This window comes from Pseudopodoces humilis, chromosome 4 (genome assembly GCF_049639895.1).
Source record: "Pseudopodoces humilis isolate 2021_Gansu_Grassland_sample_001 chromosome 4, ASM4963989v1, whole genome shotgun sequence".
NCBI classification, from domain to species: domain Eukaryota; kingdom Metazoa; phylum Chordata; class Aves; order Passeriformes; family Paridae; genus Pseudopodoces; species Pseudopodoces humilis.
Window position 1 is genome coordinate 76,579,139 of NC_142203.1, and position 285,877 is coordinate 76,865,015.

Sequence of the window (285,877 nt, forward strand, 5' to 3'; positions counted from 1 at the left end):
TGATTTAATTTATTAAGAGAGAGAGAGCCAAGGCTAAAGCTGGCACACAATTGAAATGCCTCTAAAAGACGGAGGTGAGGAGGGATCACTCCAGGTGGCACTTTCAATTCTGGAACTGGGTCCTGGCTGACCTCAAGACCTCTAAGGACTACTACAATGAATTGCCTTCTCCACAGCTCCTGTAGTCCTCATTCTACTGCATTTTTTCGAAAATATAATCACAGAAAAGCAGAAGAAACTACAGGGAATGAACATTTTCAGTTTCTTTTGAACTCTATCATGCAGCAGTTACTTTCTTGGAAAACAACAGGCTGACAAATCAAAATCAAAATAACTTTTTTCCAGGGTTTGTTTTTTTTTTTTAAAAGACTAAATTCTCCTAACTACATAAAATCTGAGAATAATACCACCAGCACCCAAAAAATGGTTCTGCATCTTCAAAGTATAAAAATTAATCAATTTTCTGACTTTTGGGGTGGCAAAAAGAATTGCAAAATGTCTATTTCAACAAAAGTATTGACAATGACAATGTCATTGTCAAAAAAAAATGTCTCCTGGTGCCACGTTAATTGAAGATTGGACCACAGTTCCTAATCTGACAATGGAATGATTTTAAGGTAGACCATTAGAATGGATAATTTTGTACTGTCAGGCCATGAATATCAGCTACAGCTGAAAAACAAAAAGCTTCTACCCAGAAACATGGTCCATCTACAGAAACTCATGTAGAGAGGGGGAAAAAAAAAGAAAAATTAGGAGAAAATCAGGCTGTAGGATGTGGGTTTCTTCTTAATGGCAAAACTAAAGTTGGGTTTCAATAGGCTTCAATCAGCAAAACTAAATTACATTAATAGGTTTTAAAAAAATGTGTCTGCTGGACACACATGTGTTCAGAAGACTGGTTCTCCTCAGGGCCCACATCCCACACAGCTCACAGCAAAATGTCCAGGCATGGGACTAGGGCCCAGAAGAGATTTTTTTTTTATGTTTTACTGATATGGTATTGTGCTGGGGATTTCCTTTAAAGAGCAGCAGCTGAAGGCAGCAAAGCAAATTCCCCAGCTAACATTTCAAGGAAATGAGAAGAGTCTCGGCTCTTTTTGAAAGCCTCTTCTGTCACTGCATAGCATGACCATATCTGCTGAATTCACTCTGCAAAAATCCCCCTCTCAAATGAGGGCTCTGAAACCTTCTCAGAAGATGAAACCCTGCAAATTTCTCTGTAGTGAGAAATTTCTCTCTGTTAGCAGCATAAATTCACCAGGAAAAGAACATTATGTAGTTTGGCAGAATTTACTTAGGGAAAACTTTCTTAGTGGGGTTTTCTTTTAAATACTTGCTCAGTGATAAAGTCAAAAAGATCTGGAGATAAACACCAGCTGAAGATCTGGAGAGGCAGTGGGGACCTCACCAACCTTTCCCAGCTTGCAGGGCAGGATGCTTTAATGGCACCTGGTACATTCCTGTAACATCCACCTTATGCAAACAGCAACAACCTGTTGGGTAAAACATGTTCTGGCCTGGGACAGGCAGCCTCGTCTCCCAAGGGCACATTTGGCCCGTGGTCTCCCTGGGACTCTCCCATCCTATGGGGCTGGGTGGGGTGCCTTAACAGCCACCCTCCTTTTTATAGCATTGCAGGATGGTTTGGGTTGGAAGGGACCATAAATCCCACCTCATCCCACCCCCTGCCGTGGGCAGGGACACCTTCCACTGTCTCAGGCTGCTCCATGCCCGGTCCAACCTGGACTTGAATGTTCTTCACAGTCTCAAACTGCAGCAGGGGAGGATCAGGTTGAACATTCAGAGGAATTTCTTTATAGAATGGGTGATTTAACACTGGAAGGCGCTGCCCAAGGAGGTGTTGGAGTGCCCATCCCTGGAGGTGTCCGAGGAAGGCCTGGACGTGGCACTCAGGGTTCTGGGGACAAGGTGGGGATTGGGTGACAGGCTGGACTCGGTGATTTGGGACGGCTTTTCCAGCCTCAATGATTCTGTGGTCCTGTTTACAAGGATAGGGCATCCAGCTCTGTGCAATCCTTCTCTTCCCTGGGGCACAGCAGCACAGGCACGTGCTATTTTCAGCCATGGCGAGTGATCTGTCCACAGCCCACAGGACAAGGTGCTCCCCAGTGAGGTCCCGGTGTGCCTGGTGGTCATTCCCAATCCCTGGGGCCCTTCCTGCCAGCCCGACACCCAACAGCCGGGCCCTGCCTCGCGCTTCACTCTCCAGCGTGAAGAGCGATAAATAACAGGGGATTGGCTAAATCTACTGGCTGATCCATGGGTAAGTCCTCCTAGCTGCCCCAGCCACACAGAGAAGCTGTCATGAGCTGACTTGATCCCCCTTTTCCTCTCTCCTCAGCGCACAAGGAGCAGCCCCAGCCGTAGCCATGCCTTCAGAGCAGAGCATGCTCAGCACAAATATTGCTGTTACTGCTCACAAGCAGTAATTAGAGAGGGCTTTCTCCACCCAGGTACTTTGCAGCAGAGTTGGATGCATCATTTTCTTTGATGATGAGCTGCATCAATCCATCTGGCCCCATCCAAGGAGCTCTTTATGCAGGAGACCCGCAGTCCAGGGAGGAGATCACGTACCTTGAAGGATACCAGTGCAGAGCCCCACTTGGATGTGGGATGAGCTGGATTACTCCATTCTTTAGAGCAGAGCCATGAGCAGTCATTGCTACCAGCTCTCCCTCTAAGAAAGATCTGGGAAAACTATTTCTTATCTCCTTTCCATATGGAAAGTCCTAAAAATGTGAAGAAGCCAGCTGGTATGGCTGAGACCAGCCACACTTTGATTCTTCAGCAGGAAGCTAAAGAGCTGAGAAGATCCTTCTCAATTCATAAATGTGATGGAAAATGACTTAGTGTTTGTAAACCTTGGGATAACATCCAGCCTGGCACAGCCGCAGAAGAGAGGTGGACGTGATCCTGAGGAACAGCAAATTTGTTTATTTATTAAGTGTCATGCCAAAAATACTAGAGCAGTATTTGCTTGCAGAAATATTTAGTTCAGTCTGGGACTGCCCTTCCTGAAGCTGGTGTGGGATTATTTATCTAGGTAGAAAATTGTAGGGTGTACTCAGGTAGGAATAATGTGGCCTGAGCTGGGATCTGCTCCCGTCACTGGCAAAACAACTGTCCTGGCAGAACAGCCCATGGGGAGGGTGATAAAAGGGTCCTTTTCCCTCCTGCCCCAGAGGATGGAATGTGAAAGCAAAGTTATTGCATCTCCTTGAGGAGCCCCTGAGCAGCGTGAGCAGCTGACAAGAACACATTTCCCCCACATATGCAAGGACCCAGTGTCCTGTGGCATCCCCCTGAGCTCCTCAGCCTGTGGTGGGATGGGTGGGACTGGGGGAAAAACACTGATTTCAGGCAAAGGCAAGAGCTGTTAGTAGATCAAAGGCTATGGTAGAGAAAGGTTGTCCTACTCAGAGCTCTAACAGGAGTGTGTGAGTGCCACAGACATCTCTGCCTTCTGGAGACCCACCTTAGATAGGGAAGAGCCCACCTGAAAGACCTAAACAGACACTGTTGAGTAAATCTGTTTTACAGCCCCTTAAAAACACACAGGGACAGGACAAACCTTGCTAAAAGTTTTCGCTCCCTGACAAAGTTTTCATCAAATTCTATTGGGAAATTGTTTTGAGCAGTTTTCCCCAAGATGAGGGAGGCAGCTCTCACCCCAGAAGTCCTCTGGTTCAGCCAGACACTGTCTGGGTCTCTCCTTTGCCACAAAGCCACTTCTGGTTGGATGTCTGGAGGTTGTCATTCCATAATTTGTCCCTCTCCCCATCATTAGTCCTGCACTTTCCCTGAACAGCTGCTGCTGCTGTACCAAAGCTGTGTCAGAATCAGACCCATTTTTCTCCTGCCATGGCTGGGCAGGTCAGGAGGGGGGCAGAACACAGACTGCAGGGACAGGCACCCCCAGGCAGCCCCATGCTGGCTGCCCGAGGGGTAAAAAGGTCCAATGACAGACTACACGATTTTGGATGGGGTTGCAGCCCCCTGTACCCAGTAACATCTTGTTCCTACAGATAAAACAAGGATCTCATCATCTTTGGTTCTGGGATGTCTCATGTACACCAGGACAGTAATATAAACCAGAAATATTTCCCAGGCCTGGCAATCTCACAGCTGATAATGAGAAACATTTTCTTTAACAGAAGATTTCCAGGCATAGGAACATTACAAAGAAATCATATCAAAGTTAAAAATGAAGACAAATTATTCCAACCCCAGTACAAGGATTCTATAAATCTGTGAATTGGTCCCAGTGGTGGGAAGAAAGAGCCAACAAGCATCTTGTCAGGAGTCCATGCAGAGGTGGGTACCGCTGCAGGAAAACCCTGGGTAAGCTGTTGGGGTTGAGCTGCCCCTCTGTTTTATCCCAGTGATGAACAGTGATGGGGTCCCAGGGTCACCATCCTGGCCAGGCAGCACTGCTGGGGCAGTGGGTACCAGGGAGCAGGAGGTGGAGACCTGCTTCAAAGCAATCCGGAGTAAACACTGCAACTAAAAATCCCGCGGGCCAATCACTGCAGCTACCAGAGCTTCTGTCGGTGTCCCAGATAAGAATTTTGAGACAAGAGTGTATGCAGAGCCCACGGAGCATTAGGATTGTGTTTTACCCAGCGTGGCAGTGACTCACACTGCCAGCATGGGTAAGTAATTTTCCCCTCCATCCTTCTACTCTTGCTCCATCTGCGCTAAGATTGGTGCAGAACTATAGAAACTGGATTAATAAAGGTCTTTTATGTGGGTTTAATCATCTCCCAGGATCTGCCAGACCACAAACTTGAAACTCTTTATGAATGTGACTCACTCCCAGAGCACACGTTCATTGGTTGACAGACTCTCCTGATTTTGCCCTGTGAAATTCTTTTTCCTATTGGGAGAGAGGGCCTGAGGTGTTACCTATGCTGCAATTGAAGTTCACTGACTCACAGTAACCCCAGATAGTTGTATTACATGATTTGATACTCATTCATTCATCCCAGAGCAGCCTCACAATAAACACTGACCTCCCCCTTCAGCAGAAATTATCATGTGTGCAGATACACTTCCTGCTTTTGCAACATGTTTTACAGGGTAAGACTATCTGCGAGACTGAAAGAAAAAGAAAAAAAAGTTATTTTCCTCCTCAAATATATTAAACATCCAGATTTGCCACGGTGCACTTAAAGAAAAGGATTTGGATGAAAAACCTCAATGTGTTTTGAATCAGTATCAGGTCCCACTTAGGAGCTGGTGTCTGACCTGCAGAGAAATGCAGTACAGCCAGAGATGAATGAATTTTAGTAACATTTTTAGAGTCAAATATGAGCTTGGCAAGTGATTCATAAGGAATAAAGCTGATAAATATGGACGCAGAGTTCAGCACTGTCAATTTTAGCTGAGCTGGGGTTCCTGCAATATTAAAGCCATTGAATGTCTGTATTGTACAAGTTCCTGCTCCCCTGAGCTGCAGATGGATGGGGGATCCCAGGTCAGGCTCTCAGGCTCTGTGCTGCACACATAATCCAGGGAGCCAATTAGAGGCTCATGCACATCATCACATATCTCTGCTAGCGCAGAAAAACGGAAAGGAGAGATTTCCTGCTTACAAAGAGCCAGGAAATGTCCAGCTTGGCAGAGGTGTGAAACTCAAACCCTGGACACAGGTGATGGGCTCAGCTGATAAAGAGGAAACTATTCACGGGGGGGGGCATTGCACAGACCTATAGATTTGATCCCCTTACCAAGCATCTGTTTGTCAAGTTCACCAATTCATGTGAGCCCAGGGGGCACCTCCTTCGTGCCTGTTTATTTGTACATCTGCACTCACAGCACTGGAGAGCATCTCCCACCCAGGGCTGCCCCTCAGCTAACCTCCCAGGCTGCCCTTCCAGTGGAACAAAAATCAGCCCCCAACCTGGACCTGCTCCCTGCCCTTACGCATTTACACCAGTTAAAATTCGCACCAGTTCCTCGTTGGGGAGGTTCAGAGCAAAGCAGGCAAGCAGGAGGTAACTGCATTCTTAAATATCTTCTCCAAGGCGCTGGGTTCTCTGCAGAGCAGGACATAATAAAATGCTAATATCACCACAGCTTGTCCTCCCCAAACTGAGCTCTGGCTCACACACTAAAGAAAATGTCTTGGATGTCTGTCTGGAACACAGCCACTTGCTGACAGCCTACCATAACATTATGTACAGGGCTATCTTACCTTCCAATTACACGTCCCCAGGGTGTTCCCTAAATATGACTACGCTGATTATATTCAGCAACCCTCCTTTTATTGAAAGGCACTTATTTCCCCTCTCCCTCACAATTTATTCCAGACACACTAAAAGGCTGAGTAAAAACCACTGAACTCTGTTGCCTGTTTTATTTTCAAATTCAATTTAAATTTTAAATTTTAATTTTCAAACACGTTTTTTTTTGCTTTATGTGTTTCTCAAATGCCTTCAGTATCCTGGTGATTACTCCCTGGTTACTCCAGTTACCAGTACATTTTTTCCCAGAGCAAACATCTACATGGAGTATTTTCCTGTGTTTGGCACAAGGAAATTGGTACTAGAGGTGAGAGAAGAAAGTCCCAAGGATGGATGAATGGATGGATGGAGGATGTGATAGCATAGAACTCCTATCACACAGGAAAGGTCAGTGATATCACCACTTTTTCTGTATTTGCACAGTACGTTTGGCTTCCCCGAGAGCTGTGACCACGTCAGCATTGGCAAACTCCACTCCAATGTTGACATCTCTTGCAAACACCCACTTCATTCAACAAACAGCACTAAAATGCACATTAAAATACTTGAGGCGTCAGCAGAGCAAAATAATACGCACATGGATATTTTACCAACATACTCATGGACAGGAGAAAATCCTTATTTACCACAGGTTAGCAGACCTCCTCTGCCAAAAGGCTAAAAATGTGCAGCAGCCTGAAATAGAAACAAGCACACAAGTTTGGTCACTAAGGTCAGTGCTTCTCTCTCGTCAGGAGCTTTGTCATGCTCTCAGCAGTGCCCACGGACCGCTGTGACTGCAGCCACCCGTGTGTGGTCAGCACTGGGCCACGCAGGGACACATCTGTCAGCTCACAGAGCCTGGCTCCCCAGCCAGCAGCCCCCATTCTTGCCAGGCAGCCCTGAAACCCCTCTGACTGCCTCTCTGACTGGAGCTGATACAAGAAGCAAAGAGGTAAAAAGCTAACCTGACCCTGGGACCAGGCTCCAGCTGCCAGGAAAGCCTCAAAAATCCCCAGCTGCAGCCAGCGATTGCCAGCGCCAACATCTGGATTGACTGAACCCAAGTCATGGCTTTGATTTCCTGCGATTCACCTGTGAGATAAAAAGTGTTCAATCAGCTGCATCAGATATAGGGTGGAAGAACAGACCACCATACTCTCTCCAGGAAACCTGGTACACACAGATATCTTGACCGAGGTCTGGCTTCCCAGCGCTCGAGGCTGCCTGCCCTCTAAGGCCATGGGGCTCCCCAAGGCACCCTGCACAGCAGGCTTTCCTAGAGGCCTGCTCCAGTAATTTTGCTGTCAGAACACCTCTTTCTAAAGGTGTTTGTAGGAGGCAGCAAGGGATAATCATGGTTGAGCAGGAAAGCACAGGCTGGATGAAATCCAGGGCAAGTGCGCTGAGTTGCGAAGTGGTGCTGTGGCTGCTCGCCTGCTCCCGTGAACTGCAGGGAGATGGTTATGGATGTGCTGCAACACAGCCACTGGGGTTTGCCTTTTTTCTTTTTCTTTCCCTTTTTTTTTTTCTTTTCCATGAAGAGCTAGTATCCTGGGAAGCCTTCCAAGGCAGCTCGAAAGAGAGGCGGACATGCCAAAACATGATGCGCACTGGACACCGCTCCCCGCTGCAAGCTGCCAACCGGCTTCTCCAGCCAGCTGCTTTAGGAGCTGACAAGTTTTTCCATAGTCCAGGATCAAATTTAGAAGCAGTGATCCAGCTAGCAGCAAGCAGCACAGATGGTTTCTTTGTCAGGAGAGCAGCAGGTAGAGATCTTCCAGCACCGAGGACTGATCTGTCTGGCCTCAGGTCTCCCTGTTGACTCAGAGCAGGAAAAACCTTAGCAAGATTTGGGGCTGGAAGACCCAAACCCACCCCAGGCAGGAGATGCCAGATAGGTCCTTTTATCCTCCTTTAACTTCCCCCACCACCTGCACTCTGCCATCCATATATTTATTTGCTCTCCAAGGTGGAGCTGATGCCTGGCCTCTTTGGAAAGCCACCACCTGATCCAAGAGACCGTGGTGACTGCCCTTTTGCAGTCATTATGTTTGCAATAAAATTCAAGCCCATAAAACCAGGGGAAAAATCCAGCTCGAGTGTGGATCCAGCCCCGGAAGAAGCGAGAATTTCACTGGATTGATCTCAGAGGTTCTCAGATCTCAGTCTGGGCTTTCTGCCAGGCACCAAAAGCTCCCTGCAAACCCAGTCTGGAGACAGAGCTTTGCCATGGCAAATGGGTTGGGAATATCTCTGGAGGGGCTCCACAAATCCCTGTGCACTGTAGCGAGGGCCCTGCAAGGAGACAGCACTTGGCAGGTCCAGGAAGAGGGAACTGAAATGTTAAAGTTCAGGTCTGAGCACCAAAATCTCACCTCAAGCACCTGAGCTTTGTGCTGGGTCACACTGCAGAGTGGGACAACTCCTCTGGCTCTCCCAGCACCTGGGCTGCTCTTGAGGGCTGACAAAGGCAGAAAACCTGTCTCCATCTCCAACACTGAGCTGTTTCCTCACCTGCAGCGAGGACCAAACCCGCGTGCCTCAGTTTCCCCACCTGCTACAGGTTACCCAGCAGCGCCTTGAAGTCTCTCATAGTGAAACTCATACCACATGTAAGACCTAAGTACCATTGCAATATAATTGTAATAATTTCCTTTATTAAACGTGGCTTTTTCTTCTCCACTGAGAGCTTTCCCGGCTGGCTTGCAGGAGGTAGAGCAAGAGGAGCCCTGCTCACACCACTGCTGTTCCAGGCCACGTCACTAGACTCACACCACCCTCCTGCACCATATTCCTTTTGGGATTGCAACACAAAGAGCGTGGGAAGCGCGGAGGGACCAGGCCCTTGATGTGCAGCACTCAGACAAATCCTGTCGAGTTCACTCCTTCTCCCTTGCCTCTGCCTCTTTGTAGTCGTGACCTCTCCCTGGCGAGGCCAATCTTCTCGATGGCATTTCGGGGCTGACCAGGGCACTGAATGGGGAATTAGCCAGAACACAGCTTCCTTTGTTGAAATACTTCTTCTAATATATGTAAATGGGGCAGGTAGCTGCTCCAGCCCCGGCGCAGGTACGGACCTTTCCCCAGTGGCAGAAGCCAGAGCGTGGCCAAGCCCACGTTCCTGGGTGAAACACAAGCTGCATTCCTCCTTCCCGGCCTTCCCAGCAGAGAAACATGAACGCCTCAGATAAAACCATCCAACACTCGATATTTCACTGAGCAAGAATGCACTTCATCCTCTCTAGGATAGGGTTTTCATGCCATCTCCTCTTGCTGACAGATTACTGCCACTCAGCTGGCTTGGGGGTCTGGAACAGGACACAACACCCTACAGTGCAAGCTGGCAGCGCCTTCAGACCCTGGCTGATCCTGCTCCTTGTCTGTGCTTTCTTGAGATGCTTTTGTCCTTTGCCTCTAGCGTGGGGTCACCCATTGTCCTGCATGACGATGGGCTGGCAGCCTTCACAGGAAGGTGTCAGATCGTTCTCTCATCACGCTTTGGGGCAATAAACTGGTGTTTGGATACCTCCTGGTGTCTGAGGTGGGAGGTAAAATACTCCTTCCACACACAGACTGCTATTGTCAGGTTCAGGATGGAGCTTCATGGGCCCATGAGCAGGGAATTCAGTCCCAGAACTGTCACTTGAAGCCCAGGACTTGTCCCATGTTTCAGTCCACATAGTCAATAAAGAGAAAAAAATCAAGGTTTGGCTGAGGGAGACACAAATCCTTCAAGCACATAAGAGGGGAGCTCCCCAGACAGACACCAGACCTTCCTGCCACGGTGTTTTAGTGAGTAAGAGTCCATCCTGTGGCAGAGTGCAGCTGAGGCAGCCACCAGAGGAAAGGCAAGGTCAGATTTTGCTCTCCACATTCCCATTTCAATGTAGTTTTGCTTTTGGTGGCAAACACCAGAGCTACCAGGCAACAAAGACAGCAAAGAGAAGAAAAAAGGAAGAGGAGGAGACAGAGGGGGAGTGAGATCAGAGGTTAAAGGACACCCAGAGCCTCATACAAAACATTTTGCTTTTGATCTTGTCCTTGATCATGAAGGTCCATCCCACTTCTGCACAATCACAGCTCATATTATGGCTTGTTTTCTCAACAAAAAGAAATACATTGCCAGAAACCGGCAGATATTGGCTCTCACACACAAACCTGAGCAAAGGTCACATTTTCAAAGAGGTCAGTACCTATTCTGTCTTCAGCCAAGGGCACAAGAGAGCCTATGAAGTCTGGGGTTCATCTGCAGCTCTGCTTTCAGCCTGAATGTAGATGAGCAGTTTAGGACCCAGCTCCTTCCACCATGCCCCAGGCTGGCAAGTTTTTAAGCAAACTGAACAAGGGGAAGGAGAGATCTCAAGGAACCAGTTTTTCTACAAGGCCTCTGAAAGTTTACGTTGGGAAGAACAGAGGAAAAAAAGAGACCCTGTAAGTGTATCCATTCAGAGTAAGAATCAATCTGTGGGTTCACGTCCTGTTAAATATTGGAGAAACGCACACAGCAGAGACCTCTTAAAAGGCACTGGCCACCGGAGAGCTTTTAATCAGAGCTCATATTTTCTTCAACACCAAAGTCAATCAATATCAAGACACAAGCTCATGGTAAATCAGGCATCCTAGCTGCAATGCTCACAGGGTTTTTCCCTTTCCTTTCTTTTGGACAAGGTACAAGAAAGAAACAGCTTGTTTCCAAACTGTACAAATTTGAAGTGAGCAGCTGTTCACCAGGGAAAGACCCAGAGCTAATTACCAAACTCATCCAACAACCTCCTTGTGAGGCTTGTAGGATGATTCAGGTTGGAATGGGCCTCGGGGGAGGTCTGCAGCCTGAACCCCTGCTCCAAGCAAGGTCAGCTATGAATTCACACCAGCTTGCTCAGGGCTTGATCCATCTGAGTCACAGAAGCCTCCAAGGATGGAGACTGTGCAGCCTCTCTGGGCAGAGCTTCTCCTGCAGGTCCCTAAGCTGTGATGTCAGGGGCAAGAAGATTGGCAAGGGAATCACAGAAACATCACAGAGAGCACCAGCTGATCTCCCTCTCAGGGTTCCCCACCTTATCGACTCCTACTAACACCAGGAGGACAACAGTTTTGGCAAAATCCAACCCTAAAACCCACATCTAAAAACACTAAAAACTTAAACTAACTAAAAACACCTCTGCAACACGAAGTTCTCCAGGGAAAGCACAGAGCACAACCTCCTCCCCTGCAGCTGCATTAGGAAAAATCCACCCATCGCCTGCCCACGGTGATCTCAAGCCCTAAATTTAAACTAGGAAATCAGCTGTCATTGGGAAAGTAACCTGGGTATTTTCAGCCACGGAAGAGGAGGATTCCTGGCATAGCCTGGGGCTGCTCCGTGGCAATCACAGCGCTCAGTTACCTTTTGTGGGAATAAACCTCGGGAATGGCCCCGGGGAGGAACGGGCAGGTTCAGCTGGTGTGAGGTGTGATGGGTGCAGGTGCAGCCCACGCCCAGGCCAGCTTCACATCCCCTGACACAGCCAAGCCCTGGAAAGTCTTTGCAAAGCCCAAATGTACCTAAACAGTGGTTATTGGCCCCAGAGTTAGTCCCTAACCACTGCTAGCAAAGAGCTGGCTGAGTCCATAAATGCAGGCAGGTGAGGTTACAGCCCAGCACAGATGGGGGCTGGTCTCAGCCCAGCCCAGGTATTTTTACAAAATATTTCCTACCTTACAGAGAGTTTTACATTCTCATCCCCTACTTTCCTGCAGGACCAGAGCTCATTTCCAGCAACTTGATGCACACCTTATGCCATAGGCCACAGACAGCAGGAACAGAGCAGTTTAGAACCTGATCCAATGTAGAAAAAGGCTGTGACCGCACTGTTATTTTATCCCTGGCTGTCTCAAAGCACTTTCTGAAACTAATGGCGAGGTTCAGCTCTGCCCCAACCTGGGAGCAGGTGCTAAAATTTTGATAGGATCAAAGCAAGAAAGTGGTTTGTTACAAGCAACAACTTTTTCCTGCAAAGATACAAATGCAACACATAGCTGTGCTGGTGGGAAAGAACAGGTGCTAACCCTCACTCCTGTTTTATTCATGGCCTCACTTCCCTCTGCCAGAGGCAGTGAAGAAGACCCAATCCATGGGATTGTTCTTTCAAATGAGTGAACAGAAAAGAGCCCAGAATGACTCTTAGTTTCTAGACCAAGATTCAGGGCTCAGATATACGCTCAAAATACTGACCTAATTTTCTGTGCTCTGTGTCTGTGACAGGTGGGATGTCTTGCTTAGACTAAACTTTTATGTCAGTTCCGGAGCTGCCACTGTCAGGGCACAGGCACATCTTGGTGAGACCAGAGCAGGGTAACAAGGACAACACTGCTGAGTGTCTTTGTATCATCTGTCCCTGGCTGTAACTCTCCACTCCTTCCCTGCAGACAAAAATGTGGCTCTGGTGACAGCTACCTCAGCACGAGGCACCTGAATCAGCTCAGCATTTTGCATTTGCTCTAGGTTGTGTTGCAAGAGCCTTCTTCCTACCAGTGTTAGGGAAGTACCTGTGGTGCAGCTGCTGATTCATTCAGGTGTTTTTCTCATGTACCTCAGCAATAGATAACTGAATGGTTACCAATCCCATCTTTCTGTCCAGCATCTCCCAGTTCCTCTCTCCCTCATTCCCTGGGCTGGTGAAGATTCCCCCTCTGTGGAATAAGAATTGAAATGCCCCAGGGAAGGTTGCTCAATACTGAAATCACAGAATTACAGAATCATAGAAGAATGTGGGTTGGAAGGAACCTTAATGATGATCCAACTTCATGGGCAGGGACAGCTTCCAGTGTCCCAGGCTGCTCCAAGCCCTGTCCAGCCTGGCCTTGGACACTGCAGGGATCCAGGGGCAGCCCCAGCTGCTCTGGGCACCCTGTGCCAGGGCCTGCCCACCCTCCCAGCCAGCAATTCCTTCCCAATATCCCAGCTGGGCCTGCCCTCTGGCACTGGGAAGCCATTGCCTGTGTGCTGTCCCTGCAGGCCTTGTCCCCAGTCCCTGGGCAGCTCTCCTGGAGCCCCTTTAGGCCCTGCCAGGGGCTCTCAGCTCTCCCTGGAGCCTTCTCTTGTGCAGGGGAGCAGCCCCAGCTCTCCCAGGCTTTTAAAACGCAGACTCCACTTTGCCACTTTTCCTCTGTTTGAGGCATTTCCCTTCCCTCCCATTTACCCACCACTGCCTCTGTCACCTCCAAGAGCTCCTGCTCCAGAGTAGGAGCCTGAATGAGCTCAATGCCCGTTTATTTGGCTCCTTGCTTTTAGGTGTAACTCAACCACCTTTGTCTGCTGGTAACCAGAACTCAGTTTTCCCTTAACCTCCCTCCCAGTCTAAAATCTAATTTCTTAGTAATGCCTCAGACTTGATGATGGTGCCCCCAAGCTCCATCCAAAGCCTCCCAAGGTGTCCCCTTCCCCTCAGCCCTACACCCCACAGTTCTGGAGGCAGAGGAAACCAAACTGCACAGACAAGCCCTGGCTTGGCAGCGATGCCCAGAAACTTGGAGATTTCCTGCTGGAGCACCTATGGAAAATGAACAGCTTATTTTTTCCTCCGTGTGTTCCCATTTATTCACACTGAACACTCCCCAGTGTTTCCTGTCTCGGCAGAAGCTATGTTTGCTGTATCCAAAACCCTCTCAAAAAAGCCACTAAACAGTCATGTCCCATCAGGGTGGCTGGCTCTGGATTTTTTATGGGATCATGGCATCAAACAGGTTATATCTGTACTGTTTTCACCAAAAATAATCCTCCCTACCCTACAAAGAGGGCTTTCAAGGACAATATTTTTTTAAAAAATAACTTAAAAAATTGTTCAATCATTGCAGAATTTCTTGAAGACCACTAATGTTGCTCTCAACAGAAACAATCAGATTCCATAAACTATTTAGAAAACCTTGCCTTGAGTAAATGGATCCAGAACACTCAAGAAGTCACATCCACCTGTTATCAGAAGCCACACACCTTTGTAAGCACTTGGGTATATATAATTTGAAAAAAACTCCAAAATCTCCTAGTATTAAATAGCAATTAATAAATAAGCATTAATAGTCATTAGAGCTACTATGTGCTTTCAAAAAGATCTTTTTACTTATTTAAGAACTTAAAGATATTTTTGGGGAAGATGTGATCCCTTTTGGAAAGTTTGCTCCACATTTTTAAACCTGCTGATAAAGTCGTTGCTGTTGTTGCAAAGGATCTGTCACTTCCCAGTGAGATGCAGAAATGTATTTTTGTACTAAAAAAGTTGTGGATCATGTCCATATTTAACACATATGAAATGCCTCATTTTTAAAGATTAGATCTGGATGATTTTTGCAACCTCTTTCTATCACATCTTAATTATTTTTTCTTCCAATAAAACAGAAATATTTTCTCATGATTTCTTGAAACAAGGACAGTTCATGCATCATTTGGCAGCTCTGTGCAAGCAGTTTGTACTTGAATTTCCAGAAACACAATGTGTTATTTACATTGCCAATTGCAACATTTTTTTCTGTGTAAAAGCTCCCTTAGATTTCACCAATCTTTTTTTTTCTTTTTTTTTTCTTTTTTTTTCTTTTTTTTTTTCTTTTTTTTTTTTTTTAATAAACAGACCCTGAAGGCAAGAAGAACACTGCAGGGAAGGAGAATAGCTCTGATACTGTTAGAGCTGGAGGCCAAATACAAATTCCACACTTAGGTTTCCACAGCTTCGGTTGATAAATTTGCTGGGATTTCAAGGCGCAGCCCCAGAATTTTGTGTTCCCTGAGAAAGCGTTGATGCACAAGATGTATCTGTCTCTTAATATGCTATTTTTCCAGGGAAATGGGCTGATTAGCCCTCAGCTGGTCGAAAATGTGCTTCTCATGGCTGTCCTGCTGTGCTGTGGAAGTCCCTCAGGATTCTCCAGGGCTGGGAAGGAGGACTGGTAAGGGTTAAGGAGTAGAAGGGGGGTGAGTAGTAAGTAGTAAGGAGTAGTAAGGAGTAGTAAGGAGTAGTAAGGAGTAGTAAGGAGTAGTAAGGAGCTGCAGCAGTGGAACCACGCCGAGGCTCCAGCACCAAAGCCACAGGTCCCAAGTTGCCACCTGCTCCCACTCACCTGTGACCCCAGCGCCTGTCACCGCTCATCCCAGCAGGCTGCCTCAGCACCCATCCCCTTCCAGCTGTTTTCCAAAGGGAGACACAGTTTTAGGGAGTCCTGAAAACAGCCTGCAAACATCCATGATCAATTCTCTTTAAGCAAGCCAGACATTATTAAATGGGAAACACCACAAGAGCTGATATTCCATGCTTACAAGTTTTTAGAAACAAAACAAGAGCTTGCAATAAATCATTAGATTCCAACCCCATTGGAATAATTTGTAGGAAAAAAAAAAAAGAACAAGAAAAATGAAATCCTGGAGTCTATAGTTGTAGAAACAAGACACAATACCAGAAAAAAAAAACTTCAGAAAGCTCATTTTTAACTCTAGAATTCCACGTTTTCAAAAGGCACTGCTCATCCCACACTCCCACCCCTGCAGAGGAGAGAGGAGAAGCTGAAGGCATTTAGCAGACATTTGCATCTATATTCTGCAAGTAGCAGATGCAAAGGAAGAGATTCATTTCCCCTAACATAAGCCATCTAAAAATTAAATGCTGATAGTCATCTTGGATTCTTTTTAAACCCAGATTAAAATAGCTGCTATGTGCAGGTCTGCCCGGCTCTCTCCCCAGAGATTACAGAAAGCACTCAAGTGCCAAACTTAAATAGGGGGCTGAAATTAAACCAGAGGTATCCCACCCTCAGCACAACTCCTGAATGCATGGCCTTGTATCCAAAGCACACTGGAATCCCTGGAAAAATCACGGCTGTAATCCTGGAAGGGTGCTTCAGTCCTCTGCTGCCGCTGAGGGATTCGGGGAGGTCAGGCTGACCTGAGCTGGTCAGAGTGACCTGCCCTGCTGGCTGCCAGCACCCCAGCATCCAGCACCCTTCAGGACAGCACAGCAATGTCCATTTGCCTGGGCTCAAATGGAGAGGCAGAAGTGGAAGCAAAAAAGGTGCTCGTGCTCCTGATGACTGGGATTGATCCCTGCTGAGATCAGTTGCTTGGGATTTTTTTACTTCAGATATCCTGAGCCCTACCAGAGCAGCATCACTCTGAAAGCATTGGAATGAGCATCTCTGGGGCGCAAAGACAGGAACTACAGTAAAATCCTCAAAAAAGGGTCTAACAGGGTGAAGAAAAAGAAAATAAAAAGAATTTAAATGTGTCTGTGGCCTCTATTTTTCACTGCTCTTCGCCAACCATTGCAAACAAGAGAATGTGTGGGTGCACAGGACCAGAAGGGGACAGGGCAGCAAGAGAAGCCCCCAGCTGCCCAAAAGGCACCACCAGGAGACTCTTGGGCATTCAAGGCAGGGGAGGGAGAACTCCTGGAAAGGAACCCCCATTTTTTTTGCAGGAGTCTTGCACTGCAAACCCAACAGAAAGCTCATGATGGAGGGCTCTGCCCTTTATCGGAGCATTTTGAGCATCCAGCTGTCAGGGAAAGGTGAGTGGGGAACACAGTGGGAGCAGAGAAGGGACCAAGCTCACCTGCTTTTGTTCTTTCTACTTTTTTAATTTTTTATTTTATTTTATTTTATTTTTTTACGTGGCAGATGCTGGTTTTCCACGCACGCTGCCAGCTCCACACAAGCTCCTTTTTTTCTTCTTCTTTTTTTTTTTTTTTTTTTTTAACACGCTCCTTTGAGAAACAAAGGTTCGACGCAAAACGCTGCCCCTGGTGAAATGTGGAAAGCGCCCGGTCTGGCTGCTGGTGAGTGCTGCTATTCATCTGACTAAGCATTTGACATTTGGGCTTGGTGGGTCTCAAGTTTCCCTCTAGTAAGATATGGGCTGACTCCGCCGCAGCCAATCTCGGTCGGAGGCTGCGGATGGTGCCGGAGGGAGGGAGGCATCAGCACATCCCAGGCGGAGCAGCACCCACGGCTGCCTAAGCGAGCCTGACCTCAGCTGCACCAGGGCCGTGGCACCGCTGCCCGGTCCTCCTGGACCTGCTGGGGATGCTGCTCAGCTGCAAATTCATCCCTTTCCTCCTCTTCATCTCTTTCTCCTTTTTTTTTTTAAAAAAAATTAATTTTTTTTAACATTTCTTAATGACTCGCACTTGTTTTTGCCTCTCTTCCCCCAGTTACGAGAGTTTTGCGTTTCCCGTGGTTTATCTTCTGTTGCAATTGGAGGCAAGTGGAAGCTGTTTTACAAGAGCAGTGCCGAGTTTGCCAACCCCAGGTCTGAGCTTGGTGCAATATAACCAGCAGCATAAAGGGAAATCATTTCTGTCAGCCAGTGTTTCAGAATAAATCCAGTCAAATTGAAATCATACCAAAAGTGACAGGCTTGCAGAGCGCTGGCTGCGTGTTGCAAGGAGGCTGTGAGCTGAATCCACAACTCAGACATGTCCTCCCAGATGGAGAGAGTCCAAGCCAGACAACAATACCACAGTCCAGTCTTCTGAGAGGTGTAATCCACAAAGAATCCCACTCTGGGAGGATGTGTCACTGCCCAAGCACAGCGAGCCAGCTGGAAAGAGCTGGCATGTTTGCCTTTGATGAGTAAAGCATTAAGTATGATTTGATAGAGACACTTTGTGGTACTGGGAAGATCTATAATGACTCGATCTTCTCGAGTGTGGCCCGGCTAGCTCAGTGATGAGGTTTCTCTTCACTCGAGTTTCAAGCCAGCATATGTTTGTGGGGTTCACTGATTTTCTTCAAGAATCCAAGTCTATAGAGCGAGTAAAGAAAACAGGGGGGGACTCTCTCTCTGGTTTGCATTCCACAGTTTATTACTGTGAAGGGGAATCCAAAGGATGAGAGACCAAGGATTTTGGGTCTGGGGGGTCTCTTTTAACAGGGTTTCTCGGAGGGAGGGAACATCAGAGAGAGAACCAATTATTTTTCTCAGTTAGTACATCTTGCAAACTTTCTACAAATCAAGGTTACACACGCCAAGATAAAAAATAACAGACACTAACTTCTTCAAATGCCCACAAAGGTGTGGGAGTATTCTCCACAGAGGGGCAGAGGGGGAGAGGGGGGGGGCCTGGTTTCCTGGCAACACAGGGGGGAAAGAATGGGAAGGCAAGGTAAGCATGCCCTCTCAGCTTCCATAGCTCAGAGGCATTCTGGGACAGGAAAAAGTTACAAACTTCCGTGTAGGAAAGAAGAGTTCTCTTCTCCCAACCCCGTGCTTTCCTGGGCTAAAGAAACTTCAAGCAGCTGGAAATGCCAGCGGGGTCCTCTCTTTACTCTATCCGGCCTCTCGCCGTGGGGCTGAGGAGAGAAACTTCAGTAACCATGGTAACTTGACGCCAGGTAAACAGGAGAAAGAGAAGCTGGGGGGGAATCACAACTAAAAGATGGGAAAAGATACATTTCAGGCTATCAACTACAACACTATAACATCCTTTAATCTTTACATTTCTCTTCATCTTTTGTCCTCCTCCTGCCCACCCCAAAATTTTGCTTTAGCCACAAGCAAGGACAAAAAGAGGGGAGCTGCAGCATAAATAACATGAATACTAAAACAAGCATCATGTATCAGTAAGAGTTCTTTAAGTAAGTCTTTAAGTATTACCACTTCCTGATGCAAGTACTAAATTCCTTGTATACAAAATTTAAAACAGGCTTGTTCAACACAGTTTTTCAATGAGTAAAAATCCCTTATCACCTTATTGTGCACCAGACCTCCCAGGACTGTGGCATTGCCACAGAGTCTCCCAGCTCCTAACAGCACCGTCTTTGAAGACCCACTTGTCACCCTCATTTCCACTTGAGACTTTCCATTAGTGGAAATTAAATTTGCAGAATTCACTGCGTAACTTGTTCAAAAGGAGCTGCAAACAAACATAAACACACCTCGTGGATGACAATCAGCCTCTGTGAACCCTGAAGTCCCAACAGGCATCTACTCACACCAAAAACTATCAAAGGACCTCACCCCAGTCTCACTGAGTGCAGAAAAAAAAATAACTCCAGACCACAAGTGCAGCAGAACGCTGTAAAGCCATGGTTTATATACTTTATTTGCCAGGTATCCCCATCCCTTGTCTTCAGGAGATGCATGGCCTCATCCAAGGATGGTTTTCTGCATGGTCCCTGGCTGCCCAAGAACTTGGGCAAAGCCCAGCCTGACCTTGAGCCTTCTCTTTGTTGGAGGAGATGCTGGAGCCCCCCTAAACAGGGTCTCAGGCCATCATGCCAGTGATCAGCCACATGGTGTGACTGCAGGGATGCACAGGCCTCGTGTGTGCTGCATGCTGTTGCAGTCATGCAAGATGTGGCATGTTCCTCAGCTCAAAGTACACCCAAGATACTCATCTGCTCTGTAAATACAGCTGAGTCCTTTCAGAGGCAGCCTGGAGAGTGCTCATGTGGACAAACATGGGTATGAACACATGCCTTGCACACAAAAAAGGGTTTGAACAGCCTGGCCTTGGCTACCCACAAGAACAGCCCTGCCAGAGCAACTACACAGGAAATTCAGGGCACCTTGAGGGGTAAAACTGGGGCGTCACCTCTCCCAGGTCACCCCAGAGAACCTCTGCCAGCTGTGACAACAGTACAGTGTGTTCCTGCTGCCCTGCTTGGGCGAGGGCAGCATCCCCAGGGCACTGAGCCTGGAGGAGGAACACGCTCCACCCCATCCCTCCAGCCTGCAGACCTCGGCTGAGGCAGGGAGAGGAGCTGTGGGAGGAACAGAGCAGGTAGAACCAGTGCTCCCCACCTGCCAGGGAGCTTGCTGCTGAGCAAGACCAGGGGCACAGTCCAAAACAAACAGCAAGAGAAACCACTTCTTCAAGGAACAGCTTGTCCACGCTGTTGAAACTTCGAGGGCATTACAGCAGAGCAGCCCTCCCAGCAGGCACCTCTGGTGTGCACACTCAAGGGCTTGAGGCACACCTGGAAAACAGGATGAAGAGGTCAACCCCAGGAGAAGGGCCTGCCTTATGCCATGGGCTGAGTTCCACTAGTTTGCTCTGGTTGTCTGGTTTGTCTGGTTGTCTGGGGAGGAGGGACTGACACAAATCCAGCTCTGAGCACTGACAGTGATGTAACTCTGTGTCTCACAAGGAAAAGGAATGCAGGTTTTTCTCTCCCTGTTCCTCAGGAAGGGTACAAGCCTCACCACTAATGGCTTCTTGTCTGTGCCACAGGAAGATGAGCAGGCTGAACCCCATCCCATTGGGAAGCAGTTTCTTCCAGAAACTTCCAGAAGGGGTTTCTTCCAGCAGTAAAACCACCATCTCTGACACCTCCATGGAGTGCAGGAAGAACAGGGTGTTCAGTTTAAAATGCCCTTTAAAATCACACCTAACTGTCCTTATTCTAGCACTGAGCTGCACAGCTACCACATAACCCTAGGGCTGAGACTGGAGGAGTCCTCCACACTCAGCAGCTACGTTCACACAGGTGCAGAACTGCGCAAAGGTAGCTGCAAAAAGTTCTCTCATTCAGGCATCAAGACCTGAAACGGGAGGAGAGACCTCTTTTACTTCTTCTCAGCACAAGGTGAGCTTGGAGAACAGCACCAGCCTGCAAAAGCCGGTGATGCCCCAGCTCACACCACATGGCCACCAAGCTGTCAGCACTGCGCACACACCTGCAACACGCGGCTGCCTAAATCACATAAAACACTTTTAGAAATACAGTTGCCATCACTAGAATGTTATATTCCCTGTGAAGAGTCCTTCCTTTGTTTTCCTATCTCAAACTCTCGTGGTTGAAAGGGCATAGGCAGATCCAGTTGCAAGTTTACTAGCAGATTAACAAAAACCTTGATGAACTTCAGCATACTTCTGGTGGTTGATGTCCTAAAGGATTTTATTTATACGAAATCCATACTTTAAACAGCGGATAGTCACTTCAAAACATGTCAAACTGAACCCTGTTCTGGCCTCAAAGGAGCTCGCAAATCATAAATTTACGTAATAAATAAAACTTCCCCTGGGACAAACAACAGACTGTAAAATGCACTTGTTCAGCAACTACTGAGAACATTAATTTCCTAATCGGGCCCTGTGGATGCAGCACACACCAAGTTAACCTTATCTCCCCTCATCTGGGACTCAGACTATGTGCTCACACAGCAGCTGTGCTCCTCCAGAAGCACCGTGGTGCTCAGGTGCCAGGTTTGTCAGCGATGAATCAAACACAGAACAGTGAAGAGCTACAGGAGCTACACACAGCCCTAAACCTGCCTGGCACAGCCCATCCCCATTCCTGGGGGATGAGGAACCTGGGCACTGAACACCCCTTTTGGCAGCCTGGAACTCTCTCAGATGCAGATCAGGAGCTGTTTCAGCTGTGGATGCTGCAGGTGACTGGTTGGAATGTCAGGAGTTGAGTAACACCTGGAGCTCCCCACCTGCAGCCTGGCAGCGGCCAAGGCCAGCAGGAGAGCTCAGCTGCTCGGCAGCACTTTGGGAAAGGGCCATGTAGCCAGGCTGGTGCTGGAATACACTCAGGGGTAGGGGTGGAACATGAGATCAGGGCCATGAACTTGAAAGTCAGGTTTTGGCTCATGACCTACAGTCTACCAGATTCTGACACCCACTGCATGGTGTGCCACAGCTTTGTAGCAGGCGTTTGGTACATCACTGATACCCCATCCCTGGAAACATCCAAGGCCAGGCTGGATGGGGCTCTGACCAACCTGATCTAGTGGAAGGTGTCCCAACTCATTGAGAGGGTTGAACTAGGTGTCCTTCAAAAATCCCTGCCAACCCAAACCATTCTGTGATTCCGTGGTCTATTCCATCACTGTCAGTGCTAAATAATGGCTTGACGAGGTCTCTTACACAGGGGAGGCATCTCAGAATTTTAATGTGCTTCATTACACAGAAAAATCATTTTTTTAACTTCAGATTTTACCCATCCTAATAGATCTGTTCCCAGATTCTACCCAGGGCTTGAGGCAAAAACAACCTACTGACTTGAGCTCAAGCTTTGCACAGGGGAGAGTGTTCAGGAGAGCACGAGGAAGTGGGATAGTGGAGAGGGTGGGAACCCAGCCTTTGGGTGCCTGTGCTGTGCTCAGCAGTCTTGCACCTTAATTCCAAATGTCTCTTGTCCTAGTGCAGTACATCCCTCAGGTCCACAGATGGGAGACAGCAGTGTGGCCTAGTGGAAAGTGTCCCTGCCCATGGCAGAGGCTGGAACAAGGTGGACTTCAGGGTCCCTTCTAACCCCACACATTCCCTGATTCTGTGATGGGACCACCAGATCAATTTGTCAAACCAAATCAAAGAATCTCCCGATACACAAAAATCTGTCTCCTGCTCTCTCTGAGAAGCAGGCTGAGGGATGAGAGCGAGTTCACTGCACCTCCAGCAATCTCATGGAGAGGTCCATTCCAGCAGTGGCACCCCCTGTCACTCTGGCTGCCTCCAAACCTTGTGCCAAATAACTGCACCAATGCCCAAGCCACGCTGAGAACAAGGGAAGAGCAGGGAAGGAAAGGCACAAAGAAAGGAAAAAGAGAACATCTCTGTATGGCAGAGCCCCAAGGTGCTTATCCTGCACCACACATGCAGGGATGGGAGTCACTGACACTCCCCCTCCCTACCCAGGGGAGTCACAGTGAAATCCTCCTCTGAAGCCAGTGATTTAGACCGGAATTACACAGGTGGTAGCAACATGCCGCAAATTCCTTGGTTGGTTCCCAAGTCATTCTCAGGGAATCTATTTTTAGGCCTGCAACTGCATTTTTCCATGGCACTCCATGACCCTTTCCTCCACCCCAGTGCTGGGAAGAGCAGGAAAAGGCTAAAGACAGAGACCAGCCCTCAGATAAACCAGACCTGAGCAAGGGGCACACCTGCTTTGCAGTTCAAGAGTGACGCGTCTCCGCTGTGGTATCTGGAAGCTGTTCTGAGAGAAAACAGCAGCACAGAGCTCTGGAGCACACACTTCTGCCCACAGCACCAGGACTCAGCATTCCAAATCTCCAGGACAAAACGCTACAGGTGGTGGCAGAGGCCGGACAGCCCTGGTGCAGGCACACAGCACTTGAACCTCACCCTTTCTTTAGAAACAGCATTGATGAATAAACACTAGTGTTTGTGTGGCTGCATCCAACACCTGCCACAGCAAGTTTTTGGTTCATATCCATACTTGCCCTTTCCCTCAACTTCAAACTGCTCCATACTCAATATATACTCCATACCCTACTGCATATTCTGCTTCCTTACAATCTCTCTGGGATCTTATCTGCAAGTCTGACGCTTGCCACTGTTAGAGAAGTAGTCATAAATGTTCTAGTTTTCGCTCACCACAACCTCACAATGCTTTTCTCCAAATTAGTAACATTTCAACCGTTCTAGCAATCATAGATTTGTTGAATCTCAAGGTTTTATGATTATTTTTAAGGTGATTTACAAGTTTCTGGAGTCTGACAAATGTAGTTTTATTAAAAAGAGTACATCTCTAGTTTGTACAGGTGATGTGTCAGAAGAGGCTCCTGAAAATGAGTTTTTTCATGCTCAATCCAACAATTAGTGTTCCAGTAAATACAACTTCTTGATGCTTTGCCATCTCTTAAGTTCTCCCTCCTGTGTTAAAATTACCTTGTCTTCTGCTTCACACTCTAGATTTTGCAAATCCCTTTTCAAGACCTGAAAAATCTCTATTTATAAATAACCACAGCAGAGGGGAAAAACATTGTTGTATAAAATACTCCTACAAGAAAAGCAAAAAGCCCAATGATTATATCACGTGTATCTTGTACGAGAGTTAAATGTTTATAAAGAGGGATTAATTTTTATTTTTTTTTCCTCCCTGGAAACAGCTATAATAAATACACTGCTAGAAAAAATATGTGAGGTAGAAGACATGCACTCAACACTGAAGAAACATGTTTGGATATATCACAGTGAGGAGCTCGCAGAAGAATCTAACACCATAAAAATTCTGAGCTTCCAGCTTGCTGTCAGTGCTCAAATCTCTCAAAGTAAAACTTGGGTGAGTTTTCTTTTGAGATGTGGTCAGATGGTGCTTACAAGCTCCTTTAACTGATTAGTCAGTAACAGGAATGAAAAACATTTCATAGGTTAACAGAGGTTATCAGGCAGCAACACAGAAATGAGGGCACAAAGCCTTTCCCCTCCTCCTGCTTCCTGCAGCCCCACAGTTTTGGCTCATAGATGCTTACTCTGTTCTTTGGGGTTTTTTTATTATTCTGAGTCCCCTGCCACTAATGAGGAGGACCTGGTGTGATGTCTGTGTTTGGGACAGCAGGAATTTGGTGTGCCTGGCTCTTGGTGTCCAGGCTGGGCATCACAACCTCTCCAGACCGGCAGGTTCACTCCCAGAGCTTGCTGCCTTCAGTTTCTGTGCAACAGCTCCCTGTCTTGCTGATTTTCACATAGATTAAAGCTCTGCTTTCACAATCACTAATGCCACATTTGGGCAGTTCCTGATCTCACAGAAAACACATCCAACCCAGGTAGGGTGTGAACACACAGCCCTGCTTCTGCTGAATCAGAGCAAGAGCATGACCACCAGAGAGAGAACAATAGCTGCTCTGGTTTAATACCTGCCAGGGGGAGCCTGTCACACTGACAGCTTCAAATGGCTGTGGGTTCAGCAGCCTGAGATTGCACCTGATCTGCACTGCATTTGCTATGGCTCCAGCATTTTGACCAAGCATCACTGACCCTCACAGCTGGACTTCTTCTCAAAGAGCACCCTCAAATAAGTCCAAAAATGTTACCTTTTGATCTTAACTCACTTCCTTGAGAAATATTTATCTAGTATAAAACTAAAGCCAACAACCATACTCGTAACTCAAACTCTAACTCATAAATTCACCTGTTGAATTTACTTTTTCATGCAAATGTATCAAAGTCAGCAAAGCCATGACCAGCACGAGGTTCCTTGTAGCTGTGTCCAGAAGAGGGGAAGTGCATCCTCGTTACTACACCCTTAGCTCTGAGCTCTCAGAAGGATTAATTTCCCTTCTGATCCCCCTCAGCATCCCCCTGCAGTATCCCAGTTGGACAGCACAGACTTTGGCAGGTGGAGAGGCCAGACAGAGCCCTGCCCAGCTTAACAGCATCACACCAGATGGAAAACGTCTGGATTTGCAGATGGAGGAAGAGCTTAATAGAAATACTCTCACGATGAGGTGAGACTTCCCCAAAAATGTGCACTTTAGGAGCTTCAAGATGTAATTTTTTTATACATAGAATGCTACACAAAATCCCACCTTCATTACTGGAGCTCCACTAGCAGCGCAACGGAACTGCTTTTATCTAATCCAGAAAGGAATGAGACAGGTAAGTCTATCTCTGTCAGGCCTCTGTACCTTCTCTTTCTCTCTCACATACAGTTGTTTAGGATTAAGGTTTAATAGCTTTTTTTCTGGACCAAGGAACCACAGAATCTCTTCTCTTCATCTCCTGAGAGACACAGCACTCCAGTCATCATCCCCTCAAGCTGCAGTTGGGACCCACTCTGTAGAACACCAAATGCTTTCCAACACCCTTGCAGTCCAGCAACCCTCTCTGGGGTGCAGAGTTTTACAGCTGCCTGTTTAAAGCCATAAAAGGAGAAATGGGGCCTAAATTTTCAAGTGTTTCAGTTCCAAGGTTTAATCTATCGAGCACTTAGGAGAAAGGCTGTGCTACTGGAAGGAGTGCAGATGCCTTTGCAAGGCTGGGACAGCTGCAGGGTGCCTAAAACGCTCCACCCAGTGGTAGAAAGCTACCCCTGCCTGAAGGATAAAATCCTGCATAGTTCTACACAGGCAGTAAATCCCACACGTGCTTTCTTTCCCCACACGGTTCAAAAAAAGAAAGAAATTAACATTTTTATTATACTGCATAATAGAGACTATTCACGTAAAGAATACTACTGAGCCTAAAAAGGTTAAAAAAAAAAAAAAAAAAAAAGCACTCAGTACACTCAAAGTATGTGATTATCCCTCTAAAATCTAACACATTTCTTATCTCCCACACCAGGACACTTAAATTCCCCTAATCCCAACTGCTCTCAGCAGAGATGCCTTAATTTCCCAAAGGCACAAACACAGTTCTACCATTGTTATATCCAGGAAATCAGAGAACATAGTTGGGAATTAGTACAAGGATCAGGTATTCCTGTTGTTGTTCTGTAATAATTGATAGGGCTACTAGCAAAGACAAGCTCAGAACAATGCCTCAAGGCTCAGCACCCCTAGGTATTGAGGAAGATTGGGCTCAGGAATCAAACATCAATGCTTGTGCTCACCTTTAATGATAACTCAACGACAAAAAGCCAGTATTTTGAATCCCTGCCCATGGCACTGGGGTTGGAAGGAGATGATTTTTAGTGCCCCTCCCAACTCAAACCACTCTGTGATTCTGAAGCACAGCAAACCATGTTTGTGCAGGGCCTAGCACAAGACCTGGATTTGGCCTCCTGGGAATGCCATGCTCTAGGCTTAGAAGTGAAATCAGGAACTGCAGAAGAGGAATGCAGAGGGATTGTCACTGGTCTCAACCATTCAGCAGTTTAATTGGCACAAAGTAGATTTAGATGGGATATTGGGAAGGAATTGCTGGCTGGGAGGGTGGGCAGGCCCTGGCACAGGGTGCCCAGAGCAGCTGGGGCTGCCCCTGGATCCCTGCAGTGTCCAAGGCCAGGCTGGAACCTCATCTGGTGGAGGGTGTCCCTGCCCATGGCAAGGGTTGGAATGGGACAGTCTCCAAGGTCCCTTCCAACCCAAACCACCCCATGATTCCATGAACACATGGCTCTGGATCTGGCTGACCTCAGCTGGGTGTTGTGGAAGAAGCTGCTAGAGCTGCACTACCTGAAGTCCCAGTAAACTTCATGGGAAAGGATTTTTCACCGCTTCACTTCAGCGTGGAAAAGCCCCTCATCAGAGGTTCTTGCAGGAAATGAACAGGATAAAAATGGAATGATATGGGAATAAGCAGTTGGCTCACACTGCAAAGAAAGGTCACTGGCAGGAGGATGTACATCATCTGTGCTGATAAGACATTTGTCAAGGTATCTGAGAGTTGCAGTTTATGCCTAAAAAGTTCTCTGGAAAATAAGGTGGACATCGTGATGCATTGTGCAGAAAATGACATTATTCAGGATGGTCAAATGTAGCTCTCATGGCAAGAATTACACATTAATCCCAAAAATCTGAGTGATAAAAAAGGGAAACGAAACATTGTGTGCTAAATAAAGCACATGAAGGGGATTTACTGCAAACACACAGTGATGAGCTCAGAAAGAACTGTGATTACGTGGGGATGAGATCCTGAAAAAACTTCATCTGGTTCTCTGAAAATGAGAATGCAATGATCATCTACAGTCAAGAACTGCCCATAAAATTCCTTCATGAGGGCAAGAGGAGGCACAGCACCCATCCATGATCTCTGTGACCAGTGACTGGACCTGATGGAATGACATGAAGTTCTGTAAGGGCAGGTTTAGGCTTGTTGTCAGGGAAAGGTTCTTCCCCCAGAGGGTGCTGGCACTGCCCAGGCTCCCCAGGGAATGGTGACATTCCCCAGGCTGCCAGAGCTGCAGGAGCCTTTGGACAGCGCTGCCAGGGGTGCCCAGGCTGGGATTGTTGGGGTGTCTGGGCAGGGCCAGGAGCTGGACTGGAGGATCCTGGTGGCTCCCTCCCAACCCAGATTATTCCATGCTTCTATGATTCTAAGAAGGAAGAGGGAATTAGTTATTGGATATTATAGAAGGCACTATTGGTTATTAGATAAAAATCCTCCTGCAAAGGATGTGGCAAAATCCACATGGCAAATGTATTTTGAGCAATGAAATCCCAGTAACCCAAATTTACTAAAATAAGAGTAGAAAGAGGAAAACAGATACTGTATTAGATAAACATCTGGTTTGCTGCCCTATGGCAGCTGGGTTGGTTGGAGGTTTTTTTTAATCCATATAAACAGTGCTAAATATCTCTGCAGTTGTTAAAAGTCACTGCACCCATGAAAACCCCTAGGAAGGTGATCAGCATACTTCAATTGTTATCCACCAGCTGTAGCAACATTTACCTTGACCTGAATTTCCTGCTAGGCTAGGCAGACAGGTTTGAGTAACTGCCTGGCTTTCACAATCCTCTCATGCCAGCAGAGTGGCAAGAAGCTGTTGTAGACAAGGAATATTTGACAGTGGACAGGGATGAGAGAGAGTGAAGGCTGAAGTCCCTGCTCCTGTTCCAGTGCTATGGAGAGGTGTGTGCTGTCTCTGACAGGGCTCTCTCCAGTGAGTACCTGATGCAGATGTGCACATCAGAGCAAGCTGCCCACAGCAGCATGAAGGACTCCAGTGAGCACAAAGACTTCATTTCACCCCGGTGTCGTGTTGGTTCTGACAAACGGTTCGTAACTCAAACCCCACTGCCTCTGAGAGGCCAGGCAGCTCCTTGGGAACTGCACCTCCCAAACTGGCCAAGAGCAGCCCCACACCAAAAGACCCAAGAAATGCCAAGAACTACAGGTTCTTCTTCCATCAGAGGAAGTTTAAGAATGAGATGCTGAATGCATGCAGTTACCATCTGAGAACAGGCCAGATGCAGCCACACCCCTTCCCGGAGGGCTGGCAGATTTGCTAGAGTTCTCTAGAAACTGCCTAATAAGCACCAGTTATTCCTCAACCAGGGAAAGCACTCTCTCCAAAACCTAACACTGATTTCCCAAAAGTAACAATTCTCACAGTGATTTACTTTTAAAATAGACTAACAAACAGAACACCAAGTCCTTTTACTTTTTGTGTTACATTTATTTTTCTTTTGGGAGGCACAATGAAAATTTCAGCTTCTGCTCTTTTCCCGTGCAGAACAGCAGGGTACAGGTTAATAGCCATCAATCTACAATCAATACATACTTCAGAAAGTCTCTGATTACATTTTCACATTTCCTGATAATAAAAGAGGCACATGTGCTAGACAGTGTCAGTAGCTGAAGTTTAAGCAACAATTGCTTAAAAAGCTGCACTGACTGCTATTTTAAGGCAGGCTGGGTGAAAGTCTGACAGGCAATTTCCTCAGGAAATGAAAATAATTTTGCCTACAGAAATACATTGATTGAAAAGAGGCTTTTAGAAAATACTTCATCAGTGGGCAATTATATTCATGCTCCACTTCCTTCAGTTAGAAAGACATCAATGAATCTTTTTTGTTCTGAATTCTGACTTCTCAGTTGTTCCTTTACCTTGCAGGAAAGGCAGGCAGCGATGCTCTGTTGTCACAGCAGGCAGGTTTCTCAGGGAATCAGCAGTTCAGGCCAGGCTGCAGTGCCCAGGATCCATCAGGCTGTGTTCTCAATGACCACAGCAATGCCTTGCCCACCGCCGATGCACGCCGACCCAACTGCGTACTTCCCACCACGGCGCCTGCTCAGAAACAACAACAGGGAAGATCGGTCACCTCAGGAAACCACAGCAGCTCCTGTCTTGATTTTATAAAAGGAAACTCCAGCTATCAATCAACTGGGTGTTACTGGAGATGACTTTTAGAAAGTGTATCTTGTTATTTTCCTAGTAAGATATCATGAAGTCTCAACCGATGTTGAAATATTTCTGAACAATGATTTTAGACTCCATCTGGTGCCATCCTCTGCCACAGGCAGGAACTTCCTCCACTAGACCCCACATGAACATCTCTAGAGTGGTTTTTAAACTACCTGAACACTGCTGAGGTAGTTTTTAAATTCTAGGTTTCCTGCAGCCAGACTCCAAAAAACAGTTTTCTGCAAGGTGCAAATGATCTGAAGTTTCACAGCTGAGCACTAAGACAGTGCTGCAAGTACAAGCACAGAGACACAGTGACCTCTACCCTGAGGGAGGGAAAAAATGGAAAATTCAAATTAAAATGGTCCTAAGCTTATCAAGGAAGCCGAAAGAGCCTGAATTTCTGAAAACATACTAAAGGAGAGAGAAGGTGACAACAAAGTCTTTTAAAGCATCCCCTTCTAGTAGCTAAAGGGGACTGGAGAGGAATTTTGCACAAGCGGCTGCAGGGACAGCACACAGGCAATGGCTTCCCAGTGCCAGAGGGCAGGCCCAGCTGGGATATTGGGAAGGAATTGCTGGCTGGGAGGGTGGGCAGGCCCTGGCACAGGGTGCCCAGAGCAGCTGGGGCTGCCCCTGGATCCCTGCAGTGTCCAAGGCCAGGCTGGACAGGGCTTGGAGCAGCCTGGGACACTGGAAGGTGTCCCCGTCCATGGCAGGGGATGGAATGAGATCCTATTTAAAGGTCCCTTCCAACCCAAACCATTTTGGACTCTATGATTCTGTGAAATGCACCATGTTAGGAAGGTAACAGACTTTGAGAGAAATGCTCAAAGGCCACTTAAAAAAAGGAAAACCTTCCCACAGACTCCTGTGGGCTCAGATCAGATTTAGGTGGACTAACAAATGCTGTCATGACAACAGCATGTGAGGCGAGGGCAGGACCTGCGCTGCAGCACAGAGGTGGCAAATTCACACAGAAAGCAGCACGTTCCAGCGAGGAGAGTTTTAAGCTGGCTGACTGGAAGAGTTTAGTCAGAGAGTATCTGTGCTCAAAATGTCTGCAGGCATAAATCCACCAGCACTGCACCCACCCTGAGCAGCTCCTGTCTGCGTGCATACCTTAATTCATGCACCAGGTGAGCTGTGATCCGTGACCCCGAGGCCCCCAGGGGGTGGCCGATGGCGATGGCACCTCCGTTGACGTTGGTTTTCTCAGGGTCAAGGCCCAACACTTTTTCCACAGCCAGGTACTGAGGAGCAAATGCCTCATTTACCTAAAGCACCAAAGAAAGGACAGAACTTTCACATCAGCTTTCAGCAGTATGTGTGCAAACAAGATCAAATGAGGTGAACTGGTCCTCCAGGTCCTTTTGAGGAAAACATTAAACGCTGTGTTTGTAACAGCATGCTCAGACAACACACATCTGTCAATCCAACCCAACTAAATTCAAATACTAAGCAAGGACAAAGTGTGTTTTATAAAAAAAAGTTACAATTTGTTCTGAAGGAGTGGGTCCACAAAGAGCCTGCTGCTCTGACAGAAAAAGACCCTGTTCACATGTATGACTAAATAAAACTATGAGCAGTCCAGCCAACGGAGTAAAACATCATGTCACATGGGGATATTTTTGTTCCGTGGAATGCGATCACAGCATTTCCAGTTTCCCACGTGCCTGGGATTTTTGTAGTGACTGTGCAGTAGAAACTGGATGGGCAGAGGTCAGGCAGGCTCCTGACAGGCAAGAACACCTACAGGGCATGAGTGGAATCTTTCTGCTAAAGTGACCAGGGGTAAAATCACTGCTCCTGTAAAAACATCTCACCTCTACCAAATCCATATCCTTCAGGGTCAGTCCTGCCTTCTTCAAAACCTCTGTAATTGCAGGTACAGGGCCTGTTTGGAAATTGTATGCGGTTAGTTAAATATAAAAAAATTATTACATTGAGTATTAGAAACTTGTTTTACATAGGATAAATTCATAAAACCTCATGAGAACACCTCCCATGAGCCTCTGTGCAGCCAATGAATTCTGGATATGTCGCTCACCTACTGTATTAGGTGGCAGGAGAATTCCTAAATCTCAAAACTACCTGGTCTCCTTGTCACATACAGCCAGGGAAAGCTAAGAGCGTCACTACTGCTGCACACAGAGCTCTCAGGTCAAGAGAAGCGACAGTCCCCAGGCAAATAAAACAACTTCACAATGGTTTTGAGGCATTCTCCTTCCCAGTATTCTTGGATCCATTTACTCTTTCCTCACAACTTGCAGCCTTCCAGGTAAACAAAAAATAGAAAATACAGGCTGCTCTAGAGTTTGCTGGTTATGTGCTTAGTTATAGGAATTGTTGTTTTGGTGTTTTTAATATACCTGGAAATCTTCTAGCAAAGAGCCAAGCATTTAATTAGTTTATCCCAAACAATTAAATGCTCCCTCAGACTCAGGTCTTGGCCAGCTGAAGAATGTAAGATTTTGGTTTTCAGACTATTAAGAGTTTGGCAACAATACTGTCCTCTGGAAGAAAGCTGCCTTCTATAACCTAATATAATCTAGTAAAGGAAATTAATCCCAAACACAGCTACCTAAGGAAACACTTACTCAAAAGAGAATTTGGAAGGGTTAAGTAGGCATGTGCTTTTAGGAGAAACATACTGAGATGTTCAGTGGTGGCTGATTGTTCAATTCTAAAACACCAACAACCCTAAACACTATCACACCACCAAAAAATGGTTTTGAAAACACCTAGCCCAAACAACAAAAACACAAAAATAAGTAAATTACAAGAGACAGAAAAATTAGAAGAAGAAAGGGCCCAGTTCAGAGCTCAGTGGAGTATCAGGGAGCTCCAGGCAGCTTTAACACTGGACTCCATGTGCATCTCATTAGGGAAGGATTTTAGTATGCCTGCTACGCATGAGAGTAATGGGAGGGCCTCATGTGGACAATGCAAAGACCCCTAATGACAGCCAAGTAAACTTTTTCCCCTCTCTGTCTTTTTAAAAATAATGAATTCTCTCACTGAACACTGTGAGACAGGACTTGCTATCAGTATGTGAAAGGACAGTGGCTCAGACTGAGCTCCTGTTTGTCAGATCTGCTGCTGCCATGTCAATGAATCTCATCTGGTCTCTTTGAGCTCCTGGGGACAGGCTGTGGTGTGAAGGAGTTGGGATATTAACTGAACCTCCATATGATTTATGAAGTTTTTAAACAAGCTAGAAGAGCTGCCTGGCCTAGAGAGAATGAGCTGATTTAGGAAGCACAATGCCAGCACAAAATCCAGCAGAAAAAGCCTTCCCTCCACATTTGCTTTGGAGGCTGTGTCAGTCAGACAGTCTGACCAGGAAAACAAACCTGACAATGCCTCATTTGCATTTCTACTGACACACAGAACCAGCCAACAACAGCTCCTCTGAACACAACGACAGAGAGGAAAAGAAATGCTGGGATACAATGCTGTCTGCAAACTAAAAAATCCTGTGGTGTCTGGATTGGCTCTGAGGGACTGTTTGCACTAAGAGATACTTGATGAGGAAAAATAAAACATGGGACTAAAGCAACTGAGAAAGGGTTTGGTTTGCCAAGTAATACCTGAACAGATGCACATCCTGGGACCCAAGCAGCTTGAGCCACTGAGTAACTGCTGAAAGGCTTCTTTCATAATAGCCACTACTCCATCAGCAAGAGAAGAGGCAGGCAACTCATAGTTACACATTTTATCATGGGAGTTAGCGCTTACAGGAAACTAAAGTGAATTTTAGGAGAAAATTGTTTTTAAAATGTGTTTGAGTGTTTGTTTTCTTGACTAAAAGAGACAGTAAAAAAGAAGAAGAAAGAAGAGCCTGGGGGACTATGCTTGTGTTACTACTGTGGGTCAGACACTGCACACACCCTCCCAGCCAAACTGAGGAGCAAATCTGTCCCTCTGCACAACAGGGATAGATTGACACAGTGGGATGGACAGCAGGACACACAAACACCTTCAGAGCCACCAGCCTGAGCACAGTGAAGCATCATTTCCTTTCCTTCAGAATGCCCATGACAAGAACATTTTAATGCCGCTTGATGCTCTAAAATGATGAGCTTTATTGTAACTCACCAATGCCCATGATGGAAGGGTCACAGCCAGCTGAGTGATAAGCTACTACTCTTGCCAGAGGAGTGAGACTGTGCTTTTTAAGTGCTGATTCACTGGCAAGGATGACTGCACCAGCTCCATCACACACACCCTTGAAGTAAGAGAGAAGCAATTTTAGTGAGAAAATAGAAACAAAAAAAAAATCCTCACAGTCTTTAAACTAAACCCCCAAAAGGGGCTTAAGTCTAAGGTACTATAATTAACATTCAACAATGTTTATCCAAAACAACAATCTTTCACTATTCTGAGCATGGGGAGAGAAAGTTAAATATAGATAAGTGTTTAATGAATTCCAATGTGTTAGAAAAGAAAAATAAGTCTTCCTTTCACTGGAAATATGATTCTGCTGACTTGAAAGAACACAATTAATAATGGATAATGTATGTGCTATTAATTATAAAAGATACTTTACAGACACCCACACTTACTGTGGCTATGAGCTATTTTAGGCATGAATTCAGAGTGTATGATCACAGCACTCCATCTGGCCCAAGGAACTTCAATCAATTAATTAAAATAATGACTGTGAGAGGAACAGTCCATAACAACCTGCTGCTAAGCACCAAGTATATTCTGGGTAAGAGCAAAATGTGGTTTGGGGGAAGAGAGGACAGTAGCTGTGGTACAAAGATGAGCAGCAGCAGTATGCTCACTAACAAAATGCAGGTTTAAAGCAAACGAGCTCAGTAACCACTGTCCCCAAAAGAAAGCAGAGTGGCTACCACTGCCACTGCAGCCACCAACTGCACAACTCAAGGTTGATGAAGGAATGCCAGTGCCTCACTGCAAGATCAGTGGCAATCCACAGAACCAAATTTTAGGACTTAGGAGCTGACTGAAGGATCCCGTGGCAGCTCAGGGCTGGAAGAGTCAGCCGGGCACTTAGCTGCAGAGTGAGAAGTCGTTCTCGTCAGGAGACACCACTGACAGCCAACTCGGTGAGAGATAAAAACAGTGGAAATAAATTTGGAGAGCCACAGGGGGCACACCTGCCCAACCCAAGGGTCTGATGTACTCACTGAAGCATTCCCAGCCGTGACTGTTCCATCCTTTTTAAAGACACACGGGAGTTTTGTCAGCTGTTCCATAGTGGTCTGGGGCTTGGGGTGCTCATCCTTTTGCATGCTTTCTTTACCCTTTTTGGTCTTCACTTCAATTGGTGCCATCTCAGCCTTAAAGTAGCCAGCATCATTAGCTGCAATTACAAAAAGGAAAATAAAAGGACTTGATAAAAACATCAAGGTGATTTTTTTATGTACTTATTTTCACATGCATGCAGCTTCTGCTCCATTCGAACCGAAAGTTGAGGGACAGAAATACTTATGCTTTATTTTGCTTAAATAAATTGGTTTGTATTTTATTGTTGAGGTGTTTTTGTGGTTTTTGTTATTTTAAGAAACTGGGCAAAAAACTACACAAGTACACTTTCAAACTTCTCCAAATAAAGTCTCAAATATTGAAACTTTTTTTCAGGTTTCAACAGCTGAATTCTTTTTGGTTTGGTTTTTTTGCGTAAACCGATAGGTTTATTTTTAATACATATTCCCCTTTACTGCTGCTTTATTTTACAGCTCTGTCATTTCTCAGACGGCCAAGATGTAAATCTCACTCAGAGAGGAAAGGGCAAAAAAACCTCATGAGCCACATTGTTTCTGTCGATAAAATACTGTATATCAATGAAAATCCCCTTCAAGGTGCACCTCCAAAGGCTCTCACGGCCAAGCCAGGATCTCAGAATGGGATCTGCCCACTTAAACAAGCTAAAACAATTCAAGTCATTGCAGGTATCCAAGATGCCCAAAAAAGCATCTGGCCATATTGCCTAATATAACATGAGACAAAGATTCAAAACTAAGACATCAAAATTGTCAGATCTGATGTTGTTTAGCTACCTCTGGGCTTCTCAATAAATTCCTCAAAATCTTTTTCTTTCCTGATTACACAAAGAGTTCTCTTTTTACTGTGGGATAAGATGATCCAGTTCTACAGGCAGAAATAAAAACAGCAAGGTAAAATCCCAGAAAACAAGAAGCACAGATTCTAGCAAAGGATCCAGGAACTGCAGGAGTTAGGCAACAAGAGGAAAAAGCAGGAAAGGTAATAAACGATGAAGGAAAGTTACAAAAAGCACTTCTACATCCACTGGAAAAAAAATACAAACTTCCTTCAAGAGTGCAGCTGTTAAAATGCATCATCATTACAATCCAAAACCATGCTTAGATCTTTCTTTCGTATGTTCACCTTTGGCCTGCAATGTACGTTAACTCCCAGGAGGCCACTGCACATCCTACTGGTTTTTGGCCTGAACTTCACAGTAACTGAATACCAGAAACCTGGGTTGGTTTGGGTTGGAAGGGACATTACAGTCCATCTTGTTCCAACCTCCTGCCATGGCAGGGACACCTTCCAGTGTGCCAGGCTGCTCCAAGCCCTGTCCAGCCTGGCCTTGGACACTGCAGGGATCCAGGGGCAGCCCCAGCTGCTCTGGGCACCCTGTGCCAGGGCCTGCCCACCCTCCCAGCCAGCAATTCCTTCCCAATATCCCAGCTGGGCCTGCCCTCTGGCACTGGGAAGCCATTGCCTGTGTGCTGTCCCTGCAGGCCTTGTCCCCAGTCCCTGGGCAGCTCTCCTGGAGCCCCTTTAGGCCCTGCCAGGGGCTCTCAGCTCTCCCTGGAGCCTTCTCTTGTGCAGGGGAGCAGCCCCAGCTCTCCCAGGCTGGCTCCAGAGCAGAGGGGCTCCAGCCCTGGCAGCAGCTGCGTGGCCTCCTCTGGGCTGGCTCCAGCAGCTCCACGTCCTTCCTTAGATTGGAAGCCCCAGAGCTAAATGCCTCTGAATTATGGTTTTGGGCATGTAAACCACGCAGAGAAATTTAAAACACAGCTCCTAAACAAGTTTCCCCTCTTCAGATTCCATGTGCTCTGACTGTTCAAGCATTCAAGAACAACATTCACTTTGCAAAAGAAAGCAGAAGGATTTAGATGAATTACAGCACATGCTGGCACACAAGAATGATGTGGAAGATTGTTCTGCCGTGCAGAGGGAAGAAAGGAGTGCAGTCAGCCATGCCTGGGACAATGCTGCATCCCACCAGAGGGGCATCAACAAATGCCATTCACCAACATGAATCCTGCTCAGGCATGAGCTGACCCATGACTGGCCAATGGTGTTTGCTGCCTCAACAGCTATGGAATGTCGATGAGGACATGAGGATGTCCATGAGGAAGGCACAGGAAGTGGAAAGGAGCTCCAACTAAACCTTCTGAGGGGTGCAACACCTGTCTCAGTATACTTTCAGAGTCAACCCCCCTAAGACTGCACTACTGGTTCCACGGGGCCAACAAAATCTCAAATTACAGAAGGTAAACAGAAGGATAAATTACACCAAGAGCCAGAGAAATCCTGAGAACATTTTGAATCAGTGCTAAAAACTGACTAGACTTGAAACTGGTGTCGCATGAACACTTCTTCTCCTTGATTTACTCACCAGCTTTGCACCTCTGCTGTGTTTTGAGCGCGTACCGGTCACAGTCCTCTCGAGAGATGCTGTATTTTGCAGCCAGGTTTTCAGCTGTCACTGCCATAGGTATTTTAACATGTGTATCTGTTAGGGCTTCCCACAGTGTGTCCTCCAGCTGCATGGAACATCAGAAGAAGAAAATTAGAAAGCACAGCAACACTGTACTTATTTACTGACAGCTTCTAACTGCTCAGCAGTTGGAAACTAATGGCTCTTTGTAAAAATTAATTCAGATTGCCTACAGATAATTTATTGATTTATTAGAATGAACACACTGAAAAACCGTGTGCAAGTTCCTCTGTGGTATTCTAGTTAATCTCCATTGCACTCTAGTGCAATTCTTTCCACTCACACGTGACCTCAAGAGGCTTGGGGAAAGCTTTAAAAAAGATTTTTAGTATTTCAGCATATTTCACTTCTGTATGAATTATTTATTTGAGCCCTGTGAGCAAACACACCTGTCTGGTAGCCAAGAAGGAAATGGGAGGCACTGTGTGAAGGCACAGCAGCCTACTGATTCTTTAGCTCCTTCTCTACTGTCAGGTAAAATCCCCTTACTAGAGTCAAAGGTTTCTGTGGGTATAACATCTCAGGGGAGAAAATACGCAAGTCTACCTTCACTCAACCTGATAAAGGCAAGAGTCAGTAATGGCAAAACCAGATGGGTTTTGTTATCTCTGCCAGCAGTAAAGTTCTGTGAGATAAACCATTCATTCACCTGTCACTGTCTAATTCAGTTATCCCTATGATAAGAACCCAGATGCACTAGGTGTATCAGCAACTTTGTGAGGGTGCTGTCTGTAGGACCTGTGCCACACAAGCACAGAACCAAGAACACATCATATTCACCATCTTCACAATGGAAATACAGCGTGGGAGAAAACCCCAAAGGGCTGAAACACTGAAATATCCTAATTTTGCATTTTGATGTCAGCTATGACCCACTGAGTAAGTAGGGGTGTGTCACCAATTTATCCTGCTGCACATTTCCCACAATATTCACTTAGGACTTATCTTCAGAAGAAAATGTAAAGATGACTTACTTGACAATGGATTTAACTTAAGATTTGACTTTGAAATTGAGAGATGCTCTCAGCTTGGAGGTATACATGTTCTTTACCAGCCCATCTACCTACTGTCAGCATTACTAGCATTGCCTAAACTGTGTGTGCCTCTACTTCATAGACATTTTGTACCTAGTACTTACACAGTGAACTAAATTTTGTGCATAAGACTTTATTGGTATGTTTAACATGGAGGAGGAACTCAAAAATGGTTTTGAAAAGTCTGGAAAACTGGCACACTTCACAAAATGGCCCGAACCTACTGTTTTCATACTATTTGAATACTTGCTTTAAAGCTGAAATGCTTTAAACCACAAAGTCTGGATCTAATCTCCAATAATTTCACTTGCAAGGATTTAGTGCCTGCAATCCAGATACTAAATGCTTTGCTCAGAAAACTAAAAAAGTACCTTGAGCTCTGCTCCTAATCTGGTTCCGAACCGAACCTTTCGAACCGCGTAAGGAGCCTGGCTCATGCTTTCAGCTCCCCCACACAGAACTACTTCTGATTCATTCAGGCAAATTTCCTGTTAACACAGTAAAACAAAACAGATCTAGGATTTAGCTTGCTGTTTGAGGAAGAAAATAACAACTGTTTTAAAAGAAGAGGTTGTCGCCTACAAAGCAACAAACTTAGAATTAATTCAAACTTAGTCATGTGTGTATATTCATGAAGGGTTTACCCTTCTGTTAAGGTTGGGGTCTGTCTCCTTCATGGCATGTCCCTTTTTCTTCCTTTCAGCGAAGAAAGATTGTATCCATGAGGGAAGAAGAGAATATGGGTGTGCACACATGACAGAGCAGAGGAACAAAGACATTAGGCATTGGCATGCTTGTGTGGTTCAGTTCACAAATGGTTGCACCGGTGGTTTTGGCCTCCCACTCTTCTCAAAAGGAACACAAATTACACTTCAAAGACTGAAGTAAGACCTTATGATTTGAAAAAAAAATGGAACATAATATTAGAAGACAATAGCAAGGCAGCTGCCAAAATAAGTCCCCAAACCACATTAATTCATCAATGGCAAAGTACACAACACCTAAAAGCCCCAATTCTTAAATGTACCATCAAAGCATTCAAAATAGTGGTTCCTTAAAATGCATCACTGAGTTGGGCTTTGAGGTTATTTATTAACCAGAATGAAAGAAAATTAAATTACCCCAGAGCAGCTGGGGCTGCCCCTGGATCCCTGCAGTGTCCAAGGCCAGGCTGGACAGGGCTTGGAGCAGCCTGGCACACTGGAAGGTGTCCCTGCCATGGCAGGGGGGTGAAACTGTGTGACCTTTGATGTGCCTTCCAACCCAGACAGTTCCATGATTCTGTGATCTTGATACACATTTGAGATTTCTAGCTAATAACCTGAGTGTAGCAATAGGTGCTGAGATGCTTCCTAGAGTTACTAAAAACTTTGTGAGCATCTAAGCAGCGCTGGCTGCATTGATGAAATGCCATCTTTGAAAAGGACCTCACCACCATACTTTCAACAAAAGTGGTCACATTCTGCAGCAGATTTTTTCAATGTGGACAAACATGTGTGTGGCCTTTGGAAAAAGCACTAGGAAAAATAGTAGGATGTGTATTATTGCAAACACGTAACCTTAACTCTACATTTTTCACTTTTTTTTTCTTCTAGAGGATCAGATCTAAAATAATTCTTCAGAAAACAAAAAAAAAATTTTTTTTGTTTTCTACAAAACCAGCAATTTGCTTGTTCAAGTATTCATAAAAGCAATGTATGAGCAAATGAAATAAAAATCCCTGTGCTCTGACTCAAAGAGAAGCTGACTCTCTTCTATTTCAAAAGATATGACACTATAAACTGCTTAACCCATGAGAGGTTTAGGTCTTTGAAAAAAAGCATACTTAAACACAGGTTGATACTTACACAGCTAGCCAGGTGAGATTATAAACAATGATCAAGAGGTGAAAGACTCCTGGAGTCCAGTAATTCCAGTCCATACAAACAGGATTGTGGGATGCAACTATTGCACAGATGAGCTCCATTTCACCAACTAATACTTGTTGCATTCCTCATATTAAACTAAAGATCAACAATATTAGATAAATAAAGATCTACAATACTTGAATTTAAAAACCAACCACACAATCTGGCATTGTGGTAGCTGAACTCCCACAAAAAACTGTGCTGGACAACAGAAATCTCTACCAAAAACGCACATCAATACTCATCCCAAACACAAAGGGCATGTTTACACATGTTAACAGCCTGCCAAAAGTTACAATTGCCACAGAAAGGCAGCTTTGTACCTGGCAGCCATTGGCAATGGACTGGAAGCCAGAGCCACAGAGCCTGTTGACGGTGAGGGCTGGGACGGACATGGGGACTCCCACACGCAAACCAACGTGTCTTGCAATGTAGATCGCATCTGAGGAGCTCTGCAGGCAGAACAGGCAAGAGGTTTTCTCACTGATTTGGAAAGTAAAAAAAGTCTTGATGGGCAGTCAGAATGGTGTAGTTGCATCCCATCCTACAGGATCTGAAAGTGTCACTGTCTTAATACATATTTTAGAGAAAGTGTGATTTACGTCAGCAACTTTACGTTTTCCCTTATCCCTTACTTTCAAAACATCACCCACACAGCAGGCTGACATAAGGGCAGATCCTGCTCAGACATGTCCTAAGCTAAAATGTGTTATAAAGACAAAGTTCTGTCCACAGTGCTACAATACTAATTCAAGTTCAGGAAAAAAAAAAAAAAATTAATCAAGGCACTTCTGCTGAAGAAGGGGAGTTTGAAATAGTCATAGCTAATTCAACTTAATCAAACTTAATTAAACTTAATAAAAAAAATCAATAAACTAGAATTTTTAAAAAATAATCTACTGGGATGGGGAAGTATGATGCAAAGGAAAAGACATGTATTTCCAAAATCAAAAGAAACTTTATCAGGAGATTGCTATTTTTCATGTGAAAGCACTGCAAGAGATTTAAGTACAGTAATTCCTTCCTAGGCCACAAACAGCTCTTACAAAATTGAAAAGCAGAATAAAGGAACCTGAGATGGTAGTTGTAGAAGATAGAATAATTTAAAGCTATTCTTTTGGCTGCAAATCCAAAGAAGGAATATTGCTGTTTCTTTGGTTATTTTCCAAGTTCTCAGTTACTTGCTGCTTCTGCATCCTTGAAACACGCAGTGCAAAACAGAAGTCCCCACCCTTAATAGTAATGGTGAAATCAGAATACAAAGGAAAAAAAAAGAGCTAGAAATGTTCTTTGCTATCTTCCTAAAACAAATATCCTCATTTGTATGTGTGGGTAACTGCAGTTTTGCAATGCTTACAACAGCATCCTCCTCACAAGCTCTTTGGAAAAGACACAACTGTCCAAATGTCTCTGCCATTCAAGGAATGTATCCTTCCAGCTCAAAGGAAACTCACATTCATTCAAAAAAATTCTATAGAAAACACAAGAGAAATGGACTCAAATCAGTTACAGGCCTGACACAGAAGGGGATTTATGCAACTCAGTGAAAAACCACTGATCACTGAGTAACACAACTCAAGCCACTGAAACAGGGGAAATGTAACTGGGATTAGCAACTAACCAGTTAACGGATATATACTTTTAGGAGGGCAGCTCATCCTTGTTTGAATCACCTCTGGCACTAAAAAAAGCAAGCTAACCCTTGTTCCCACCAGTACCACAAATCACATAGGATACATCCCTCAAACACAAGCAGGAAACACTAGACTGCAAACTGCTACTGACCCCTTTCGCTTCCACCCCTGTGGCTGCCAGCCAGAGGCAGCTATCTATAGGGCCACACGGAAGGTGCCCAAAATAGCCCCCAGCAGCAGATTTTCCAGGCTCCCAACCTGCATGACATTGCCCACGACGACGCTGTCGATGATCTCGGGAGGGACCTTGCCCGCGGCCAGCGCGGCGCGAGCGGCATGTTCCGTCAGGTCGGTGGCCGAGAAATCCTTCAGCGATCCCCCGTAAGCCCCAAAGGGAGTGCGCTTGGCAGCAACGATGAACACACCTGCAGCAGGGGCAGAAATCACCCACGGTTAACGCACCCACAGCAGGGGCAGAAATCATCCACAGGCACAGCAACTCGCACACACCAAGCCCAACCTCCAGTGGGTGACACCCCAAATTCACGTCAAAATTTGTAAGTACAGGCAACATGAACGCAGGAAGCTCGGGGCAAACAATGTAAGGGCGCTTTAGACAGAGGGAAGGCATGGAAAATTAACGGTCAGGAAGAAAAGCTGGGAAAATTCTGGAAATACCCCCTTTACACAGTGAGGTTTGACAACAAAGTAAGGTTGGATACAAATGTGGAGTTGGAGTAGGCTGCCACGTATATCAAACATTAGTGCTAGTGCACTAAGAGCATGCCAGTAACATCTAGGACATCCTGTAGCAGACACCTGTGAAAAAAATCAGATGAGGAACAGTGCCTTTAGCAGAGGCCATTCCCTCATCCTAGAAAAATCAGCAGATTTTTGGTTTATATGAGGAAACATTTTCCAAAAAAAAAACCAAACCAAACAATAAAGCACAACCCACCCCACGCCCCTCACTTTTTATATGCATTTCAATTTTGAGTACTTTAGCTTAAGAGGAAAAACATTCCCTAATCAAAAAACTAATTCTCCTACCAAAAATATATATGCCACCTAAACTGCTTTAGCATGAATCTTCTGGTTCCTGAGAAGAAAATCCAGTTTTTACTAGGCAGAAGAACATGTGCAAGTACATGTGCAGAAATGCACAGGCCAGGAGCAGTCGATACAAATTCTTGGGAGAAGCCATCTCTGAACAAAAGCAAACATCTCCTGGCTGCCTGTCACACTGGCTGTCTGCTCCCACGTGCAGAAAAACAAGTAGGAAGCAGGCTGTGAACTTTCCCCCAGTTGAACAATATCACTCACAAGCCCCATTTCCACAGCTCCCATCAAACACCCAGCTATTTTAGGTAACACTGCAGGGACATATACAGATGTAAGAATGCAGACAAATGAAAATATCTGCTCATTAAGCTGCTCACGAGCACTGATCTCAGGTCATCTGATCTGTATTACTTGGCTGTTTTGTCAGACAGAGGGTGCTCATCCATCTCAGAAGTATTTGCACCCCAGGCTGCATGACTGCTAGCCAAACTGGTCAAGGTCAAGGCTCCCCACTGACATGGACTTGAACACAGTGTACAGACAGATATAAAATGTGAAGGGCGGATGCCCAAACTCATACCACAGAATGGTTTGGGTTGGAATGCACTTCAATCCCACCCCCTGCCATGGGCAGGGACATCTTCCACTGTCCCAGGCTGCTTCATGCCCCATCCAGCCTGGCCTGGGACACTTCCAGGGATCCAGGGGCAGCCACAGCTTCTCTGGGAAACCTGTGCCACTGACTCACCTCATGGCAAAGAACTTCTTCCCAATACCCAATCTAAATCTTCCCTCCTCGGCACATCTTTCCTGCAGCAAAACAGGCCTTGATACTCAGATTCTTCACCACTCCTCCTGTCCACTGATTCCCTGCCTCCCCCAAATTGTGCCAACCCTAACTGATTACAAAGCTTTGCTGCAGACCAGCCTGGGGACCTGACCAGGCTAAAAGAACTTCTCCTCCCCTCTGGCCAGCTTGCCAGTTATCTACATTATTTGCTCAGTCACATCCACCGTGGCATTGCCTCATGAGCAGTCCAGGGCCGAGGATGGAACTTTGCCCTTAAACATTCCTTTCACATCAACACCACTTCTCTCTCTTTCACGGAGGCTGCTCACTGCTGCCCACTTCCCGACAGCACCGTGGGGCCAATAAACCCGGGCAGGTCACACAACAGAGGTGGCTGAACACTAACCCAGACTCAGCAGAAAATGAGGGCCTCATTTTCACTTGGATCAGTTCTGTGCCTGAGTTCACCTTCTGGCTGCTCAATAAAACAGTAACTCAAGACTCGGAGGGAAGGCTGGACTGAACCAATAAAAGAAGAAGAAGAAGAAGCATCAGCAATGTCTGTGTTATGCTGAATTAGCCTGAATTAGACACTCCCTTAGGGTACGTAACTCCAGAGCCTGTCAAATTTTGCTTGACTGGAGAGGTACCTACAAATGCTACCCCCTCCACAGAATTTCAGGAGAGGCAACAAGGAGTGGCTGAAGTCCTGAGTGAAAAAAGACTTTCTGTCCTTTGACAACTCTTCCCAAATCTCCATTAATTAGTTCTGCCCTACATTATCACAGAAAGGTTCTAGAGTCTCTGCAATTTCCCAAGGCAATAAACATTGGATGAGAGCAGAATAGTACCAAATGCACAGAGATCTGAAAACAAGAAAGCCAAGATCACTCTGAATCCTTGCCAAACACTATTTGAGGCATCTTTTAAACTGGTTTTGTTAACCACTTGCTGCCAAACAGGGAACTGAAACACTATTTAATCTCCAACATATCTCAAATGCACTTGGGAGGAAAATAATACTTTACCAGATGCTATTTTGAAAGCCTAGAAAACAATCAGTAAGATAAAAAGAAGGAAGTTAAGAAGCAAGAATGGTGTACATGAAAGTGCTGTGGATTGAGATGAGAGAAAATCCTGCAGCAGACACAGAAAATTAAAACCAAACAATTATTGGCAAGGTGCCTTCTGTCCTATCCAGCTCAGCAAAACCATCAGAATTCGTACAGTGTTAACTACACAAGCTTTAGCATTGCAATCTCACACCATGACTGACACGTATGTTATTATTTAGGTACAGTCTGTCAAGTAGCAAAGTGCTGTCAAACAGATAAAAAGCCCTATTGCAATAAATTTCAATTTTGTTTTCATACAAGAGCAGGTCTTAAAAGGTGTATTTACTTCATTTTTAAGAGTCACAGAATTTAAACAATGTAGAGCATAAATTAGTTCTTTGCACCAAACACTCTTAGGAGCTCCAGGACGGAAGGAGTTTATCCCGCACAATCAGTGCTAACACAGGCAGAGCCTGGATGTGACAAACTCCCAGCCACTGACATTTCAGGTGTCACTTACAGTCACTGCATGTAAGCAGACAATCAGACAATTAAAGAATCATGTGGGTTGTAAAAGACTCTGAAGATTATGGAGTCCAACCATTTCCCAGCACTTCCCAGGCCACCACTGACCCGAGTCCCCAAGTGCCACATCCACACAGCTTCTAAATCCCTCCAGGGATGGGGACTCCACCACTGCCCTGGGCAGCTCTGACAGGGCGGGACAGCCCTTTCCAGGGAGGAATTCTCCCTCACAATTCCCAGTTACACGACAGACACACACCCCTTGCTATGTGTTTGTTTGCAGCACAAGTGACTCGAGCACTGCAGGGAGCCAAACACTCAATTACTGCATAAAGCAGAGCTGAGAACAGAGGCTGTGACTGACACTCTCTGACCCCCTCCTCACCTCCTGCACCCCCTCCCCATCCTGTGGTCCCCATTCCCACCCTCTAAACCCCATTTCCACCCCCTGACCACATTCCCACCCTCTAAACCCCATTTCCACCCCCTGACCACATTCCCACCCTCTAAACCCCATTTCCACCCCCTGACCACATTCCCACCCTCTGAACCCCACTCCCATCCTCTCAGCGCCATCCCCACTCTATGACAATCATTCCCACCCTCTGCACCTCATTCCCATCCTCCGACCCTAAGCAGCCCGCGGTTTTTTGGAAGTTCCTAATTACTTCCAGCTGTCTGACCCTGCAGGCAGGGACGGGACAGCGGGGAGGGAAATTCCCGGGAGGCACGGGAACGGCTCTAGGGGGGCTCTACTTTGTAATTCCTGAGCTGCCCCGCGTTAGGGGCCCCTACAGCGTCCAAGCCGTGACCGCCCGCCCTCAGGGTCGCCCCGGAGCCCCTCAGGGAGCCGGGGATCCGCGGCGGGACGGGAGCCTCACCCCTCAGCAGCGCCATGACCACACCGCGCCCCGGCCGAGTGCCGCGCCCCCCCCGCACATTCGCCACGCCGGGGCGGAGGCGGCGGCCGGCAGGCAATTTCCTTAAATTACTTTCTATGCGTAATTTCAGCTTTTTGTTTCATTTATTTTAAATGTATGTGTATGTGTGTGTGTGTCCGTGTGTGTGTGCGTGTGTGTTTATTTGTTTTTAAATTTTGCTTCTGCTTGGTTCTATTTTTTCCCTTGCGGTTTTGGCGAATCGGCGGCAGGGGAAGCGGCGGCGGGCGGTGATGCCTGAGGGCAGAGGCTGCCCCCGCCGCCCGCCTCACAGGTAATTACAGCGTGTTACAGTTAATTGCAGATAATCGTGGAATCGTTTCCACGTTGGAAAGAACCTCCCTGAGGTTCCTGACGACCACGGAGTCCAGTCACCCAGTCCCCACCTTGTCCCCAGCCAGAGCTCTGAGTGGCACGTCCAGGCCTTCCTCGGACACCTCCAGGGATGGACACTCCAACACCTCCCTGGGCAGTTCCAAGGCCTGGCCACCCTTTCCATGGGGAAATTCCTCCTGATGTCCACCTTGACCCTGCCCTGGCGCAGCTGAGATCTATAAACCTCCTCAAGTGGGTTGTGAAGGGTCGCATCCCTGAGTTTAATCACAGTCTGTGGCTGACCCAGTGGTGCCCCTAATGCCAAGTTTTGGGTTCCCTGGACACGGATGGACATGAGCAGGAGCTGCTTGCAGCCCATCAGTTCGACACGAGGAAGTCTTTGGATAGTCTCATTTTCCAGCACAGCAGACACTGAAAAATGGATAAAAGGGCTAAAAAGTCTGCAGTCATATATTTGTTGGTCACTAGAGGGAAGAATTGATCCCTCTGTGGGCTGCATCTCATATCAGTCTCAATGATGCAACACCAAGGATGCTGTGAGAACTGACAGCAGGACAGATCTGTGGTTTACTCTGATAATATGAAATAGTTAAAAATAAACACAAATATCCTAGAATCCCAGGATGATTTGGCTTGGAAGGAACATTAAAGGTCATCCAGTGCCACCCCTGCCATGGGCAGGGACACCTTCCACTGGGATCCAGGGGCAGCCCCAGCTGCTCTGGGCACCCTGTGCCAGGGCCTGCCCACCCTCCCAGTCTGGAATGTGGAACTCCAAGCTACACCACAAAACCCACCCTCCACACTTCTGATGGTTGAAATGTGCCTTGAAGTATGATTTATCTGTATAATTGTGCCAGTGGAACCATCCCAGCTGTCAAGCAGAAGACTGGAAAGCCAGTGAAAATATTTTGTGCACAAATAAAAATTGCCATATGTCTTCAGGGACACATTTAAAGTTCTGTAAATTTTCTAGAAGTAAAAAATGTTATCCTGTGAAGACTCACATTTATCATTTAAAATAATCTCTCAACTACTTTCCCAACATAATTCCAGTGATTCAATAAATCTATAGATCAGAGAACATGCAAGGTTGTCTTTATAAAGAGCTGAGGGTTTTGCTGTATTTTCTCCCTTTGCCATTGACTTCCCTCATCTAGATCTTATTTAAGGCCAAGGGAAGGGATTGTGCCCCTGTGCTCAGGTGAGACCCCACCTGCAGAGCTGCCCCAGCCCTGGGCAACAACAGCACAAGGACGTGGAGCTGCTGGAGCCAGCCCAGAGGAGGCCACGCAGCTGCTGCCAGGGCTGGAGCCCCTCTGCTCTGGAGCCAGCCTGGGAGAGCTGGGGCTGCTCCCCTGCACAAGAGAAGGCTCCAGGGAGAGCTGAGAGCCCCTGGCAGGGCCTAAAGGGGCTCCAGGAGAGCTGCCCAGGGACTGGGGACAAGGCCTGCAGGGACAGCACACAGGCAATGGCTTCCCAGTGCCAGAGGGCAGGCCCAGCTGGGATATTGGGAAGGAATTGCTGGCTGGGAGGGTGGGCAGGCCCTGGCACAGGGTGCCCAGAGCAGCTGGGGCTGCCCCTGGATCCCTGCAGTGTCCAAGGCCAGGCTGGACAGGGCTTGGAGCAGCCTGGGACACTGGAAGCTGTCCCTGCCATGGCAGGGGTGGCACTGGGTGGGCTTTAAGGTCCCTTCCAACCCAAACCATTCTGGGTTTCTGTGATTTATGCACATGCACAAAGGGTGGCATTTCCTCCTTTTCTCTGCTCATTTACAATGGCTCTCAAGCCCATAACATTCCACATGCAATTCCACAGCTGCCAATTTTTCAACATCTCTGTCAGAGATATTAGAGATAGATGTTATAACTTCTAAACCTACCAGTGTTATAAGTAAAAGTGATTCTCCTTATTTCTGTTTATAAACTACTCAGAAATGTTCCTGTTGGATGGAAGTATGTATTGAAAGGGTTTATTTTTTGCATTCCCATTTTTGACCAAGAGCCACAATTTCTTCAAAAGTGTTTATTTCACAAATTTTTTTATCCCCAGCTGAATATTACAGTGACTATTACAAGCATTTTCTTATAAACAAAGGTGTAGTTTACAGATTTGTTCAAAATGGAAAAATATTTTATAAGCAGTAGTATTTCATCTACAGTATTCACTCATGTATATCATTTAACTTTGACAGCAGCTATAACTTCTGCTCATTAAGGTAATGACACTTCACACCACAAAAAAAAATAAAAATATCCCCAAAGATTTCAATATAGTAGCACTTTTTTAGCATTTTTTTTTTCTTCTAATTTCAAATTAATCTGAAAGTCTTTGTCCACTTGCATTCACACCTTGAAATAATTTGGATACTCATCAGGGTTATGTCTTCTGGATTGTTTTACTTAACATCTACCTTGAGAGAATTTCTTTCAGGAAAAAAAAGTATCCATTTATGACTGTAATATATATGTGAATCAATAAAGTTTGAGGAAAAAGCTTCATTGAAGTTCATACAATTCATTTTAATTAGGTTCTCTTTATCTGCAATAATAAAATGCTAATTTTTCAGTTAATGGTCTGAAAGAGTAAGTTTGCACAATTTTATTCATTTACTATTAAAAATGGAGAAAAACAACCATTGTTTTCAAGTGCAGCTTTTTCATTTGTACCTTTTTCAAATCACACAAATGAGGAGACATGTCCTGCAAAGACTTCAGTGTTCAAGTTGCAGGGTGATGAAAAGCAGCCACTATGCTTATAACATGCCCACATTTTGGTACTTTTTCACAAGCACGAAGAAATTCTTGTCAATCCAGTGGAATAAACTGCATGAGCAAAAAAATGTTTGTAATGTAGGATTGCAAAAATTCAGTCTTGAGGTCTAATGTTCTTTATCTACAACTACAGCAGCTTTATCAGATAAGATAAACAACCTCAGCTACAAAATGCCAATCAAAAAAAAAAAAAAAAGGAACTTTCTGGTGAAAATGAAATGTGGACATTGTCCTGGATGCTTCTTGTAGGTCAGCCAGCATATGCCTGAACTCATGTTTGAAGTGTTGGTTCTGTAATGCTGATGATTTGGGCATTTTGATGGTTTAACTTAATTTATTTTATTCCCAATAGTGCTTTTCTGAGATATAAGCCATTGTTATTTCCAGAAATCACCGTGGGTCACTATTGTTTGTTTTTTTCCCCAAGAACTTCAAAGTATTTTTGCAGACCTCCTCAATGTAAGATTTTATAAGTAGGCTTTTATATCCATAGACAACTTTTTCTATGACAGAATAATAAAAATATTTCACTGTTTTAATGCTTATTTCAGAGAAACAGTGGTTGAGCTAAACAGCTAAAGGCACAGAGTGGGAAAATGCTAAACTTAATAATCAATATCTAAAAATAAAGACAGATCTGGAGAAGAACCAGCTTTCTCTAAGCCATGCTTTGTGTTCATTTTGCTTTTTAAATAAAGAAGTGTAAATGTAAGGAAAGAAGGCATGCTTGAGCATAGCAATTTACTAAATAAGCATTTAAATACAAATTTTAAAAATTGCTAACAGAAAAGGTAATATATATTAAAGATATTTCATACAGAGTTCTCTTTCAGATGGATCTCACTGGATGAACTACATGATCACAGATCAAGACATTAAATCCCAGTTCCCATCTACACATACTAAGAGTTTTTAAGAAAGAGCATATAAATTACGATCCTGAAAGTGCCAGTGAAGGACCATTATCCCCTAGAAGACCATTAAGCACATTTTACAATGGTAATCAGTAACAAAGTCACTGCAGAAGAGGATTCTGCAGCAACCTGTCACTTAGTCTGAGTGATAAGCATATGTTTAATCAATGCATTGGGAATTGTACTCCAAATAATTTACATCAGAAAGAGGTAGAGACCTGAACTGCCTGAAACTGCTGACCTAACATGAATCCTGAGCAACAGCTCTCTGTTTAAACCACCTTACAGAAAGGCTGAATCCTGCTTTGAATTATTTATTCTTAAACCATGGCGAGTGTTGGAGGTTGGAGAGAAGGGAGAGACAACAACTAAAAAAAGTCAGAGCACTGCAAAGACATTCATTGTGAAAAGAGGTAGGTGAAAATAAATAAAGATATTGCAGATGAGTGGGTGGCAGGGCTTGCTGGGCACGGACAGCAGACTGGTGGCATTACCCTCATTGTATAGCAAGGGGAGATGAAGGCACTACTGAAGACAAGGCAGAGGTGAGAGCTCAAGGACTGTAGTTTGGAGCTAGTCCTGGCTCTATACAAGCAAAACATCAATCATTAGATGGATGGGTTATGGTTAAGGGGAAAAAAATTAATTTTTAGCCTGAAGTCTCTCCTTCAGTGGTAACAGTTGCTCTAAACTATAGTCTCAGTTTGAAAGAAGGTATTTACCCACTGGCATTAACTGATATAATTCTGCACAGCACTCAACAGTTTCTTTTAAAATGTGCTTTTTCAGATAGTAATATACATATATGGTACATACAGGACTACTGCAGTTAGTATATACAGCAATTATATACATGATGTCTAAATCACAACATGCTCCTTGCCTAGAAAGGAAACTGCAGCACATAGGAATTAGTGTATCTTCAAGAAACTTCACATTCTACTTTCAACCTCTGAGCAGACAGCCTACCTGGTCATAAATCTGCTGTTTGGATTTACACCAGCTAAAAAGAGTCAGATGGAGAGAATGGATTTTCTTTGAAAGCTCTTAGTCATGATGGAGCTGTGGACCACAGAAGGAACCACAAAAGCAGGTGAGTTAAGACTGATTTAAACAAGACTTGTGGAAAGGGCAGAATGCTGGCAGCCACACATCCTGATTGCAGTTTGGCACGTCCTGCTATGGCAGAAGCATCCCCATGCTGAGCAGTCATGGAGCAACACTGACCCTTGGGAGCCCACCTCCTCCCCTGCTCAGCAGTCACCGAGAATGCAGCGTGTGCTGGCAAGGACCAAATTAAAACCAGTGGCTGGTCTCCTTCAACATCTCTGTGGTGAGGTCAGAGGATTGGTTTGGTTTAGTCTGTTAAGCCTGATTAAAAAAAAAAAAAAACAAAACCAAAAAACTAACAGAATCTGAATTGAAAGCAATTATTCATTTAAGTTTGTTGTAGACAAAGAGTTTGGGTTCGCTCTTAAAGAAATGGCTTACATTATTTTGACTTACACTACTAATGGCTTATATCACTAACATACCACCTGACATTTTCTTTTCTTTTTGGTGTTAGAACATTTCATCTCTTTTAGAACTTTTTTAGTTTTTAAAATATTCTTTGTTTATCCAAGCTCTGTATTTGCACGATTCTTAACATTTTGGATGGCTACTGAACTGAATGTAGTTTTTCCATGGACAGCTACAGCTAGGATTAACCCACTGAACATAGGTAGGGCTGGATGATTAAACTTAGCAGGATCCTTAGCAGGACCTATGCATGGGATTCTGAAAATGGCCATTTGAGAGGTCCAAGAACCATGACAGCCACCAGATGAAAGTGTTTGACACTTGAAAGCACAAGGAAAGCCAAGTAGGGATCAGAGTGATGCTATACTAGAAGCAAAAGGCTTAAGGCAGTCCTTTGCATCATGATTATTTCACTAGGACAAAACCTTTGCTAAGGTAAATTTGGTAATGTAAGAAAGTCCAATGGAACAAAGTCCTGCCAATTTAGTTAAATTTCCATGAAGCAGATGCACTGAATGTACTTAGGAGGAGCAACAGCATTTCTCAAACATACAAGTTGTGAGAAATTCCCCACCAGTGGGAACAAGAAGCATCCCAGCCCTGATACATTTATGGTGTGATAAATATATACCTTCTGAAATTTACCTTTCCAATTCACTATTGTGAATGTAGTTACTAACAAGACCTGAAAGCAGAACTGCATGTTCTGTTATCCACACACACAAGACCACTTGCTACTAGACAAATGACACATCCTTCAAGGCAGCACAGGTGTCTCAGATTCTGTTTTTGTCATAGACACCTAAGAAGATTAAAATAAGCTGTCTCCCACTTCCATCCTTTTTGTCAGTGACTTTTGGAGATGATTATGGGCTTTGAACTATGTCAACATAAAATCAAGCAGTAAAAAATAAATCTATTTTCAAGTATCCTTATTTCTGAGCTGCAAATTACCAAAAGAAAATCACATACAGACCAGTGTCTTTTTTAGTGTACACTTTAGCTTCCATTTGTTACTGTGTACTGGTTCTTCCATAAGCCTGTTTGGTCCATATTCAAAGACCTCTTGAATTCTTTTTATTATTTTTTCTTTCATTGCTGGAAGTCTCTGGGTGTGAGAGTTGAGCTTAATTCTACTTTCTTCAGACTTTATTGAGAAAATCCAAGTTGAGGGAAGCAGGGAGATGAATGGAGTCCATGGTGATGGCAGATGGGTTGAATGGGAACAGAACTGGGAACATGTGCTTGAAGTCTAACAGCAGATGTGGAGGGTCATTCCGTTCTTGCAACTGCTTCTGTTGGATGTGGGAGAAGAAAACAAATTTAGCATCAGTTGTTCCCTTTTCTTGTTGTGCTTAACACCATCAAAGGTTTGAGAATGTGCGTCATTTTATAGATACTACAGAAAACAGTGAGAACTATTTTGTTTTCTTCTGCAGCCACTTTCCTTCTGAGCAAGTATTTACAGGAACAGACTGTAGGAAAGACGGCTTCAGGAGACCCTGGTTACATTTTCTAGACGACCACAAAGAAAGATACAGGACCTGGAAACAAGATGACTCCCCTGGCACAGCAAAACCAGGACTACATGATAGCAGCAGACGACCTTTGATTCAGCTGCTCAACCATGGTGATATGTTCTGGGGGTAGCTGAAGACGTGCCCTTCCTTTTCCTCCCTACTCCTTGAGAGCATTAGAACGTTTTTGGTTTTCATCTGTTTATTTTTCCTTTAGCTGCCAATTTCTACCTCCTATCTCAGAAGAAACTCCATTTCACCAACATTTTGTTGACTCCTGCAACCTTAATCCTTTGTCGTGTTGCTACTGAAGAGCTGACTTAGCTGAGCTGGGGATTTGGGTGCTTACTGCCCTCTGTGATTAACAGCCTGGTTATCCCTGCAACTGTGTGTTGTGTGTGCACACACAGAGCACTGAATGCAGGACAACCTGCAGCAGCATGCCTTTTATAAAATGCCTGAGTTAGCAGTGATTTAATACAGATGTCACTAGAATTACAGAGATGTCATTTGTGCCTGCTTCCAATTGACAGCCCTTTAAATTTACCTGTATGTTTCGTATGAATGCTACTGTCACACGTTCTTCAAACTCATTCACAGGAGTGTAGAGATTAAGTATCTTTACAATCTGTTGAAAACAAAACACAGTTGCAGTCATGAGAAGCCAAACTTTTCCAGAACACAAAGCACAACCAGCAGTTTGTCATGATATGGCCACAAGAAGTCTGCCAAAACAAAAATCACTTATGGAGACATTCGTTAGCTGGCAACAGACTTGGACAACAGATTTATACAGGGACTCCACTTGGTTGGCAACATGGTGAGCTGGATGACTTCTGATGTCACCTCTACAATTCTTCTCTTGATGCTCCCTCACTCCTGCTCCTCCCCTCAGCTTTTCTCAAAAACTCATGTTCAGGACAGGGTGATGATGCAGATACATTAGAAAGGGTCTCCGAGAACCTCTGAAAATCAGCTCACACCTCTCACTTCTCCCTTCCTACAATATTATCAAATTAAGGACAGGCAACCCAGCAGTAAAAAACCCAAAGTCCAAGGTCATATCCAGCCAGCCTAGGTTGGCACTTCTCAACCCCCTGCCCCAAATGGGAATCCTAGGTGGGCATCCTGCAGACACAGCCAGTTTAAGACCTGGCGAGAGACAACATGCAAGTCTAAAATGCCAAGAATCTGACTTACACAACAAACTCCTCAGGGCTGGGTTTCATCTTTGCACATTTCTGGGACTCCAGTGCCATCAGTGGCACTGTAAGAGAAGAGACCACCTCTGAGAGGGGCCAAGATGTGACATCAGTCCTGTAAAGCACAAACTCTTCCCACTGAAGAAATTGCACACTGAGGCTGGGCACTGAAGAGCTGGAAGCACGAGACCATCCTTTCCCAGTCCTTAATTACCCTGTGCTGTAACCCCCTGCCCTGCTCCCTACCTGCTGGGTCGTGAGTGACGTGCACAAGGAGCAGATGGCCTCGGCATCCTCTGAGGTTTTCTTTTTCAGCTGCAGGAGCTGTGCTGCCTGAATCAAAGGCTCCAAAGTTTGCGCTGCTCCACTCTGCTGCAGATTCTTCCCACGCAGCCATTCCTCCAGCTGGCTTATGTTAAACCTGGACAAGCAATGGGGAGAGGATGTGAGCTGAGAGATAAGAAGTAGCATCTTCAAAACTTCTCTTTGGGGCTCAAGTTATGTAGCAGTGCTGGTGTATGTGGGTTTTGGTGATGAATATTTGTGATAACACATGGCAAGAGACAATCAGACAAAAGCTTAATACTCAACAACTCAGAGTAAAATTTATACTCTACAAATAGATGAACCATGTAACAGTCAAACAAGACAAGGGAGGTGCTTTTCTACAGCATTCAGACTCCTTCAAATTTAAATAATTAAAATTAAGCTTTTAACCAGCTTTTAAATGCTAACAAGATCCTGCAAGGTACCCAGATACCTTTGAGAACATCCACATAGAAAATGCTTTTGCTGTGCCCACTGTCCAGCTCAAGGGGAACACACAAAGATCCACTGCGGGAAGGGGAGAGGGTAGCAAAAGGAAGTTTTAGCTAATTTGCACTGAGAAGTGCACTTTATTTTCCTATTTTCCACCAACTTAGAACATTAACAAAACTTTCCAAAGCAGGCACATCCCTGCCCCAAGCCCCAGCCCCACCTCAGCTGCATGCCCGTGCTCCATGAGCAGACATCCTTCCTCAGTAGGAGGTTGTTCAGGGCAATGGCGTTGATCATGTAGTAGAGCTGCTTGAACACCTGCTGGATGATCTCTGGGTCCAGGCCTTGTTCACACATGATACTGTGGAATGTGTTCAACTGGCGAATCATTTCATCCAAGCTGTAGGAATTGCCACCTTCTGCCGCATTGGAGGAGTATTTCCTGTAGCCCATCGGCTTGACACTGGAAAGCCCTTGGATACTCTCATTTTCCAACACAGCAGACACTGAAAAGAGGGAAGAAAATGGGATAAACAGCCTGCATCCATCTGTCATTAGAGAATGAAGATCTGATCCCTGCGTGGGCTGCAATGAACATGTGTCAGTCTCGGTGACGCAATGCCATGGATGCTGCAACAACTGAGAGCAGGACAGATCCATGAATGGCTGGTTTACTCTGATGACACAAAATAGTTAAAAAACACACAAATATCCTAGAATTATGCAAGAGTTTGGTTGGGAAGAGACCTTAAAAGCCATTTAGGTCCAACACCCCTGCCATGGCAGGGACACCTTCTACTATCCCAGGTTGCTCCAAGCCCTGTCCAGCCTGGCCTGGGACACTTCCAGGGATGGGGCATTCCTCAGATGAATCCTCAGGGATTTGGCTGAAGAGGTAACTCTTCTCATATCTTCTCTCACCCTTGAAAAACAAGGTCTTTATGAGTCTTCTTCCTCCTTTCAGTGCTCTCCTCCCTTATAATGTACATTTCCATCCATAAAAAGATTAACTACAAACCTGATCTGGAGGGGAAAGCAGACCCACCAGCACAACCTCACCTCTTCCACTGCCTCCCCAACAGAAATGAAAGAGGTATCTTCTGGAGTGGGAGGAAAAACCCACATCCCTATTAGCCTCTATTATGGGGGGAGATAAAAACTCTCTTGGGTCATGCTGACACTGTGCAAAGATCTGAAAAACAGTCAGAGCAGATAATCTGGGCCAAAACCCACCCTACTAAAGGGCAGCTGTGTGCTCACCGATCATGGGCTGCAGGATGCCCTCTGCAATGTTGATGAGCTGCTGGTAGATCTGGATGGAGAGGTGGCCCAGCACCTGGCGGTACTCGGTCAGGTCAAAGTTCTTCAGGCAGTGCTCATTCTGCTTCGCTGTGTTTTGGGTCATGAAACCCTGAACAGGAAATTAAAACACCCAGGCTCATTATACCATCCACTGACCATCAAAATCACTGCATTAAAACCCCCCTGTACCCATACAGTACAATATACCAAAATATGTTACCAAAGTACATTGTAGAAAGGATCAAAACTCATAAATCACCTTTGATTTACCCAGGCATTGAAAATTCATGCCCATTCATAAATTATTACTAGAGGACTACCTTTTGAAGAAAATAATTAAACTACCTGTTTTTCATTTTATCCATAGCAAGGATCTGCATGTTTGTATTAACTGCAACATACAGGATTAGCAAATGACATTTCAGGCCCTCTGAAACAACTCTTTTAGCTATGTGCTTATTCCTTTGAGTTCCAACTGTTTATGGGAAACAAAATATTTTAAAATTAAGATTCTAGAAAATTGGAAAAAAAATACAACTGCATGTTACTTGCTTTGACAACATTTTAAATTGTTCTGAAATTCATAAACCTCCCCAAATAACTGAAATTGTTGCCTGCCTTTTGCTGATACAGCTGATCTCTGATCCTGCTGATTTGGCTGCTGTAAACCCTCAGTTCTGGGCTCAGATATTAATACCAGTTTTAGTGGCAGCATCCAATGAGATGTTCTAATTAAGAGATTAACAGATCCTTTAATTGCCTGTTCATATGATCTTATTTGGTGTGAAAATGAGAACTATGAAACTGTTTTTGTTGGTTGCTGACTAGAAAAATGCAAAAATATAAAATGTACCAATTTGAGTTGATTTCAAAATTTCCCCATTTTCCTAAATAATTGAACAGCACCATGCTTTTCACATGACAGGACTGCATGTGGGTTGGGATTTTCTTTTAAACCTTTTCTTAAAAACAGGCTGGATTTAAAACTAAAGGTAACACTATCTTGCAAACTGCTCAGAAGTATTTCTCCCCTCTATATTTTGCACCAAATTGCCAGTGGAATTTGCAGACAGCTGGTTCATTTAACACAGGAAATCATAGCAAACGACGTAAAATTTAATACTATGTTTTAATCCAGCCGGTTTTCAGGGGAGGATTTGCTATAAATGCAGTATTATTATCCAGACAGTAGAGGGCAAACAAGAGCACAACTGCTAGTAAGTATTCTCTAAAATATTTTTAATTTAACTTTTAATTTTAAATCTTTGAAATCCAGTGCTGAGGTTTTACACACGAATCATTATCTTTTGAGTGACCCGAATAGTTAATTTTATGAATTTCTTTTCCTTACAGTTTGAATGCTCAATATAACTAACAAAAATCAAGACTAAAATAAAAAAAAAAACAAACCAGTATCTGGGTCTGTTGTAAATTTTAATGTGCAGAGTACATAGCTATAAGAATGGCAGTGTGTAATGTTCTAGAACTGTGATAATTCCATTTTTCTAAAAGGAAACAGCTTTAATAAAACTTATTCCAAGCTATGAAATATTGTTTAATGAAAAGCTGTAGGACCAACTAAAACCAGGAGAACAGCCTTCAAAATGTCCCACCAGAAAGAGCATAGAGAGGCTGGGAGAGCTGGGGCTGCTCCCCTGCACAAGAGAAGGCTCCAGGGAGAGCTGAGAGCCCCTGGCAGGGCCTAAAGGGGCTCCAGGAGAGCTGCCCAGGGACTGGGGACAAGGCCTGCAGGGACAGCACACAGGCAATGGCTTCCCAGTGCCAGAGGGCAGGCCCAGCTGGGATATTGGGAAGGAATTTGTGGCTGGGAGGGTGGGCAGGCCCTGGCACAGGGTGCCCAGAGCAGCTGGGGCTGCCCCTGGATCCCTGCAGTGTCCAAGGCCAGGCTGGACAGGGCTTGGAGCAGCCTGGGAAGCTGTCCCTGCCATAGCAAGGGGTTGGAATGAGACATTCTTTAAGCTTCCTTTCTAACCCAAACCTTTCTGTGCTTTTAGGAGCTTTCCCAGGAAAAGCTAGCTGTGCTATATCCAGATTATAGCACAGCTGTGCTATATTCAGGTTAACCAAGGAGGGAAGTCTGAGTGGCACCATCTGACAGTCAGAGGGAAGCCCCTGGTGCCAGGACAATGCAGGACCCTCCCTGCAGGCATGCCACCCCCCCAAGGCTGGGCTCTCACCTCTTCCCCGCTGTACTGCTTCAGGCAGTGCAGGAGGCGGCACGTGTTGGCCAGCCAGAACGACGTCATCTCAAAGTCATCGTGGTGCTTCTGCAGAGACAAAGTGGAAACATGTGAGATCCCCCTCTCCCTTTCACTGGGGGGTGATGGCATCACAAAACAAATTTGTTTTGAGTTTCCCCACCCAGAATCAGGCAGTTTTCCTTCTGCAGCTGGGCAATATTAGCTCTTCTACCCTGCAAACTTTTTCTTTTTTCTTATAAATCTCAACATTCCAACAATTTCATTGCTAGGGACACAATTCTCCTTTTTCTTCTAAAAAGGGAGGCTCTAAGAGTGATTTGGCTTGAAAATCACTGTGAGAGCTGAGTGTCACACACACTTGGACATGGCTATTACCACCTGACAGCCTCTCAACCCCTGAGACAAGAGCAAATGAACACGTACCTTCAGCACTTTCTTAACACCATTGATGGTGGAGGTGAGCAAGGAGTGCACCTTCTGGTCATCATTGATGTAATCTGCATGTCTGATGCACATGTAGAGGATGTAAGCAGGAAGGCAGGGAACAGTAGCAGACACTGCCTGGGGCTTAAGATCTGGAAGATTTGACAATTAAAAAAAAAAAAAAAAATCACAAAGGAAGCAAACTTACATTTCCCTGATTTGACAAGTGAAGCAGAGAACACCAGAGCTGGAGTGTAACCAGGCAAACCTGTCTCCCTTCAGACCTGGGGAAAATGGTTCTGCATTTTTGGCTCTGCAAATTTTGGCTCTGCAATTTGCATCCATCTCTGCAGAGCGGAAACAAAGCCAGATGTTCAGCTGCAGGACAGAGGGAGCTGCCCCAGACCCTCAGCACTAGGGCTTGGGAGGGCAGCCCTGCCTGCACTGAGGTTTGTGACACACACCCCCCCCCCCCACCCCGGCATTTTTCCTTACGGATGCACAGCAGAGCCAGAGCTTCTTTAGCATGTAAAACTCTACCCCAGCAGCACACAAACCACCTTAAAACAGCTCCCTAAACCTTTCAGGAATACTTCCCACTATAAATCCTCTCTGAATTTATGACACATTCAATCGCTCTTTCCCTCAAGATAGGGAATCCTAACAGCAGCTGCAGGCATTTAGAGCCTCTAAAGAACAAGCTTGTCTGATTAGGAGAACTTCACTGCCCACAGCAATGGGCTAGCACTGCTCTATGAACACTTTTTGATTCCTCACAAGGCTCTGATGGGGTTAGAGTTGTAGTAAATACCAACACCTAGCCAGGGAAACCTGACTTCTGAAACAGAAGCAAGTGAGGGAATGTTGCAGCAACTCTGACCAGACTATGCAGTGCAGAAGAGCTCACAAGTTCATTACCTGTTGTCTGCTATTACCTCATAAACTGAACTACTTTGTTCCACTGCTGTGGCAGATCCCAGGGGTCTATCCTTCTGCCACCCCCTCCCCATCTATCACATCGTATGAAGCTCAGCAGGTTACTGTCTGCTCTGAAAACTGTAGCCTTGCTTTGTGTTTCCCATTTTTTGCTATCCCTAAGGGATTGTATCCATACTGGTCTATCTGCTTAGTGCAGCACTACTTTACCTACCCAAACTACCGTCACCACAAACACACAGTCCCAGAAGGGATTAATGGAGAAGATCTATTTGTCTACCTTAATTTTTTAATCTCAAGTTTTTGAACTCCCCCAGGCACGAGAAGGAGCAGCCAGGCAGAGAAGCAGAGCAAGTTCCCCACCTGTAATGAGGTTTCGGATGAGGAGTGGCTCATCTTCTTTGTAATATTCCAGCATGCCCTGAAAATCCTTCTCCTTCCTCTGGACAGCAACCTGCATGTTCCGCTCGTGCGGCCTCCTCTCCACTGGCACCATTGTCTGGGATGCTGTGAAGAGGAAAAGATGATCAACACCTGGCTGGCACCTGGAAATCAACAGCTACTCAGGCCCTCCACTGGCCTTAGTGGAAAAGTCAAAAAGTTAGATATAAAATTCCCAATAATGTCATCAGCTTTGACAGGCTCATAAAAATATAAACATTCAGGTACTGGATCACCAGTCAGCAGAGTTCTGACTCTGAATGAAAGAAGTGCAATACTTGTACTTAAAAGAGGAAAAAATTAATTTTTTATTTTCCAAGAGACCACAGGCCAGAAGGAAGCAACCCTAGTGTATGATTTTCACAGAGCGGGGAAAAAAGCAGGCAGGCAATGCAAAATCCCTAAGCATGGCATTTTCTGTCTGCCTGCAAAGCTGCAAAGTGGAACACTGCTGAAGTGTAATAAAGCAGAAGAGACCAGCATGCAAATACTGCAGCAAGCAGCATGAAAATCACACTGACAGAGAGCAGCTGGGAGAGCCGTGGAAACCCTCCAGTTATTCGGCTTAATTTCACTTAATGCCTGGTTTCCAGAAATTAACTCATGAGAATGGGGCTCTCTGATTAATCACAGCTTCTCTAGAGAACAGGAAGGGCTTTGTATACAACACAGATGTCACATTTAAGGGGCTTTCTCATTAAACAGAGCATATATACACATTTTGATACTAAAGGGTCATAATCCCCCCCCTTCCAAATTGACAGATAAGAGCATTTTCTTGCTGGCCACTGGGCTCCTTTCTGTATCTCTGTCTGGGTCACTGCATTGACTGCAATGACAGCAAAAAAGTTTCCTTAAATATCCTCCAATATTTCCTTAAATATCCCTGTATCCCCTGGTACAGGGTCAGTGTCAGCTCAATGCCTGCTGCTAGTTCAGTGCCAGAACAAGCAAAATCTTACTTTCATAGAAAGAATAAAGAAAAAAGGACAACCTGAAACCAAACCCTGCAGCTCCCCAGGGCTGGCCAAAGGAGTAAAACCCAAGTGCAGTGCCCCCAAACCAGTATCTCCCAACACACAAGTCACCTTCAAAATCTTGGACCTTCTTCATGTAAATCTTCAGCTGCTTCTTCAGTTTCTTTTCATTCTTTTCCAACTTTTCCAGCAATTCTTTAAGATCCTAAAAGACAGAAGATACATTTAGAAGAACTCCCAACATTAAACCCAAGAACAACTTATTTGGGCTGTTAGAGGCTGAAGTCTGGTCTGTGCATCACCAAGGCATGGTGTGAGCATCTCAGTGGAAAAGGAGCACCACCCACAGCATTTAATCCTGGCTGTTAATCACATTTAAACAGTCTTATTTAGATACTGGAGCTGTTGAAAAAAGGCAACAACTCAAGAGGTGCCAACATTCCCTCCAGACCTTGCACACAGATACAGAAGGGGAGAAAGGGAAAATTTATGATCATTCAGGCCAACTTTTTGGAGTGGCAGCTGCCTTTCCACACTTCCAATAAAAGCAAGTGAGATGAAAGGCCTGTGCTGCCTCTGTGCCTAGCAGAGTAGAGGGGTCCCCAGTAATCTTATTTGGAAGGCAGTGCCACAAAGAAGACAGGCTTAAAAAAGCATTTTAAAAAAATTAAAAATAAAGCACCTATGTAGTCACAGAAGTCATACAGCCATGGGTCATCAGCTCAAGGCCAAGTATGAACACTCCTAAATGCACCAGTGGAATATGCTGATGGATTCTGCGGAGCTTAGGAGGGGTTAAACAGATCCCAGTGCCCTTCCCTCCCCGTTATGCTTCCTGTCTCCTTTCTCTCAAACTGTTTTTTGCCCTCTTTCTGTGTTTTCAGCACAGCCTCTTACCAGGTTTTCATTGGTCAGACGTGTAATTTCTTGCTGAAGTCCTAACTCCACCTGGACCTCTGGAGAGAGCTGCAGAGTCTGCAGGAATGCCTGCTGCTGCTTCTCCAGCTCCTCTTGCATTAAATCCACCTGGTTTCTCAGAGCTTCCATCTCCTCCTCATGCTCCCTTCTCTGGTCCTGGAGCTGTGCTTCCAGCAGCCTGAGAACAGGACCACACTGATCAGTCTGTGATGTCAGCATGATGGTGGTAATCACCATCTGAGTTTAGATCCTTCAAAATTGGCCAACTTAGGAGATACTCTTAGCCAGCCTCCCTATAAAACTGACAAACAAGCAGCTGTTATTGCCACATTAGTCTGTAATTTCCTATACTGCAGGTGAAATACTTTTGAAATGAAGAGATATTAAATCAAAAGCTCAGGTTTTTTTAGACAAATCCCAAAGCACCCTTTTTTCTATAACTGCATTGAACATCCAGGTTCCTTTACTTGCAAAAACCAAATACATGGCAAGAAAGCAACACAGATTAACACCTGCAGGCTTTGTTTTCAAGAGTTCAGCTTGAAGGACATTTGTTCCTGTACTCCTTTCCTGTCAAACATAAATTCTCACTCTTGAAAACTACCACAGGCTAAAACAGAATGCCTTTCTTAAATCCAGTGGAAGAATGATTGATCACTGAGATGTTAACTGCAGACACCTGTGCTGATGGTGATAAACCTGGCAGGTGACAGGGTAATTGATTTTTTTAAAGAGTGTTCCCTACTCTCTGCTACATGGAAATCTCCCTACAGCCCACCAGCTCTTGCCAGAAGACTGAAGTGACTCCAGAAGGTATGAGGACTCTGAGACAGGGCCACCAAGCCAGAAACTACAAAGTATAGTCACAGGGTATACAGGACAATGGCAGCCAAGGGAAGGAATGACCCAAGGAGACAACCAAACCCCTGCTGCAGCTCACGGATGGTCAGAGCCAGGGATCACCTCACACCCAGCTCAGAGCCTTCTGACACTGGATGGAAACAGCAGTCCTCAAAGATGAGGAAGATTCTGCTGCTGACAGCTTCACACTGACCCAGGACATGAACAGACACAGAGCTGGGCCAGTGGGGAAAAAGCTGAAACCCTCTCTGGTCCACAGGGAAACTGATTGTGATCCACACCTGTGAACCGTTTCCCTACAGGAACAACTACGCACGGAATTTGTTGTTTTGGCATTTTTCTTTAATAACTTTTATAAAAGATTGCATGCTTTCAGGGAAGATTTCTGGATGAAAAGTACTAATCATTTCCCCAGGTTGTTTTGTGTGGTTGTTGTTTTGTTGCCTTTAGAAAATTTAACAACACAATTTCTACTCCCACCTTCTAGCACAAGACAGAAAAGCATATTTTCCACCTATAGAAACACAGGCAATAATGCAGTCAGCCCCATAATCCTGTCAGGATTTATATTCTTAATAGGCTTGAAAAATACAGAGCCACCATGAAATAAGTATTAAGTACTTAATTTTCATTTTATTTCTTCCTACTAGGATTAGTTTGGATAATCCATGAGATGCCCTCAGAAGAACATGCTCCTTCTATGAACCTGGGTTCCTACTTTCCTTGGAAAAAGACATGAAATAATCTCAGTTATCTCCTCCTGTTACTGCTTGGTTTCACTCTGATACCTCTAGATGTAACCACTTTAGACTACTCTCTACACAATATTTAAATTTTTCATCTCTTTAATGTCCTTAAAGCTTTAATAAAAACCGTATATATTGGAGCCCCATAACCACCAAGCACAAGGGTGATGCAGGACAAGAATCCAGGAGGGTATTTGTATTTGCCCAGCAGAGCAGGACCTGGGGAGAGCTGTGGAATAATGGCACTCTGCATCCACCACATGCTTTTCTCACCCACAGACAACACATGGATGGGAGCACAAAATCCCCAGGATCATGCAAAGGTGACAGCACTGGGATAGAAGGCCCTCCCCTTCCAACAGGTCAAGGACTGGGAGAAAACATTTCTGCGAGGTTCCACATTTTAGTGCAATTTCGGGGGGAAAAAAAAATGGGAGGGTTTTTTTGTCTTCTTGCAGATCCCAGCTTCCCAACGCCTTCATCACCCAATTTCCCATTTATGTCACATAATCCTTACTGGATCACAGCTCAGGCATTAGTAGCAACAGCCACCACCAGCAATGGCCAACTGGAACTGGAACTGAAATGACTCTCTGAAAATTACAGGAGGGTCTCACTTCCTGCAGTTTGGAAACCCTACCTCCAGAGAGGACAGTGGGCCCTGCCCAGGACCACAGGGCAACAGCAGAGCAAGAGAAAGAAACAAGAGGGCAAGGAGAAGGGAGAAGCAGCAGTGGGGAAAAAAAAGAAAGTGTTTGACCTGGCAACTTGCTTTAAACCTTGATAAGCCAAGCCGAGCTCTCCGTCTTCATTGAGATACCCCCAGTCCTCAGTCTTGCTAGAAATAAAGGACAGAAAAAGGAAACAAGAGGATAGAGAAAGACAAAAGGTCAATTGAAAGAGAAGGGGAAAAGGTGCAGAACCCTTATTTACTTCATTCAGTATTATTTTTTAGACCACACTTTCATTGCACTGCATTTCTTTTTCCACCACAGGGAAGGAGAGCCCTGCCTTGGTTGTGCCCTGTATGACATTTTAATTTTTTTTTTTCCTCCGTCTCTTTCCCACTGCAGCAACTCCTGCTGGTCTAAAATAAATTCTACTCCTTCTACTTCAGCCAAGGGTTTCCTCAGCATTTGAGACAAACACATCTTTCCTCAGAGCAACCTTTTGTCCAAATACCACATGTATCCACACAAGATCATCTCCTCTGTATACATCCAGGCAGAATAATGGCCAAAAAAGTCTCATCTCACTTTAATACTTTTAGCAGATTGGGTTTTTTTAGTCCCCTTTTAGCAGATTGTTTTGGAGTTTTTTTCAAGTTATATGAGGTAAGAAGCTGATTTATGTTCTTTAATGAGGTGCTGAACACATTACAAATGAGTGATGTAAGCTGATCAACTTGACCAGAAACACTTGTAACATCAAGATTTTACATGGCTTTGATGTCAGTTAGAAAAGAGTGTTTGTTTTAAGCAATAACAATTTAAAAAGTAAGCAAGGAAAACATCAAACTTAATATATCATTATATTAAAAAAAAAAAAAACACAAACAAACAACCAAAACACAAAAAGCAGAAAGCAAACACACATTTTGAAAAGAGCTGTAGCAGATGCCATTCCCTGGCAAGGGCATCTCTGCATATTTCAGTGGAAAAGCACAACACACAAACATTCATGAGCAAATTTTCACAGGAGGAAAGTAGTGAGAAATGTGGTGTTGCAGCACTGCTTTGAAAGGGCTCTGGAGGTGGCTCACCACCACAGACAGCTCATGCATCCTCCCCATGCCCCTGCTCGAGAGCACTGCACTTCTCAAAACTAGCAAACATTTCAGGCACTGACATTTGCAAAGTTCATCTGTTAGAGCCACATGTATGAATTTAAATTAAAACCTTGCTGCTATCCCATGTGTAGCAGGTTTCTAAAAGGGTCTGCAGGCTGACAGATACAGGGTCTATACAAATACAGATTTATTGGTCTCATTTGCATGGATTTACTAACAAGTCTTTTTTTTTGGTTCATCTAATCTTAGGAGGACATGTCCTCAGGCACTGAAAACCAACAGAAAAAGCAAGGAGGATACCCACTATTTATTGCACATCAGAAACCTGTGAAATCTCACATGATGAGCAGCATTTTTAAGAGATAGCCTCCTTGGAAAAACAGCTTTTCTTCCTTTTTTAATCACAGGCATTGAAGTAAATGAGGAGAGCAGCTCAAGAAAATGTCATTATAAGAATAATACATAAAAATGCTGATTTAATGTAAACCTGCACTAGGAAATAAGCATTCAGTCCATCTCCATCAACACAGCACTGACTCAGAAATCACTGCGCTCCCCCTTCTCCCAGAAGTTCATGCTGATCAAGACATAAAAAGGGGTCCTTTCAATGTAATTAGAGTAACTGGCAGCTGAAACATAATTTCATAAAATGCTGGGTAAATTCTATTCTCAAATAAGGCTGGAGAGAAGTTGAAAGGGCTGGTTCACAAAGCCATGTTTCCCCTTTATCCTGATCTTGGAGGCACATGTCTGGGGAGCAGCTGGGACCTGCAGTCAGCAAACTGTTCTCATCAAAACCAAAAAATTCCTGCCCAAACACCTCCCTGCCCTGTGAAAGTAGCTTAAAGGAGGTGTGGGTACCCCAAACCTGGAGATGCTAATTTCAGCATCTCCAGCAAATTATCCTCCCTTCATAAAGAAGAAGCATTTCACCTTCAGCCACAGATATACCTTTTTTAGTCAAAAGGAAAAAATAATGTGCATTACAGACTAGATCTGTGGCAGAGTGGGAAGATATCCAATGGAGATGGGGAAGCAGAGATATGATATGATCTCCACATCATGGTCTCTCCCAGCTGCAAAAGCATCCTTCATGTGAAGCCAGCATCAGCTCTTCACCTTGCACATCTGCAGTGGCAGGTGGGATGTGCCCCACAGGAAAAAAAAAATACCCATATACACAACAGAAATCACTTGGAAGCTATCAAGGAAGCTTATTTCAAAGACATAGCCTGGTTTACTTTGAACTGCCAGGTTATTATCTCTTAACACCATCACTCGGTCTCAAACTGGCTCTGCATTTCCACCAAGATCAAACAGGCTTGAAAGAATGAGCCAAGAACTGAAACAGGGAACAAAAAGCCTACTTAGTTTTAGATTCATTTATTGAAGCAGAAAAAGAGGTAGGAGCTAACTTGATGATTTTCCCCTTAGCAGCTGAAATCCAGCAGAATTTTTTTTTTTTTTTTAAAAAAAAAAAAGGAAAAAAGAAAGAAAAAAGCTGAGTTTAATGCATTTATAAAGAAAAGGCTGCTTTCAGTTCAGACTTGCCCTTGACCTGGAATCAAAGGGCTTTCCTCTGAAAGCTTTGTGGAGAGAGAATTGTAACATGGGCAGGGTTAGCAGCACCTGGCACAGTTCTTCCTGGTTTCCTCCTGCTGTATATAGAAGTGCTGCATTATATATAGACATGGAGAGAGCAGAAGGTTGATCTCCCACCAAAATAAAGCCATGATGTCCTCAGCCTAAATAGCTAAGACATGATGACTTGAAGCTAGGAGCAACTCCTGGGTGGAGCAAGGTTTTACCACATCTGTCAGCCTGGGCCGGTGAAGAACCTCCACCTGGTCAAAGAGCACCCCAGACTGGGAGGCAAAGAGCAGGTGACACCCCTGAAGGACTGGGCCATCCAGAGGGACCTGGATAAGCCCAAGCAGTGGCCCAAGGCAACCTCATGAGGTTTTAACAAGGCCAAGTGCTGGAGCTGCAGCTGGGTCAGGGCAGCCCCTGGGATCAATCCAGGCTGGGGATGAGCAGAGGGAGCAGCACTGGGAGAAGGACCTGGGGGTGCTGGGGGTGAGAGCTGGACCTGCCCCAGCCCTGAACTCCCTGCCCTGGGCTGATCCCCCAGTGTGGGCAGCAGGGGAGGGGGGATTGTGCCCCTGTGCCCCTGTGCTCAGGTGAGACCCCACCTGCAGAGCTGCCCCAGCCCTGGGCAACAACAGCACAAGGACGTGGAGCTGCTGGAGCCAGCCCAGAGGAGGCCACGCAGCTGCTGCCAGGGCTGGAGCCCCTCTGCTCTGGAGCCAGCCTGGGAGAGCTGGGGCTGCTCCCCTGCACAAGAGAAGGCTCCAGGGAGAGCTGAGAGCCCCTGGCAGGGCCTAAAGGGGCTCCAGGAGAGCTGCCCAGGGACTGGGGACAAGGCCTGCAGGGACAGCACACAGGCAATGGCTTCCCAGTGCCAGAGGGCAGGCCCAGCTGGGATATTGGGAAGGAATTGCTGGCTGGGAGGGTGGGCAGGCCCTGGCACAGGGTGCCCAGAGCAGCTGGGGCTGCCCCTGGATCCCTGCAGTGTCCAAGGCCAGGCTGGACAGGGCTTGGAGCAGCCTGGGACACTGGAAGCTGTCCCTGCCATAGCATGGCAGGGGTGGAACCGGATGATCTTTAAGGTCCCTTCCAACTCAAACCATTCTACGAAAGAGAAATGGGAGTGCTTCTTGCAGAGAAGGTGAGAGAAGAAATGGCTCTTGTTTATATATCCCACTTCAGAACTGCAACCCCACCAGAAAAGCTTCCCATTAAAATATTTATTGATTAAGATTAGAAAGGGAAGGCATTTCTGTTTCTCATGGTGACACCCTTGGGTATAGAGCTGTGCAAATACAAATGCAAATCTGTGCTGGGGGAGGGAATGTTTATTTATGTCTACAAACGCAATAATCCAGGCTCCCCAAGCATTTGTCTTCATCCATTTTATTGCTATCCACACCAGCCTACAGCTTAAAAAACAACCCAATAAACAGACAACTGCACAGGGAACCTTGTAATGGGGAGGTTGGTGGTGCTTAATGAGCCACTGGATAAATCACTGCAGAAAATCAGGGTGAGAGCATATAGAGCTGTATTTCAAGAGCCAAGCTCCAGTCAAGCTTCACATGAGAGGCAGATGAGAGAATAATGAACTAACCCTGGAGACTGCAGATTTCCCCTCCCTAAACTTAAGAGGCCAAAAACTGCCAAGGCCAGATGACATGAACTTCTTAAAATTGCAGCTCATCTGTACAATTGCAAGGAAAGAGATTTGTTCTCCTGAGGAAAATTAGATCCTGGAAACTTATAGGCCCTGGAGGGATTTAAAATCCACGTGGAATGTGGCACATGGTTTAGTGCTGGCCTTGCCAGTGCTGGGGGAAGAGCTGGACCTCAAGATATCTTTTTGAACCTAAATGATTCTACAATTCAATTCTTTCTGCAGAAGTCAATTGTGAAACCAGTGTGTCTGGAGGAGGACTGGAGCCTCCTGGCAGGCTACAGGAGACAATGTGCACCAGTATGGCCAGATACCAATTTATACTGGGGACCAGTGACACCCTTGGGTCAGACACATGTCCTGTGAAAGCAGCAACCCTTATTTTGACTCCTTCACCAACCCCTGAACACAAACTAACTTTCCCTACTCAAGCACACTGGAAAATACAGGGAGAAATTAAAGCTGTGCCCAACAACGGCATTTCACATCTCATTTCACATGGGTATGAGCACCCACAGCTCCAGGAGAATGTTGGAAAGAAGGACAATGAAGGAAAGAAGAGAAAGTTCATGGAATTCACCAAATGACCAAAACTCACTCCTTGCTGCAGGAAGCACACTGAGCTCCACTGATTTACTGACAAGAATGTGATGTGCAAATTAATCTCATCATCTCTACTGCAGGAGGGGCAGAAATTTCATCAGCAAGTTCACTTCAGGAAAGCAAATGTTCAATGGCAAATTGAAAAAAACCAGAAAGACTAGTCGTTATCTAGCCAGACATGATGCTCAGGTGTGAAACCAATGTCACAGGAGTCCTGGACCCCAACAATCCCCACTGCTCCAGGCCTCCCCAGGCCTCCAGACCTGGTGAATGCTGGCAGAACAGCCTGGGAAGAGCCTCAGTTCAGCCATCAGGGTTTTGAGCTCCACTAAATGGGCCTTTCTTCATATTCATACAGGTGTGAATAAAGTCCTCATTAAGTCAGGTCTCAGCATGGAATGTTAGCAACCTTCCACAACCACTTTAAAAAGTAGCAAATCATATTGTGCTATTAAAAGCCATTAATCCACAATGTCTGTGTCTTTTTCCTTGCTGAATGGAAATTATTTAGGGAGAAAAAGCTTCAAACATCTGTATTTGTCAAGAGAAAAAAAAAAAAAAGATAAACATTCAAGTTCCTTGAAGTAAAATAAAAATTTACTTTTCATATTATTGGGCTGTTTTATCCATGTAATTTCTTCTTCTTGAAAGACATTGCTTTATTATTTGATATCCTCCTGGGCAGCTGCAAGGACTGATTTAATGCTTGGCAATATCAGCCCATTGTTACTGTGAGGGCAGACACATGTTCAAAGTATTAATCCTCATTGAGGTAAACCTGCAATAAAAGTTGTTCCTGACACCCAGTTTGGGGGCAAGAAAATCAATAATATGAGTGAGTGCTTTCAGGGAATATATCATGTTTGTTAGCTTAGTTAACCACAACAGACTTCTGCCTCTGGGAAAACCAGAAGGGAACTGTGGCATCCTCCCAACATGGTATGAGATATCTGAAATAAATACAAACACAATCCCAAATCTTAGTCTTGCTGCTTTTTACATACCGGAAGCAGTCAAAACTCAGTTTTGCTCACTTCCATGTCTGCTTTTCCACCTGCTCAGTATCTGACTGGAACTAGGTGATCTTAAAGGTCTCTTTTGACCCAAACCATTCCGGGATTCTACAATTCCACAGGATGTGTGTCTTTGGTTTCACCTTAATGGCCCACCCTTGAGTCCGTAACACAATCCAGAGGCTGGTAGCTCTCTAAAACACATTGATTTTGGGGAGGCTCTGTCTCTCATGCAGAATCCCCCCGGTGTGGAGGGGTCTGTGCCATACTTACCGGTTGGTCTCACACATGCCCTGGTAGGCTTCGATCGCGTCCTCCTGGTCAACGTGCTGGTCACTGTTGGGCCAGCTGGCATTGGGGGAGATGTTCTCCTAAAGTCAACATGCAAAACAGCAACGTGACATCCTGCTTCAAAACTCTGCCTGGCTCTACAAGTTCCTGACACCAAACAACTCTCAACTATTCTATTAAAAGCATCTCTGGAGCATCCACCAGACTCCTGAGTTTCTATGAATCCACACACATGCAGCGGGATAGATAAGAGATGGAAGAAAGATGCAGTGATAAGAGATGGAAGAAGGATGCACTCAACTTGGGAAGAAGATAAGCAGGGTGCTTGGCTTGGTCTGAAATACAAAACACACCAAAACCTTGAGGAATGGTACAACAGCAAATCAGTAAAGATTGAGTTTCTGGAAAATGTGCCCTTCCATTGCAATCTGCTCTAAATACAAATCCCATCACAGCTGTGTGAGAGACAGGCTCCCTTCTTGCCTGCATGTCAGAAGAAACACATTACAGCTGCACCAGCCCAAAGTAAGCAGAATCTGGTCTAGAAATTATTTTCCCTCGCACCATTTCCTTGCAGAAAAGATTATTACTGCAAAACATCACCAGGAATATGCTGAACCACACACATTGGTGCAGGGGTTGTGTAGGCTGGTTTACCCTCGTCAGGTATGGGGGAAAGCACCCCCTGGAAGTACCATGGCACAGATAATCCTGGACTGTCTGAAATGTCGGGGACTGCATCTCATCCCCAGGCAGGACCTCCCGTACCCCTGCACAACCCTGCACGACCCTGTGCCATCCTGCCCGCCACAGCAGAAATGGCATTGCTCAGGCAGCCAGTGAATCTCCAGCAACAGAGGGGAAGAAGGAAAAGAAAATCCATTACCCTCTCCTTTACCATGTTTTTCCCCGTCTCCTTCTGCTGGGCTGCCTTCATGATCTGTGACCTGAGGATCAGCACCTCCTCCTTGCGCACCTCCAGCTCCTCATTGGCCGATTTCAGCTGGTTCAGAAGGAGGTTGTAGCTGTCCTGCATGTCGTTGGAGGAGTTGTTCTGTGTGGCATGGTCTGCTATGGCCTTCCTCAGCTCGTTGAGCTCATTTTTCAGCTTCTTGTTCTCTGACTCCAGCTCTTGCCTCTGGAAAACATCCAGCCATTAAGCAGTTTGGATAAACTGCCCTGTGGTGCCTCTTCCAGTTCTGAGATGTCTCTAGGGTGACTCAATTATCAATGATTACAGATCAATGCAAGCCAGGATCTGGGTTTTGCTGCCAGCCCAGCTATCTGTGGTTCAGCAAAGGTTTTTGCTTTAGTCAGCAGCCTGTTGCTATTTAGTAACAACACTACAGAGTGACCCAGGGTATTTCTTATTCGTTGAAAATATTTCTAAACACAAAAGCAGGTTGTTAAAGAAGCTAAACATGCTCTTTTCTCCTCCACCTCTTTTCCTTCTGAATCAATAAATCACACAACCCCCACAACATTCAGCTCACCTTTCATATTCATTAGATCAGCTGGGAGATGCTGATTTGCACAAACCATCATAGTGGCAGGTATCCCCCCCAGGGTGAACCATGGGTCTGTGAGTTCCCTCTTCTTTTCTCATACACTTTGTAATTCCCCCACCCCAGTGCAGTGTTTATAGCAGGAGGATTTCCTCACCCTGCTGTCTCCTCAGCCACTGGCATTTGACAGGCAGGGCCAACACCATGCTAGTCTGATGCCAACTGATTCTCCTGAGTAACAACATCTTTGCTGAGACAACTGAAGGGCTTATTTGCTTTTGCATGGCAGCAGAAGACAGAAGAACAGAACTCTGGCAGCTCAAACAACTTTCATTTTAGCCTGTCACCACAAAGCTTTGTTTGCAGGTGGCAATGCAACCTTTGGCAGCTCTTTGCCACCACCCAAAACCCACCTGGAGAATCCTTGCTGCATCAAGAGCAGCTTTGCTGCTGCACATGGTACAGTCACAGAACCATGGAATGGTTTGGGTTGGGAGGGACCTTAAAGCTCATCTATTTCCCACCCCCTGCCATGGGCAGGGACACCTTCCACTGTCCCAGGTTGCTCCTAGCCCTGTCAAACCTGACCTGGAACACTCCCAAGGATCCAGGGACAGATTTTCTGGGAAACCTGTGCCAGAGCCTCACTGCCCTCACAGCCAAGACCTTCTTCCCAATATCCCATCTAAATCTACCCACTTCAAGCTTAAAAACCACCAGTCCTTGCTGTGGGTCACAGACTGGGTGGGACTCCTGGTGTCCTGCTCACAGCAACCCACATTTCTTTTGCATGATCCTCCACCTCTGGCTGCTGCATGGTGGCACCCAGGTCTGCTCCCTCCCGTCCCCACGCTCCCAGGCACCCCAACATGGCACAGACCACTAGCCCTGCGTGTGAGCTGACAAAGCCTGCTGTCTGATGTGGGGTCAGCTCTCTCCTGGGGACCAACCCCCATCCATGTGGATTCTCCGGGGTCTACAACAGCACAAGATCATTCCCTACTGTCACCCACGTGCCTCACCTCCCTGCTGTTTACTGTACCTTTCCACAGCTTCCTTTCACAACTGCTCTTATCTCTGGGATATCTGCTTCACTATCAGCTTGGGCTGAGTCAAGCTAATGAATCCAAAAATGGCTGGGGGGGATGGGGGGCAATTTATACAATTTACACAGTGTGTAGCTAGCACAGCTGTGTAAACCCCGTTTCCATAGGAAACGGGTGTTGTAATTATAAATCCTTACAAATTATAAATAGCATGGCTTATCACAGCAGAGGTGTGAACAGAATAGCTGATCTGGCATCTGGGCAGCATGCTCCTAGCTGAACAAACAACATCAGTAATGGGGCATATTCAGGTACTTTATACCATCTGTCATGAAAAAACCAAAAGGATAAGAAACGCCTTAGATCCAACAATTCCTCCACATTATCCACGGCAGAGGGAGTATATGGGACATGGGCTTTTCTGTAACTGGTGTTTAAAGCAGGAGCTGGAAGTGTGTGCATGGTGGAAATTGATATCAAACTGGTTTTAACTCTTCCTGCTCCATGGAGAAGCATCACCCCTCACTGGTCATGAAAGCAGTTACTTGCTTTTCTACTAAAATAACTCTTCTGTGGCTATTTGCTGTGTAAAAGCTCTGCTTTCCTTTTTCTTAACCTTCCTCCTCCTCCACTTTGTATCCGTTTCTCCCTCTCTTTTTTATAATGGGTCAGCCACACTGCTATCTCCAAGGACTAGTCATTCCGAGCTCTGCTCTGGTTAGAAACAAAGCCAGGAAGGCCAGGAAAGAAAGCGATAACCAATATCGGGCTCCAACAGCCCCTTCCATACACTCTTTTCAAAGTTTGCATTTAAATCTATTCCCTGTCACCCTGAGAATCAGGCGTTCCCATATTGTTTACATAATTTCTAGCCACTTTCCCAGGAAAGTAACTATAAACATAGATGTTTATACATTCCATTAAGGATATGCCTTTTGATGGACGTTTTTCACAGCCAGTACAGTCGGGAAAGTAGTGACCTGACTATCCAATCCCTGGTCGCTGTCAAAAATATATAAATACTGAAAAAAACCAGAATAAACTTTCTTCTTCTTTCATCACACATCGAGTTGCGTCTGTGTGAATCATTCTGTGTCTGACAGTGACAATTCCCTACTCCTTTCTTTGTGGATTTCATGGAGCAGTGTTAAAACACCTTCTGTCCTCAGCTCATACATCCTTTTAGCTTCAGCACATGCCACAGATGATCAGAAGCTAAAATAAAATGCTATGGATGTGGTAAGAGATTTCTATTGGCAAAGTGAAAATTATCTTTCTTCAGTGTAGTCCAGTCATGCTGATTTATTTAACAAAATATCTGACAAATAAATTTTACCAAAAAATTTTACAGTCAGAATGCATTTAACTTGAACTCACACTTGTCCCAACATATGCAGTGTTAAAGAGCTCTGGCAGGGGTACTCGAGCACTAATGATGACAAAAATAACTTCACTCTTTAGCAAAGGGCTTACAGAGCACTGCTGGGGGAAGTGTGAGCCTGCCTAAGTCAGAGGTTAGCACTGCCATGCCAGGATTTTGCCCCCTCTCTTCTTTTCTGGCATTCTGCAGGAAAAGAAAACAAAATCCTCCATGCAGCTCATTTTATGATGAGCTGCCAAGTCTAAAGGATGAAACAAACATGCCAGCTATGCAACGAGAGAGAAGCTGACTTATGCATCGTGCTCCTGCTTGAAATCCTAGAATGTGTGAGCTGCAGGCACAGCTTCCACTAGAAGAGGTTGCTCAGAAACATGGAGTCAGAGCAAGGGCTTCTCAGTGTTTTCATTCCCACTGCCACTTTCCCAGCTTGAAAAAACAAGGAAAATGCATTTCTCACTGGCATGCCTAAAGGACATATCTCCCTGTTTTGCATTCCTGGATAATGATTAACCAAACATCTGGCTGGGTGTATTTTGGGACAGCAGCTTCTGAGAAACATATTTACCCATTACGAAGGACAGGTAACTTCTGCTTGTAAATTCATTTAATTTCACACATTTCTTTTCAGCCCTACAAAACTGAAAAAACAGATGAGCCTCTCTAATGGAGCACTGTTCATCTTCCCTCCATCAGAATCTGCATCAACAACAGACTCCCCACCAGATGCTAATTCCAAAGGCAAACCCCTGCCATCATGGGTGTTGTGGCAGTAATAATTACAGTAATAATTACACCAAGACACCAAGCTGGAGGACAGCAGACACCTGTGAATTACCAGACCATGTGCTGGCTGCAGACACCAAACCTGCACAGCCATCCCGTAACGCCCACAACTCGTACTGTTCTTGAGGGGCTGTGAGTGACAAAAATGTCTGAAATGGGACACAAAAGTATGGAATCTTAGAGCAGCAGAAATAGTTTGAGTTGGAAGGGACCTTTAAGCTCATCTTGTCCAAACTGAAATAGATAATGTTTAGATCAGAAAGGAGGAAAAAATTGCTGGCTGTGAGGCTGGGGAGGCCCTGGCACAGGGTGCCCAGAGAAGCTGAGGCTGGATCCCTGGGAGTGGAAGCAGCCTGGTCCGTGTCCTTATCCATGGCTGACTAACTGGTACCTCAACAAGCCACTCAAGAGCATCCACAGAAGGACTGTCCTCTGTGTGAGCTTTTAGGAACCTCAGACTATTTCCCCAAGATAAAGTCTTTTTAAGTTGGTAAAAATGAAAAATAAATATATTCACAAGAAACTCTTAATGGAGCCAGAGGAAGTACAAATATTTGAGATACAAATTAGCAGGAGAAAGAGAAGAGAGGAATAGCTTTGTCATGGCCATGGAAGCAGATGTCAAGGGGAAGGCGGGGAAGAAAAGCCCTCAAAATCAGCAGTAAGTCACTCCTGCATTGCAGACAGAGACTTCAGGCTGTGTCCTATGTTCAGATGTGGGGAGAACAGCAGGGAGCTGTATCTGTCTCTCTCTTTTTCAGTGGTCCTTCTCAGGTAAACACTCCTACAGGGAACGTGAAATCCCTGCAGGTTCATTTTCCACCTGTTTTGGACTAAAGTTTAAAGAACCCTGCATTTTTAGCAACACATGCCACCTATTCTCATGACATTATATTAACATTTAAATTGTATTTTAAAGTTTGTTAGATAGGTAGTACGAATGCTAGCATGTTAGTATGCAGAGTGTAGGAAAATCCAAAATTAGTATTTCCACTCTGAACTTCCAGGGTTAAACCTTGAAGAAAACACAGTTTGTGAACTCACACAGAAGTTAGAACTCCAGAAGACATTTAAGGTGGTGGTGGCTCTCATCTGCTGGGTTTTCCCCTTCTAAACTGCAACTCCACTTTGCTTTACAAGGTCAAGAAACGTAAACCTTTCACAAGGATGTTTAACCAACTGGAAGACACTTGGGCAGTGACCTTGCCATGCTTCTCCAAGGGGCTATGCAGAAGTACTCAGGAAATTCAAGGGGGTTTCCCTCCATCACAATCAGCATATTTAGCCAGAGCTACACCAATACCATGCTAGGAAAATAAAACAGAATTGATCAAGTGTCATAAAAATCTACTGCTAGAGATAAGAGCTTAGTGGGGATTTGACATCCTTTCCATCTCTAATTTCTGCTTTTTTTTTTGCATCTTTCTGAGGAGATGATGCAGAAGCAAAAACTGGTATTACTACTGACAGATGGTTTAGCATCATGTTATTCAGGAAAACATATGTTCCTCTGGACTTCCCAGTTGCACTGCAATATTTGTTAAGGTGATAGGGAGAGAAGGAACAACGGAAAGATAGGTCTGCATTGAAAAAACCAACAGCATAAAAAAAAATGTATTAGTAACTCTATGCTAGGAACTGGTTTTCTGAGGATAAGCAGGACATAAGAATTGGTCTAAAACAGTTAAGGCCAGGAGTGTTTGAATACATTTAGAGCAGGAGGATAGAACCCACAGACACCACAATAGGAGCCCAGGAGGCATCAGTTGCTCTGATTGTCACAGGGAGAAAGTGATGGGGACAGAAACTGCCAGGATTTAGAGCCTGGGGGCAAGATGAATTCTAAGGTAGGGCAACAGCTGAGAAAAAATAGGATGACTGTGGGCAGCCAGCACTTCTGCTGGGAGATGGAGGCTATTATTGCAATTCACACCACAGATTTATCTGGGTTTGACCTGAGTGGTACCTTGGGACCGCACGGAAGGTGGGTAAGAAGCAGAGGTGGAGCCTGGAACAAGAAACACCCGTAAGAATTTACACCTAATGCAAAGCAGACTGCGAAACCTGCAGTGCCCTGTCAAAGGGGGCCCAACAAAGTCCCAGAGGGAATACCTGCCGTGGAAAAAGCCCCCTTCACCATGAGTGGGTTCATTACCTCCACAGATGACTCAGAGACAGGCAGATCAGCAGAGAGCAGATGTTGCCTCAGAGAGAAACATCTGTGAGCCCAACCCTAGCCCAGGAGCTGATGGGGAGCTACAGCTTTCCAACTTCCCTCTCTACCAGATTACAGCAGGTTTTGGATTATTAGCATGTCCACACCATTTGTTTGAGCTTCTGGAGCCACGCAATAGGTTACACTACTAAATAGAAGCCTCTCACTCACCTTCAGGCTGTTGTATGCAAAATCTTCATGTTCTGAAGATACTTCAGTCTTTGTTTCCATTACCTGTGCAGATTAGAGAGGTAAATTTGTACTTAGGAGCAGGCAGAGGAACAGGCATGCACCACAGGGTAGCTGGGCACATCTCCATCAGCATTCAGCCCTGCTGGCCAGTTCAGCCATAATAATGTCACTAACTGCCATCAGACAGCATCCCAGCAACACTAGTGGGGGAGAGGACACTCCACGAGAAACAGGTTTTATCTCTCACTAATATCTTGATAACTGTGCCTCGCTGCAGCTTTCAAACAATGACAGTCATTAAGGGAACAATCCTCAACACAGCAGTTGGAAAACAAATTTTTAATCCTCCTGCAGCAGGAATGAGAGGCTGGGGAAGTCTCCTGTTTCATGTGTTTCCAGCAAATTGCTAGGGGTGATCAATAACAATAGCTAGTGAAGCAAGTAAATAATTACTGTTGATGATTTTTTGAGTCTCCTACTGCATTTCTTCAAAGGTACACTGATATCACACTGGAGAGTAATAATGAAAATAATTCCCAAACAAAGCAACAGAAGCCCCAGAAATTTCAAATATGTAGCCAAGAGGGATGGCATTTGCCCAACAGTTTGTAAAAGAGCATCTTCAGTGGTTCAGGACACGAAGCACACAGCACTGCTGTTTCATAGCAAACTCTGGCCTCTGACAAGCCTTGGCTACAGATGGCAAGGAAAGCAAATACAAGAGACCTGCAATTAAAACCCCTGTCCCAGAAGTCAGTTTTTTCCACAACCTAGAAAGCTGTATTTTCAGACTTAGGGACTCCTGTTCCTAAAGTTACCACTGGGCTGTCAGAAACCTTAATTTTTTTAATATACATGTTTTTAATTTCCTTCCAAGCATGCAACTCAAATTCAGGAAATTTGGTTTTGTTTGTTTTGGGTTTTTTCCAAAAGGAAGGAAGAATGCAGCAGAAGAACATCCCTGCCTTGCAACAGAAATGAAGAACCCATTCTCCTAACAGCTATCCTGGTATTTCTGATTTACTACACTACTTTTAACCTGTATTTCTCTCTATGATCATTACTGAGGAAAAAATCCTGATCAGAATGTGCTAATATAATAAAACCAAACGGAGGGCACCAGCCTTACTGATATCTGTGTGAAGTGCTTTTCAGCTCACTCCACACACTGCTGGATGGGGTGAAGCTAGAACAGCAAAGAAATGCTTGAATAACAGAAATCATCCAAAAGGGAGGGTTGTTGAACATGTAGGGTGCTACATGTAAGACACAGGTGGAATAACATATGCCAGAATTGATTCTACATTTCATTGCTTTCAAGAGGCTTAAGATAATTGCCCTAAATACGTTATAACCAGTGTGTTTAAACAAATAAATAAAGTAGTTCTCCTGTCCAATTGTGCCTAGTTGACAAAAAAAGTTTATCTCCGTTTTCCAGATGGATTTGTAGCCTCATATGTTGAACTTGTCACTCTCAAAGCTAAATTCCTACATCATGTGGCCACGGGCAATCAAGGAAAGCCAGTTATAAATATGAAATTTAGTATCCATGAAAAGATGCCTCTTGCCTGGGATTTCTTGATCTCTTGCTCCTTTTTCTCCAGCTGGGCTTGCAGCTTCCTCCTCTCCAGCTCGAGCTCCCTCACTCGCTTCTGCAGCTTTAGGAAGAGGGTCATGTCCATGGCTGCTTTCTCCATCCCAATCTCCTGGAGAAGTACAGGAAGGAGGAGAAAAAAAGAAAAGACCTCAGTGTCAAGTTTTATCACTCTGCACAGTGCCAGATGCACCCTGACTCTACATCAGCCACAGCCAGGAACAGCAGCATCCTAAGAAATGCATGTACTTCCAAAGAGCAAATCCACATTGTAAACACCTATTTTGAATGTCAGTAAAATACCTGACTTGTTTTAATAAATTACCGAATGCTTAACAGCACAATAGGTGATGGGGGCTCAGAACATCAAAAATGCCCTCCTGCATCCCTTTTAGTCAAGTGTTTATTTGTTGGGGGTTTTTAACTGCCTTTGCCTGGAATATTTTATATCAAAGCACTGTCAGTACTGATTGTATTCAAATCAGAAAATGTTTTCAGAGCAGTTCAGAAATACTAAAACAATGTAACACAGCAAAGGGAATTGAGGGTTTCTGCAGGCATGGTATTGGTACACAAGGTATGGTCTTGCCAAGGGGCGGCAGACCCTAGGAACATTAATCACCAAACAAGTGCTCTCAAGTCAGAAACTGAGTTTAAAAAGCAGCCTATTCTGTCTGATGTAAGTAAAAAACATATTTACCTTTTCCACAGGATTCTTGATAGCCAAGGAATAATTTGTGCTGCTCTTTCCTGCATTAGGAGACTGTTGATTTGATTACAGGGGCTGTGCTGGCCAGCAAAGCATCTGTGAAGATGCATGGGAAAGAAAATGCTCGGGGCAAGACGGCAATGAATTCTGGTGTCCTTGCGGAGAAGGATCACGGTATAGTTGTGATCCATCAGCGCTGGGTGAAACAGCTGTGATGAATTCTCATCAGTCTTTAAACTGGTATGGCCCAAAGACAGCACTGTATTATTTTTAGAGTCCTGATGCTGCAAACAAGTAGAGTTTGCCAGAGCACCACAACACTGCAGTCCCTCTCACACAATTAACGACGCATGGAATCGATTTTATCCCTCACGCCTCACTGCCCAAGCTGCACTGCCCCTCTGTGCTGCAAACCATACATCATCACCCCTAGAGCAGGGCTCCCCTGCCTTCCCTCCTGAGTTACTGTACCTCCACCTGCTGTATCACATCCTCAGTGTCCCCAATCTCAGACGTGCAGATGGATGGGTTATTGGAATCAGACTCCAAGCTGCTCTGGTTGGATGGGTTTCTCCTGTGCCCCGGTGTTTGCTGCCAAGAAATTATGCAGACACTTAAAGCACCCAGTGTTAAAGGGTTCCTCTCAAAGTGTTCCTTCTTTGGAGCAAATATGTGACTATATACTTATTTTATAGAGAATTACATGTTCTAAGTTTTTATGCCCTACCCTTAAAATGCATACTAACACTTCAAAGTGCAAAAGTGATATAGAAGCTCAGTTTAAAAATTCTGCATGAATTAAAGACTCTTTATGACACCAGATGCCTGGTAAGTGTGAACATGCAAATCTGAGCTCAAGGTTGCGGGCCTGACAGCACCCTCCAGAGCTCTACACATTCAGGTTTCCATCAAATCCACTCTGATTTTCAACGTTTTTTCTAACACTTTAGCAATGCTGAACCTAAAGACTTTGGGTTTTGAAATTCTGAAGTCACTATTGCTGGAAGTTATTTTTTGTTTTTTTTAACCCAACACCTACACATGAACATCACTGACACAAAAGCAAAACAAGAACAAGCATGATCCAGCTTTTCTTGAGATTTACAGACATCTCTAAGTATTTGACAGAGAAGCATGGAATACCAAGCTCCTTTTTCAAGGCACACAAACAAGGTTTGGCTCCACTCCCAAGAGGTATTCTTAGAACTATCAAGCACAAACTGCCCACTAATGGCAGTTCTATTAAATGTTTTGGAGGTGAGTGAGCCATGTTATCCAGGCACCAACATCAGGTCCAGGGCACACGGAAACGGGGATAATTCCAGTTTCATTACCTTAATAATAGTCATTTCATCCCTCAAGTTGTCATATCTCTGCTCCAGACTTGCATACTCTTTTACCAGGTTCTGATAACGAGACCTCTCTTCTTCCAGCTCTTTCTTCATCTGGATATTTTCTTCAGCTGTGTTTCGTGCAAATTCATCTTTAAAATAGGAAGGGGGAAAAAAAAATAAATTATGAACTTTAGCTCAGAAACAAGCTTCTTGTAAACATGTGGAACAACAAACACAAAATAATAACAACAACAATAACAAGTAAAGAACAAAATACTCTCTGCCAAAAGCCTTCAAAATACATGTAAGCATTCACTAGTATTTAGAGACTATTATAATCTGTATTTGTTTCCTCAACATTTGAAACAGCTTGAGCTCTTCAGCTTGCAGGGCAGTCTTTGCCTTGAGTTAGAGAAGTCTCCAGCACCTACAAACCATCATTTAACTGTGGCAGCTCCAGCTCCCATATATCCACTTAAGAAAAGGCCAGCACAGTACAGAAATACATTCATGTTGAAAATACATTCGTGCATATAAAAACTTCCCTGCCTGTTTCCCACCAGCAGCTTTATCATAGGAGCAAATCAACTACAGCAGCTCTTCCTCATGTCATCATCAAACATCTACCATGGCAAGACTGTGGGGGTTCAAAGAAGTTTATATCCAAAGAAATTAAGTTGTTTGTTAAAAACTGCCCTCTGGAAGCAAACCCAGTCCCTCCTCTTCCTGAGGAACCAGGCAAATGTAGACTGTGTGTTGTTTTAAATGGGTGAACAACAAACCAACCTCTTCCACTTCCCTTCTCCCATCTTAGATGCTCCAAAAGCATCCTTTAAGGGATAAATAAATATTTGCAGCAGGTTTCCTCTTACTATGTTACCTTCCTTCCTTTATTTTGTGTTAGGCTAGGAGCAAAAGGCACTTCACTAGTACCACAGAGCAGTGATAGTTACATCCACACCATGATGATCTTTGTAAATCCTGCTGCAAAATCAAAGCTGAAAAGGATGACAAAAAATAGAAAAGCTCAATACATGCATGAGAGTCCCTTTTGTGAAATGGGATTTTCCAGGTTGCTCCCCCTATGTATGACTTGTCAGCTAACTCTCTGCTTTTAAAAAACACTCACAGGCTCGTGTCACACTAGAGAAATTCTTTGTCACAGCTCAAAAATGTGAATTGTGCTGCCCCTTGGATCCTTTATTAATCATTCTTGGGACACAGCTATTCCCTGCTCCATCAGCTCCACTGCCTCCCACACCATCTGCATGAAATGCTTTAACATAACTGAACTAAAAAAGCCTTGCTAGGTACTTTATTCCGTACTTCACCAGTTAAACTGGCTTCTGGCTTATCACCCACCAGTAGGACAGCATGAACAGAACAACCTGCACAACAAAATAGAGACAAAAGCCACCAGGAACAGGTCATGGGAAAAGCTGCACTTTTCAAGGCAGGGGAAACAAGCTTTGGGGAAAAGACTGAGCCCTTGTCTAAGGAAGGCATGGTGATGCTACAGGCAGTTTTTCCTACCTTCAGACTGACAGAGAATCCTGCTGTTCAGCTCCTCTTTTTCCTGCTTCAGGAGAGTGTTTTCTTCTTCCAGGTCAGAGATGCGCTACGAAACAAGGCAGAGAGCTACTGCTGGCTGCAGGGCAGAGCTCCTGCAGGGATTAATTTCACCTGGCAGGAGACACGGGGCTTTGTTCAGCCTCTCTTTGCTCTTTAAAAGATCTGTTCCCCTGTGCTTTGCCACTTATCCTCTGTACACCAATAGCAGAAGCACAGGAGAAATGCACTGCTACAAGAGAGAATAGCTTTCCCTTTCCTGAGTGCACTTCTCCCTTAAATCAACCTTTTCAGCAGAATCTTACAAAATACTGAGCAGCTGGACTTGGTGGCCATGATCTGCAGGAGTGAAGCCCTTGCAAGTGATCAGGTCATCAAATCAGAGGTTTATTTTTACATCTCAATGGGCTTCATCATTGTCTTCAAGTCACAGCATCAAGCCACAGCTGCTGGGGAAATAAATCTGTTGATTGTTCCCAGAGACACAGCACTTCAGGAGCTGAAATGGACACAGTGAATGTGAGCTGAGTGAATAGGTCAGGCTTTTTTAACTTTATTGTACCCGATCCGTGCAGCATGGTGAATCACTTCAGTGCTTCCCACAACTACAGAACCTCTGGTACAGTGAGGAATGACATGTACCAGGGCCCTTGGCAATACAACGGCAGCATACTTAGCAATTATTAACAACAACAATCGCCTCATAAAAAATAATGAGAACAGGAACTAGGCCCTGAAAAACGCTGTTTTCACTTGTCACAACTGCAAGGCTGGACTGATGCTGACAGCAACCAATCCTGGAACATTATTCAGCTTCCTGAATTCTGGTGCATTCAACAGCGTTATCTCAAAACACACAACCATCATATTGTCAAGTGAAATGTGCTGCCACAGCTAAGCAGGATGATTCTGCTGCTGTCAGCGGGGAGGACACACATCCTCTCAGCACGTGTCATTCCCTATGCCTGCTCCTTCACTTCCCATAGCCCCTGCTTAGGAAATGGCTACACACAGCAGAAGGATCTCAAGGCATCAACGATAAACAACACTGTAAACACAATAATGAGAGTTTTCAAAGACCAAGAGTAATAATTTTTCTGTCACCACTGGATTAAATTTATAGGCAACCCAGCTGGCATGCATTCCTAACACAGATTTCAGTCTTTCACACAAGCATGTTCAAATTAAGGCATTTTATCCAGCACTGGCTATGCCAGATACATACTAATGGTGAGGACTAAAGCATGGTGAATATTTTCTTGTAAGTCACAACTGAATCAGTCCTGTTCCACGCACAGGCTGAAAAACCTCCCCACTTGTTACTTTCCCTGTTAATTTGCTCCAGCTGTCTGCATCACATCTGTCTGCATCTCTCCTAGAAGGCTGGAGTCTGGATGTACAACCAGAAAGTGAAAAACTCCACAATTTAAGCATACACAGCTACTGGTGTTTTAAATGATGTGAACTGAGCCAAGAATTTAATATTCTGTACCAAAACAAACTGCACTCTTTCACCATAAATCACATCTGCCTACACTAGCATCTTCAAGGCAGGAAGAACTCTTAAAAGAGTGGAAAACAGACACAGGAGTGATGGAATGGACGGAAAACCTGTGCTGCAGTGGGAGAGCAAGGAACTCTACTTGTTTGTCCCATCAGGAAAAGATTGAAGGCAGTAGGATTATTTTACTAATTATTTTTATTGGGTGCCGATAAGGAATTCTCTGCCCAAAGCTATGATGGCTGGAAAACAAAACTGGACAAAAATCTTGAGTATTCTCAACTGTGCTGAGAGGATATTTGGAAGAGCAAGACTTAACAGAATCCACAACAATTATTCCCAGATTTTAAAATTTCTAATCCAGATTGGGTACAGGTATTTTTAAGCTATCCTCTTGAGCCACTGAATTTGTTTTCTGCATTCCTGTTTCTATATGAAATAGGAACAAGCTCAGAGTCCAAAACCTGTGTGTAACCCAGCCCAGTGGGAACGTGAACAGTCCACTACACAAGGGGAGAGGCAAAGGGAGCAGGTCACAAAATGGCCAAGCAGCAACACCTCCATCCCTGATACCTACATGGACAACTTTTGTACCTCCTGCTTACCTTTCCACAGGAAACAGACCTTTGGAGGTGTTTCAAATGCAACAGCACCTGCTTCAAAAGATTACTGTGGAAGATGCTGAGCAGGGAGCACTTGTGATGGCTGCAGCTCTTATCTAAGTGTTACCCTGGAACAACCTGCTCATGAGATCTGCCTCACATCCTCCCCCAGTCTTGGAAGGAGAGGAGGGTGGCATTTGGCACTTTCCTAATGAAATTCCTGGCCAGGCTGTGAATTATCCTGGCTCACCAAGCAAGAAGATTAGGTGCTACCAAAAGCCCTAGAAAGAGCTGTTGGTACTTACCCAGATGTTTCAAACTTTATCACAAAATTAAATAAGAAGACTTACTCTAAAATTAAGGACTTGGAGAGAGCTATGATGAAGAGATTAAATGACTTTTTTTCAGAAACTAAATCATAACTGACATGGATTTGCAGGAGCTGCAGAAAAAATTAAGGCTCATCAGTCTCACTCAGAGATGTCTTTGGGAATCTGTCCCACTACAACCATGCCTATGGTGTCATCTTGATATCGCAGGTGAAAACTGCTTCTCACTTGAATTTAGCTTCATTACACTTCCCAGCTTCTAGCAGATATTAGAACAACTCAAAAAATCTCTTCCCAGAATTTTTCTTGGGAGGTGTTCTGGCTAAATTAATATTTTCAGGAAGGAAATGGGTCCTCTCCGTCTTCCCACTTACAAGGAATTGAAGGGAGCAATGGAAAGGTAATGCCAGAAATGGGAGTCTGCACTGCTCATTAAGTAATGTTTTGTAATTAAACTATTTTCATGGTGAAATGCACAGTATTTGCTCTGCTGCAGGCACTTTTACAACAAGGGAAAGCTTCTGCTTTGTTTTCATGCTTTTCAAAAGCATTTCTTCAGTGATTAAGCCAACCTGCCCTCCAAGCGCTCAAAGGGGATTTGCAATGAAGAACAGACACGTTTTATCCCCAGCTGCATCACCTTTAAAATCAATCATCCTTTTAGGCCTTAAAAGCCTGTGCTGCAACCAGCTAATGAACAGAGCCCTGCTCTGCAATAGAATCTTGTAATTTTAAAAGGAAAACACTGGTTTCACATGCACCTATGTGGGTGCACCACAGGTACAAGGAGTGGAGTAAGTGATCACCTGTCAGCTCTCGGTCCAGCCATGGACAGCGAGTGTACAGACTGTTCACCTCTTTGAGAAGCACACCCAAAAGTACATTTTAGCTGTGCCAGAGGTTCAGGGTAAATCACCCTGACCATAGTCCTTCACCACAGCTTCTCAGCCAAACACAGCACCTGAGGAAAAAGCCTCAAGGGAAGGTTGGCCACAGCAGTGGTGCTGTGTGAAGTGCACTAGAAGAGCCTCAAAAGGACATTCTTCCACTGTAATAATAACACAGCTAATTCTAGGCTCTTTTTTTTTCTTTCTTCTTTTTTTTTAATTTCCAAAAGTGACTCATCTTCAGGTTGTCACACACCAAGTACTGTTAGAATAACAGCTGCAAAACAGCTTTTTCTTTGCAATTTACTGAGTAGAAAAGCCCTAAATTCTTTCCATTAGCACGATCAAAGATTCAATTCAATCCAGTGCAGAAGAGGTATCACGGATTTAACTTGAACAGCCACCAGCATTAACAGAAGGAAACTGAGGTCTCATCTCAGTGCCTCAGGTTAAGAGAACAGGTGTTATTCAGAATTGATCTGATCAGCAAAGAAATGTAGGGCAAAAGGTCCATCTTTGCTATTTGCAAAACAAACTCTACACTCTGAAGTCTCTTTCTCCCACTAGAATGCCTTCTTGTACAATGGTGGCAGTGTTGGACCAGTTCCACCCCAAAAAAAAAGGCACAGGAGCTGCACTTGATTGTCCTTGCGGTTCCCATCCAAACCAGGATATTCCAAGGGTTTGCACGAAGGAGGAAGAAAAAATAAATCTCTTTTGTGTATATCCCAACTCCAAACCCTATAAAAGCCCATAACAGCCAGCAGCTGGTGCTGGAGCAGTGCCTCTCCTCAGGGAGAGAAGTTGGTCCACACACAGGTCTTACTCTGTGAGTACCTACAACACCAGCCACGTCAGAAACTGAGCCTTGTGTCCCATCACAGGCTGAGATGAGAAATATTTACATCTTCCTAATATTTGCAGCATCTGTGACAGCTCTCTCCAGTAATTTGCATTGCACACCATGAGGAACCACTGTATACATATGAAGCTCTGGCATAGATACGAATCTTAGGACAAGAAAAGCAGCTTCAAGTTGTGCCAGGGCAGGTTTAAATTGGATATTAGGGAAAATTTTTTCACTGAAAGACTTGAAAAGCATTGGAACAGACTGCTCAGGGCACTGGAGGAGTCACCAGCCCTGGAAGTGTTCAAAAATCACATGGATGTGGCGCTTGAGGACATGGTTTAATGCTGAATACAGTGGTGCTGGGCTCATGGTTGGACTTGGTGATTTTAAAGGTCTTTTTCAACCTTTACAACTGTTCGATTCCATGATATTCATGGTTATTAGGCATCCTGATTTCCAGATGGGTTTGGGTTTGGGGTGTTTCCTTGTGGTTGGCAACACAAAAGGTATCAGGGTGGGGTGTCCACAAGGCAGCCACTGCTCCAGCAGGGATGTCCACCTGTCCTTGCTGCCCCATGAGCTGGCTAAAGGTAAATCCTAGCGGGATTCAGCAACAGAAATAATAATCAAAGAACAGAGTTGTGAAGTGAGAGCTTTCACCAGTACAGCCACCTGAGGAGACAACCTGAGGCAGACAGACAGACAGACGTACCTTCCTCAGCAGGTCTCTCTCCTTGCCGTGGCTGTCCACCATGACCTCCCTCTCCCCGTGAGCCCTCTCCAGCTCCATCCGCAGCCGCTCCATCTCCTCCTGCAGGCTGAGGAGCTGGTTGCCATCGCCCTGCTGGGTCTGCTGGTACTGCTGCAGCTCCTTCTTCAGCTTCTCCACCTCGGAGGAGTGGGCTGATGTCAGCATGGACAGCTGCTCATTCAGAAGTTTGTTCTCCTTGTTCTGCAGACAGCATCCCAAACAGAAGAAAAAAAGAGCACAGGTGACATCAGTGCATGCAGTCATGCACTACAAGTAACCACTCAAATCCTCAAGCATGGTGGATGACAGATCCCCAGTAACAAACCTTTCCATGCATATGCTCATGACACTCATAAAGCTAAAAGCTACTTCTAAACCATGACAAAAGCTCAATAATATTTTGGCAATGATTACAGAAGCATTTGTCAAATTGGTATTACGTTGATATCACTCAGAACAAAGGCAAACAGCTCTTGGTAGCACTGGCAACCAAACCAAAATACTACACTTCTACTACACCTTCCAAAGAGTATTGCTTAATTGTCATGGTGACACTGGTGACTGGATACTTTTTCCTCAGGACTGAGATCAACGGGAGAGAGGCTGTTTTCTCGTGTTTGGACTCCATTGTTTATTCATCCCTCAAGTACAAGGAGCTACATACACTAAGATAAAGAGGTGCAAAAATGGAGAACGAAGAATCTCTCCAAGGTCTTTTATGTGTCTATTTATCCAATTAACAAATGCCAAGTAAATTATTTTTCTTAGTGACCCAGTGACCTGACACCTGTGTGCTGCACTGCAGACTTCTTTATCTAATCACTAATTATTACCCAAAAACCATTAGAGGAAGAAGACGGAGAAGGAAGAAGAAAGAGAAAATAACAATGGCCTAAATCCTTCATGTTATCTCTTATTCACTAATATATCTTAAGCCCTAAATTCTAACTTTCTCACCCAGGGACTTAAGAAAACTCTATCTAACTTAGACACCAGCACCATTAGTTTCTCTGCTTAACTTTAAAAGCTGTGTCCATGGTGTTATGGGCAAACTTGAGAGCACAAACTCAGTGCTCTCCTGGGCGTCAGAGCCAGGCACCACAGATAAAGGACTATTTTTTGGGCCTCTGACCCCAACACTTAATGTGATTGGTTTGCAATTCTGGAGGGGTTTGCAGTATTCCTTTTGTAGTTTACTCTTCTATTCCTGAATTCCATGCCTGCAGAACCTGGAGTGACAATGCAGAACTGCAGCCTCAAGCACAAGGAGCTCCCAAAACTCATCCTTTCATTTCCTCAGGTTTTCACTTTTTAAAGCACTTAGCAGTGATCTGCTCTCCAGTTTTGAGAACTGAAAATTCAGCAGACTTAGCTGATTTTTGGGCTTCAAATCAAAGTCAATGGACACAATGTTGTGACTAATAAAACATCATCCTTATTAGCTATCCCCAGGCCAAATACCAAAAGCTTCATTAAGAGCCTACTTCATAAGCTGTGCTGACTTTGGGTAGACAATCTTGATACCACAAGAACCATTTTGAAACTCAAAATGCATTCTGGTTTTTAAAGTTTGCTCTGATTATCTTTCTGGCCCCTCTTAAGGTGACCTCCCAAAGCACCCCCTCTCTCATTGCATCTCAGTGTTCTGAAGCAAGACAAAGACACATCTTAAATGGAAAAACAAGTAAATGACACATATTAGCATTTCTTTTCTTTGCTACCTAGTAATGAATTATTAATGAACATCAAAATTCAGCATTTTTATTGTATTAGGAAATTATAATTTCAGCAAGACCAAAGGCATTTCATGGAGTCCTAGAATGATTTGAGCTGGGAGGAACATAATAGCCCATCCCATTCCAACCTACCTGCCATGGCAGGGACACCTTCCAGTGTGCCAGGCTGCTCCAAGCCCTGTCCAGCCTGGCCTTGGACACTGCAGGGATCCAGGGGCAGCCCCAGCTGCTCTGGGCACCCTGTGCCAGGGCCTGCCCACCCTCCCAGCCAGCAATTCCTTCCCAATATCCCAGCTGGGCCTGCCCTCTGGCACTGGGAAGCCATTGCCTGGGTGCTGTCCCTGCAGGCCTTGTCCCCAGTCCCTGGGCAGCTCTCCTGGAGCCCCTTTAGGCCCTGCCAGGGGCTCTCAGCTCTCCCTGGAGCCTTCTCTTGTGCAGGGGAGCAGCCCCAGCTCTCCCAGGCTGGCTCCAGAGTAGGGGCCCTGAAGACATTTCCAAAGAAATGCATTTTCAGAACCTTGTGCACATGGTTTTACACACCGCCCGAGATTTTCATGTAAATACAAGATAAATGCGCAGGAATGTTTTTTTTTTACTAACAACTAGAGATACGCGACAGCGTTTACTGGTTTTGTCCCCACTGCAATCAGAGATTGCTCAACAGACCCTGGTAAACTTGGAACTTGCTTTATTTTCAATCATTATCCAGCCCTGCCGAACTGAGACAGTCCTGGTTTCAACCCAGGCTCTGTGAAAAAAACCTGGTTTATTTTGCTACAAAAGGCAGATGTACCAAATTCATCAGCTTGTTACCCAAACTAGTTTTACTCACAATAAATGCTCACAAAGATAGTACTGCAAGCAGAGACACTGTAGAGAGCTCACAGTGTATCTAAATATTGGCTGCATGAGCATTCAACACTACATCAGGCACATGCAAGTGCCTCAGGCAATTCCAGCAAATGGAATTAAAGAAAATTAATTGAATGAAAAAAAAAGCAGGAAAAAAAAAAGAAGGAATTGGTCCAATGTAAACAGAAAAGAAAGTGCTCCAGTGAGGATGTTTTGCAGCAAAATATATCAAAATCTTTCTTCTGCGTGCAAAAAATCCCTCACCTGATTAAAAAACTTAATTAAATGATTCCAGTTACAGACGCCAGCAGAGGCTGGCATACAATAATAGGTTTTAATGTTTTCAAAGAAAGATCTCTTCCTTAGGGGCACATGGAGAATTGCATCTCTACTCATGCGTGAGCTAAAGTAGTAGCAATAGAAATGTTTTCTTCCACAGCTACTCAAAATAATGATACAACTTCAGCTCTCCAGGTTACCTGCTATATACCTTTCTTTCTTTGAAAGTAAATTGGTATTTTCAAAGGTTGTGTTTATAGATTAGCAAGGACTGAAATCAAGACCCTTCACAGGAACAACGATACAGCAAACACACTGTGCCAGAAAACAGATTCAGTGCACTGAAAAGGAAATCTACTGCAACAGTGCTCATTAGCACTTCCAAAGCATCCAAGGGAAACCTGGCAACCCTGGAAGGATGGTAAAATTCAGCTCACTGGACAGACCACCACGTGTAGTCCACAGCAGGAATTCTTTCCTGCAAAAGCTACACAGAAAGCATCAAAAAAACTCCTACAAAATAGTTTGTGGAGAGACCAAGGGAGTGCAAGATGAGCTCAAGACCATTATTTCTGCCTGGTTAAAAGCTCTCCATGACTCCTTCCCTAAAGCAGATCCTTCTCCTGCTTTCATAACCCATGGCAGGAAAGCCAATGTTCACCAAATATTGGTGTTTTTCTCCTTTACTGTTCCACTGCCACACTTCTCCCAGCAAGGAAATGGGGAAAAATGTAAACTAAAAAATACTGCTCATGTTCCAGTGTCAAGTCCAGCAACTCAGCAGATTCAACATTGACGTTCACACTCATTGCATGAGTTCAGCCGAAAATACCTGGACCTGGAGTGACTCATCCTATTCAATTCCACCAAAATACCTTCTGGATGAAAGGTCAATCAAACCTTAATATCAAATATCAAACCTTTCTCTGAGAGTTTTTCATTCCTGAGCTACTGATAGCAAAATCTAAGCATGGAAACAGGCATTTTAAAATTAAACACCAGGGTCTGAAAGTCATTAACTGTTGCGGTGCAGTTAAAGCACTGCAGCCAATTAACACTGCAATTAACAAGGGTGACCACAGCAGTACAAACCGCTCCTGACTCTGCACCATCTGGGACAACACAGAGCTGCTTATCATCACCTCCAACACAGGTCTGCTCCTGTCATACCAGGGTGGGGAGATTTCAGGTGGCAAGAGAGCCGTGTGGGATGAACAAGGGCCCTTGACAACATCTCAGAATGATAAACTGGAATTACCACAAACTGATTCTACAAATAAGGGGTAATCCCCACTGAAGAGAATGTTCTCCTACCTGTAAAAATTCAGCTTAAGGGTACCGGTGGATATGAATTTCCCTGTTGATATGAGTCAATACAACTAGGTCCCACTCAGCAATTCGTATGATCACCCCTCAATTCCTTGTACATCAACACAGAAGGTATTTAACAGAGTAATTTGCACACATTAGTAGGTTCTGCTACATGTGTAAAATCAAACCATTACTCTGCAGTTTATTAACAGATCAGATGTCTACTGAGGAAAACACCCCTGTGATCAGTCACTGCAGGGTCATCAAGTCATCCCACGCAGGGAATCTGTCACATCACACCATCCCACTGTCTTCCCACTCCCCTTACTCCTGGAGAGTTGCTGTGTCTAGTGACACAAACATGCTCAAAGTACTTACCCAAACTGCTGTTCATCTTCTAGGGAATGTGACTCCCAAGACACATGGTTCACAGAAGTAGTGGTGGTAGACCCTCCACACACTTGGTGCTCACAGAGCAAAAAGCACAGCGAGACAATTCAGCCCCAAGCTGTGACATCCGATCCCACATGAAGCCAGTCTGGGTTTTCAACCAACACCTTCCAAAACTGCTGCTCCATCTTCCCGCTCCGAGCCCTGCTGGGCAGCCCCCACAACAATTCCAGCACAGCTTGAGCAAGCTGTGTCCCACCCTTAAAAACGCTTGGCTGCCACCAACACGACCCTTCCCAGACAACATGGAAAGGCACAAAGCGGCAGCCAGGCCAGGCCTGTCCCAGCACAACTCGGGACATACCTGCTCATCCACCTTCCTCTGCAGCTGCACCACCTTGTTCTCCATGCCGATGTTGAGCTTCTTGAGGTGCTGTGCCGAGCGTGCCTCGATGCGGAGGGCCTGGAGCTGGCGCCGGGCCTTGAGGCGCCGCCAGTGGCACTGCAGCACCACGGCGGCGGCCCGGGCCTGGCGGAATCGCGTGCGGGCCAGCCAGCCCCGGGCGTACTTCTGCAGTATGGTGGCCTTGTGTTCCACCAGCATCTGCAAAACATGGGCACAACAGGGCAATTAACAAGAGACAAGGCACAGAATTGTGGAATCACAGAATGGTTTGGGTTGGAAGGACCCTAAAGTTCATCCACCATCAGTGGACACCTTCCATTAGACCAGGCCACTCCAAGCCCTGTCCAGCCTGGCCTTGGGCATTTCCAGGGATACAGGGGCAGCTACAGCTTCTCTGGAAAACCTGTGTCAGAAAACTTCATCACCCTCACAGCCAGGAATTCCTTCCCAATATCTTCTCTAAATCTACTTTCCTTCAGCTTAAGGCTGTACCTGGAAGGTCACCCGTACAGCAACTCTAGCTTGGCTGAAAAACATTAAACACTTCCCAAACTGCCTTGGAAAGGGCTTCTCCTCCAAGGAATGTCCTGGTAGGTGCAGGGGCTGATGGCTGGAAATGGAGGCTGCTGTTTTGCACCCTCTTTCATGGACAGCACTTCCAACCCTGCTGGTGGAGGCTTCTCAATTACGCAGGCAGGGCACATCCAGACCTCTCCTAGGAGCCTCCTTGGTCTCAAAGTAAAGACCTGCTTGGCCAGCAACATGAGGGGATATGATCCTGGCTGTGAGGACTTTGTGGGAGCAGGTGACACCTGGGCTTAAGTGTGACTTTGTGGACCACTTCAGAACAGATCTCAGAACACCTGAGATCCAGCAGAGCCACACCTCCAGAATAAACAGTCATGAACATACACACCAACACTTAGCAATAAACTTACTATCCCCTCAGCAGCAAACATCACCCATACCAGAACAGATCTGTAGATTTTTTTTTTCTGTGTTCCACCTCTGCATTATGATAATTTTTACTGTGGATAAATGATGCCCTGATGGGATTTCATATCATGTGGATAACCTTCAAATAAAACCATGAGTCCTTTCACTACAGTTTGCAGCCAGTTCTCTAGCATGATTCAATTCCTAGTAATTTTTATCAGTTCTCACAAAATTTCTGGCATGTTTGCATTCAATTTCTTCCCCAAAATTTACAGCTATCTTGTCAGTCAGTGGCAGTTCAATTCTCTAAAACTGAAGGCTGACATTTTAGAGATACAAACAGCATGTTGTTTATAGCTTCCTTATGCTCCAGTCTGCTAAGGAAATAAATAGGAGAATTCAAAGATTACAAGACATTTTCTTGTTATTAGTTTGGGTTAAGTTGTCTCAGAAAAGGTTATCCTATCAGCTTCTCTTACAAATATTTTGTTTCACCCTAAGGCTTTCTTTGCAGTTGCAAATTTTAATTCCAAATAAAGGGATTATATGAATTTAGGATGCAGCAAGAATGACTGTGAAATAAGCTTTGTAGTCATCAGCCTCAGCATTCATAAATGGGGAAAGCTAGGGATGCCCAAAGAGGTAAAAGAAACCCCACTGCATTGCCCTGGGGAGTTATTTCAGCTTTACAGCAAAATTTTGGTGGGCACTGGGCATGCCCTCATCCCACAGATCATCAGCAACAGCCCTGCATCTGTTGCTGAACATGCACTGAAACCAACACCTGTATCTAAAACCTATACCCAGGTGCTCCAGAGATTAAGGATGCTCAGATTAGAGAGGCCAAGCCTTCAGCCAACTTCTACACCTTGTTAAGATTTGGGTGGCCTTGAATCTCAGAGAGTTAACTGCTGAACCAGCTACCTCGCCTGCAGAAGCTTCCAATTTAAAAAACAGATGCTGAAAAAGCAGTGGCAGCACAAACTCCTTATCACCAGCTGCTGTGTCTCAGAGGATAACCCTGGTCTCTCTGGGAGGTCACCAGGGGTCCAGGTGACCTCAGTTATTTCCAGGAACAGGCCTTACCCTCATGATGCTTCTCACTTCTTGGAATAGCCCCACAACCCAGAGTTAGGCACCTGTTTTGGTAACAGTGCTGGGTTTGAGGAGTGGACAGAAGATTTTCTGAAGCTATTCTCAGTTTTCCTGACAGAAAGTAGCTGGAGAAGGACTTTGGACAAGTCCTGGAGGATGGAGGGACAGCACACAGGCAATGGCTTCCCAGTGCCAGAGGGCAGGCCCAGCTGGGATATTGGGAAGGAATTGCTGGCTGGCAGGGTGGGCAGGCCCTGGCACAGGGTGCCCAGAGCAGCTGGGGCTGCCCCTGGATCCCTGCAGTGTCCAAGGCCAGGCTGGACAGGGCTTGGAGCAACCTGGGACAGTGGAAAGTGTCCTTGCTGTGGCAGGGGGGTGGAATGAGGTGATTTTTAAGGTCCCTTACACCCAAACCACCCCAGGATTCAACAATTTCTCACTGTATCACTGCTGGCATGAAACTCTGAATCTTTTGTGTCCTGCTCCTGGTTTAACACAGAAAGCTAAAGGAGGGACCTAATTAAAGAGATATTTCTATCAATTAATGACTTATTGCCTTCCATGACAGACCCTCCTCATCCTCCCATCCCACTGGGAACACCCCAGAGCATGCAGCTCTGACATACATTCAGTGGGATGGGGAGGTTTTAGCAGAGCATAGGTTAGATCAAATGACATTTCCACATCCCCATGATGCCTCCAGGCACCACAGCAACTACCTTCATTTAGCTGCTCTGCTGAGGTGCTGCTGCTGAAGTTTTTTTTTGCTTGCACAGCTTTGAGTAGCAAAGCTCACCATCACTGTCCGTTCTCTGGCAACACTGGGGGCTGTCAGCTTCACAAGCATCAACACAGCCAGAACAAACATACCACAGAAGTGAACATAAAGGTTTGTTCTTCATGCAAAGAGCCTCCTGGAGATGTACCTGGTGGTAAATCCTCCTGACAAACATGCCCCGAGCAAAAGCCTGGATGGTGAGGGTGGCGTTGCGGACCCTCAGAAAAGCCTGGCGCATCCGCAGCATTCGGTACTGCTTCTGCAAGATGATGGCAGCCCTCGTCCTCCTCAGGTGCTCAAAAAGCCTGCAATGCATAGGAGGAGGGTAAGCAGGGAAAACCAGCTCCACTTCTTTCTGATGCAGTAAATTTTAAACCAGGGGGAGAGGAAAACCTTTTGTCCAATGTGGGTTGATGGTATTCTGGAAAGACCAACAGCTGGGCTAAGAAAGCCTTCATGCTATCAGACAGCAGCCATGGAACCCAGGAGCACTGGAACCACAGATCAACACACCTCATAGTTCCCAAACAGCATTTAACCCAAGCACTCCCCAGGTTTTTCCTTGGTTTGAACTCTCTGCCTTGTGTCCTTGCACCAGTCAGTGCCCAGGTTGGCCTCATCACTTCCCTGACTATAAAAAGCACACATCACACAGGGTATCTACTGACTCAGTGAAAACAGCAGCAAATTGATTTGACATTTAAACTGGTGTGCACTGCTTTGGCAACATTCCTGAGCAGAGCCTCAAGCAATTCACAGACAGTAAATAATGAGGGAAATGGTCAACTCTGCACCACGTTGCTCCCATTCTCCAGCTGAACTCATGTTCAATTTGCTGTTACATGGGTTAATAAATGCCCATAAACCCTCTATTTAATTTGATAATTAGTTTGTTTTGCTGGATTTATGATTCATTTATTGCTCTCAGCATGCATCATTATACAGAAATTTGATCCACTTATTTTATTTTGTGAAAAGCGTATCAGAACTAAGAGCCACATCAGATTGGTTTATATATTCCTTTGATTGAGGTGAATGGCTTCCCATTAGGACCCACTGAGCCAGGGCTTCCTGAAGAGGGTAAGGGATGGTCTGGCTCCAAAAAGAGACAGCAGTTACTCTGATGCCATCCAACCCTACAAGCCCTGCACAAAAAGGGGAACTGAAAAATAGAACTAGAAGAAACCCTTAAGCAGCTGGTTTTCTCTGACACCAACCCCTTCCACAACCACAAATAACACCACAAATTCAGCTGCTATCTCTGATGCTCTTCTGCTGATCGTCTGACTTGAAGAAGGGCCACAAGAAGGAAGGTGGCCAGTGTGTTGGGATGTTGTTCCATTACTTCACTGCTCCCACACACCCACCCCACAGCTGCCCACTCTCCGGCAGCGTTACCTACAGAAACCCCAGCAAGCCACTGACATGAGTGGTCTTGAGGTTCCTGCACAGAAAGAGTTAACACTGGGCTCTGTATTTCTCTACTGTACACAGCCCCCCTTGCCAGTGATTTGGAGTGACTTTCCTCATTACAAAGGATACAGACAATCAAGCCTGAGAACTCCCCCTGGGCATCATGGAGACACATTCCTGGTCCCTGCAGGGCAGGAGTGCATACCAACTAGGCAGCTCCTTCCCTGGCTCATCCAAATGCCCTTTACCAAAGGCAGTCCCAGGAAAACATTAGCTCTGTGAAACACCCTTCAGAGTACTATAGTCATCTCGTTATAACCAGACTGTCAATGTTATGACCTTGGCCCTGCACCTAGAAATTAAACTAATGTAAATATGAAACCACTTTGAGGCAGAGAATTTCGATCTCTTGTCCCTCAGTAAAACCAGAGAGAGGGGACAGAAATGAGTCCCACTTTAGCCCAAAAACTCTCACCACAGCATTACCCAGGCACACATTCCACATCTTGCTTTCAAGCAACCAGAGCATCTTCCAAGTTCCTCACGTGAAACCCCCCCAAGTTTAAGTTCCAGAAGATGCAACAGATTGAAAACACAGGTAGCCAGAGGTGTTTTCACACTTGACTTCCCAGCTGGCCCCACTGTGAGGCTCCCCAGGACCCACCTGCGTGCCAGGTGCCTGCGGGCATAGCACTGCAGGGTGAGGGTGGCACGTCTCAGCCGCTGGTACTTGGCCCTCTGCAGCCAGCCCCGCACAGTCTTCTGGATCATGATGGTGGCAGCTCTGAACTTATCTGCCCGCAGTTTCTCCAGATATGCCACCTGGCCTGCACGGAAAAAGATCTTGGTACGGCCAAACTGGAACTTGTCTGGATCCTTTTCAAAAGCATAAAGGAAACTACATTAAATTGAGGCAAACATTACTTTTTTTTTTTTCTTTTTGTTTTCAGTCTAAGTTGATTAGTAGATACAGAGTAAAAACACCACCTTGAATCACATTTATTAACTTACATCTCTTCTTAATTGGGTAACGAAGACATTATTAGACTCCATTATTAGACATATTAGATTATTAGACTTATTAGACATTATCAGATATCTTTAGACTTACTACACTTGAGCATCTAAACACCCATTAATGCAGCACTAGGACTCAGTCTTAAACTCCAAATATTTACACAGATTTTGAAGGGGTTTGGAGTTGGTTTCTTTGTGTTTTGTGGGGTTTTTTGCTTGGTTGGTTTGGGGGTTTGTTTTTGTTGGGTTTTGGTTTTTTTTAGTGCTGGTGTTTATTTGGAGTTTTTTAGGCTTTGGGGTTTTGTTTCTTTGTTTTTTTGGAGGGTTTGGAGTTTAAGTTTGGTTTGGGTTTTGTTTTGTTTTGTTTTTTGAGTTTTTTTGTTAGTTGGTTTTTATGTAAATAAAGAAATCTCAGAATCTCAAAATCGTTTAGGTTGGAAGGGACCTTAAATATCACATACATCCAACCCCCCTGCCTTGGGCAGGGACACCTTCCATTAGACCAAAAATTAGAAATGCAACACCACAGCACTTCAAGGAAAAGACTTCTTTCTCAAAAAGATTAATGTTTAGATCTACAAAGTCATACATGTGCTGCAAAAAACTCTGCAACCAAAGGTAACACAGGGTGCAAAATGCAAAAAGAGGAGCCCAATTGGGTAAATTCCTCAAAATCCCACAGGAAAACAAGAGATCAAACATTAAAACCTGTCTAAGGTGCTGTGCACATTCTGAGCCACTCAACAGCAAAAAACCTTTGCATGCACATTTGCAATTTAAAAATAATGCATAAAAGCAAGCAGTAAAGTTTTGGTAAGGAGAGGTGGCAAAACCTTCTGATTAGTTTATGGTAAAAAAGCCCAGATTTGTGGAATGCTTTTTCCATACAGGGCCATTGAAAGTCTCCCACACATCAAGATAAGGCATTTACTGCACTCTTCCCTTACTCATTTGTAAAAAAAGGCATTTAATGATTGACTAAGGTTCATGATATGGTCCCAGGCTGGACCTCTGAAATGTACTCCAGCTGTGGCTAGACAAAACCAGAAGGAGAGGCAGGGGGGACACATTTTTTAAAAGAGACCAGTCATTCATGTACAGCCAGTGATAGCAAACTCTGGACTTCACCAGCACTGAAATTATTCATTCCTCTTGACCACAGCCAAGAAATCACATGTCCCACTTGTTCCTGCCATCTCCTCACAATACTCCCTCATTTTGGGAAAGCTCCCAGCCTGCCTGGGGTGGAAAAGCACCTGCAGGAGCAGCAGGTGAAGCTGGAGCAATTTCAGACCACATCAAAGTCATGAGGTCTGTGCTTCTAAAATCACTGACAAAGACCTGGTCCCAGCTCACCTTAATGAGGTCTTCCAACAGGGTCTGACAGATCTGCTTCTTGTCATTCTTACAGAGGTCTCTCTTGTTCATAAGCACACGGTACCTATTGAAAAAGTCAGGGTAGGACCACCTGAAAGCAAAGCACACCCTGGGTTAGTCTGCATGCTGGGCACTGCTTCACTGAAATAAAGTGCTTGGAGTTGTAGTGTGAAATATTTCAAGGGATTTCTCACCACTACCTTCATGGACCCAAGCCACCCAAAAGGAGCTACTCACCCTCAGCCTGGCCCCAATCCCAGACACTGAATGACCATATCAGGGCCTTTCTAACCTCCAACAGAAAGGCCACAGATCACCCTGTTTTCACCCCTGATGTGCTTCCCAATCTGCTGTTCTTTAGCACTCAAATGCAATGAGTTGCATTCTCCCCGGCAGAAAGGAGAACCTAACTTTGGAGAAATCATGGATCTCTTGATTGCCCAAAAAAAAAATTAAACAGCAATCTTGATAAAGTTATAGAGAATGAATCAAATAGATATTCTTTGGTTTTTGTATTCCCAAACTCTGCTAAATACTACTTTGAATCAATTGACTCACTAATTGCTCCATCTTGAGGTCTGACACCCTTCAAACAAACACAAAATCTTCTGGCTCTCGGAAGACAAAGCAGCCCCTTGGAAGATGCTTCACTGTCTCCAGCAGCAAAGCTTCCAAATAGGCAACACTTATTGAAGGAATTAGAGCACTGCACCCTACAGCTAGGAAATACCATCTCCTGTGGCTGGTGATAGATGTAGAGCCTGCAGACTGTGATCCTGAAATTGCTTCAGCATCTGCCAAGTTTCAGCTTTCTCTAAATTAACACAGTGAGTTATAAACCCCTCAAAACCTGAGTTTTTAATTAACACCAGCCTTCTCCAGCAATGTCCTGAATGACCATTGATATTTCAACAAAATACGCCTAACAAACATCAAAGGGAGACTGGAGAGAATCACAGAGAATTTGATTTGTGCCCTCACTCAACAAAACCACCTTCCCAATCCTTACCTGCAGGGATGCTCTGGCAACCAGGACGAGAACAAACTGTGAAGAGCCCCCATACAGAAACATCCTCTTCACCCAGAAGCCCCATGCATACCTTAATTTTTGCATTAATGCCCCAAATTCTTCCTAGTTTTACACTTCCGGGGATTAAGAGTGTGGAAGAGAAAATAAACGGCAAAGGGCCAGAGCAATTGTGACAGGTCATGGCCAGTCTGGAGTGGTGAGGCAGAGCGAGACCACCTGAGCACTCACAGCTGCCAGCTCTACAGAACACTTCATGAAACAGAATATTTCAGTTGGAAGGGACCTGCACAATCATCTACTCCAGCTGCTGGTATCTCACATGGAACACCTTGAAGGCTGGAAGCTGTGCTATTTGCTAAGGCAGGCATATTGCTGATTTCAAAACACACAACCAACAGAGCTTTGTGTGTCACTTCAGAAAAGGCAACAGGGGAGGAAAGCCAATACTTTTTCTCATTAAAAGCAATACTCTAATTAAAAGAGTACAGCGGAAGGAAATGCTTGCAAAGGGAATGAAGAGACAAAAAAAGGTGGATTGGTAAGGACTGGGAAGCTGCAGGAAGCCACAAATAACTGCCTCATGGACAAACAGCCCCAAGGACACAACTAGTAAAGAATACGGGACTGGCAGAAACCAGAGTACCCTTAGGATTGCACCAGAAGCCAAAGTAAAACGGGGAGTTCCTGGAGGCAGAAGCATGAGGGAAACTGTGATGAAAGGATTTCCCATGCTCAGAACGCTCAGATTGGCCCTGGAGCAGCCAGATTTAGTGCTGATTTAATCTCTGTCTCCATGGGCTAGTCCTGAGGCCAGGCAGCTAAGGCTACCCACCCTCAAATACCCAAAAGTAGTGGATTACTACTAAAAAAACTAAGCTGTTAGCTATGGGGAGCTCGCTCTGGGGCAAAAACTGAACAAAAAGGTTATGCAAGACTACAAGCTTGTGTCCTGTAAGGTTTAACTTAAACTTGCCTTATCTTTGCTTTTCCAGTGCCTCCGTTTTATAATTACATTTCCCATTCTGCATTCTGCAAGTAAAACCCGTTTTCATTTTAAGCACACCCGGGATTTACACAGCTCCAAATCAAACCTGAGAGGAGAAGCAGAGCATGCAGTGCCCGAGGCACACAGCCAAACACACGAGGCTGGCTCGGGTATTGCTCGAGCCAGGGAGAGCTTGGGAGGGGGGAAGAGAGAAGGAGGCAGTATTCCCATTAACCTGCCAGAGTCAGCTCAGGCACTGACATCATTAACTGCTGGTATCTGGAGGAAAAAAAATCACCCTGCAGGTGCCACCCAGGCTTTTCCAGCAAAGAACAGATGGTGAAAAGGCAGAACTTGAAACTCAGGGCACAGGTCCAAGCTAGGCAGAAAGCAAAATCCATCATCTTCCAGCACCAAGGCAGAGATGGAGATCCCACAGCTGCTCACAAACAAGAGCCAGACACCTGGAAGAATTCCTTAAAAATAGATCACAGGTCACTACGCTGTAGGTCTTCCTCCAGAGCCTGTCATTCTCATTCCCCAAGATGGCAAAAATCGATTTTCCACATCCATCCTTAATAAAAGTGACTCACCTTTCAGGAGTAAGTCTCACATGAAACATTGGAAGAGTCAGGGAATTCACCCCCTGGATTCTGCCGAGGTGTTTATCGGACCTGGTGCCATCCACAGCCCCTATCCACATCTCCCAGAGGTTCACAGCCCCACGCTGCACCCCCAGGGCACAGAACTGCCTCACTCATGCTCTCACCACTCTGATTTAGCAGGGGATGACAGCCCTGACACCACACTGCTCCTGTATTATTGTGCACAGAGCATCAAGACAAAATCTGTGCCACACCAGGGCTCAGCCAGCCCATCAGGAGTTTATCTGGGATATCTGCAATCCCACTTCACCAGAAAAAGAAAGCTGTACGGGTTCATAGGTGCTGCTGTAGAATCCTCCCCACGGAAAGCAACAATTAAAGCACTCAGGTTTAATGTAACATGCCTCATTGAACCACTCAAGGCCCAGAGCTGTATAAAATTTCCTTACAACTATGTGCTCAGAGAGAAACAAACATGATCCCCCCAGCCCTGCAAGGGAGATTTCTCCAGTGCAGAAATAATCTCGGTGCTTTGCTGTACACGCACTTTTAGAATTATTTTTCTGCACACACATCTCATTGTTTTAGTTACTGTATCTTCATTTTCAGAGGGGAAACAAAAAAAACCACAAAAGCAAAGAGAGAAAACTTATTTCATACTTGCCAAACCACACACACTGACTCCCAGCAGGAGACAAAGGATGTGCTATGTTACCCCACAGCTTAGGAGGGCAGGAAAGACAATGGGAAGGGTGCACCTCAGTTCACCTTGCAGACAGGTATCGAACAAAAAACAGATTTCAGGTGCTTGGTATGCTGCCCCTGATTAAGGGGGGCATGCTGCCACACAACACGTAGCGAGCCTCAGTGCAGGGCTGGAAACCGCCAAGGGACACTAAATAAGCACAACTCCATATTATGAGCAAGTTTTAAGATCCAGATTAAGTGGTGCAGACAAAAGAGATGGAAAAGAGACGGGGAGAAACAGGAAGAAGGAGGCACGAAAGACTGGGCAGATGTTACTCAAACTGAGATCAAGCCAACCTCAAACAGCTGAATTTTCCTTTGATGACAGCACAGGCCACTAAGGGGAAAAGGCAATAAAGGAAGGTAAGGATGCAGGAAAATAACTTATGCCTGTGGAAAAAGCCCTCCTTGGGCTCAGGCAGCAAAAGCAGGATGCTTGGCTGGGAGTTGAGACTTGGTCATCCCAGCAAAGTCTTTGTCATCTACAGGAAACAAAGGGAATAAGCTGTAGCACACACCACAGAAGAAGTAATTTTATTTTTTTTTTCTGTAATTTGAGCAGCCAGATTTGGATGTTTCACACAAAAATGCAGCCAGGTGCAAAGCAAAGGGGCTGCTCCTGCCCAAAATCAAGGGGTTATGAACCTAAGCAGAGCCAGCTGGGTTTATCACAACATCAAAATAAAGAGAGAGCATGGGTAGGAAACTGAGGGTGACATTCTAAGGAAGCCTCTGAAAAGCATCTTTCCAAGCAGTCAGCAACTGCCCAAAATATCCACAACCCATTGTTTCAGGGTTATTACAGCAATGTTACACCAGCTGCACTGAGTGAACAGCTGAAAGGAGCATAATAGGTCAAAAAAACTTCAAACTCTTAACCATAATATGGTTTATTTTGTACCCCGAAGTAACTGAACGTGAAATGTCTACACCCAGGGTAAACAAATTCAGTGTCCCCATCACCAAAGACCATCCCAGGCACTGAGAAAACTCAGTTTTGTGTAAGAAATCCTGGCAGCACCACAGGGCACCCTGCCCTGAAGGGGTCAACATATTAAACAGGAAGGAACTGGACAATACTGATCTTTCCAGAGGAGTCAAAACATGTCAGGAGGGATGCAGGTTCAAACTTGGAGCAAAGATTTGAGTGAAATTGTTTTAGAAACTGCAGTTCAGAGAGAAAATTTCTCTTTCCTTGTTTACTGCAGCAGAACAGATTTGCCTTTCAATTAGCTCTAAAACATGCAGGCTGGCCTGGCTTGAAATTAGCTGGGACATATTCAAAGGGAAAAACAAGGGGGGAAAACCCCTCCATTTACATATTATACCTTTGTTGGGAGTGGGCAAACAGAACTGTTGGTAGCCAAAGCAATTTATAAGTCTTGTTATCCTGAAATGACAGCCAGACAGCTAAAGGCACATTCTCTAAAAAAAATTAGATACCAAGGATGTCCATGGCAGTTTTCAATTATAAGTGTTTAATGTTTATAGAGTTTAGCAGCTGGGATTTCACACTGAATTGATACAAAAATGCTGCATGTGACAGTGAGCTCCAGCAACCAGAGGCAGCAGCCAAATGCCAAGGATACTTAAAACTATAAATACATAACTACAGAGAGGGTATTTCAGAGAGAACTGCAGTGATGAGGTTATTCAGAGTGGTGGCATGGTGGGAGACCACTGCTGCTGGACCACTGACTGGAAACCACCATAACCAGCAGGGGGAGAAAAAAAAAAAAATCAGTTTTGATGGAACCAATTTAAAAACTTGTTTTAAAGTGTATTTTGCTATTCACGGAGATCTGCTCCAATTAGTTCTCTATAGACTCATCTCTATGCAGCCAGTTCCTGTAAAGAAGATGAATGGTTTTACAGCACAGAGACATCTTCCACGCTTTACGCAGGGAAGCTGATGATAGATTTACTACCTACACACCTCAGACAGCCCATTCATCACAGTCATTTATGTACATGCTAACAGATACAGATTTCTTAAGTGCTGAGTAACATTTCAAAGCAAATGACACATTTTCAATTCATTTCAGACACAGCCAGAGCGCAGCCTACCATGGAAATGGTAAAATAAACCCAGGCACACCCTCAGTGGGCAGCCCAAGGCTTCAGATTTCGACGACTTACATGGCTTGAACAACTACAACTTGTATCAAAAATTATTTCTTAAGGGTAAAAAAATTATTAAAGACTCAAAACATCTAACTCTTCAGCAGCAGGTGGTTTTACCCAGAGACTCAAAGCCACATCACCCTCAGAAATTACTCTTGTGACAGTGTGCTAGAATATATTCAGAGGTGAGCATAACAGGAGGAAAATAAGAGTTTTTCTATTGTTTCTGGATAAAACTTACCTTGAGATAAACAAATTTGGAAATTCCCTGTTGCTTTACAGGGAAATTGCTTATACCCAAGCGAAGCAAAAGTCAAGAAGATCAAGTTTTCTGTTATTATTTTAAAGTTATTACAAATTTAGAGCCTTCATATGAGGTTTAAATTTAAAGCAATGACTCTCCTTTTTAGTTTTATCCTTAATCAAGCAATACTAACTCAACTTGTCTCAAAATATAAGGAAATACAGAGGAATAATCAATGCTCACTGTGATGAAAACTGAGAGAGATTTCACATAAAACTGCAGAAAGAACTAAAAAGTCTGTTACTTTTCCTACAAAAGAAGATCCTATGGAAGCATCTTTTCCTAAGACAGTCTATAAGGTCAATTTAAATACATAGATTATTCACAAACTTTCAATGACATCATCCAGATCCTGGGTCTGGATTTTCAGGACTAGAATTTTGTAAAGGAGATGAAGAACTACCAGAGCCCAAAGTGAGCATTCTATTTGGTGCAGATCTGCTCCTATATACAACTATATCCCATAAATATTAAAATACACAAAAATCTGTCCTTCAAGCATCACAAACTTTGGAAAAGGTCACTCTGAAAGGCTGAAATAGCTTTTTGCACCCTGTTTTTTTGTCCCTGGAGGAAGAACAAAAGCTGACAAGTTGCTGTGATGGAAGAGCTCTGTATTCTTATTGTCCTGGGAGAAGATCTCATAACCAAAAGCATGCAAGCAGAGCTGAGAGCATCACTTTTTAGTTTGTCATTGTGGAGAGGTCCTTGCACTGGTCAATTCTTTGCTGTCTGGTTTCTCCCCTCTGTTCCCCCTCCCCAGTTACTAATTTTACATTGATTTTAGTGCTGAAGGGTCTAAACTGCAGTTAAGTGAGCAGGAATAGAAAAAACTCCACAAATCTGTAGGTTAATTATGAATGGAGAGGAACAGGGTGTCCATGTAGCCATGGTAAGGCCAGTAACAAACCTCAAACACACAACGCTCAGGTCAGAGCTCCCCAAACTCTCCCAGGGCCCACCAGGGCAGAGCCAGGGCCCAGACTGCACTGGGCAGTGTGAAATCCTGCTTGGAGAGCAAAGAGCTGTGTTCTCTGGCCTCTCCCATGTGAAAAAAACCCAGATTTGTCATTGTCTCAGGGCTATTACTACAGAAGAACTGACGGATTTGGCCTGGCAATCAAGATAAACGACAACCCAAAGGCTGGAATGTTTGATTCCCCACCATGGCTTAGTGATCATGTAATGTAGAAGCAGCTTTTTACTGGCTAATTCCACAGAAGTCCTCAGGACTTCTGAGATGAGAGCCAAAGGTGATGCTGGGTCTTCTAAGAGGGCCAGACTCCCAGCATGAGAGCCCCAATCTCCCACACTGGCAGAGGACAGAGAGAAAATGCTTTCCATGAGACTTTTCTTCTTCTCCTTCTTCTGTTTTCCCTTCTTCCTCCTTAAGCAGCTGGGCTCAGCTGGTCAGGGAGAGCCCCACCACCAGCTGTGGGCTGCCCATGGAGGTCAGTGGCCAAGAGGAAGGGCAACTTCAACATGAGGTCAGTGGCCAAGAGAGGTGAAGGGCAGCAGGGCAACCTCAACATGCAGCTGCTGCCCTCAGCTGCCAGAAACCCTCTGCGGCTTTTCAGGGGCTGAGAGTAGCGCACTCCTCCCCAAAATCCAGGACAGGGGGTTCCTCATGGTGTTCCACATCATGCTTAGCCAAACTCCTCACTGTGCATATTTATAACTTCTTTGTTCCATATAAAAAGGCTGATGGCTTTTCTGACATTAACACAAAGCTGCTTGGCACTAAAATGCAATTGATGCCTTTTTAGAATTATTTGCCCTTGTCATCTTCATGACGTATGTATAGTCTATGTTTTCTGATTTATTAGGCCTTTGAAACCTCTTTTGAATTTTATATCTCAATCAGCAGGAGCCTCACCACCCGTAACCCTCCTTTTTTTACGATGCAAGAGTTTGAAGCCTAGGATTCTCTGGATGTGCAAAGTCTACCACAATAATTTACAACCCTTATTTTCTTTCTCTGCAAGTAGAATCAAAAATTTTTTTTAGGCTGAAATGAGGATTACAGCAGATGTGTGAAGCCAGGATAAAACACAAAGAAAAGCAAATTGAACAGTGGAAGGGGCTTCAGGCAAACAGGGAAGGAGTCCTTTAAGGCAATGCTTGCTTCCAGAGCTGTTGTTTTGTTACTTGATGTCCACCTAGCTATGGGATCAAAGCAGGATTCCTTTTGTCTGCCAGGCACCAGTTTTTTCAGAGGTTTCATGAGAGCAAATTACCTCTCAAGACCAAACTGGAACACTGGACAAAGCACAACACACCCACTGCCACCCCCACTTTGAATCTCTTTGCTTGACAGTGAATCTCTTGGACCTGAGGAAACCAGGACATAACAGGAGTTTTGCAAAACTAAAAAAAAAAAAGGAAAAAAAAAAGGAAAAAAAAATATAAAATCTACCCTGGATATAAACCAAGCTAAATAAACACTGTCCTGAGAACAGAAGTGTTTTCTTCTTCCTCCCTCGCCTCAGATAATCACAGAATGGCTGGAAGGGTCTTTAAAGTCCATCCAGTGCCACCCCTGATATGGCAGGGACACCTTCCACAGCCCCAGGGTGCTCCAAGCCCCAGTGTCCAGCTTGGCCCTTGGGTACAGTGAAATTGCTGAGTGAATCACAGGAGCAGCACAAGCCCAGGGAATTCCCAGCCCAGTACCTGGATGGGAAGCCAGCTGCACTGATCCGGATGGTCTCCAGCACCCCACAGGCTCTCAGCTGCTGCACTGCTCTCTTTGGATCAAACCTGCAAATAGATTTAGGACAGACATTAACACACAGTGAGAGGGAACCCACAGCCATTCCCTCCCAAACCTCAGTGTAGCCCATGCCTGGCTTTGGGGACAGGCTGCACAGATGTCACACGTTTTCTCTGCAGGTCACAGAGGTGTGATTTTCAACCTTGCTTCCACCCCTCTACCAATGCCAGGTGTATTCTTGGGATAGGATGACCTGCTGCAATTAATTCGTGCCTACAGCCAGACCCTACCTGGCTTTGTAAAGCAATAAAGTCACAATAAAGAAGGGAACAGGTTGCCCCACCACAAGCTGCCTGGTTAACCAGGCAGTATTACTCCTGCAGCTATCAGGGCAACATCATAGTCACAGAAATCAAATTCAACAGCAAAGTAAGCCTGATATATTCAGTTCCATTCCAAAACCAGGTAATTAACAGGTGCCGCAAGTTTCTAGACTAAGTTTTCCAAGAACAGTGGTGCTGGTGTTACAGACTAATGACTTTGGTAGGCACCATGTGGAAACTCAAGGTGTTCCTGCCCTCCTCTTTAAAGCTTGCGTCATCCCTTACCACTGGCATCCCACTTCCATCAGGAATTTGTGCCAAAAACACTCATGGCAACTTCCAGCTGAGTACCTGGGCAGTGCCTCCTCTGGTTCCTGGCAAGAACTCATGCCCACATCGGACCATCCTTGCACAGAGCGAGTACAGGTACCAGCACAGCACCTCCCTCCTTCCACCCTGACTCTGAATGCACAAGGAGGTTCAGCTCTTCAGCTCTGGAAAGCACTGGAAAAGGTCCTTGCATCAAGCTTGGACTCACATGAATGCAGATGTCCACAGCTGTGTGAGGTTTCCAGAACAAAGTTTCCCACATAATACCAGCTTTTCCCTTTCTGAAAGCCCAAAATATTTCCACCTGCAAGTCAAGATTGCATGAATCATTCTGCCTGCTCTCTGCTGTACAAAAGCAGCATGAAAAATAGTCCCCTTCTTTTCTCTCTACTCTTTTTAATTCCCTGGACCTGTCAAGTCTACAAGTAAGTTATTCACTGCAACACCACAAACACTGTGCAGGGTGAAAAATCAGTCTGGGCTGTCACTCACTTCAAGGAAGAACCCACAAGGGTGCAATTTCCATAACAATAAATAATAAACAGTACTGTCAGATCAGCAGATAAGCATCAGTCCTGGAAGATCCCAGGGCAATCTCTGCTGTATCCAAGAGAAACTGCAAAGCAGCAAAGCCCTGCTCAGTGGGGGTGAAATGCAGTCACCAGAGAGGCTGCAGTCATTTATCAGCAACAGCTCCAGCTATGGGCTAACACTGAAATTAAGACCTTAAAAGTGGGACAAACTCCTTATTACAAACTCCTTTTCCTTTCCATGGGAGGTAGAAGCACCTGGCAGGTTGCCTTTGGCCTGGAAACCCAAGTCAAAGAACACAAACCCTGCCTGAAACAGACTCTAAAAGGAAAACTGACAGAGGAACAACCTGAAGTCAGGCATTCCCCTTGCACATCTCTCTGTGGAAGTCTCCTCCACCAGGAATTAACCTCAGACACAGCCTGCAGTCAGATGCAGCAAACATTCCTGCTCAGTGCCAAGGTGTCCTCCAGGATGGGAGCCTGAGACCCCTCAGCCCCACCACGGATCTTGAATTTTCAGCAAGTTGTGAAGTAGGAATGCAGGGTGCCAGAAACCTGAGGAAGTCTCCAGTCTGACCTTCTATGTTCAAAAGCTGGGACAGCTGTGAGGGCAGACCCATAGCTCAGGGGTTTACCCACTCAAAACTGATGGAAACCTCCACAGATGGAGGCTGAACAACCTCTCTGGGCAGACCGCTCCACTGACAGACTGTCCTCAGGGAGAAAAAAACATGTTTACTTATCTCCAGTCTGAACCTCCCATGTTGATTTGGGGCCATTGCCTCCTGTCCTCCCACCACACACCACCGTTAAGAGCAAGTATTTTCTTTTTTCCTCTAAGTACTGAAGGGCTGCCATTACATCCTTTCTGCTCTCTGGGGTAAGCATCTCATTTTAGTAAAAATGTAAAGCTCTTCTGAGCTGGAAAATGATATGTTTTAGAAAGAGAAGACTTGTTTTCTCACTGAACAACAAACATAACACCGAGTGTTCTGCATGCTACAGACACCACTTTGGTGCTAACCTGGAGCAATGCTGATGATGTTTCACTTCACAAGTGCTTCCCAGCACTGTGCACTTTCCAGCATGTGTCTCTAGATGCCACTTTTACACATAAGCAAATAGGCTTTAGAGAGCAAGTCCTATGAGGAGCAGCTGAAGGAGCTGGGAAGGGGCTGGAGCCCCAGGAGGGGCTGAGGGAGCTGGGAAAAGGGCCTCAGCCTGGAGCAAAGGAGGCTCAGGGGGCCCTTGTGGCTCTGCACAAGTCCCTGGCAGGAGGGGACAGCCTGGCAGGGGGGGGTCGGGCTGTGCTGCCAGGGAACAGGGACAGGAGGAGAGGGAACGGCCTCAGGCTGGGCCAGGGCAGGGACAGGGGGGACAGCAGCAGGAATTTCCCCATGGCAAGGGTGGCCAGGCCTTGGAACTGCCCAGGGAGGTTTGGATTCCCCATCCCTGGAGGTGTCTGAGGAAATTCTGGACGTGGCACCCAGAGCTCTGGGCTGCTGACAAGGTTGGGGATCGGGCACAGCCTGGACTCAATGATCCTGGAGCTCTTTTCCAACCTCAGTGCTCCTGGGATTCTGTGACTTTATTTGAGCCAGGCTAAGGATACAAATTCCTCAAGCTGATGGCAGCAGCAAGGCCAACCTTGACCAGGATGCCCAGGTCACAGTGCAAATTAAGCAATCCATTAGGGGTGAGGGGGAAGAGTCTCTTGCAGAACCACCTACAGGAGACACCTGAACCCCCTCTGGATGAAGATGCAGCCCCATCACCACAACCTAAAGCAACCTCCTCCAGAACCATCCTTGTGTCTACTTTGGTCTGTCGCTTGTACCCAAAATCCCAAGCTTGGACATTCACCAATAGTAGCATCACAGTGGAATAGGAGCAGGCACTGGCAGAATTATCCTCCTGGTGCTTGCTACCTATAACATTGTAGGGATACAACTGAGTTAATCCAATTACTGCCCCCTGAATACCAAGAGCTTGCACATCCATTGAATTATATTAACTGTATCCTGAGCACCACATGAAAAACTGAATTTGGAAGTTCAAAGGCAGAGAAGCGAAGAGGGATGAGTTGAAAGGAGAGCCAAGTAGGGACACAGAGTCTTGGATACACCCCTTGAAAGATGAAGGCATTTCACCACCCAGAGCATCTATCACACTCTCAGTATAGCAAGTCAGAGATCAATTTTGTGCTTCATCTAAAGAAAACAGTCAATCACAGAGTGTAATCCTGAATTTCATTTAAATGAACACCTCCTGCAAAAGGCAACAGGAGACCAAGGCCCTGAGCAAATCCAGTACCTACAGGATGGTGTGTGAAACAGATCAGCTGAACACAGGAACTGCCATCCCAGCACAGACAGCCTTCTCCAGGGCTGTTAAATCCTCATCTAAGGCATCAGGTAAATATAAAAGTTTCTGAATGTCTTGTAATGATTAAACGCTTAGCTGTTTGCGGGGGGAGAAGAGTCACGCCAGGAGGCTTCCTGGTGGATACATCTCACCCAGCACATCATGACCAAGGGTGAGCCTGCTTAGAGAAGCTTTGCCCAGCTTTCAGGACACTGCTGGAGCTGTCTCTGCACTCCTGAATCGCACTGTGCTCACTGGGAGCACTCGGCCTGCATGGGGTCAGCTGGAGGGAAATGCCTCCCTGCTGCTGGATTACATTTACAGCCTTCTTCCTTAAAGGCCACCACCTGCACCCTATGCCTTTCAAGGACATCACATCTGTAAGGTCCCTGCAGACTAATGGCCCAGCTTTCCTGGAGTTACAGGGAAGAAAACTGGGCACAAACCATGACCAAGAGGTCAAACAGGGCTAACAATTGCTACCTGCTCACAGTTTGCTGCCTGTGATTCGTCTCTGAACTATGGAGCAAGATCAGGAGTAGCCTTTTGCTTCAGCTGTTAACCTGCCTGAAGTTGATACAAGCCACGTCTTTACTTTTTCTACATTTATTTTGGAAGCACCAAGATATTTTTGTTCATTTTACAAACCCACTACTTACCTCTGCTTTTTAATTTCTTTCTCTTTTCACTGTTTGGAACTGTAATTATTTAAATCAAAGCAAGTCTAAAATGAAAATTGCACAAAGACCCTAATACTACAAAGAAAGGGTGCTCAGTACTAGCAGAGTATATCTATGAATTATTAGAACCTGAATTAGTCTTCATTTCAGAGGCATAAACCCCACATGCTGAAACCCAAAAAGGTGACTCCAGCAACACACAGAGACCTTCCAGTTACAGGAACAGCATTAAAAGGAGGGGGCAAGCTCCTCAGCAGGAGGAAGAGCCCAAAGCACGTTCTTCTGCTCTAAAGCTGAACACATTTTTTCATCTGCAGCTCCACTTACTTGAAGGGGAGTTTCTCGTCATTGGGCTTGATGCAGCGCACGTAGTGTGGGGTGGTGGCGTTCAGGGTCTCCATCAGCAGGTGCAGGGAGTTGCGGAACTGAAAGACAAAACCACACATCTGGAGGAGGTGCTGCAACCCTGCAGCCCCAGGCAGCAGCTGCCACGAGCCACCTGCAGGTGTGACACTGTGTGACAATTCAGAGAAGACACTGTAGGGTTGAGGGCTTCCAGCTCAAACAGGTTCATGAGCAACAAAGCTTGGGACTCTGCCCAGTTGGGTCTTTGACACATTCCCAAGGATGGAGACAGCACAACCTCCCTGTGCCCCTGCTGAACTTCTAAAACTGCCCACAGGGGGAAAAATGCTCCTGTTCTGAAGCTGTTTCAATTTATGGGCTCCACAGTACACTGGAACACTGCCCAGTGAATCCCAGAGTGGCCTCCACCCTCCCCAGACCACGTCTCAGCTGCTTTCAGTCAAGACTACTCAAGCCTGCTGCTCCAGAGACAGTGCTAGAAGTCATCCAAAATGCAAGAGCTGAACACAGAGATCACGGGAAAATCTCTTTCCACCCCAACAGCTTTTTATTTACCTCTGCTTCAAACTGAAGAAACAAGATCTTAACTGGATTGCTCTGCTGTTAGTGACTCACCCAAATCTTACATTACCTGGTGTCCCACTGTTTTCCTGTGCTCCTTGTTGGCAGCTTTGAAGGCTGGCCTGGCAGAGCGGACGCTGATCCGGGGTGCTCCCTTCCGCACGGCAGTGGCAGGCACAGCTTCCTTCTCCTCCTGGAATAAGTCTGCTACCATCTGATACTAAAACGAAAGAAAACACCTGAGCACCTCTGGCCCTGCTCACGGGGGAATGAACCCACCCACCAGGTCATCACTCAGGTCATTTATCACCCATCCTAAACCTGGAAGAGGAAAAAGGGCAAGAAATTGGAAGCAAAAAGAGTTGCCTACATAAACTACACCAGCAGGACCATTCTGTGCTGCAGTTCATGAAACCTTGAAATGTACACATTAAATCAAACTAGCCAAACAAACAAAAAAAAAGAGGCTGGATTGCTGAAGCCTTGCCAAGGCACAAAACCTCCTGAACATGACTCTTGCTCCTAAGGCTTTGTTTCAGGGTTTATCCAGCCCTGCCCCAGCAAGGATGCTGCCTGCACAGCTCATACCCCAGGAACAGGATCTCCTGTGAGGACACATGGCAGCCAGGCCCCACCCTGGCCCCAGTGCCACCCTTGCTTTCCAAAAAATTAAGGGACACAAACACTGCCTCCTTAATTACCCACCTTTCAGGGCAGCACTGCCATCCCACAACCTTGCAAGCACCACATCTAACTTGACAGATCCCTACCTCTGGAATGAACATTTCTGCTTCATAAACAACAGCTGAGCTGGAAAATACAGTTAATGCCTTCTTTATTATTATTATTATTTAGGGAGCAGGGTATTCATATTTACATTAGGCTGGGGAACCTGAATATTAAGTAAGCCACCATAAATCTAGCCTGGTTAGCAGGGCTGTTGAATTTTCACATCTTGAATCCACCTATGCACCCACACTGGCCACAGCTGCACCTACATTCAAAGGGGAAATCCTTAAATGCAAAAAACCCTCTCTGTCAGCAGGTGGGATGTCACATATCACCAACTGAGCTGGGCTCCAGCCTGGTGACACTGCCAAAGCACCCACGATGCCTCCCAGCCACACAGATGCTGGAGCACCTGAGGGAGCACATCCCCACATCCATGGCACACCATCCGCAACACATCCACCCCAAAACCACCAGCACAAGCCAGGGGCAACTGCACAGCACTCTTGCCCCCACCTCAGGCTCCTCCCAAAGCCCAACCTGGTTGTATTTCCATTAAGATCCCAGGAAGGGTGCTATGGTTTACCACTTTTTAGACACAAATGGACAGCCCTGTGCCGTGAAGGGCTGCCTGGCTCTCTGCCACATCCCTGGGCTGAGACAGGAACAATTCCACTGTCCTGTGGGCTGTTCTCACAGCCTGCTCCTACAGGAGCCTCAACACCACTGTGGGAAGGAAATTATTTGCATTACATGACCAATTTCTTGCAGGCTCCACGACAGCACCAGCTCAGGATCTGCTTCAGTCTCAGCTTTCACTGCTATCTCTGCAGCTCACTCAACTCCTACCAAAATAAGGGCTCTCTCCCTCTCCACCTGACCTCCTACCCCTAAAAAAGACATCCTGACAGTTGTGGATGACACATCTGGGATGCTCTGACTCCTGCAAACAGGAGTGGAGGGAGGAGGAGAGGAGGGAGGCATGGATGGCACATGTATTGATGAAAATATCCAGCACAGGATACGACCTCACACCTGACAATGTGGTAAAACCTCTGGATGTAATTTTGCATTTCAAAATATCTTCTCAACACTGATCCCTCCATCCACTTGGTATTAGTAACAGCAGTGCTTGTTCCTGAATGAGTGCTGGAGAAGGATCTCAGAGCCGAGCTCTCAGCTTGCAGATGCAAAACCTGGTGGAACTGAGATCATTTCTAGCAGGAACCATTCCAGGGGTTCTGGGGCATGAGCAAGAGGGGCAGACCCCTCCTCCCCAGTTGGCAGAGTCAAAACCATTGCTGCATTACTTGTAATTACAGAGAACTGGAAAATAATACCTTCACAGCATGCCCATACGCCTTCCATCAGCGTTCAAATAATTTCCCTCAATTCAAAGAACATCAGCTCTCAACTGCTTCAGCTGACCAGCGCTTACAGAAGTAATTAAATGCTTCATAAAGTCTCTTTCACCATCTTGCTGATGGCAGTAATTGCATTCTAATTAGCAGAAGGCAGTTCTGTCTTGGTGGGAGTGCTTTGTCAGCCATGGCTTGCTGACAGGGAGGTGCCCAGGTCCTTGCTGTGTTAAATTCAGTGTTCCCTCTTGCCCTCTGTGCTGCTTTAGTGGGAATGCAAAGAGTGCACACTACTGTGTGCCAGCCTGATCCTGAGGACAGGACGAAGTCCTCTGCAGCACAAATCTGAGCTTTAGTTAAATTTACACATTTATGTAGCAGGCTCAGCACTGCCACTGCTGCTTTTTCTGGTTCAGAGACACCAGGTTGCCTTTTACAGCAAAACAAAATTGTTTTTAATTGTTTATAGCCCCAGAGGGCAAATGGCAGGCAAGTGACCAAAGTATCAGGGTAACAACAATCTGTTGGCAAACCCGAGTTAGGGGCAGCAAGAGCAGATCATCAGGTGTTGAAGGATTTGTGAGAGGAACGTGAGAAAGCTCCTGCTGCTCTTCTTCCCTGAGCAGCAGGGGATCAGCATAGGCTGACAAAAGCCACTGCTCCCATGCTGTTAGGGGAATGGCTTAGAGGCAGAAATTCAACAACTATCTCCCAAAGGTTCTCAGACCCAGGTGTATTTCAGAGTGTTCTGGACTGGGTCAGGGCAGCAGGGGCTGCTCCATCCCTGGAAGTATCCAAGGCCACGTTGGATGGGGCTTGGAGCAACCTGGGATAGTGGAAAGGGCAGGGGCAGCACTGGATGGGATTTAAGATCCTCTCCAACCCAGCAATTAAAAGAAGGTCGAGCCTGCTCTGCTGTTATATTGTGGTTCCTATATGTGACAAGAGAGCCTTTATTTTATATCTGGTTTTAGGGAACAGTTTCCAGGGTCTTCACCACTCCACACTACTCCAGTGAGTTACAATCTCTCCTCTACACCAACTGGAAGAAGTCAAACAGAAATCCTTATCAGACACTGCTGGTTCTGCAGCACTGACTCCAACAGCAAGTTCAGCACTGGCTAAATAATTAATCACATAGCACCAATTATCACTGGAGGTTACCTGGCATTTCTAATGAGCTCTAATGACGCCCAGTTTTTCCCTGGGAAGCTTCTTGAACATGCAGAGCCCTTGATTTGGGCATTATTAAAGCCCAGCTTCACAATTATTAATTTCACAACAACTCCCATGGATCAGAAAATTGTTCATCTTGCCATCTTCACATGAATTCCTTGCCATGAAACAGGCCAAGCCACTGACATCACTTAAATAATTTCCCATTCTCATCTCTTCCAACTTTGACAGGAACAAACTACTCCTAAAAATAATGTTTCCTCCATTCCTGCCTTCATCCCACTCCTTATTCGGGGTGGCATTTAGAAGGTCACAGCCAGCAGCAACCCACAGGTGTCACAAAGAGAAGTCTGAATATGAGACATAGCATTTGCAAAATGTAGGGAGTCTTCAAAATCTGTAATGCAAAAATAAAAACAAAAAAAAAATCCCCAAACCAACTTAACATGCTGGCCTATGCTGTGGAAGGCTTTGAAATGGTTTGGAGGAAAGCAGATATACTCCTTCCTTAAACCACACACCAGTTTTGGAGGATCAATGGTGCCCCAGAGTCATTCAGCCTGGATTTTGGCTGCTGGATGGTGAGTTGGATTTTGCAAGGCTGGATTTTCACACTAACTGCTTAATAAAAGCTGCCCTGGGGGCAGATGAGGTTGTTTAAAGTTTCAGCTCATTAGTTGACAATGAAAGACTCAAGGCTGCAGGGAAGAACTTTTGGTCTGGTTTTAAAACAACAAAGGTTTAAAATTCCTAAGCTGTCTGTGCTATTGACACTTTTAACACAGCTGACCCATATGTTCCTAGTGATCAGGAGTATGGTACTGGAAGCCAGTGTAAAATCTGCTCAATTTATACAGAAAACTGTAAAATCTTTGACTTGAAGCCCACTGTCAAATGCTCATTTACTGCAGGCAGGACCCACTCCAAAGCCTTCAGAGCCCCACAGCTCTTCTGCTTCCAACATCCCACCAAATCCACAGCCCACGGGAAATTTTAAACACCAAGAGCCAAAAAACCCTTCACCAGGAGACCTGGCATTCACAGCCAGCCAGTACGTCCCTGCTGGCACTTTGTGCAATGAGATGTTGACAAGTTGTTTGTACAATACTCGGGAGAGGGAAGGTAACAGTAAACCTTGTAAGACACAATTGACATCAAGCGTGATCCTTAGTATCTGTTAATTTGTTAAAGTTACACATTGGCAGCTGTGTAAAACAGCTCCACAGCAGCTGGAGTGTCTCAGAGTTGTGTCACATTCTGCGTTAACTCTCGTTTTTGCACAGTAATTACTGAAGTAATTAGAAGCCACAGGGACAAGTATGATGGATTACAGCTAAGAGGAACAGTGATTTCCACACAGATGTGGGATAGGACCAGCAAGGCTGCCCACAATACACAAATTATGCTGGTAACAGTGGCTTTTCACCCCAGAACCCCGTGCTTTTGGCCAGCCTGGTCTAGTGGAAGGTGTCCCATGGCAGGGAGCTGGAACAAGACGATCCCTAAATTCTCTTCCAACCCAAATCATCCTGTGATTCTGCAGGTGATGGGTGATGGGTAGGGAGCTCCAAGCAAGAGTTTAGTGGGATTTACAGTGCCCAAAAACAACCTTGCTCCTAATTGTGGCCCTTGGTGACCAAAAAAGAAGAGGCTCAAGAGGTTTGGAAACTATTTTTGTGATGCATCTTGACAGGACACCAACAGCAGGGTGAAGGAACGCAGACAACCAGCCACATCCACACATGGGTGTGACTGCAACCCCCAGCACCTTCCTCTCCCCCCCTTTTCCCTGCTGCACACCCCATTGATTTGGCTCTCTGGGTGCTGTCAGTGGCTGGAGCTGCACGCTCACCCCCTCAGCCTGCTTGGAGTGGCACAGGGACAGCTCAGCTCCAGCCTGGACAACTGCCCTCACTCACAGCTTTTACCTTGCTGGCTTTGAGGATGTTGATCTGCTCCTCATACACGGTGTCCCTGTTCTTCTCCAGAAACCCCTCGCTCTGGTACTCCACCTACCAGGACACAAAGGGAAGAAGCTCAGAGGGTCAAGTCCAAACGCACAGGGACAAGGTGCTCCCACCCCTGCCCTGCCGCCAGGAGCTCACCCAAAAAACCTGAGAGGGGAAAGGAACAACTGGAATTCAAAGGTCACTTTTTATCAAAAGAAGTGAATCTGAGTGAAAGCAAAACCCTCACTGCAAACACTGATTGTTTCCTAGTCATTAAATTGCTGTGTATGGAAGCTGGGGGTAAGAAATGCAAGGATCATCAGGAACACTACACGCTCTTTTGTTCACTCCTCAACTCCTTCTAAGTTAATCAATAAACCTCAAAATATGCCCTGCCTAAGTCTCTTCTAGGTCTCTTGGGTTTTGAAATTGCAGACGGTTGGAATGTAAAGGAATTTAAAATCCAATTAAAAAAATAATTTAGAGAGGACAAAAGAAAATTTCTAATTTTTTCGCATTTAAAAAAAAAAGGAAAACGTGCTAAGAAATATTGTTTATGAAGGATCCATATGCAAAACCAGCTGCCTAAAGAAAGGTGAGTACCAACCTTTGCCATGGTGAGTGCCTCTGGCACCCAGGGCAAACCTGCTTAGGAGAAGCACCTGTATGGAACCACAGCACCTGGATGTTGTCCAGCTCCTCAGACATACCCCTGGGTTGACCTTATTGATTTTTTTATAACAAATGTGTGTTTGGGATAACTTCAAGCTTTTGAGATTCCTGTTTGCTGTAACACCTGTCACATCAGGGCTTCAGTGAAGCTGGAGCCCATGGACAACACCCCTGAGCACCAGGCACCAGGATTTGGTTTAGTTTGGTGCCACAGCTGGCGTCTTCTCCCTCAAAAACGTGTGATCTGCCTGGGGTCACCTCTCACCTCCTCCCTGCACTGAGCCTTGCTGACACTCACAGCTCCTGCTCTACAAACACAATTCCCTTCTCCAGCACATTTCCTGCCAAGCTGCCCTTACAGAAATCCATTTCCTCGCAGCTTCGGGAAAGAGGATTCTTCTCTCCTGGAGAAGCCACGATAGCTCACAGCTCAGAGCCACAGCTGGGAGGCAGAAACCCTCGGGGCTGATCCAGATGTGAGCACCCGAGCCACGGTCCCCACCCGCCCGGCACCGCGGTCACCAAGGGCAGCTCACAGGGGCTATCCACGGATCTGTTTTCCTGCAGGAGGCTTTCCTGTCCCTGCTGAGTGCTCCTGGTGTGCTAAACCCACCACAGCCGTGCAGGTACCTTGTCAGCGAAGTGCAGGATGATGAAGGAGGTGTTGGACATGCGAGGTTTCTGGAAGTGCTGGCTGGCGGCGTGGCGGTCGTACAGCTTCTGCGCCCAGTTCTGGTCCGTGCCCTTGGGCACCTGCACGGGGACAGGGACAGTGACAGGGACAGGGACAGGGGGTTCTGTGCTCACGTACTTCCATGACAAACACACCAAAACTGCTTTTCCAGCAGGGCACACCCAAATCCCGGTTCTGTTCCAGCAGCCAGAACGGCTCTTGCGGGAAGAATTTTTTAAAAAAGGCAAAACAAACCAGCAAGACGAACCAAACAAAATAAAAAAAAAAACCCAAACAACCCCCCAAAAACTAAACAAAAAAAACACCCTGAAGCAACACAAAAACAAAGAAAAAACCCCAAAACAAAAGCCAGCAAAGCAAAACAAGAAAATCAAACCAAAGAACCAACAGAAACTCCAAAACTTCCCCACCAAAAAACCAAACAAAAAGCCCCAAGAGAAACAAACCCAGAACCAAACAAAAAGCCCCAAAAGGAAACAAAACCCCAAATACCTACACACACAAAGCCCCCCAAACAACAAAAAAAACATACTTATTAGAACAGAAATATTAAGGAACTATTTTTACACTAGATACATTAACTACTCAGGCACCAACCTTTTTTTTTTAATACTGTTTTAGGTGACAGAACAGTTTCCATAACTGCCACATGAGACAATATGCATGAAGTTCTGGTTTATTTAACAGGGAAATTGTTCCTTTTGGGGTCTGAGAGCCACCACTGATGGGATTCATCCCCACCCCACGGATCACTGCTGAGCACACCAGTGGCTGCACATACACACACACCTATATATATTTTTAACAAAAAAAGTGGATAATTGAATATTTAGGTTAGAAGAAGAGGTGGTTCAATCTCAGTCAGTATTTAAACTTAGATGGGACGAAGCTTAGAACAGAACAACTGTGCAGAAAGAGAGAGAGGTCTTGATGATCCATGTGGACTTTACATAGCCTTTTGTATGAAAAATGACAGAGGAAATAGGGACAGAGAGCAGGAAGATGAAAAACATGAGACAGGTGAGGAATACTTCTTTATGCTGTTCTGAAACAGCCTTTGATTTCATGACAGCAAACCAAAACACACCAGAAGGGTTCTGGGATATGCACCTCCTGCCAATCCTTGTAATGAGGGTGAATTTAATGCAGCAGCCATGCATGTAAGACGTGCTCTCCCACATTTATTTATATTTTATAATTTTTAAGTGTAGCCAATTATGGATACACACATAAATAACACAGACTATATATAAATATTGAAAGGCACTTAGCTATGCAATATAGCTAAATATACATGTTTTATTTATGCAAGGTAAGACTCGGTTATATAAATGTAGATGTGTTTCTTTTCATGGGTTATATTTAATATTTGCATGCAAAAACATAGTTTCTGGAGGTATCACTGGGTGCCTCCTGGGCAGAACTAAGCCACAGGTGCAGAGCAGGAGCACTGCAGCCACCCTGAGCCAGATTTATCCTGCACCAGCTCTCTTCCAGGGCATCCACTTTGCTGAAAAACCTGCTTATCTCGGAGTTAAACTTCAAAGTCATCGCTCCTGCCTCCCAGAAAGAGGGTCTGCCATACCCTGCTCACCATCCTGCAGCCTGGGTATTTTTAGCTGCCTGGGAAGCACCTGATAGGGACCAAGCTCCAAAGATAAAAATTAACAAGGCCATTATCTGTACTATTATAACAGCTTTTGGTATTACCTTGGCAGTTCGAGGCCCTTAGAAAACTGAGGAAGTTATTTAGAGGCTATATCATCATTTTTTTAGGGGATGAGGAAGGGGAAAAGAGACTACCTTGCAAGTTTAGTACGGAATCTTTGAAGAGAATAAAGCCAATACCAGGAATTGCACAAGGTCACTGCCTGTGCTTCTCTGTCCCCACCATGCCTCCGCCTGTCAGAGGCAGGGTCCCCTCCCCTCTGGATTCACTGTCCCTGGTGCTGGCAGGAGCTCCTGCAACCACAATCACACCCACCCTCTGTGGCCAGGGCCAGCCCCACAGGATCCATGCTGCATCCCAGGAGCCAGAACCCCCCAGGATTCCCCAAAGAACCCACCAGCCAGGTGAGGAGGTGCTTGGGACCACCTGGACTGAAGGCTGAGATTCCCTCCACCACCACCTCCTCCAACAGAAGGACAATTAAATGGATAGAAGAAACAATGGTCAATGGCTTAAGGTGAAGGAGGGTAGATCTAGATCAGATATCAGGAAGAAATTTCTCCCTGTGAGACCCTGGCACAGGGTGCCCAGAGCAGCTGGGGCTGCCCCTGGATCCCTGCAGTGTCCAAGGCCAGGCTGGACAGGGCTTGGAGCAGCCTGGCACACTGGAAGGTGTCCTTGCCATGGCAGGGGTGGCACTGGATGAGCTTCAAGGTTCCTTCCAGCCCAAACCATTCAGGGTTTCTGCGATGCAAACCTAATGATCTAAAAGTCAACTCTGAAAACACAGTAGGAACTACTCACATTTTATTTCTTTACTCCTCAACACTCCAATATAAGCTAAAGCCTGAAAAGAGCCAGGGCTGCTCCTGCACTCCAGAAACACGTTCCACTGCAAGTGATGTGCCTGACTTTAAAGTCATCAGAGCTGACAGCGTGACGTAGGGGAGGCTGTCCCGCCTGAGAGGAAAGCCCAGGGGTCCAACCTCTGTGTATCTGCTCGTGGAGCAGAAATCCCCCTGGACAGGAAGGCCATGTGCTAATTTCTGATGTCCAAAAAACTAACGAGTTCAGACAAGGAAAACACATTTGCTCAGATCCCCAAGTTCGCAGTGAAGCATGGAGACAAGAGAGATGGAAGAGCAGTCGGCCAGAAGCGGAGCACAGCGTTCCTGGCACTTGGCAGAAGGACACAGCAAAGGTTAAAGAGCATCTTCTGAGCAGCGTTAGAAAATGCATTTGGCACATTAGCAGCATCACACAGTGGCAACGTGCCATGGAACACAAATGGGGCCACAGAGGAGGTCAAGAGCATGAGGGAGCTCGTGGGTTTGGTGAGACACATCCCCCTTTGGCAGCCTCAGGGTCAGGCTGCTCCACAAGCAGAAAGATCCGTCACAAATCTTGGACAACGATGACAGCATTGACACGTGAACCTTTCCAATCAGCCTGTTCTTGACTGAACCCTTTTGGTTCCACTTAATGGAAATAGACACTTGTTTTTTCATTCATTTTTTCATTCTCACTCCCATGCCAAGGCGAAAGCAAGGAAACAGTGAGGTAGCAAGACACCTTATGGAGAAACCTGGGCACCCATGGTAACCTCTGACTCTGCTCCCAAACAGAATCACAAAATGTCCTGAGCTGGAAGGGACCCACAAGGACCAACAATGTCCAGCTCCTGGTCCTGCAAAGAACAGCCCCAAAAATGCCACTCTGTGCCAAAATGAGCACTGTCCAAGGCACTTGGGAATGCTGGAAGACAGACAGCATGCCCACATGGCATGCAGTTTCAGCCTGAGAAGCAGGACAGCTCATCCAGCTTTGGCAGAGGCTCGACTGCATTTCCCAGTGTTTTCTGTTTCCCTCTTCAGAGAGTTCAAGTCATTCCACATGTTTCCTCAGAATTCAAAGCATTCAAATTCTTCCAAAGCGCGCTGTTCCCCCCGCCAAAGTAACTCCCTCTACAAGTGGAACCACACCCTAAGCCCATTCGAAATATCCAAGCAATCTTCCCACAACTAGATTTAGAGAAGGCAGCCTTCATCTTTCATTTCTTCTGACAGGCTCTAGTCCTTTCCCAGGTTATTTCCCTCTTGGCCCCACACTGACTGCACCCACCCTTCACAGCTCACCAGAGGAGAGGTTCTCCTGGATGCCCTTCTGCCCTTTCCCAACCTCCTTGGGCTCATCAGTTTAGCACATCAGCGTCCCACCATGGTGGTGGCCCTGGCTTCTGGCCAAGGCTTTTCTGAACAGGGGACATGAACTCTCACTGTTCCTCTGGCACCAGAGCAAAACCAAGAGGTCCTAAAAGCTACAGATCCAGGCTGGTGAAGCTCCCGTGCAGAAAACAGGGAAAAGTCTCTCCAAGGACTCCAGGGTCCCTCAGCAGAGGACACAGGTCACAGTCCAGAGAGATTACAAGGGTTCCTGGGCAGACAAAGGACCAAAGGAGCTCCAGAAGCCACCTCCAAACTTCATAATTCTAGAACAGCTTCCAGCTCCTATGATTACAAAGCTGTTTTTAAAAACCCCAACATAAACATCTCCCTCCTGGAGAGGGATTTTTCACAAAGACACGGAGGGACAGCACACAGGCAATGGCTTCCCAGTGCCAGAGGGCAGGCCCAGCTGGGATATTGGGAAGGAATTGCTGGCTGGGAGGGTGGGCAGGCCCTGGCACAGGGTGCCCAGAGCAGCTGGGGCTGCCCCTGGATCCCTGCAGTGTCCAAGGCCAGGCTGGACAGGGCTTGGAGCAACCTGGGATAATGGAAGGGGTGGAGCAGGGGATGGAGCAGGATGATCTTTAAGGTCCAGACCGAACCATTCTGTGATTCTGTGATTCCATGATTCTATATCCTAAAGGCTGTTTTAAGAAGTAGGGTTTTTCTCATTAGCTTTCAGGAGACAGGTTTAGTCCTTAACACCCCAACCCCAGTTCAAGAGCTCTCTCTTTCACCGCCAATTCTTACATCAGGTTTTCCCTAAACAGCAACAAGACTCTCCTAGGACCTACACTGCTTCAGCACGTACCCAGCCGCCTCCTCCCCAGCCACATGTTAGGGATTAAAAAAAGGCCCATACTGTGAAGCAAGAACATTAGTGACAAACCCTCTGCATTTGCACTAATGCTTCATTATTATCATCACAAATATTCCCCTGATGCCGTTTCACATCCCAGAGTGTTTTCATCCACTGCTGTGGGTTCTAATGAGTTGGCATGTAATTACTTTATTGTGGTCCCACCCCAGGAGGTGAAACACTGCCGTGGGGGTGAAGGTTTTCATCCATAAACTGCTGCTTTCAGTTGACAGGTTTTGCTGAAATGTTCATAAATCTGGAGAACACTTGCGGGTTGTAATAAAAGAGACGATTACAGGGCCGGTAATAAGGGCCTGTGACTAATGACAGCATCCCCCATTGACAGGTAAACACCCAGATAATTGTCATTTGATGAGAAGGGAGAGGGAATAGTTCTTGTGGTTTTGGGGGATTTTTGCTGTTGTTGTTTTGCTGGGGTTTTGTTTTGGTTTTGTTTGTTTGGTTTGGTTTTTTGTGGGGATTTTTTAGGGTTTTTTTTTCTTGTTGTTGGGGTTTTTGTTGGTTTTCTTGTGGGTTTTTTGTTGGTTTTTTTTGGTTGGTTGGTTGGTTTGGTTTTGGTTGTTGTTTTGTCAAATAAATAAATATGGAGGGAAAAAGTAGGTAGATGGTACTGGTGGTACATGGGAGCTGCATTGTCACCACCAGCAATGCCACCAGCAGCAACCAGTGCCAGATACTCCAGAGAGGAGCCAAGGGTGTTACTCTCAACACCAGGAAAACTTCCCTTATCGTCCTTACAGCATCCAGGAGACAGTTTGAGCCTTCAAAATTTAACTGGCCCAGCAGCACAGAGACCAGATGAAATGGTGCTGAATATCAGGCAAATAATCCGACCTCCTTGCGAACCTGCACCGGCTGAGATACTGTTTTTAAGGACATCAAAATTAAGTCTGATTTGTTCTCGCTTTTAAGGAGATTTCCTGAGAGCAGACTTGAAAAGGGCAAAGCCCCAACTCCAGCTCAACCCAAAGGTGTAGCCAACACAGGTGCCACGTCCTTTTCCAGGGAAACTTGTCTGAACAATGGATCCCAACCCTTTCCCTCCGATACAATATGACTCTTGTACTCTCAAGACACCAGACCTGTCCTGCACTCATGGATCCGCAAAAAGAATTCCTTGGGTCCTTCATATCACCTTGGCCGGACTGGTGAGGGCCCCTTACCTACTTCAGCTCTCCCAACACTTTGTTTCGCTCTTTCCTGCCTTTGCTCAAGAACACTCAGAGACCTCCCACAGTCAGGTATTTCCTGGCACAGAAAATATCCAAGTCTCAATGGAAACCCTTCCTGAGGACAACATGGGACATCCCACAGCTGAGGAGCATCCCTCAGAGGCTGAGGCTCCTCATGACAGCCACACCCAGCAGGAAGGCACTCCCCATCCCCTTCCAACAGGACATCTCCAGCATCAAAGAGCTTCAAAACAGGCATCCCAACTTCCCAAGGAAACCTGCCCTCTGACATTCCTTGTTCCTATGCATACTTGATTATTCATGACTGAACAATGTGTGAACAAGGAGTCCAACCTATCTTTTGGACTGTCATCAAGGTTTACCACTCTGGTTTTTACTCTCAAATTTCAAACAAGATTTTGGCCAGCGAGAGAGAGAAGGCAAAAGAGAGCAAACTGCTCTCCAGCATCTCCGAGGTCTGCACGTTAAACGCAGTGAGCTTTACCTTGAAGAGCTCTTGCAAGAGGACTCAGGTTTCCCCCGAGACAAAATAAGGCTTGAGAGGAGCTCCAGCTCCTGGCAGTGCCAAAGACATCAGGTCTGAATCAGTGGCTGTTCCTCAGTACAGCCAGGCCAGGCACATTGGCTGCACGTGGTGAGTACAGGTACAGGGTCTGGAGTAAACACCTGCCCAGGAGGTTCTGAAGTGTTCCAAACCAAAGCAAACGCCAACTCAAGCCTGCTCTTGCCATGAGCACAGCAGCAACACATGTGAAACGAGATGTTTACCCACCTGAAAGGCACCACAGATTAAAGCCCGCTCTTGGATCTTTTATAGAAACAGAAACACTAAAAGGTGGGGGGTCCTCGTTACCTTGCACTCTTCATCCAGCAGGTCCAGGATCCCAAGCTTGGCCTCTATCAGATCTATGCAGGGCTGGTTGTCGTAGAAGTCTATGAGAGTCCAAGGGATTCCCTCCTTCATGTACTCTTCTTGTTCCAGTTTAAACACGTGCTGGGAGTGGGAGAAAGCAGGGTCACCAAGTGCCAGCAGAGCACAGCCCCTTGCCCCTGTCCCTGCTGGAGTTCAGCATTCCAGGAGCACATCCCAAAGCCATAGAGGTTCTGGGTGCTCTCACATACAGCCTGCACAGGCTCTGCCATTCACACAGCCCAGCTCCTGGCATGGAAAATAAAACCACTGCACTGGGAAACCACGGCACAGGGAAAAACAAGGCTTGAAATGACTTTCACTGCAGAATGACTGGAGCTGTCACTGCGCCGAGGTGGAAGCCATATCCTGATGTGGCAATGACACATATATCTCTTGGGCTGACAGAAATCCTCCTCTGCTTTATTGCTCTGCTGATTAAAGCAGTGACCTGGAGCAGGTTCACAAGCTGGGAGCCCAGCCAGGGCTGAGAGTCCGTGTTCCCCATCGAGCAGGGCTTCACAAAGAGCGCCCATCATCCCAGAAGGGATATCAGCAGCAGCATCTGACTGACTCAGGGACACTTCTATTGAAAATTCTTACTTGAAAAAAAAACGTGTAATAAAAAAAACCTTCGCGTGGCTTACGTATCTCAGACCTCTGCCCAAGCAGATAAATTGTCTCAGGCTATTTCTGAGATACTCTAAAGCATATTAAAAAATGATTTTTCAAGTGCACTTTTTTTTCCCTTCAAAGACAGCTTTTTAAAATCTCTTCAAACATGTCATCTTGAAGTTTGAATTTATAAGCTTCAGAAGTGATAGTTAAGACATACCAAGTAAGATATGAATAGTGCAAATACAATCCATAATTTACTTTTCATTTTTAGCAGCAGTGATCTATCTGATGCATAAGATAGACTGCAAATGTTCATGTCCACGCGTATGATATGGTTTCAAAGGGCCAAACTAATCTGCAGTACTTAAATGCTCAAATTTAAATAGTTTCCCCTGTATCCTGAAATTAACAGTACTTTCTTCCTTACTTACAACCAAAGCAGAACACAACTCCTTACTGGTTCCATTTCCAGTGAAGGTAAATGATTGTTTCCAATAAAATAGGAAAATTTCTGGGTTTTGTGAGGCACGTCCAAGTGAAAAGTGGGGAGTGTTTCAAATCCTGTTATTTAATACAGACTTTTCATCTCTCAGGTTTTAGCCATGCTTAATGGAAAGGTTTCCATGCCCATAACTTATTTTAATTCACACTGAAAATCAGCATGAGACCATCCAGGTTTTGTTTTAAGATTGAAACAGCACTAGGAAAAAGGCAAATTACATACTTATTCAGAGCAATATGTGAGCCTTCGCACAAACCACATGCAAATCCATTTCCAGGGTCAAGTTTATACACCAAATAAGCAACATTTTCCAGCCTGAAAGGAGTATCTAGATCCACTGCAGTGAAATGTCTGGGAGAGAAGCATCCCAAGGATCTACATGATCTGTCCAGGCTGCAGGTAAATGCTGTTAAGCAGAAGCCAGAAACACAACAACCCTGCCTCGTTACATTTTCTGCTCAGTTTCATGGAACGTTTCCAAGCTGACCTTACCGAGTTGAACTGCTGCTGGAGCTTTTCGTTGGCATAGTTGATACAGAACTGCTCAAAGCTATTCACTTCAAAAGTTTCAAACCTGCAAAGCAATGAATAAATCAGCATTAGGCATTGCTTTGTTTCAAAATCTTCTCTTTTTTTTTTTTTTAATTTTTTTATTTTTTTATTTTTCCTGTAAGAGAGTGATCTGTGTGATGGGGAACACCACTTACTCAGGCATCTCTTCCATTCCTCCCACCCCAGATCTACACTTTTTTTCCTCAAAACATCTATCTTTCCTTGGCACAACTCGAGGGATTCAAGAGGTCCCTCCTGCCACACACAAATGAGACATTTGGCACGACTGCAGCTTCCTGCCCATCAGCTCTGTCTGAGACAAGAAATGTAACTGCCTCTCCTGGGGAAAAATATTATTAAATATTAAGTCCGAATACATTCACCGCAAAGGTGATGAAGAAACAGTAGCTGCTGTCTTAAAAGACCCGGCGTGCTATTTTTAATGGAACTTAATAGAGCAGAAAAAGAAGGTATTAAATTTGTAATTATAGCTTCTGTACTGCATCCCTGTTAGCACAAAAATTAGACACACGTGAGTAAGCAACTTCTGGAAGGGAGAAGGGGAAAAATGGTGATTTCAGCTCCAACTCCACGCTCCTTACAGAAATCTTAGAGGTACCCCAGCGCTGGACTCAGTGCTCCACCTCTTCGTCAGGACTTCCACAGCCCCCCACACCAAAACATTACCCTGCCCTGACACACATCAGCTCCAAAACAGGCCCAAAAATAGCTTCTTAGTCACAATTATAAAGAAAAAAATATGCAGTTTTAGTAACACAAAGTACAGGTAAGGAGCAGGGAGCCAGCAGAGCCCCTGAGGCTGAAGCACACAACATCCAGGGACAGGCACAGGGAGCCAGGCTTGCTCTTAAAACTCAGAGAGGGTATTTTGAGTTACCCCTGGGAATGATGTGTTTTATATTTCTATTTTTAAGGCACAGTTGGAAGGGGGAAGGGGAAAAAAAGTCTTTGACACATGACTGTAAGGATTAAACCACGGGGAGAAGTGGGAAGGCTTCCTGTGTTCAATGAGTAAGATGCTGTAATGATAAATATGTGACTAAATAATTGTCTGGGTAATAGGCACTGTAGGAGCTTGCAGAACAGTCTTTAAACACTGAATAAATGAAGCCCTTTCTTTCCAACCTCTCTTCCTCAAAATAATCAGTACTTCTGCCACTCCCTGAGGTGATGCAGTTGTTCCCCGGGTACTTCCAGGTGACAATGCCATCATTGCACAAAATGCCAGTGTCCCTGGGGAAATGCAATGCCAAACAGCAAAAGAAAAAGGGGAATGGGAGAAATGAGCTGGTTTTGTGCTTTTATCACCCCCACAGTCCTTGAGGAAACCTAGGACTGCTTTACCTCTGCACTGTCCCCGCAGCTGGTGCCACCTGCACCAAGCAAAGGATGCTTAATCCATTCCCTTCCCAGAAACTGGGCTTTACAGTCTTTAATGCAACAGAATCTGGTGCCTGGGACAGCAAATGTTTACATTAAACACATGGCCTGTCCCTCAGTGATAAGTGTGTCCTTGGAGAGCTCCCACTCTGCTCGACCTTGGTTGCGTGGCTGAGCGAATCAGCACCTCCAGCCCTTGCAACTCAAGGAACGTGAAATCCCAGGACTCTTTGGAAACACCAGCTTCCCCACAGCAACAGGGCAGGATTTAGTTAAAACATAGGTGGAGAGGAGGCACAGTGAGCTAGGTGGAAAAAGGCAATGAGGAGTACATGAGGAAAAGAAATCGGAGTAGAAACTTCTCCCCTTCCAAGACACCAGATGTGATTTATGAACCCTCCCAGTGAGGGCCAGGCGGGGGCAGAGCTGCTGTACAACTCCAGCTCCAAGGGAGATCTCACAAAGTTGCTAATTAAGGGACTCCAATAGCACAATTTGCTAATTGACAAAGCAGATTAGTCGCCAGCCCTACATGTGCGCTCACCAGGAGACCCTACCTGCTCAGAGGGACTGCAGCATCCTTGGTGGGGAAAGCAAAACAGTGCCTGTTTGGTCTCTATTCATTTTAGTGCACTGTAATTTGGTGGGAAATTAAGAATATTCATCACTCCATCCCACTGCTGTGTCTCCCTGGAAGGCACATCCAGCTTGGGGACAGCTCCCGTAAGTAGATTTTCAAGGGGAGAATGCTGTGTTTTGGTTTTTCTGCTGCTCCCCATTCTGCTGTGTGGCTGGTCTCTCCTAAGTCCTCTGCAGCACCAAGGTTTGTATTAAAATATTTATAGTTCATGAATAAGTCCAGCACACAGCTGGTCGCCTGGGTGTTCACACTTCACATGGCAAACAAGAGGGGGAACAAGCTGTCCCCAACAAGTCCAGAAGTGCCACATGGATCTACTCTTCTGACTGACTTCAGCATTAGTGCTACAGCAAATAACCCCATTTCAATAAACACAGAAAGAAATATAGAAATAAATAGAGAAATTTGAGTGCTGTACCCTCTCACCTCAGTGCTAACAGAGAATGGAGGATGCAAGGTCGAGCATGAGAAAGTTGGAAGAAAAACCCTACAGCTTCTGCATCCTCTGTTTGGATCCCACCCCTAGAAATCCCATCCCTAGGGACAATCCTCCCCTAGGAGAACCAGGACAGAGAAGCTTTGAGGGTGTCAAGGATGTGCTGTGAAGCTGCCTGTGGGCTCCCTGCCTTTCCAGCTCAATCCCTCTCCCAAAGGAAAGGAAAAAACAACATCCATTTGGGGAAAAAAAAAAATCTCATCGTTAGAAAAATGCATTAAAAACTCAAAAAACACAAGAGTTAGGAGAACCCCTTTTAAAGTTCAGCAGAGTCAGGCTATCATCATCCATATTCCCCGTGTTGTTAATTACTCAGCATTTAGACAGCAATACCCATTTATGAAAGGGATTTACGGTCATTTTAGGACACCTGACTCTCACAAGCACTTCAGCCAAGAGCATGGACACCTTCCCCTGCAAATCTGCCTCTTTAGCAGGACCTGCAGGTCCTTGTGAAAAGCCCTGCTGGTGTCACCAGGCCTGTGAAAGCATCTGCTGGCCCACGCACTGGACGTGACGCACAGACCGCAGGCTGAAGGAGGTTTTTTCTTCCACACTAACAGATTTTCAAGCCCAGCTTAATCTTTCATGAGCCTTATCCTCAAGTCTCCTTTCATTCAGATTTCTGAAAGTCTGATCCTCTAGCTCAGGCATCCGATTTTCTGTATGGACCCACCATCACCCACAGGGCTCCATCTCAAAGCTTTATTAATCATATTCCAGCCAGCAGAAAATTCTGTTTGTAGGGACAGAGACAGAAAACAGCTTCTCTGTCTCATACAGTCTTTGAACAAGACTGTGCCATATTTAAGGTCTTCCCAAGAGAGCCCAGAAACTTGCAAACCAGAGAGAGCAACCTCATCACTTCAAGCTTTCCCAGTGAAATCCCAAACCAAACAGAACTGTACTGTTATCATCCTTGACAGCAGTATTCCTGCAAACCTGGCCACATGACAGCAGTTACTGATGGAGATCAGCAACCTGTGGGGCTGCACTGGTGCTGCAGCACTTTCTGGCATCCTTTCTGCTGCTGTGGCTTTCCAGCAGATGTCAAAACCAACGTCCCAAACACCAGCAGCTGTAGAAACCTCGTGGGAGGGTTTATAAACAAGACACAGTTCCAGCAATTGTGTGGGTGTTATAGCCCTAAAATCAGGCTGCTTTTTTGTTCTGATCCAGAACTGCTTTGGGAGGACTTCATTCTGAACTTGAAGGTTCTGCTAGAGCTGATAGACCTTCAGAGGACACAGGATTTGGGACTGAGCAGCAAAGCAACTGCCCTGGGTTAGGGACTGGTTCCTGGAGCAGCTGCAACTTGTGCATTCCACCTTCCCCTCCTAAACAGGAGCCATTCAGCACCTTAATGTGTCAAGGGAGAACAGGAGACCCCTGCTGTCCCACTGAGAACCACAGAATCCCAGAACAGTTTTGGAGTGCAAAGGACCTTTTAAAGTCATCCAGTCCCCACATGCAGGGACACCTTCCACTGTCCCAGGTTCCTCCAAGTGCCATCCAACCTGGCCTAGCATGGACCACCTGGGACTTCTCTCCTGCCCTTGCTGCCCAGAGACACCAAAAAAAAAAAAAAAAGTGTTGAAAAAATGGAGGGTAAAACCCAAACCCCACAAGACCTCTTTGCTTTTCCACCCCACAACTGAGAGAATCCCTTCCTTCCCCTGAGAGAATCTCTTCCATTCTGTATTCTGCTTCTTTGCAGCACTTCAGCTAAAATAAACTCAGACAACTCTCACATGCCTCTTCTACCACCACCCAAGTGCCAGGAGGACAAACCGGGCAGTAATGGGTACCCAGAACAATTTTAAAGCGGCTCGTTGCCCCTGAGGGTGCAAGCTGCAAGCCTTGCTGGAGCTTTTTGCACCTTACATCCCCACCACAGGTTGCCAAGATCCTCTGAAAGCTCTCACTGCACCAGGGCCCTGCAGCAGCGGCTTCACAGATGAAGCAGTGTCCTGAAACCCCACAGCAAGATGAGGCAGTCTTTGGTCTCCACAGCAGCACCTTCACCCCAGCTCATCCTTTACTTTGTTTTAAACAGCACAGGAGACAGAAACCCCAGATGGGAAGGGCATGGGAGGTAAATCTCAGAACCCAGCGCTCACACAGACCCACGTGCACCATTCTGCGCTGAAGGCTGCACACTCTGAAGGAGGATCAAAACTGCAAACTACACAGCACTTTTTTGTGATCCTTTCTTATCATTCCCACATTTATTGTACTCCTTTCTGATTATTCCCATCACATGCCACCAACCAAAGCAGTGTGAGCTTTGCAAGAAGGGGAAACAAATTATAAAGGACTCATTGAGCAGTGCCTGAGGAGGTGCCTACCCATAGATGTCGAGCACGCCGATGAATGAGTGCTGCTTCACAGTGGTGTGCAGGGCCTTGTTGATGTGCTGCACGATCCAGTTGAAGAGCTGGGCATAGATGTGCTTGGCCAGGGCGTTCCTGGCGTTCACCACCTGGTGCAGGGACATGCTCTTCACGTAGGTCTCGGCCGTGGTGACGAGCTTGCGGTGACAGAGCCAGTGCTGCATCTGGCTGTGCTCCACGCCCAGCAGGCCGCAGAAGTTGCTCAGGTGCTCGTCCTCGCTCTGGGAGGGGGGACCAGAAGCAAAATCAGCAGGCTGGTGACACCCCAAACTGGCATTTTAACACCCAAGCTCACGGATCTGCACAAGGAATGGCAGCTTTTTATCACAACCTGTGGAAAGCTGTGTCTCTGCTGGGGACAGGAGAGCAGGGACACCCGTGCAGCTGTGCTAGTCCTCATGGACAGGGTGGGACAGCTCACAGAGAGCTCTGGATGGTGGGACCGAATCTTGGCCCTGCTCTGGTTATCCTTGAGCTTTCACAAAGAGCAGATTCCCATGGGAAAAAAGAATTCTCCATCTCATTCCTCCTCGAGCTGCAGCTACACTCTCCCCCTGAGCAACCCTGGTTATGCCTCAGACTAAAGCTTAGGCTATGCCGTGACACCCTGCCTTTTACAAAATAACTCCATCCTGAATAACAAAGTTACAAATCGTGCATTACCAGAAGGGCTTCAGCTTTGCACAATTAATGAAATGAAACGTGAACTTCATTTTCTTTAGTGCAATGTATTTCTCCCCCCCCCCCCCCCCCCCCCCGTCTGAAATTAAGACAAAGCAGTTCTGAGTCTCTATTATGGTCAGATAGCAGGCACTGCCTCTTGGAAAATGAGAAAACAATTTTCCCTTCCTCTGTGTAATAATACATATCTATAGAAAGTAAACTGTTTCCAGTTAGGCAAGTGTACTCAGAAACGCTGGATGGGGTTGGGGATGCACAAAAATGTGCATTTTACAAGAATTCTAGGATGTTTTATTGCTTCAATACCTTTTTGACCACAGAGTCAAGGTTGTACCAGAATTTATTTAATACCTTGCAATTACATTTGAAGGTAATTAAAACAACATGAACCTCATTAACAGAACTCAACACTGTTGAAGCAGACGGCTTTCACATATCCATGTTGCCAAATACCAAGTAAATTACCCCCAGCATCTCACTCATTGAAGACCACATTATCTCAAGGGTAACACTAAAGCATGTGCAGAACCCTTTTAATACTTTAATTAGGAACAAACGACCCAGCCTGGGATGCTATGATAACTTACAGGACAGTATTTTCCATATAATTGCTTTACTTTCCCCCACCTCCGAGCAAACACAGAAAGAGAAAAACCACCTCTAAGGCATCTTTAGTGCTATTTATTTTTGCTAATTTACTATGCAGTGCTCCTTTGGCCACGTTACAAGCAGCAGCTCCGTGGCTTTGCCTGGAGGAAAGTGGTTGTAAAGCATCACACCATGTGCTGGTGTCACCATCAGTGTCACAAGTCCCCAAGACCCTGCACTGGGTGCTCCAAGGCAGCAGGAGGAGTTAAAGGTGGGTTGGGATGTAAGGGATGTAAGCAATTTTTGAACAATCTTGCTTGCAGGCTGGCCAGAGAGGAGGAATAATGCATTATTTCCTGGAACAAACAAAGCAACGAGGAGCTTTTGATGGCGAAAAAAAAAGGCTAAGAAAACCAGGAGGAAAAGGGCTTTCTACCAAAGGACACTGCTGTGAAGATCACACATCACACAGCCTGACTCCTGAGCACACCCAGCTCCCCAGGTGCCCCCTCCTGAGGGTGACCTACCGAAACACTGCAGGCTTCCCCATCTCGTTCCCCTTGGATTTCCAAGTTCCCCAGGTGCAGAATGGCAGCAATTATCCTAAAAATGGTCATCTGATGAGACTCCTTCACTCCTGCGGGAACAATTGATAGCTGATTGTCACAACGGAAAACAAAACACGGTTTTGAGTTTATTTGAAGGTGCTAGCAGTGTTTGATTTCCTTCCAAGGCAATTGGTTTTCAGAATCATGAGGCTTCTTCCAAAAAATACACCATAAAATCTCAATTTTAACACAGGTGGGTTTAATACACACAAACCCAAGAGTGTTGCAGTGATCAAACAGGATCAGAGTTACAGGGGCTCTGCAGCTTTCACAGAACAAGGACTTGCTTGTCTTTCATCGCAGCCTGCTGACAACCCAGGCACGGAAATTACAACTTATTGCCAACATCCCACAAAAAGAAAGGAAAATTAAAGCCCTGCACAATGCCTCCACACTGGTGGCACAGCTGGATGCAGCAAGTCACCAGGGAGGTGATGGGGAGCTCTGTGTTACCCTCCCCAGTGTCCCAACAAGAGCTACATGTTGTGGGTCTTTACTGGGGGTGTAAGATATCATTGTTTTACATATTTTATTTATATATATCGCTTTGTCTGTTTTTCTTTACAGGAATTCCCAGGATTTGCAGGCATTCCCAGCAGGAGCTTTGCTCAGCAGAAGCCTGCACATGGCCTGCTTGCAGTATCTTGCATTTTTTTAACGTCCCAGCTGGGTTTCTGTGTCCCTTTTGTGGTCAGGGCTGGTGTCCTAATTATCCACCCAAGGTCTGAGACATCACCTGCTGGTTTCTGAATCATCCAGAGCTTCCCTTTCTCTCTCTCTCGGGACTTTTCTGTTATCAGCACAGTGAGAAATGTTTCAAGGTTACTGAAAGGAGCAATGCTCTGCTCTTACTTGGAACTCTTAGCTGGAGTTAAGCCTGGCTAGGACTGGGGATTTGCAGACAAATTTAACTTCTTGTTACACACAAAAAAGGCAAGACTGGAAACCACAGTAGCAATTTCACCAGGCCCTGAACAGATGCAGAGCTGGGAAACACTGAAGGAAGATGAGGAAGAGCAGAGACAGAGGAACATGTGAAGAACAGAAAATCATCAGACTGGCCCCAGAGGAAGATGCTCTCACAGGGCATCCCAGGGACCAGCAAGGAGACGGGAGCTGCTTGAGGAGCCAGAGAAGGGAACCAAAGAGACACTACACAAGCCAAGGGGATGGGGAGAGAGTTCTCTAGGGATTACAGTCCTGTGGACAAGGCTGGAGCATCCAGGAATCATATTTTTTGAGTAGTTAACAGAGGTCACACACACTGAACAAGACAGGGAGAAGACAGGACCCCAAAGAGGAGATGAGGCCCATCTAAAATACAAAGAGGACAAACTTCGGGGAAACAGCTCGCTGTGAGTCCCCACACTCACTGCAGGCACAGCTGGTCAGGGGATTTCACAGGCATCTCTGAACACCATGAGCTCCTCTCCCAACCCGTGAAATGGAACCAAGAGGCGCCGAGACCGATCAGGATTTATAAACTCGGTTTCAGATAAATACAAATAAATGGGGCAAGTTTTCCCTTCCAGATTGTTTTTCCTTTCAAAGAGCCCTGCTGGCAGCACGGGGGCTGGACACAGCCACAGCCTCTGCAGCTGCCATGTAGATGTGGGCCCTGCACAGCAGGGATGTACTCAGCTCATTACTTCCAGGAATCAGCTACAACACTGTGATCCAAGAAGTGACATCACCCTCAACCACAATACAGACTGAACTGCAGAGTAATAGCTCTTCTCCTGCCTGTAAACAGGGTAAAAAAATAGCAAGTCAATACTGCAGCCCTGCCTTGACTTCAGAATGGTTTAGGCTTCTCTTAAATTCTACATCCTTCTCCACCTCACTGCTGCTTCATGGGCAGCTACAATTCTGTAGCTCCTCCTGAAGAACACAGTAAAGCCAACTAGGTCAACAGAGATGTCATAATTCAGCCAAAACACTGAAAACAATTGTGAGAGACTTCAGCTGGGCAAGCTTTGTGCTGAGCAGCTCCTTACCGAGCAGGGTGAAGGCGTGCCTGGTCTTCTCAAAGTCATCAGCATCATCCACACCATCAATGGATGTGTCACCTCCCTGAGAAGTGTAGAAAAAGTCTTCGGCACATGCTAGGAGACAAGAAAGAAATAACATCAGCAAGAAGTCCTCCCCCCCTGCAGCCACTCCCCAGAAGGTGGACTGGGATGCTCCCTGTCCCCTACCCCTGAAGGGCACCTGTGCCCTTTGAACCAGTTTGCTCAGGAAATTGAGTTTTTGCCACTTGGTGAGTGGCTGTAGCTGCTTCTTGCAGTGAGGAAACCTCTTCTCCATGCACAGCAAGCTCAGTCAGGGCAGCACTGAGATGTATTTGGGATTCTGGCAACAGCTCCATCACATGGGACAAGACCATTTCAAATACTGAGGTGACTACTTTCAGTAATTCCTCATCCTGTTTTACACATCCGTGACTGATTCAGGTATTTTAACACCTTTTCTACACAAAGCCTTAATCCTTGGGAGGAAAGGGAATGGAGAATGGCTCACGGTGCCTGAATTACACCACTTGAACATCTGTGCTTTAGCAAAGTTACTCCAGGATGACACCAACAAATCCTGTGGAGGCTGAGAGGCATTTCCAATGCAAATAAAACATGAAGAGATTGCAGGATTTGTGCCCACTTAAGAAAGCTGCACATGTAATCCCCCTCCTTAAAACAAGGCTCCCCATGAGGCCCAGAGCAGTAAAATGTGTGCACAAGGCTGCTGGCTGAGCCCTGGTAGAGCCAGAGCTCGTCCCCAGAGCAGCCTCTCCTCCCCACCCAGAATCAGTTCTCAGCACCAGCCTCAGCCTCATTTGAACTGAGTAGGAGTCATTTGCCAAAACCCACTCATTAACACACACAAATACATTCCCCAAGCATCATGAATATAGAGAAAAAGCCTACTGTGCTCCATGCCAGCCTAGTGGTAACCTTTAAAATCATTGCAATATGCACTTTTCTTGACTCAAATTGCTACCAGAAGCTCCCCATCCCTTCCCAAGCCTCCCACAGGCTTCTGCATTAGCTGTACTTTCAGGCTCTAAAGAGAAACATTTAATTCTTTTTGGCATACAAAGCCCTGAGACCCAGAGATTTAGGTAATTTCACTGATTGCCAGAGCACCAGGAACAAGGGGCAGAAAATGCTGATTGGGGTCAGGCAGACAAGGTCCCTGCTGGTCCCCCAGCACAACAGGAGCACATCCCACTCACAGCTTGATGCTGCTGCACATCGTCCTGCAAGATGCAGCCAGGGCTGGTGCTGGCCAATGGGACCAGGATATCAGCTCTCGATTTTAAACATTCACACTGGGATCTGTTTCTGCCTCAAGTCATTCCTGGTTTAACTGACTCCAATCCCTGCATTTTGAGATCTCTAATTATTTTAACAAACATGCAAGCCCTTTGATTCATTGCAAACAAATAAAGCACGTTCCTGCCTTGCACCACTGCCCAGGCATCATTAAGCTAGACACCACACTTCAAAAGGCACTTGCATTGCACATCACCATTTAAAGTCAAATATTTACTTTCTAGTTTAAAATTAAGCCTTTAGGATCACTCTGACTGAAGTCAACACTGGTTTGCTCTGCTGTGCTCATGCATGTTTAGAGACTTTTTGTTTTCCAGAATCTTGCAACATAAAAGGAAGTAATAACAATTCTTTGTATGTGCAAGACCCAGAGAAGCAATAGCTCCTGTTTTACAGATGGAAAAATATACATCCTCCTCCATGAGTAATAAAAAGTGTATTTTCACATCAAGACACCTCTTGTTTTGTATAAGCCTTGGGAAGACAAGATTGACAGGTAAGTACAGCTCACACGAGGAAATAAATCTGAGTTCTGACTAGTCACCTTCAAGCAAGCCAGTAAATCCAAGACAAAGCTGGAAATGAAAAACATCACTCAAAAGAAAAAAGAACAAGTGGACTGTACACCTCTGCACTCACCAGCAATCCCAGGGGCCAAGGCTGAGCCGGTGTCACACTGACAGGAGCAGCTCACGGACCCACATCCCTGTCCCCACCCAGCCTGTCAGCAGCCCCACATCTGACAGCCCCCAAAACACTCTGGGGAGGCATTTTTCAGCTACTGCAAGGTGAGAGGGCAGGAGACACCAAGGACACACACCTTCACCTTTGGAAGGAACTGCTTCTTTTCCAATACCCACTGGACATCGGTGCATGCTGTGACACAGAAAATGCAAAGCGCCACAGAGAGCAGCTGGAGACTGACAGGCTCTGACAACAAATTTTGATTAGAAATGACCCAAAGAAGGCTTCCTTGCAGGCTAGTGGCTCTGGCACCCACTCCTCCTGCACTGCCAGCTGTTGCCATTACACATTCATCCCTGAGATGCTGAAGTTGAGAGCCACAGTCACAGCAGCACACACATGTCCTGGGTGATGTGCCAGCACAGCAAAGGCCTCTCAGCCTCCACTTCCACCAGTCACCATAAACACAGATGATGCTTTTAGAGAGCTGTGATGAGTAAGACTGGTATTTCCCCTGATCCACATGTTCCCAAGAAGAGAGCGGTGGTTTCACAGCTGGAGCTCTCACATGTCAACTCATCTCCCAGATGGAGCTGAAATAAGTTGTGTCTGAATTTTAAGATGCCAGCAGACATCATCGTTACCCAGGGTACGTTTTTAAAAATGAAGCACATCAGCATGGCATAAACTCTTGAAAATGGTCCACATGATGTGCTCTGTGTGGGCAGCATGCCTACAGCGACCCAAAAGGTCATTCAGACAAGCTCAGAATTACCCAGAAACCGAAGGCCCCTCTCCTCATCTGCCATCCCATCGCAGTGTGGGTGGCAACCTCTGCAAGACCCTGTGCTGGGATCAGAACCTGCCTTGCTCACTATTCAAAGTAGGTAAAAAGCCTGGTTTAAACCCTGCTTCTCTCTCTAAGCAACAGCAAATATTCAAGATAAAATAACAATTAAAATTCATCCCTGCACCACCTGCTGCAAATGTAAATCCTCTGAATTAGGTGTTCTATAGAGGTTTAGCTGCAAATCCCGGCAGGAAAACCCAACCCATTCCAGGAGCTAGCCATTTAAAAAAAAAATAAAAAAAGCCATTTTAAAAAAAAAGAAGCATAATGAAATCAAAGGACACAACCACTCCTGCCGAAACACTGTCCAGATCAGCCCACACTCACATTCAATTTAAACTACACACCTCATGCAAGGTTGGTACAATATTAACACATGCTCTCCCTGCATCAGCTGGCATATACCACAGCAATGTAGTTTCACTGCAGCCCTGCTGCCAATTTTTTACAAAACCACGGAATCACAAAATGGTTTGGGTTGGAAGGGACCTTAAAGGGACACCTTCCACTAGCCCGGGTTGCTTCAAGCCCCAGGCACTGCAGGGATCCAGGGGCAGCCACAGCTGCTCTGGGTACCTTGTGCCAGGGCCTGCCCACCCTCACCAAGTTGCCACATCCCTGGTGACAGGGTGAGCCAGCCTGTGCTCCACCCAGCAGCAGAAGCCCTCCAACCTCATCTCCCTCCCCTTCTCCCACTGCCCAGGCACACGGGGCCTCACCAGTGACCCACATTTCTGACCCCACCACTTCTCCTGTGCCCCAGGCAGCAGCCAGCAGAGCACAGGGATGTGCCAGCACTTACTGAGTCCAAGGTCTTTGAATTCTGGAAGGCTTGAGGAGGCACAGAGCTGGTAGAAGATGTGGTAGTTGCGCTCGTCCTCTGCCTGTGGGGAAACGCTGAGTTACCAGAGGCACGGAGAGGCCACAGCAGTGCTCCCACCTCACACTGGTGCCCCCTGAGCCCAGGGCCACCCTGCTCCCACCCCTGCTTCCCACCATCGAGACCCCACCAGTGAAACCAGCACAAGGACGCTTTCCTTGCCACCTGGGAGGAAGGAGGTGCCCAGCCTGACCAACACACGTTGCCCATCTGGCAAAGAAAGTAAATAATTCTGTATTACCTTCCACATCTTATCCCCCTCTGCAATAACCAGGCTAAATGAAGCACCAAGCACTGACTTGCAAACACACAGTAATATAAAAGAAGGGGGTTTACTTTCTGTGGCTTCTCGAAGTTGCCCGTTTTTTAGGATTTTTTGTATTTGGGCTACTCTTCTTTTGTGCAAGGACAAAATTTTTGCAGCAGTTTCTGATCTACATCCCAAGCAGAAACGAAGAAAGCCTCTCCTGAGCTTGCTCAAGAAACCCAAGGGATGTGCTGTGGCAGAGACATCAGCCCTCTCAGCCCCTCTCCTGCCCTTTCTTTCTGCTCAAAACTGAACGCTGTTGCCTGCAAGTTGTTCTCCCTGGCTCTTTATCTAACAAGTCTCCCAGGTACACCTTAGCCCAGGACAAGGGTCATCAGGCTGGAATCATAAAGAACTCCAAGACTGAGTCCAAAAGACACATCTGGAAGCTGTGTGCACTGAGACAGCAACAAGACAAGAGGGAACAGCCTCAAGATGTCCCAGGGGACATCTAAACCTTTAGGCTGGATATTAGGAATAATTCCTCCATGGAAAGGGCTGTCCAGCCCTGGCCCAGCTGCCCAGGGCAGTGGTGGGGTCCCCAGCACTGGAGGGGTTTGAAAGCTGTGTGGATGTGGCACTTGGGGACACGATCACAGGGAAGGTGGAGAGGGACTTTGTACAAGGGCATGGAGGGACAGGACAAGGAGCAATGGCTTCCCGTTGACAGAAAGAGTAGATTTAGGTTATATATTGGGAAGGAATTGCTGGCTGGGAGGGTGGGCAGGCCCTGGCACAGGGTGCCCAGAGCAGCTGGGGCTGCCCCTGGATCCCTGCAGTGTCCAAGGCCAGGCTGGACAGGGCTTGGAGCAGCCTGGCACACTGGAAGGTGTCCCTGCCATGGCAGGGAGTGGAATGAGGTGATCTTTAATGTCCTTCCAACCCAAACCGTTCCAAGATGATGATTCTATAATGGGTATGGCAGTGCTGGGGGGACAGTTGGATTTGATGGTCTTAAAGGTCACTTCCAACCTAAACAATTCTGTGGTTCTACTTGTAAACAGATTTTTTTTTTTTTTTTTTTAAAAATCCAAAGATCCAGACCATTGAACTCCTGGAATACAGCACCCAAAAGAAAAAAAGGAAAAAAAGCCCCACAACTCCTCACCTGAAATACAACCCGAGATTTTTCCAGTAGATACGTCCTCATGTTGGCACCAATGATGTGGTACCTTTTATCAAAGCCAATCTGAATGTATTTCCCAAAGCGGCTGCTGTTGTCATTCCTTGTTGTTTTAGCATTTCCAATGGCCTGCATAAAACAAACAAAATTAAACATAAATTTTTAATTGAGTTTCTTAATTTTTTTAAACACTTCGATTTGCAATCAGTGTTACATAAACAGTGGCTGGAAGATTTGAGGAAAACCCCTTCCCAGATGCAGGATGCAGAGGAACATTGTGACTTTGGGGAGGACTCTTCACTGAAAATGCAGTGCCTCCAGGGTTTTTATGGAAGAAAAATGCATACAAACAGCAACGAGTATTTGTACAGGAATTAAATCATCTACATCCACAAAATCCTCAACATTCATGTCCCACCTTACAGGATGCCCCCACCTCTGCTCAGAGTCACCACCAGCAGCTTCCCTGGACAGGCCTGCTTCCTCCACAAGCCCATTTAACTCAGGTTTTTCTGCAAACCAGGCAGTTTTCTTTTATGTTTTTTTCTGCATAGGCAATGTTCTCATCAATTTCCAATAAAGACAGGCAGGTTGCCTGGCCTCAGCACTTAGAAATTACAGCCAGAACTGAACACAGGCAGGGAAATTAGAGCAATAAAATTCTGGGGTCATCTAGAAGAATAGTGTGCACAATCAATTTCTTTTCTTGGATGGTTTTAAGTGCCCCCTGTTATCGCAGCTGCATTTCACAGAGGCAAGGGAGATGGGTGAGGAAAGGAGTAAACTAGCAGGGTTGCCAGGAGCAAACCCCCAGAAAACCAGCCAGTTTTCCCCACACAGCTGCTGGCTTTTCTTACTGCTCCTCACCTGCACCACCACTGGTTTGGACACCGCAGCAGGGTGTCCCACCCTGGACCAGCCACCCCCTCCCTGTCCATCAGACAATTTGGCACGAGGCAGCGTGATGGGAAGCCTCCCTGAAGGCTGAGCCAAGCCTAAGGTTAAGCACAGGACAACACCACTAAAGCAGCACTGCTGGGCTCCCGCCTTGGAAAGAAAGTCAGCTGAGGCTGAAGTGCTCTGTGGACTTTGGAAAAGCCCAGATCAACTGAAGGCACTTCATGACCCCAAAATCTGTTTGGAAAATGGGGTTTAGACATTTATTACACAGAATTTATTATTCAGACATTTATTTTCAGTGTCTGGCTTCAGTAAAAGGAAACAAATCTGCTTTTCCCCTTTCTTTTGTATTTAGAAGAAGAATTATTTTCCTTCAGAGCAAGGATTTCTCTATAGTGAGACTTGTTATTCCCCCATCACTGACAAATCAGGTTGGAAAATCCCTCCCAGCCCATCGAGCTCAACTTGTGCCTGATGCCTTGTCACCCAGCCCAGGGCACTGAGTGCCATGTCCAGGTGGTCCCTGGACACCTCCAGGGATGTCCAAACCTCCCTGGACAGCCCCTTCCATCCTTTCCACGGGGAAATTCCTTCTCATGTCCAGCCTAAACCTCCCCTGGCACAGCTTAAGACTATGTCCTTTTGTCCTGTTGCTGTTGCCTAGGGGAAGAGGCCAATAGGTGATTGATACCCACAGAAAACTAACAACAATAAAAATGAATTTGAGTACCTCAAATAGATTGGTCTCTTCTTTTTTTTTTCTATTCCATCTTTGTACAACAAAAGAAGGAGATTAGGGGGCACCATGCAGTGACAAAGGAGGAAGAAGAGGATAATAAAACACTAACAGTGGTTATTATTTCTGGTTAAAACATCTGCACTGCTTGGGCTCTCCACTCTGGAGCCCTGTCAAAGCCCAGCTCCTGGAGATGTGCTGGGGATACTCAAGCTCAGCTTTAACACCATCAAATGCAGGTCTAAATGGAGGCTGTTGGTGAATTTCTGCATTTCAGTCCAGCTCCAGGGTGCTGCTATGCTGTAAATCAGACCTGTCTCGCAAATCCCCAGGGGTTCTCACTGTACTTGTGACTTATGGAGAGGCAGAGTGATCAGTGCAAGCAGGACAAAGGAAAAGGAGCAGCTTTTACCTCCATGATGGGGCTGGAGGCCAGGACTTTGGCTTCGATGTTGGTCTCGCTGGCGGAGCCCCCGACGGTGGCGAAGAAGCGCATGGCGTATTTGGCGGAGACCGTCTTGCCCGCCCCCGACTCCCCGCTCACGATGATGGACTGGTTCTTCTCATCCCTGGCGAGCCAAAGCAGCAAAGTTAATAAAACCTAAACTTCTCTAAGCTAATCCATTTTCCTGTCAGCTGTTTGCACCCTCTTCCCGTGTCACTGGTCCCCCACCCTGCTGCCAGCCGCGTTACGAACACGGGATTTCTTCTGGACTAGGAAAGTAACCGTGAATAATAACACACAACCATGACACTTCCCAGAGGAGACATGAAGGACACTCAACATCTCCAGAACATCTCCAGAGGACTGCAGAGTGAACTCAGTGAGCTCTGAGCCCTGCATGAAGCCTCGCTGCCTCCTTCATCCTGAGACTCTCGGAAGCCCATTTCTTACCAACAGCAACACCCAACCTCTGCTGCTGGACGTTTGTCTGGACTATTAAAGGCACTGGCTGAGTATCAGCTCCTAATACTGTGTATTTCATTTCCTCCCCCAGCTCCTTCACCCAAGCATTTGATTTTTTGCTCATTAAAACATGGTCGACTCGTGACACTTGCTTTTAAAAGATTCCTCTACACTCAAAACACGTTAAAAACACTGGAATTGCAAAATCAAGCATCCTAAAACTGTGAGACAGAAGAAGCCACTTGGTTCTCTACGCAATTATATGAGTATCAGTATTTTCACACAACTCCCAACATCTGGTTAGAACTTTGACAACAACAACACAAAGCACATCTGACACCAGACTCCTCACACCAGCAACTCATCCCTAAATCCTGTGACTGATCTGAAATGCAGAGGTACTTCACCAGGTGCCTCTGGGGCACAGGACTTTGCATGGAGAAGCTGAGGGAGCACCATCTTATGCAGCTCTTGAGCCTTGCACAGGGCACAAACTCTTCCAAATGCCTTTTTTCACTTGCTAAATTAATCATTCACACAAAACCCGTTGCACAAGTCACCATGAAATAGCCGGTTCTTCCCAGCATGGTACCCACCAGATACATCCCAATAATTAATCTCTTTAGCATGCTTGAGCTGCAAGGCAAAGAAAGGGCCAAGGCAGTAAGAGGAGCTCCAAATTGAACTACATTTTCAATTTAGAACCATCCCAAAGATTTGCTGGCTCCAGGGCCAGGCGCCTCTGCTGCAGAGGGATTCACTCCCTGGGGCATCATCAGCACACAGCAAACCCAGCACCTCTGCAATTTGGCTGCAGACTTTGGGAAGGGCAGAGTTTTCACTTCAGGATTTGCTATAAGCTCCCAATATACCCAAGCTCTTGGGTAAGCTGTAAGGATGTAATTGAGTGTGTTTTTAAGTAAGATCAGCTTAAGCTTCCCAGACTCTGCCCTGGCTTTCATGAATCACAGCTGAAAGCAGGCACAGAAAATCCCATACACAAGAACAACAATAAATTTATACCTTTCAGTTCTCTTGACATCAGGAAACAGCATCAAAACACATTTCAATTTAAGATATTCAGTTCAAGTTTATACCAGATGAGGACAGAGGCTAAATGATTGCCATACACCTCTTTTTCACTTCTGACAGACACACCACACCATTACTTCCCTGCACTGTCAAGCACAGACATCTTAATTCCTTCTAGGCTCAAGGTAATTGGTTTGAGAAAAAAAAACTCAGCCAAGTCACGTGTAACGTTTTGGTGTAAACCATGACTTTGAGATGCTTTCAGCAGCAGCAGACTGACAAGATAATTTCCAGCTCCCTCTATTTTTCAGACACCAGTTCACAAAGTGTATCTTAATCCATCCCCCAGCCAGCTAGTTCTCCTGGGTACCAACCAACAAGAAGGAAAGAGGAGCCTCCAACACCCCAGCAATCCGTCAGCGGTGCAGAAACATGGGCTGTGAGTGGAGCACGCCCTCGGCCAGGCAGCCAGCATCCCAGAGCCCCTGCTCCCAGTGACTCATCCCGGGTGGGGACAGCCTGCTCTTGCTAAGTCACAGCGTGGTGCCCTCAGCAGGCCTTGGCAAAGCCACCCAGGCTCTCCCACAGCCAGCTGGCAGCATCCAGGTACGGGGCTGCCAATGTGCAGTCTCACACCTTCGGACTTCCACAGGTGTGCAACAAACCTCTCCTGGCAGCACGAGCCACCAGGCATGGGCAGCCAGCAGGGGAAAAACAGTGCCAGCTCCACAGAGGGGAAGGGAAACTCAGACCCAGCCCCAGAAGGGAGCTGGATGAACCCACAGCAGCAGTTCCTGGTAGTGGTTTGCTTCTGACTGAACTCTCATTGAAACTCCCCACCATGCTTTGACCATCCTCAGTGAGGTGGGTTGCCAGTCCCTCCTTCCAGGGAAAAAGTGAAAGGAAGAGAGGAAATGGCCTCAAGCTCTGCCAGGGAAGGCTTAGACTGGATATCTGGAAAAATTTCTTCCGGGTGCATGCTGCCGGGTAGCACATGCTGCTGGGAAGTGATGGAGTCCCCATGCCTGGAAGTGTTCAAACAAAGTGTGGATGTGGCACTTGAGGACATGGTGATGGTGAACATGCTGGTGGTGCTGGCTGACATCTGGACTTGGTCTTAGATCCTTAGTGGATCCACGGTTCAGTGACCCGTGCACAACCTCCTGCTCCATCAGTGAAATCCCACACTGGCCATCAGCAGGATCCAACAGACAAAATTCCTGTCAGCTGCCAAGAAAGGGGCAGAGGCTTTGGCATGGGCTGCAAGGGTGGATGAACAGGCTGTCCTTGGTCAGAGATGAGGGAGAAGCAGAAGGGAGAGGTGACCACCAAAATCCCTGCAAAAGGAGTTTACAAATGCAAAGCTGGCATGGCTTAGAGCTACACTTGCCTAAAAGTGTAAAAAACCTAAAACCTCAGAATTACTGTTTTCCATCCTACTCTTCATGACAGGTATGGCCCAAGTGGCACATTTTAGATAACATTTCCCTGATGCTTTTCTCTTAAAGCCATAAAAGCTCCACCAGTCTGGGAGTGAGTCTTCAGCTAAATGATGCCAAAATCTCCAAGATGCATTACTTGGCACCCAGACAACGCTGCTGCAAGGTAGTAGTTGGTAACCCATTATTCATCTATTTAAGATTCACAACTTTGAGTTCTTGTTACCAATTCTGACCTCCTTCATAACTTCTCTATTACCAGCTACTGGGGTGGGCCAGACTGGGGAAGGCAGAGACCAGCCCACCTGAGAGCTCAGCCCTAAGGACCAGCCCAGACCCACAGATCCCCTGGGCTTCAGATCCCATCACCAAAATGCCTTTAAGTGGCGTTCTGAGTGCTTTTTCCCTCCCCTCTGGCTTGTCACTTTTTAAACAGACATTTGCCAAAAGACACTGAGCCTAGTGACAAAACTATGGCCAACACAGTTTACTACTACTGTAGCCACTCTGCCAGGTCCCATTTTTCCAGAGTTCCTCAAGAATTTGCCATAATGGCTGACGTGCTGCAATATGAAATGGGCCAGGTGAGCTCTCTGTGGCACAAAAAAACTTTTGGATTATATCAATAACATGAAATGAAAAGAAAGTTGCTCTTAGCAGGCCACTCAACCTCCTGCAATTGCAGTAATATATCTCTTCTGGGGCTTTTTTTTGGTGGATAATGAATGTTCAGACATTCATTTTCCAACCTCAGGAATAAAAGCCTTCAGGAATAAAGGCTGCAGAGCCTTTCCCTTCATTGTACAAGTTAACCAACTGCTGGTGCCAGCAGGGGAAGATCGATGAGCTTTGTGGAGGAGCTGGCAGCAAACAGGATGCTCAGGCGGCAGAAATGGTTAAAGCCAGGCAGGAGGTGTTTGTGTTCAGTGTGGAACAAAAAACACTGAAATGTTTGGCCACCATGGAGGCACAGTGTGCAACACGGCTGCTTAAAGTACATTCCATTTTGGCAGTGCCAGCACAGGAGAAAACTACTATTGAAAAGAGCCTGGATAAAGTGAAGTGTTTATGGGTGAAACCTGCCTCTACTGCAGTGTGGCAGTGCTGCCCCATCTCCTCCTGGGGCTGGGGGGGCTCCTGTGCACCTCAGGGCTGCCACCACAGCTCCTGTATGCTGCCACAAAGTGCATCAGGGCTCCTCTCTCCCTGTGGCACACAGCTCACACGATGCTCAGGCTGGAAAACCAACACCACCAGCTGGGCTACAGCCACTGCCTATCCGAGAGGCTGAGAGCCATCAAGGAGCAGAAGTCCAACCAGAACAAGATCCAGAACGGTTTCTTCAATGCAAGAGGCAACAGAGGTGCTTTGGAGGGGGTAACATACCTTTCTGCAGGTACTTGCCATGTTAAGAGCAGTGCCCCTCAAGACCACACACAGTGAGAGATGGGTGCTGTCCCCAGCCCAGCAAAACTAAGGGGGAGTCATTGGTGCTTTTACAACACGTGAGAAATGGAATAATTTAATTGCTAGGCTTCAGAAGGACCTTTAAAGGCCATCTAGTAAAGGCCATGAACAAGGACACCTTCCACTATCCCAGTTTGCTCCAAGCCCCGTCCAACTCAGCCTTGGACACTTCCAAGGATGAGGCAGCTGCTCTGGGCAACCTGTAAAAATTCCTTCTTTATGTATACTCTAAAAGTCTAATAGATACCATTTTTTAAAGGCAACATCTAAAGGTGCTGTCCAAGGCAAACAAAGGTCAGTTGGCTGTGAAGAGAAAGGGAACTTCAGATTCCTTTGCTGATTAACACTGGCTGCTAATTACCAGCCTTCACATCAAGGGAATACATTTCCCTGCCTGTTTAAGCAGTCAGCAGTCAGCCCTTCACACTGCTGCCCTCAGAGGAGCCTCCAAACAGCCTGGGAAAGGTGTGGAGAAGCATCCACACCCCAAGCTGCCCAGCTGGACACAGCTCTCCACTGCATCAGAGCAATCAGAGGTGTGGCACTGCTCCGTCTTTCCACGTGCAGCTCCCATCACTTTATCTAAGCCAGGGCAGAACGCCCCTGAAAAACCTTCACTTCAGAAAAAGCCACTGCAATAAAAAAGGGTTTGAATGCAGGGATGGTTCTCATCACCCCTCTGGCTGAGACGGAGGAGACAGGGGACACCTCAGCGCAGATATTTACATCCTCAGCCTTCAGCAACACTGCTTGAAAATAGTATTTGAAGAAATTTATACCCCAAATCTTTGCCAGACATATACCAGTCAGATTTTTTCCAAAGACAGCTTTCTTTAAAGCAGTAATCCAAACCCATGGGGAGGGACCTGGAACATCTAGGATTTGTTTCCATAGTCATCCCTTCAGAAAATCGCCATTGGCACAAGCAGCTTAACTGCACAACTTCATTCTGGCCTCTGCAGCGGGAACAAAACCAGCTGCACTAAAAACACAGCTTCTCCAAGAGGGAAAAGGATCTGGAATAAATGAAGGCAGACCCTGTGAATAATTGTCAGGGGTCACTCACTTTAATCCCAGATCTGACACTAATTCTCTGTGTGGTGGAACAAGTCAGTAAGTCTCTCCACCATGGAAATCATATTTAACCTACTTCTTTAAGGTTGCTTGGAGGATTAGTGTTCATAAAGCAATCTGAAGATTAAAAATCCTTTAAGTACTGCAGTTTGAATTGAGCCTGACCACAGTGAGAACACCCACAAAAGCCCCGATGCATTTTTCGATTGACAGTGCTACAAAGGCTAAGAATGAGCATAGCTACTGCACTGTGTTGTTAGAAATATAGAAAGTGCATTAATTTAATTACCACTGGATTGCATTCTGCAAGTGTTAATGACAGTGATGAAAAACTGAGGCAGTACAAGTCTACTTTCAAATGAACAAACAGAAGTTGCACTCCAGAGGTAAAAATCAGTGTTGTGGCGTTGTAACAAAGAAAAAACATCTCTGGAATGGTGTCTGAAGCCAGGAGTTGTTCCCATTTCTGTGGGATTACTGGAATTTGGAGCAGCATCACTGTTGAGAGTGGCAGCAGCTTCTTTTATTTATTTTATCTATTATTTTGTTTATTTATTTTTATATTTATTTAATTTGGGTTTTTAGAATCCCTGGCATTGTCACTCAAGGCAAACAGAAAGCCACAACTTAGGGGCAGTTACACTTTTCCCTCAGAGAAACCCAAGAAGAGATTTTTCATCCACTTGAACAAGAATGTTTAAGGACTTGTTTTCTGTTTGCATTCTCAAATAATCAGCTGCAAATGCACATTCCATGCTGCAGCTGCAGAAGCCAGCAGCGCTACAAGGACAGATTTTCATAAGCTACATGTTCATTTGGGTCATTATTTACACCGTATCTTTCATAAATTGAATGGATTTTATATATATATGGATTTTATATACATATTTAATATATTTATATTATTTTTACACAACCTATACAACCTTTTTTTGGTCCTTCTGTTTTTTACACAGAAAACTCAATTTAACATGGATAATTTCTTTTTTTATAGGGATAACTCTTGATACAGTGGCACATACCAGTGGGGGAAAATAACAATGTTTTTACCAACAGTCTACATCCACATCAGAGCTTCAAAATACACTCTGATCACAAAGAAAGAGTTGCATTCCGAAGAGGAGGACTTGGCTGTCCTGATGGATCCCTTCCAGCCTGACATATTCCATGACTGAGGAGTCATGGACATATTCCACTCTGAGGAGTACTGGGGCGATGCTTTCCCCAGGATCCACCTTACACAGCCCATTTGCTCTCACACCTCTGGGTTTCAGCAAGGAGCCAGAGAGAAAACATGGTCTTCAATGTCTCAGTTGCTGGAAAAAAAGCCTAGAAGCAGCAGTTTGGCCTGGAATGGGTGAGGATGAGCAGGCAGCACGATGCCTGGAGAGCAGGCAAGGTGCAGCACTAACCTCTCCTGCGCAGCCTCACCGCCAGCTCGGTGGGGCAGGGCTGGTCCCTCTGCCCCACACTGTTTAACACTCATCAACCCAGCCCTCCTAACGCTGAGGCCAGACCCCACGGAGCAGATCACATCATCCCTGCAGAGGTCAGGGCGCTTCCATGAGGCGCTGCCGCGGCAGGAGCCATAGGCCCCAACCCACTGATGCCCCTTCTCCCCAAAACGCTTCATGCTGGAAATGTTCAGGCTGGAAACGCCCCTCCAGCAGCACAGAAAATCCTCAGAGCTCCCAGTCTCTGTGAAATGCTGAGCTGTCCCCAGCCTGGATGACCTTCTCGCAGGACTGACACTTTGCACACCCCGTCGGGGAGGAACACAAGCTCCTCGGCCTCACAGAAACCAGGTCAGCAATTCTTTTGTGTGCTGTTCCCAACAAGAGCAAAACACGCACCCGGCCAGTTTCCTTGGCTCTCTGGCACCCTGATGCTCTTTTCTGTGCTGGGATCTCACCACAGAGCATCCCTGGCTCCAGCCCAGGCCACCAGCAAGCTGCTGGAGCACTGCAGAGGGAGGAGGCTTGGGACTGCGTCCTCCCAAAAAGCACCACACACAGGAAGGAACCGTGGGATGCTGTGCCAGTAGATCACCTTTGGCGCACCAGGACGACAAGCCAGCTGTTCTTCCACCCCAGGCCAGTCCCAGAAAGAAGGTCCTTCTGACTGACCACCACATCCTAAGCTACTGCTGCTTGGAACAGTCCCACACTACCAGCTGACTAACTACAGCTGACGAACATCAGGAAAACCCCAGAAAGGGATTTTCAGAAACCACGCTCTGGGTTCCCCATCCCGAGACCTCCAGAAGTTCACAGAGGATGTGGGGTGGGGCAAGCAGTGACTTGGAGGTGGGCAAGGCCAGTCACGAGTCTTTGGGCTCTGATGAAATTATGGTGCTCATAAATGCTGGTTTGAATGTTTAATGACGCTTGGTGTTACAGCTGTGTCCCCAGCTGTGCTCCCACAGCTCTCCTGCATCACAGCAGTAGTTACATGCTGGATGTAGGCTATAATTCCTCCTTCCTGGTCAGTGATATTTCACACACACACGCTCATTACTCTCAGTAAGGCACTGGCCTTTCTCTACCATAAGCTTTCCCATGACAGTTCTGTCCCATTTATGAGTATTTATGATTTTTCTATAAGGGATGTCTCATTTATTATTAAATCTGCTAGCAAGTATCACAGGCCTTATTCTAAACTGCCAAAAAGAAAAAGAAAAATTACATTTTAAAAAAGTTCATTAGTTGGTCACTTATCCCCCGAGCATGTCTGTCCTCTCCCACAGCAAGCAAGACCAGAGGGTCTCTCCTCCTATTCTTGGGAAACATTTCCTAGAGTGTCTCCCAATTTATTTTTTTCCTATGTATCACCTTGGGAGAAGAAAAGCAATCCCTGAGATCTTACACCAGCACCAGCACATTCATGGGATAGCTCTTGCAATACCTTCTCCCCTCATCCCTATCCCAATTTTAACCCTAAGCAGAAGAGAACCCCCTTAGTTTTGCAAGTTCCTGAATTCAAGGCTCCTGAGTTATTTTTCTTCTGGCTCCCTTTTGGAGCAGAGCTTTATTTTTAGGATGATCCCTGCTGCACAGCCCTGGTGAGCTGCAGCACAGCTCAGCCCCACAGCTCCCTGCAAGCCCCCACCCAGCCTCATTCCCCTGGAGACTAAACCCTTCCCTGCCTTTAATGTAACACAGGATTCAGCCTTATTTACTGTGCCAGTCTGATTCCCCTTGCATCTCTGTCGGGGGTTAATCTCTCTTTTAACTCCTATCTGCTCCTTCTTTGTACAGCTTTAAATCCTCCTGTAAAAGCTTGAAATCTCAAGTGCTATGAAAGGACATCCCCCACCGTGCCCATACCCCACCCTGAGTCCATTTGCTTGTGTGCAGGGTTGTTGCAGCAATTTCTGCTCTTTTCCAGCTCCAGCATTGCCCCCCACAGCAGAGAAGGGAGCAGTGGTCACCTCAGGCAGCCCCAGTGGCACCTGCCTCTCTGCAGGACACAGATATTTCCCCCCCAGGCTGCAGGGAGCAGTGATTTTGACAGTGCAGTGTACTAACTCCCAATAAAAATGGAAAGCCACTGCTAAACAGAGTTACCTGCCTGCACTCCAAGTGTTTGAGCGCTTGGTGACAGAAGCAGCGTGTGGGCAGTGGGGCTGAAGGGAGGAGAAACCCTATTTCTGTACAGTTTACAGTTCAGGAATTACACAACAGATGCTGAGCCCCGTTGGAACTGCAGACACCAGGGGTTACCTGGTACCCACTGAGCTGCAGTTCAGACAAGACATGGAGAAGCTGAACTCATCCATCAAATCACTCCTGCATTTTTTATTTTATTTCTTCTGCAAGAACTATCAACAACACTGTGAGCAGATCCTCATGCTGGGGAGGAGGAAACTGCAGTCTAACCAACAGGTCGCCAGGACAATTGCCTTCCCACTGACATTGCAAGGGGCAGGTAAGGTCTGCAGAGCCCTTCCATCTCCTGGCAGAAAATCACAACGTTCTGCAGTTCAGACTTAGCAGTTTCATGTGAAACAGACCCAAGATGTTTTAGCCTGGCCACATGGAACAGCTTTGAAGGGATGCACCTGTGAAAGCATTAGGCAGGGAATAAAGCCCATGGCACTTGAGCCAGCCCATGCACTTCCCAGGAGGCTTTCACAAGCCCTTTTCCACCCGAGATCTCTGCCAGGGTAAGAGCTGAACTCTGGACTTGCTTTGTGTCCACTGCCTGACTTGTGGGCTGCTGCAGTGTCACCCCAGCTCAGGAGACACCAGGGAGACAACACTCCTACCACAGCCAGACCCAGAGGTCCCACACAGAAAACACACAGAAGGGGCTGGAAATACCTTCAGTATCTGATTTATGCAATGATCACCTCTGCTACCTGCTCCCTGCTTTTGAGACATGTTTGACAGCCTTTGGAGGGCCCGTTCCTCTGCTCCGCTGCCCACAGCACATGCCTCTCTCACCTAGTGCTGTTCAATTCTGTATGTTATTAAGTTCAATGCATGGGTTTTAAATAAACAAATAAATAAAAAAGCAAACACACACCAAAAAAAACAAAACAAAACAAAAAACACCACAAAACAACAGCAGCAAAACCAAAACAAAGCAAAAAACACCAAAGGAAAAATAAAACCTCACCAAACCCAAAAGCATTAGGAAACCTTACTTGGACTAGCAACTCCTGGCTTGTGCCCAGAACGAACCCAGCTGGTACAAAAGGAAGAGACAAGGGTCAAAGACAGAAAAGTCACACAAATATATCCACTGTAGTGATTTTTCTAATAGACTCAGCCCAGCATAATGTGAAAACACGGTGATCCACCAAGTTGAACTGGGAAGAATTAAAATGGACTGCAAACAAGATGGGGGATATCTAACTAAAAATACACCTAAAGCTCCCAAAGGCTGTGAGGGGGAAGCTGGTGCTGCACTGTCACCATCCAAACCTCCTCCATGGAGCTGGCAACAACTAGTGGGTCACATTCATAGGGAGGGACAGGGGTCAGAGCACGAATCTAAGGCTGGAAAAGCTCTCCCAAGACCATGGAGTCCAATCTGTGCCCAATCGCCAACCTTGTCACCAGCCCAGAGCTCTGAGTGCCACATCCAGACCTTCCTCAGACACCTCCAGGGATGGGGATTCAAACACCTCCCTGGGCAGTTCCAAGGCCTGGCCACCCTTTCCATGGGGAAATTCCTGCTGCTGTCCCCCCTGTCCCTGCCCTGACCCAGCCTGAGGCCGTTCCCTCTCCTCCTGTCCCTGTTCCCTGGCAGCACAGCCCGACCCCCCCGGCTGTCCCCTCCTGCCAGGGACTTGTGCAGAGCCACAAGGGCCCCCTGAGCCTCCTTTGCTCCAGGCTGAGCCCCTTTCCCAGCTCCCTCAGCCGCTCCTGGGGCTCCAGCCCCTTCCCCAGCTCCGTTCCCTGCCCTGGACACGCTCCAGCCCCTCCGTGTCTCTCCTGTGGTGAGGGGCCCAGCCAGGGCTGTCCCAGCACAGAGCAGTGTGAAACATGTGCTGCTCAGGTCAGGCTGACTGCAGCAGAAATGCAGGTTTTCAAGAGGGAATCTCTGCCAGACTCCAGGCTCCTGCCCAGAGCGATGACACACAATTAGAAATTAGAGCCAGGATGTGGGCACACAAGGGATCTTTTGTTCCTCTGCGAGAAAAGCAAGAATCAGCCAGGACATCAGTGGCTGTGCTGGCTCTCTGTGTGACCATGGCACAGCTTTCAGGCTGCTCCCAAGAGGGCAAGCACCTTTTGAAGCCTCCTAACCCCACTGCACCTCTCCAGGACAGGACCCTGACCAGAGGAGGTGCCTGCACTGCCCTGCAGGCAACCCATGTCCCAAGGCACTCCTTGCTTCCAACCCACAGCCACTAACAATCACTGAATGATTCCTCCTTCCACCATCCCAACACCTGACTCCACCACAGCAGCACTTGGAGCAAACTAACTCCATGCTGCTCATTTTGTTTGAAACAACGCTGTTTCAGTGAATTGAGTGTGTTTAGTCCCACACTGGGTATCTGGGGAGTTTCTAAAGAGCTGGTCGCTGTAAAAATTAAGAGGATGTCACATATGAATTTTAATCACTTGCCTTTTTTTGTTTTATTTGGGTTTTTTGTTTAAGCTGTTTCACATGCAAGCGCTGCAAAATCATCCTCTTTGTGAAAAGCTCAGACTTAAAGGGGAGTTTTAATACACACTGAATCCATTGTAGGTGCTTTAGGAACAATTCTGACTCAAAAAAGGGATCAGGTGTTGTTATACACCCTTTGCAGCCCCCTTGTATAGCCCATCCACATTTTTTTTTAATTTTTTTTTCCTTTTTTTAATTTTTCTTTTTTCCTTTTAAATTGGCACTGTCTGATGACAGGACAAAAGCAAACAGAGGATGTCACACAGCCACTGTGGAGGTGCCTCCTTCTCCCTCCATCTCTTGGGCACTGAGCTTGAGGCAGTGAGAAAGCACAGGAGCAAGTCACTACCACTTGTACACACCAGCTTGTACACACTCTGCCCTGGAAGCTCAGAGAAATAAAAATTGCCTGCAGTTCTCCTCATTTAACAACAAGTCTCAAGTTTTGTGTCCTTTTCCCTTGCCAGACACTCAATCCCATTCAATCCCCTCCACTGCACTTTCCCTGTGTGCCCTGGGCCACTAATGGAGATAAAATATTCCAAAACCCCCAAGACTGGCCGGACTGTTTTCCTGCTCTCAATCACCTTGCAAGTTTGACTTTTTGAGACGGCAGGCTTGAGTTTTATTCCTGATCTATAAGGATGCACCAGACATAATCCAATTGTTTAAAAGCTGAACTGCAAAACAAGTGATATTTTTGCACCAGTTTAGGTTTAACAAGCCATATCCCACCTCACCCCAAAGGACTGAGCTGCAGACACAAGGCATCCCACACAGCATTTCAGCTGAAAAAAGGGCAAAAAGAAGTCCTTTCCAATGCCCTTTTTCCATCACTTAGGAGCTATGTGATCCACACACCCTGCTCCAACAGCTCCATCTTGGAGCACTGTGGAGGGAAAAGCTCAGATCAAACTGCAGAAAATACAACACTCCCTCCAGGAGCACTCAGACTTAAAACTCAGTGTGCTACATTTTAAGGCACATTTCAAATAGCCAGGTAGATTCCTATAATCCACATCCCAAACTCCTCTCAGCCCTGTCTGAAACCCTCTTTTGAACCCAAGCCTGCAATTACCATAATAACAGCCCAAAACAGAGAGCACCAGAGGAGCACTGAGCAGTGAGCACCTTGCTTAAGAGCTCTGAAGGTGGTTATTTTCCTGTTCCCTTGAAAACAGAGCAGTCTGAACCACCCAGAGACTGCAGTTATCCATTACGAGTTGCTGTCAAAAGTAGCTTTACTCTGATTGGGAGGAAAGCAGAGACCAGCATTGCTGCCTAGAGCTGTTAGCCCACTGCCTGCAAAATTACTCAGGGATGTGGGAGAACAGTGTGTCTTCCCTAGCTCAAACTTCAACAGAAAAGCGAGTTGCTGCCCTGTATTTCAGACACTTGCCTTAGGAAACCCACAGGTCCTGTCCACACTGGTCAGCAAAACCCTGGCCTCTCCTAAAACAAACCACACAGCTTGCTGCTCAGCTTGAAATCACACAAGGACAAAATCCTAATCCTTCCTCTCTCTACAGGCAGCTCCCCAAATTCCTGAGCTCCTCTCAAAGCAGTTTTTCCCAAAGCACAAAGCACTTGCAGGAGCGAACTGCAAGGCTGGACTCAGTTTGGGTACAATCCATCCTCTCCCTGGCCATGGCAGGGCTCCTCCAGATGCATTTCTGGATCAAACTCTTGCTCATTTTTATTAGGAATGCATCCTAACTCGAACCACTAAAACCCAGACCCAGCAGAAAGCAGGTTCCAACCCTTGGAAAATGGTTCAGTGCTTACTCTTGCTGTTAAAAGCCGGGGCTGTACAAAAATCTCAGCTAATCCACAAGCAAACATGAACACACTGTGTGAATCCTGACAACTATAATAAAATGATCCCTGGTACAACAATTTTCAGTTTCCTCTCCAAATTCTCTTTTGGATCATGATTTATTTGTTAAGAACAAAATCCTACATTTGTCCCCAGCAACACAACAAGCACGGAAATAAATAAAGTAAAACTGTCACCATATCCATCTGGTGAAGACACTTTGAGGGATCCATAAATATCTCCAAGTATCTTCCAGTCACCACCCAACTCAAAATCACAATGTGTCCATAAAACAACAACTAACATTAGCTTCTGGATTTAGTTTGATTATCTCACCGAATTATCTGAAATGTGGTTTCCTCTAAGCTATTAAACGTGGTATTTGCAGAGTGGTTTGGATTTCTTCCAGGAAACTCATCCAAGAAGCAACAGGAGAGGGATCCCCGCCGAACCCCTGAGTTCCTGAGGGCCTCAGGGATCCATCAGACCAGCAGTGTGGGTGCAATCACAGGATGAAGTCATTAGGCAGAATTAATTAGAAATGCCTGAGCTCCAGCACACTCTCTTTCACAACTTAGCTTTCATTGAGTATCTGGAATGTTTAATGGCATCTTTACCCACTTTCAACCCAAACCCCCGTGGCTGGGCCACCACTGACCTGGCCATCTGCTTGTAGGCTTCCTCGGCCACGGCGAAGATGTGGGGGTCCATGTCCCCCATGTTCTGGCCGCTGTAGGCGTAGATGACATCCTGCTCGTAGATTGGCAGCTGCTCATAGGGGTTGATGGCCACCAGCACGATACCTGAGGGCAGGCAGACAGGCAGGCAGGTCACCAACCAAGCAGGGAGTTGATATTTCAGGGCTTTCTCGGCTTGTGGGAGTAAGATTTTTGAAATACGGTGATTGAGAGTTAACAAAGAAAGGTGACCAGTGAATGGGGAAGGGCACGTAATTCTTATCTCAGCATCTCCTTCAACAGCAGGGCAGTAAGCCCCTGTACAGCTACAAAGGAGATGCACAAAACCGGTGAGAAGAGCAAAAATATACAATAATCTCCATTGTGTGAAGACAGACTTTGTAGGAGGGGTGAGGAGAGATCAACACAGCCTGAGCCAACGCTACAAAAAAGCAATTCCTGTGCAACCAAAGCTCTGATAGACCCAAACAAACATCCCGGGTTTTTCCCCTGGCATGAGTTGCAAGTAAAAACACCTAACAAAGAATGTACCCAAATCAAACTACAATTCATAAATCACTGGAAAGGAATGCCAGAGCCTGCTCTGAGGCTTTAATGTCTGCCTCCTCTCCAGCTCTGGGCGTGCTGGAGGAGGCGGTGAGCTGGGAGCTAATGAGAGGCCAAACCCCATGGGCTCCAGGGAGCTGCTGTGCACCCAGCTGCTGACAAGGCTCCACCTCTGAGGAGTTTCAGGTCGGGCAGGTCTCAGCTGTCCCTGCCAGGAGCTCCAGGAGCACCTGGCTGTGGGGCCAGTGTTGTGCTCCCAGCCCAGGCAGTTCAGGGCCCGGGCGCACTCCAATTACAGGAGCACAGGAACTCTCATCTTGTACCAAACACCAGGAATGTGAATTAGCCCACCAGGAAAGGGCAAAGTCAGTGACTGTCACATCACCTGCCCCTGCAGGACACTGACCCAGCTGCTTCACCTCCCCGAGCCCTGCTCCTGCCTGTTTGCTTCCCAGTTCTGCTCAGGTCACCCACCAGTTTTCCCTTACTCACCAAAACCACGATGCAAACCAAGCTGAAAGGCTCTCCTCCCCTCAGGCAAGCACCTTCCTGCCCTTCTCAACCACTTTAGAACCAAAGCATGAGCTGTGCTGCAGCCAGGCAGAGCTCTGCAGTTAAACCTACACGGCCCAAGCACCTGCATCTCCATTAATGCTGCACTCAAGATGATCATCAACCTTCATCAGAAGCTGCCCCCATGAAACCTGACTGATTTGGGGTGAGAGCAGGCCTGTGAGTGACTGAGGGCACATGTGTACCTGCAAAAGGCTGCAAGTAATGCCAGTAATCCAGTACTATACATCATTAAATACTGAAAGTTAACGTTACTAAGAGCCACAGAGGCTACGTATTTCCACTGTTCTAAAAAGTCATCTCCTCCTGCCAAGCATTTCCAAACTGCAGCAGCATCACAGCTGTACACACCAGCTTTAACAGCATACAGGGAATAGCTTCCCAGTGCCAGAGGGCAGGCCCAGCTGGGATATTGGGAAGGAATTGCTGGCTGGGAGGGTGGGCAGGCCCTGGCACAGGGTGCCCAGAGCAGCTGGGGCTGCCCCTGGATCCCTGCAGTGTCCAAGGCCAGGCTGGACAGGGCTTGGAGCAGCCTGGGACACTGGAAGGTGTCCCTGCCCATGGCAGAGGGCTGGAACAAGATGATTTGTAAAAACCCCTTCCAACCAAACAAGTCTGGTATTCTATGAGGTGCCTTCCTTCCTTTCTTCCTAATTTTTCAAGTCACAACTTGTTGCTGTCCATCCACAGGTAACTGCTGTCCTGAATAGCTTTGATGAGGCACCCTCCCCAAAAATCACAAACTCAAGTTCACGCCTGCCCTCCTCCTGCTCTGAATTCAGGAGTTAGATGGCTGCCAAAGCCATGAAGAAAAGGAAAGTAATGGCAGCGCTGGAAGGTTTTTTTGCTTTTTTTCTGGAGGAAAACCTATAGGATCCCTCTGTCTGGCATGCTGCTGTTCACTGGGCTTTTAAGTCCTGCATTTTCCCAATGGGGGCTGCCAAGCACATGCAAGGCTGGCCTCAAATTCATCTGACAAGATGTTCCCACCAAGAGCAAGTGGACCATGAGCTCAGCAAATTCATTGCAGCAGCCCTCAAAAAACATCTCTGGTTTTACATCCTGTTGACACACACTCCTGCCTCCCATCCACCCTAAACCCAGCACCTCCAGACTTTCCTCGCACTGCAGCCTCTGGTTTGTGGTCTCAAGGGGTTTCTCTGTGTCCCCAGAACCTCCCAGGAGCTGAAGGTGTGGTCTGGACACTCACCACAGTAGGTGTAGATGTGGTTGGACTCGAGGAACCTGACTTTGAGGTTGTGCAGGACCGCAGGCTCGTGCAGGTAGCTGAGGGCTGTCAGGTCATTCTGCCCCACCAGGATGTCTGGATTGCGCAGGAAGGGCAGCTCATTCCCTTGGAGGTCGATGGGATATTCGTACAGCTGAAGAGACACACGAGGAACACAGCAACACAAAAAACAAAACAACACTCCTTTAATGGCTTGTAACCTTTCCACTCCTGCTAGTGTAAAATACTTACACGCCCTGATCTAAATTAAATTAAAAGTCCCTTGATGACAAATGCTATAGGGACTTGGAGGACAGACTGCCAGGTGATCCCTTGGTGACGGCTTTGAGCTGACCATCACATGGTCCTGGTGGATGCTGATGGTCCACAAGCACCAACCTGGCCACACCTGAGTCCTTTTCAGGCCAGCCTTGGGACAAACAGCCTTTAGTCAGCTCTGAGCAGAGACAGGCACCCTACAGAAAGCCACAGCTTCATCTGATCTAACCTGCCCTTGGAAAAGCACCCTTATTCCAAACTAGACCATGTTCTTACCCTCAGAGCATTTCTCAGCTCATTTTTACTTCCAGTTACTTTTATACCTGAAGCCTGGCACCCTTCAGGCAGGGAGGACATGGAGAAGCACGGAGTCCCTGCTGCTGAAGTGTATGAGGAGCCAGGTTATGCTGCTGAAGTTGGCATATGGGCAGCCTTATGCTATTTTTGACTCATCCCCAAACGAGCAGCAGAGCCATCAGCTAAAGAAAAACTGCATTTTTTTTTCTTTACAGAGGAGGGGGGGAAAATAAAATTGCCAGTGATGCTGCTTCGCACAGGGTGCCTCAGAAAGGAGGCCTGATGCTCAGCTCCCATCAGAAGGCAGGAATCCCAGCTTCCAAGCAAAACCACTGTCACTGGGTCACCGCCCATGCAAACAGCACAAGGAAAGCTGACCCAAGTGCACGAGAACAGGGTCCCTCAGCATGTCTGACAACCTCAGGCTGGTTTTATCCTCCAATTCCACCTTGTCAATGCCAATTTTCAAGAGTCTGCACTCAGTCTCACATCTTAATGGCAAACACACCAGGGATGGCTTGTGATATTTAAAAGTCAGCTCTTCATTCGGAGGGAGTACTGCTGCATACAGAGCAGAGCCAGAAACTACAAAAAATCCATGAAGATTCACTTAAAGCACAGGAACAAAAGGAAGCACTGAACAAGGGGGTAATGCTTGCTGGCTGTCAGGAACAAAAGGCTTTCTACAGCTTTGAATCCCCTGAAGATAAATGTGCTAGGTATCTCCAACCTGATGCACACAACTGCTGTTCCCCTTTGCTAGAGCTTTTCAGTCCAACACGACACGGATGGAGGCATAGAGGATGGACTCATACAGGAAAGCATCCAACAGGGCACTCCCAGAGACCTTGGGTCTCTTGCACAACCCCAAAATGAGATGTTCCATGTTTCACTATGACTGTGACATGCTTATTAAGCTACTACCTACAACACCTGGTAATCCTTTCATCTCCTTGTACTTTAATGTTGCTGACCCTGAACTCAGCTGCACAAAAAGAACAGACCTTGCAGGACTCCTCCCTTTAGTTTCCAGGGAAATATCCAGATTAAAGAGGAAAAAAAATAATTCCTGCCCAAGTACTAAAACCGCAGGAGATCTCAGCCAGGAGGGGAGGATGGGGGTTGTAGCACTCAGCCATAGGAGCAGGTGTACTTTGGCAGCCTGAGCACAAGCGGAAGAAGGGAGCTCCTGTGGATGAGATGGGCACCCAGGCACCCAACAGTGTCCAGCCCTGGGCAACAACAGCACAAGGACGTGGAGCTGCTGGAGCCAGCCCAGAGGAGGCCACGCAGCTGCTGCCAGGGCTGGAGCCCCTCTGCTCTGGAGCCAGCCTGGGAGAGCTGGGGCTGCTCCCCTGCACAAGAGAAGGCTCCAGGGAGAGCTGAGAGCCCCTGGCAGGGCCTAAAGGGGCTCCAGGAGAGCTGCCCAGGGACTGGGGACAAGGCCTGCAGGGACAGCACACAGGCAATGGCTTCCCAGTGCCAGAGGGCAGGCCCAGCTGGGATATTGGGAAGGAATTGCTGGCTGGGAGGGTGGGCAGGCCCTGGCACAGGGTGCCCAGAGCAGCTGGGGCTGCCCCTGGATCCCTGCAGTGTCCAAGGCCAGGCTGGACAGGGCTTGGAGCAGCCTGGGACACTGGAAGCTGTCCCTGCCATGGCAGGGGCTGGGTCTGGATGACCTTTAAGGTCCTTCCAAGCCAAACCATTCCATGATAAAATAACGGCTCTATGTCTGGTGCTTCCAAGGGATTGCAGGGTGGCATCTGTGCATCTCCTCATCCAGATTTATCAGTGTGGAAGGTAAAATGGCATCAAGCACCCTCCATCCTTTATTTGGCCCAGAAAGCTGTCCTATGCTGGAAGAGCAAACTGGGAAGGAAAACAATAGCAGCTGAGGCCAAGCCAGGAAGAAGCACCAGCACCAAGCACCAGGTACAGATCCCAACATCAATAACGTTTTCTGCAAACCTGGCACACTCACACACTGCCAACAGCCCGTGCTTGAGCTGCTCTGAAAGAAAAACTGCTCTGATGAGCTGCCTAATCGATCACAGCTCATTCCTGTTCTCCATCTTCCCATTAGGCAATATGATGAAAATGCTCCCCACAGTGTGGAAATGACTGGCTTGGAGGGGATGGGAATTACTCGCCCTGCTCAGAACATGTGAATTTGTAGTGGGTGGTCTCTACTAACTTTTCTAGGCAACAGAACAGATCACACTCCAGACAGCTCAGGAAACCCCACCTGCCCAGTGAAGAAAGATGGTTTAGGTGAAATTCTTCATGAAAAATGTATTTATTCTCCCTGCTACACCAGGCAGCTCATGGTAGATACACGGCACTTCTGCTTGCTTCCCATAAACTGAATTTGCAGCTGATGCAAATGCCGTGGTTAACTTCATCTGAAATTCCCTGCTGTCACCCAGCATCCCGCTCCACATGGTTTTCGTGTGGAACAGAGAGCAGCTGCTCCTCCCCAGCCTCTGTCCTGCCCTGGGGATGATTAATTGCTGGCTGTACACACGCTACAGCCCAGGCTGTTTGTTCATTTAGAACCAGCGCTTGCTAGAAAACACCTACATTTAAATGAGCTCTGTGCTTTTCTCCTTTAGAAGCTTTTCTTATTTAAAAATAAGGCAGAGAAGAAAAGGGGTTTACATAAGATTATGCTCGGGGAGAAAAACTGAGGCTGTTTTTGTGGGGAAAGCTGTTGCACAGCAGTCACCTCTGAGCCGTGTGTGGGTTTTCCATAAGTACCCGAGGTTGAGTAGCTGCCACCAGCCATGCTCTCCATGATTTGTTCAGCAGCCAAAAGCACAAACTGGCACTTCTGACATACTGCTGCTATTAAAAAAAATACATCTTGATATCACAGACTATTACAAGTTTGCCAGGAGATGAAAAGAGATGATGGAGGTCAAGGGCTTTTCTCGCAACCTACTGTAGCACAAGTGTCTAGGGAGGGAAAGCTGGAAGTGCTAAGGCAATAAAACACATTTTAAACCATTTCACAGAAACTAAGAGATGGCTCAGGCTTCTTCACACATTAATTCGAAGCTTTAAATTACTAAAAAGAATAACGACATTCGAAAGCTTACAGTTTCATCTTCAAGTTTCAGCTGGAGGCTTTTATCTCCCTCTTTGTAATCCTTGATAATTTCTGCTGATCTCCAAACTTCATCAGGGTCAGGAATCCAAACCCTAGTGTACTGGAGAGGTGAAAAAGAAAAGAAAGAAAAAGTTTAAACACGACAAAACCTCAGGAAATTAAATGAGAAATAAATTAATTCTCCATTAATACACTCTCACACTCACTGTAGAGTCAATGCAGCTAAACCATTTATTTTAGTAAAAGAAGAAATAAATCCAGTTTAAGTTCTTGGGGTAAATTACAGACCAGAAGTCTAATTTTTCAGTCTAATTTTCTCCTGGACAAGGAGTACAGTGGCTTGTTACCAATCTAACAAAGCAGGGTGAAGTCTCAAGGTAAACGTGGATTTTCATTTCCTTGAGAAAAAAACACTCTTCCAGAAGGCTTTTATGGAACAACACAATTCACCCCCAGCAGACCCCAGACCAAGGCATGTTTATTTTGCTCAAAATGAGGCAGTTTGGTCCCCACAGAGCAAGCCCTGACCCAAACCCACAGCCACGGACAGAGGCGGGCAAATGCCGACACCAAAGCCAACTCCTTCAGTTGGAGGTCAACACACAAACAGGCCCCAGGAACGCACTTGAATTTAAATTAATTGATGCATTAAGTTAAATTTAACCTTTTTTTTGCATCTACAAAGCTATGGCCAACTAAGGGGGAAGCCCCAAGGCAGGGCTGTGCAGCCCAGCCCGTGCTTTGGCTCATGGAGCCAGGCTGGTGCTGGACTCATCCAGCCTACACAGCCAGCAGGAACCCTCCAACAACCACAACAACCACGGGTTTGCTGGCCTTTTGGGGGCATCCCTTCCCTCTGTTCTTCCTGTTGATTGAAATCAGAGCCATATAATCTTATTCCTACTCAAAACATGAGGAGCGGGGGTAAATCCCAGCAAATCCAAGTGGCAGCAGCACCAGAGCCCCAAAGGTGGTTTTGGCCTTCATTTGAAACCAAACCGCAGCACACAATGTCCAAGTAACATCTTGTAGCAACCAATGAGTTAACACAGCAGCAGCCACCACCTGACAGGCCACTTTGCAGCTGAAAAGCAATAGATTTTTATATGTTATTGCACGTAATTATTTTTAGAGCTGCTCAATAGCTACAGCAGCAGGAACCGTTAGATGTTAATGGAGCCACACAATCATATTCCCAGAACAACAGTTTTACCAGGGAGCGGGGGAAAAGATGTGAAAACTTGAATCTTCTCAGCACACCAGCACTAGCACCTCATGAGCCCTCAGTGCTCTCCCTGCCACAAAGAAGGGAGGCTGCAGTGGGCTGGCTGGGACCCTTACCAGCCCCACCACTGTGGACTCATCCAGGGCCAGCTCTCCGCTGGCAAAATGTGAGATTCAGACACGCTCTAGAAGTGCCCAAAATAGCCAAGGATCAGGATGTACCCGGCTCAGGGCAGCTTCAAACACAAGGTTTTGCTGGTCTTGGCAAACGTTGCAAATTTTCCACCTGCACACAGGGCTGGGCTGAGCCCTGGACCTGCCTGGACAGGCATCTGCAGACAGGGACACACTGACCCCAGAGCAACCCGAAATGGGGCGCCTGTGAACGCTTTGCAGATGAAATCTGGCACAGCTCCAGCAGCAGCAAGAGGTCCCATGGGCCACCCTTGGCAATTCATCATCAGCCACGGCCAGCAGCCACCCAGGTGTGACAGGAGGCTCCGAGGGTGACAGCTCTCAGCACCCACTGCCCACAGCCTGGTGCTGGGAGGCTCCATATCCCACCAGCCACCCCGACCACAGCACTACAGAGTTTTAATAATAATCATAAAACCGATTTTCCCAGACTTTGTGCGCACACACACGTGCAGGGGGCCCCGCAGGACAGAGTGCACCAGGACAGACCGTGTTTGCAAGGCCCCAGGAGCCCTGGGGACACCCCTGGCTGGCAGCTCCCAGATGTGGTCAGGCACTCCCCACACAGCAAGTGCTCCCACCCTGCTGCAGAGCCAGGGGCTGTTAGCACAGGCTGCTGTGAATGCACTTCCCCAAGCATCTCTAATGCTGTCCTCTCGTGTGTGCACACGTCCAGACAGGGGAACACCATTCATTCTCCTGTGCTTCCCCTCCCTGTGCGCCCCTGCAAGCGCTCGGCCCTCCCCGCAGGGCAGGCTGCTGCACAAACCCCATCCAAGCCCCCCCTTTCACCCATAAATCCTAGACACGTCAACCACGCAGCATAAATGCATGGAATAAAAGCACTTTGTCGCTGGCACATCTTCACAAGGCCGGCTTTAATTAGAACCTGACGAGGCCTGGGGGCGGCCCTCGGTGGGGTCAGGCTGGTCTCACCACCCTCACCTCCCCTGCATTCCCTGCCTCCCACCCCTGCTCCCCCAAAGCAGCCTCACACCCCCTCTTTCTGACACGTGAACCCACACAGGGGAGGGTCACCGCATCCCCAAGCCCAGGGCGCTGGCAGGTGCCCCCCAGGCATGGGGAGAGCATCCCTGTGAGCTGCTGCTTCCATAATCACGCTTCCAGCATCATTTTACCACTCCACGAGCCCTGTCTGGGCTCCTGAGAGCTGTCACAGCCTCTCGACCTTTGGAGGAGCTTGTTACAAGGGAGAGGGCACACGGGCCCGTCTCAAAGTGCTGGGAATGAAGGATTAACTTGGCTTTGGGCTCAGGAGACAGAACCCTGGGCAAACCACTCAACCTCCAGACACTCTAGGGTTTCCATGCATTTTCTCTCTTGTTTTTAATTTTTTTTAAGAAAAAGAGTCCTTCAGTCCTCAAGGATGCCTTTATACAACATGCCACAATTATCTAGAAATAGTTCCACATGCTCAGCCTCTAAAATTTTTTTTTTTTTTAAATATGGTTTACTTCGTGATTTTTTTTAACCAGATCCCAAATAAAACTAAAGCCATTCAGTGCTCTCACAGCCTCTTGCATTATTCCACCCAGCTTAAACAGAAGCTTAATAAATTCAATCCCCACCTCCTGATTTGATTTAGATTTTAGCAGGCTGCTGCTGCGGATGTGGATTAAAACCAACATTAAATTAGAAGAGGCAGGTCTTGTTCCACTGTTTCAAAGCCCTCAGTGCTGGCCAAAGGCACTCACAGCAAGCTCTGGGAAATGTGCTCCATCTCAGTGAGAAGAGATGCAGGTCCGCAGGCAAGGAGTCACAACTCCGTGGACAGAGCATCATTCTCATTGCATTAAGAAAATTGTATAATCTTCCATTAAGTATAAAATATTAAAAACTAGCGATCTCAGCTTCGTCTGGGCCGTTTGGCAGTGGCAAGTCTTCATGGCAAGCTGGACATCAGCAAATCCATCTTTCTTATTACTGGGTTTTAATCCCCTGAGTTATTTCAGGAATGCCAATACTCACAGCTGACCCCTGAAGTTTTCATTGCTCCCGGGTCAAGGGCATTTTTCCAGGGGCATCCTTCCAAAAAACTGCAGATAGAGGGAGGGCACAGCAGAAAACCCACAATATTGGCAATAAAATAGCAACAACCACCTCACAATTAGGAATTCAGTAACATTAGTAAAACGTAGTGTGTCATGGCAAAGGTTCTTCCACACAGGTTAAGAAAATCTTATGAAAGGACTTTGGTTGAAAACAGAAACAGTGTTTTTTTTTAAAAAATCAAAGGTGAACACACAAATGTTAACCAGAACAAGGTGTAAATTTGGACAAATCTCTGTATATTTTTTTTCTCTGTAAAGCAAGCACACTTCTGCTTTTCTCCCTTTGCAATGGGCTTATTGCTGACCTCGTTCTATATTGTTCAGTGTCCAGTATTGCTGGATGCTTTTGAAGAGGACAAAAAATACACACGAAAGAAAAACCAGCACAAATGTCAGCCCTGGCTTCCTGAGAATATTTATGTTTATACACATGGCATGTGAATGGTTAAGCAGCTTACACTCAAACAGACCAATAACCCCCTTCCAGCTCTCACTCACAAGCTATCTATTACTAAAACTGAAGTTTTCCCACACCTGCTCCTCTCAAGTAAGAGGCAATCTGTACTTGGAATTAAAAGCAGCCATATCACACACTCTGGGTGTCATTTTTCTGTTCCCTATTTTCCTTGTTTAAACTAGCATCGAAGGTCACTCCACAGAGATAATTTAAAGAGGCTCTTGCAGAAATAATAAAATTAAATAAATACAAAAATATAATAAATATAACAAAGTAAAAATAAAGTAAAAATAAAGTAAAAATAAAGTAAAAATAAAGTAAAAATAAAGTAAAAATAAAACAAAACAAAACAAGAGGATTTTATTTGCAGCTCTTGTCTGGATGTCTACAGCTTCTCCCTCAGCTTCTGTGGTAAATCAAGCAAACCTATCTCCATTAATTTTCATCAATACAGACCTGTTTGGCCCATGCACTGCCCCTGTGCCCAAAGCAGCAGGGTGCCAGGTTTCCCACGAGTTACAGGTGGTCACTGAAGGGGTTACTCTGCTGCAGTAAATGCGTTTGTGAACCCACTGTGCCTCTGGGGGCCAAGAATGGCCCCTGGACGTGGGCTGGCAGGAGGGGAACGCAGAAAGGGACCGGCCCCACGGCTCTCCTGGGAGCCCTGCAGCCTTGAAGTTCCCTTCTGCCCCACTTGGCAGTGACTGAGGAGAAAAATCTGCTTCACCCGTGATGCAGAAAGGCCCCAGCGAGGTGCTCTGGCAGCTGGGCAAAATATCTCCATTAAGGGACTTGTGGATCATTACCTTTTTTATTATTATTTACAATGCTGAGTATCGAGGCAGACGGCAAACCATAATCCTCCCTTTCCCATCCTCTGAATGAGATTTTCGCGCCAGGAGCAGTTTCTCCCCTGCCCGACAGACAAGCAAAGCTCATATTTAGGTCAGGGCTCCCCAAGCTGTGCCGAGACTCCAGGACCTGCTGACCCCTGTGTCTCACCCTGAGCTGGCTTCTCTGCCTGCTGCCCGGTACCAGCAGCTGGAAAACCATCACAGGGGACAGGAGGTGGTGGCAGAGGGTGTCCCTGCTCGGTACAGGGCGGGCAGGGATGTCCCAGAGTTGTGCATCTCTCCCCTGCCCAGTGCCAGTTCCCAATGCCTGGGGGGAAAAACACGAATCCAGCATCTCCAGCACGAGCCCAGAGGGTATATCCTCTCAAAATGGGGACCTCTAGTAGCAAAAGACCAACTTCTTCCTCACCCTAAATCCCCACGAACACCAAAAGGACTGGCAAGTCATCACTTCAACTCTGAGTGGGAAGCACACACTACAACAGCATAGGGATAGGGGAAAAAAGTAATAGTGTTTTACTTCTTAAGAGGCACAGACAGCATCATTTTGAGCTGCAGAATGCAAGTGCTAACCTGCTGAGGGTGTTAAACATAAAGGGAAGGAGAGTGGCGCTCTGCAGGAGCGTCTCTATTTCCTCAACTTGGGAATGGGCAAACTGAGTGTTTCTCAGGGATGATGATGATAAAAATGTACAAAACCAAACAGCAGACCCAAGGAAGATGGGCATTATCTACACCATCCCTTGTTATTCCCTACCATCCTCGTGCTAGTGGAGATGGACCCTGGACAAACACAGAAATGCATACCCAGACAATGCCTCCTTTAAGGCAGGGCTCCTAAATTTTGGGGAGCATCCCTCCATCCCCAAACACTGCAGGGGTCCCTGAATTTGAGCAAAACCATGTGCTTCACTGCTGCCTTCGAGGCACAGGGATATTCTCCTCTCCCCCTGAAGAGCTGTCACGCTGATGGATGGCTCCAAGTCTCCCACCAGCACTAAACCTGCTCTATTTCTCCTTGCGGAATTTTATTCCCCTGCCCAAATTAACTCCGATGATGATTTGCATGAAGTGTCACAGTGGCTGAGTAGTGCTTGGACAAGCAGCATCTGCAGCATTTATCCACTGGCTCATTAGAAGCATTTCTAATGAAGGGGCATTTAAAAGGCTTCAGTTCATCACTGCACCAACCTCACGTCACCAAAGGCAGACAGAAAACTGGCACCGAGCACAGGGGGGCTGCAGGCAGGCCCTGACTCTGGGACAGAAATAATGGGGGTACCCTTGAAGGCTTTACTGTAATTAACTGTGATTTTCAGGACTATTTCCAAGCCTAATCAATAGCCTTACATGTAGCTAACAGCCAGCTCGTGTACTCCCAACATCTCTCCCACCACCTCCTCCGTGGCATCTCGGCGTCGCTCGTTACCGCAGGTTTAATTAAGAGTGACAAGTTCAGCGTCAAGGTCTCGAGTGCACACACAGCCCTGCTCTCACTGCAAAATTCCTCTTCCAGTAAGTCATCAGATGCTGCAAAAGTACGTAAAGCCCCAGGTGCTTTGGGACAGTGCAAATAAACAATCTGGCCTTAATCTGGGGCAAAAAAGGCAGTCTCTCCCAGCGACTGCCTTGTGGGCTGTGACACCATGATTTGCTCTGGGCAGTGCAGCAACTTCTATTTTCTCTACCCTTTAAAAAGCAAAGAAACCAAAATCAGGGTCAGGAAGCCCTCCCTGCACAGGGGATGCACACGGTCACCTGCACCACCCTAACAAACACCTCCAAGCAGCCCAAGATGTTCCAGGGGAGAGCTGGCTGGGTTGTTTGGAGCTGGCAGCACTCGGGGTCTCTCTGCACGCCCTCCCCAGCCCAGGATCAGGCTGAGCACAGGAGCCCTTGGCCCTGGGTGGCTCTGAAGCAACACTGCCAAGGCTGGGAGCTGGGTGCAGCCTGGTGAAACACGGCGTGCAAGGCAGGGCTCTTCCCTCTGCAGGGCTAAGCCTGGAGTTAAAGCATGTGCTCCACGGCAGAGTTAACCAAACCCTGCAAAACTCAGCGCTCACCAGGGTTAGAGCAGCACCAGGAGATGCCAGCATCTGGCAGTGTGCTGCTGCCAGGCCCCTCCCCAGCTCCTGGGGTCCAGAGAGCAGGGGATCACTGCCCCACAGAAAGCACTGAGTTTCCCTTCTGTCAGGCCTGGCTCAGCCCTGCACACGCTCCCCATCTGCTCTGCAGGATGCTCACCATCACTGTCCATCCCCTGCCAGAAAGAGAGACGCTCTGCAAGCCCCCAAAATCTCTGCAGAGACCCTGGGGAGTACAAAAATCTGGTGATAGAACCAACGCAGGTAATTTGGCTTCACTTACAGATCTCACTGGAAGAGCTGTGGGCATCGGCACCTTGGAGCAGGGAGCTCAGCACTCCTCCCCTGGCTCCAGCACCCATGGGTGCTCATGGCCACATCCCAGCAGCACCAGCCAAATCAGCTCCTCCAGGACTGCTCACCTCTCCTCAAGTGAGTGATTAAAAAATTCCCACATTTTCAGGGTCATGAAAACACCCTTGACCCAGGATGAGCCTTTCACACACAGCTCAGCCATGCAGGCTTTTTTTTCTTTTTTTTTTAATTAAAGTAAGGGTTATTGGGGGTTTACAGACTCAGCTTTTGCCTTTTTTCAACTAAAAACTCTAGGCCAAGCATCCCCATAGCATGACTTTCACCAAACAGCTTGTCATACTTCAAGAGTGAAATTCTTCCAGGCTACTTTCTGCAAATCCCTCTTGATTGGCATTAATTACCCTTCTCTCCTGTAACTCCCAACTAATCAAAACCTTTAGCAGTGTTGTGATGTAACCTTGCCTTCATTGTCCCCTTTTCCATCCAAAATCTATGTGAGTTCACCACTCCTTGGTGAACACAAGTAGGATCCAAAACACGCTCAACAGACACCATTTGCAGCTGATTGGTAATGAATAGTTAAAAAACAGCCTTTGGGTTTAATTAAATAGTCAAAAATGGCCCTTCATCCTGGGTGTTCAGCATCCTCTATATATGACACAGCCATGTGATGCTTTCGGGAAATTCATGTTCCCTTCCCAGGGCAGTGACCACCCCATGTTACAAGATTTTAGATAAGAATGGTCCTGGGAGGAGCCTGGCTGCAGGGATGCAGCCAGGGGACAGCAGATCTTTCAACTGGAAATGTTTAAAGCAGTGGTTTTAAAGCCGCTTTTAAGTTAGAGCTCCTTGGCTCTAACACCAGTGACATTCAGGGTGTCACCAGCATCTCCCAAAATCCAGGGTACCACAGCATGTCCCCCACCATTCCAGAGCTCAGCCTTGCTCCCCTCTGGGCACCACCATACCCAAACAGCACCAAAATCCACCTTTAATTGCAGTGCAACCCTTCCACCAGACTGGACTGTTAACCTTATTCGGAAGAAGTAATTGGATTAACCAACCTGCACAGTAACCCCTCATTTCTCCAGAGCTCCACAGGTGCATTAAAACCCCTCTTGGAACATCACTCAGGCATAGTTAATTCAAAGGGGCTTGACTTAAAGTTACAGGACGTTTTTCAGCATCTTCCAGCAAGAGGGTTATGCTGGAAAGACCACTGGTCCCTTCCACTGCCAACCCTCTGAAGGAAAACAAATTGATCACCAGGGATTTAAATGAGCAACGTTCTACCAGAGGTAATTAAAAAATTCCAGCAATATAGTCTGTTAGCAAGGAGATATTAAACACTTGGAGAATAGCACCAGTGATCAGGACACAAAGCTGGAATGAACATGTCCAATTAAAGTAACTGGAGCAGTGAGCACACACACAGACACTCCCAGCTGCAGAGGAATGGCAGGGCAGAGAAAAGGGCTCCTGGAGGGAACCACTGCTCCTGCATTTTCATACCATCTTAGAATGGTTTGGGTGGGAAGGCACCCATGGGCAGGGACAGCTTCCACCGTCCCAGGCTGCCTCAAGCCCCATCCAACCTGGCCTTGGACACTGCAGGGATCCAGGGGCAGCCCCAGCTGCTCTGGGCACCCTGTGCCAGGGCCTGCCCACTCTCTCAGAGAACTTCTTCCTAAATTTCTTTCATCTCCTTGCAGCAATTTCCATGTATTTGGGAATGTGATTTGTGCTGGCTCTGCTGCTCCCAAGATGTCTTTAGACCAGATCTTGGATGAGCACTTGTATCATGAGTTACTCCATGTTATTGTACAGACTCTGCCTCTTCTCTCCAGTGAAATAAATCAGCAAGATTTATTCCAATTTATTGCAATTGCTGAGCTAACTCTGGTTCAAAACCCACATCCAAGAAAACCCAAACAAAAGGAGGTTTTCTTTTTAATACATAAAATGGCCAGACAGTCAGCTTTGTTTTCCTTCTCAATCCCCCACAGTTTTACCTACCCAGCTGAAACACTGAGATTTTGGCTCTCCAGATCTTCCTGCACTAACGCCACACAGCAACTCCATGGAAAAGCATCCTCTAAATCCCATATCCAGTCTCCTCCTACAAAGGTAGGGGAGACAAAGGCTTGAACAAGGAATGGTGCAGGAAAGAATATCTCCATCAACCTCGAATTTTGAATTCTTGGAAGGTGATGTGGGAGGTGGTGCCTTTAGCAAAGCAGCATTTGTGTCCTGCAGGAAGGGCTCAGGGAGGGGGAACAACATGCAGACGACTGCACCCAAGTGGGAAAATTGTTTCAAGAAGGGCATCTGAACCCACTTTAAAAAACCCAAAACAAAACAAGAAAAAAACAACAACCAAAAACAAAAGAAAAAAACCCCAGCCAAACAAAAAACAACAAACAAACAAAATAAAACAAAAATCACCACCACGAAATGCATCTTTTCTAGCCTTCACCTTCTGGCTTGAATTTTGATTTTTTTCCCCCTGGTCTGGCAATGTCCTCAGAAGAGTTAGGCAAATCCCAGTTTATCTCTTCCCTTTGGAAGGGTGGCTGCCCCAGCTGCACACAAACACACACTCCCAGGAAGATCAAAGGCAGCTCTCATGAAATACTGAAGTGTCCACAGAACAAAGCACCCAAAGAGAAAGAGAAAATAAAAATGGATTAAAAAACCAAAAGAATCTATCTCAGCCATGGGGTGCTGCTCCTGCCTTCCCCATTCCCACAGCTAAGCCACTCTTGGGGCGGTACACAGGACATCCCTGTTCCAGCAGGAGATGGATGTACTCACATGAGTATCCCTCCCTGTGCTACAGGAGCATTTCTTTATTATTCTTTATTTCTTTGCTAGGTAGATGAATAAAATGAGAAAGAAAAAACTAAACTGAATAATCATTACATTACTCAAGTTTATTTCATTGCAAAAGCAAATCTTTTGCTAACCATGCTGAGAGTTCCCAGTTCAGAATGTACATGACCAAAGGCTTCTGCTCTTTCTGACAAAATAGTCAGTCCCAATAGCTGAGCTCCTTCAAACTGCAAGGGTCAGTGGCTGGATAGGGACAGTTGATCTCACGTGGCTTCAGCCACTGCCACGGGCCAAGCTGCACTTATGGTAACCCAGAGCATCACCACAGTGCAGCTTGTCCCACAGGATCTCCAAATCACAGAACTCCAGAACCAAAAATCTGGAAAAGCCCTCCAAGGCCATCAAGTCCAACCATTCCCTGGCCCTGCCCAGGTCACCACTGCCCCGTGTCCCCAGGTGCCACATCCACATGGCTTTTAAATCCCTCCAGGGATGAGGACTCCAGCACTGCCCTGGGCAGCTGGGCCAGGGCTGGACAAGCCCTTCCACAAAGGATTTTCCCTTGTATCCAAATGCATCAGAAAAAGCATCAGTGGCCATGCACACTCATGGATACACCAGGGATTTGGGGCCCTGTCCAAAGGGGATGGGACCTACAAAGAGCAGAGATGTGAAGCAACTCATGTCCCCTTGTAGCTGCTCTACCTTCCATCCCACACTGGGGTGAAACTGGAAGCTGCTGCAAACTTTCCAGTGAGTACTCCTAGGTGCTTTAGTTAGAAGAAAAAAAAAAAAAAATAAATCCCAGTTTGGATCATGGCATGGTGCTATCACCATGCAGAGGTGCCACCCAAACTTAACACCACCCTCTGCATCCAAGACACGAAACCAGGCTTTGCCACTGTTTCGCTCCTCCCTGTGGCACCTCTCACCTTGCTGCTCCCTGATAAGGCAGCAAGGCTGGCTTTCCTTCTCCCTGCCAGGGGCATCGAGCCCTTATCAGGCATTATTAAAGGCACTGTCAGAGCACAGCCTCCCAATTCCCAGCTAGAGCGGAGATAAGACCCACTTTGTATAAACAAAAATACTCTATTAAGAGCAGAGACTCGAATGTGCGAGGAGCGGGATCTATCAGAGCATCAGCGAGCTGGATTCAGCTGCAGAAAGGCAAATATTTGCTTTCCCCACCTCTCCCCATCCTCCCTGTGTTGTATTTGCAAATCGGGGTCACTTCCAGCGACAGGATGTCCCCTGCATCAGCCTGGAAAGCCACATGCCAAGTAACCCCAGAGCAGGCCATGCTCGGCCCAGCGCTCACCTCCCGACGGATTTTCCTGGGTGCTCTCAGCCATTGGTTTCAATCACTGCCCAGGGACTGGGGACAAGGCCTGCAGGGACAGCACACAGGCAATGGCTTCCCAGTGCCAGAGGGCAGGCCCAGCTGGGATATTGGGAAGGAATTGCTGGCTGGGAGGGTGGGCAGGCCCTGGCACAGGGTGCCCAGAGCAGCTGGGGCTGCCCCTGGATCCCTGCAGTGTCCAAGGCCAGGCTGGACAGGGCTTGGAGCAGCCTGGCACACTGGAAGGTGTCCCTGCCATGGCAGGGGTGGCACTGGGTGAACTTTAAGGTCCTTCCCACCCAAACCCTTCTGTGATTCTGGGATTTCCCCACAGAGGATGTGCAGAAGCCCTGTATTTCCATGCTCCTTCAGCTGCTGGCATTTCCAGCTGTAGGACTGTGGATCTGAGCTACAAACTGAAGCATTTCAGAGAAGCCAACTCATACAGGATGCAACACATCCCAGGTCTTTGCCAGGTCTGCAAAGACAGCATTGATGGCCACGGCAGGATCTGGGCACAGCACATCCACAAAGCCAGCTCTGATCTCCCAAGGAGGAATCCCAAGGGACTGGTTTGCACAAAAGCCCTTTTCGGGGGAAAGCAGTTCAACCTGCTCAGAAGGCATTCTAGCCAGTTCAGAGAGGAGGTTTCCCCTCTGTCCATCTACCAGCAAAGCATTGGCAAAGGCCTGGGCTTTGCTTCAAAGCAAGCCAAACCTCAGCATCCCCACAGCCTGTTTCCAGCCAGGAGCACAGTCTGGGAAAGCTCATGAGCTGGGATTTCCCCACTCCTCCAACTCTTCTGAACTCCTTTCAGGGTTTGCATGTGCAGGAGAAAGCTCACATCTCATTTGGCACTGATACAGGAAAAATAAGCCACAAATCTCTCTTCATCACAAGATAGAAAAGGATAGAGGCTGCTCCAGTAGTGAGACAGACAGCCACAGTTAATATCATTATCACTCCTAACCCGTGTTTTATTGCTGCAGTAAATTTATCCCCAGTGCCTTACATTCAGTCCGCAGGAATAAAATGCAAGAGACGTCCCCAGAAATCCCCCAAAGTGGGGGGGTTTGTGAGCATGTGGAAGGGAAGTTTAAGACAAGCAGGGAGCTCAGCAGCTGCTAACACCATGCAGGGCAGCTCGGGGGGCTCACAGCATCCTCACAGAGCTGAAGGCCTCAGCGAGGCTCGTGCCTGGCAGGAGGGACAGCAAGGGACACAGCTGCAGGTCATCGCCCCAGCACCAGCAGTGTTTGGCTGTTGAAAGGACACATAACCCCTGAAGAAACCCCTCAAGATCTCAGGTGTCACCCCGGGCCCACAAATGTTCCCGGCTGGCTCAGCAGCCAAAGGCCACTGCTGTATTTTCACACCCACGCTCAGTGCAGCCAGGGTTCGTGGCGTGAAGGACACACCAGCCACCCCCTCACTGCTGGTTTATTGCCAGAGCACAGAACCCACACAGGCTTTGCTGGTGCCTTCAGCTGTCCCTAAGCTCTGCCTGCAAATAAAGGGTGGGAAAAGCCATGTCTCCACTTTTAACTGGCCCGCTTCCATCCAACAACTTGAACATCCTTAATGCATCTCAACCATTGAACACAAGCCCTGTGCATGGGCACTGCAGCTCCCAAGAGACTCCTCCAAGCATCAGTCACGGACAAGTGTGTTAACAGAGCAGCCAACTTTCAAATCAGACATGAATTATGTACAGAGCCTGTGAGAGACAAGGGTCAGTGCTGTTTATGGGGTTAAAGCAGGTAAGGCAGATGCAGCCAGGGCCTGGTACATCTGCTGGGGTGTTTCAAAAGCTCTTCAGCTTTCAAAATATGAGCTCTGGTTCAGACCTGCACCTGTTTGCTCTGCCCTGACATGAAAAATTACATTTGTTTTGTGTGAGCAGGAGGAGTGAAGCCAAGTCCTTCCAAACCGGCCTTTTCCCTTTCCAGACAAATTAACTATATTGAAGTTTAGCCTCACGCCAGGACAGGTTTGCCCAGATCCCAGGTACGTTTTAGCTGTTCCCAGCTTTCCAGCTGCTTCCCAGATGGGTGAGAGTGAGCAGGGAGACACCAGGGAGGCAACCCTCCTGCCCAGCCCGAGCCTGCCCATCGCTCCAGAGCCACACAAACGCCACGCGAGCACCGGGCATCCAGCACCCCCTGCTAATGCTTCACAAATTCCTCCTGAGCCACTCGAAGGACACAGGGGCAACACGGAGTTCAGAGCCCCCAGTGACCAGCTCAGATACCCAGAGGTGTGTGCTAAGGAAATTAATTTATCTAGACAAGCGTCAGGGCTGCGTCTCTTCCAGCGATCTCTGTAACTGCACGTAAAAGCAGCATTTATCAACAGGGATGCATCCAAAAAAACGTCAGTCTACTGGCTCTGAAGCTTGAAGGCAGAAGAAACAAGATTTTAACACAAGGAAGGTGCTAACTTGCTTGGTAAAGACACTTGAAGCCTATTTCTAAGCTTCAGGTTATAATACAATGTGGCTCTTCAAAGAACAGTGTTCGGGGAAGAGTTCAGAAAACAAGAGTGGATTTTATACTGTGGAAGGAGAGCAGTGGAATCCTGGCTGCAGGCAAAAGCAGAGCAATAAAAAACACCTACACCTGAACGATCACACAAAAGCCTGTTTGCAGAAACAGCAAAAAAGGCTGAAGACTTGGACCCCCTTCCAGAAACCAGCAGCAGTTCCAGCACGTTCCTAGGGTGGGATTCCTGCCCCAAAACGCTGCCCGTGCAGCACAGCTCATCCTCCCAGTTTCAGGTGGGCTCTGATGGAGCAGCAGCTCCACCACGCTGGACGTTGACACCAGGACCTTCCAGTATCGCACATCTGCACCTCGCAGACTGCTACAAGAAGAGTTTAGCTGCAATATGAAACTGAGACACAAGTGTTGCTGGCATACTCCAGAAGGATTACAGAACTATTTTTAATAAGGGGTTTAATAAGCTTTAAGCAGAGTAAGTTGCTTTTGTTCGGCTCACATGGCTGCAAAGATAAAGCCTTGCACAAAGCAACAGCCGCAAGCTGCTTGACAGAACTTGCAGCGCTAAAAATTATGGAGTTACCTCTTAAAAGAATATTCTTTTTTGTTGCCTTTAAAGAAAAAGTTTATGTACTACAAACTTAGGTTCGGCTACCTCACAGTTGTACAACATCACAGAGCTGCACCTCTGAAGTTTCTGTTTGGTTTTGCCCAGACACTCCTAGGATCAGGAATGAGCAACACTGAAGGTTTGAAGCATGGAGAAACCACTTAAATATGGTTTTGTGGATTAATATTCTTTATGTACTTAGGATGTACATCATCAGGTGGGCACCCTCCTGAGCTGGCACAGTCGAAATCAATTCCACATCATATTCCACATCCTCAGGCACCCACGGCTGGGCCACAGCTCCCAACACCCTCAGCCACATCCCAGAGTTGACAGGTGTCCACAGCACAGGGGTGGCCATCTCCAGGTAACACCCATCTGTTGAAAACCAGTTAGTAGCAGTATTATCTTTTTCTCAGAAAAAAAAAAAAAAAAGAAATTAAACTGAAAAAGAAAGCAAGCCCATCCTGACCCTAGGAAAGGGTCAGCACCACAAGATTTAAAATTATAAATAACTATTAATTTTTTCTACTCTGTGAGTGTTTCTCCCTCCCCCCACCACTTAGCACAACCTCTATTGTCTGAAAAGCGTTTAACTGGAAGTGGGTCATGTCTCCTGGCATTACTAAATCTTCCCAAATTTCCCCCGATTAGTCAAATGCAATATCCTCTCTGACATCTGAATGATTGAGGTAGTGTGTAATGCCATTTTTCCCCTGAATGAGCCACATCAAAGAGGGTTATAAGCCTGGAGATGGCACGCCAGATAAAAGAGTCGCCAACAGATTGTGCCCAAAAATATTTCCGAGGAAAAATAAATCGTTTTGTTGGAAGGTTTCTCCTTTGGAAATATTCAGCCATTAGTACTGAAAGTGGAGAGACAAGAAACTGCCTTCAGAGCTGCTAGGAGGATGAAACCTCACTAGCTGTGAGCTGAGTGTTCCCACTCAGTGTTTAAAACACTTTGTGAAGGTTTTCTATCAGCCACAACATCCAGTCTGCTCTTCACACAGGGACACCAAAAAACATCCTGCTGGGAGTTAATGACAGCCTAAATTTGGGTAATACCTCTCAAATTACTCAAAATTACAGCAGAATCCTACCAGACCAGGGGGAGGCGAAAAAAGAAAAAAAAAAACAAAACCAGTAAACCTGCTACCCCAGAGAAAGAAAATACTATTTAATAACTGGAATGTAACAGCAAACAATCACTCAGGCATGAGTTACATCCAAAGGGCTCAGAAATAACTTGAAGCAGAAGGATGCCAGGACCCTGGAAGGATCCAGGGACAAAAGCTGTGCCGGTGGCGATCTGGGGCTGAGCTCTCTCCTCACAGGAAAAGAGCTGGAGCTCTTAAATACATGCGAGGTTGGAGATTAGGTGAGATCCGGGCAAAGTTTAGTCAGTAACAGCAGGGCTTGTATTCTGATGATTTACCTCACGTGACCTCCCAGGGCTGAAACTTTGCACCAGAGCAAAGGCTGGCAGGAGACAGCACCTTCTTTCCAGTCAAAAAATAAAGCAATAAATTAAAATAATATTAAAAAAAAAAGAAAAAAGAAAAAAGAAAAAAGAAAAAAAAAAAAAAGAGGAATGAGAGAGAGAGAGAGCCTACAGACCTTTTGGCATTGACAAACAGAATGTTCTGAGAACTGGCTTTTTTATCCAAAGATAAAAAGTGTGTGGTGCAGAAATCTACATTGAAAAAGAAAAAAGAGGGGCCCCAGGGAGGTTCCTCTTGGGTGAGAACACAGTTTCAGACGCCTGGTGGTGGACCTGGGGATGCAAAGCTCTATTTTGGGTAGAGCAGTGCTCAGGGGAGAGAAGCCTGCTTGCAGCTGGTTTTTGGGGACTGCAAGTCGCTCAGCCTGGAGCAGCGTCAGCCTTCCCCACCTTTTCCAGCACAGAGAAAGGGAAATTCGGCAGGTTCTGTTACTAAGGGTGGCTCAGGCCCATCCTGATGGCCAAGCAGACAGGCGGCTCAGGCTGCCCAGAGCTGGTCAGAGCTTCTTGCAGCCACCTGGCACCACAGGGACAGTCCCCAGGCTTGGGAGGGCTCCCCGAAACCCAGGGGTGCAAGCACTGCCATCCCTCGGCGGAACAACAGCGGGGAGGGCAAAGTGCAGAGAGACGAAGATTAGCTCTGACAGCCTCGACTCCGAGTTTATTTTGGCATGGCAAGAGCACACGAGGCTTCAAAGCAGCCCTGACGAGCAGGGGCTGGGCAGCAGCGAGTGCCCCGAGCTGAATTCCACAGCCGCTCCTGCCACCGGTTGCACCCAAAGCATCAGCCCTTCAGCCCTCAGCACCAGGGGTTTAGGGAATTGAGACCTGCAGGCTTAAGACACCTCGATTTTTCTCCTTCCCTCTTGCTTGTTTTTAAAGGGTTTTATTCAACAGTTCTGCCTCCTTCCCCTGTGACAGGTGAGAGAAAGCATCAGCACCTCTCTCACCACTCTGCACAGGGAGGAAAAGCGTGTCTCCTTACTGGGGGCAGGATCCAAACAAAAACAAAGGCTTTGAGAAGGAGATCAAAAGAGAAAACAAACAGAAGGAAGGAGGCACAGCGGATTTCAAACCTGGTACTTCTAGGGTTTACAGGAGCAAGACAGGAGCTGCTTATCTCTGGCCAGGGCCATCAAGTGTGTGCTGCAGGATTGCCAAGGGCAGGTCACCCTGGGACCTCTGCTCTCTGAAGGACATGGGGAGAAAACCCCAGCTCAGACCTGCAGACAGCCCTGAGGGCAGCTCTACACCAGCCCACAGGTGAGATGTTCACACCTCACACAGACCTGCCCTCCCTGAGAGCTTTCTCGTGGTCTTACAGGTCTTGCTTCAGCTAGAACATGCCTTGTTGGTACCATTACAAGATGAAAGTGCAGGTGTTCATAGGCTAACCCAGCAGAGAATTGACTTCTCCCAAGGCCAGGTGAGACAGGAAAGCAAAGGGACAGCACAAGGACAAGAGACACCAACCAAGCTCTGGAGAAGCAGCTCTACATCTTCAATTTCTTTCATTATTTCATTTCTCACCACTGAACACAGCGGTGAAAGAGGCATCAGCTAAGCAACAAACAGCACCCCACAGCTGTGGCTGGGCCGGCAAGAGCCACACCAGCATTCCTACACCCACCTCCCACCCAGGACCGTGTGGCTCTGGAGCAGAACCTTCTCCTCCAACCTGTCACCAAAACAGGACATGTGGTCCTGCCAGGAGATGTGGCACCAGCCCATGATCACAGCAGCCCAGTGCTGCCACATGAAAGCCACCTCCAGCTCTCCATGCCCACCCCACCAGGAGGCTGTGTCCCTGAACGAGCCCCACGCCATGCCCAGGGCACTCTCTGGGCTCTCCCTGCAAAGACCTGCAGTACCCACAGCACCCAGCTTCACAGAGCTCACAGAGTAATTAAGCTGCATAAATCCACAAGGAGTTACTCAGCTTAATTAGATTGAAAATTACAACTTCTGTCATCTCAGCATCTTGGCATCCACTGGCTGCCTTGAGATATGCTTACACCAACCATGCTCGCCTGGGGTGTAGCACCAAGGACCAGCTCCTCTGCAGGCACAGGGATCAGATTTTTTTATTTCTATTATGTTTAAAGCCCTTTTCAATGCTCATTTGCTAATACACACGCCAGCAGCCCCAGGTGCTTGCTCACACCCAACCTGCTTTGGCAGCTGGAGGCTTGCCTGTGCCAGCTGAAACCATCCCTGTGGGGCTTCCAGAGGAAACCGGACATTCCCACGACTTTTAAAAAGCCCATCTTTAAACACAACAAGGGTCTTTTTTCCCTTTGAAGAGCAGCGACTGGCTGGGCCACATCCCTGAGGTGCAAGGTGCTATTGTGATAAGTAGCGGCCGTGATTCACCCAGGAGCCGCTCCCAGCAGCCTCTAAGTGGTGGTTAGCACATCCTGCCAGCACCTGCATGCCGCGACACTTCCAGCAGGGAGGTGGGCAGTGATTCACGGGAAAGGCGAAGGCATGCATGAGCTGGGTGTAAGCGCTCCACCGAGGTGTGGAGACACCAAGGGAAACTCATCCCTTGATGGGCTGCCCGTGGTCCTTCAGGGTGGGAGCTGCTTGTGGTCTGGAAGGGTTGGTCAACCCCAGATGTGGAGAGGACGTTCTCAAGGAACAGCTGAGCTGGAAGCACGTGGAGAACGGAGACTTGTGGATGAGAGCCAAGAGAAACACCCAAAAGTCAGAATGGACATAGGTTTTCCAGAGGTGAAGGGTGTCCAGAGCAGCTGTGGCAGACCCTGGATCCCTGCAGTGTCCAAGGCCAGGCTGGACAGGGCTTGGAGCAGCCTGGGACAGTGGAAGGTGTCCCTGCCATGGCAGGGGTGGGACTGGATGATCCTTGAAGTCCCTTCCAACCCAAACCATTCTGGGATTCCAGAACACAGCACACATCTCCCACTGAGATTGTGCTTCCGTGGAAGCACCAAACACCCGGAGCACCCAGAGAAGGCAAGGCCACCCAGTAGTGCCACCACAGCGCCTACATGGGAGCATGATGAGAGGGAGGTGAGGGCTGTACATCAAGGAGGACACGAACAGGGCATCCTGCAACCTGCCCTGCACTGTGCAGAGCCAGGGAGGGCAGCCAGAGGGGTTACAGAGTGCTGCTGCTGATCTGCTGGAACTGCCAGAGCAAAGCACCGCTGGCTTCCTGGGGACAAACACAGGGGACTGAACCTCAGCGCCAAAGAACAGTGCTTTCTGCTCAGGGAGGAGAAAATTAATAATGGAAACTAAAACAAGAAAAATGGGATGGGGTTTGGTTAAAAATGGCAAAGGGTGGTGGCACGGCAGGTGAGGAGCACACACTGCTGGAGGAGTTCAGTCCCAGGACATCCACAGGATGCTGCAGAGCTCCTGAACTCTGCACCACCACTCCTGGAGCTGCACCACCATGCCACCACCCTGCACCGTGCCACGGGCTGGGAGGCATCACCTGCAACCAAGGGCTTACACTGCTCACAGTGAGAGTTCAGAGACCGCTGCTGCTTACACACACTTGGACATGTTTAACTCATTCCTGCGATTCCCAGGTTTCAGTCAGCCAGAGAAGACTTCAGACATGGACAAAGCAAGGACAAAAGGACAGCACAGCTGGAGAAACAGTCACATTTCCAGGCTGCAGGCTCTTCCCTGTAGGGATGCTCTTCTCCAAACCTTCTGGATACCACAGGAAAGGCAAAGAGCAGAAATACCAAACCCTCAAAAGCTTTATTAGTACAACTAACGAGTTGACCATGACCCATACAACGCATTAAGAGTGTTCATGAGAGAAAAGCTACACGAAGCCCATCACCCACCAAGCCTGGTCCTTCCCAGTCCTGTCACCATCTCTGGACAGGTCCTTGCTCATACTTAAAGGTTCAGTCTAAGCCAAAACCCAACCCAACCCCACACAGCCGTGTCCTAGAGCAGGCCAGAAGCATATGAGGGCAATTGCTTTACAACCAGCTCGAGACACAGAAAACTCACAGGGAACATTTTTCAGTTTTGATAAGTAGCAAATTCTTCCCTAAAGTGCTCTGCAAACATTTCAGGTGTCTGCCACAGCTTGAGGCTTCATGGCAGTAACAGCAGTCATTTTCCTGACCTGGACTGTGGTTCACTCTGATGTTCCTTTAACCACCACCAGTGCAGGAAGGGTCAAAGATCAGGCAACAGCACCAGACAAAAACACCCAACTCAGAGTTTCACCGGCATTACCTGATATTTATTATACTCAGAGCTTACAGGAGGGTCCAAAGTCCACCTTCATGCTCAAGTGGGGCTACTCCTGTGGATTCCCTGAAGGACAGCTACCACAGTAAGGGCACATTACTCCTGTTTTGGACAGGGCTTCAAATTAATTGGTGCATAAAGTCAAAGTGCAACACATCTACAACTTGCACTGCTTTACAGCAAACTGAGAAGTTTAAACATCTATGTATAAAAAGACAAACATATACAGCCTTCTTTCTTGGTCACCAGAAGAGATGCATGAGTTCACGTTCAGGGTCATTATTTTCTATGCCTGATAATTGGCAGCAAGAAAGAAAACAAAGCAAAAATCCTCCCCTGCAAATACATTCCTCAACAGCAGCCAGGCTGCCTGTAACAAATAACCTTGGATAAACTCCCTCCTCAGGGCAGGAAGGACTCATCCCACCCAATCCCGTAAGAACCAGCCCAGCACCGTCTCAGACCCACTGCTGCTCCCATCCTTCACCCTGGAGTTAACCTAGCAAACCACTGCAACTTGGATTTGCAAGCACCGGGATTTCCACAACACAGTTTCACACCCTTGGAGCAGAATCAGGGCAGGAATTCTCAAAAATAGTTTTTTAAAAGAGCAAGCTGATTAATCCCAGCCGGAGAGAGGGCACACAGCTGGGATCTGGCTAATTAACCCTGCTGGAACCAGTCCTGAGGCTGTGCCCCAGCACCTGCACTGAGCCCAGTGCTCCTTGGCTCCATGGCTCTCATCTGACCCAAGCACAGGGGCTATTAAATGCACAACTGAGATGAAAAATTGCACAAACAGAGAAGAAAATGGCATTATTCTTGCAGCACAAAGCCCCTGGAGCAGCGTGCCCTGTGGTGGGATGTGTACCCACACAGTGCCAGGAGAGCACGGGGCGAGCTCTGGCCATGCCCTGCCCATCCAGGCAGGGAAATGCCCCCCACACCACAATCTCTCACCTCCCTTGGACCCACTCAAGGCCCAGACCCAGTGGACTGAAGGATATTTAAGCCCCAGGCTTGGCTCTGCCTTTCTCTCCGCCGTGCCACCGCGGGGAAGCCGAGGGGGCCCCGAGCGGCTGCGGCGCTGGCCGTGCCCTTGGCACCGTCCCCAGCTGCAGAGAGCTGGCTGGAGCAATCAGAGTTTACATTTCAATGATTTTCTCTCTGCCACTGCAGCTCATAATGAGGCAGGATCAGGAGGAGCCCGGGGATGCCGATGGACCCAGCTCCTTCAGCCAGACGGCCGCATCCTTAAATAAAAACCCCAAGCTGTCCCTGCCCTTCATGGCATGACCCAGACATGTTCTCATAATCTAAAATAAAGAAGAAAAGAAGACAAAACCCCTCAGCTATAACCTGCTTTTCCTAACAGGAGCTGTAATGGCAGCATCAGGAGTTCAGGAGCTCTGCAGTATCCTGTGGATGTCCTGGGACTGAACCCCAAACAATCTCAGTCCCCAACACTTATTCCCAGAAATTATTCCCACAAATTCCACAATTCACAGAAAATCTCCTCTCTCCTTCCCAGCTGCTCCTCAGCCCCAAACCAGCACACAGGCATACACTAAAGATGAATCCTCCCCGAGCCTTGCAGGATAAATAATTTTCAGAAGGTTTTATGCCAGAAGGTTTATGCCAATTCATCGACTCAATCAGTGTGTGATCACACTGGCAGCATTTATGCACTTCTGAAAAGTTTCTCCCCAGGGTCAGAAACCACCAATTCATTCCAGCTATTTCATTTAATACAACTTTAAGTGAAAACCGAGAGTTTTCTATACCCAACACTAGCTGTTAGAAGAGGATTTTTTAAATGAATCAGGTTCCACAGTCTGTAAAAAAATACTTGGCAAATAGCAGCCACTCTGCACAATGAGAGGAGGAAAAAAATAATATGAAAAATAAATACCCTGGCTTCTTATTTACCCAGAGCTTGCAAACCTTCTGAAGAGCGTATCTTGAGCTGCACAACAGCCCAGGAGCAGAAACACACAGCTTATTCCCTAGCCTGGCAGTAGCACTATTTTGCATGAGGTTCAGAGGCTATACTTACAAGGACAATTAACATATTTTAAGAAGCACCTTTAAGAGAGCAGAACATCAGAAGCCAAAGCAATTATAGTTGTTTTTTTGTCATACGAAGAGCTTCACCTTACAACACAACAAAGGTCAGCCATAAAAACAACTCTAATTTCTGGTTTAGTGCTGCAAATCACCTGCTGCTGGTGACAGCACCTTCCCTGGGACGTCCTGGTGCATCCCTCCTGCCCAGCGCCCAGCCCAGGGCACGGCGCATCCCGTTATCCCGCAGCAGGGTCACGCTGGCACCTGTGCAGGCCCCTGGGCTCCTGAGCTGCCTCCTGCTGCAGCTGGAGAGGACTTGAGAAACTCCCCTGTCCAGCAGCAGCAGCCAGTTTGTCTGGGCAGTGCTGCAGCTGGGCACATCAGGGCAGGAGCAGGGCCAGCACAAGCAGCCCTAGAAAGATGCTTCTTGGGCAATGCACAAATAAGGCAAAGTTCTACTAGATCTCCATCTGGAACAGGTTTTTGCAGGCTGGAATCCTTGATAGCACTATCCGCCCTATCCCTCTTGCACAGGCTGGTGCCACCAGCTCCAGGACCAGGTCCACATCCTCTACCACAGAACTCCTTTTCTGCTGGGACATACACTAAACTCCTGTTTGACTCCACCACAAAATAAATCCACAGCTAGATAATCCTCCAGGTAAAGCAGTGGGAGTGAGGAGAGAGAATGATCTCTCCATAACTGCTCACCAAAGTGAAGTCCTACATGCTTGAAGGTTGAGGCAGTTTTGGAACTACTCTCATGCTCATAATTAGGCAGACTATTAATTATCCTGCTTGATGGGGGCTATTAAACACCAGACAGCCCTGATCTTTAAGGGGCATGGCGAGGCATCCCACAGAGAAGGCCTCCAGCAGAAGCTCGCAGCTGCTGGTGTTCCCAGGATGGGTTCCTCTCCTGCCTAAGTGCTCCCCAGGCCAATGCAACACATCAAATTCATCAGCATGGTGACGAATTTATACACCAAAAAAACCACTCCATGTCCTCACAAGGTCCCAGAAAACCTTCTGCAAGCACCACGTGGAAGTTAAGGGCCCTCCACACAACACATACCAGCTCCCATTGCAGTTCAGCAGGAAGGAGACCTGAGAATTCCCACCTGGATGCCTGAAAGTGGCTCCTCAGCAGTTTCTCTCATCCTGGTTCCAGCAGGAGGAGGAATGACTCAGAGGAAGGTGCAGTTGTGGCTGTGCCTCACACACATGGGATCAATAGGCTCTCAGCAAGACAGATGTACAGACTCTGGATCCTCAACTCCCCCACCTCTGCTCCCCCAGGCAGCCCCAGCCACCAGCAGAGATCCAGGAGGCCTCACCCCTGCACTGGGGCAGCCAGCTCCTGCACAGAGCTGATGTGCAGGTGAGCACCACCAGGACCTTCCCCAGTGCCAGAGACCAACACATCCCCTTCGCCCTGGGGACCTCCACAGCCACCAGCACCACCAGGCCTCAGCACCTCGAGGCTGTTTGGTTTCTTGTGGGTTTTAAACCTTCTCTGATCTTTTTCTTGTACTCTCAAAGTCACAGGAAACATTTTTCCTGCTGCTTCAAAGGCCAGAGCTGGCACAGAGGCCCCATGCAGCAGACAGCCCAGCAGGACAGTCCTAAATTTCACTGTGACTCAGCTGCACAGACGGCCCATGTGGGTTCCAGCCCATGGCCCCACCACCTGAAAAAACAGCTGCATCCCTAGAATGTTCCTGCAAAACTGACAAGCAACAGCAGAAGAGCCAGTGCTGAAACACCTGCTCTCGCTGAGAAACTTTGTTGTTAATAAAAATAAATCTGAAGTTAACAATGCACACAGGTTGCCACCAAATCCCCACCACCTCCTCATCAGAAAGTCCCTCTACAGCGACAGGATCCAAAGCAACGCCCCAGGAGGCAGCCTGCACCTGTTCAACAGATCAACAGGAACATAAACCAAGGCAGCATAAAAAAGACAACACAGGTTAACTACCTGCTCATCAAGTTAAAAATCAATTAACCAGGTCGGCTAAATCAGCCCATCAGCAGGGGTAACACAGCACTGGGAGCCAGCCGCCCTCCTCCCCAGGGACGCTTGCCATCACACCCATGCACTCATCCTAAGAGATACTGTGGTCGGCACGTCACAGCCGCTTAGCCACAGCTTTACTTCTGCTCCTCTCCGGATTTTCCAAGGGGAAAAAGGTTTTCCAAACTTTGCTTTTAAAGTGAGCCCCGAGAAGGATGGAGGTCATCCCGCCCACAGACAGCCCAGCTCAGTCCAGCGGGGCTTCTGCAATCCCCACAAGTTGCGAGGAGGAGCCGTCAGAGCCACCATTCATCCGGCACTCCTTTGATATTGACAGCCAAAGACAAAGATACGTGGCAACCCCCCACGTTACATAAAAAAAGCTGGTGGCAAAATGAGTTACAGAAGCAGAAATCTGCAGCAAAGTTAAGCCTGGGGGACAGAAAGTGATTCCTGGTGCCAATCTGGCAGCACCTCCACGAGCTGACCACGGTCACAGGAAGAACCTGAACCACCAAAATTCTCAGTATGACAAGAGATGATGCTGACACTCTTACACAGCAAAACCTTTCCTGGAGCCAGGCACTCGTCCCGACGAGCCCCTGCCCAGCGTTACGGATGGCTTTGACAGAGCACATTCCCCGGATCGCGGCTGCCCGCATCACCCCCGCGCAGCCCCGGGAAGATGCAGAGCACATCATCTCCACGTCGGAGAGCGCTCCGAACCGGCGGGATCTCGCACCGCCTGCGAGGAGCTCTTTCATCGGGACAAGTCAATCGGCAAAGATCTCTCTGGACACAAGCCTCTCCCTGGGAAGAGGAGCGGAAAACCCCGAACCGTGCCGGAGGCAGCCACAGCCCGGGCTGGCCGAGGGCCGGGAATACCCAAGTATCCCACAGCCACAAAATAACAACAAAAAAAAAATTAAACCAGAGTGAAAACAGTAATTTTCTAGTCCAGACCCCAGGCTCTGCTTTAAAAAGAGCACCTGAGCCCCCAGTTACTGTCACGATCACTTTTTAAGAGCAAAGCTTCCCTCTGGGAAGCGTGGGGCCCGCCGGGGCGCGGTGCCCAGCCAGGCCACCAGCCATGTCACCTTCCCTGGCTGCCATGAGGAAGCGGGCGCGTCCCATCGCACCCCTGCCAAGGGATCACGTCCAGGAGTTGTGGAACAAGAAGGGCTCTGGAAACCGGACACCTCGGAAGCGTTTCGGTGAGTTACGGCACTTAACCTGCGATTCTGTGACTCCAAGGACCGCATCTTCCTCCCCTCCACCCCCGTGGTTTAGGAACACCAGAGGGAAGAATTATTCCAGAGGGATCTGGGGAGGCTGAGAGTGTTTTGGCCGCGCAGGTGACAGAGCGCACGGAGGGCGAGGCCACCGCCGCCACCACCGCGACCCACGGGCGAAGTTCACCCGCCAGCGCAGAGAACACCGGTGGGCGAAAGGCCGGGGGACCGGGAGGGGACCGGGAGGGGACCGCGACCCGCGGGGGGACGGCGGCGATGCCCCCTCCGCATCCCGCGCACCTGCGGCCGGCGTCCCGGCGGGTGCGGGAAAGTTGCGGGGCCCCTCCAGGGCTGGGACGCAGCCCCCCCAGAGGACAGCTGGAACACGGGGGGGTACCCGCAGAGCCCCCCGCGCCCCCTCCCCGCTCACCTTGGTGTAGAGCTGCGCAGCGGACATGGCCGGGGCGGGCGGCGCTAGGCGCGGGGCATGGGGGCGGCGGGCGGCCGGACCGACTGCCGCACGGACACACGGACACTCCGACACACCGGCACTCCGACCTTTACACCCGCCACGGCCGGCCGGGCGCGGGCACGGGAAGCGCAGGGAGCGGCAGCGGCAAGAGCAGGAGGAGGAGGAGGAGGAGAAGGAGAAGAAGGAGGAGGAGGAGGAGGAGGAGGAGGAGGGGGAGGAGGAGGCAACGCCGCTCCGCCTCCGCCGCGCCCCGCTCAGGTATGGGGAGGCTCGGCTCGGTTCCCTTCGGCTCGTCTTTTTATTATTTTTTTTTTTTTCTTTTCCTAAGAGAGAGAGCTCTTTTTAATATATATTTTTTCTTCCCGTCCGCTTCCCCTGCGGTCCTCAGCATCCCGGCCAGTGCCGGCGCCCCCTGGGAAGGGTCCCCCCCAGGACAGCGTAGGTTGGTGCTGCGTTTGGGAGCTTTTTTGCCTTTTATCCATCTTCCTTTCTCGCAGAAGACGAGTAATTAAGCCCCAAGCAGGTGCCCCTTGGTGGTTTTCAGGTCTTCCATGCCCCACGGGCCTCTGGGGATCACCCACACTTTGGGGAGTGAGGGCCGGCATTCCTGGGGTGTCCTTTGCCAGGACACACTTGTTCCCTGGCACAAGAGCATTGCCCTCGTGAGCCCACTGGGAATCCACTCGAGAAATGTGCCAGGGATAGGTTTTTGTCTGTCTTCTGCCTGCAGGTGGGTTTGGGGTCCCACCAGCGCCGCTGCTCCTGGGCCCTGCTTGTGTGTCACTCCTACACCGATGGCAGGAATCTCAACTTCCACAGCAACAGCCAAAAATTGATCCCAGCCTGTCAGTCTGTGCCCATGCTGCTTCCCTCCATCCCACGGGAGAACCCTGTTCTGCAATTCATGCTTATACAGCACTTTTGGAGCCTGAGAAGGAGCATGAAATGCAAAGAATTCCTAATTAACCACTACTGCTATTCTTTATCATTCAAGGTATTTTGCATATTAACTGAGCAGGCAGAAACCACACTCAGCAGATCCTGCTCTCTGTCACAGTTGTTTACTCCGTCACTGGGATCCCTCCTCCCGTGGTTTCAGGCTGTGCCACTCACAGGGCACCCACAGCCTTTCCTCAAAGTGATCTCTGGTGGCATCTCGCACTCTGCTGCTTGTCCCCTGCGGGATAAAACTCTCCCCATTGTCATGTTTTCCCTCTTCCACCCCCAGAGCCTGGCAGAGAGCAGAGCTGATTTGGTGGAAGGACAGCCAGCGTTGCAGATACCTCTCTTTTCCAGCTCTGATATCCTTGGTGAATCCAAAAAAAATTGCAGGTGGCTCTGGGGGAAGTCTGGGAAGGAGGAAAGAAGGGGAGAAAAAAAAACTCCATCATGTCTAGAAATTACCCTGGGAAAATTTGACAGCATAATCTCTGCAAAGCCTCCAAGAGAGCTTTGTCAGGCAAACAAAACTTGCTCCTCTCATTTCATTAAATCAACTGCAGAAAAAAAAACGTGGAGCACTGGTGCAATTAGAAGCGAAGCTTTCAGTGAAGCTGGGGTAGCAGCGATAGACCAGAGGCAAAGCACAGACATTCCTGTGAAATACCAGCTGTGATTCTCCATTAATCTAAAACTTTAATTAAACTCAGAAGCTAAAAACCTCAAAATACATACAGAATCCCTGAAGTATGTCCTGACTGCTGAGTTGCTGGAAATTTTCTCCTCCAGGAGGTAGAAGCTTCTTTCCATTTGGGAATCAAGACTTCTGTTGATCAAATTTAACAAGCACAGGCTGTTAAATAGCAGTTTATGGTACCCTCTCTTGCATTCACATGGGAGGCGCCTTGAGGTAAAAATTAACTAAATACCACGTTTTTTCCCCATTTATGCACAGCCAGTGGATTCTTTACAAGTGCAGGACGGGTTGGAGTTCATTTTAAGGTCCTGGCCTTGTTCCTGTATTGTAACGACACATGGAGACCCAGGAACAGATGGATGGATGGACAGGTGATGGCACAGGCCAGGGAGGAGCATCGATTCTGACAGCTCTAAATGTCACCAGGACAGAGCTGGCTGTTGCTAAGTACAACCCCAGGTCCTGAATTTTTGCATGCAAAGATGTCCCAAAGACCTCAAATCTGGATTTCACTCCTGCACCACAGAGAAGTCACCACGTGCTACTGGCACAATCCTGGGGTCTGGCAGAGTCACTGTACCCTGGGAGTTGTTGCACTGGCTGTTTCTGCTGCAAGGGTTCCTATGTGAGTTAAACTAATGATAAATTATTCCAGGTGATAAAGCAATGAATAATTAACATTCCTGCAAATAGAACTGATTCTGTCCAAAGCCCTGCAGCACAGGAAGCGGGGACCAAGCCAGCACCTTGCCACAGGGCATGGGGAACCACTCCAGGGATCATCATCTTGTGTGTGGCCAAAAACATCACCATGGAAAGCCCTGGGGTCAGCATAAAAGCCCTTGAATGCAGATGGGTGTTTGTAGAAAAGTCTTAAAGCCTTGGGAGATGCTGAGGATTCAAACCCTGGAGTGAGCCTGGGATGATGTGATCAGGGACTGGCAGTCCCAGCCCTGCCACAGGCAAGTCACCCACACGCTCCACACCTCTGCTTTTCCTCTGTCACCACGACAAATGTAATTGAAAAATAGAGGGAAGATTATTTTTAAAAGCTCTGGTACATGTCTAAGTGAAGAGGCTGCAGCTGCCGGGTTTCTAAATGCCAGTGGTTCTGTTTCTGTGTGGCTCAGAGCCCTGATGCAGGACAAGCTCGAGTCTGGGCCAGGCTGCTTCCCTCACCAGTGGTGTCCCTGCGCTCAGGGTTTAATAGCTGGTTTGCCTGCAGGATTGCTCACTGGGGCAGGAAATGCCACAGGATTTCAGGAGCAGCAGCTAAAACTCCGGAGGTGCCCTGCAAGCCACAATTCCAGATGTGTTTGGCTTGTTACTGCCTGGTGACCTGTAAGTCAGAAGTGTAACGTGAGCGCTGGCCCGAGGCAGGCAAAGGCACGACCATGCTTTGAAGCACGTCCTGCTGGCTGCCCTGTTTGCCCAGCCTACTGCGAGGAGATCCAAGGAGCTGGAAGAAGATGGAAATCAGCAGGATTAAGGAAACACTTCAGTCTTGCCAGAGAAAATCATTCTTACTGCATCGCTCCTCTGTTGGGGGCAGCAAGAAGGTGCCTCGCAAGGAGGCTCTGACCCACCCAACCTCACCAGTTCTTCTGGACCAACCTGAATCCTGCAAAGCACTTGCCAGCAAAGGGTTCAGCCCCAGAAACACATTCATACACCAACAGTTTTCTCTCAGAAGAGTTTAGTTGCCCGTTATCCCATGGGAATTCACTCCTGCTGAAGGCAAACTTCTTCCAGTCTGATCTTTTAATCTTGTGCAGACCTCATGTTCATTGCAGAGGAAATTTGCCTCCAGGAGCAGGAGCTCAGACACTCTATAAATGTTTGATAGCTCTGACCACCTCTTCTGAGTTATTATTTTATTAAAAAAGGAGATTCATTATGGTTCTGGGTGACTTGAATTCACAAAGCTCACCAATATGGTATTTTTTTATCTCTCATATCGGGTGTACCCAACAAATGTCACAGCCTTTAATAACATGCTTTAATTAATCCTGGAATTCTGAATGTGCTATTATCTTCATTTTTCAAAGAGAGGTCACAATAGTAAAGGAAAATCTACATTGCTTGCACGGGCTAGTCCAGGAGTCTGTGGCAGACCAGGAAATTAATCTCTTAATCATTCTGCCAATTTGACTCAGTGGTGAGAGCACAGACCTTTGACTACCTCAGCTCTCTGCACTGATGAAACTATTTCTTTTATCTGGGATGGCTTCCCATCTGCAAAACAGGAGCAGCTCTGATGTCCTCTGTGTATCTTTGGAGATGGCTGCTGAAAAGCACCGTGTACAGGCTCGACATCCTGCTTACCAGCCTACCTGTCCCAGCCTGATGCCTCATCTTCTTGGAAGCTTCCTTCCTCAGTATCTGTAGGACAAAACCTGTTTGGATCCAAGGAATCCAAGGAAGAAGCCATGAGAGGCACTGCTCTGGTCGGTCTGGTTCCCTGTCGGTATGGAAGCAGTTCCAGAGGACTTGTCTCTCTCCCATCTGGTGACTCAGGAAGTTTTCTCTGTCAGCAACAACAAAATCCCACCACATTCCTTTTCCCCTCAGCAGGGACAGGTTCTTCCACCGTTTACACCCAGAATTAGCTGGGCTGCTCAAAGACCACTGATACTGTTTCAGATTAATACATCTCCACCTGGCCTTTTTCTCCACAGGGGGACAAAAAAGTGTTTCTCAGCTTGGTGTCTGCTTTAAACCGAGAGGAAACAACTTTGCAGGGTGTTTGTTCCTGATTTGTTCCAAGATGTCTGGGATCTGGTGCTCCTGAGCTCTGATTCCAGCTAATTATCAGCTCCTCTAAGCATCCAGTCATGTTCTCACAAAACAAAAACACAACCTGGTTTGCTGACAGGGGGCCACAAACTGAAAAGGAGGGTGGGAGGGCAAAAATGGCAGAGCAAGCGGCTAGTAGAAGATGCAAGTTTTGGAAGAAAAGGGTGAAAAAGCAGGAGCTGGAGGAAAGATGGCAGAAGCTGAAAAGCTGAAGGAGAGAGAAACAGCTGCAGATAAGCAGCAGCAAAGACTCATATGGAAAAATGAAAAAAAAGGACATAAAACGTTTCCAAATGCCACAAAGTCTGTGAGCAAGAAAGGATGAGAGGTTTTACATGGATTCTTCACTTCTCTCCTCTGAATGGGACAGAGGAAAAACTAATGAAATAGTTTTGACTATTTTTTATTTCCAGCAAGGAGCTGGTCAAGAGCAGCACCGTGGGGAGCAGCTGGGTCACTCCTACCCGTGCTCCTCATGTCACCCACATGTCCTCCTGCATTAGGGGCAAGCTGGCCACTGGCATGGGGGCAGAGAGGTCAGCGAGATGTCCCTGTTCCCCACTGCCAAAACCCACCAATGCCTTCCTGGGGACAGCCAGCCAGCTTCTGTAGTTGCTGTTTCAAAATGGTGGTGGTGCTCTGGCCCCCCATTCCATGTGCTCAGAGTGTGGTGATCCAAGGAAGCCCAGAGAGGCAGAGGTGCCATGAAAATTTTAGAGAATAAACCTTTTCACAAGACACCTCTAACTTCACCTCTGCATACTTAATTCTGTCTGTGAGAGGAGTCACAGACTTGGGACTCCAGCACTCCACAGATCATTCAACAGCTACCAGAATCTGTGCAAAAGAATATCAGCTTTTTAATGTTCACCCCACAGTAAAATACATTCAGAGTTTTATACTTGGTATCTAAATACAAAGAAAAGAATTTTGCAGACATTTTCAGTTTGAAAGGCATTTAATAAAGGTTTGCTGAAAGTTTTCTACAAATTTGCTTTGTGAGGATTTAAAAGAATGCCTGTGCACTATTCATGTTATAATAATACACTATTATATTGTAGAGGGCAGGCAATATTCTTGAATTAAAATTTCAAGCACTTTGGATTGGATCAGATTTGTCCAAAAAAAAAAAAAATCCATGTGGGGAAAAAAACTTTTAAAATACTATGTTTCTTGTAATTTCCAATTAAATGTTTTGAGTATCACCAGGGAGAGAGTTCTTCCAACTCAAATCAGGTGTAAGCATCCCAAGAAAATGTTTTTGGGGGCAACTGAGTGAGCTAAAATGCCACAGTGAGTGATGCCCTTAAGAGTCAAGCATTAGTGCTTTTTTCGTAGTGGGAGGCTTTAGCACAGACTCGTTGGGCATTGACAGAATTAACTGTACCCTTTCCTGGTACTTTCTCTCTGCTTCCATGTTTGATTCATGCTCTTTCTTCCTCTTCTCTTCCTCAGCTTTCTGGAGACACTGTTGATAGGCAATTTGAGTTGTGAGCTGGTCTCTGTATTCTTTGGCCTTCTGTACTTTTCTGGAAATGCCAAATGAATAGATTATTCAAGCAAAGTGGGTAAAAAGAATAAACTTTATTTTTATTTTTATTATTATTATTATTATGTAATCTGTTAGCATTTGAGCTTAGACTAAAGACCCATTCAAAGCTGCTTTTAACAGTTAAGAATAATTGCCACTATTAACCAAATGCTAACCTTATGTTCTTCAGAGAATTAGCTGCACTCTGTTGTATCCTATAAAGCAGACTGTAAAACTAGGGCTCAACCAGAGAGAGGGAAAGAACAACTCCCTGAAATCAGCGTGCCTTCCCTGCTCCTCACAGCCATGGTGAGAGGAGAGAGGGTGGGGGTACCAGGTCTCAGTCCATCCCTGGCCTGGGCTCAGTGCTGCTGCTGACACCCATCCTCACCCTCCTTCTGAGAAGAACAAGTCCCTGCTGCACTGATATCCCTGGAAGTGGCTGTTGGAAGAAATCAATCTTCCATCCCACTTCAGGACTCATGTAGTGCTTTCACTACCCTCTGGAGAAGCAGAGGAAACCTTACATGTTCAGGCGCTTCTGGAGCAGGAATCACACAGACACTTGGATGCCAACAGAGTAGTCAGGACTTGTGCACTAACTCAAGAGAGCTGAGCCACAAACCCTTCCTGGCACTGCTGAGTGCCATCTCTGCTAGGTGGAGCATATCCCAGCTGCAGCCCAGCGTATCTCCTTCGCAAAGGTGACATTTCTGACACAGACAGGAGATTTTTCCCAAAAAAGCCCGCAGAGAACACAACAGATACCTGCTCGGGAAGGAGCTACTTGTATCCCACGGACAAGAGTTGAGACAGGGCAGGAATACAAAAGGGGAGTGAGTTAAGGCCCTTTGCCCAAGGCTTTGCATGACACCCAGAGGAACATTCTAGCTACTGCGTGTAAGGCTCTGCTCATCCAGAGGTACTGTGAGGCACAGAGAGCTGGGTTATGTGCTGCAGCCTGGTGTTTTGGTGGCTGACATAGGGTTGTTCAAGGGATGTCTGTGGGTGGAGTTTAGCAATAAACCCGGACACACTTGTTCTCCTGGGGCAGGAACAAACAAACCTTTCATTAACCCTCCTCCCCAGACTTCTTCCACTCGTAACAACAGCTCAGAGTATGAGGGGATGTGTTTAGGAAGTGTGACTGACGTAAGTCACACGATGATCCAAAAAGACCAACACAAGGATATCTGCCACTATTTTCTGAGGTCAGAATTAATGACTTGATACCAGCTGCAGTACTACAAGTCTGCTATTGGGCAGTTTGGAAATGAGAAGACGTGTGGTGGGAAAGCCTCTCTAAATAGAAGTCCAGCCAGTGGAAAAAAAAGAAACAGCTTGCTCACGAGTTTAAAAGATTGATCTGCAAAGAAATGAACCAACGAGGTTAGAAGAAAAATACCTTATACGTTTTTCTTCTTCTTCACGTTCAAATTCTCTGATTGCTTCAGCCATTTTCTTCTTCTCTTCAGCAATCTCTATTTTCCTCTGTGCTTTTTTCTGCACTGAAAAACAAAACCAAAAATCTTTTTAGAAGGTAACACTCTGCTGAGCTTGAAGGGACAGTGAAACTGCATTTGGGCTCAGTAGCCTAAATAGTAAGCTTTCAGTTTTGTTGCTTCTGAAGGGCCATACAAACAACAGCAAGTGTATTCTCAGCTTATTTGTTTCTCATCCACTCAGAACAGGAAATTTTTCACATTCAGGACTTCATAACAATATAATTAATAATAATGACCATTTTCCCATGCAATCCTTACTTTCCTAGGCTTTGCTGTGGTGATGGCAATGGAGAATTAGTGTAAGGAATGCCCGTAGGAGTGCATTTGGGAACAGACTCAGGGAGGGTCACATTGCTGTCCCCTCTATCACACAGTGTGTGCTGGGGCAGACGGTGTTCCCAGCAGCAGGGTGTTGTACTGCTTCTGCCCAGTGTTCAACCACTTACACTTCTCCTCCATCTGAGTCTGTCTTGTGTTCATGACATCTCTCAGCAGCTGAAATCGAGCCTCCCTCTCTTCTTTCATTTTCTCAACCCTCTTGGCCCAAGCCTGATCCCTCTCTTCCTTCAAGAGCTTCTCGTCTTCTCTTTCTTGCTCCTTCTCCCTCCTCAGCTGTTCAGCCAGATGATCCAGGTAAGTAAGCTGCTCCTTCAACAGCGCTTGCTGCAAACACACAGACATTTGCAGATCTGAGTCAATTAGTCCAAAAAGGCCTTTCGAAGCCTGAAGAGAAGTGGTGGTTCACAGCCACTGTGGGAGCTGGGACCTGCCATGGGAAAGAACTGCTCAGAATCCTCTACCTGGCAAACAGACAACAGGACAAATACAGAGTGGTCCCTTTCACCACAGCAGCTCAGCTGCCTACAACACACCCATTTTACAGATTTTCCACAGCTGACCAGGCAACTCCAGTATCACCTGCATTAAATATAATCATATCATATCATATATATCACCTCCTGTAATTCTGCAGAAATTTCTAACACTGAGTTGACACAACTTTCCTAACCTACATGAGCTTCTAAACACCTCTCTCCTGTGTCCTAGACCCCCTGAGACTCATTTGCAAGCTGAAGTTCGACAATCTAATTGTTTTAACTTCAGGAAATGACAGACAAATCCACTGATTCATGGCATCCCCAATAAATAAAATATGAGAATTTGCATATATATATATGTTGTTCTGAAATATTTTAAAGTTTTTTAGTAGTCATTAATTACAGTAAGTTAAATATTTCCTTTCTTCTGCAGTTACAAATACTTCATACATCAGGTCCATGAAACAAAAACTAGTTTTCCAGCCTCTATTATGTCCATGCAGTGTAAGGATGATAAAGCTCAATGAAATCAGCATGGAGGGACAAAATTCCAGGATTTCCTGAGAGCCCTCATCTCATTTATCCAGCCTGGTAGCCTTGCTGATTGCAAAGTAGGCTCTAAAGTGCTGTGGTTTTAACAGCTAATGGGTTTCTGCAGAGGTGCAGAGCACTGGCAGGAGGAGAGGCAGCAGGCTGTTCAATAAAAGAACTATCTCATTCAGGAAGAAGGGCTTGTGTCTGTTCCCTATTACCCTGTGCAGTTCACAGGGCCACAGAACTAGTCTAGATGAGGTATTGCCCCACAATTTCACAATGAAACACCTTACTTTTTTCGTTGTTATCTCAGCATATATCCTGTTGGTGTCCTGAAAGTCTTCTTCCAAGATTTTCTTCTCTTGGGCAAGTTGAGTTTGTTTTTCTGCATCAAGATGTTTCTGCTTGTCCTGCACTGCTTTGAGCAATAGCTCCCTGCATTCCTTCTGCTGATGTCGCCTCTTCCTCTCAAGCTCTTCATTTTCCTTCCTAAACTGGTGCAGATCTTGTTCCTACAGGGATAAAAGTAGCCAGCTTGTAAAAATCACTGCCTAACTTCAAACTAAGTGCTGGCTAGTTAGTTTATTGCAACACTGAAGTGCAAAGCCTTGCTCGCAACACAGAATCAGTATCATCCACTAGACGTGGTAACGCTAAACATTGTAGCATGTCATTCGTTAGAATTCAGGATTTTTATCTCTAATTACCAGCTCCACTTCAATACAAAAACTGTATTGTGCCTGGTGTTTCCCAAATGTTTCAGGCAGATAGAGTCACCTCTTTAGGGAAATCAATATTATTGCAGCAGTTTGATCTATATCCAAGTGTTCATAAGCACAGACAAATAACAGGGCCACGTGTTCCTTCTGTTTCTGTAGATATTATCTGTCCTGTGCCTGTGTTGGGTGTTCAGAGCATTGCATCTCTACTGGTCCTAAGGCTGCACTAAGTCAGTGATTGGATCCTCGTATTCTGATGGGCAGTTACTGAATTTTCATGGTTTCAAATCATCCCACTTCATATTGGAAAGAACTTTATATTCCACTTTATATTGGAAAAATGTGCGGTGAAACTGAGCTCTTAAAAAACAATGACAAATCACGAATGGGTGAGATCAAATAGGTATTTGTATATTCAAGATTATTTAGCCCCCAAAAAATTCAAAAGTAGCATCATTAAGTAATTTATAAGCATAATTTCTGGACATCTTGCAATTGAATAAGTGTACAAGCACAACTGCACTGAAACATAACACAGTATGTGACCATCACTAGCATTGTATTATCTCAGAAACCATACTTCAGCTTTGCAGGCACACAGTTTTTTGACAACCTGTTTTTAAATGTCTCTTTTTTAATGTGAATCAGTCTTTTAAAATGCTTCAGCAGGTTTGTCATAAACAGCATGTCTAATCTTCCCCATATGGAAGCAGAAGCTGCTCTCCCTAAAGAACATTCCTTTTTTATGCCGGACATAAAGCACCCATGGGTTCTTGCAGTATTTCAGAGCCAAAGCTGACTTTGCATCTGCCTGAACTGTCAAATTCACTTTCAGAAGCTGGTAAAACAGCTTTGAAACTCAGTATGTATATAATTTGAGGAATAGAATTAGTAATCCAAAAAGCTTTGAACAGCAAAGGTGGAAAGAAAGCAGAAATGGTTTGCAGTCTGCTGTGCAAGTTGGCACGTGTCTTTGGATGAATTCTGACATCAGTGAAGCTGTGTCAGAGCAGCCAAGGATAGGACCCATGAAGGTTTGTTCACTGGGGCAACTCAACGTTACAAATGTACAAAGAAGTGGTTGCCAACCACGCTTCTGCAAGCCAGGACCAAAGTGCTCTGGCAGAAACTCATGAAACAAGTCAGGATATCATGAAGTTAATCACTTTCCAAGAAATCACAATACTTTTAGGGAAAAATAAGACAAAGGAGGAAGGCAACTAATATAGGTAATGCAGCTAAAGCAAAAATTGCTGTCTCTGCTGGAAGGACATCCACTTCTGAGATATCCTGGTGCACACATGTGGTCTACCATGCCAAAGGTGCGAGTTTTCCTTCACTAAATATTCTGTTTTCATTGCAACAACCAGGAGAAACCTTGATGCACACTTAGCTGTCCATTCACCCAGATGAAACTCCTGGTCATTAGGGGCTACCAGTCTGCAATGAAAAACTTGTAATGAGGCCATCTGCTGCATCCCTCTTCTGCTGAGAATGGATTCATATTCCATACAGAAACTCTCCTTCAAATAAAGCTTTTTTTTTTTTTTCCTTTCCAGAGGCTCAACCACTTCATCAGAAATGTATCTCCTTGACAGAGCCGCAGGCTGCTGTCTCCAGGGGAAGATACAGAGTCTCCTATTCTAATAGTGCTTTTCTGAAAAGGCCAGTTAAGGAGCAGCATTCTTTGCCGGGGAGGTTTGGCAGTGCCTTAGAAGTTGTTACAAGAAAATAATTCTGTTCTACATATTTTTAAATAAGCAAAGCATTATTCTAGCTTGGAATAAGGGCACTGTGGTTTCACAGCCAGCATTTTCAGAGCTTTAGATCCATTATTGTCTCCCTTTTACAAAATGTAGTATATATGATGCCAGCAACCAGCTTCCAGTGTCTAACAGAGTATCCTGAGTGATCATTCAGCCTCTACATGTAAATAGCTGCAAAATGAAGACTGAGTCTGAGCTAAATAGCCTCCCATAATTTAAAGTCAACACAGAATACTGAACTAGCAAGCCACACTAAAGCCAGCAAAACCACAGCAAGAGAGATGGAAAAGGATGATGAAAAAAGAGGGTAGTGGCCAAACAGTTGGGCCAAGGTAGCCAAATGCCTCCTGTGATATGTGCTCAACAGCAGCCAGGTCTAACAGGTGAGAGAGCTCAGGTGCTGCTTGCTAATTTGTTTAAAATATATATATAAAATAAATATTTCAGCTGGGAAACAAGACTCTCCTGCTATCCTGCAGGAAACTGGAAGTCAAAAGCTACAAAGACACTTGGCAAAAGCTTTAAAATGTTTCCATTTCCCACAATGGCTCTGACAGACTGAGTGCCAAAACCCTTTAGGGCATCGAGTTTCAAAAGATGCATTTCCCTCTGTAAGCAGGAAAACCTTTGCCACAGTTCTGGAAAAGAGGCTTAGCTTAACAGCACAGGCTCATATACTAATGGAATCACTGAAGATACAAATAAGATATGGATTAGTTTAAATGTCTAGTAAGCCTGTCATTAGAAGGGCCTTCTGCACAAGCCTGAATGCAGAACACTACGGAAATTACCAGCCATTCAGCCTCCTTTTTTATCTCCTGCTTCTTCTCCTCTTGGCGAGCGGTGTGCACGGCCACCTGGGCTTCACGCACATCCAGCATCTCCCGGATCCGCGCTGCCACCTCCTGTGCCTTCAGCTCTGCTTCCTCATCCTTAGCCAACAGTTCCTTCTCACAAATCTCTTCCAACTTCTGCTCCTGCATCTTCTCTTCCTTTTTCAGTATCTCCTTCAGAGTCTGCTGGGCCAGCTGGCAGTCACCCAGCTCCTTCTCACTCTGTTTTTTACAGAGTATGCGATACTCTTCACATCGGTTTCTGAAAGGCAACGTAAAAGGCTTTTTTAAAAAGTCTCAAAACAATAAGCAGGTCTACAGGTGCGTGGTGAATGAAGGCCCCCAGCTCATCACTGCTCAAAACATAGCAACCCAGGACTCCAAGTTATACCCCTGGTCTGACACTGATTCCTTATAGATCCTAAGGAACCAGAGAGCCTGATTTGATGGAGGTTTTGACATTAAAGAGTTATTATTTGAATTTGTAAAAAAAGCCTAAATCAGCTTCCTCAGAAGGGGAAGTGAAGAGGTGGCAGCGATCCCTGCTCCCTGTGACAGGGAGAGCACCCAGGGAGCGGCTGGAGCTGTGCCAGGGAGGTTCAGGTGGGATATCAGGGCAAGGTTCTTCCCCCAGAGGGTGCTGGCACTGCCCAGGCTCCCCAGGGAATGGTGACATTCCCCAGGCTGCCAGAGCAGGGCCAGGAGCTGGACTGGAGGATCCTGGTGTGTCCCTTCCAGCTCAGGATATTCTGTGAGTGTAAATGAACACACAGTACATCCACACATTATATACCCCATGTGTGCCCTACATGTAGCTGGAATGTGATGGGTTGTGTGCAAATATACCTTTTATTACTCACATATAAAACACATGCATGCCACACTTATTCAAACATCTAGGTTGGTCTCTGTTCAAATGAAGACTTACAGTAAGTTTGTAAGTCACCTGGAATCTCATTCATATTCAGAAAGTGCTGCAACGGTGGAAATGTGGGTTACACGGTTGAGCAGGAACCACTAGAAATTTATTAATTTTTTAAGTGAAGTTCTGCAGGATAATTCAGACAAGTTTCAATAAAAGCCTGGAGAAGGTAGAAAGTCAAACAAGTAATGCAGATCTCAATTTTCATTTACTCTCTGCAACTGAATTGCATATAAAAAGGTAATTTATCTTCAGTTGAAGAACACTGAACTAATTGCAGATTCTGCTTTTACTTTTGCAAACAAAGCACTATTGAGATCAACACATGCCATCAAACAATATTTAATTTGAACAATCTGCAAACATTTTAATTGTGTTCTATAAACAGATTTTCATTAAGTCAGAATGTGAAATTGGCAGGCAAAGGTGAAGACCTGCAAATGTGAAGGATCTATAAGCTCTAACAGACACATGTGAATGCTGTGAAGTGAAAAGATATCTCACGATTTCATGCTGAATGAAACCATCTTCTACAGATTATTGAAAAGGTATTTAGGAATTCACAGAAGATATCATAGCCTGAATCCTGAACAACTTCATGGCAGCAGTAGTTACCTGCACAATGTGAAATACTATGACACTACACAAGCTTCAGCTGACTATCTTGTCAAACAAAAATAGTAAATATTTATCAGGCAACTATCTCAATGCTATTACCAATCTCCATATCAGGGCAGCTATTTAATTTTCAGAGCAGAGGTCTCACTACATTTTCTCCCTGCTGGCTTTCAATAGTTGCTGCCTCATATTTCCCTGGTGCAAGGACATCTCTCTGTTCATCCTCTCGGCTAAAGCACCCAGTGCCTGCCTGTGCTGAAAGGTGAAGGGCACCACACACACACAGTGAAAGGGGCAGCACTGCTGTGAAAACATTTCCATTCTGCTTGCTATTTGCTGGACCTGCCCCAGCCCTGAGCCCCCTGCCCTGGGCTGATCCCCCAGTGTGGGCAGCAGGGGAGGGGGGATTGTGCCCCTGTGCTCAGGTGAGACCCCACCTGCAGAGCTGCCCCAGCCCTGGGCAACAACAGCACAAGGACGTGGAGCTGCTGGAGCCAGCCCAGAGGAGGCCACGCAGCTGCTGCCAGGGCTGGAGCCCCTGTGCTCTGGAGCCAGCCTGGGAGAGCTGGGGCTGCTCCCCTGCACAAGAGAAGGCTCCAGGGAGAGCTGAGAGCCCCTGGCAGGGCCTAAAGGGGCTCCAGGAGAGCTGCCCAGGGACTGGGGACAAGGCCTGCAGGGACAGCACACAGGCAATGGCTTCCCAGTGCCAGAGGGCAGGCCCAGCTGGGATATTGGGAAGGAATTGCTGGCTGGGAGGGTGGGCAGGCCCTGGCACAGGGTGCCCAGAGCAGCTGGGGCTGCCCCTGGATCCCTGCAGTGTCCAAGGCCAGGCTGGACAGGGCTTGGAGCAGCCTGGGACACTGGAAGGTGTCCCTGCCCATGGCAGACATGACTTTGAAGGCTCCTTTGAAGGCTCCTTCTAACCCACACCATTCCATGGTAAGACACTGTAGTTCGGTGGCAGTGCAGGCTGGAGAAAAGGGATGGTTGTTTTACCTCTTGGATAAGACAGGAACCTCCTGACCACTGTTTGACCCAGAAATAAAAGCAGAGGTCAGCACAGGGATGTGCATGCCATGAGCTATGGCACATTCCAAGGAGTGCCCCTGCCGCCCAGCAGGTCAACAAATGTACTATGTCATTGATGGTTTTCTTACATTTTACTACTTGAATCTATCTTTCATCTCCTGGGTGGGAGTTAGTGGTGATTAAAGACCACAGCACTAATCAGTATTCATGAAAAACATATCTCTCAAATGTTGTGAGGGAAATATGCCATTATTAAGATTTGAAATCTTACACCATTAGCAATAACTGTATTACCATAACACAATGGGTTCAAAGTTCTCTCAGCATTGAAGTAATAAAGAACTAGTCCTTCTTCTCTGTGATTATAAACTAATCTGATATTTATTGAATTCCCAGGAGGGAGTACAATTATGTTCAGCATTGCTAAAATTTTAATGTAAAATAACCCTGTAATTGCTTGATTTCATCAAAATAATTCCCTCAAAGCAGCTTTTACACCAACCCATAAACATCTGCTCTCCCAGATGGCAGGTTTTCTTCCTCACTTTGCTATCCTAAGCTTCTTAACATTAAAACTGTGCCTGGATGTGGCTACTTCCCAAAGACAGAACCTCCCCAGTTATTTATTCATTTTATGGCTGCAGCATGATGTTGCTGGGATAACAACATTCCCCATATGGATGCTTCTGATGTTACCACAAGAAAGAGGATGTGATACGTGTTTTATGCAAATTTTAAGACGTTGCAGTTTTCTTTAAAGTTACCAATGATGAACATGCCCTCAGGCTAGCACTAGCCGAGTCTCTTCTCAGACAAGAAGTAGCCTTTCCTGAAAATGAATTCCAGCTGGATTCCTGTGGTCCAAGCCTTGTCCCCTCTGTCACCTTGTGACTAAGGACTCCTCCTGGTTAACATCACTACTGAGAAGCTGTTACACCTGTATCCTCAGGCCATGGCAAGCAACCCACAGGGCTGATAAAAATGCTGCCTTTTACTGCTCTGGAATAACATCTGACAGTGTAGGTGCTCCTATACCTCAAGGTTTGAGGTTCCATGCCTGCAAAAGAGTGGAGCACCTTGCTTGGAGTTAAAGTAAGTACAAACAAGTCTGTATCAGGTTTCAGAAAGACATTCAAAAAAGTTGTAAATACACAGCAAAGAAAAACAGATAATCATGTGTGTAATAATCATTCACCTGCTACTGGATTGACTTGCCAGGGCTCCTGAGTGTGCCCTGGAGTAATGATCTCCAAAGCAGGGCTGTGCAGGAAGAGAATATGTTTTGTACCATTGATAAATGGCATTAAAAAGTAAAAATTAGCATTTATTTCATCTTTACCTCACCCTTTTTAATTCTTATTTTTGCATATGTTTCATAATGTATACAACATACCAGCACAGTATATTATTATTTATTTTTATAGTTGATAAATAAAGATATTGGGTGGAGTGTTAAAAGTTTTCACAGCTAGGCAGGTGCAGTCAGAGGATTGGAGACCACTGCCATAGAGGACAGGCTGTGACACCATTACAGACTCCTGCTTGTGGATTTTCAGTATGTGTTGGTCTCCTGAGCAGCAAATCCTGCTCCCAGATCTCTGCCTGGACCAGAACGGTTTAGGAGGAAGAGTAACATCTAACAGCCAGACAAAAACAGACCTGGGGCTACTTAAACAAGACAAATACATGCAGATTGAGATATCAGAAGTTAGTGGTCTAATCAGAATTAATTACCACAGCAGAGACTTCTTTCTTACTGGAAAAGGACAAAGACTAAAATATAACTAAGCACATCCATGTCACAGAACTTTTGTCAGCTGGTGTTTATCATAGTTCTGTTCTTTTACAGGAACCTTAATTTAAAAGCAGAAAGGGACATATCTAGAGGAACTAATCATGGAGTGTATTCCCATTACATCAGGACAGTCAAAGAGAAAAACTCTGCTCTGTAGGATGAAGATTTATTTGCAAAGATACCCCAAGACTGCCACTCACAATAGCAGTGAAGAGAGATGGCTTCTAAATCCTCTGAAAACATGCAGCCAGCAGAATGCCAACAGTAAAGCCTCAACAACACTTTTTAGCAGGAGGCTGTGTGGTGTGAATATTGCTTAGATCCCAGAGCAGAGTGGGAAAGGTAAAAGGATAACAATAGGATGAAATAATCCCATGAGACGGAATGAACCATAGATCAACAGGGCAAAATTGGGAAGTCAAAGGACCTGAGAAATTAAGACAGGCAACTACAGCATGAAAGTTCAAGTATGTGTCACCAGATGATGCAGTTCAGTGGTGTGATTCATTTTGCAATTAAAATGCCTAAAATTAGACATCTAAACAGGAATCTGCATATGTGCTAAATTCCCACTCTGATCAATGAGAACCTAATTAAAGTCAGTAGAGCTGGAGTGCAGTTCAACTGACAGGGCAGGATAAGCCTGTTTGAGACTGACTTTAGGTTCCCGTAACTGTCCTGATTTCAGTGGAGTTTTAAATAGAACAGGAATGCAGATTCCCAGGGAATATGAAGATACCAACACTCAGACACCTGCCTTTAGGTGTCTACGTAACATCTCCTTGGTGTGTAAAACAATCTACAATACAAAATAAAAGACACTCCAGCAGCACCCCCTCCAAACTATTTTAAAAGTGTGCTTTAACCACTTTGTGTGATAGATAGAGAACAAACCAGAAGCTGCAAAAGGCCACATTTTCAAACCACCATGTGAAGTTAGGCAGTATGTACTTCTAACACCTGTCTAAGTCAATAAACCCCACATTTAAACAAACATTTACGTGTGGAATTAGTTAATTAAAGTTTATGCACAAGTGAGAGCGAATGTTGATTTTTATCCCCAGCCTGTGCACAGTGAGAAGCAGGTGTTGTAGATTTCACAGTACTGTGGGAAAGACACTTCAAATTATCACAGTTGAATAACATTATTATTTCTTTCATGCCTCTCTCAGAAAACCAGATTTCCAAGAATGGGACGAGGCAAATTTCATGCCAAGGCCTCAGGTCCTAATAAGTACCTTGCAAGTTACTGCTTTCAATCAGGAAGACTTGGCACAGAACTTCAGGCTGCATAAAACCTTAGCTGCCGCTGCTACTCTTGGGAAGTATGCAAAAAATAAAAACACTGTCTTTTTGGACAATCTTAGCATTTTGGGAATCTTTGACATATTAGCTTAGCTTAGTAAGCTTGATTTAGGCCAAATTAACCTTCCACACACCCTGTTCACTCCAACAGTATAAAGCTGGAACAGGAATTACAAAAAAGGTTGACTTGGCAGGTGGAAATGCAGGGATGCTCATGTGGGACAAGGAGGACACACTACACTTGCAAGAATTAACTACTTTAATTTTTTCTGTCTTACTTTTTCAATCAGTGTCATCTTTCCTTCCTCAGTTTATTATTGCCACCTTCTTTTTAAATTGTCCCTATATATTTATTTTGGGCAAATTCTCTTTTATAAGGTATTTTTATGGCAATACCTGAACTGTTGCTCTCGCTTCTCAGCCACCACTTTTAGTCTATCCTGCTCCCTCTTCTCCCTCAGTAATTTTGCTTGTTCCTTCATCTTTACTTCTCTGTTCTGTGCATTTTCTTCATCAAGTGCTTCCACCTCAGCAAAGTGCCTACTTTCCTCTGCCTCCAGAAAGTCACGCAGCCTGTAAGGAAAACATTTGAATAAAAGCTAAATCAGTTCTTCTTTGATGAAGGACAAAGTTCTAGTTTACTTGTTATTAACACGAAATGGGTACTGGGCTCCTTTCAACACATCTTTCAAATATCAGAGAAGTGAACAAAATTTTAATTTGGGGATCATTCCTGTTGTGTCCATCAAGGGAATCTTTCAGCACAACATGAGTGATTCTGTCCAGGCAGTTTAAACTCCAGATCTTACAAACCTACTTTCAGAGCTGCTTTATGACTTCGATTCCCCATCCATCAAATTCTTCTGATTCTCAGACTACATTTGCCACTAGGTGATAACAATTATATTTGGTACTATTGCTATCCTTTAGCAGAGACACACAGAATATCCCAAGCTGGAGGGACCCACCAAGATCCTCCAGTCCAGCTCCTGGCCCTGCACAGACACCCCAACAATCCCACCCTGGGCACCCCTGGCAGTGCTGTCCAAAGGCTCCTGGCAGTGCTGTACAAAGGCTCCTGGAGCTCTGTCCAAAGGCAGCCTTGGGGACCCTTGGGGGCAGTGCCCCACAACTCTCTGGGGGGGTGAACCTTTTCCTGATACCCTTCCTTCTCTCTGCATCTATAATTGTATCTTCTCTCAAACGACCTCTTGCTATTTTAGCACCACTCCACAGAACACTTTATCCTGAAATATCTTTGATGAGAAAATTATGTCAAATACGCAGTTTTTACACACACCATCATTTACTTCTCTGTTAATCCCAGCAGTGAGAAACCTGAGGCTACCAGGAATCACTGATTTCAGCCCAAATGCCACAGTGTCTCCGCAGAAAGGGACCTGGGGGTCCCGGCAAACAAGCTGAGCACAAGCCAGCGATGCACCCTTGTGGCAAAGGAAGTCAGTGGCACCTTGGGCTGCGGAAGGAGGAGCACTGAGAGCAGGCCCAGGCAGAGCAGCCTTCCTCTCGGCGCTGCTGGGACCCCACCCCGAGTGCTGGCTCCAGCTCTGGGCTCTGCAGCACCAGAGGACACAGCCTCAGCCGAGAGAGCCCAGTGGAGGGACACCAAGGGACATGAGCATCTCTCCCAAAGGGAGAATCTCTCCTGAAGTTCCTTCTCTCCTGAGAAAGCTGGAATTGTCCAGCCTGGAGAAGAGAAGGTGCAGAGGGATCTTACCAATGTACACAGACTCCCGACAGGAGAGAATGCAGAGAAGACAGACACCTCCTCAGCAGTGCCCAGTGACAGGACAAGGGGCCACAGATTAAACCATGTGAAATTCCAAATGAACAGAACAAAACAATTTGTTTTCTTTTTAATGTGAATGTGGCCAGATATTGGACAGGTTGCCCACAGAGGTGATTCAGTCTCCATCTGTGGAGACAAGCAAAACCCAAATGGGCACACAGCCCTGGACACCCTGCCCTAGGTGACTCCAGATCATCTCAGGAGGTTCCTTCTAACCCCAGTGGAACCCATGTACAATTCCCCTGAAGGCACATTACACCAGGACTGACAACCTTCACAACTACAAAGTCACTTGGCATGAAAGAGTAACTGAGAAATTATACACATGATTTTTGTCCCAAGATCCATACACCACAATTCTGTTCTTTACATGGCAGCAATGTGCTTCACCTTTAATATTTTTGAAAGACTTCTGGAAGATTTTGATTTTTTTCAGCTGACTGTGCTGCTAAGTGTTATTTGTAGGACCTAAACATCAGCTTGATGAGTTTGCAACAAAATTCTCAGTGAAACTGAACTGGGAGAATTTCTGACACTTTGCTACCCAGAGAAGCTGTGGGTGCCCACGGCAGGGTGGGTGGAACGAGGTGATTCCATCCAGCACAAACCACTCCAGAATTCTATGATTCTGTGCCCCATATCTGAAAATGTTCCAGGCCAGGTTGGACAAGACTTTGAGTCTGGTCTGGTGGGAAGTGTTCCTGCCAGTGGGCTTGGAACAAGATGAGCTTTAAAGTCCCTTCCAACCCAAACCATTTCATCATTTTATGATTATGTCAAGGTATTTTTCATTCTCTTTAAAAATCAAGCAGTGAAAAAGTGCTGTATTACTATTTCTACCCTTCTCTGCAGACAGGAGGCTCTGTAGCTACAGGCTACAGAGATAAATGTTTGAACACTTATCACTGCCCGGCCCTCTGAGCACACACTGAAAACAGCAGGGGTGTTTTCAACAGCACTGGCTACTTGTTTGCTACCTCTCTCTTCTCACATCGATCTCCTGCAGGTACTGCTGCAGGGTTTCCCGGACCTTCCTCTCGACAGTGCGGTGCAGCCATTTGTCCTCGCCGCCCTTGTGCCAGTCGCAGGCGTTGCGGTAGTGCCAGAACACCCGCAGGTCACGTTCTTGCTCACACTGCTCCTCCTGCCGCACCCTCTCAGCCAAAATCGCCTCCTCCACGATGTTTCTCTTGAAGGGCTTGGCTAGCTGCGAGAGAAAGGGAATAGAGAAAGCGTGGAAATCTCATAGCACCCTCAGAGGATGTGAAGGGGCCTACAGTGAATCCAGAGAGGGACTCTTTATCAGGAGCTGTCATGACAGGACAAGAAGTAATGGGTACGAAGTCAAAGAGGGAAAATTTAGGCAAGATGTAGGAAGAAATTCTTTTTGAGGGTGGTGAGGCACGCACAAGTTTCCCAGAGAAGCTGTGGCTGCCCCATACCTGGAAGTGTCCAAGGCCAGGTTGGACAGGGCTTGCAGCAGCCTGGGCCAGTAGAAGCTGTCCCTGCCATGGCAGGGGGTAGGACTGGATGGACTTTAAGGTCCCTTCCAACCCAAACTATTCATGGGTGAAAACACAAACCGTTAGTCTGTGTGGTTTTCAGTTGAATTTATGACTGTACAAGTACTTAACACTAAATGATGAGTTCATGGTAATTATGGGGTGATCACAGAATCACTGAGGCTGAAAAAGAGCTCTAAGATCATCAAGTCCAAGCTGTGCCCGATCCCCACCTTGTCACCTAGTCCAGAGCACTGAGTGCCACATCCAGTCCTTCCTTGGACACCTCCAAGGATGGGCACTCCAACACCTCCCTGGGCAGCCCCTTCCAAGGCCTGAACATCCTTTCTGTGAAGAAATTCCTCCTAAATTAGGCAAGCCTTGCCTATACCCCCACCCCACTTAGCACCGGGCTCCCCTGGACCCCTCACACAGCACCAAGCTCCCCCGGGACCTTCAAACACAGCACCGGGAGCCCCGGGCCTCCTCCCGGCCCGCTCCGGGGCTCCGGCCCCCACGTCCCCGCAACTCCCCGGAGCGGAGCAGCCCCGGCGTGGCCCCTCACCAGCGCCACCTCGTGCGGCCCGCAGCCGGTGAATTCCCGGCGTCTTTGGGTGTGAGAGCAGTGAGGGGGCTGGGGACGGGGCGGGGGCCGCGCCGCCATGGCGGATGGAGGCACCGCCGTTGCTGAGGGGACGCGCGCGGGACGGAAGTGGCATCATGGCGCGGCGGGAGCGCTGAGGGGCTGTCCTGGCACGGCGGGAGCGCTGAGGGGATGTCCTGGCACGGCGGGAGCGCTGAGGGGATGTCGTGGCACGGCGGGAGCGCTGAGAGGTGTCCCGAGGTCGGGGGACTGTCACGGCGGGAAGAGACCCTCCAGACCACCCATCCTGCCCCTGCACCTAGCGCTGCCACTGTCACTCCGAGCCCACCACACCGCGGCACCTCGAGCCACAGCCCGGCGCCTCCGCAACACCTCCAGGGACTGCAACTCCGCCGCCTCTGGGCACCCCGAGCCAATGCCTGCCCCCCCCCCCCCCCCCCCCCCCCCCCCCCCCCCCCCCCCCCCCCCCCCCCCCCCCCCGTGTGGCAAAATGAGGAATACCTAAATTTTCTGAAGAAGGGGTGTTCTTTAACCATAGAATCATAAAGTATCCTGAGTTGGAAGGGAACCACAAGGGGCCCTCTTCCCACCGCGCACGCTGTCAGGGACCCGCAGAGTGCAGCCCTGGGTGCCACTGCTGGGACGCCAGTGGGGACAGGCTGGCACAGGAATGGAAAGGATTTAGGTTAATGAGTCTTATCCTGGGAGAGCTGGGGCTGCTCCCCTGCACAAGAGAAGGCTCCAGGGAGAGCTGAGAGCCCCTGGCAGGGCCTAAAGGGGCTCCAGGAGAGCTGCCCAGGGACTGGGGACAAGGCCTGCAGGGACAGCACACAGGCAATGGCTTCCCAGTGCCAGAGGGCAGGCCCAGCTGGGATATTGGGAAGGAATTGCTGGCTGGGAGGGTGGGCAGGCCCTGGCACAGGGTGCCCAGAGCAGCTGGGGCTGCCCCTGGATCCCTGCAGTGTCCAAGGCCAGGCTGGACAGGGCTTGGAGCAGCCTGGCACACTGGAAGGTGTGCCTGCCCATGGGAGGAGTGGGACTGGAGGGGCTTTAAGGTCCCTTCCAACCCAAACCCTCCAGTGACAGTGAAATGGAGTTAATGACAAGAATGGGTTCCCTGTGCCTGCAGGTGATGGAACTGACAGCTCCCAGGTCAAGTCTGTCACAGAGACCTCCTGCAGCACACCCTGCTGATGCCAGGCTCTGCACCTGCCTGGGCTGCAGGAGGGCAGAAGGTAAAACATTGTGCTTCAAGCTCATTGCCATCAAAGGAGTCACAGAAAAAAGCTGTGCACTGAAGCTTTGAAGCACACACATGCACTGCCAAGAACTTTGCCTTCTTGCACATAATCACTTTAACTTGGCTGATAACAAGTTGAAAAAAATTAGTCCAGGGAAGAAAGGTCAATGTTTAACCTGGCTGTAAAGCTTGTACTCATCCAATTAAAACCCAGTGCAATTACTTCTGATGTCAACGATGGGATCCTTGCACAGTCAAACACAGCAGTTTGATACACAGGATTTACACACTAGAGTATGTGTTACTCCACCATGGTAGTGCTTGAAATGGAATCTTTTGAGTTTATTTCAGTGGAGACTTAATGCTGTCATACCATTGCAACTTAGTCTTTGAGATGTTTGTGAAAGGGAAACAACTTCACATCACTTTCCCCTGAAAACTCGTATTTGAGTGGTGGGAGGGCTGAATTTCTTGGTATTTTGTAGTTTTGCCTAGTATTTTATGGTGTGTTTAATGGGAAATGTTGCCTCAGTCTTAAGATCTACACAAAGCCAGCAATCAGTTTTATGTGTAAGTGTACACACTTACTGCCATCTGTTTGAAATCCAAAAATAAACAGGGATGTGTGGATTCTCTAAAGCCTCATTCTTCTGTGAAGTCCCTCCACCAGCTCTGAGAACATTTCCTCCTGAAAAAGCTGGATTTATTCCAAAGACATTGCAGATGGCTTGTGACTTTATTTTAGATTATTTTTTGATGACAAACTAGATTCTCCTTAATTTAGATGCCAAAAAGAATCCTGATCATTGGCTTTCCTCACAGGGAATGGCTATATAGGATATGGAATATAGGATATGGTCTGTTCTGGATTGGCTAGATTGAATGCTCTTTCCAGAAATCTCTCTCTAAGGAACAGCCCATAAACTTCATATATTCACAGTACCACAGAATCCCAGGATGGTCTGAGTGGGAAAGGACCTTAAAGCCTGTCCCATTCCGGTCCTGCCATGAACAGGGACACCTTCTACTCTCCCAGGGTGCTCCAAGCCCCATTGACAGAAGGGAAGAGGTGGGAAGGCGTAGAAGAAGGGCAGCATGTGCTGATGGACCGAGCAACTCAGCAAACCAGAGCCCATTTTCAGGAGCAAAATCTGCAGTGGGAAGATCTGTCAAGGACAGTAGGGCCTTTCTGTTCTTCAAGGAAGTATGAGAAAGTGATTAGTATCAACTGATGGACAATTCCCTCTTTGTGCAAAAGAAACTTTGAACTTCTTCCTCTAGAAGGAAAATTAACTCTATTTAAGGGAACCAAAAAATCATCCCTACCCCTCAAAAAAGACGATTTTCCCTACAGTGGCTGCCTATTCTCTTTGACTGGGACTGTGGTATGTACATGAGCCAGTGCTTGGGCACACCAGGCCCCTTCCCTCACCAGGATCAAATGTCCTTCTGTCCTGCAGATGCCCCTGGCTTCCCAGGCTGGGGCTTTCAGAAGTTGCCAGTTCCTCTCTGGCTCTGAATCCCCCTGAGGTTTCCTCACTGGTCACACTCCACACCATCTCAGGTTCCTCCAGCCAGGCTTTCTTGTGATTCTTCCTCCGGGCAGTTTTCAAAGTACTTGCTTAGGGAAACCATGACTCTTGGCTTTTTGTGTCTTTTGGGTACATTTTTTTCTGAGGGCTTTTTGGTCTGGTTTTTTTATGAGGGATTTCCTGTTTGCTCAGATCCACATGACTGGCTGAGTCAGGAACAGGAGAGTCACATAAATGTGCCTACAGTGGCACGATTTGCATCAGGGGCAGAGCTCAGAACTTCTACTGATGTATTTAAAAAATGTAAGTTAAATATAAATCTTCCCCTTACATCACTGTTTCACAGGCAGTTCCTGCCAGCTGGTACCACATGTCATGGTGCAGAGCCACACAGGCCTGATGTGGCAGGAATCACAGAACCCTGGAATGGCTCTGGTTGGAAGGGAACTCAGAGTCCCTCCAGTCTCACCCCTGCCATGGGCATTAAGCACCATTGACTCATCATTCACATAGCTGTGACACAACATGTGCTTCTGCTGGGTCCATGTGTCTCCCTGTGGAACTTAATGGCAGCAAGATGCAAGTTTCTAGCACTGGCACATAAAATTCAGGTAGTCCTTACTATTTATTTGACTGAGCTTCACGGGAGGACAGAAAGTTTTGAGTTGGAGGCTGAAAAGAGCTCAGTGAACTTTTTCAGTGCATGAAGGAGGCAGCTGATGGGATGGGTCTGTGTTTGGCCGTGGCTGGCGGTGCCAGCTGCATGCATGAGTCCTACTTGGTCACTGTGGTCCAGATGTGGAAGTGCAAAGATCAAAGCCCTTCCCCAACCACATCTGAGCCAGGCGCCATCCGACAAATGCTTCTTTTTACCCCAAATCCACATGGTGGAAGGGACTGGGAGGATCAGCTGCTTTCCTCTCTCCACACCAAGGGGCGAGCAGAAAAGATATTTTTCTCCTTCCTTTCTCTCAGCCTTGAAAGAGCAAAAGGTAACCACAAAAAGGGAACATGGTGTGAGGGCAGGGTGAATAATTCCAGCATGATTAGGACAGAGCAAAGCCCACTAGTGGATTTACAGTATTATTTCTATAAAGCTGCCTGTGGTCCTTCCCTACTTCCCTGCCCCAAGAGCTGATCCATCTCAAGAAACATCTCCTTAATCTCTCTGTGAGCTCCAGGTTTCACCAGGAAGACTGTACATCTCCAGGATGCTTTATCCGTGTTTTGTAATTAGAAGAGGATATCACAGAGAATCTCACCAGGCATCATTTGGGGTTTCACCACCCACATCCTGCCTGGCTACTCTCAGTCACCAGTTCAGCAAGTGGGTGAGATCAGCAGCGAGGTCAAAATTCCCCTCCCAGCAAATCAGAGTCCCTGAAGCAGAGCAGGCTCCAGCTCCCTGCAGGCACAGCTTCGGGGTTGGTGCAGTTACCTGTGGTGGAGTGCTGAGGCGTGGCAGAAATCAGAATTCCAAGCTAGTGACATGGATCCTTGCACATGAACACTCCAGGGAAATGCTGCCCTGCTGAGTTCTCTGCCAGCATGGGATGAAGAGCCATGCACAGTCCTTCCCTTCCTAATCCAATTCCAGGCAGCAACAATTTCCCTACTGCAAAAATATGAGTATTTGTGGTGGGAAACACACTGTTTTTCATGCCTGAGAACTGAGTGTGTAGCCCAGTTGGGTTAAAGAGGAACTGAAAGTATTTGAGTTTTTCAAACTTGGCTACCTGCTTATTTTATGACATCAATAAAAAATTATTTATTTTTTTTTAGCTAGAAAGCAAACTCTGCTGACTATAAATTTTCCTTCCTGTTATTTTTACATGAGTCTTTTCAACAGACCCAAATGATTCCAAGAAATAAGGTCATGTACTACAAAGATACTTCTCTGTCATCCTCACATGCCAGTCATGGGAGACTAATTTTCTGTCCCCACTGCAGTGGGGACACCAAAATGTCCAGCACAATCAGCAGCTGGCACAGCAAAACATACGATGGACAGGATGAAGGGCAAAATTCAGTGGGAGAATGAGGAAAGGACAGGTTACACAGAGGGTTTATCAACAGATGGCTCTCAAATGAACTTGGTGTTATGGGTTTTTTTTTCCCAGAAGGCTTAGAAAGTGAGTCCAGCCATCTAAGAGCTGTTTGCTGTGGGGCTTTTGGAAGGGAGTTGAGGTGCTGGCAGACTGATAAAAAAACACCCCAAAAAACTTGGAAATTACAAGCCAGTTAACTTCAGTTCCTGATTAACAACATCAAACAGACCATGGAATAAGTATTTGGGAAATAATTTGCAGGCAAGAAGAAAATACAGACAAATAATAGCCAACATAGATACTGTATAATATAATTGCATTTCCTTCTGTGATGGGTAACAGGCCTTGTGGGGAAAGAAGCAGTATGTTTAATACCATAAGGCTTCTAACATCTCCATGTGCCCCACAGCACCTTCATCCCCATGGTCTGTCAGGAATGACCTCTAGATCCCCCACCCATGGCTTGATGTCACCTGGGTCACTGTCCCATTTCTTGTTTAAATTTCAGAAATAACCTGGAGAAGGGAACAGAGAGATTTCTATGTGCAGAGCACATGGAGGTGTTAAGGACAAGGACTGCAATAGATATAGAGTTTACAAGAGATTTGGAGGATTTGGAGGAAAGGGGTGAAAAGTCAGGTATGGTGCAGGAAGGACAAGGCAAGGAATGGCTTCCCAGTGCCAGAGGGCAGGCCCAGCTGGGATATTGGGAAGGAATTGCTGGCTGGGAGGGTGGGCAGGCCCTGGCACAGGGTGCCCAGAGCAGCTGGGGCTGCCCCTGGATCCCTGCAGTGTCCAAGGCCAGGCTGGACAGGGCTTGGAGCAGCCTGGCACACTGGAAGCTGTCCCTGCCATGGCAGGGGTGGCACTGGATGAACTTTAAAATCCTTCCCAACCAAACCATCTTGGGATACTTGGATTCCATGACACTGGCAGGGATGTCCACCTGGACAGGCGTAATCAGGAGAAGTGGATAGGGAGCAGCTGAGTTGGAAGCAGTTCCTTTGGCAGAAATAGATGGTCACGAGCTGGGAGTGAGTCAGCAAGGCCACGGCGCTGCAGGAGAAGGCAGAGAGCCATGGTGACCTCTTCATTACAACCCTTGGGGAATTCACTGCGTTTCCAGGCATTTCAAGAAAAATGAAGCTTAGTGGGAGAGCATGAGTTCTGTAAAGTGTCCGAGCTGACAAGTTATTTAGTCTAGCATAAGGAAAACAAAATAGAGATATTTTCAGATATGTGTTCTCAAGTGCACAAGGGGATTTTATCTTTGCATTGTGGTTGTCTGGTGGATAAGGGGAAATGTAAAGATCCTTTTCCTATCACATGTTACAGCTTCCAATACAAACCACTGAGCCATGCTGCTGAACATGCAATGAATAAATCAGTGGGAAACCTGTTGTTTTTCCACCATGTTTCCTAAACCGATCTCAGATAAATTCAGCAAGCCCAACCAATTTACCCAGGGCAAGAGATCTATGACAGGCAGAAGCTCTGGAAATACAGCCTCTTTTGAGGCTTTATCAGGTTAGGTAGTTTTAATTTCCTTTTTTTCCCCAACTCTCCTCCAAAGCTGACTTTGAAAATTCCAGCTTACTGCTGTTTTAAAATCTCATGTTCAACAGGAACCTCTTGATTTTAATATTAATTTGGTAGGAAATGGTGCAGAATATCATAATCAGGGCTGCTTGTGATGTTTGGGATACTTCTCTATGGGCACATTTTGTTCTGGCAAGTTACTTTCTAGATCACCTTTAACAAAAAAATACCCACCGTTGATTTTAAGTAACACTTTGTTCTGAAACAAACAGCATTCAGGAGGTGACATTTTTCATAAGGATCCTATTTTATTCTCACTGTGAAATTACCTTTCTTTTATTTCTAATTAAGAAGTTCTAGTGAACTAACAAGTGACAAGATTGGTAACAATATTTGGATATTAAAGAAAGATAGGGCTTGGTTGGTGTTTTGGTTGTTGTTTCATATTTTATGCTTTATATTTTATGTTTTATGTTTAATTTTAAATCAAACATCAAACTTTTCAATTTCATTTTCCTTCAAACTATTTCCCCCAGATTACCAATCATACCTGCGAAACTAGGATAAATGGTTTGGTTTTTTTTTGCTTTGTCCTCCTGCCACAGTGCCAGGGAAAATGGAAATGCTGATTTTTTTTTTTTTCCAATTAAAAAAATACTCCACAATTACACACTATGTTAATATTTAGTGCTGTAATAGAAATTATGATGGCAAAGAGAGGCTTGCTGGTCAGAGAAACTCTATGAGCAGTTCCCAAGTTTTGACTTTGTGCTGATCTTTACTCTCCAAGGAATTTAATTTTGGATATCAGCTTCACCCCACTTTCTGCATGGGGATTTCTCTTCTCAGCAGCTGGCACAGACAGTCTACTGCCTGTCAGAGCAGCTGCAGCTTAAACTCATAGGCTGTGGGCAGAGGCTGTCCATAATCTCCCTTTCCTGATTTCCTGCTGGGGAGCTGGTTCAGCACATCCCCTCCAAAATCCATCTCCCCCAGAAGATGCTGCATCACAGCAATTTTTGCCAGGAAAGGGCAGTGGCAGGAAACTCATTATTGCTGCATCCTGCAGCCCTGCCAAGGGGTGGGTTCAGCTCAGTTCAGGCTGCCAAAGGTCTTCTCTGCCCATGGCTGCCAGTCCTGCACCTCCAACTCGTTTGAAAGAGCACAAGGCTTGGCTGATGGAAATAAAGCAACACTGGCAGCCCCTGAATTACAATACCTCTCCCTACAACTGTTCAGCCTCACATTCTAGCGGTTGGGATATACTGCTGTGTGTCCAAACCAGTGTTGTGAAGTCACAGAATCACAAAATGGTTTAAGCTGAAAGTGACCTTAAACACCATCTGGTTCGATCCCATGGCAGGGACACCTTCCAGTGTGCCAGGCTGCTCCAAGCCCTGTCCAGCCTGGCCTTGGACACTGCAGGGATCCAGGGGCAGCCCCAGCTGCTCTGGGCACCCTGTGCCAGGGCCTGCCCACCCTCCCAGCCAGCAATTCCTTCCCAATATCCCAGCTGGGCCTGCCCTCTGGCACTGGGAAGCCATTGCCTGGGTGCTGTCCCTGCAGGCCTTGTCCCCAGTCCCTGGGCAGCTCTCCTGGAGCCCCTTTAGGCCCTGCCAGGGGCTCTCAGCTCTCCCTGGAGCCTTCTCTTGTGCAGGGGAGCAGCCCCAGCTCTCCCAGGCTGGCTCCAGAGCAGAGGGGCTCCAGCCCTGGCAGCAGCTGCGTGGCCTCCTCTGGGCTGGCTCCAGCAGCTCCACGTCCTTGTGCTGTTGTTGCCCAGGGCTGGGGCAGCTCTGCAGGTGGGGTCTCACCTGAGCACAGGGGCACAGGGGCACAATCCCCCCTCCCCTGCTGCCCACGCTGGGGGATCAGCCCAGGGCATAGAGCCCAGTTGTTAACCCAGCATGGATCCACGAATCCATGTATTCCCACCACTGACCCACATATTCCTGCTGTTCATGGAGCATGTGACTGAGAAGATTGGCTTCAGACAGACCAAAACAGACAGGCTGGACAGAGGTGAGAAAGTTGTGGGTTAGCAAAGCTGGAAGGCTATCTGATGTGAATCTCTGTGCTGCAGTGAGAGCTTTTCACAGGTCTTAGTGTAACTTCGCTGGAAAGTTGCAACAGTTTAGGAAAAAAAAAAAAAAAAAAAAAGAAAAGAAGAAAAGTAAAAAAGAAGCACCAAAAAAACCCCCAAACCGCGCCGAAGTCAACAGTGATTTGCTTTGACATTTGTTCCCGGCACTCCCCACCCCCTGCTTGTAAATCTGCCTGTTTGGCCACGGGGAAACGCGTCCCGTGGGGGGGCAGGGGCGGGCAGGGCAGGGCAGGGCAGGGCAGGGCAGGGCAGGGCAGGGCAGGGGCGGGCAGGGCAGGGCAGGACAGGGGCGGGCAGGGCAGGGCAGGACAGGGGCGGGCAGGGCAGGGCAGGGCAGGGCAGGGGCGGGCAGGGCAGGGCAGGGGCGGGCAGGGGGCGGCCCCGCCGGGAGCCCAGGATCGCTGCGGCCGCACAGCCCCAGAGCTGCGCCCGACATGGACTGCGGAGTCATCACCTCCAAGACCGTGCTGCTGCTGCTGAGCCTCGCCTTCTGGGTACCATGGGGCTGTCCCGGGTGGTGGGGAACGGGGGCTCTGGCAGGGGGACATGCTCGCCGTCCCGGGTTTCCCGGGCACCGGGCTTACCTGTGCGCAGGTAGTGCGGATATTTCTGTAGCAACGCCTGAATACGTATTTTTAAAGGACAATGAGATTTAGGGGTTTTAAGTTTATAAGAAAAAAAAAAAATAAGGTCGGAGCTTGTTGTTTTGTTTTGTTTTGTTTTTTCTTCGTGGCGTGTTTTTAATGTACCCGGCTTTTTAGTAGTGTTTTTAATTAAAACAGTTTGCAAACACGTTTTGAGATCAGAAGCAATTGGAGCCGCTTAGTGAGGACATTTTATAAGGGCTTTCCTCCATATTTGGGGCGAGGAGATTTTTGGGGAGGAAGTCTGCTGAGAACTTTGTTCCAGCTATGTCCTTGGCACAGTTACGGCTTTCCAAATCACTTCCACGATAATTATTTACAAGCAAGTGAAAAGATGAGGGTGTTTTTTATGCTTTTCAGCCTAACCCTCGCTGGTTTGGGGGTGTTGGCATGGGAGGCTCAGGGCACGGCTGCCTTGTGACAGTGACAACAGGGCCTGGGGCTGTTCAGAAGAGCTAGGGATTATTCTGGTAAGCAGGCTCGGGCATTCCCCCTGCGTGGGGAAGTTTGGAAAATCCCCAGCAGCACCATCAGCCGCCCCGGGACTTGTGTGCTGCTGTCGAACCTCACGTCTGTCGGTGCCATGGGCTGGGGGCTCACGGCTGCCTTGTAGCACCTGGGTGTTTTCCAGACGGGGTTTTGCCAGGGTTGCCTCCAACCTGCCGGCAACAGCGAGGGCCTGGAGCTGCTCGGCCCGGGCTGGGGCTCAGCATGGCAGCGCCCCTTCCTCTGGGTGTAATGGGGGCCCTTCCTGAGGAGGAGAACCAGAACTCTCCAAAGAGAGATGCTACAAGAGGAGAGGAAAAATAAAGCGAAAGAAGGAATACTGCTCGAATTAATCCCTGGGGCCTCGTGGGGTGTGGTGCCGTTTTGTAAAACATGACTTGCTGCTGGCTGTGGTGAGGAGTTCGTCCCCTCCGTCCTGTGCCTTGTTTTTGGAAGCCTGGCACAATTTATTGCTAAATGTGCTCCATGTGAATCCTGAGCCACTGGCACAGATGGAGCTGCAGGCCGAGTCACTGCTACACACCAGATAACATGATCTCACCGTGTCTGCTTGGTTTGTGATGATTGTTTTGTTGTTTGTTGTTTTTGAAGTAGCCACAGAGAAGCATTGCAGCATCCCACTGTTTGTATGAGGAAAGGTCCTGAGCCTCAGATCAGGCATACCTCAGGTTAGCATCATTGCTTGGCTTTTTAAAAATGAAACAACAGCCTTATATCCTCCTAGAAATGTCTCTGGTACTTTTTCTTCTGCTGTAGGAGAGCTCTCTAATCGTGCTTGGGTCATCTGCATCTGTGGACTGTCAGTAAAGATCCTCCTTCATGTCTATGGCCTCTGAATTTGGGGTGACCCAGACCCCAAAAAAGGCTGCCTTTGGATTGTTTTTTATCCCAGTAGGAGTTGTGCAGCCCAGTACCTGTGGCATCTAGATGCTGCTGCCACCATTATGTGTGGTAATCACATTCCAGCAGCAGAATTGCAGAACCTGGAATTCTGGTTTTGGGAGGGTGGAGATGGAGGGACTGATTCTTTTATGCTCCTTCAGAACACTTCTGACAGTCAGGGCTCTGTAAGTACAAGGCTCCAGATGATTGTGAAAACACAGGATTTGCAAAGAACATTAGAGTCCTTCCCCAAGGAGTAATTCATGTCCAGACACTGCATGCTGCAGATCTTTCCCAGCTCAGAAGTGATTACGGAAAATAATTCACCACCTGCGTAGTCAGCAGATGGTGCAGATGTGGTTCTTTGACAGAAGTTATTACTTAAGAATATCCTAAAAAGGCAAAAATCCTCTCTTGGATTTCTGATCGTTATCCTAAGGAGTGGAGGAAGTCAGATCTTCCACAATGACAAATCGGGGCTTCCTAAACGAGGTGAAAAAACAGCTTTTCTCCTGAGCACCAGGCTCAGCACCGTATGTGCGGGTCATTCTGTGGGTGAGGGATCCATGCATAACTCCCCCCAAAAACTCAGTGATTAAAGATTATTTAATTAAAAGGCTACCACGGGTAGTGCTTCAGGCTGTGGGAGTTCTTCCCACCTCCTGTTCTACTCTTCAGCACCTTCTAATTAGGTGCAAGTGTTTTGGTAAGTGGGTGTTGGCCTGCTGTAGGTGAAGACTGGGGATGCAGGTTTATCTCATGGGACCCAAAAGAGGGAGAGGAAGGGTTAGAGCAGACCATGATGTTCTTGGCGATGTGTTTTGAGATGACTGGGCTGGGTGGGATGTAATGATGCTCTTTTTGAAGGAGAGGGCTGAAATGCTGGGATTCACTTCCTGTGCCAAGGGAAGAAACTGAGAGTCTTAAAACTAGATGGAAGAACTGTGCTCCAGTATTTCTGTCCAATGTGCAGTAAACAGCTTCCCAGGCTGCTTTTAACCTCAAAGCATCCAGCACCGTGCCTCTGCTCACCTTCAGCTTCGTTGTCACTGAACAGGTCTCTGCCTTCAGAGGGTGCTTGGCATCTGCTGGTGGTCCTGGGGACTAGGAGATGCGCTTCCATCATCCTTGTGGGTCCCCTCCAACTCAAGGTATTCTGATTCACCACCAATGGGCTACTTAGGTGTTCCTGCAGTGAAAATCCTGTTTGCCCAGATTTCCCATTCACTTTTAGGCAGAAGTGGGCACGTCCCCAGCTTCCTTGCTTTACTTGCCCTACAGCAGGGAGAAGCATAAGGACAAGTTACTGTCCAGGAGGCTTTAGCAGGACCAGGGGATTTGAGACAGAAGCATTTGATCTGCTGACATGAAGTGCAGCCCCCTGCCATGGACAGGAACACCTTCCACTAGGCCAGGTTGCTCAAGGAATCACAATATTGCTGTGGTTCACTTTATGTAATTTTTAGTAATTTTAAGGTGTAAATTTACCCAGAAGAAAAATTCCTGCGTGTGTGAATGGTTTAAATCGCTCACGCCAGTATGAGTACTTTGGGAATGCCTAACTCTGAAGCCTCAAGTCCTAGATAAATCTGGATACTTTTAGTGAACAATGTATTGAATAGCAAAGATTGCATTGAAGAAGGGAAGGGAAAGGTGGGGGGGCTCCTTGGGAGCTGGAACAAGGGTGATTTTTAAGGTCCCTTCCAACCCTGGCCATTCTATGATTCTGTTATTTCTAGCTCGTTTCTGAATGGTGAGGGAAGAGCAGCCACATGATGCAGAGTGGTCACAGGATGGGGCTGATGCCTGGGCCAGGGCTGGGCACTTCAGTATGATCCTGTTGAGCATGCCTTGAAAGGGTAAAGTTCTTCCTTGTTTTAAATTTTTCTGCCCAAAATCAGGAAGCAGAACTGAACTGACTTTTCAGGAAGATGGGCTCTGCTGTTTTGCATAGGGGCCTCAGGGACTAAAAGAAAATGAAGATGCTGGTGCTGTGTGGTCAGCACAGGGGAAGTGTTGGGACAGTGATGCAGATTTGGAGAAACAACCTCAGCCAGACTGTCCCCAGCAGTCCCTGTGGCTGTGAAAGGACCTACTGGATGGCCGGGCTGTGTATCCATCCCTAAAGACACTTTGATCTCTTCAAAGGTGTCACCAAAACCAGAGGTCTGACATTGACAGGCTGAGAAGGCCAGGGTGATCAGCCTGGAAATGAGGAAGTTGTATGGAGACCATGTAACAGCCTTCCAGAGTCTGATGGAGGAAGCAAAGAAAGCAAAGAAGGATTCTTCATCAGGAGCTGTAGTGGTGGCAGAATGGCTTCATACTGAAAAGAGGAGAAATTTAGGGCAGATATTGGGAAGGAATTGCTCCTGTGAGGGTGCTCAGGCACTGGCATAGGTTGCCCAGAGAGGTGAAAATGTTCCAGACCAGGCTGGACAGAACTTGGAGCAACCTGGGATAGTGAAAGGTGTCCTTGCCCATGACAGGGGGTGGAGCTGGATGAGCTTTATGGGTCCTTCCAACACAAACCATTCTGGATTTCTGTGATTCCATGTTGTGGAAGTGTGTGTGGTAATTACAACGGTTCAAGAGGCCCCATTTTGGTACCTCTTTAGCAAGATTTAGGATTAGCTCTGCTGTGATTTAGGTGCACCTTGGTTCAATTGCAGGGTCTGGTGTCTGAGCCTGGAACAGCTGACTGAGAAACTGGGGTGGTTCCGAAGGCAAATATTGAACTACAGGGTGTTTTGTGTCCAAACAGGCTGCTCAGATCCAAAACTGCCTGGCACTGGCTGAAAAATCAATCCATGCTCAGCTGAAGTCACACTCCCTGCAAGCTCATGCCCTGCAGTCTGTGTATCTGGGGAGAATACGAGTGAAAATGGGGGTTCTGACAAGTGAAAATGGGGGTTCTTCCTCTCTCTCTCCTCCTCCTGTTACCTCTGTGATTGTGATTAACAGCAGCACCCTAGCTGCAATGCAGGGGTTTAAGCATTAGAAGTTGTAGAGATGGGGGCAGGATTCCTTGTTTGGCACTGCTGTACACTGTCTCTGTGAGGACATCCCACCATTTGTTGGCTTTTAGGGATGGGAAAATAACCTTGGAATTAGGCTTATGGAACAGAATGTTATAAATGCAGTGGCAAAATAGGGTTAATATAAAAAGCGATTTATTATAAAACAATTTCAATCACAAACAACGAGAGAAAAAAACCACAATAAATCAGCACAGCGCTGGGTGGACAGGGAGACGTCTATACCCGGAGGTACAGATTTACCCAAATCCACGAAGGAGGGTAGACTGTCCAGGGTTTTTATAGGGATTTTGTGTCCTGAGGCCAAAACTCCAAGCAGTTACTGTTCAACAAAGAGTTTAGATGTCTGGTTGAATGAATTTCCTGGAACCGTGGAACTGAATCAATAGACGACTGGGCAGAGTCCTCTCGCATGTGAAAGGTTCTGAGTGCTTCCCAATTGTATCTTCGGTTGGGCTCTCAGAGTGAAGTGTCCAAGTGCGGTGTGGAGTCGATGGGCATCTCGGCCTAGCTCCTTTCTTTGTTTAGCTTAATTGTTCGTGTCCTGCTCTTTCTTTCAGGCTGATGAACGTCGCCTAGGGTCGTTACCGCCTGAATGGGTAGTTACTGCTGGGTTTGGGGAAATTCTTCGGCCACACTATATTTTATATACTTTTTACATTGTTACAAATCTAGTTATATACTTATTTATTCTTTCACGAATTTTTATCCAAGGTTACATTTATCACAAGAAGAAGATGTGCTAAAACAACTCTTAAAGTGGACATTTACTTAAAACAGCTTGAAAACAAGCCCACTACACCCAGAGACCCCTCTGACTGTGTGGTTTTGCAGCATGTAAAAACTGCAGGAAGATGTTAGTCTGGGTTGGGGATTTTTTCTCCTCAAAGAGAGACATAGGTTTTCAGAGCCTTTTGGCAGCTACTCATTGTTTTCATTTGAGAAAGAAAAGGAAAAAGCAAGTGATTCCTACTATACCCAGCACACAGCCTGAGGTGTGTTTTGAAGGCAGGCTGAAACATGCCCCGCAGTTGTAAATCCCAGCTGAATATTTTGGTGTAACAGACTTTGACGTGTCTGCTGTGGCTTGGTGTTAAGTTGGCTCAGAACAGTTGTCAGGGCTCTGTCCCACCTCTGTAGCTCACGTGAGGAAACTGATTTGAAGGTTTTAGTTTGAGGGTAATGACTAACCTGAGATTAACAGGAATTTTCTCCAGGGGCTGTTGGTGCTGCTGGAATCAAGGGCAGCCTGGTAGGAGCTCACAGCTTTGGTGCTTTTTGCTCCAATCCAGAACCAACTTGCTGAGTTCAGTATTTTTTATTATTTTGTAAATCAGTGTTTTCACGAGGTGAGGATCTGAGGGAACACAGCAAGTTTGCATACTAACAGGAGACCCCATCCTGCCTCCAGCCCTGGCTCCAGCACAAGGACGTGGAGCTGCTGGAGCCAGCCCAGAGGAGGCCACGCAGCTGCTGCCAGGGCTGGAGCCCCTCTGCTCTGGAGCCAGCCTGGGAGAGCTGGGGCTGCTCCCCTGCACAAGAGAAGGCTCCAGGGAGAGCTGAGAGCCCCTGGCAGGGCCTAAAGGGGCTCCAGGAGAGCTGCCCAGGGACTGGGGACAAGGCCTGCAGGGACAGCACACAGGCAATGGCTTCCCAGTGCCAGAGGGCAGGCCCAGCTGGGATATTGGGAAGGAATTGCTGGCTGGGAGGGTGGGCAGGCCCTGGCACAGGGTGCCCAGAGCAGCTTTGTTGCTCTTCTGTGACTGTCCTTGCCCAGATGATGCTGTCAGTGTGCCCAGTGACAGGACCAGTGAGCACAATCTGAGCACAGGATGGTCCCTCTGAACATCAGAAACCTTTGTCACTGTGAGAGTGACCAAGCAGCATCACACTCTGTCCTGGGTGAAACCAGAGAACACCAATGTGGCAATACCTGATTTATCATTTAGAGAAATGAATACCATAAGCAGGGTAGGAAAAGGTAACTGAAGCCAGAAAGTCCCTTTCAGCTGGCAGAGTTTTAAATCCAGGATGGGAAGAGGGACAGAAAATTGTGCATGTGGGATGGGAGGTGCTGAGATGGGGTCACTCATTGCTGGGAGAAACCAGCTTTGCCTCGGGCCAAGGGAGAGCCTCAGGTCCGGGAAGTGCCTGGTCCATGTCGGCCAAGGGGAGTTTTAAAATGGTTAAAATGAGGATAAAGTGAGGAAAGCTTTCTCAAAGGTGCTCAGTGCCTTTCTTTTCCTCTAAAGTCACTAGGAAACCTGTTGTCTCCCTGAAAAGGGAGTAGTGCAGCAGCCAGGGAGGACTTGAAACTCTGTTAGTGAATGGGAAGAATAAATCTTGTAGTACAATAAATCTGCAAGGGAGCCAGATACTGATTCCCTTTGCTGTGCAAGCTGACTGTTGGGTAATAAAATACATTATTTATGGAGGAAATGTGCAAAACCTTTCAAGCAGAAGATTTACCTGTCAAGGTAAATCAAAAACACTTCGTGTACACAGAAAAAAAAAGCCAAAAAAACAAAGACATGGAGTGTCTTTTGTGTTAAGGAGAGAATGGGCAGCTGTAACTGAGACCAGTGTTTCTGGGGGCTGATTGTAGATATGAGAGGCATGGGGGCACCTCAGTAGTAATAATTGTAATTGGCAATGTAATAATTGAAGGTGACATATCCCACTCTGTCCACTGAAACTGGTGAAAAGGTGACAGCATCCCAGTGAACATAGGTGCTGGATGGGAAGGCAAAACAGCAGCATCAGGTGTTGCCCTGGGTGAGGAGCCCTGACTATGCAAAGATACTGGTGAAAAAGTGGGATTTGAGCCTTAAAATTAACTCAGGCAGCTCTGTGAGCTGTCTAATGATGAATTAGATGGCAGTGGTTCAGAAAGGGTTTGTGTGGATATTCATAGTTCTTCCAATTCGTCTTTGCAGTAGTTTGCTGTAGAAGACAACTTCTCTTACTGTGTCTTGAAAAATGGTATTATTTATCTTACCTGTCTTTGCCCATAAAAAGTTAATTATAAAGGACAAAGTCCAGCCAGTCTGAGTTTTGTGCTCTGGTGGATATTAGTGCTGGCTCAGGGAAAGCCCCATTGCACAAAGGAGAAATGTCTTTAAGTCTCATAGCCTCAATTTTTACTGTAAAGAGGCTGCATCTTGCTGGACACACGGGGTGAATTCGCCCTGTTCTTAAGCTTCTCCTTTTAATACTACAGTTTTGTTACTCTGCATTTTTAATTTTCCAGCCTTTTAAAAAGGAAGCCTTATACCAGTCTTATGTCAGTTTACAGAAACAGACCGATTCATAGAATCAACACTCTGAAATGGGAGGATGCTGGGAGAAACCTTTTAAAACGAACCTCAAATCCTCCAAGCAGCAGACACTGCCTTTTAACATCACAGTCAGTAGTTTGTACCTTATCTGGTGTTTGGCAGGGAACAAGGAAGGCTGTGCTAATAACTGTGAATGAACACTAACCTCTGTTCTCAGTCATCACATAAGGTAGGCTTATGAAAACAGAGAAGTAAAGGTGGAAAAGCACCGGTTCTGCCCTCCTGATAGCAAAAGAAAGGTAGATGTGTATAGATACATATATATACATAAATATATATATATAAAGTGCATGTATTTCAGAGCAGTGGTATAGAGGAAGTTTTAAGCAGCTCCTGCTGTGTCTGTGATCAGGTGGCATGAAGTATTTGCATGGCTTTGAGCCTCCTGAAAAGGGTAGGTGCTTATGGTCATCAGCATATAGCAAAAGTGGAATGCAAAGTAAGAAGCTTGTTGTATTTTTAAAAATACATAAAACTGGTGTTTCCCAGCAGCTGTCCTGTTCTGCTATGTGATACAGCCCAGGCTTCTGTTTCATGGGCAGGATTGAATATTCAAAGTGCTGTGTGTTTGTGTTATGTGACTGAGAGCCCCCCTTGTTGTTTTTGTGCACTCTGTGCACCTGCTTCCCTGGCTCAGCTAAGCATGGAAGAGCTTGGAGCCCAGACCCTGCCCAAACCTCAGCCTGGGAAAATCTGGTGACTGTCACAGCTTGGCTTTCTTCTCACTCAGCCTCAAGAAGTTCACTTTTTCACGCTCAAATAGTTTTTCTGCTTTCTGGACAGGGTGTGGGATATGAAAGATTGAGTGGTTCTGGCGTTAGGTCCTTGAAGGGTGCGAGGCATGGTGGGTGAGGCAGCAGAGGCGGCTGCAGCTCTGTTGCCCAGCTGTGAAAAGGGGTTTTCTTGCAAATTTTCCTTTCACCTCATCTCGTCACCTTGTCTTAAGGAAGTCGTGAGCATTGTAAAGAAACTGGAGTTTCCTGCCAGCCTGATGAGTCAGCTGGGGCTGCGTGGGAAGGACAGGGTCAGGTGTGGGTGTTGTGCTGGCTGTTGGAGGCCCAGGGGAGGTGTTTCTTCTGTATCCGCCTTGAGTCACTGTCTGTGCCCTGCTGGGCACTTGGACCTACCTGCAAGTAAGCTGCCAAGCAGGAGACTGACAAGAAATGTGAAGTACAATAACCATTTGTAGTGCGAATTTCTTGGCATAGTCCTAGCACCCTTGTGTATAATTTTAGATGGGTTTGAGAAGGTGGTTGTCTCATTGTGAAAAAGGAGGTATTTGATCTATTTCTCCTCAAAAGTAATCACTCAAACTGGCCTTTGTGTTTGTGGGATTGTTTTTATCCTTGAGACCCAACAGAAATCTAATCAGACATACTTTGAGATCCATCTTTTGCAATGCAAAGGACTTGTACTTCTAGAGAAGTACATCGTAGTACATCATCATCATCATCTTAGGTCTAAGAATGGGCTGTAGGTTTTGTGATGTCGGGGTGAAAAAATCTCTGCACTGGATTTTGAATTCGCCCTCAGTTCTGGAAAGGCTTACGGGAAAGGCTCTGGTTTAAGTTCTAAAATATTGTTCATCTTTGCTTTCAAAATTTGTCTCTGGGACTCACCTGCAAAAATCAGGGAAGAGATCATTATCTGTGATGCCTTCTATCCCTGAGCAACCCTGCTCTTCAGGCTTCAGGATTCTTCCCACTGAACTAAAAATCATGCGTGAAGTTGTGCCATTATCTGTGGGGTAAAACATCATCTTCCTTTAAGTCTTTTCCCAAAGACTTCTGGTTTTGCCTCATTACACTTCCTTTTTCTGCTTGGAAGCAGAAGCTTGGAAATTTTAGCAGACTTCTTGCAGGCTGTGTTTTGTCTCTGACCAGAAATGAGGCGAACCTGAGTATTGCAATGAAACTCACTGTGAAAGTGTTTTGTATTTGAGGTCCTTGAACTTAATACTAGACCTTCTGGTTTTGTCTTGCAGTCATGGAGCTTTGCTGGTCCTGGCTTTAGGGACCTTCTGTGAATTGGCTTCATAATTTATTTTTTTCTTAATTCATGGCAGCCTTTTACTCCCAGCAAGGTTTTTTTTAGCTCCCCACAGCTGGTTGGTCTTTAGCAAGTCCTGTGCTGTTTCCTTCGTATTGTGTGTTGAGCACACTGGAAATGGACAGAAAACGAAGTATGCATGAAAAATTAAGAATGTTTCTCCACCATGGTGGAGATGGACTTTGGACAAGACACTAGAGTGACAGGGGGAATGGTGTCCCACTGCCAGAGGGTGAGGTGAGATGGGATATTGGGAAGGAATTGTTCCCTGGGATAGTGGTGAGGCCCTGGCACTTTGCTTGCCTCTCCATGGCTTTCCTTGCCCAGATGATGCTGTTTCAAAACAAAGAATAGGTGCAAAGACACGTGCATCCAGCCTTCCAGGCCAGAAATACAGGATACACTTTCTGAGTCATGCACCTTCATTCTTTTTGTGCCACTGAAGGCAAAGGAGGTGAGGTGTCCTCACCTCCACTTTCACTGCTGCTGCCATTCCAAGAACTTCTCCTGTCCTACTTTCAGTTTGGGAGCAGAGTGTTGGAGGAGAAGGTGAGGTTCCTCCTCCTCAAAACCTCATTCGTGTGGTGAACTGAGAAGGCAGTGGTGCCCTTTGAGGTAAAGTGGTCTCATCCTTTCCCTGCATCCCTAAAAAGGGGCGTCAGGAAAAAGCCACAGCCACCTGCAGATAGGGAAATAGGAAAGATATTTTCCTCAATGGAAGGAAAAATGAAAGGAAGCTTTAGGAACCGCTTTAATCATTAGCATATCTGAAAACCTGGTGCATGTGCAGAAGAAAAATAATTTGTTAAGAATTGGTGGTCCTGTTCCTTTTCCTGATATCCCACCTCCTGTATCTGAGCCCCAGGGCAACAGGATCTTGCGGGTCATGTGCTAAATATCTGGCTTCATCACTTAATTCTGGGGTACAGACAGCATCCAGGAATGTGAGATTATGGGATGGGAGCTGTCTAAAACAAAGGATGTTCCTGCACTTGGAGGTAATTGAAGGGCAGGCAGCAGACCTGGCTGGAGGGTAAAGAGCCAAACAAGGTAAAGGAATTAGCAAGTCCTAGCTCCAGCGCAAGGAGTGTTTCATTTAATTAAAACACACAGTGCTGGGGAAGCAACAAGCTGCTCCAAGGCTATGTGATGAAATGCTGCTGTGACCTGTTGAAAACAAAACAGCTTCCCTTAAGTTTCCAGAATGTCAATACAGAGGGTGCTTAATTTTCCTTGTGCTGCAGGATTACAGAGGGTGGATGAGCCATCCTGATGCCTGTGAGAATTTTTTTGTGGCATCGGTGAGGTTTGGCAGGGCATGGCTGAGTCTTTCGGTGGTGTTTCCAGGGCTGTACCCAGTCCAGTGGGTAAAAGTCTTTGGTTTCCAGGGCAACTGCCACTGGTGCACTCTGCCTTGGCTTCAATCAGCAAAACATCCCTCTGGGAGAGAGATTATTTTAGAGGTTGCAGAAATCTGTTTCCTTTTCTTTCCCTGAAAAGGAGGGATTCTGTTTTGCTTAGATGAGGTGCATTTGTGCCTGCCTTAGTGATTAATGCTGTCATGAGAGTGCAGAGGATGAGTTCCCCTGCCCCCCCCTCCCCAAAAAAAAGAAAATAAAAAAGCCCCAAACCAGCAACTCACTGTGGTGATCTGATTCCTGCAAGTGCAGCCTTGGGTGGGACGTACTCGACCCTGGGTAGGCAGTGTGAGTGTTCTACAAACTGCAGTTTGTGCAGGTCTACAAACTCCAGCCTTTTGGCTCAGCTTCAGTGGTGCCTTATTAGCAGGGGAGTGATACAGTGTGTCAGTTTCGTCTTCTCCATGTTCAAGTTTGAATGCATGGCTAGATTAGGTAATAGTTTCAGATGCAGCATTTTTTCATCTACTTTTTTGCACACTGTAGCCACTACTATTACTGTTAATTACCATTAGAAAACAATCCATGATCAGTTTCCAGGTCAGAGGCTTAATAAATAACTGCTAATAACGTTATGGCATTTCAGGCGGCAGCTGCAGGCCTCAGCTATGTTGGGGCGTACGTCATCAACACCTACAAGAGCTACGACAACTTTCTGCAGGACAAGTACGCGCTGCTGCCAGCTGTGATCATTATTTGCGTGGCCGTGGTGATGTTCATCATCGGGCTGCTCGGCTGCTGCGCCACCTTCCGCGAGTCTCGGGTCGGCCTGGGGCTGGTGAGTGGCACGTCCGTGTGTGTCGTCTGCCTCCCCCGGCAGGGGAGGTGCTAGGCTGCACCTCGGGAGGTGAGACAGAGTGAAAGGTTGTTGTGCTGCACACTGCTGAAGCGCTGCTTGTTTGTGCGAGTCAGCTGCAGCGGAGCTGCTCGGATTTGCCCCAGCTCGCTCAATGAAGATGAGTGCGGGAAGCAGCAAGTCTTGAGGAGTGAGGTGGTGAAGGAACAGGAGGAAATACAAGTCAGATGTATATCAGGTTTTCTGCTGACTTTAGTCCTCTGAGTGCTGAAAGTATGCCTTGACTGCTCATAGAATTACTTTTAAAAATCCAGAAAGTTTCACTTAGAGTAAGTTCATGCCCCAAGTCATGCCCTGAAGGCAATGTGAGCCCACAAGCAGTGCACAGTGTACCTAACTCAGCTGCTGTTTTATCCATGTGCTCTCCCCTTTGACATCCATCCTGTGAAGTGCTCCATGGGCTCTTCACACAGGTCATGTCATGGCAGAGTTCACGATCAGCCACACACAGGAATTCCCAAAAGGTTTGGGTTGGAAAGGACCTTAAAACTCATCCATTTCCAGCCTCTCTTCCATGGGCAGGGACAGCTTCCACTAGACCAACCAATACAATCAGGTTGCTCCAAACCCTGCCCAACTGGCCTTGAACAATTCCAGGAGTGAGGCAGCCACAGCTTCTTCTATTCTAAATTATTTTCTGGGAACTATTTCGATTGGAGAGGCATTAAGAGATAGTGATTGCTGCTGTAAATTAATGTGAAGTGTATTGTGCAGTTGAATTCAAGTGCTGTGGGATTCTCTCTTACTGTCTCTCTTTTTTTATTTTCAGTTCTTGGCCATTATCCTGATTATCTTCATTGCAGAAGTGTCCGCTTTTGTCCTGGGATTTGTGTACAGGGAAAAGGTAAACAAAGAATTAGCATCTCTGTCCCAATATAAAAGTAAAGAATAGATCTCGCATTGTTTTATCATTCCAATTTATCTGGGTTTTTTTACTTCATCCCTGTCTTGCAACCTGCAGAGCAAATGGGAATGGGGATGTCTTTGTTGGGAACACTGTGAATATATAAAATATGTGGCAGATATCACAACAGTCTCTGAGTAGGATTAAACAGTTGCTGATGTTCCCAGAGGGCTTTTCCATCAATGATGGCAAGCTTCTACCCAGGAACATGATTCTGGCTAAGTGACACCTGAATTTTGTTTAAAACATTGCCTGATTTTTCGTATTCGTAATTTTCCCCCCTCAGTTTTTTGGGATACTTTTGGGATGCATCTTTTGCAATTTCCACGTGATAAAATTCTCAACTCTCACATTAAAACCGTCTGCATTGTTTTTCTCTCTCTAAACAGGTAAAAACTGATGTGCAAGGTACAATGAGCTCAGTCTTTGAGAAGTATGATGGTAAAAACCCAGAGTCTACAGTTGTGGATTACTTGCAAGAACATGTAAGAAAATACTTAAGCATTGTTTGGAAAAGAACAGTTGGGTCCTAAACAAGGAATTTAGGCTGGGAAAGGAGGGGAGAGGATGAGTATCCTGGAACCTGGCTCTGTGTTTAGCATCCAATTCTCCAGGGCAGCTGAAGGTGCTTCTCACTTTGCAGAGCTGGTGTGTTCAGGCTCCAGGTGTGAAGTTCATGTAGTGAGGGATGGGGTTGATATGAGTGACATTTGCATCAGAGCAAATAAGTACATATGAATAACTGCTGCTGAGAACACTGCTCCATAAAATAGCGAGATGATGGAAGACTCTACCCTGACACTTGTCACCTTCCTTTTGGAGCTTTCACAAAGAATAAACTAAGAAGGATGCAATAATGTGTGAGGGAGACTGATTTATTATGTCTGTGATTTTTTTCCTGAAGCCACCACTGCTTGTAAATCTGCTGCAAACTAGTGGCAGCTTTGGCTCACTATGCCTAAGAGAGGTTTAACTCAACATGGGAATTCAGATAGGAACATATCTACTTATATGTATATAATGTAACTAGTAATAAATACGTATAATCTTACATAATATTAACTTCTGTGTAACTGTCCTGTGTTGGGTAGCTTCACTGCTGCGGGGTTAAGAACTACAGCGACTGGACGACCACGCAATGGTTTAATTCCACTGGGAACAACAGTGTTCCCCAGAGCTGCTGCCAGCAAGAGGCTAAGAACTGCACAGGGCATCTGGATCAGCCGCAGGAGCTCAACACACGGGTGAGCATGAGGGGCTCGGTTTCACAGTTGGGCCACGTTCATTTTCAGCCAGGTGGAACTGTGCAGGGAAGCATGCCAGGCAGAGTTTAGGGATGTGCCCATAGCTGTAGTTGTTTAAACAGATCTGGGGCAGGGGAACAGACTCATCTGGGATTGATCATGCTGAATCTGGAGGATTATGATGCTCCGAGGGCTGGAGCCCCTCTGCTCTGGAGCCAGCCTGGGAGAGCTGGGGCTGCTCCCCTGCACAAGAGAAGGCTCCAGGGAGAGCTGAGAGCCCCTGGCAGGGCCTAAAGGGGCTCCAGGAGAGCTGCCCAGGGACTGGGGACAAGGCCTGCAGGGACAGCACACAGGCAATGGCTTCCCAGTGCCAGAGGGCAGGCCCAGCTGGGATATTGGGAAGGAATTGCTGGCTGGGAGGGTGGGCAGGCCCTGGCACAGGGTGCCCAGAGCAGCTGGGGCTGCCCCTGGATCCCTGCAGTGTCCAAGGCCAGGCTGGACAGGGCTTGGAGCAGCCTGGCACACTGGAAGGTGTCCCTGCCATGGCAGGAGTGGCACTGGATGATCTTTCAAGTCCCTTCCAACCCAAACATTGTGATTCTATTAACCCAGGCTCTCCTGTCTGGGGCATAAGCCCTAAACTGACTTTTATAGATACCATTGATGGCCTTCTGGCTCCGAGTTTTGGGCACTTGTTTAAGTGACCTGAGCTAGAGGAAACTGAGATGCAGCAAATGTCAGTAAATTGCAGTTTGTCAGTGCCTCTCCTTGTGCAGAAGGAAATAAGCCATCAGGTCTGAAAGACAAGAATGGAGTTCCTCAGATCTGCAGTACTGGTTAAACAGGACCTACCAGGCCCTGATTCCCTGGCAGAGTTGGGAAAATAATAAAAACCTCCATCTGGATGAACACCTTTTAATGTGTTTTTACCTCTCTCTTTCATGGCAGGGCTGTACACAGGAGCTGGAGTCTGTCCTGCAGAGCGTTATCAGCTATGCCATGCTTGTAATCCTGGGGTTTGCCATTGTAAAGGTAAATATTCCTGTCTCTTCCCCCACGGAAAATAGTACTGTCTGCCCTTAGATCTCGGATATTTCTCATCTTCAGTGTCCTAATAGCCTCAGATTTCTTCTGCCTCTGAAACAGACTCAGTCACAAGTTCCTCACTTGTTTTTCCAGCTGTCTCTGTTTCATCTGCCTAACAATGATGGGAGGGATTCAAAAGATAGTAGGGGATTTGGGATGGAAATTCAGAGTGGAACCCATTTATCATTGAGTCAGAAAATCCCAGGATGGTCTGGATGGGAAGAGACCTTAAAGCTCAGCCAGTCCCAACCCCCTGCCATGGGCAGGAACACCTTCAACTACCCCAGGTTCTTCCAAGCCCTGTCCAGCCTGGCCTTGGACACTGCAGGGATCCAGGGACAGCCCCAGCTGCTCTGGGCACCCTGTGCCAGGGCCTGCCCACCCTCCCAGCCAGCAATTCCTTCCCAATATCCCAGCTGGGCCTGCCCTCTGGCACTGGGAAGTCATTCCTATCACTCCTTGTCCAAAGGCATACTTAAGTATTTTGGAGAACTCATTTTATCCCAGAATAATCCTAGCCTTTCACTGAAATTTTCCCCATGGCAAGATAACTAGTAATTAATGTGAATGTGTTAATGGGACAAACCGGAGAAGAAACACTCAAGCTGGAACTGTTACTGGGAATTGGCATGCAAAAATAACACTTTCTGTAGATGTATTTTTAAATAATTTTTTTTAATATGATGAAATCATCTGCTATGTAGGTGTTTAGTCTGACTGCTGAAACAGAAATACAGCAGGACTAAGTCTCTTGTGCACTCCCTCTTTTCCAGTTCTTCGGCATGCTGAGCGTCTGTGTGCTTACTTGCAAGAAAGAAGAAAGTGGATATCAGCCTCTTTACTCAGGAGTGTTTGCTTAATAAACTGAAAAGAAGAATGTTGCTTCCTGATGATGAAACTGACTTGTGATCACACCACAGCTTTCTGAAACATTATGCTAAGTTTGGACCTGTGACTGCAGGTAGCACCAGGTGGTGTAGTAGGGTCCAGAAAGAAACTTTCTTCTGCCCCAAAAACATGCAGCAGAAACTTTATACTTTAATCAATAAACTAGTGGAGACCACAGGATCTGTCTGCACCACAGGTTTTGTCTGTACAAACCCCAGGTTATTCTCATGATGTTGTTTAAACAACAAAAGAAACTTCTGAATGCCAGGTTTATATACTCTTCATAGGCATGGGGATCTGTAATGTTTTTTCTGTAACTAATTGTGCAGCGTCGGGTTTTTTTCCCCTTTCTTGTGTCATGCTGTAATTCTGTTTACTGCAGAGGTTGTTAGTGCAAGACACAACCCCATGTTTAAAGTCTAGAATGAGCATTTGTGTGGTTGTTTGGAGCAGCCAGCAAACAATAAAAACCCCAGGTTTTGAGCTTTTGGGCTCAGAACTCTCTCTCCCTCTTTGGTTTGTTTTTAATCTTTTAATTACTGGCACTAAAAAATCCTTATGAAGCAGGGCTTTTGAACATTTTCTTCCTCCTTTTTCTGTGGTTTGCCTGGGGGAATAAGTGCTGCATTTCTGCCCTGACCACACTTCTCTACTGAAATGTTAAAAAGATGCATTCTTATACAAAGCAATTTCAATAACCTGCTGTAGCGCTGCTTTTGCACATTTTCTGTTCTCCTTAATTCTGCTGGACACAGCCACTTACTCCTTGGATTGCATCCCTGCTTTAATACAGTCCTTCTTTATCTTGTTTGTATGTTAATCTGTTTATAAGCTCTTCAGGATTTTGGGGATAGAGAATGGAGGAAACTGTGAGCTTTTATGTATCAGGGAATTGTGGAAAAGCAACAGAGACTCTGCTGATTCCTTCCTTGGAAACATAAGCAGCCTTAACAAAATAAATCTATTTGTAGCTAATTAGAAAAAAAATTAGCTTGGGATCAGTGTAAACTGTTTAATTATCTCCATCCCTACCCCAAGAGAAAAAAGAAAGTGATGGGTAACGATGGAGACACACCAGCATGAGCACGTGTATGTTGAAAACTGCATTTTTACTAAGGGCTTTGTCTTCTGTTAAAAGCTGAAATAAACTGAATTTATACAATCAAGTGAAAAATGGTGTGGCAGTTGTTGGTCGATGCTGTCACAACTCCCTGGAAGGAGTAAAGCCCTCAGGGGCAGAACCGGAGCGGGCGCCTATCGGCGCTGCCTCAGAGAGATCCCGCCCGGCTCCCCTCAGCCATCCTGCGTTCCCTTCCTGCTGCGTTCAGCGATCCGGGTTCCCTTCTCACCCGGCTCCCCTCAGCAATTCCGCCTCCCGCCCTTCCTTCTCGCTCCCCACAGGGATCCCGCCTCCCTTCAGCGACCCGGCCTCCCTTACCGCCTCCCTCCGGGATCCTGCTTTCCCTTCCCGCCCGCTTCCCTCAGCGATCCCGCCTTCCGCCCTTCCTTCCCGTTTCCCTCAGCCGCCCCGCCTTCTTACCCCTTCCCCTCAGCAATCCCTCCTTCCTTCCCGCTCCCTCAGCCGTCCCTCCTTCCTTCCCCTTCCCCTCAGCAATCCCACCTTCCTTCCCGTTCCCCTCAGCAATCCCGCCTTCCTTCCCGCTCCCCTCAGCAATCCCGCCTTCCTTCCCGCTCCCCTCAGCCGTCCCTCCTTCCTTCCCCTTCCCCTCAGCCGTCCCTCCTTCCTTCCCGTTCCCCTCAGCAACCCCTCCTTCCTTCCCGCTCCCCTCAGCCGCCCCGCCTCCCGTCTCGCCTGGCTCCACAACCGATTCCGCCCTTCCTTCCCGCCCTCCTCAGTCATCCCGGCTCCCTTCCCTGCTCCTGCCCTTTCTGCCCTGTTTCCCTCAGCAGTACCGCACCTTCCGCCCTTCCCTTCCCGTTCTGATCAGCGTTCTCGTCTTGCCTCTCGTCCCACTCCCACTGTCTTTTGTGTCTTTTAATTTTTTCCTCGCCTTTCGTAAACTTAACTCAGGTGACATTACTTGTATAAGAGGAGTTTGCCTAGTGAAGGAAAGAATCTTTCAAGTCGTGCGTTGATTACGTCACTAAATAAATATGCATTAGGTGGGCGGAGAATATGCAGTAAGCGGGCGTGTTCGCGTGAATTTTACTGTACAACAGATTTAACTTTTTACCCTTTGGGAAGTTGATTAGTGGGAACGTATTCCTTGCACGCTGCGCTTAATAAACCACGTCTCTTTTCTAAGGTGAACTCTGTGTTTGTGTTCCCAGAGCTGCTAGAATCGACAACGCCCTCCGCGCTCCCGCTGCCCTCAGACCTCCCGCCTTACGCCCTTCCTCCCAGTCCCTCCAGACTCACAGAATTACAAAGGTTGGAAAATACCTCCGAGATCGTGCCCAACCTATCACTGATAGCCTTTTGTCACCCAGACCACAGCACTGAATGCTATATCCAGGCGTTCCTCGGACACGTCCAGGAGTGAGGACTCGAACCCTCCATGGGCAGCCACAACGCCGTTTCTTTCCACGAGGAACTTCCTCCTGAAGTCCAACCTGAGCCTCCCCTGGCGCAGCTTGAGACCATATCCCCTTATCCTATCACTGGATACTACCTGGGAGAAAAGACCGACCCTCACCTGGCCTACAGGCTCCTTTAGCGCCGCGCATTCCGCCCCTCTCTCCCCTCAGCGCCGCTCCCTCCCTTCCCGGCCCGCTTTTACCCCAGCGCTGCCCCCGCTCCGCCCTTTCCGCCCGTCCCTCGCGCTCCCCTCAGCGCGCACGCGCCCTGCCCGCCCTCCCCAACGCCCGCCCGAGCGCGGCGGATTCAAACCGGGGCTGGGACCGGCGCTGGGACCGCGTCCGGAACCGCGTCCTTCCTCCTCCGCCGGCTGAGGTTCCTCCTCCTCCCCGCGGCTGGGAGAGTGGGACCGGGACGAAGCCCGGGAAGCACCGACGCTGCGCCAGGTAAAACCTGAGGAGGAACGGGCGCTTGGCGCCGGCCGCAGCGGGGAGCCTCCGTCCCCTCAGGGTATCCCGATCCGCCTCGGAGTGTCCTGGTTCCGCGCAGGTATGGAGGGTGGGAAGGCGGCAGGTATCTAAAAACGGATTTCATAAGGGCGGCAGCTGATAGTATTTTTAAGCCAAAAGTGAAATAAAGGCTTTTTGAAAATTTCCAGGTGTGAGCCGCCGGAGGGAGCGGTGTGAGCGCTCAGTGCCGGGCCCCCGTGTTAAATGCGGGCGTTTGTCACGTTGTATAACTTTTTCTTTGAACCAATTCCTGTCTATAATAGGGTCAATAACTCTATTATTATAGTAAATAGTATGTAGTATAATATAGTAATCAATTTATAATGCTCTTTTTAATGCTTCCAGACTTCACTAATAATTCTGCTAACACTTTTTTTTTTTGCATAATTATGTTTTTAAAAAAGCACACCTCTAAACATTAATCATCTGATCTCTTCCTGAGACAGCCTTCTAAAGCTGCCTTATATAAGCCAGGTATTTCTTGGCTTAATTCCAACTCCTTTTTATCCTTTATATATTTTTATATTTTATCCTTGATATATTTATATCACATATTATAAGGATGCTCCCAGTCTCATGAGGAATTGCTGCACTGATATCGCACTGGATTCCCTGCATACCTCCAGAATTCTGGGTAACTTAGTGGCTTGTCTAGTGCCAGTCACTTTATGCTTCCTTTCCTGTCTTCAATTTAGTAAGATAAAAGATAATTAACTCCATTTACTGTTTAATTTATGTTCCCTTCACTTCTTCAACAGATCACAATCCTTCTAAAAATTCTGCTTTTGTAGGCAATGTTTGCAACTTGGGTCCTTTTCAATTTCCTGCTTTCACTTTTGTTCCCCCTCAGTGTGATGATGAAGGATATGGGATCCTCAGGCCTGGAAGACTTATGCTCCCACATCAATGAGAAGATTTCAGATATTAAGAAGTGTATCCTATTGAGAGACATAGGTAAAAAAGAGCAATAGTGGGGTTTAGTTTGCACTCCACTCCAAGAAAGACACCGAGGGGCTGGAGCGTGTCCAGGGCAGGGAACGGAGCTGGGGAAGGGGCTGGAGCCCCAGGAGCAGCTGAGGGAGCTGGGAAAGGGGCTCAGCCTGGAGCAAAGGAGGCTCAGGGGGCCCTTGTGGCTCTGCACAAGTCCCTGGCAGGAGGGGACAGCCGGGGGGGTCGGGCTGTGCTGCCAGGGAACAGGGACAGGAGGAGAGGGAACGGCCTCAGGCTGGGCCAGGGCAGGGACAGGGGGGACAGCAGCAGGAATTTCCCCATGGCAAGGGTGGCCAGGCCTTGGAACTGCCCAGGGCAGTGGAGGAATCCCAACCTCTGGAAGGATTTAAAAGCCGTGTGGTTTTTTGACGCTTGGGACACAGGCTTGTGGTGGCCTTGGCAGTGCTCTGAGGAAATAGTTGGACCTGGTCTTAGAGGGCTTTTCCAAACTAAATGATTCCATGAACTCTGTTGGCTCTGCAGAGTACAAGGCTGACAGTTTGGCTTGCTGCTTCTCCTGGATGGATAGGGTGACTGGGGAGCAGGGAGTTAGACAATTAGTGCTTGTGAAAGGGAGGAGTATCAGATTTTGCTTTTTTCTTGGAGAGTTTGTAGCTTAATGTTCTCTCCTTTACAGGTGAACATGAATCCTGCAAGTCTGTGCTCTGTAAAATACAGCATGAGGTGGTCCTTGTACATGATCTCCTGAATACAATGGAGGCTGAAGTTAAACAGCAAGAAAAACTGAAAGATTTGCTAAAAGTAATCTTTTTTCTTTTCCTGGTTATAAAACACTGAAAGCTTCAAAGGAATTTTTGATATGTGTGTTACGGTTTTTTTCCTAGATCCTCAGTGATGTTTGGATGCATGTGCTGCATCTCCAAGAGAGACTGGGGCTTGGAACAGGCTTGCTGATGGTCTTTTAAGCAGTCCTCCAGAACAATGAACATTAGAAATTGTATTTTTAGAGGCTTATACAAAGAATCACAGAGTTGTAGAATAGTTTGAGTTGGAAGGGACCTTAAAGCTCTTCCAGTGCCACCCCTGCCATGGGCACACCTTCCACTGTCCCAGGCTGCTCCAAGCCCCCATCCAGTCTGGTCTTGGACGCTTCTCTGGGCAATCTGTGCCAGGGCCTCCCCACCCTTGCAGGGAAGGATTTGTTCTTAATATCTAATCTAAGTCTACCTTCCTTCATCTTAAGGAAGCATTAAAAGCATGTCTTTGTCACTGGCCTTGGAAACATGTCTTTATCATAATAGATATGGTGATCTAAAGAGCAATTCTGCTTACACGTCTTTGCAATAGCTACACAAAGTGCTCAATTATAATATTTGTCTGTTATTCCACCGTGTATTTGCACTGCCTTTGTTAAGTCTTTTGTGGAAATGTTGTTTGGGGAATGGAGGTGAGTTCTCCATACCATAGTATCTCACCTGCACTACCACCATTCCCCTGGCCAGACCTTGCTGAGGGTGCATTGCTGAAGTTCCTTTTGCCTGCTCAAATTTCTCTGCCATTCTGAGGGCAAGGACAGGGAAGGATGCTCCTTCCTTTGTATCTTCACCAGTTTCCCTGGGGAAGTTATGGGGTGAGGAGGTACAATGATGGGATGAGAATAAAGGACACCTCTTAATAAAGCTGAAAATTAATTTAGTATTGCCCTAATTTTACTTGCTTGATGTTAGTAGGATCAGATTTCTGATACAGTCTCATATTAATTTCAGGAGATCCAGAAGGCTGCCGAGAAAGATCAAAAGGAAGCACAGCACCTTCTTGAACACATTCCACCCTATCTGCCTAAACCAACCCAGAACTGGTATGTGGCACATGAGCCTGGAGGATTTGGGCTGCTCCTGGCAGTGTTCAGTTGCAGAATAATAATAGTAATAACAATAACAATATGCATATCATTATATTAATTTAATATAACATAACTTTATTTTATGTTATATATTAAATTATACTAATATTTTGTTTTATTAGTATATTAATATATAAAATATAATCTATAATTATAATAATATATTCAGTTGCTCTGTTCCTTTCACTCCACATTGACTGGGAAATTTTGGGAGCCAAAGTTGTTGTGTGTATTGATTCTGGAGTTGGGTCTTGTCCAAGCTTGTGCTAGCACCCCAACAAATCTGTCAGGTCAAGTCTTTGAAATACCAAGTTGTTCCAATTGCAGCTTCCATGGGGTAGGTGTGATGTAGTAGAAAGCAAGTGCTTCTCTGAATCTGAGCATCCCTTGCTTTAGAATCACAAACACACTGATTTATTAACTGCAGTACCTGTGGATTAAGGGGTTACTGACTGACCCAAACTAGAGCTGAAGTTCACCACTGCCCTTGCAAATACAATTAAAAAACAAAAAACCTCTAACTCAGTCATCTTTCTGTGGGACTTTGAATTGTGTTTGTGGTAGTTTTGTTCTCTTTTCCCTACAGCAATCCTGCATTTATTTCAGCTAGCTTTGACAGCCCCTTGCCTTGGAGAGGGCTGTGGTAAGAAGATTTTCAGAGTTGAGTAGCTCAAGTATGTGAAAATGACAAGTATGTGAAATAACAGCTGTTACTCCGAAGGCTTTTAAGTCATTTCAACTCTGACTGAGTTTCTCATCTCTTTCTCTGGAGCTGCTTTTTTTTCTGGAGTGATGTTAGTGTATGTCAGGTAGGATCACTTGCAGAGTCTTAATATCTGGGGATCCCAGAACTTCTTTCGTACCTTGTAGCTTGTCAGAAGTCAATGCATTAATTTGAATTCGGTTCATCCAATATATGCGCTGAATCTACCAGCTCTGCTTGGTCTGGTTCCTCATGCCAGAGAAGCATCAGTCTCAAAACACAACAGACATATTCCAACAAAATGAAAGGTTAAACATGTGGAAAGAGTGTTCCAGAAGAGAAAAATCAACTGTAATTTTTGTTGGTGTGTAGCAGTATTGTCGTTGGTGTAGGTATTGAAACTGTTCCTAGCTGGTGAAAGGATGATTTGTGCAGAAGCTTTTTTCTTATTCCCACCCTTTAGACATGAACCCCTCAGCTTAGGAAACAGCCTCTCAAAATGTCTCTAGGGGTGTCTTGTTCCTTTTCAATTTAGAAGTTGCTTTTTGTGTGTGTATAAGAATTGAAGTTTTTCAGAAATTACCACTTAGGTTCTGTCTTCCTGTCAAAACATATTTTCTTATTGTAGGAAATCCTTTGTCTTAACTTTGTGTTAGCTCCTGGAAATTGTTTAGATGTAAATGAGGCTTGTTTGGTGATTGTGCCAGCTCTGACACCAAAAGATTCTTTGGGATGTTGGTTTCCCTTACGATCTTGCCCTATTTGTGATCAGGAAGTATCATAATTGTGATATGACTTTAGCCAGTTCTTCCCTTTCTAGAGAGAGCCATGATGTGTAAAACCAGACAAGCTTTTCTGATAATTTTCTACAGACTGTGCTCAGCCAGCTCACAGCTGCTGCTCTGTCAGTGTTAGTTTGTTGTTGGTTTTTCTTGAGTAATAGTACATTGTATGGTGATGCCATTTGTCAAAACACACTTTCTCCTTTTGTCCCCATTCTGTCACTTCTTGGTATTGTGCAGTGGAGGGTCAAGGTAGTGTAAGAAGGGACATAATTGCTCAAAACCCACTATAACAGTGTAAATATGTTTTCAGGTCTCTTCCCCAAACCTTCCTCTCCTGGCCTTTCTGTTGTCCTATGCCCCCAGATGTATGGGGCTGTGAATACTAATGGGCTGTTTACTGATTTTTGTGAGATAATGCAGAAAGCAGAGAAGCATTTGAACGCTGGTGAGACAGGCCCTGAAGTCCCTGGGAAAATGAGAACACCCACACAGAGAAACTGAACGATTCATGGCTTTAGCTATTGTTTCTCTCCTGTTGTATTCTTGGGTTTTCTGTTCTTGTTTACCAGAGGAATGTCACTGAAATAAAAAGCGAGTTCAGTATCTCTCAAGGTCTTTGTATCCCACGTGTTTGTTGAGAGCAGTTTCTCATTCCACCAGAGCCAGATTTTGTAAACAAGCATCAGTTCTTCCTTTTCATGGTTCAGGTCAGCGGTGAACTGTGTCTCTACCACCTCACTGCAGCAGGGCAGGGGCCAGGGAGTGGGCAGGAACACAAAGGAGGGGTGCCTGGGGCTAGGGAATCATCTAGAAAAGGTTTGTTGCAGTGTGATAGACAGCAGGAGACTGGAGCGTGGGAGGAATGAAGTTTCAAGACGTGAACTTGCTTCCCTTGGTTGTTGTGTTTATCCTTTCATTCCAAACCCACCTCCACCACCACCCAAAATCCACCTCCCTTCACTTTCCCTCCTGTTTGCTGACATTCCCTGCTAGCTGCAGCGTGCCAGGATTCCTGTTGTTGTTGTTGTTGCTCAGGTGCAAACAGATGTTCTTCAGATGATGACATCTGAGTAAGTTTGGCTGCAGGTGTCCCGTGTTTCCGAAGGGCTCTGTGTTGTGTCACCGCGCAGAGCTGCTCCGGTGCCTGTGTCACCTGTGTCACCCAGCAGGTGGCACTCGCTGTCCTCTCCACGGCACTTGTGCTCCTCGGGAATGGGACACTGGGGCTTGGCGGTGTCGCATCAAGTGACACCTCAAATCCTGGCCCTGCGGTCGACAGATGAGGCACTGCTGTGCCGTTCACTGCTGCGGGACCCCACGTCCGACAAGGATCTCTTGTGGGACAGTCGGATCCACGCAGAGGATCATTTCCGTGTCCAGCTCAGCTCTGTACTGCTAGTTAATTCTGCTGCACATCCCAGTAATGTCCATGTGTTCTGAGGACAGTGGATTTGGCCATATGCATCGCCTCTGCTGTCTTGCTGAGGAGCAGCTGGGTGGGTGGCTGGCAGATCCCTTGGGGCTTGAGGCTCTAAGCTGAGGGTTTAGAGGAAGAATTTATAAAAATAATGTTCTAATGATCAGGAATAAATCAGGAAATTCTTTGACCCTTTGGATCTTGCCTTAAAGAAAAATTTAAAAGTATTTTTGAAACCCAGTCTGTTAGGTGGTGTTGAATTTCTTTGCTTCAAAAGTTTAATGGATGAGTCAGGCTTCCCAAGATTTGAACCTGTTAAAAAAGAGCTATGAAGTATTTAAAATCTGCCCGTTACAGCTGCAGCTCTGTGCTGTGTTTCATCTGACAAAAAGCCAGGCCTTGTGTTGTGTGAAATGTAATGGTACATTGAATTCTGAGCTGTGCCATGCTGCACTTGGACTGCTTCCAACTCACCTGCTAGCAGCCTCTGTAGCAGAGAAACCAAGAGCTGTGCTGAAGTCAGCTGAAGGATACCATTTGGAACACAGTAGGATTGTTTTAGTGAGGTTTCTTTTGTAAAATATCATTAATTGTGTTCATCCAGCCTAACAGGCTGAAACTTAGGTCTGTGACTAAGCAGACTTGCTAGTGTTGTGCAATTCTCCTTCCTACTTACCTGCTGTTTATATATTGAATGAATATTCCTTCATTTTACAGCATCACTGTGAAACATGAAGGACAAACAAAGGCTGTTGAACCCAAATCTGCACAGAAGCATTCAAAAGAGACAAAAGTCATTAAAGAAGCAGCATTAATAACCGCAGAGGAGTTTGAAAGTGTTCCTGCGTAAGTAAGCGTGGCTTCCCTTGCACCCTGGCATACCAATTTGGGGGGCACACGTGGGTTTGGGAGAGTGACCTCTTGCAGAACTGGAACTGACAGAGATTAAATATTTCATGGGATGAAACATGATAGTAGCTCCAAACAGTTTAAATGCTATGCTAGCAAACCTGAAAATTGAATGACTGGAGTTAATTGGGCTCTTTTTTATGCTGGTATTGGGAATGAAAACTGATCAGTTTAAACCCAAACCTCTTGCCTCAAAAGTGACTGTAACTATGAACAGAGATTTATTAGCTAACAGGTGAATCCTGATCTTGTTTTGAGAACTGACATTAAAAAACAAAGAGCCATCATCTCATAAGATGAAGGGTTTGTTTACATATAGAAGGAAAAATAATGATAAATGCTGTTTTTATTTGACCCAACTATTGGTTTCTGGAAACTTCAAATCTTGGCTTACCAATCTGTTTTGAGGCAGGAAGAGCAGACTTGTTAAAAGCAAAAAAACACTTTGCACAGAAATTCCCAAATTTCTGGATAGAAAGCTGTGGGTGTTTCCCCCTAATATCAGGACCTGATTAGTGGATATCCTTCTCTGAAGTCTGACATATAGGAATAACTCCCTAAATGGCATTTGGGTGGCGTGGGTAAATATTTCTGCAAAAAGACATTTCTTTTGATGCCTAAGGCTAAATTTTTATTGGGATTCTAGATGCACTGTGTTCCCTGACAATACCTGTTTCAATAAGAAATATCTTTTTGAGTCTGTACTTTACTTGAGGCTTTCCAATAATTTTTTATATAGCCTTCAAAATTTTCAGGTGAGTAATGCCTGTTTTCTTCCTTATCCTGAATGTTGAGCTAATGATAAAGGACTTCTGGTTACTTCTCAGAAGAGCATGCACCTGCTAGTTTTATTCTGCAGAACATCTCAGGTATTTTGTGGATTTACTCCCTTAGGTAGTTCTCTCCTGATAAAATTATGGAGGATAAAGCTGGAGGATGGGAATTTTTGGTCTTTATCTCTGCTGTGGCAAGAGAAATAGAAAGACCATTCCAGCTGAATACTGTTTTAACTTCCAGTTAAGGCTATGATCTTCCACATCACGAGACAGGTGGAAGGACACTTGGGGGCATGGTTTAGTGGTGGCCTTGGCATTACTGAGGGAAAGGTTGGACTTGATCATCTCAGACAGCTTTTCCAACCTAAAGGAGTTTATGATAATCCTTGAAAGTGGAAATGGGGACAGAGAGCAGCACATCCTCTTCTATTCATTACAGATTCACAAAACCCTAGAATAAAGTGAGTTGGAGGGCACCCTTGTGGAATTGTTGCAGCTGTGTTGGAAGGCACCCATTACGGAAAGGTTGTGGCTTAGACTGTGCTGGTACGGCTCTAGAAATAATTTAGTTTTATTCAGATGGGAGAAGCATGTTTGTTCTGTGGAGGAAAATTTACATGAATTTACATAGATCTATTAATCTACCAGTATTTCTGTTGCCTGGCAATGTTGTAGTACAAGATTGAGGGAGTACTTGCAATTTCACATACTGATTGACCAAATCTAAGCAGCAAACACTTGTCATACAAATTCCATACAAATTCTCTTACACTGAACGTATTCTCTCGGAAGAATGAGAATTTGGTTCAGGGCCCAGTTCTTCAAGTGAGCACTGGGGTTGGGAGGTGGTCACTGAAAAATTGAGGCTGTTTTCACTCACTTTGTGCTGAACATGAAGGAAAATCTATTCCAAACACCATCAGGCTTCAGTGACTTCATAGTCCTAGAACTGGGCAGCTGGTATTTAGCAAAGGTACATGCTGTGTTAAGGGGCAGATGTGGAGCACCCTGATCAAACAGAACACTTTGCACAAGAAAAAACTTGCAAATTACCTTACCTTTCAAATCTGTTGTAGGAAGGTGCTCTTTGGAGGAAGATAAAGGACATTTCACAGTACCTGTCTTTGTTAACTTTTGACTTTGAGGCAAAGGAAAAATGCTTGTTTTATTCCGTGTCTAGAATTCTTATTGCTTTCTAAAAATCTTACTGCTGAAAGTATTTTAGATTCTGTGCATTTATAGCTCTCAGCTCTCAGAAGATGGTGGCTTGGGAGAATACATGGCTATTTTAGCCTAACCATTTTTGAGAGAGCAGGGGGTATATCTCTTTTAGAGTGGTATATATGTGATATATTGATGTTATTCTTTTCTCTGAGGAGCAGCACTGTGCTCTGGTGGAGCAAAAATGGAAAAAATGCTTTGAAAAAGGGCTTCTGTGGATTAAAGAAAAAAATTGACTGAATTTTTTTTTTTTATTTTTAATTTTAATGCATTTGGAATAGTGAAGCAGATTTTAAAGTTATTTTAAATCGAAATTAAATGCCTGCATTTGGAACTTCTCAACTTTGTGTTTTTATATGACTGTACGTATGGACAGAAATAAATGTCAGCATTAACGGGTTTGCCAGCCATGGTTGGGTAGAAACATGAGAAGGTTATGGGACAGCTGGAGTTTTTATGATCCTTACTTATGCACAGAATAAAAAATTCCCTTCGGTTTTGACAGAGTTTAATTTCAGATTAAAGCATCTTGGATGCCTGATGGCCTCTCAAGGAGCATTCGGTTTTTGGGTTTAGGCAACCCAGTGCTGCCTCTCTGTTTCAGCCTCAGGATGAGCTGAGGTGCTTCCTTGGGTTTATTAAGTGTGTTCACTGTCTGTGTGTTGACAGTGGGAGCACGGGAACTTAAATAAAGGTATTTTATACCTCTGGGCTCAGCCATCCTCACTCTGCACGCTCCCCTGTGCCGTAGGGAGGCAGAGAGAGCAATAAACAGCAGTTAATGCACAAGGCAAAGCCTTGCTGTGCTCACAGGCTGTGTTTGTGCTGTGGCTGCATCTCAGGGGTGGTAGTGCTGCTTCTATTACTGTGAAAGGTACAGCACTTTCATAACTGTGACATGGCTGCCCCTACAACGCTGAATTAGTCAAATTATCAATCAAGTCCAAGGCTGGTTGCAAGCAACTTTGTGGCTACTAAGTTTCAAACTCAGTTTGGAGGCAGAGCAATTGCTTTGAATTCAATTTTTAAACGCCTCCTGCCGGCCTGTCTCCCTGGCAGGGACTGGCTGCTGTTGGAATCTACAGCACTTATTTTGGCAATTTCAGAATGCCTGCCCGAATTCTGGTTTGGAATACTGAACTTGTAATTGATTATCTACTTCTGCTTTTAATTCTTTGTATGTTCTCTAAAGATTGAGCCTGTCTGTTCAGATTAAAACAAGGGAGGAACTTGCTGTTCATTGATCTTTTCAGTCTTGCTGTCCCACAGCTTTTAGCCACCTGCTCTACTGACCTAAAGCATTCATTCTTAAAATGAATTGTAACACCTGTGTAATCCCTCATGTCTGCAAACTGATACTCAGCGGAACACAAGCAGCCAGGTTTGGCTTGTGACAATTGAATGAAGGCCACAGGACAATGCAGGTTTCAAGGCTGGCCTGGCTCTTTCTGCCATTCTAGGGGGGAAGGCGTTGTGTTGTATTCAGCTTACTGCTTGTCATTTGAGTTTCAGATTTCATTTTTATATAATGGTTTCTCAGTGTGCAGCACAGTTCCTTTTCCTTGAAGGCATGACTTTACATCTATAAATACTGAATAGCCTTACTTGCAAATATTCCAGTGTTCTAGTATTTCCACATCACTTTGTTCCTTATCTTCCGTGCTTCCTGTACCTCTAGGCTGTTATCAACAGACCTTATTCTTCCAGTACTAGTGTTATGAAATGCTCTGAGGGTTCAGAAATGGGTGCTGGTGGTGCAGAACCGTATCTGCACGGCTCAGTAGGCTGCACATACAGAAGGCAACACAAAACTAGTAGTTATTCAAAAAACCCCAAATAATCACAGAATCACTAGGTTGGAAGAGACCTTCAAGACCATTGAGTGTCCAGCCCATGCCCTAACACCTCAACTAAAGCATGGCACCGAGTGCCACATCCAAAACAAAACCAGAAATAAATAAATTTATTTATTTATAATATATAATATATATAATATAATATATCCATGGCAGACACGGATGGGGCCGCTGCGCTCAGGCTCTGCTCCACACCCACCACCAGACTTTGGGCAGCCCTGCTGAAATACAAATAGCTGTAACACCAAACACAGGTTGTTTATGGTGATAATATGAACCAAATTATGCTCCTAGGCAAACATTTGATTTCATGCTGTTTTCTGCAAAGTTGCTTTATTTTTCTGTGTTTGTAGTTTTAAGTGTTATGCTATAAAAGCAACCTTTATTCCATTTTGAAGAGTTTTTTACAGTTTAAGCACTGAATGCATTCTGCTTCTTAAATTTAGCTCTCTAATATTTTATCTTTCTGGTTTAAGTTCTGTCATGGCCTTTTTACCTTTAAGATTGTTAAACAACCATGGAAATGAACAGAATTAAGTGCTACGTGTATTCATTAACACAAAGCAGGAGAAACTGCCTCTAACTAGGAATGGCTTGTTCAGTTAAGGCTGGTGAAAGAGAATAAATACAGAACTTTGTGACTTTCTGGTTACTGATTCTTATTTTTATTTGTAGGTATATGAAAGGCCGTATAACATATGATCAGGTTAATGCAGTTGTTCAACTGATGAACAAGGCCGTGGTGGAAAAGTACAAGATCTTGTGTCAGCCTCTGAAGTCTATGAGTGCACCAGCCAGAAATCTCTACCACAGGTTTATAGAAGAAGAAACTAATGATACAAAAGGTATTTTTTTTCCTTTGTTAGTACAAAACGCGTAACACTTGGATGTTGCAGCAGAAGTATAAAAATACTGGTCTTTTTTTTTCAGTATTTTTGATGGAAGAGTTTTCCATAGTGATTGGGTCACTTATTGAATGTTTTCATTGAAAATATGTGCCTTTGATGGTGTGTCATAGCAGAAACTTTGCACAAAGATTTAGTTTGGAATCACTACAAGTTCTGGAAACTCTTAGTTTGATAACCAAATCATAGAAATTAGTTCTCAGATCTTGAACTTGATTGGACATGAACTATTAAAAATTTGTTCTGAAGTTGGGAAATATGGCTAATTGATTGTGCTGCAGTGGCTTTGTGGACAAGTCTATCTGATAATCTTAAGAAGTTTTCTTCTCTTAAAAGCATAGAGGAAATGAAAACCAAAATACCTTTCTTTCAATTGAAAACCAAGTTGCACTTACAGGTAATTTTTTCCAAAAATATGTGGGACAGTAAATCTCTGATATTAAAATCTCCTTTTTGGCATGCCTTTCCTCTTGAGAACAAGTGTGTAATTATTCCTGGAGGGGTGCTGCACGTGTCAAGCTTGCTGATGTCCTTAGAGTGCCTTCATGTTTCCAAGTCCAGGCATAAAGAGTGGAGCAAACTCTCCTCTGTCTCAGAGAAAAAGAGCTGTCTGACAACAGTATGGCACCCACCTTCCATTTTTGCCCTGGACAGAAGGAAAGAATGCTAGAACTTCTGCTCTGAGCCTTCCCTTCCCCCTTTCCCCTTTCCCCTTTCCCCTTTCCCCTTTCCCCTTTCCCCTTTCCCCTTTTCCCCCTTTCCCCTTTCCCCTTTCCCCTTTCCCCTTTCCCCTTTCCCCTTTCCCCTTTCCCCTTTCCCTTTTCCCTTTTCCCTTTTCCCCTTTCCCCTTTCCCCTTTCCCCTTTTCCCCCTTCCCCCCTTTCCCCTTTTTCCCTTTTCCCCCTTTTCCCCTTTTCCCCTTCCCCCCTTTTCCCCTTTTCCCCTTTCCCCCTTTTCCCCTTTTCCCCCTTTTTTCCCCTTTTTCCCTTTTCCCCCTTTTCCCCTTTCCCCTTTCCCCTTTCCCCTTTTCCCCTTTCCCCTTTTCCCCCCTGCCCCCCTTCCCCCCTTTTCCCCCTTTTCCCCCCTTCCCCCCTTTTCCCCCTTCCCCCCTTCCCCCCTTCCCTCCCTCCCTCTCCAAGTGTGGTGTTAACATCAGTGACATTTGGATTCTAAATGCAGCGTTTCTGTAGGGAGGGAATTCTGATCTGATGGAAATGCTGGCACTTTGAGACCTGTAAGATAAACAAAGAATCACAACAAAATGGTTTGGGTTGGAAATGGCCTTCAAGATCAGCCACTTCCATCTCCTGCCATGGGCAGGGACACCTTCCAGTGTCCCAGGCTGCTCCAAGCCCTGTCCAGCCTGGCCTTGGACACTGCAGGGATCCAGGGGCAGCCCCAGCTGCTCTGGGCACCCTGTGCCAGGGCCTGCCCACCCTCCCAGCCAGCAATTCCTTCCCAATATCCCAGCTGGGCCTGCCCTCTGGCACTGGGAAGCCATTGCCTGTGTGCTGTCCCTGCAGGCCTTGTCCCCAGTCCCTGGGCAGCTCTCCTGGAGCCCCTTTAGGCCCTGCCAGGGGCTCTCAGCTCTCCCTGGAGCCTTCTCTTGTGCAGGGGAGCAGCCCCAGCTCTCCCAGGCTGGCTCCAGAGCACAGGGGCCTCCTCTGGGCTGGCTCCAGCAGCTCCTTGTCTTTCTCATGCTGGGTCACAGGGCTGGACGCAGGACTCCAGATGAAGTCTCAGTTGTCATACAAAGGTCATTGTTGCAAAGGGGTTTATTAAAAGCATTCTAAGCACATGCAGCTGGATAAATTTGTGTGACTGACTGCTGGTTTGGGCTGTGATGGTTTGGTTTCTCTCTAAGCATGTTTTGCTTCAGTTGAACAGCAGTTTTTATCCATCTGGATTTCTTAAAGTACTGGCATCACCAATTTAATTTACAGCATATTTTTGGTAGCACTGTTGCTATCCTTGGGACAGTAGTAAGGAGCTTGAGCCCACAGTTGTAGAAAAGAGGCTGAACACAACACTAGAAGTTCCCTCCTGGGCCTGGAGTGCTGCTCTGTCCGAACTGTGATCCACAGTAGTCTTGGCTGCAGTGAAGAAACCATTCTTGAGAAAGCTGCAGGTGGTCAGACAGTTTTCTGTCAGAAAGCTGGGGAGCTAAAGTCTGAAAAACTGAAGTGCTGAACTTCTTTAAGTACCTGAGAGATGATCTTTATTTCTTGTTTATCTTGGGAAGTTCAGTTAGGAAACTAGGACATTCAGCATCTGATAAAGCACATGTATTTGTGAGGTAAATAGTTTTGTTTAGGTTTTTTTGTGACTAATCCTTTAGAAAGTCTAGAGAAAAGGCCAGGCAGGCTGTCAGATGGTTCTTATCTTGGCCAGCACAGAATGATTAAATGTCTTTATCCATTGCATTTTTCAGGATGACGTTCTACATTCATTGATTTATTTGCTTAAATCTCTCCTGTGAGTGTCTGTTCTTAGGATTCCCACTGGTTCTCAGCCTGGGCTGATTGCCAGTGACCTCTTCTCTGATTTCAAGATGAGAGAAGATGCTGCCTGGTTTATCAGGGTGACTTCCAGCCACTCAGGTGATTCAGTGAGCTTAGCTGGTTGTTTAGCACGTGGACCAAAACACCACCCTTCACCAGCTCTGATTTCTTCACAATAAAGATCCTGCTATGCTGAGAGCTGCCACTCTGAATTGTGAGCAAATATAAGAAGGAATCTTGTTTTATCAAAATTCAGGACGTTCTGATGCTCCCTCAGATGTAACAGACTGTGAAGGCAGCAGGCAGGTTGTGCCTGGATTCCCAGCACTGTTTGTGTGTATTGGCGTTCCTGGAAGTTGTAAATGGTCTCTATCCTACAGTAGTTCTATTTTGAGCAGTAATGCAGTTCTTCCTTCTTTTCTTAGTAAACAGACTTCCTACTTCTCATCTGTATGTGGATTTGGTGGCGTTACAAGCTCTGAGATCCCAGTAGAGTTCCTCTCTGGGGAAATATCTCTAGATTCTGCCAGTTATTGTCTCTGGAAGATTCTACTCCCTGTGAGACCCGTGTGTCACCAACTCTCATGAGAGGCCCAGGCTGTGAGAAAATATGATCTATTATTTCTCAGCTCTGTCTAAGCAAGATTTTGGGGGACATTACACTTAGAAAGATAATTCTTGGACCTTAGTTCTTTACCAGCAGCTTCAGCTTTCCAGCTTGGATCAGCTATTTCCCAGTGAAACTGAAAGGACCTTATAGAAGGAAGAGATGCTCCATCTTTTCTAAGATGTCACTGCCTCTGTGTTAAGGATGAAACAAGGAGGGAGAATGCAATTTTTTTTCCAAGATGGAACACCCCTACCCTTGTGTCCTCCTTCTCATTAAACTTGGAAGTGTGGTGCTACACAAAACCCAGGAATCATTTAGGTTGGAAAAGGCCTCTAAGCTCACAAATTCCAGCTGTCAGCTGAGAACTATATTCACCACTAAACCATTCATCGAGGTTTTTTGAACACTTCCAGGGATGGTGACTCCACCACTGCCCTAGGCAGCCTGAATTTTAATGACAATTTGCTTATGGAAGTAATTAATCAACTACAAGCAGGGGTAGGCTCTCAGCTCCGATGCAGGACCTCCCTGTGCCATTTTCTTGGAGACACAGGGATGATGCTGTTGCAAGTGGTTAGCCTTTTCCTGTAATTTTCTTAAGTAATGATGAATTATTCTTTTCCAAATCTGATATAAGTCAAGGGAATGGTGGACTGCAGAGCTCTGATGCAATCAGGGCTCTGTACTTATGGCAGAGATCTAATTCCAGAACCTGAGTGCCTGCTGGGAGACAGAGCTCATGGAGCGCGGCCTGTGGATGGTGCAGAGTCTGAGCTTCATGGGAAGGCTAGCAATTCTCTTTCTGATGGCAAATTTTAAAAGTAGAACAAAGCTCCCAATATAGTGTGAAGCCATCCTACTGCTGACTGTGGAATTATGAATTGTAGATTGTGGAATTATGAAGAAGAGGCTGTGCTGTCACTTGTGAAATGCTGAGCGTATCCTACAACAGAATCGTTTCTGTAACAAAATCGTTGTTTGTTTTCCAGGAGCATTTTTCATTGTGGAGGCTGATATCAAGGAGTTCACTCAGCTGAAATTGGATAAGCGCTTCCACAGCATCCTCAACATCCTGAGGCACTGCCAGAGAGTGAGAGAGCTGCGCAGCTCGAAGCTCATCCGCTACATCATCTGCTAAGGAGCTCCCCACGTCTGCCTGCCCAGGAGAGAGACCTGTTCTCCTGTCCTCAGACAGCAGCACTGAGGGACAGGGAGTGGTTTCGGGCACCTACCCTAAATTAGGAGCGGCATTTGAGTTTTGTTTTGGGAAGTGTGGAGGGGAACTACCAACCCGAACCGGAAAGGCAACTGGGCACAGGCGGTTAATCATATTTTCTCGTCAGCTCATGAAAGTTCTCTGCACGTTAACACTGCTCCTTTGGTTCTTTTGTGGTTTTGAGTATTGTAGGTTAGGATTTTTCCTTTTTTTATTCCTTTCTCTCAGAGAATTTTTTCCCATTTGTTGCCTAAGAGATGGGAACGATGGATACTTAAGAGAGACAAAAGATGTGGCAGGGGAAGGGGGGATTGTGGGGTGGGGAGGAAAACGGGTGGAGTTTCCTAGTTAGCCCCTTAGCTGGGGGGATTTCTCTCGGGAAATGCAGATACCAGAGCCTGGGCTGGAGGTCAGTGGCCAGGCTTGGCCCTGGCATGCTCTTGGGATCGGAGGGGAGGCAGGTGGGGGTTTGTGGCCAGACTGCTGTTGCTGCAGAGAGAATTCACTGCACTGTGGAGTTCTGTCCTGCGCTGCTTCTCCTCACCGTGAGTGAGCCTCTGCTTGTAAGAGCAGCCATTGAACTGGGCCCCTTCCAACACCCAGCCTCACTGGGATGGACCCTCTCAATCTGCTCGGGGAAACCCAGGACCCTGACCCCGCTCCAGGGGGAGAAGGGAGCATTTCCTGGCTGCTTGCAGGAGCCCGGCTGCTGCTGCCCAGTCCTGCTGTTCCCCACAGCACTTCAGGCTTTTAGCTACCCTGATGGGCAGTGACTGCCCGCAGCCCTGTGGCTGCTGGCAATCTCCTGGCACAGCTCCAGAGGCTTTTCCACCCTTGGCTGTCCACGGTGGGTGTGCCAGTCTCTGCTGCGTCTCTGCTGCCGTGGCTGCGCTCCCGGGCTCCTGCTGCAGCCCACCCGCCACCTGAGGCTGGGGCTGGGCTCCCGGTTCTGTTTGGTGTCACTGCTGCTCGTTTGCCTTCTTTTACGTGTTCTGGTAAAGAACTGTTCTTCTTTCACCACTCTCTTTGCCTCAAAGCCCTGTAAGTTCAAAGTTATAATAATTCACCAGGAAGGGGGTCATTTTTCCCAACTTCCTTGGCAGACACCTGTCTTGTTGGAGGCCATGTTTAAGATTCTGTAGCTACTCAAAGGAAGCATCTAATTTTTCTTTTTTTCAATGCCTCAAACCAATTTCCAGGCTTCCTTTTCTTAATCTTTCTTTTTATACTAATTGTGTGTTTTGGAGTTATCTACGTCACTTGAACAGACAGAGCTGAGGTGATCCAAAGTCTTCTAGACTGATTGGTAATTGTGTTAGTCCTGACCTTTTCCAACTTCATCATGCAGCCAGGTTTTTCTCTCAGATACACAGACCAGCCTGAAACAGTAGGGATTTGAAGTGAAAATATTCACATTCAGTGTGAAAATTCAGGTCAAACTTGTCCTGTTTTTATTATTAAAGTCTTCATTACAGCTTTTGTTATAGAAGGTTGCCTTCAAATGATTTATTAGTGTTCAGAGTAGATCTATTGTGATAAATATAAACTCTGCAAGTAATGAAAACCTTTGTGATAAGAAAAGCGGTGTTCTTTTTCTTCCATGAGCCTATGTGTGCTGTTATCCTAATATCTCATCTCAAATGCCTCTTCTTGTACCCTGTCAGCATTAACATGAAATTTAATGTGCAAAATACCCCAAATGATCTTTGAACTTTGTCACTAAGGCAATTCTGCCAAGTCTCCCTTTTCATGCGTGTGTGCGTGGTGGTTGAATTTTGGGGTTTTGTTTTTTGGTCTTTTGCTCCAGAATGTTGGGATCCAAGCTGCAGTCTCTACTCTGCATTGTATTGGAATATATTTGAGGACCCTGGAGATTGTCCTTTTCTTCTGATGAGTATTAAAAAGCAAGACCTGATAGTATACAGCATAACCCTGGTTTTGCCTACTCACTGTAAGGTCCTGTCAGGTTTTTTTCTTCAGATGTCACTGAACAGGTTTATTTTTAATTTTTATTTCCTTAGTACCTGTTTTGGTCTGGGTAAGCTTGGTTGCTGCATGGATTTATATTTTTTTTCCCTCCTTTTTTGTGTTTTGTTGTAGGGCTTGCAGTTTTTGTTTAATTAGATGTTGGTTAACAGCTTTCAGTCTGTTACTATGGAGTTTTTAATTTTCTAAACTATTTTCCCTCGGGCAGATTCTCACAAATGTGCTCATTATTTTAATTCCCTCTCCTAACATTGTGTTTTCCTTCTCCCAAGGAACTCTGCCCATGGACTGTGGTCACCTACTGTGCCCTTCCACTTCTTCCAAAGGCTCATGCCAGCCTGGGAGCTGGAAAAGAGCAATTCCCTGCTGTCCTAGAGGTTCAGTGAGCACCTGTCTCCTGTCTTGGACAAACTTTTTGGTGTGTCCAAGGCATTTTGGGGAGAAAACCTTCACCTCCAGGAGCTGCCTGGGAAAATGGCTATTTTCTGCAGGGTGTGCACGGGCTGCTTTCTGCTCCCTGAATCACTCACCAGCAGACAGAGGCCACAGCCCTGGGTACCAGCCCTGCCAGATGGTTTAATTTAAACCCCTTCCAAAGCACAGCCCATGTGCAGCCTCCCAGCGCTCCCTCACACCCTGCCAGCCGCCGGAGTCGCTGGTAGCAGCTTCTGAAAACAACAGAGCAGAGCCGAGGCGATTTAATTGCCTGATATACGAGGAGGGAGCTGTAATCTTCCCCCAGCCCTAATCTCCTCTCCTCAGTTGGTGATTTCACCCCCGTGGCTCTAAGCGAGGAGCAGGAGGAGTGCTGGATGAATTACGTATTCGGTGAGCAAAGTTGCCTCCTGGGCCAGTCTAGATAAACAGGGAGCCCGCGATGCTGGTGACAATCTGATGCAGCAAATGTCTCGGGCAGAGATGAAAGCAGAGTCTGTTGAGCTCTGCCTTGATGGTCAGAAACCAAGCCGAGTGCGGTGCGAGGGTGTGGGGGCTGGAGGAGGGGAGAGATGCTGTGTGGCACTCAAAGCAGCTCCTGCTGGGCTGGCGAGCTGCCCGACTGCACTGCTCGCCACAAGAAAGGCACCACACGTCCCAGGGGAGATGTCTCCCTGTCACAGACCTGCCTCCAAAAAGCTGAGACGAAACCAAGTTGGTCTTCAAAATGTTCTTTGTTCCTGCTGCTTTGCTGTTTTGCTGGTTAAAAAAAAAAATAATTAAAAAAAATCTTTTTTGTTCTCCTTAACTCCTCTTTGGAGAAGCACTAATGGAAATAATTAACTGTAGAAATCAATGCTCGGAGCAGCTCCTACCCCTGAGTATTTAGTGCTGCGTGTTGTTTCAGGAGGCAGTGATTTCCATCTGTGAGAGCACATGTTCCCTTTCACTGCACCTATGAGGAGGAAGAGAAAAGGAGCATTTCATGTCATTCATGGATCTTTGCTTGTAGGGAGCTGATACTGAGCAGAGCTGGCAAGAACTGCGTGAGGGAACAGGGTAAAGAAGCTAGTTGATACTGAGGAATATCGCAGAGCTGAGGAATATCTGAGCTGGAAACCTATACAAGGTTTTATCAAATTTTTCTCTTAATTAATAAAAAGATAATAAATTAAGAAGTGTAAAACCTTTTGTCCAGGATGGTGCACACTGTGCCTTGTGGGACTGAATAATCCAGACAAATCACAGTGATTGTTGTCAAAGGTCTGCTTGCCTTCCTCTGCATGTGAAATTGGGATCTATGTGTGTCACAACCAGGATAATATACAGTTAAGCAGTTGCAAAGTTTAATATCTCATAACTAGGCTAATTGTTTTCCACAGTAAGGTACAGAAGCAGTAGTGCTTCCTTATTAAGTGGCTGCTTTTTCTTTTCTTTTTAACCTAACTTTTGTGTCACACAGAATTTCCTGGGAATTGGGATGCAATTAAAATGCAGGAAAAGTTGTTTAAAGAAGACAGCTTTAAACACATGGGGGTTTATGTGCAGGCAGAGGTACTTTAGCATTTTATGTACGGACAGAAACATGGAACAAGTTTATTTCTGCATGTGTTGCTTTCAAAGCTGAATAAAACTCAGTATTTTGGAAAGCTGGGATCGAAATCAGTTAAGTGTATTTGAATTTCCATGTATCAGGTTGTAGTCTCAGCTTCCATGGATGAAGAATTGCACTATGAAAATTGTTTTTCCCACTTCCTCAGTTCCTGAATTTACTGCATACAGAAAAGTCAGTGGAATATCATAGTGCTGAATAGCAGCACAATTTTCTGTCTACTTCAGTTGAGCAGTATGTCATGTTTAACTGAAGTGAGACTGGGAAGTGATGATGAGCCCAGGCCTTTCATCACTTCCTGAACTGAAGCTGCTTGGACTCTCTTGGCATTGTTTTAAGGCTGTTTCATGCTTAGTAGAAGTTTTGTGGATTGATCCAGTTCCAAGTTTTGCCCCTTTTTTCCCTTTTTATTTTCCTTTTTCCCAAATTTCAGGGGAAATTCATTCTCAAGAGAAGCTCAGCTCCTGTTCCCACCTCCTCTTCTGTGCTGGCCAGCCTCAACTCGCTCATCCCTGCTGATCTCCTCTTGCCCTGTGCTAAGCAGCAGCATTTCAGCTATGAGCCAATGCCTTATGTTTGATATTTGTGCAGCAGCTGAGAAACCTAAATAATTAAATTTCCCTGTGGCCCAAGCAGGAGCTGGATGAGCTGCCTTGTAGACGTGAGCTGTGCTGCCTTGTAGGATTTGCTGGCCTAGCGGTTGCTACCTGTGTGCTCATTCCTTAATAGAAACTGCCCCACTAATCATAAATAATTCAGCTGTGGCTCAGCACGTCGGGTTAACCTTTGGGAACACACTGAGCAGCCTTTGTTCTTAAAGCAGCAAAATGTTTTTTTCTGAGCGGGGAGAGACCTGCACCATCCATCTGGAGGGTTCGTTTCGCAGCAACGGCCGCAACTAGGCGTGACTTCGTTGTTGTGCAAGTGTGAGGTTTATTCAAACCAGTCAGATGTTTGATTCAATAATCCATACTATTCCAGTTTCTGTGATGCTGTGTCTCAGTCAGGGATGTCAGGAAGGCTGAGAGCTGCTATAGTATCCGCTATGGGAGTGTAAGAGTGCTGAATCCCTGTCTAGTTTCTCATGGATTTTATCTGGGCATCCTTTTTTCCTCAAGCAAGTTACAAGTAGATGGGATGAAATTTGTTAAAATCCTGACATCCCTGCTTCCCTGCTTCATGCATCTGATGCTGCCTCCCCTTCTCCTCGTACCACATCCTGGGATGACGGCAGGCAGAGATAACCACGGGAAAGAGAAATTTGCAGGCTGGGAATGAGCTGGCCAGCAGTGGTGGGTCAGAGGAGACCTGATGGTCACAGGAGACCACAGATTAAAGCAGCAATCCATTCCTGTGGCTATTGCAAAGTCAGCCAATAAATGCAGATGGGATCTGGGTCTGCCAAACTGTCAGAAATGGAAAGCAGTCAGTCAGCCTCCTAATTACAGGTGAGCACTAGGCTTGGACTCTCTCTGTGAGGTCCTGGCTGCCTGCTAGGAGAAATTAAAGATGGAATTGAGGATGGCTAGAAAAGTAAGGAATTGGGCTTACTTAGAGTAGAGAGAGATGCAGAACCCTCAATGGTAGGTCTGGGTTTTCCCTCGTGGGCCCTGAGGGTAATAAAACACGGGAAGGTGTGAGTGCAGAGGAATGATGCAGGGGCACTGGAGTTGGCCATGCTCTAGGTTGCACCAAGCCTGCAGCAAGACCTCAAAGAATTCATCATCCATCCTCTCAGACATGTAATTTCAGCGTCTGCTAGTTCAGGCTAATTGTTCCTGGAATGGGCTTGCTCCTCCCTTGCAGTGGCAGCAGCAGTCCGGACGTCCTGCCCTTCCCTCTGCTAGATCTGAGGAATAATTGCAAAGGGAGAAAAAGGCCCATTAACCTTTACTGTCTGTCTTTTCTTGCTGTAATCCAGTTGGTGTTTGTCTTGATGGCGATAATTACACAGAAGTATGTAATTGCAAGACAAATGTTTAATTAAGAGCAGGTTTGTTGCTAGTCTCTTGTCTGCTTCCATCTGGGAAGAGCGTGCTTGTGCCGGTTGTCTTGGCAGCCTGGATCGAAGGTCTGACGAGCCCGTTCTGCACCCTTGCTAAAGAGGAAGGAAATAAATGAAATTAAAGGATTAATGGGACCCTTCCATTCCCTCCTGCTGCCATAAGAGTTTCTAATTTCTGTATCATAGTTTGTTCAAGACCCACATCTTTAGATGATGCCCATGGTGGATAAACCAGGTTTATTTTGTTAAAATAATTTGGGATGGTGTGTCCTGCCCAGTCAGAGCTTCAGGAAAGCTTGTAAGGAAAACTGCTCTTCTAGATGCTGCAGTTACCTGCCTTCGGATGAGCTTAAATCAAAATTACATTTTCTAGCTCTTTAGCAATGCCCAGTAATGTATTCCTGCAATATCCTAGGAGTCAGAAAGCTTTTAAACCCAAAAAAACCCACTTGGGTTGAGAAGGTTACTTGTTTAAGCATGTCTGAATAAATGGGTTGTAAATTCTCAGCCTGCGCTGCCTCTTGGGAAGATACACGAATGTGAAGGTGGCCCTGTAACCTGACTGCACAAAGAAATGGCATTAAAAATATTCCTCCTCTCCTCACTCCTTGATGCAGAGGATGTCTGGGGCAGAGCTGCCTCCCTGCCTTACAGTAACAGCAGCGAGCATCAGCTACTGAAGCAATTTAAATACGTTTTCCCTCTGGGAAATCACACTGATCTTACTAGAGCTTTTTAATTAAATAATATGCTGACTGTTACAAGCTAGAAATACTTTGTGTTTTGTGTTTATTCTTTGCAGCAGCGTTTCCTTCTTGTTGTCGCTCGGTTTCTGGAGGAGAGAAGGGCTCGGGAATTGCTTCCCGCTGGGAAGCAGCCCCGGGAGCTGCCCACGGGCTGCAGCAGAGCATGGGAGATGGGAATACACAGATGAGCAGCTGGGCAAGGGTGAATTCCTGAAAGGTCTTGTCACAGGTACCTGTGGTTCTCCTGCCGAGCCAGCCCCACCGAGCCCCTCACTTCTCCCCTCCGGGCAACCGGGAGATTTGGGAGCGGCTGGGGTTTCAGCGTGACTTCCTCCCGCTGCTGAGGGAGCGGGTAATGAGGCAGGACGGTTTCACAGGTTGTTTCAGCCCGGCGAGCACCATCGCAGCCCGTTTTTCCCCGCGCTGGCGCATCCCGGCTGCGGATGGATAACCCTGGAGCCCGGGAGGTGCCATGGCAACATCGCAGGCAGGAGCCGGTTGGGTACGGATGCAGACGCGCACGCCAATTAAAATTTCAACAGCCTCTGATGCGAGGAGCGAGCCCGAGGGGCGGGACCCCTGCTCATGAATAAAATACGGGAGTGTTGAAGTCTGTGTCGGTGGGCTCCCGGCTCCGCCGCTCCCCCGGCCCTGCTTGCGCTGCCCTCCCGGAGGTTTGAGGTGTCTCGGCAGCTCCATCCCCTGCCGTGGTGGGCTTGTGGGGTTCTGCCCGTGCGGGCATCAGCTGAGCTCGCTGTCGAGCTCCTGTGCCGGACAGGCAGCGGGTCCCACCCCCAAACCGACACAAATTATTTGAAGATGCTGGTATTTCGTGCTGCAGTGGGAACCAGGAGGGGCTCTCTTGTGACCATGCCTTCATGTCCCAGGCGGTTCCTAAGCATGGCTGAGAAGTATTATCCCTGTTGTACAAAAGGGAGTTGTTGAGGCATTTAAGCACTTCCCAAGGCCACGCCACGAGCTGGTGGTTCCGGCTGCACACAAAGTGTTTTGTCCCCAGCCGCCACCTCCCCGAGCCTCGCAAATCCCTGCCTGAGGAGTGATGCTTTTTGCTCATGAACAAGCGATTCAAACAAGCTCCACGTTAAAACCACTTGGCTGCACCTTTGCCCCTTCAGCTCGGGAAGCCCTGATGTTTCTGCCTTAACAGGAAAAAAAACTCTCCCAGTATCCAGCTTAAATCCAGCCATGGCTGAGGAAAACCTCTTGTCCTTGTGCCTGGCTTTGGAGGCTGCTTAGTGCAAGCTCTGGCCCTGCACTTCTCCCTCTTCTCTAAGCCAGACCTGCTCTCCTTCTTCCTGCTGTCTTCCTCTTCCTCCTGATGTCTCCTCAGCCAGGGATGCTGCTGCCAGGAATTGGCAGGAGTCTGTCTTCCCGCCTTGCTCGGTGGAATTTGGTGCCACCAAACATTGCAAGCCCCACCCGTGGCCACAGACACCAGGCTGAAAGGGGTGAACTTTCCACCAGCATCATTCCATCACCTGTGGTTTGCAACCTTTAATTTGGGTCCTTATCTGAACACGCGGGACGTGCATCTTCTGTGGTCTGGGGGCTTTCCCCCCATTTTTACAGTTCCTCTGGCTCTTTCTGATTGTGGCTTTGAGGTATCTGTGCCCAGAAGTGGGGAAGAAACGGGAAGCAGGTGAAAAATGAGAAATCTCACCACCTCTGGGGCTCCTTGCCTCCAAATCCCATGCAGATGCTGCTGCAGGAGCTCTTCCCCGTGTGTCTCTCTCCTTCTCCCACCTGAGCTTCAGATTTGCTCCCTTGGATGTTGTTTTTCAGGCCCATAATCAGATTTTTTACAAGCCTTGGGAAGATCGCCTGGAAACAGCACGGGAGAGATGCTCTGCAAAATATTATCAGAAGCATCAGAAAGCAAAACAGCTTTTCTTTTAAAAGCTGGAAGCACGCAGTGCGGAGGTGGGGGTGGGACGCAAACCTGCAGAGCTTTGTAGAGCCAACTTTTGGAGCAGATCAAGCTTAAAGCACAGGTTTTGGAAGGCTTTGCTCAGCTCAGAGCCACCACGAGCTGTTTTGATGCTGGTTTTGGTACTTCCATTCATCTGCCTTCAGCGGGGATGTTTTTACCCAGTCAAAGCTGAGGTCCCGGCTTTTTTGCAGTGTGGGAAGAAGCCAGGCTACCTTGCATGAAGGATGGGGAGCCTATGCAAGGAATTCTTGCCCTGGTGGCTGGGGAAGACAATTCCTATTTTTTCCACCTCTATGAAGTGCCACTGCAAGGCACAAAAAGCACAGAGGGAGGTGACAAAGGAATGATGAGATGGCTCGAGCGGCACTTCTTACCCTGGTTTGATTCCCTATCCCCTAACCCTGGTGTGGGGTGGTACAAAAGCTCTACCAAATGTTTTCTCACCCCAAAAGGTGAGGAAAGGAGCTGAAGCTCTGGCTCCCCTCTGTGCTCACATCTGTGGGATGATGCCTGGGAGGAGACCTGGGCAGTACTGGCTGCAGGGAGGGCTCTCGTGAAGATGGTGAATTCTAAATTATTCCCATCTCTGACCTCAGAAGCAGGCAGGTGAACCCCCAGCAACCACGAAAGGCTGCTAGGAAATACCCAGTTGAACCACTTCACTTTAAAAAAATGCATCAAACTGCACCTGGATCCAGCCACAAAGGGTCCTTCCTGCTTGGTGTGGCCACCAAATCCTCTGTGCTCTGGCCCCTCAAGTGTGTCCTGGGCCTCCAGGCCCTCGGTCCCTCTGGTTTTCTGGCTTCCTACATGTGCCCACACAAACCATCAGAAACCTGATCTGTGTTTTCAGGAGTCTTCTTTCTTCTCCTAAAGCCTTAATTAATTTTCTCTGTCTGCTCTTGCTGGGTCTAATATCACTTGAACGGCTCACTCATGTGAATTAGCTTGATTAATGGCAGCACCCAAAGCTCCTCAGCCTGCTTTCCGTGGGAGCATTTCCAATCTCTAATTCTCCTTTGCCGAGGCCAAGCTTTAGTCTCAGCTGGTGGGAGCAGCAACCCACAAACACACAGAGAATATACAAATAGAGCTCCTCAGATGAGATAGTTTCCCTGGCTGAAAACATCAAGCTGCGGATTAATCTGTTGCACATAAAAAAGAACCCTGCAGTGCCTTCCTGCTCCCCAGGCCTTGTCCTTGGCACTGTGGCCTTTAGTGACAGCCACGCTGAGGTGCCGGGGGTCTTCTGCAGGCTGTGCTGCCCCTCCCAGCAGCAGCCTGCCCAGGCTGCCCTTGCTGTTGGACTGGCTCTGGCAGCTGGAATCTCCTCCAGACCAAAGGCTCCGGCTGGCACCAGTGGCCCAGCTGGTAATTCTGGTTTATTCTTCAGCTGGAAATGCCTTGAAAGCTTGGGAGGACCAGGGAGGTGGAACCAGCCCTGGAAAAGCAGGCAGGGCTCTGTGTCACTGTGAGCCGGGACTGATGCTTCCCTCAGCGATCATAAAAGCAGCCCCGGCTGATCCAGACACTTTCCCAGGGATGAACTGCGTCCTGGTGAAACTGGACACTCCTTGCTTGTTCCTGGGGGGCACTGAGGGGAAAAGCACAGCCATGGGAGCCACAGCACGAGGGGACAGCCCCACATGACTGTCCCTCAGGACATGGGAGCCACAGCCCCACATCGCTGTCCCCCAGGACAGTGACACTTTGCCTGCAGACACCCGGGAAAGGAGAGGTTGGGAGGAGCTGTGTGCATGTCCCACAGAGCAGGAACAATCCTGCAAGGACCAGTGGGGACACACAAGGCCTGCTGGCTTGTTCCAGGCACAAAAGTGGTGGCTGGAGCCACCAGGAGAAGACAGCAGGGAGGTGTGTGCAGGGGAGTGAGCCTCCATGTGCCTTTTGGACAAGGCACGATCCAACTTCAGGGGCCTGTGAGGAGGAGGTGACTGGGACAGCTGGGGACCCTCAGCCCAGCCCTGCCTTGTGTACCACGCCTGGTTTTGGGGCTCAAGCCCCCCAGTGATGACCAGGACTTGCCCAGGACATGGCAGGTGGGGAAGGGCAGGCTTTCAGCTCTGCCATCATTAGCATCTCATCAGCAGCCAAATTTTCCTGTGCTGCCAGGGGTGCTGCTGGCTGCCACGTGCCAGCAACCCACAGCATCACTGCCCACATCCCATCCTCAGGCTGCTGGACCTCCTGGAAGGGTGAGCTGCTGCAAAGGAGCACCTGAGGTTCACAAATGCTCGTGCTTGAAGGGAACTACAAAATCAGAAAGTCCACAATAACTCCTGGGGTTTTATTAGTAAATTACACTAGGGAATTGTTGTGTTGGTCCCTGATCTCCCAGGAGTGAGCACACAGCAATGTGGTTTGGATAAAGGAATGGGGTTGGATTTAGGGTATTGCCATGTCCTCAGCTTGGGGTGGAAGAGAGCAGCTCTGCCTCACTGCCTGCCTTGTGAACTCTCAGCTGAGAACCTGTGGAAGAGGCACAGCAGTATTAATTGAGAGCTCGTTTCCCAAGCCATCCTGGACATTATCTCAAACGTCCTCCCCATGAGACGCTCAGATGCTGCTTGCAGTGTTAGGCTGGGAAGCTTCGCTGCAGGGAGGTGGCTGTCGGTGCCTCCCCTGACCCCTTGGCAGTCAGTCTGTCCCCTCTGACCCCTTGGCAGTCAGTCTGTCCCCTCTGACCCCTTGGCAGTCAGTCTGTCCCCCCTGACCCCTTTGTGTCCCCATCTTTGGAGCGTTTGGGGCTGAGCTGTGAATTTCCCCTTCCCAAAAGGCTAATGCAGATGGAAACTGCTCAGCCTCAGCTTCTTGGGACCAGGGAGGTTGGACATCTCCCATCACCTCCAAAACAGGTTCTTAAGCTTCAAACCACTGCAATTAGAGCAGCAATGCAGGGAAATGGCCAGTCCTGGGGGAGTTAAAAAAAAATACTGTCTTGCTGTGTGTTTGGCGTTGGTGGTTTCTGAGGCTGGAATACTCCCAAGAAATTGGATCTGGAGCACAGAGGGCCAGAGGATGCCTCATCTGGGCTGTTCTTGGAGGAGATAGCATCTCCTGGCACATGCAGCACAGCCTGCCCAGAGCAGGCTGCTGAAGGTCACCGGAGAGCTCCGCTCACACGTGTTCAGACAGCTCCTTCATCGCTGCCATCCATCAATCCCCGTGCCCCAGCCCAGCCCCTCGGATACCCACTGAGGCTGTGCAAAGCCGTCCTGCTTAATTGGGACCTCAGGGAGGCAGTTCCCATTCTGAAGCATGCTCTGTTTTAATTAACGGGTAAAATAATCTATGAATAAATAGGAAGACCGTGACTAACTCCCATTTTTGTTTCTCTTCTGCTTCCCATGCTTCTCCCAGATAATTTGCCTCATGAAAGTCCACACAATGGATTACCTGGCTGCTTGTTTTCTGCAGGCTCAGTCCTGCAAACACTCAGGAATGCAAATGCTGGGAGCTGGCAAAGCAGGTGAATACCCAGGTGAGCAGGTGAGCTGTTCCTGGGATAGCTCCCTTGCTAAAGCTCAGCTGGGATCCAGGCATTGCAAGGGATTTATTCCCAGGTGTGGGGAGCAGCAGCTTTGAGGTTGTTTGACCTGGGCATCACCTGCACCTGGTGCGCTGGGGACAGCCGTGGCAAAAGAAAGGCCTCTGCTTCCAGAAAGAAAAACACCTCTTTTGAAACAAGGCCATCCATTTTCTTTCCTGTGGCTGGGTTTCTGTTGTGGGTACAGTCGGGAACGCAGTGGATCCAGGCACCTGTGCCCAAAACCTGTCCCCTGTGCGGTGCCTTCCTGCTGCACCTGGGCTCTCCTCGTCCATCACAGCTTCGTGTCCAGGGCTAAACCAGGAGCTGACACCTTGGCAGTCAGTCCATCCCCTGAGTCAGTCCATCAGGCAGAGACAGCACTTCCAATTAGAACCTTTATTAATGAGCGTAGAGCCAGGATGAACGGCTTGTGTGGCAAGCAGGGAAGGAAGCTGGGTGAGGGAGAGGATGCTGCGGTGTGAGGGAGCTCCTCCTGCTCAGCAGGAAATGTCCCTGGCACTGTCTCCAGGCTGGGACAGTGGATGTGACAAAATCTGGGCTCTCCGAGCCTGTTCCTGGATCCCCCAGCACGTGGAGCTGGGAATTGTCAGCTCAGAGGTGCCTGCCCCCGCTCCCGCCTGCTCTGAGTGCACAAAGGTGGGCACAGTGCACGTAGGAAAGAGCAACAGGAGGTGAAAAGTGACGGGGAGTGTGGGTGGGCAGAGAAGAGCTGCTCTGGCTCTGGTCCCCCGGTGCCAGGAAGTTGTGACAAGCTCGTTCCCGAGGATTTACAAAGGTGGCTGCCTACGATGTGAGAGAGACCTCATCTTCTTTCTTCGCCTTGGCAGTTTTAGGTCAGTTTAATAGAACAGGAGGAAAAGGAAACCTTCAAGGAAGTTGATGCTAAATTGACGACAGTTTGGGGAATCAAAAGCTTCGCTCTTGACTAGTTTTGCTGCCGGTGAGGTGGAAGGAGCAGGCTGGGATCCCTCGCAGCTGCTGAGTGGCAATGCTCGCCACTCCTGCCCTGGCTGGGTGGTAGGTGGGTGCTCTGATACGGCATTAATTCGAATGTGATGCGAGAAAATGGAGGGAGAAGTGAATAAACTGTTATTTGAGGCTGCCAGGGGGCCTGGGTGCAGCTGTGGGACAGGAAGGAGGGCAGCAGGGACACACTGTGAGTGAAGGAGGATTTGCAGTAAATAAGAAGTAGGTGGGTTGTGCTGCGATACCGCTTTCTCCACACAGACCCAGTCCCAGGAGCTCCGTGTCTGGACATCACATCTGCTCACCACTCCATCATTCTTCACAGCAGCTGCTCCGTGCTGTCCTCTGCCACGCCATCCAGCCTGGATCCAGAGCTGCTCCCAAGTGTCTGCCACCCCTCCTCCTCCTCCATGCGGATCTCCATCCCTCGCAGAGCGCTGGAGGAGCTGGCAGGGCTGAGGGCAATTCTTCACTCGTAGCTAGCAGATTTTGTGCTCTGACACTTCCTCCTTCGAAGCCTTCCTGTTTCCAAGAGGCAGACTTTGTTAGGAGCCGTTTCCCTAGAGAACAGGCCCACGGGAGCACCTTGGCTCATGTCCTGGTGTCCAGCAGTGGTCTGAGCCCCGAGCCAGGGTGTCCCCACTGCTGTGGGACCCTGCCAGCTATGCTCCAGCAGCACCAAGTGAGCCAGGCCTGCAGCAGCAGCTCATCCCTTCTGAGAGGTGCAAGCTCACCCCTGGCCTGTCCTAAAGGTAAGGAACCAGAGGAAGGTGATGCCTGCCCAAGGGCTCGGTGCTGCTGTCCTCAGCCACAGCAGGACAGGGCAGGGCACTGCACCAGTGCTGCTGCAGCACCGGGACCTGACGGGTGCAGGGAGGGGCTGCTTCACTCCATGCACAGCTCCCCACCTCTGCAGCTGCTTTGTAGACACCAAATTTAAGTATTTGTACATATTTAAGTACCAATGTGATTTATGGCACTTAGGGGAGAAATCAGAGTGTGCGTGAAGGATGAACAGAGCACGTGGCGAGTCAGAGCGGTTTTATTTCCCCAGACTGACACTCACAGCATTTTTCTGTCCTGCTGTTTTTAATTTCCACTTTATTCTTGTATATTAATACTGCTCCAGGGCAGGTGATCGCACATTGCTGTCACACCTTCCCCTGGAGAATTCATCTTTTCCTGGTGGCAGCAGGGCAAAGGCAGAGTCGCTTCAGAGGTGTGACTAAGCCAGGGCTAATGCAGCTGGACCACTCGGGTGGAGCTTTACACCGATGTGCAAACCACCACCAAGGCCGTGCCAGAGCTCTGCTAAGCCATGCCCCCCTTAGTAACAGGTAGGGCAAAAAAGGTATATGCATTATTAAATGGCATTTTTGTTCTGCCTGCTGGAAATATAAACTGACCTTTATGAGGGCTTAAACATGAAACATGGGCGTGGGAGGCTCGCTGAGGTCCAGCCATCAATCAGCCTCTCCTTTGGTATTCTTGTACGTCCTTTTTCTGCATGAAAGGTTAGGAAGTCAAAAGAGCTTTCTTAAATGTTTCATATTGTCCTTTTTTCCCAGCCTCTGGTTAGAGAGCTGCTCGCTCAGGGCAGTCTGGGGCTGAGGCAATGGCCAAGGCAAGCGCTGCACCCAGCTCTCTGTGTAGATCTGTGTGGCAGCTGGGCTGAAATCAAAGGATCACAGAACCATTTGGGCTGGAAAGGCCCTCACACCATCGAGTCCAGCCACTCCCCAGCTCTGCCCAGGCCACCCTGCCCCGTGTCCCAAGTGCCACATCCACATGGCCTTCAAACCCCTCCAGGGATGGTGACTCCAGCACTGCCCTGGGCAGCTCTGACAGGGATTGACAGAGCTTTATGTAAAGAAATTCCTGCTGCTGTCCCCCCTGTCCCTGCCCTGACCCAGCCTGAGGCCGTTCCCTCTCCTCCTGTCCCTGTTCCCTGGCAGCACAGCCCGACCCCCCCGGCTGTCCCCTCCTGCCAGGGACTTGTGCAGAGCCACAAGGGCCCCCTGAGCCTCCTTTGCTCCAGGCTGAGCCCCTTTCCCAGCTCCCTCAGCCGCTCCTGGGGCTCCAGCCCCTTCCCCAGCTCCGTTCCCTGCCCTGGACACGCTCCAGCCCCTCGGTGTCCTTCCAGCCTGGATGGGCTGGTTCTCCACGGGCTCCCATCTGTCCTGGCCCCAGATTCCCCACAGCTCCCCGTGCTCAGCCACGTGCTGCTCCCAGAAAGCTGGGATTTGTTTACTATGCACCAATTTATTTCATTTTCAATTTAAAATATAAGAAGTACGTGGGTTATAGCAACATAATTTGCAGCCTGCTGATTAATAATACAGCTGACAGAACAAAATTGGGCTGCGAGCTCAAAGTGCTGAGGAAAGCTAAAATTTAGTGAGCAGTGTGTGGATGTGGGGTAGGCAGCCTGCAGCTGGGAGAGGAGGCTACTGAGGCCAGAAACACTGTTTGCTTTTTTAGCTGCCTCTCACACAAATCCCGGCTCATACATCCCCTCCACCCTACCCACCGTACGATATTCCAGGCTTGGAGATGGGCAGCACTCCGCTGGAAAACCCTGTGAGGAAAGGGATATGAGGAGAGCAATTCCTAAGGGTTCCCCATCTCTGCAGAGAGAAGGCAACCCACACAGAACTGATTTAGAATGTGGTTTTTTTCCCCAAGAGTACTGAGATGCTGCCCAGCAGACAGGCTGTAGCACCTCTGCTAAATGTGGCTGGTATTGCAGCAGTTTTTCATTTTATAAAGTTTGCTACCAAAAAAAGAGTCTTTATTCTCTGCCTGTTGTGTCTGGGCCTGTGAAAGCGTTAAAGATTCATCCCAGGGTGTGCTGCTGCAGGTGGGACCAGCTCTGCAGGGCGTTCCAAGGGCTGATGAGGTACCAGGGATGTGTCACGGGTGTCGAGGAGGATGTGCTGAGTGTGCTGTGCCCGGTGGGAAGCGACAGTGCCAGCCTGACTGGTGTCACTTCACTGGTGTCAGCACGCCCAGATCTGGCAGGGGATGTCTGAAACTTGCTCCTGATGAGACACCCAAGTCCCTTTTATTTTAGCAGCCAACGATTGAACCCCTGAAAGAGGCTGAGTGCATCCTGTAACGGGAGACAGAGTGATACTGTGCAAGACAAACGCTTTGCAGTGAGCACGACGGCCTTTTCATAGAAGCACAGTTAGGTGTGCAGCCCTGGACAGCCCCACAGAACAGTCTGAGCGTCACCCCAGCACGCTGTGGCTCCTCTGCCTGTGAGAGGGGCCAGTCCCAGGCTGCACATGCTGTCAATAGGTGACAAAAACGAGTCCAGTAGGTGCTAGAAATGGAGACAGCTGAGAGAAGCACCCTCTCCCTGAAGGCACCGGACAGCCCCTGCCTGGCAAGGCAGGACTAAAGCCTTCCTGCATTTGCCTTACCTGTGCTTGTGGCTGTCTCACAGAGCGCAGGGAGAGAGCCTGGGTTAAACCCACACCGTGCTGGGGTGAGAAAAAGAGATGGTCACAGCCCCTGCTCCTGACACACACTGCCGGCTTTGATGGAGCGTGCCAGGTCCCTCCTCACCAATCACCAGGAAATTGATGTAAACACTCTGGCGGCTTTTGGAGAGCTTTGCTTCCCCCTGCTTGGAAAGAGACACAATCCCTCGTGCTTGAGGATGCAGCACAGATTATCTAGCCAGGCTCCAGGGTGTTTAATTAAGCTGTTCATCATGCTGTCTGTCTCCATCCTGCCCTGGCAGCACCTGAGGGAGCAGGCTCCTGCGTCCCTGGCGGAGCATCCCGGGGCGGCGGGCGCGGGGTGCGGATGCTCGGCGGTGAGCAGGGGTTAACAGCCCGCTCGGCACAGAGCGCCTTTGTGCCGGGCACTCGTCCTGCCAAGCCGTCTGGCTGTTGCCAGGGCGGTGTGAGAGCCCGGGGCACTGCCAGGGTTTGTTGTTTGGGGACGGCTGCCAAGGTCCTGCGAGGTGCTGCCCTGGTTTCCTGCAGTGCTGGGGACAAACTCACGAATACCCCGTCTCTTCACCCAGACCAAGCTCAACCTACCAAACCAATGCCTGTCCCTGAGCAGAAAATATAAATGTTTCGGTGCTATCACTGCCAATTGCAAGAGGGAATCACAAAGTCACAGAAGGCACCTTGAAGATCATCTCATTCCACCCCCTGCCATGGCAGGGACACCTTCCAGTGTCCCAGGCTGCTCCAAGCCCTGTCCAGCCTGGCCTTGGACACTGCAGGGATCCAGGGGCAGCCCCAGCTGCTCTGGGCACCCTGTGCCAGGGCCTGCCCACCCTCCCAGCCAGCAATTCCTTCCCAATATCCCAGCTGGGCTTGCCCTCTTGAAATTTGAACCCACTGCCCGTGTGCTGTCACTCCATCTCTTGTAAATGGTCTCTCTCCATCTTGCCAGCCCCTTCAGGTCCTGGAAGACCACAATTAGGTGACCCCAAATCTTCTCTCCTCCAGGCTAAGCAACCCCAATTGTCTCAGCCTTTCCTCACAGGGGAAGCGCTCCAGCCCTCTGACCATCTTGTTGGTCTCCTCTGGCCTCACTCCAGAACTCACTGGCCCAGGTGCTCGAAGAGAGCAGCCCCTGGCCGTGCCACAAGCCACAGGGCTCAAGCTGTGGAAGGCGAGCCCTCAAATCCATGCCTCGCTCCCAGCCAGGGCAGGTGCAGGGAGCGCTCCCACAGCTCGGGGTTTGTGCGCTTCAGCCTTGCCCTGGGGCTGGGTGGGCGAGTTATTTTCTATTTCCACTTTTCCCTCTGTTGGGCCACTCCAGTGGTGGACAGTCCTGTGCTGAGGAGCAGACCAGGATCACAGCGCCAGAGCCGGGCATGTCACCGTGTGCTCTGCTGCAGTGACATCTGGGAGCTCAGTGCCAGACAAGAGCCCTGTTTGAGAACACCTCTGCCCAAACAGCCCTGTGTTCTGGCACTGGGCTTTGCCCCAGGATGCCCTTAGGTTTCCCTGGCTGTGTGTTTGTCACCTGGGGACAAACAGCCATGGGAATAACCTCCACGCTTTGCACAGAGAGCACACCGGCTCACTTTCCCTGGGAGGTTTTAACAATAGCTGCTAATGCTCCAATTCCTCTTTCTGCTCTCTGTTTCCACCCTTCCATCCACGGGCACAAGCTTCTATTAAATACCTTCCTGCTCATGGGGCAACCAGATGGGAACATTCATTTTAATCCTAGACAGCAAAACAGTAGAGTTACAGATTACTGTGCCACCAAAAATTGCTTACACACCTTCGTTTCCTCCCATGCAATTCCCTGAGAGTTTTAATTTACGGGACCATTTTTTATTTTTTTCTCACCACTTCCCTTGCATCAGGCAGGGCTCCTTCAGCTTCAACAAAGCAGCGTGCCTGTCTGGAGGGGATCAATAACTATTGAGCTATCGCGCTTCCTCCACTTAGACTGTTGAAGCAGCTTCCTTTAATTGCTCTTTCACACTGTAAATACAGCGTACGGTGAATTTTTTTTCCTTTGAGGCTGCTCAGTGGGTGAAGGCACCAGCGGGTAGGAAGAGCTCGGCTGCCTCACCTGTGATCCATCACACCTCCTCCTCCTCCTCCACTGGGAGCAGCTCCGGAGCGCAGGGACACGAGGATGCTGCCAAGCTCCAGGGGCCAAAGCGGGCGGCAGAACGGTCCCACAGGGACGATGGCTTGGTGCGGAGCCGGAAACCCACAGGTTAAAACTGATAAGTGAATGCACGTTGGGTACGGGCACGGGAAAGGGCTGAGAGGCAGCCAGGAGGGTCCGGGTGCTCAGCACCCTGCGCTGCCAGGGATGCCCCGAGGTGGGGGCCAGGCGGGCTCCCCCTCCCTGGGCTCCTCACAGTGGGGTGAGGGAAGCGGGGAACCGGGTCCCGGCCGGCGGCGCCTCCGGGGAACGGGGAGCGGCTTCCCCGGGGATGGCCAGGGATGAGCGGGCTCCTGGGCTCCTCCGGGGATGGCCAGGGATGGCCGGGCTCCTGGGCTCCTCCAGGGGATGGCCAGGGAGGAGCGGACGGACTGGATCGCCTTCGGCGGTTCCCCGCGGCGATAGCGAGGGGGACCGGAGCTCTCCGTGCCGCTCCCCCCGAGGATGGGGACCGTCCTTTTCTCGGGGACGGCGATGGGGGGACGGACCGGACCCCTGGGGCAGCTTTCCCCGGGGATGGCGAGGGATGACTGGACGGACCCCTGGGTGGTTCCTCCCGGGGATGGCGAGAGGGATTCGCACCCCTCCGGCGGCTTTTCCCACGGTCGCCCAGGGATGACCAGACCCCCGGGCGGTTCCTCCCCGGAATGGGTGGGGGGACACGATGCCGGGGGCGGCTTTTCCCAGGGGTGGCGAGGGAGGAGGGGACCCCCGGGCGGCTCCTCCCGCGGATGGCGGGGGCGGGGGAGCCGACCTCTCGGGCGTTTTTTGGCGGGGATGGCGAGGGCTGTGGGGCCCCGCCGCGGTCCGTGCGGGGATGGGGGGGTTGGCGGCTGGCGGCCCCCCCTCCCGCAGGTGCCGGCGCGGCGGGGGCCGGGGGTGACGTCAGGCGGGGCGGGCGCGGTGCCGGTGCCGGTCGGGCCATGGCGGAGCCGAGCGCGGCGGCCCCGGTGAGTGCGGCGGCCGCGGCGCTGCCCCCGAGCCCCGCCGGGCGCTGCCGCTGAGCGGGGGCGGGCGGGGGGCGCCGGGCGGGGGCGGCTCCGTGCCCCGTGCGGGAGCGTCCCTGCGAGCCCTGCCGGTGTCGCCTCGTCCTTCCCGTGCCCCGGACCCCCTTCCCCGGAACCGAGCGATCCGAACCCGTGAGAGCGCCGGCTCGCTGCCGGCGAGGGCGAGCGGAGACACCGGCATTTCTTCTCCGCGCTTTTACACGGGCTCGGTGCGTCTTTGTGTGCCCTGCGGGCTTGTTCGGGGGCTGTGCGCCCGTGTGTGCCCTGTCTGTGTGTCCGTCTGCCCTGTCTGTGTGCCCTGTCTGTGTGCCCGTCTGCCCTGTCTGTGTGCCCTGTCTGTCCGTCCGTGCCCCGTGTGTCTGTGCGTGCCCTGTCTGTCTGTCCGGGCGGTGTGTGTCTGTGTGTGCCCTGTCTGTCCGTGTGCCCTGTCTGTCTGTCCGGGCGGTGTGTGTCTGTGTGTGCCCTGTCAGTCTGTCCGGGCGGTGTGTGTCTGTACGTGCCCTGTCTGTCCGTGTGCCCTGTCTGTCTGTCCGGGCGGTGTGTGTCTGTGTGTGCCCTGTCTGTCTGTCCGGGCGGTGTGTGTCTGTACGTGCCCCATTTGCCCACTCGTGCCCTGCGGTTGCACACGTGCTGTCTGTGCCGATGGTCGCTATGGGTCTGTGCCTGCCCTGTCAGTCTGTCCGTGCCCCGTGAGGTCTGTCCATCTGTCTGTAGGTGCCGTGTTGGGCTGTGCCTGCCCTGTGTGCCCACACCTCTGGGTCTGTACGAGCTCTGTGGGTCCACACGTGCCCCATGGGTGTAGGTCCTGTGTGATCCCACATGTGTCCCACGATTGTAGGTCCTGTGTGATCCCACATGTGCCCCATGAGTGTAGGTCCTGTGTGTGCCCACACGTTTGTCCCTACGTGCAGACTTGTGGGCTCGCACACACAAACCTGGTCTCAGCGTGTCTGGCGGGTCCCCAGACCCCCTGCCTGTGCCCAGAGAGAGAAAATTGCTGTTCTCCCTCTCCCCCGCTCCAGGGCAGGCTGCATTTGCTCTCAGTCAGGTTTATTTCCTCTCACCTGGGGCAGAGCCTGGCGGGGAGGTGGTGGTGGTCCAGGCTGTGATGGCACAGGACGTGCCTGGCGAGTAGGGAAGGTGAGTTTGGCTAGGGAGAAGATCCCTCCTGGCGATCCTGCTGTGGTGAGTACCAGAAAGGGGGAGGAAAACCTGGCCCTGGTGTGGCGGTGGCTCCGGTGGGCTGTCCCCACACAGCCACACAGGAATCCTCACCCCGAGGTGTGGGGCTGGTATGGGGAGAGGGTCCCCAGGCTCCGGTGTGCATCCAGCACTCGGCCTTTTGTGGGTGTGGGAGGTGTTGGGGTGCCCCTGCCTGCCCGGGCTGTGTGCTCGGGGTGGCCCAGGGAGGGGGTGTGCAGTGTCCAGGGTTTTCTCCTGTCCGAGCAGCTGGCTTGGGAGTGGACACACAGAGCGTGGCTGCTGCCAAGGGGGTCTCGGTGCCTGCCCTCAGCTCTCTGTTGCTTGCTCCTCACAGTTAATTAGACACGACTAATCCTATCTGGCGCTGGGAACTTTCCCAGCAAACCGGACTGCTTTTCCCTCCCCTGGTCTGAGCAGGATCCCAGCCTCCTGCAGCACGAGGCCTGGGGACAGTGACATCTTTTTCAAGCCCTGGACACGGTGAGGGGTGGCAGCTCAGCCTTGCAGTGCGCTGACCTCGTTGTGGCTGGACAGGTGTCCGTCAGGTGGAAGGTGACAAGCCCCGTGGGGGTTGGTGGGCGAAGGACGGCGGGGAAAGGGAGGTCAGGACTGTAAGGAGGACACTGCAGGAACAAGGGCTAGAGCTGAACTTTGAATATTTTGAGGATAAGTCTCACACCCAGCAGGTGAGCATCAGCATTCCCCATCCCTACAAAAGTGGAGGGGGCAAAGGCACACGATAATTCCTATTCCACTGATGCCCTTGTGCTTGGGAGAGCCATCGGTGTGTGCCCTGGCCTGGCCTTGGAGCCAAAGCAGAGAGCAGTTAGGGATATGAGTCAGAGGTGGGTTTATCAGTGCAGGGTTAATGGTCGGTGATCTTGGGAGGGCTTTTCCAACCTAAACGAGTCTACGACTGTGATTCATCGCAGTCCTGTCCCTCCTGCGGCTGAGCGCAGCCTGTTAGTAAGGACTGAAAAAACCTGAAATCCCAATCAAACAACCCGCGTTTGGGAAGAAAGACATTGATCTGGGAACACCTCGACCAACCTCACGCTCTCCAGGCTGGCTCCTCCACGCACAGCGCAGTGTTTTCCTATTCTCTGTGCCTAGAACAGAATGGTGAAGACCTGTCTCCAGGAGCTGGATTAGCTCCTCGCCCTGCTCCTGCCCCCGGTGCTGGGCTGTGAGGCAAAATCTCCAGAAGTGGCGTTCTGGGATGAAATTACCTCTCAGCTTTGCAGGTCGTGTGAGCCAACTTGCTTGCAGCTGGAGCTGCTTTAGTGGGTGCTGCTCGCTTGCCCTTGCTCAGGTGTCTAAAAGGGTCGGTTCTGAGCTGTCCCCACCAAACAGGGGGTACGGGCACCTCCAAATGAGGTTTGTTTTGTTCCCTCTTTGAAAAGCCTCATATGCAGGCCAGGCAAATGTCTTTCAGGGTGCTGGTTCTGATTTGGATATCTGAGCTTGGGAGGTCTAAATTTAAGTGAGCTGGATCTCACCCGGTGCTTTCAAACCTTGGTTCTCAGACTTTTCGCCTTGATCTTTCCCTTTTTTTAGCGTGACCCTGCTGTTCTCCTACCACTCAGGACTCTTCCGAAGCATAGAAAATGCCTCTGAAACTTTCCACCCGCCCCCAGGTGGGAGGTGTTGCAGAATGCAGGGAAGCGTTTTCAGCTCATCCTCCTTGCAGACACAGAAGCCCGGGTTAAAAAAGCAGCCTGTTAATTTTGTGTTAATGGCTCTGAGCAACGGCGAGTCCCCCCCCCGCCTCCTTCCTCCCTGCCTTGTGCCAACATTTAATTGCTCTCGCTCTGGAGAGATGCTATCTCGTTTCAAGGTTGAACTTATCTAGTTCTGACTTGCAGCGGGGGGATGTTGTCGTGTCCTTGTCTCACGGAGGTGACTCGTCGCTCCCTGCTCCTTGCCGGGTCACCTCTGCACCTGCTCCTCGGGAGCCTCGGGGTGCTGTCCCCTCGCACCGGGGCCTTCCTGCTCCTCCTGCTGTGGTTTTTGTGGCACCTCGGGATGTGGCTGATGAGCCCATCTGCATGCAGCCACTGGGGCGAGCTCGCCTTTTTGACTCCTCAGGGATGTGTTCCCACTGCATCCCCAGGGACCACCCGCTCCGGCTTTGTGCCGGTGCTTTACACCAGAGATGCTCAGTGCCTGTCCCAAACCCTTTCCCGGCTGTGGCAGAGGTCTCTGTCCCGGCCTCGAATCACCCTGCAGCACAAAACCGAGGTCTGTGGGCCTGTGGCCTCGCCGGGGTGATTTGGGGCCACTGACCATCTGTGAGTTACTGCGGTTTTCTGTGTTAGAGATTTTATAACACCCAGGAAGGAGCCAGGGATGAGGCTGGGCAGCGACAAAAATCCCCCAGGAAGGTGCTTGGATGGTGTTTCTCGGCTCGGCAGCGCACACCTGATGTGTGTGGGGTTGGTTACACCCGCTGGTTACACATTCCTCCTCAGGGTACTGCGCGCTCTGGGGAAATGTGGGCAAACACCGTGCCGAGGCACCAATAATGTCTTTAGATAGATAATAAGTCTTCTAAATAGATCTAATTCCAGGAAACTCAGCTGGCTGGTTGGAATTGTATTTTTAGTCTCCAGTTCGTGTATTTACCTGAAATTTATGTCCTGCTGTTCTAGCCAGAGCTGACCCTGGGCTGCCTGCTGCTCCTGCCTTTTACCCAAATACTGTGACTACGCAAAGTTTCCGAGTTCCACCATTCTGAAAATGCTTTATTTTGGCAGATCCAAAATGTCTGGCAATGCTGAAATTTCCATCTCTAAGGGGCTTTAAGGGGTCATTAAGAGGTTTTAAAGCAACGAGGGGTTGGTGGGAAAAGCCCTGCTTTGGCACGCTGGGGTGCACCTGGGTTTCCCTCGTCCTCTTTAGCAACTCTTTCATCCCACCTCAGCATAGCACTTGCTTCCAGTTTTACTGATGGTGCCTAACAGTGAATCTGGCAGATATCTAATTCTCTATTCCTAGCATGCTTAAAAAGTGCCTTACTTTTCAGTTAATTCTGTTGGCTGTACAGATTTAATGGATTCCTTTAGAGGTCCCCATCAGTCACCGACACTGGGCATTTCTTTTCCAGTGCCATTTCTCTCTCCTTTCCCGTGCCTAGAAAGATCACGTTTCCAAGCATTTCCCACATCTCATTTTTGCCAGGATGGCTTTTTCATTATTTAAATCCTGTTGCTCTTCCAGGTTTGTGATTTTTGGGCTCTTTGGTAGAAGCTTTAAGTGGGTTCCTTGCTTTCACTGACGCCAGCGACTGCTCTGGGCTTTTTAAAATTTGCCCTTTTAAAGTCATACGCCGCTGCCGTTATTTTGGGCTCGCCGTTCCTGCGAGTAGCAGAGGAACAGAAAGAAACTATACCAGCAGAAGACTTGCATAAGACATGGCAGTTCATTTTGGCCTCATCCTTGTCACGCAGACCTGCTGCCACTCCACGGACAATAAACGCTGAAATGTGACCTGTTCCTTGTGCCAGCAGCGACTCCTCATCCCAAAGATTTGTGTGCTCCCTGGGTCTGGTAGTGTTTTTACTCGCGAGTTGTTTGTGTTGTGGCATTTTTACCTGCCCCCCCGGGGTGTGTGGTCGTGATGGATGGTGGCAAGGTGTCCTTGCGCACACAGAAGGGTGAAATTAGGTGCTGGTGGCGTTGAGGAAGGAAATCACTTATTCCGGGTGGCTGAATTATTTTGGCACACTGGACTCTTCTTCTGCGGCTCGATGTCCTCCTGCTGCTCTCCCAAGTGACCCCAGCTCCGCTCAGACCTCGCCAGGTGCTGCCCGGGCAGGGGTGGTGCCAGCTGGTGCTGCTCAGGTTTGGCTCCGGGAGGCCACTGAGTGCTCCCCCTGCCCGGTGCCAGGCTGAGATCAAACACTGGTCTGCTTCCAGGGCTTTCCAGGCAGGATTGCCTGTGAGGATTTACAGGAGCCGATTTCAGCCCCGCTGAAAGGTGCCAGGGTAACCTTGCCATCACTCCCTGTCCCCGGGGCTGGCTCAGGAGCGGGACGAGCTCCCAAATCTCTCCGCCGAAAGCTTCCCCTGGCTGGGAGGCTGCGGGGGGAGTTAACGCTGCTTGTTCCTGCAGCACTCTCCACCCGAGCCGAGCCTGTCTTTAAAAAGCAGCCGGCGTGGTTGTGCTTGGAACAGGCAGCTCGGTTTCTATATTATACACGGCACTCCTCTCCGTGGGAAGCCGGCCAGCCCACGCCGCTGCCGCAGCCCGGAGCCACCGGCTCTTCCCTTCTCCTCGGGGCGCTCCTGGGAGCCGGGGAGGGAGCGCTGGCTGTGTGCCCACCGCGGGTCCCTGCAGGGCTGTCCCCTCCCAGGGACCTGAGCCCTGCTGCCAGAGCCTCCGGGTCTCACCTGCCGCCCAAAAACATTGACATCCTGCTGCCCCGAGCCCTGGCTCTGCTCCCGGCCGAGGGATGGGAGACTCCGGGATCCTGTGGTCTCCCAGGGAAGTGGTTTGGCCGTGTCTCAGTGTCACGTTACCACCCCTCTGAATTCGGGGAACAGCAAACAATCCCCCTGAGCTGGGTCCTGTTGGTGTCCATCTGTCCCATCTGTTTGGATTATTTGCACAATTTAATTCTTGGCTACACCTGATTTTACAACAGGATTAATTTCATGGTAACTGATACACCTGCAACAATTAGCTATGTAAACCAAGATAAAAGGCCAATCAAATTCGGTGTTTTGGAGTGTAGGCTGCTTCCAGCTGGAGGCTTCCTTAGCCTTTCTGAAATCCCTTCCCTAAGGAAGCTCTGCAGGTCATCTCCAGCCCCTGGGCGAGGCTTGCTCCTCTGTGTGAGTGAACGTGGCACCGAGCCGCTGTGCGCCTTCGGGGGGCTGTTCCCCCTTGCCCACCTCTCGCTCTGCTGCCTGTGATCCCTCTGTCAGGAGCTGCAGGTGTTCCCGGGCTCCGGAGGTGTGCGGAGGAGCGAGGCAGGGCCAGGTTTGCTGGAAGTCCCCCTGTGTCCCAGCGCCCGGCCAGGGCTCTGTGCTCCACTGACCGCCCCTGCCCCGCGCCGCGGCACACGGAAAGTTCTGAACCATCGCAAAGCGCCTTTGGGTAAAGGCAAATTAAACTCTCTTGCCTGCTGCGAGGGGGCAGGGCTGGAAATGAGAATGTGGAAATAGGTCCCGGCTTAAAATGACTTCAAGGACAGAGGGTAGGTGCTGGGCTTCTCGGGATCTGATCCAGCTGGGACCTGTTCCAATCAAAATCAGATCAAGGAGAATGGGACGAGGGAAAAAAACGAAGTTATCTTTGCGTTTCTGTCGGTATTGCAGCTTGAGGTGTTGGGTCTGGCTCCGTGCTGGGCTCCTCTCCCCACTCTGCACGGGGGTCCAGCACAGTTGTTTTGCCCCAGGTTTTGTTCCAGGGTTGCTGTAACTCCCACCCTGCATCCAGGAGTGCTGCTGGGATGGGAGGGTGAGGAAGGGGCTGCACACACCGGGAGGGAGCAGGTGTGGGTCAGAGCTGTGTTCCTGGGACCTGAGCTGCACCAGGAATTTCATCGGATCACGGATGTGCTGGAGCTCCTCAGGCCAGAGCCAGGGGGAATCCTCTGTCAGAGGAGAGGCGCAGAGATGATCAGAGGATGGCTGGGAGAGCTGGGGCTGCTCCCCTGCACAAGAGAAGGCTCCAGGGAGAGCTGAGAGCCCCTGGCAGGGCCTAAAGGGGCTCCAGGAGAGCTGCCCAGGGACTGGGGACAAGGCCTGCAGGGACAGCACACAGGCAATGGCTTCCCAGTGCCAGAGGGCAGGCCCAGCTGGGATATTGGGAAGGAATTGCTGGCTGGGAGGGTGGGCAGGCCCTGGCACAGGGTGCCCAGAGCAGCTGGGGCTGCCCCTGGATCCCTGCAGTGTCCAAGGCCAGGCTGGACAGGGCTTGGAGCAGCCTGGCACACTGGAAGGTGTCCCTGCTATGACATGATGGATGGGATGAGCTTTGAGGTCCATTCCACCCTAAGCCATTCTGGAATTCTGTCACTGGTTTGCATTTCTCTTACAAGCAGTGGATCTGACCTGTATTCAGGAGACTATTTCAGATAATTTATTTTAAGAACTGCAGTTCTTTTGCTCTCTGGGAATCCTCCTTTCTCCTTAGATTTTTTGGTTGTTGTTGTTTTTTATTTGTTTCTTTGTGGGTTTTTTGTTTGTTTGGGGTTTTTTGTTGGTTTTGGTGTTTGTTTTTTTTTTTGGTTTTTTTTGTTGTTGTTGTTGTTTGGGTTGTTTTTTTTTTTAATGTGAGGTTGTATCAGCTCAAGAAAGGCTTTAGCCAGAGCTTGAAATGAGCAGGCAGGCTTAGTTCCCTTGCACACAATTTCTCAGGCTGAGTGTAGCCACAAGTGCAGGAACGCCATAAATTAGAAATAATGATGTGCTCTTAGCAAGGCAGCGAGCAGGCAGGGCCTGTCCTCGTGCTCAGGAAAGCCAGCAGCAGGGAATGGTGGCCAGGGAGCTGTTCCTGGGGGAGCCTAAAAAGGAACTCCTGTGAGGCAGAAATAAATGCCTGTGGGATGGAGAGGGATCTTGTGGCTCCTGGGGTCACTGCTGGGCTGGATGCTGCAGCTCTGGGGCCAGGTGTGCGTCCAGCTGTGCTACCACAGCAACTGGGATGTGTTCTCACGCCCCTGCCACCAAATCCTAAACTTCAGCAAGCTACATTTTGGTGCCAAATTGTAATTTCTCTTTTTCCCCCCTGCGCTCGCTCTGCAGCTGATGTCAGTTTTGGGTTCTTTGGTAGAAGAGTCAAGGAAATGTGAATTTTGATGAGACCCCTTTGGGAAAGCGAAGCTGGAGTTGTAAGTGGTGGCCATGAAGGGATCAAGATGCGCACGGTGCCGTCTCTGAGTCACCTCCTTTCTGCTGAGGGAGGGGCAGGGGGGGTCACAGAGGGGCTTTATATTCAGAAAACACCATGGTTCGATATCCCTGGCTGTGGGCTCGCCTCACATTCCCAGCCTGGTCATTAGGCACCAGGGGCTGGTGCTGCCTGTTTGAAAAGGACACAAACCCAGCCAGGGTGGCGAGGTGGCTGCACCTGCTCCCGAAATCGCTGCGGGGTGCCAGGTGGGACAGGTGCCCGGCCGTCTGTGCGTCCCTGCGGCTGCAGCCTGCTCTGCTCCGGGGGAAACACGGCGTGCTCGGTGGACACCGAGCGGTCAGCGGGGCGAGAGTGCCGCGGGAGCTGTGCTGAGCTGGGGTTTGATCACAGCGCTCGGCAGCCTCCTTATCTCCTGCCTTTGGAGGCAAATCCGCTTTCGGGAAAGGCTTTTAGAGCCTTCGTCTCTTTGAGTCATTAGGAGTGCCCCTGATCTCTTCTGTTAAAGATGGGTCTAAGGTTAAGGAAAAAAAAATCACATATCTCTGAGCTGGAAAGCTAATTGCTGTCTGCTTCAAATGCAGGGCGTGTTGTGGGGAAGGAGAAGTAGCTGGGAGGAAATCCCGACTGTAATAATACCCGCACGATCTTTCCAGGCCGTGGAAATGTTGTGTGTCCTGCAGATCCCAGGAGCTGTGGTTGGCAGGATTGGTGCCGTGGCTGAGCAGACAGGGAGGAGAAGTTTGGAAAGCTCATTGTTCCCTGTGGAGGAGCCCGGGCTGGTGCTCGTGCTCATCCCACCCATCTCCCTTTGCCGTGAGGCTGAGGGGGCCAGGCAGCCCTGCAGACCCCGGGGAGGCTGAGGGGCGATGCCAACACTCCTGCTGGGGCTGCACAGTGCCTGTCCCCCCTGGAGACACCAGATCTCCCAATGGCTTGGACCCACAGCCAGGAATCTAAGCTCATTT

General features: G+C 47.2%; 6 protein-coding genes and 1 long non-coding RNA gene across 12 annotated transcripts in view; 3 read left to right on the forward strand and 4 right to left on the reverse strand.

Annotated features, from left to right (window-relative positions):
* Nucleotides 1–29,003: 29,003 nt before the first annotated feature.
* On the reverse strand, nucleotides 29,004–46,429 carry ACAA2 (acetyl-CoA acyltransferase 2). Its single transcript, XM_005528066.3, has 10 exons — nucleotides 46,371–46,429; nucleotides 42,316–42,482; nucleotides 40,747–40,875; nucleotides 38,888–39,004; nucleotides 37,381–37,528; nucleotides 34,916–35,091; nucleotides 33,858–33,987; nucleotides 31,583–31,653; nucleotides 30,879–31,033; nucleotides 29,004–29,639 (listed from the first exon to the last, which is right to left on the reverse strand). Exons 1-10 carry the CDS (start codon nucleotides 46,384–46,386, stop codon nucleotides 29,555–29,557), a joined length of 1,194 nt encoding a protein of 397 aa, XP_005528123.1. The 5' UTR covers nucleotides 46,387–46,429; the 3' UTR covers nucleotides 29,004–29,554.
* Nucleotides 46,430–48,773: 2,344 nt separating this feature from the next.
* On the reverse strand, nucleotides 48,774–191,199 carry MYO5B (myosin VB). 3 transcript variants are annotated; one of them, XM_088054098.1, is made up of 40 exons: nucleotides 191,032–191,199; nucleotides 165,046–165,156; nucleotides 161,354–161,525; nucleotides 158,985–159,129; nucleotides 144,881–145,037; nucleotides 142,818–142,961; nucleotides 141,325–141,406; nucleotides 137,657–137,764; nucleotides 135,579–135,688; nucleotides 133,738–134,003; nucleotides 128,793–128,874; nucleotides 127,124–127,264; nucleotides 120,240–120,362; nucleotides 118,917–119,000; nucleotides 113,796–113,945; nucleotides 113,126–113,223; nucleotides 108,529–108,615; nucleotides 100,040–100,151; nucleotides 98,331–98,542; nucleotides 96,402–96,558; nucleotides 93,403–93,642; nucleotides 88,432–88,671; nucleotides 83,515–83,599; nucleotides 81,982–82,130; nucleotides 81,119–81,238; nucleotides 79,913–80,050; nucleotides 78,324–78,386; nucleotides 72,121–72,360; nucleotides 71,205–71,302; nucleotides 65,037–65,114; nucleotides 62,649–62,847; nucleotides 61,863–61,956; nucleotides 60,697–60,840; nucleotides 59,398–59,549; nucleotides 58,951–59,040; nucleotides 56,711–56,861; nucleotides 55,671–55,956; nucleotides 54,938–55,112; nucleotides 54,037–54,117; nucleotides 48,774–53,267 (listed from the first exon to the last, which is right to left on the reverse strand). In XM_088054098.1, exons 1-40 carry the CDS (start codon nucleotides 191,056–191,058, stop codon nucleotides 53,115–53,117), a joined length of 5,544 nt encoding a protein of 1,847 aa, XP_087910224.1. In that variant the 5' UTR covers nucleotides 191,059–191,199; the 3' UTR covers nucleotides 48,774–53,114. The 3 variants fall into 3 exon arrangements, with proteins under 3 accessions (XP_087910224.1, XP_014112503.2, XP_087910223.1); XM_014257028.2 differs by lacking the exon at nucleotides 65,037–65,114; XM_088054097.1 differs by lacking the exon at nucleotides 65,037–65,114 and having other exon boundaries at nucleotides 72,109–72,360.
* Nucleotides 191,200–196,811: 5,612 nt separating this feature from the next.
* CFAP53 (cilia and flagella associated protein 53) lies at nucleotides 196,812–212,856 on the reverse strand. Its single transcript, XM_014257026.1, has 8 exons — nucleotides 212,758–212,856; nucleotides 211,668–211,897; nucleotides 209,277–209,453; nucleotides 203,170–203,473; nucleotides 200,187–200,405; nucleotides 198,988–199,204; nucleotides 198,442–198,544; nucleotides 196,812–197,034 (listed from the first exon to the last, which is right to left on the reverse strand). Exons 1-8 carry the CDS (start codon nucleotides 212,854–212,856, stop codon nucleotides 196,812–196,814), a joined length of 1,572 nt encoding a protein of 523 aa, XP_014112501.1.
* An 8,769-nt stretch (nucleotides 212,857–221,625) lies between these two features.
* On the forward strand, nucleotides 221,626–239,284 carry LOC102114616 (tetraspanin-36-like). The gene is made up of 7 exons (XM_005528065.3): nucleotides 221,626–221,750; nucleotides 233,719–233,910; nucleotides 234,758–234,832; nucleotides 235,282–235,377; nucleotides 235,984–236,136; nucleotides 237,085–237,168; nucleotides 237,996–239,284. The coding sequence occupies exons 1-7, from the start codon at nucleotides 221,691–221,693 to the stop codon at nucleotides 238,080–238,082; spliced, it is 747 nt and encodes a 248-aa protein (XP_005528122.1). The 5' UTR covers nucleotides 221,626–221,690; the 3' UTR covers nucleotides 238,083–239,284.
* LOC106628427 (uncharacterized) lies at nucleotides 239,243–240,845 on the reverse strand. The gene is made up of 3 exons (XR_001331813.2): nucleotides 240,768–240,845; nucleotides 240,030–240,171; nucleotides 239,243–239,321 (listed from the first exon to the last, which is right to left on the reverse strand). It is a non-coding gene; the product is annotated as an uncharacterized LOC106628427 (long non-coding RNA).
* A 103-nt stretch (nucleotides 240,846–240,948) lies between these two features.
* On the forward strand, nucleotides 240,949–257,197 carry SKA1 (spindle and kinetochore associated complex subunit 1). 2 transcript variants are annotated; one of them, XM_014257042.2, is made up of 7 exons: nucleotides 240,949–241,095; nucleotides 242,009–242,112; nucleotides 242,786–242,910; nucleotides 243,876–243,967; nucleotides 247,635–247,763; nucleotides 252,355–252,524; nucleotides 256,684–257,197. In XM_014257042.2, the coding sequence occupies exons 2-7, from the start codon at nucleotides 242,013–242,015 to the stop codon at nucleotides 256,830–256,832; spliced, it is 765 nt and encodes a 254-aa protein (XP_014112517.2). In that variant the 5' UTR covers nucleotides 240,949–241,095; nucleotides 242,009–242,012; the 3' UTR covers nucleotides 256,833–257,197. The 2 variants fall into 2 exon arrangements, with proteins under 2 accessions (XP_014112517.2, XP_005528121.3); XM_005528064.3 differs by having other exon boundaries at nucleotides 240,953–241,198.
* An 18,586-nt stretch (nucleotides 257,198–275,783) lies between these two features.
* MAPK4 (mitogen-activated protein kinase 4) overlaps nucleotides 275,784–285,877 on the forward strand; it is a 48,060-nt gene continuing 37,966 nt past the window's right edge. The window contains exon 1 of one of the 3 annotated variants that reach the window (XM_088054505.1): nucleotides 275,784–275,888. The gene's annotated coding sequence lies outside the window, so the exon portion shown is untranslated. Of the gene's footprint in view, nucleotides 275,889–276,739; nucleotides 276,791–276,873; nucleotides 277,057–285,877 lie in introns of those variants that run through there. The other 2 variants (XM_088054504.1, XM_088054503.1) reach the window with 2 other exon arrangements.

Coding starts and splice junctions, on each gene's coding strand:
- ACAA2 (XM_005528066.3), bottom strand. Junction 39,005..40,746: donor CCATTGCCAATGGCTGCCAG/GTACAAAGCTGC, acceptor CTGTGTTAACAG/GAAATTTGCCTGAATGAATC. Junction 37,529..38,887: donor GATTAGGAGCAGAGCTCAAG/GTACTTTTTTAG, acceptor TGTTCCATGCAG/CTGGAGGACACACTGTGGGA.
- MYO5B (XM_088054098.1), bottom strand. CDS start 191,058: ATGTCCGCTGCGCAGCTCTACACCAAG. Junction 159,130..161,353: donor CCACATCTACACCTACTGTG/GTGAGTGTCCAG, acceptor GCCTGCCCTCAG/GTATCGTGCTGGTGGCCATC. Junction 113,224..113,795: donor GGAAAACAGTGGGACACCAG/GTAATGTAAGAT, acceptor TTTGTCTTTCAG/TTCCGCAACTCCCTGCACCT.
- CFAP53 (XM_014257026.1), bottom strand. CDS start 212,856: ATGGCGGCGCGGCCCCCGCCCCGTCCCCAGCCCCCTCACTGCTCTCAC. Junction 211,898..212,757: donor GGCCGCACGAGGTGGCGCTG/GTGAGGGGCCAC, acceptor TTTCTCTCGCAG/CTAGCCAAGCCCTTCAAGAG. Junction 209,454..211,667: donor ATCGATGTGAGAAGAGAGAG/GTAGCAAACAAG, acceptor TTTTCCTTACAG/GCTGCGTGACTTTCTGGAGG.
- LOC102114616 (XM_005528065.3), top strand. CDS start 221,691: ATGGACTGCGGAGTCATCACCTCCAAGACCGTGCTGCTGCTGCTGAGC. Junction 221,751..233,718: donor TGCTGAGCCTCGCCTTCTGG/GTACCATGGGGC, acceptor ATGGCATTTCAG/GCGGCAGCTGCAGGCCTCAG. Junction 235,378..235,983: donor TGGATTACTTGCAAGAACAT/GTAAGAAAATAC, acceptor TGTGTTGGGTAG/CTTCACTGCTGCGGGGTTAA.
- SKA1 (XM_014257042.2), top strand. CDS start 242,013: ATGATGAAGGATATGGGATCCTCAGGCCTGGAAGACTTATGCTCCCAC. Junction 243,968..247,634: donor CCTAAACCAACCCAGAACTG/GTATGTGGCACA, acceptor TTCATTTTACAG/CATCACTGTGAAACATGAAG. Junction 247,764..252,354: donor GAGTTTGAAAGTGTTCCTGC/GTAAGTAAGCGT, acceptor TTTTATTTGTAG/GTATATGAAAGGCCGTATAA.